The sequence below is a fragment of the Leptosomus discolor genome, chromosome 5 (assembly GCF_034619465.1).
Source record: "Leptosomus discolor isolate bLepDis1 chromosome 5, bLepDis1.hap2, whole genome shotgun sequence".
NCBI lineage: Eukaryota > Metazoa > Chordata > Aves > Leptosomiformes > Leptosomidae > Leptosomus > Leptosomus discolor.
Window position 1 is genome coordinate 23,607,765 of NC_141395.1, and position 206,862 is coordinate 23,814,626.

General features: G+C 39.1%; 1 protein-coding gene across 1 annotated transcript; it reads left to right on the forward strand.

Annotated features, from left to right (window-relative positions):
• The first annotated feature begins 38,652 nt into the window (after window positions 1-38,652).
• Window positions 38,653-200,220, forward strand: RAPGEF4 (Rap guanine nucleotide exchange factor 4). The gene is made up of 31 exons (XM_086466116.1): window positions 38,653-38,717; window positions 51,359-51,501; window positions 52,617-52,705; window positions 61,050-61,196; window positions 120,370-120,442; window positions 121,416-121,480; window positions 144,566-144,619; window positions 144,917-145,023; window positions 146,933-147,054; window positions 148,511-148,694; window positions 155,041-155,125; window positions 158,160-158,220; window positions 158,967-159,043; window positions 160,144-160,290; window positions 161,602-161,717; window positions 164,992-165,080; window positions 167,322-167,400; window positions 171,841-171,991; window positions 173,281-173,369; window positions 173,836-173,866; window positions 174,105-174,183; window positions 176,029-176,175; window positions 177,395-177,492; window positions 180,936-181,061; window positions 181,519-181,697; window positions 185,870-185,960; window positions 188,213-188,263; window positions 188,896-188,983; window positions 189,320-189,384; window positions 198,500-198,554; window positions 200,093-200,220. Exons 1-31 carry the CDS (start codon window positions 38,653-38,655, stop codon window positions 200,218-200,220), a joined length of 3,081 nt encoding a protein of 1,026 aa, XP_086322242.1.
• The last annotated feature ends 6,642 nt before the right edge of the window (window positions 200,221-206,862 follow it).

A 206,862-nucleotide genomic window follows, 5' to 3' on the forward strand; every position in this document is an offset into this window, starting at 1 on the left:
CTACACAGAGTTTCACGACCCAAAGTTTCATGTAGTTTCACAAACCCTAATTCAAATGTTAGTAAAACCAAAATTCATACAAAAGTAGAAAACTTCATCAGGAGAAACTGTTGGAGGAGAGTGCCTTTTTAAATTTTGGAAGTTTCCTCTATGTACTAGATGTTGAGCTGTCAAAAAAAGTCTTCAAAAAAATTCTAATATGACTGCTGCTAATCTTTGTCATGAGATATCCCAGAGCCTGGAATCTTCCACTGCAGAAGCTCCTCTCTGGACACTAAAAAGCTTCCTATTGGATTTTGGTTGTCATGGCTCTTTTCAGATCAAAATGATCTGAAGAATTTGAGGTAAGAAGAGGTGGTTTTGGTGTTTCTTCAGACATTTCATCCCAAGACCTTGATTTTGTTCCATTGTTGGTTAGAAGACTGAATAGGTTATGGAGAGGATATATAATTGTGTAGTGCTGGTTTACTTCTGTCATGCAGCACTTAAGGCATTCAACTACATTCCTAGGTCAGCAGCCAAAGACAAGTGCTGAAGATGCAGATACTGCAAGGTTTATTAATTGGCTTCCTGTATTTTGCAGTGTGTCTATGTGTAGTAACGTGTCCTGAAAAATTCTACTGGTTCAGTACTTGTGGTGGTTTTCAAGTAGTCAGTACAGTACAGTAAGTGACCATAGCTATGTTACAGTTGCTTCTTTTACATATGCAAATTGTAATGGAGCTCAGTATAAGTCTGTATCTGAAACTTAAAAGCCCTTATTAAGGAAGATTATCACCCAGAAGTTGACCATCAAGATGGTGACTATAGGCAGGTACTTGGCAGAGGTGATGTTGGCTAGCAATCTACTGCTACTTCTGGTGAAAAAAGAGCTAACAGCCCATCAGGTGGAGAGTAATGTGGTGAGACTGTCCTAAAATCCAATTTAACTTACAAAATTTTCAAAAGTTAAATATTTGCAGTGGTCTAAAGCAGAAGCAGGCACGGAAGAAGTAAGACTCTGTCTTGTGCCTTGCACCTTCTCAGGCGCACCTGGTAGCAGCGTAGAGGAGCTCTAACACTTTTATAAATCTGGCACATTAACCAGATAATTTATAGTCATTACAGTCAATATGTGTTTCAAAAACCCAAGAAAAGAATAGGATGGGGTTATTCCTGGCCAGTGTTTGGAAAGATGAAAAAGAAATAACAGGAAGATGTTTCACAGCTTTTTCAGAACCACAACTCAAAGGAATCATTATAAAGTGAAGAAGTAAAGGCCAGTGTCGCCGCCTTGCACAGAAGGATCTAAAAAGTTTTTGTATTTTCTATCTCTGATTTCATTACTCCTAATAACTCGTTTCCTGATGGAAGGTAAAGAGGCACCTGAAATATAGATTTGAGTCCTTTTAGTTAAACCTTTATCCCTTTGTCACAGAGGGTTTTTTTCTTCTGTATTTCCATTCATCTGCTCTACTGGAACTTTCAGTCGCACAGTGTTAAAATATGGCTGTTCTAAGCTAATATGCATTAACTTTTTAAAACCTGTTTTATACATAACCTATTGTATTAATATAAAACGTTAAGGCCATTTTTTCGTTTCCTGGGAATGGCCCATTACATTGTGAGCAATCTACTCTTGCTTTTTTAGAAAAGACTTTGAACTCAATACAAAAGGAAAATATAATCATGTACAACTATAAAGACCGCTTTTTTCCCTTTTGTGCAGTGTAACAGAGGTGGATGAGTAGCATGGTAATGAAGAGATGGACCGTCTTTATTAGCAGGCTCGGTGAAAGGGTTCTTTTCAGAACTTCAACTTTTCTTATCTTCTTAGTTTTCATGACGTCTATTTGGACTCTTTCCTTTTCTTGACTTTCTTTTAAATATGTCTAACAGACTGGCAAAGCCAAGCCAGTTCATCCTTCTTTCCAAAGAAGGCTAGATACAAAGTCTAGTGTTTAGATGCTTCCATAAAAGTTTTTCATATATTTAGAGAAGTATTGCTGTTTGCATTGCTTAGGAACTAGTCACATGTATATCTCACAGCCATTCTTTAATTTCTCCAAGAACAAACACAACAAACCCCTTGCTACAATATTTTTATACTGTAGTTAAAAGAGGCTAATGATATAGGAAGTTTCTTTGAGTAACAAAATAGGACTAGAAATACCGCTTAACCCTCTGCCCTAGAAATTGGTTAATATAGTAGATTTGTAGAGGACTATTTGATGCTCTTTCGCCCTCTCCTACAATGTGCTCCACAACCCTTTTTGATATTTCTCTGCTCCTCCTCCATGCTCCCTATTTTTCTGGTGTTCCTCCCACTCCTTCTGCTTCAGTATTCTTTGTTATATAGGCAGTTCACTTTTAATCTTGCTCAGTTAAGGAATTCCTCTACAATAAAAGGAAATGGCCATGCGATTGCAAAAAAATTCAGTCCAAGAGGTAGAACAAATGAAAACTACCTTCCCTACTGCCATTCTGGAGCAGGGGGAAGTATTCCATCATCACTGTGTTGAGCTCTGAGGAAGGAACCTCAAAAATAACGACCAAGAAACAGGAAGCATTATTTATTATCTGAGACTGGAAGACTGGAAATTTAGTTTGTTGACTGGTATTTACTTACTATATTACTATAAAGAATATCACAGATACATAGCATGTGTAGTTATATTACAGTCCTCAGTGAAGGACCGCTATTGTTCCATTATTCAGAATGGAATATTCAGTCCAGGAGTGTTGCTATTTAGCATGTGTATCTTCAGTGCACTAAGCTATTAATAGATCTTGGTCTTGAAAGAATATGGCTTTTATACAAAGGTTACAGAGCAAAATTAAAGTATAAATAAGAAACTCTGAACTATGTGGCCTGAAGAGGCTGAAGGATACAAATAATGTCATGGCACAGTTGATTCTGGTTAGATCTTACAGAACTATAGAATCACAGAATCATGAGGTTGGAATAGACCTCTGAGATCATCAAGGCCAATCGTTATGTCACGAGCATCTCAGAACAATGAACATGATTAGTTTGGTTCAATAGATGATGTCTTCCAACGAAACCAACTATTTGCTTTGTAAAAGATTTACAAGGCACCTATCACCACTGTATAGAAATAGCATGAAAAGGTGATTTAAGGCCTTTGTTATTAACAGGTGAAAAAAGTGAAAATTCATAGAAGGGTATTTTGATATGAGTCATCTAGAATGTGCTTTGAGAAGGAAGTTGGACTAGATGATCTCCAGATGTCCTTCCAACCGCAATGATTCTGTGATTCTGTGAACCAGAATTTTGTTCTGCATATAAACTAAATCAATGGTCATGTAGTCTTTATATTTGACCATTTACAGGAATTTACCAAGAACAAACAACTTATTAAGAGTGTGTGTGTATGTATATGTTTTAGCAATAGCATTACCATCCCAGAGAATTATACCCCCAAAACTGATATTAAGTGTACGCTTATCAAATCAAACAATACAAAGTGATTTACACAGATATGTAAGAATTTCTTTATATGCATATGGAAATCTTCTGTCATCATTGGCAATAACTCTGTTTATAGCTTTTCATCAGAAGATTATTTAAAGCTGGTCATTGTTATTAATTGCCTAGCAATGGATTAAATTAGCTAAAAGAAAGACAATTAAAACAATTTTAGTTTTGTTTTTAGTTTTAACCCAGAATGGTTACTATAATCTGCTCTTTGTAACACGGATTTGTTTTCAGGATGAAAAATATTTCTCCAAAAGAAAATAATTAATTACAAAGCAGATATTTTTGCTAAGTCTTGTGAATTGTTTAGGTGATCTTAATTGTTCAAAATTCTCTTTAGGTATAAGTGTTGCATGTAGTAAAAGTAGCATTTTTCCAGGAAATTTGACATTTTTTAATTGGAAAATAATTTTTCTTGGAAATATACCAAGTGTTGAATTTTTAGGCAAGTGTTGATTTTTTTTTGACATTTGAATTCAGGATACAGAACTAGAGGCACTTTCTGTTTCCTTTGGTGTCTTCAGCTCTATCTGACTGCTCAGAGATGTAAAACTTAATGATGGTCAAGAAATAACAAGATGTAACTTGTGCACAACTAGCATATATGCTCACAATAGTGTAACAAGTCCTGATATGGTTAATTCAACTGCCTATGAGATGTATACAATCATCTTTCCTTGGTGGCCAGTTCCTACTCTATTCTTTCTTAAGCATACTAAGTATATTACTGCATTGAAACGACTCACTTTTTGGTGCAAGTACTTGCCTGGTATAAGGCTTTTCAGGTGATTGTGAAAACCCTTGAGAATATTTTATTATACTGATATGATCATTTTCATGTCGTTTAAAAAGGATTATATACATTTAGATATATTTTCTTTTTCTAAGTTCCTGATTATTAGTCTCTCATTGGGATGCAGGTGTGTTGATGAAGAGTTGTCTGGAAGATAAAGCAACATCTTCTAAATGCTCTGCACAGAATCGCTGTTGTCCTCAGAGGATTTTCATTCACTGGCTGCAGCCCATGCCAAGATGGTATCAACTTTTTGGTAAATATTTTGTTTGGTAGGAGAAAAGCATAAAGACAATTTGCATCTTTCCAAATGCTGTAACATCTTCTCTGAGTGTTCAATTATATAAAGTATTTCTCAGCCTTACTGTATTTATTACATCTCTTCTAGGTCAAGTCATACGAATTCCTCTGTACAAAAGTTAATTTGGAACTTGGAGTTGAGCAAGAAGTGTTGCAACCATCAGAATATTGATATACTACGAAGTCTATGAAAACAGCCTTGTTTCAGTCTGTTGGTCTGGTGAATTGGGGCTGTACTATCTCAACTTGCAATACAAGCCAAAACATTGTGTCTTAGATCTATTTACTTACATTTAAAAGCATTAACTCTGTCAGTTCAAATGAACTTCAGTAAGAGCTGTTTGGGTCTAGGCAGCCCATTTGGGACAACATGGTTAAGGAATATTGGCTTCTGCAGCACTCAGCCAGCTTCATGTCTATCTGCCTTTTGCTCCTTACAGTAAGCATTGATGATTCCAATAAGAAAGTCCCCACATGCTTCATACTAGTCTAAACTAGACTGGTGATGCGTATACTGAATATTCAGAAGTAAGCTGCCTGAAAAGAAAGCATATGGGCATATTCCTTTTGCTCAGAGAAATGTCTGTGCCTCTGGAATATGCATGTCACACATACAAAATGCTTAGCCTAGCCACACCCACTGCAACATGGTGATCCCCTTCCTAGCTACAGTAGAGATAAAATAGGATACAATCTACAAAATTACTTTAGTCACCACACAATTTCTGTAGTGTCTGTCTTTGCAACCTCATGCACATCCAGTCACTTATCAGAAGAAAAATCATCTCCTTGTAGAAACACAGCATGTGCAGACTCTCTGTCTTTTAACTTGTACAGCTAATAAAACATGAATCTTTTCTGCATCTTTAATGCAATAAAAGCATCATCAAGGTTGGGTTGAAGCACTAGGACATGGCTGAGTGCAGTAGTCCTCAGTTTAAATGGTTGCTACCTCTTGCCTACAACTGGCCACACTGGTCCTTTCTAGCTAGCCTAAAAGACAGTTCAAAATGGCCCTTACACAAAAACAGCAATTTAAATTTTGGTTAAACAGACCCAGTGAAGGTTCAGCAATACATTGTACTTTACCTACACAATGACTCACCGTCCTCCAAAGAAGTATGACTTGGCCTTTGGCACCACATCAGTGCTGCCTAAAGGCATCGGCTCCTGGTGCTCAGGTTCTGGACGAAGAGGTGAAAGGGTCCCTGTGACAGTCCATTTCCATTGGATGGTGAATGTATTGCTTGTATGCTGTGCAGCTGATCGGGCTTGCACAGCAAATCTGCTGTGGTAAGCTGCTCGTGTGTGTGCAAAGACCTCAAATTTTACTCCCCTCTGAAACACTACCTTTAAGTTTTGAACATCTGTTATCAAAAAGCTGGGTAAAATAAGAAAAGGGATCAAATGCAAAGCAAAACATGTAGATTTCCAAATGAGAGAGACTGAAAATCTGGGACTGTGTAGCTTTATGAAGATCAGCAAACATGTATTGTAGAGATATAAAAAATAGGAAGATAGATTTGCTACTTCCAACCCAAGATTAGAGCAGAGATGAAATAGAGGAGCACCGCATATTTAAAACATAACTTTAAAGTTGATGAAATGTATTTTAGATGCAACATATAAATAAATTAAACCATTCACAGTACAAGATATCTGCAAAACCAAATAGATTAGCAGGACTGAACAATAGAATAATTTTTAAAGGATAAGAACAGCCACAAATAATTTGGACAAGATAAAAATAAATGCCAATGTAAATATTAATTGATTGGGCCAGAAAGAGAAAATACCTAGAATAAGGTACTTTGTTATTGTCCTCTGTAGGGTTTCCTCGCATTTTCTCTGAAATACCTAGTACTTGCTGGTGTCAGAGGCTGAATGGTGGGCTGGACAAGGCAATGATTTGATGAAGAGTGACAAATGTAATGTTTCTGTTCCAGAAGAATCACTAACCAGGCTAATTCCTGCATGCTGTTTTGGCATTTTCCTCTGAGACTATTGACAAAGGTTATTCCTTCTAGAAAACTTCTGTTTACTTCCTGTTTAGCATTCAAGAACTTAAAAGGAAATGCATTGCCTGTGTATTTTCCTTCAGCCACACATGGGTCGTCTCACAGACTACTGATGAAAATGGTTACTACTCAGACTAGCGTTGGCTTTGTGCCAAGCTGGTATGTCACACGCCCTTCTAGTAACACCTGAGGAACATGGCCCGTTCTAGAGGGCACAGGAGGGGGAAGAGATGAATCGGACTAAATCGCACAGGTACTTGAACAGCCAAATTTATGCATAGTACCTCATGGCTTTTTGGAGTTGAGAAAAACAGCAAGACTCTTCCGATACTGATTTGTTTCATTTTCTTTATCTCAGTTACAGTGGTTAAGTATACAAATATGGAAATAAGGTTAAATTCGGCTTAGCTTCTGAAAATTTGAGTTTGAATTTATGCTGTAAAGTGCAGCTGCAGGGTCACTGTGAAATATGCTGCTATAACTGTACATCTACAACGAAGGAAAAAATGCATTTTAGAATTTAGTGAACAATAAAGCTGCTGGCTGAAGGGTGACAGGCTGCTGTAGCAGCATTTTTTCGTGCTAAGCTCTTGCTTGCTCTTGTTAAGTAGTCTGGTCACAGCCTTTTAAATAAGTTCAGAAATATTTCATTTGAAATATAGGGCTTAGGTAAGCTATGGATTTAATCACTATAATGATAGGATTTTGCAACTAATTTGGATTTTCATTTTTAGCTGAATGTAATACTACTTTACAAACATATATTTCATAAAGATTCCTTCAGACACTTGTAATAAATTCATTTATAACTACTTGCTTACACACAATAAATAAACCACTGGCTTATTTTTATGGATAATCTGTACAAACTTTGTGTAATGTTGAATAATAACAAGAGATTAAAAAACCAGAAAAGAAATAATATGATGTTATTATTCTTCTCTTTCTTAACCCTTATTCAAGGAGTTCGGTTATTCTAGTCCGCATAGGGTAATTGCAAAGCCTGGATTAATGCACTAGATTTATTGCTTTTTTAATATGAAGTCTGCTGCAGACAGTATTACATGATAAATATAATGGTACCTTCTTTTTTTTTTTTTTTTAGCCATGATGCTTGTGCAGTATACTTTCCCATTCTAATTGTTGGATCAAAAATTAATGTGAGTTAGCTTGAACTTTTAGATCCCCAAAATTCTGGAGGGCCAGAAATCCTGTTCTCATTGCTGATCATTGAGCTAAATGCACGGCATCACATATGTAAATGAAACCAGTTATGAATATAACTGGAAGGTAGTAGTACCATTTTTATTTACTGGTACCTTAACTGTTAATGTGTGTTCCTAGTTTTAATGAGGAAATGGGGAAATAGTTTGCATTAGGAGTAGAAAGGGTTTTTTTACTGCTGCTTCTTGTAAAGAACAACAGAAAATGCCTGGCTTTTGAAACAGTTCAGTGTGTTACTTATGTGGGGTATTGTATTACTGCCATGCTCAGGCAGAAATTGTCTCACCTTCTTTCTTTTCCTCTTTCCTGTAGCTTGTGTGTGTCACCAGCTGGATTACAAAATACATGTAACACATTTTAAAATGTGATTAGAAATTATAGAAATTGCCTTTACTTTGAAAAAAAGTAGCCTTGTTTAGCATGAATATAATAAAAGGACATGTTAAATGCAGCCATTTCTCATGCCGTATTTAGACGAGGGTTCTTTATGCTGTCTTTGGAGATAACTGATCACCAGGTGAGTTATTCATGACAATATTATGTGTACTGAAAAATACTTCATGCTCTGGAATTGAATTTAGAAACATTTTAAGCACATCTTTTGTTAGTTCGTTTTCTCAGCCTCAGCATTAGTACGTGTGCAATGAAGATGCTAATAGTATTAGTATTTTGATATCCTATCTGCTCGTATGTAAGCGGTAGTTTGTGAGTGGGAAGAGAAAATAAAGCTGGTGTAGCTAGTATTTAGAGTTCCTGCTTTCTTTTACACACCCACAAACCTGAAAATATTCCATAACTTTAAAAGCAAATCTGAGGTCAAGAAAAAGTCAGTTTTATTGTTGTTGTCCTCAGGTTCCAACAGTTCTATATTATCACTGTTTGTTTTAAAATTGTATCTTTGCAGGGGGTGAGTACTGTATTTCAATTTTTTAAATTGCTGTTCACTTTATCAATCAAGCTTATTGGAGGCGAGGGAAAAGCCTAATGAATGTCTATTAAAAAAAAAAAGAATAGGGAAAGAGGAAAGAAAAGAGACATAGCTACGGGCTATGCTCATAGCATGAAATGCCTAGTGGCCCTCAATTTGGACACATCTTGTAAATAAGTGAAGTAGTAGCACAATCAGTAGGAAAAAATCCATATAAGGCAGAGGTAATTAAGGTATTAATAGCTGATCCAATTTTTCAAGCACTCATTTATTTCATAGAAGAGTTTTTACTTGCTTGTTATAATATATATATAACTGCATTATATAAATATAATCTGAGATGAAAATTTCAGTAGTGTGTCCTATTGCCTCTCCAAGGCAAATCCAAAAGATCCATTCAAAAACCTTTTATTTGAGTAATTAAACAAAAAGAGATTATCAGAGATTGATGTCTAAACTGTGTAAAAACTTGCACTGAATGGAAACTAATGCAAACTGAATGCGAACAGAACCAGAATCTGTCCATTCAGACACTGTACACTCAGGAAATTTCACAATTTATGAGGGAGGTTCATGTCTTAGCATGCCTTCCCTCTCAATGAATCATGGACCCATAGATCTGGTAGAAACATCCAGAAGTCACCTAGCCCATCCTTCTGCCCTGTAATGGGATGAGTTATAGTTCTATCATTCCAGTAGACATTTACCTTATTCCTTCCTAAAAAACTTTGATAACAGACAACCTGCAATCTCTCCAGGCAATCTATTCCAGCCTTCATTACCTGCACTGTTAGATTCTGGCCCCGCCCCCCCAATGTCTAATTTTAAACTTTGTTCCACTTTATGACTTCTTGCCCTGTGCAAAGTAGACAGTGAAAACAGTATTATTCTCTTCTTTACAACAGCCTTTTATATCCTTGAAGAGACCTTTACCATGTTGCCTCTAGTCCTCTTACACTGAAACCTTTCTGAAATACAGTGGCCAAAATCAGACACAGTGCTTTAGCTGTAGCCTAAGCAATGCAGAGCAGAGCAGAAGTATTATTTCTTGTGCCCTAAAGGTTATTTTCCTGTTTTTGCATCTGAAGATCATGTTGCTGTTTTGCTTTTTTTGACTGTTGAAAGCTTTCCTTTTTTGTTTTGCTACAGTGTACTCAGATGTAGAAAGATTTTTTTTCTAATCCATGCGAGATGTTGTATGTTCCCAGGACAAATGTCAGTTATTTTTAAAATATGTCAAAACAAATTCTGATTCTAATTTTAACCTTCTTTATGCTGATTGTGAGCAGCACCACACGACTTGCCAAAGATTTCAGCTACCTTTTTTTTTGTGATTTTCAAAGCAATGCAAAAATGTTCTGATCTGGTAGCCAGAGCCTTAATGCTAATGTGTAGAACAAAGTCTATCGTATTTATTTATTGTAAAGAATAACTGTGTGCAGACATATATTTATATACTTTCACGTAGGCTACACACACACATAAACACATTTTGTTTTATTCCACCTTACAGGATAAGAAAAGCAGAGTAAATGCAAAAATGCTGGAGCTTGGCTGGTCTGTCTTATGCTACCCTGCTTAGGCTCCATTTTCCATTTGTTTTGGTGGAATATGCTCAGTGCCTTTTACTTTAAGCAGCAGGAAGTCAACACTACATATTTTGTTCAGCCAGAAATAAATTTTAGTCTTTGAGCTCTGACCCCTCAGTTGGATGGTTCTAAGAAATACTTGACTGACTGCCATTTGCATATGGTTCCATCCATGTTGGAATGGTTTTCCTTGACCTGTGACTCAGAAGAAAAAGTATTTCTTTGTTTAAAAAATATAAAGTGTTACTGATTTTCAAGTTATAAGGTGGTGGTGATACAGAACTGTTAAGTTCTGTGAGCATTGTCAACTGATTATAATGTATCATTTTCATCTGACTACAAAGTGGGTGGAGGTGGCTCAAAGGTTGGTTCAGTCCTAAAGAGAACTGCATCACAGGCAGTTGAGTCCTACCCAGCTCTTCCTGAAGTTGATGGAAAAAGTTCTCATATCTGCAGAAAGACTTGTAAATTTCTGTCCTATGTACATAAACATGAATATCTATGTGGGCCTTTTTAAATCGACTGGACTCCAGAAAGAGAGACCATATTCGTTTGGAATAGATTGGTGTAGCAGGGTTTTACCTATATTTTATATATATATAAAGGCTAGCCTTCACTAGGTGATACAAATGAAGATGTAATTTCTCTTCAAGGTTTTCCTAAAAGTCTTTATACACAAACTTTCTCATTGACCAGAACTTAGTCGTGATGAACTAATCATGTGGTACTTTGCAATGTTCAACTTTTTTAACATTCGATGCATTTTGAAGTATTTCTGGAAGCACAGAATGGAGTATCAGTGTGTTGTTGGCATTTAGTAGTAGTGACCTGGAGCTATATGATGGGAGTGTGTTACTTTAAAAGAAATCCAGATAACTGCTTATGAAAATGTTCCTCCAGGAAGGAACACAAAGACAACTTCAAGGGGGATTAGAAATCTGTTCGGCTTGTCTGCTGGGAGACTTGGCTACTCATCAGTCTCTCTTTTATACTTCTGGATCTGAGTAATGTGTTTGCTTCTAGTCATGTAAAAACAACCCCCTTTGTATATTTCCATGAGATCAGTACAGATGCCTTCTTATAGTTCGGTGAAGTTTGTTTGACAGTCCATTGAAAATGTAATTGCTGAATCACCACTGCCTGTCCATTATGAGTAAATCTCTCTTACCTTTTGAACAATATGACTCATTTTGAAGGATACAAAAGGTATTTATTATTGTTATTGCTTCTTGGTGTAAGTGGTTATCCAGAGTTTGAAATCCTGCAGACTGTTTCTGTTGGAAAGGAAGCTCATGGTAAGAGCAGGGGATCTCTGTAGAGAGCTGCTTTGAAGACTGTATGAAGATCTGATTTTGTGCTTATAGGAGGATCTGAGCAACAGCAAGCAAATTCTTTTGCGTGTAGCATCACCAGGTTTCAGCACAAAATGTATGGAAGTTTTTCTAACAATCACTCTTCTAAAGCTATTTCAGGCTATATTTCATGTTTTCTTAATATTTTTTCCCATTTCTTGTGTTTCTCTTGTTTCTCCCTAACATAAAAGTAGATAGATATTTCCTGAAATCACCTTTTCCCAATGCATTTCAAATCATTGCAGTCTCACATGTTCCTTTGGAGTGATTACACATGCTTGCACTGTGACTTGAAGCTTCTCCTGTTTATCTACAAGATATTTGTTTCAATAGCCTAATTGAACTTAATCCATGCAATTACTGTTCTGTAGCAGCTTGGAAGAAAAGAGCATGGTGCCTGTGAATATCACCTGGACCACCAGCTCAGATTTTAAATAATGAAAATTCAGTCTCTTTTCCTTCTATTTTAAATGTGAGCAAATGCCTGAAAGTCTTGAGAGCAAATCTCCAGACAGCTTTACCCCATTCCCTGTAGTACAGCTCAGTTTCTTCTCTCCAGCTTTTCACTTGCACCACCACTCACCTCTTCTCTTTTCCTTTTTCTTCTCTCCTCCCCTTGCTTAGATCTCAGCTGAGTGGTAAACAAGTGCCTTAACTAACTCCATCTGTGGTCTGGCCCTATCTCCTCTCCAAGCCCCCTCTAAGCTTTAATTAGTCACAATCTTTGGCTCTATCATAAACAATCTGTAAAGCATTCAAGCAATCCCTCGCTCTTTTCTTCTTTCCCTGTATCACACAACTCTCACTAGCATACGTGTGCTTCAATCCTCTACCCCACTTGGTGTGTGTGAACCTTCATTTCACTTACCAGGAGGCAGAAAGGTGGTCTAAAGAAGGCCAAGTTTGGATACCTTTGCTTTTATTCCTTGGTAGGCTGTAAGGCTAGGACTTGATTGTGGGAATCATGAGGCAGAGGAGTACACAGTACTCGTACTGCAAGATGAGACAGTTTGGCCAGACAGTGGTGGTTTCCTCTCTTGTTTTAGGCCATGACTCAGACTAAGCCAGAATTGCAGAATGTGTGATTGAAATTGCAAACTGAATGGCTACAGGCCAGTTAAATCTGTAACTTGGTCAGTGAGAGCGCCCCACCTGCCTAAGGCAGATGATACATTCTTTGCAAGGACCTTCTGTGTTTTGTATGATAATGAGAATCAGCCAGAATCAGAAAAAATAAAATACATGCTTTTCTAAACAGCCCCTAAACCGCAGCCTCCTGGCACTGTTGAGGTCCTGCTGGACAGTGGTAGTTAACTACTTTTCAGGCAGAAAAAAACCCTAATGTTTTTGAGCAGATAGATGTTGAAACCCATATAAAATCTTGTTGATCACTCTGTCTGTTTTCCTTATATTACCAGTCCAGCAGCCTGTAATTCTAGCAGAGGTAAATCCCATTGTCAGTGGAATTTTCACCTGAGGAAGGATTTCATAATAGTGGTTTTTGCAAGGCACATTTGTAGCAAACAAATGCCGACCATTCCTCTTCTCTACTGCAGGGTAATTGTGTTACAGTGAAAGGCTTTTAACTACGAATCTGACTGAATTGCTCAACCCCCCTAGGAGACATTCCTGAAACATGAATTTGACTCTGGCATGCTGAACGCACTGTTCCTGCAGCTGCTGCTATTGCTGACCAGATCCTCTGTAGGAGGAGAGCACTTTAAGACAGTAGTGGCAAGGCAATCCTGAGAGAGTGTAGGAGAGAATGGTGCTGCTTCAGGGCCTGAATGGCATTGATTAAAAGCTTCAGCACAGATTTTAGAAGTGGTATAAGAAGTAACAATTTTATATGCAAAACAGCCATCTATGTAATAAGTTACTGACTGTCATTCTGCTGACCACAGCCTTCTAACTGCTTCACAGTTCTGACAACCAGAGCAACAGAATAAAAAAGGATCCACTTTTTAATTTTTCAGGTTAATTTCAAACATGAAATAAACTAAATTCCATAATGTACTATTCTACTTACAGTGATGATCAACTGTGCATTAAAGATTGCCTTTTCTCAACAGTGCCTGGTTCATATATTTATTCAATGAACATAAGCATGAAAAGGTGCTTATTAGAGTACCTGTCATAATTTTGATTTATTCTTTTGAAAGCATCGTGTTGGCACTAAGCTCCTGGAACCTTTTGCTTTTCATCTTGATGCCCTGCCCAAAAGAAATTAAGAGGCCCTGTTGCAGGTCTAATTTTCTTCTGGAAAATAATACAGAAATACACTTCAAATAATATTATTCTCTTCCTCTAAGTAGCTGAATACATAAGGAAAGGACACAAGACTTAGTCTTTCTATGGATACTGTCTCTTAACAGCTCTTTATCTGATGTCAGTTATTAAATCTCCTTTGTGCTCTCCCAAACTGAGTTTACTCTTCAGAAAGTTCAAATTAGCATTTTAAATGCTATCAGCACAATTTAGGAGGCCCTGTGCTGCTCAGAAAACCTCCTCTCCCTGCCTGGGCTGACCATTTGAGCAAGGGAGGGTATTTCCAAGAACCTGTCCCAGCACACAGCTCTTTACGTAGTAAAACACAGCAAACTGAGAACAGTGTTTTAATTCCTCATTGTATCATCTGTATACCAGTATGTTTGTGTGATCAATGTTTTCTTCTGTTCAGGAAGAGGCAGGTGCAAACCTAAACAAAGCAATGGGAGACAGGATACTTATAATAAAGCGATTCATCTCTTTTTGGTCCATGGACTGAGATAAAAACCAAAAGGTTTCCAAAGCCTCATGATATACACAACCACTACCCTCCTTCTCTGAGGGTGTTTCAAAGAACAATAATGCATGAGAAAATCCCTAAAACTATTTAACAGCACCTTTCACGTGATCAACTATAAGTGCACTCAGGGATGAATATCGTTTTGATACGGAAAACATCCCAATGCATAGGATTTCAAGGTTGCCCTGGAAGATAAGTGGATGGGCAGAGGCAGTTTCAGGATGCTTACCCACTGTCGCAAGGTCACAGAGTCCTAGAGGATGTAATGGTTCATCCATGCTCACAGGAACATAGGTACCCCAGCAGCCTGAAAGAAAGAAAACGGGCAAAATGACAGTTTCAGCTTGGAAGTCCACAACAAAAGTATTTGAAATATAGGATAACAAGGGTTCAGGCTATGGAGAGTGGGAAATACTCCGAATGAAGGAAACTCACGACACATGAGAGAAACATGTTCTTTATGGCTAGTCTGGGACCAAGTGAATTCTCTACAGCTTTTGGGGGGCTGTTACAAATGTAGTGGCCTTTGTTCTGGTGCTGTAACTCAGAGAGGACTTCCATCTATCATACTTGCAAGAAAGATATATATGTTTAAATATGCATGTAGACTATTAAGGCATTTTTATTTTGTCATTTCCTCAGAGAATAAAATCATACTTTATTTGCTGCTTATTTTAAAAGACTCTTCAAGCACATAGCGTAAGTCCTACGAAAAGCTGGTTTTGTCCATTCAGATTTGGACTCTTTCAGATTTGTAGGGTAATAAACAGCTGTCATTACTGGGGTACTGGATATGATCTCAAGGTGTGCATTGTAACTGCATCCTTGTTCAACTCAGGGGTGAGACCTAAGCAGTGTTTCTTCCCAGAGCTCTAACTTTCATGAACAGAAAGCCCTTAACATGTGGGCCAAAAAATAGCATTAAGTGGCCCAAACAGCTCTCAAATCCAGATCATGGAGACTAAGACCAGGTGAAATGTTGCTGTCTATACCTGCCAGGTATATACAAGCTGTAAATGTCTTTTCAGATCCCACATGGTAAAAGATCCAGAAGGAAAAAAAAAAAAAATCTGTTCAGGGCTTAGAAGACATTTGGCTTTCAAAGTTAGATTTTGAAAAGAAGTAGGAACTTCTGAAAAACTTTATTGATTGTTCTGATAGACAAGAAAAGCTGAAAAATGTCTTGCTACATCTCCCTTGCTCTCTTTCAAAATGGGCTCAGGATATCAAGTATCTAGGTTCTGGGCCATATCAGGAAATCTGTCAGCTCTCACATGTTTCTTCTGCTTTCAAGCCTACTAGGAGTGATGCCTACTTTCCTCAAGCCTATTGAATGACATAGGTACAAGTTGCATGGACACAAAGAACACTCTGGCTGATGGGATTATTTCTAACCTAAAGGTGGCTCTTGGTTGAGGTAGGAGGAAGAGAACTTTTATTGGCCTGAAAAAAAGTCTCTGAAAAGCTGCTGGACTTCAAGCAAAGAGGAGGACAACAGTCTGAGGAGAACACTAGGCTTATAATTCTTTTATTTCTCATTTGCACTGTTTACAATTCTGAAAGCTCCGTGTCTTGTTGGCAGGTCTCTTTCTGAGCTCAGCCAAGAAGCAGTCTATTTAGTTTGCTTTTGTTCAAGCTCTTTTTACCTATAATAACATTTAGGGGGGTGTTAGCTTGTAAAGGTAGATCTGAACTCTTTAGAAACCGTCATGTTAGGTACCTGTCTTACAGAGGTACAATACAAGGATAAAAAGAGCATAGAAAGGAGTTGTCCTCTCCCAAATATAATAAACCCTGTAACTGTGAAATCTTATAATGATATGGTGAGTGCAGTCCATACAAATGTGATTAACACATAACAAAGGAAGGGCCTGTGTAAGGTTAACTACTATGCCTGAGGAACATGCATTATCCAAAAGAGAATGGAATAGTTGGATACCACTTGGGCTCTCAGTGAGCTAATCAAAATACATGTAGGTCAGCACTAATGTTGTGAGATTGCTCCCAGAACCCAAGATATCTCAGGTGTCTCGTTCTATTGTCCAGTCTCTCAAAGAACTATATAAAATAGTTACTACCATTGGTTAAAAAGGGATTTTTTTAAAAATAAAAAAAATTATTCCTTTTCAGTGAAACTCAAAATGGTACATTTTTAATGTCTGTATCAAAATATGAAAACATAAATCAGGTTCTTTAGATGGCCGAAACAGATGTTTTTAATTTATGTTTTAAAAATTTAGTTATTTTTTGAAATACAAAACTGTGATAAAAATTGGTATAAAAATTCAAACTCTGTATCTTGTCTAAGAAGTAGTTATAACAGCAAATGAAAGATTTACTTGAAGATTTTTTGAGGGCTCATTCTGTACCTTGAGAATTTGGGAAAAGAGATGTAGTATTCTTCATATACACTAAAGTAATAAAAGCAGAGACATTGTCTTTTCTTTCAAAGTACTCAGCATATTTTAATAAGATAATGAAATATAGTCATATGTGCAGACATGTTTCTTTTTCAACTGAAAATCTTATCTGTTTCCATCTGAAAAAGATTAAAAATATCTACCAGAGCCCCTCAACAATTAAGCAGTAGCTGTATATTGCACATTTTCATATGTGAATATACGTGTTTTTCCACTCTAGAGCTAATTTGATGTGACATCAATGAAAAGAAAAACAGACTTTTGTGGTTTTAATAACCTTTTGTTCTTTTCAGATTTAAGGTGCTATTACAGTGACACACCTAACAGGTACAACCCTGCAGATTTCCCATAATATGGTATTAGGAAGTTCTCTAACTTGGATCTTGCACATCTTTCAAGGCAGCAACCCACAAAATTGGTAAATTCTTTTCTGCTCAAAATTCTGAACTCAGAGGTAAATTTCAGGTGCAGCCCCCATTTTTTCCAGTGGAATTGTGAACTTATGATACTCCTTATAAACCCACTGGTGACTACTAGCTTGAAACGTATGTTTTAATGTACATTGCTTACTTCTCTAGAGACAGAAGCTGAAATACTGGTGCAGATTGGAGAAATGTATAATTTAATGTGGAATGACTCATGGGATAATTAGCATGGCATTTTCATGGAACATGTATTATTGACCATCTAGATCGCTGTATACTCGAGAGGTGCAGAAAAATGTTGACTTCTCAATAAATGTCTACACATCTCAGTTGTATAAACCAGTACATATACCATCCTGCCTTTGAGAAAAGATGCTTCCGGTATAATGCTAAATGCTCTATAAGAATTCCTAGCTCAGGACCGAGTTGAACAATAGCTCAGCTACCTTCCTTCATGCACTGGGACCCAGAGAAAGGGGAGAAGGAACAGGATTAGTAGGGATGGAGAAACAGCAGGACAAACATTTTGTGTAACATACTGCCTTAAAGTCACAGTAGATGTCCACAGAAGTTCACATTGCCAATGCTACTATATCATTGGGAAGAAGTCTTTTTGACTTGGTTCAAGTGATGGATTGCTGTGTTGGGGACAGATATAAGTCTGTATTACTGGGATAGTAGCACTGCCGTTGCCTGTGAAGGTGTCCCTCTGTATCTCTAAGTAAAAAGCCACTTTCAGTTTTACAAACAAAAAAGAAAAGCATTTCTTTGATTTATTCCTTATCTTGTTCTCTATATAATCATGTGAAACTATTTTAAGTTTTTGAAAATGTTGTGCCTGGCCTCAGCATTATCAAACTGTTCTACTAATTTTTGTGGTGAGGATGATTCAGTTTCATATCGGCTTTTTAAATTTTGATATATAACATGTCGCAGATTAGTGAAATAAAGAAGCCAAGTAAATCTAGACATATTAGTTGCGGGGTAAGGGGGAGGCAGACATCGGGTAAATCGTGTTTCCCAGTCACGAATAACTGAAGTCATGTTTCTGTGTTGCTTAGTTACAGTTTCTGTTTAGTTGGCAATAGAGTTCATGAAAAGATACTAGCTTCTGCTCCTTACAGCTACAAACGTGCATTCACATGTAATCTTATAAACTCAAATACTGGTAAATGCATGCTTAATATACCTCCTCAAATGTGAGCAATAGATAGCTTTGCCAATTTGTTGAGGCAACACTGAACAGCACAGCCATACTCAGACAATTACAAAAGGTTTTCACTGGTTGGCCCATTTCTTCACCTGTTCATGTCCGCCCTGCCATATGCAGAACAAAGTTCAAGAGTAAACATGAACAATTTGCTAGTCCGGTTGGCAGAAGCTGGGATGCCATCCAAAGGGACCTGGACAAGCTGGAGAGGTGAGCCCATGTAAATCTCATGAGGTTCAACAAGGCCAAGTGCGAGGTCCTGCACATGGGCCAGGGCAATCCTTGTAATCAATACAAGCTGGGGGATGATGTGATAGAGAGCAGCCCTGCCGAGAAGGACTTGGGGGTGCTGGTGGATGAAAAGCTGGATATGAGCCAACAACGAGTGCTTGCAGCCCAGAAGGCCAATCGCATCCTGGGCTGTATCAAGAGAAGTGCGGTCAGCAGAACAAGAGAGATGCTTCTCCCCCTCTACCCTGCTTTGGTGAGACCCCACCTGCAGTGCTGCGTCCAGCTCTAGAACCCTCAGCACAAGAAAGACATGGACCTGTTGGAGCAGGTCCAGAGGAGGGCCATGAAATGATCAGGGGGCTGGAGAACCTCCCCTGTGAGGACAGGCTGAGTTGGGGTTGTTCTTCCTGGAGAAGACTCCAGAGAGATGTTATAGCAGCCTACCAGTACCTGAGGGGGGGCCTGGGCCTACAGGAAAGGTGGGGAGGAACTGTTTACAAGGGCACGTAGCAATAGGAAGAGGGGCAATGGTTTTACACTAGAAACGGGTAAATTTAGATCGGATATTGGGAAGAAGTTCTTTACCATAAGGGTGGTAAAGCACTGGAACAGTTTGCCCAGAGAGGTGGTGGAAGCCCCATCCCTGGAGACATTCAAGATCAGGCTTGATGGGGCTCTGGGCAACCTGATTGAGCTAAAGATGTCCCTGCTCACTGCAGGGAGGTTGGACTAGACAGCCTTTGGGGGTCCCTTCCAGCCCAATGCATTCTATGATTCTATGCTAAGCCAGGCAGTACTAATGGCCCCATAAGACTGATGCTGACTTTATGCCAATTTCAAATCTCTGCTCAGCCTTCCTAGTTTGCTAAAAAAGCTACTTTTCCTTCCAGTCACACTGATAAGGGCAACATGCAGAAGCCTTGTATATGATTAATGCTTACCAAGTGTTACAAGGCTTGAACAGAGGGAAATATGAAACCTTGTGACCCTGACTCAGAATACTCAAACTCCATCTGCTCTGGAGCTTCAAATGGGAAGAACACCTCTGTTTCTTACTGTGGACATGCTTGGAGGTAGGGTATGGAATGGTGATGGTTTCAGTCTTGTTCATTTTAAGCCGCAAAATTTTAATGAAAATAATAGAAAAAATATCTATTCTTAACTTTTCTGGAAAGAAACAATCTTAAGAGGTCAACACAACCTTCAGATTTGAAGTTTAAATGTTGTGTCAGATTTAAATGCAGTTAGGAGTCTTAAAGTAACTGTTAGACAAAAGACTTGGTTATATCGTCAGCTGAAGTAACTTCAGGGTTCAGATAGTTGCAAGAACTCAAAATGTAAATGGAGCAAATGGATCCATTTACAACATACAGGCAAAAATGTTGTATTATCGTGAGGGATTGAACGACATACCACACAGGCATGTTGTCAGGACTAAAATATCTTTGGAATTTTAAAAGTTCTCGGGGAGCATTTCACAACTCAAGTAGTTGCATTCAACATAGTGAGATTCCGTGAGATCCTATTTTGAAAAATAAAGAGGGACTAATCATAGTGTTTAAAATTAGTGGTAGGTTATCTTGAAAAGATCATATGATCACATTCTTATCTGCCAACAGAAACAGTAAGAACTACTTAAATATATACAGTTGGTGAACTTGTGGCTGAGACAAACAATTATAGCAACATTCTCTAACTTCCTTGGAGTATGAATCATCTTTCACATAGTTTTGCATGGTAAAATTGTGATCTTTTAAGTCATGATAAATTCAATATTTCTTTTTTCACACATGACTTTATCCAGCAGGGAAAGCTCAGAAACTGCTTTTACAGGATCTCATAAAACTAGAAAAGAATGAACAGGTACTAGAGATTACAGCATGTTAATCAGTGTCTGACAGTCTTTCACAGCAAAATCTGGTATGATCCTTCAGCTGCTATTTGGTGTGGGGAATCAATATTACAGATATATTAAAAACATCAATGAAAAATACCACGGATTCCTCCTTAGACAAACTGAGTCATCCCAAGTCAGTGTCAGTACTCCTGAAGCCATGCATCTATACCCACACTAGAGGATGCCTGAAATCTCACTGACATTTTCTTCCTGAAATATCAATATGATGCTTCTTTCACTATGTTGAATACTTAGGTAGTTTTAAAAAGAAAAATAATAAAGGATCAGTATGCTGCATAGGAAATAGTAGTAACAATTCACTATGATTGTGCAGTTTAAGTTCAGTTCAATTTTGTTATTTCTTAGTCTGATAATTGTCAGTTTTGTGCGTCTTGTTGGCTGCTTTGAAACTACCAACCAGGGAAACCCTAATCATTGTGTACCATCTTTACAGGATAGGTGCTTTTGGCTGTTGTTAGAGATCAATGTTTTTTTCAGTGAGAAATGATTTATTTATGAAATTAAATAACCTTAATTTCAACAATGCTTACAATCACTGACAAAAAGTAGGTTTACTGTCTGTAGTACCTTTCAGGTTTGGCCCTAATAAACTGGATAATAGTATCAGAGACTTCTTGTTACTTTTTATACTTTCACCTTTATAGTAATACAAAAATAAAAACTTGGAAAGAAACTACAACAAAATAGGAATAATATCCCTGATCACGTAAAGACTCCAGCATATGCATGCTTGACTCTCCTTGTTCCACTGAAATCCAGAGAATTCTCAAGCGCTTTAATGCTACTAATGTGTTAAAATTTTCAGAAATTAATGTAAAATGTTAATTAGTTTCTGCCTGCTTTTTCAAATGATTTGTAGCTCCTCTTTGACGACAGCTAGAATGACAAGTAAAGTAACAGTGTGTGGCTTAGAATAATCTAGGAATATACTTCCATTGCCCCATATATTTAAAACAGAAAATTATTTCCTAGAGCTATATTTTTCCAGATTCTTTTTCCTTGTTTCCATGTTGTTTGCAAAAGTGTAGTCTCATACTTAAAGGCTTTCTAACCCTGATTTTGGAGGGGGAGAGAAGGTTGGCTTTTTTAATGATGATCATGAAATCCAAACATTTCTGCTGACAGACAAAGCCTCCCTTACCTCCAGCAAAGTATTGTCCAGCAGCTTGTGAGCTGATAGTTGTATCTGTCTTCAAACAAAGTCTGATTTAGTTTCATCTTACTTCTCCAGTCTAAGAAGATTTGCTATTTTTTATCAGATATTGAACAAGCCTAGTTTCATAAATAAAGAAAGTTATTTTTAGATACTTTGTTTTGAAGAGGATTTCTGGAATTCTCAACATAAGCTTTTCAACACATTCCTCAGTCAGATGGTCGTTTCATTTCTGGTTTGATACATAGCTATGCAGTTCACTTAAAAGTATTTATTCCTCTGTCTACTGTCTGGAAAGCTAAATTTAATTATATTCACAGAGTGAAGCATAAATGCATGGACCATGCACATTGGTGAATGCAATTCACTTTGCAAATTGTTTTTATGGTAATGTTGGAGAAGGTAGCAGGTATTCACTTTGCAGTGGTAGGAACAGGGAGAACAGTTCTGTTTCTTGCAGTGGAATATTAAACAGCAAAAACATATTAAGCTTAATAATAATGATCTTTCTACAAAGCACCACTAGGGTCACTTGGCTGATAAGGTCACTTGGCTACACTTCCAAACTAAATCACATTCAGTTCCTTTTTATTTCATGTATGAGAAATCTAAAAAGCTGTTGTTAAGATTGCATACAAATCCTATTTTATGCACCACGAGGAGATAAGTTGTTTTGGTTAGAACTAGTATTAGAAAAATAAAAATGTCAGACCCAAAAGGCAATAGTTGAAATTCCTAAACCAAGGCATAGTAAAAATTTAAAGAAAGCAGAAGGAAACTACTATCAGAAGAGATACAAATCTCAGAGGCTTCTTGCACTACAAATGAAGACAAGAAAAGAACAAAAACATTACTTTCAAATCCCTCTTGTATACTGTCTTATAATTGAGGTGTCTGATATGGCATAAAATATTCTTCTGCCAGAAAATGAGCATCATTTTCATAAACCATGCTTCTGAAGTAACTGAAAATCTAGAGTACAATAGAGTACATTAGAGCACAATATTAGTTAATCTGATTTCATGCTGTAGCAATTGCAAGTGCAAAAGCATCATGCAACAGTACAATTTATATCAAGTACATTCATCTTCTCAGGGTTCTTGCTAATAGTACCAAAATGCTGGCAACTTTTGTACCTACAAAGTGAATGTGTTTGTATTTCTTGTACCCAGCAGCCTTAGGGTGATGGATTACAGATCCCATTCCACTTTGTCCAAAACACCATGCAAGACAGTGTTGAGCAATGTTGTCTTTGTGTCCTGTGTTTAGGCTCTACAGGATCTACAGGGCCACTTCTGCATCGCTTCCATGTGTGTAACATTTATATTCCACTCCTACTCCAATCTTACTCAGGTTAATGGCAAAATTTCTGTGTCCCTCAGAGTTTTTTCTTCGGCTCTTGGCACCATATAGAAACAGTGCTGCTAGCTTGATGTGGATCCCCTGTCAGACTGCTGCTGCACACTAGCTTCCCAGAAGAATCTGTATAAAACAAAAGCTTTCAAGGTTTTCATCTTACTGTGCCCCATCCAGTTGTTAGCTTTAAATAATATCTTATGGATAAACTTATATGGTCAAAAGAAGAGACTGGGTACCTCTGTCAGCTAGGAACATATAACGGGTTTGGGAATATAAGTAGCTCCGGGAAGGAAGGCTGACTGCCTTCTGGTATGCTTTTTAATACTAGGCTATTGCACTAGTAAAGTACATAGTCAGTAGAGGTGGATGCTCCTCACTAAATATCTCTGCTAAATATAACTGTATTAAGTTTTCTAGACTCACCAGTGAGCAAACATAAGAGCCTTACCTTATAAGTAATTAAGGTTACTGCTCTAAATCCAACACTCCACTGCTGCCTAAGTCTGGAACTTTTATGTACTTGAAGCATTAATACTAAAACCCAAGCACATCCCCAGAACAAGGCTGTATCATAACGTGACTGTAGGTGCACTTCAGCACTGGTGAAAATATTGTGATAATAAAATATTTTCTTTGTGAAGAACAATACCAATAAACTAATGCCCGAAAATGTTTTGGTAGGAAGTGAGGGTAGCACTGCAGCATTTTTATATTAGTTTGATCTTGTATCATGTTGTCTCTCCTTTCCTTCCTGCCCAATACTATTTTAGCAATATTCAAGGTTTTTAAAAGATCAGGACAGAAACCAAGAGCCAGCACTTGATTTCCATACTATTCACAAATGGCAGCTGTAGGGCAAACACAAAATGTCAAGTGATCACAATCAGTGCCTCTTTTCTTACTAAAAAGACTTTCTCGTATTCACATAGGGTAAACTCAAAGGAAAGCACATAAAAATGCATTTTCTCTTCATAGTACTCCTTTGGCATGGATAAGAAGTATTTGAAGTACAGCAGATATGCTTCTGCTGTGCAATGGAAATGAAGTCTTTTATAACATCTGTTTAAGTATTTTTACTTCAATACATACATTGCTGTAATTGGACAGCAGCTTGTTATCCTCATGGTCTTCTTTCCCAGAGGGAAAAAAGCCCTATGATAGTTTCAAATATTTAAATGTTTTACAAGATTATAATACTATGACATAATATTTCTTGGCTTATTGAGGGCAAAACAAAAAATGCCTTAAAAAAATTAAAGTTGTACGATTTGCCTATTTTCATGGTTTGTCTGCTAGCAAATATTAACTGAAGCATTTTTAGTGAATTTGTGTAATATGTTCTTAATAGGATACTGTAACCTCATCTCTTCCAGAGAGGAGAAAGCCTAGAATAAATCAGACCTTCTGTCAAAGTGAAATGAGATGGTTTAGTCAGAGACAATGTGTGCTTCTACAGTGTACATCCCCCAAAACTCAAAAACCTTAGCTGAAAACCTAAAATCTTCTATGTAAGTAAGCCTGAAAAAGATCAATAGCAGTGAATCTGCGCTTCGTTTTTTAAAATTTTTCCTGGGATCATGCTGCAACAGAAAGAAATGTGTAGTAACTGTATCCCTAATCCACACTGATTTCACCCTAGAAAATGTATTATGTTATGTAAAACAAAACTCCCCAAACCTCTTTATTACATTGTTTAGAAACTGTTTTGGCAAAGGTGGGCTAACAAGCTACTGCTATTGCAAGGGCCTAAATTACTAAAGAGAGCAAATGTAGGTACTTCTATGAACTTCTCTTTTGAGAGCTCTGCTAAGGAGGTAAAGGAGAAGGATGGGTGCATGTGCTTCCAAAAAAATGTCTAGGGGTGACTTAACATTTTTTGTTCAGTATGTGGCTCATAAATTGACCAATTCTAGCCCTCATGCTGGGGCTGTGCCACATAACCATCCTTGGGGACTATAACAACACAAAGGCTGTTGGATATTCTGAATATCCAGCGAGGGCTGGAAGCATGCCAAAAAGGTCATCTGAGGGCAATATTGCTGGGCTGTACTGAGATCTAGCCTATACCCACCCTGCTGTGAAGAAAAGGATGGCAGGGAATCCTGGAGTGAACTGTCCCCAGAGATCCTCTTCCACCATAGCCTTCTGAGATACCCACTAGGTTCCTTTTTATGGATCATAACTGGAGGAAATATTCACATGCAATAAGGAAAAATGGACACTGTTGGTGACCACAAATGATGTGTATCTGAACAACTATTAAAATTGCAAAGTCAAGCACTCAAAATCTAGGAAATGCCTGGATTAAAATAATCCATGGCCAACCTGTGTATGCCTATTGAAGTTATTTATGATCAGATTCCCCCTTCCTCTTTTTTTTTTTTTTATGAGGATCCTTCTCCAATGCAGTGAACAAATGGACTCTGCTTTCCCAATGAGCTTTGTTTTCTCTGTGTTGCTCGTGTCTTGGGTTTACTTTAATATAGTTTGTTCACACAGCGACCACAATGTTAATGATAGCTGTATGAGCTTTTCTCTGTGCTCATCACAGTAGAATCAAGGCGCTTTTCAAGTATTATTAACTTTCACAACAGTGATGGGAAATACAGAACTATCACTGTTATTCCCTCTTTTCAGATGGCTCAGTAGGATGGACTTAGAGACTTGAGCTCCAGTCTCTCAGAGAGACAACCTGCATGTGTGACTTTCACTGGACAAAACAAAACCCTGTATAGATTTTCAGAAAGGACATCCTTTCAGATCTCAGGTCCCTGTTTGAGACCAGGAACACAATAAAGCTGCTTAAAGAAAAGGTTGCCAGAATGTTCACAATAGCAGAACAATGTGTATGTCCTAAGCTGTCTGGGTGACTGAATGGCATTGGCTGAGGCTTTCTGACAGAGCTAGACCCCAAATACGGAAAAATTCAGTTTGAAATCTTAAAATATGACAAACCCATAGATGACTGAAAAGATGGTCCAAGTGCGAGACATGTAAAGCAACCTTAATTTTGTCACCAGCATGACCAACGGTAGCTCTGGCAGAACTGGCCGTGGGAAGCCTGGCAGGTGAGGTCCCAGAATGCACCCTTTTCCACCTCCTGTGGCTGGAATACTCCAACAATCATACAATGAAGTTTCAGTTTTCTAGGAACACTCATCTAGAACAAACTCATGGAATTTTCCTTTTCACAGGGAGTTGACTATGCAGGCCTTGACTTGCGAACTGCAACACATTTCAAGATCCAGGCTTGGAATAATGAAAGATATATTTCCCATATCTGGTTTATTTCATTTTATTTGAACATGAGTCAGCAAAGTACCCTTGTAGGACAGAAAGCCAACAGCATTCTGGGCTGTATTAGGGAGAGTACGGTCAGCATGTCGAGAGACATGATTATTCTCCTGTACCCAGCACTGATGAGGCCACATCTGGAGTGCTGCATCCAGTTCTGAGCTCCCCAGTACAAAACATGGACTTATGGGGGAAAGCCCAGGAAAGGGCAATGAAGACGATTAAGTTACTAGAACATTTGATGTATGGGGAGAGGCTGAGAGAGCTGGGACTGGGTGGCCTGGGGAAGAGAAGACTCAGGGGGGATCTTTCAATATTTATAAATACTTGATGAGGGGGTGGAATAAGGAAGATGAAGCCAAACTCCTCTCAGGTATGTCCAATGTAGCGGTTTGGTCCTGGCCAGATGCCAGGTACCCACCAAAGCCACTCTATCACTCTCACCCCCTCAGCTGGACAGGGGAGAGAAAATATAACAACGGGCACGTGGGTCAGATAAAGACAGTTTAATGAAGCAAAGAGCCGCGCATGGAAGCAAAAGCAAAACAAGAGATCTGATTCTCTGCTTCCCATCAGCAGGCGATGTCCAGCCACTTCCTGGGAAGCAGGGCTCCGGTACGCGTAGCGGTTGTTCCAGACGACAAACACGAAATGAATGCCCCCCCCCCCGCCTTCTTCCTGTTTTCCCCAGCTTATATTGCTGAGCAGACGTCATGTGGTATGGAATATCCCTTTGGTCAGTCTGGGTCAGCTGTCCTGGCTATATCCCCTCCCAAGTTTTTACCCACCCCCAGCCTACTGGGGAAATGTTGGGGAAACAGCCTCGGTGCTGTGTGAGCCCTACTCAGCAGTAGTCGAAACACTGGTGTGTTATCTAGCTACCACTGCACAGCACGGTGAGGGCTGCATCTCAGGCAGACCCATTACATCCAGAGACAGAAGAAGAGACAACAGGCACTAATGGAAGTGTAGGAAATTTTACCTGAATATTGAAAAAAAAATAATTACTGTAAGAGTGAGTGAATAATGGAACAGATTAAATTGAACATAAATAGAGAAAGAATACAAAAATCAAAATGTAAAAAAATGTTAATATGGAACGAATCCCTGCCTAGTCAGGAGGAAGTTGTGGCTATGGGAGGATAATACAAGCTGCCAGAAATTGTGCAATATTTTGTCACTTCTCCTTCCTTTTCAGGAATGCTTCCAAATACCAGATATTTGATGAGCCATTAGGTCAATGAGGAGGTGCTTCCTCACTGCATTTCTTGGCTGCTTCTCAAAGCCCAACTTCTGCTTAATGTCTAAGAGGTCTTTGTCTCCTGTTACCTCCCCAGTGGTAACTTCATTTTTAATTTATCTGCATGGAAGTTTCTAAACGAGCTGCTTCTCCATGGTCCTTGAGAAATTCAGGTCCTGTACACATTTGGAGTCAATGAACTCCTGACCCAACAATCTCTTTTCTTTCCAGCCTCATGCTTGCCTCTTACCCTTTTTTTGTGCCGACCTCTCATTTCCTTTTTTCTTAGCTTTTCTTTATCTACCCTTCCCATCTTTCCACGACGAAAGAAGCATTAGAAAAATGGGCACTTCAAGGTAATTTAAAAGCTGCTGTCAGGCATGGACGCTGCTAATTTCAGGGGACAAGGCAGCAGCTGAAATGCGGAGTCTTTCTTACATCAGGAAAATCAGAGAACACTGAAGACAACAGAGCAACTCTGTAAAGATTTGCTGTATGATGTACAGTCTCTGCTTAAAGCTTTCAGATTTGTGCAACTTTTCTTTAGAACCAGTAGGATTTATACACGGAAAAACCCCCATGCTTCAAACTAGGTATTGGTTTTATGCTACTGTCATGTCATTAACATATTTTTAATCCATCCAGGTGTCCTCCTAATGTTTCTACACACATGAGGTAGCACCTCATGATTGCTATTTGACTACAGGGCTGCTATAGCTGGGTTTCCTGTTACACAACTCAACAGTTTGTTTTTTAACCAACAAATACTACCTGTCTGTACCAGCCAGGATGCAGTCCACAGCCATGGCAGTTTCTTTCCCCATTTACCAATTGGCTCACCTGTTTTTCCCAGCCAGAATACATTATTAAGGCTGCCTATGCTGTATTCAGCTCACTGTTTAGCCATTTAGTCTGAATTATTTGAGTGTATAAGCCAGCAAGCAAATACACAAGGTGTATTTTCAAAGCTGTGAAAAGAAGACTATAAACATTATATAAAATCTGAGGTGTACTGTGTCATTTTTACCATGTAAATAAATGATTGAATTTGTCTTTCTTGTTTCATTTGCCTAAAGTCATTATTCGTTTTTTTACCGATGTGTGTTGTTGCCCCCAGCAGGCTCTCAGAAAAATTAAATTTGTGACCCTGTGAACAAAACCTTGCAGAAAGAATTCAGTTGTTTACTGTATTGTGATGAATAGGATAGCCGCACTGAATGTACATGAAGCGGCAAAATGAATTACCATGTAAGTGTGCTGTCATATGTAAATGTGTGTCGCATATGATCTTTACCTATAACAGACCATACTGCAGCGTACAACATACAGCTCTGAATGCTTTCATTAGAGTACTCCTATGATGATAATTATAAGCCTGTCCTTAGAGTAGTGAAGAACACCTATGTACACAGGACAGTCTCAAACTTATCGAATGTCCTTGACTTTCATTGAATGTATTTATGAAATTATTACTTGCACTGCAGCAATTTGCAGGTTTTACCTCAGTTCACTTCACAGACCTGGACCCAAGTTGTCTATCTTCCTGACTAAAAGAATTTACAGAAAACTAGAATTTGCAGTAAATAATTAAAAGATTTGTTTCTTTATTCACTGCAGATAATGAGTCATTATTTCATGTACGGTCTAATTAAATTACATGTCCAACTTCTATAGGACTCATTGACAAAGCTTTTTAGAAGTGTTTATTTTATTATACAGATAACATTTTATAGATTTCAATTTTACAAACAAGGAATCAGTGGGACAGCCGAGTGTCCTGGGTTACAGTGTAAAATATGCCAAAAGGAAAAAAAAAAAAATTCTATTACCATCTTCAGGAGCTGTTGAGACCAGGTGGGGCGGTGCTCCCTGCCTCCCCCCTCTGGACTATCTCCTGTTACTGGGCACAACAATGCCTTATCGCCTGACCCATCGATAACTCGCTCCTGGACTATCTCCTGTTAATGGCCCATCAAGGAACTGCCTCACGACTCCCCATCCCATTGTGAGATGCTCCGCCCGGGGAGGGGGGGGAAGGAGCCAAGCAGTCCATGCCAAATAAAAACGGAGATTTTGAACACTCTAGCAGCCTTCTTCCACTGGATTCCCAGAGGAGCTTTTCCCCCCACTGGAGTTCCAGAGGACAAGAGCTACCTACCTACCACTGGACCTTCGGAGGAAGACCAGACTCTTTTACCTGATTGCTGCTTCCACAGAACTACACCCATCACTTCAGGAGGACTGCAGCCAGCATCTTATCGGACTGCTACTGCCACCCTAACAGGGGGACAGGTTGTATTCCTGACTCTGTCAGTGTAAACCAGTGGGTTGTTTGTTTTTTCCCTGCCTTGTGTTATATATATATATATTAGTAAAGAACTGTTATTCCTATTCCCCATATCTTTGCCTGAAGGCCCGTTAATTTCAAAATTATAATAATTTTGGAGGGAAGGGGGTTGCACTTTCCATTTCAAGGGAGGCTCCTGCCTTCCTCCACAGACACCTGTCTTTTCAAACCAAGACACCGAGGTTGCTTACTTCTACTTAAAAATGATAGGAAGTGGGAGCTAGAGAGGGAAGGCTGCTGAAATCACCTGTGAACCACAGGACAAGAATTTTATTTGCTAGGAATCTAAGTACCATGTCACTTTTCCCCTTGAAAATCTTTTAATTCTAAGGAGAGGTGTGGTACTCACATAAATAAACGGCTCTACTACTAAGAAGCTGTTGCATGAATTACCATGAAGGAGCTCAGGGGGATGGCAGACAACTGATTTTATGCCACACATCTCGTGAGTATCATAAAAATAGAGAAAAATAGAAGAACCTTGACATTGCACCAGAGCTTTGGTTTTTAATCAATACAAAAACACAATTGTGAAAAGAATTACAAATACATACATTTGATTGATGGAGAAATGGGGAGCAGGCTTTAGGAAAGATGAATTTTCTACAGTGATCACGTATGGTTGAAAATTAAATCTATTTGAATTTAGTATGGAAAGATCAATTATTATGAAAATAAGGGACCTAAGGAGGATCACCTTCTATCCACTACAAATTTTCTTGCTGAGCTATCATCTATGAGGACATAGTGACCACAAGGATGTTTAATGGGATACCTTGCTCCCAGGAATTCCCAGGCTTTCCCTCAGACTCCACCCAGTAAAATGACTAGTTATTTCGTAATGACAAATTATGACAGCCTAACAGTTCCAATCGCAGCTGTAGCAAATGTAGGGGCAGGCCATGAACTAGTGCTCTTCCTGCCCAGTTTATCCACCTGTATCTGGCAGAGAGAGATGACACAAAGCTGTGAAGATAAAAGTCAACCCAAACAGTTAAAATGTGTTCATCTGGCTCTGCAGCTAAGCAAAACCACCTTTCCTTTCAGCCTTTGATGAAAATTTATGATTGTTGAAATACAGAAAAGCTGGCAAGAATGGGTAAAGGAACAAGGAATTACACAAATAGACAATAAGAACTTAATTTGCTTTTGTACCTTGGGTGAAAGAATGAGTGAATCATTACAATCCAATGATTAATTCCATTAGCCATGGTAAGTTAAATATGTTCCAGAGAAAGTGAGACATTTGAGCTGAGATTGCAGTACAGATGACATACAGTCGAGATTCTAAGTGCATGCTGTTGTGCTACAAATGAACACTTGTAGGGTCAGATCAGGTCCAGAGGCAGCATAACTGCTTTCAGGCAGTGGGGAGCTGAAATAATGTACCTGTCAGGCCCTTGTGGCTATGTGGAGAGCCATCCTAGCACCCCATGAACCCTATTCCTATGACTGGGCATAAAGCCAGACCCTCTTGACCACATCTGTGATTCAGCCCCAGCTGATCAGTTTGATTTGTGTCTGTTAAGAAGCACTGATATGTCTGCCCTGTACTCACTGAGTAAGAAGCATGATGACAGACTGTGTGGGTCTAGCGTGACACCAACTCCTAGTGAACGTTGTACTGAAAAGAGGCATAGCACGGTCTAAGTCCCAGCCTGCCTCGTATCTTTAGCAACTGCAAAGTATTTTCCTGACACTTATCATCTTGAAACTCCTTATGTTGTCCCAAGTTGTGCATACAAAGTTCTGCTTAAACCAAGTATGTTGATATATCTATAGATCTGAATGCTGGTTAAATGAACATTTATGTAAAGCATTGCATCTTTAAAGATCTATACTTCATCAGCTAATTAATCTTTATAATACTTTTGTGACTAAGTTAGAACTTGCTGCTTATTTATTTCAAAAGACTTTCTTTTCCCTGTGAAACAGGATTCTGAGATTCTGCTTTCTGTTCCCAGCCCAGCTAGGAATCATCTTGACATAACTCAGGAAGTGGATTAAACAGAGTAGCCCCTTTTATACCTTCCCCATCTCATCTAGTTTTGTAAGACTGTAAGAATTTGACAAAAATCCTATGGAGAAAACCCCTATTCAAAAGAAAGTAGTTAAAGTAAAAATATGAAACCTATGCATACCCATAATGTTGTCAACATTAATAATTTGAAGCATATTTCTTACTATGTGCTTTCTGTTGAGTCTTTTTGGAACTGATCTCAGGATATGGGCTCAGATTTCAGGTGCGCAAATCAAACGACCATCTGTTCAAAATGTGGCTCCACAAAAAGGCTTTGATATCGGTCATCAAACAGAAAAATGTTTATAGCACTTCTGTGCAACACGCTGCTAAACCTGTGCCAAGTAATAATACAAAAGGTGATGCATCGTGTTTTCTTAATGAGAAATGGTATCACAGACTCATTGTAATACATGCTATGAATTTGAGAGTATTTTATTTCAAGGAGTATAAACTAATACAATCCTCCCTCTGTTGGCCCTTACTATGATATGGACAATGCTTTTATTTTACACTCTTTAGAAGGACAATGTCAAATAAGGATGGGTAAAATCGCGCAGAATACAGCAGTATATGTGATGAATAAGCAATTCTTTACTTTTCAGAAAATCTGCGTAACTAGTAAGGCATATATAAAATTGGATATCCACTGTAAGTCCAGTTACCTCTTTTGCTTCCAGGAATTTAGGTAACAGTTCTGGTCCTGCTGAACACAACAGCAAACTGCCAACTAATTTTAAAGAGCCCAGAATCTGAACTTTATTGATTCACATAAACATCAGGTCAGCTGTGTTTTCTCCACCTTGCACCTGCACTCATGTTATGCCTTCTACATAGGACACTGTATGTTTTTTCTTTCCAGTGTATCTGTTTCTTATCAGTCTATCCGTATGTATCTCACTTGCACCTGTTTTGCTGTTGGCAACACTGAGACCTTTTCCAGAACATCATGGTAGAGCTACCATCAGTAGTGTGGTAGAAGGGTTTCCTGAATGATGGGGTGAAAGGCTTGTGGTGCCACGGAATTTCTGAAGAAGGTAGTTCGAAGGGAACTGGGGAGTTGTCCTGTATCAGTAAGGAGGGCAGGAGCAAGAAAAAGATAGAGAAGGGAATAATGCAGGAAGTTAATTTGGGAAGGAAGTCCTTACTCGTTCTAGAAACCTCTTTGCTATGTCATTATATGCTGAGTTTAAGGATTACATTGGAGAGGAGAATCAATATGTTGCTTGTAGGCTTTACAGGACACTTTTATTAATACATGCATTGGTTTTAAGTTTGTACATCATCATATCTTTTGCAGTCCTCACAGCATACAAATCCTGAAAGAACTCATATGCAGGTTTCTCTGTCTTTATTCCACTATACCCTGATTACTCCTTTGAAGACAGTAGGTGTTGTGCATGTACAACTGATAATGTATTTTGGTTGCTACAACCCTAACCACACTGAATGTGGCACTGCTGGATTCTAAGCATGCATCATAGTTCTGTCAGTCTCGATTTTACTTCCAGGACTTCCAAGCGATATATTAGTTTAAACTATTGTTTGAGGTAGAATTTATGCACTCATTCTGGACTTAAGCTAATTAATTTGGCTTCCATATAGCAATACAAAACATGATTAAAATTGGCGTAAGTGACAGACTTGAGATTCCTCCAGAGAAAAGAAATCTTAAATGTTTTAAAGCTGCTGGAGCTGGCCTTGTCTTGCCTTGTCTCTCAGCTGTATTTTAAGGGCAAAGGATGGTAGGCAATTCCTTGCGCTATCAATTAGATTCAGTACACTCAGTCTGAATTAGATGAGTCCTGAGGCTGAGCAATACTTCAACAGATACAGGAATCAGGGGAGTACACTGGTGGCTGGAAGCCAGCTGTTTCCCCTAGGTACTCTCTTGAACACAGATGGCCAGAATGGAGCTTCCGGGGTTTTGTGTGAGTTTGCTCTGCTGTACTAGCCACTGTGATGCCAACGGGCAGGTTATAGATTCTATGTCCACTAATTTCTCACTATATCGTAACTGTAATTTCATTAGTACGGACTAGGAGGGAGTGTAGGAACAGGACTTAACAGCAGAAGGGAGGCAGGATGGGGAGGCAGGATGAGAGGGCCTTTGAGGTCCAGAACTGAATCAGACCGCTGGTGCAGTCACGTGACAGCAGAGGGAGAAGATGCAGGTGACCGGGCTGGGACAATGCTTCTGAGGTAACATCTGCCACACAAAGGCAGAGCCAGACAGAGGCACTGGGAAGTTGTGGAGTGGGTGAGAAAGGTGCCTGGGAGAGAGGAGAGCACAGGAAGAGGGGAGACAGAGGTGGAGATGAAGGTGAAAAACCCAGGGTGTTGGGAAGTGAGGACGCTCCTGCTGTGCAGGTGCTTGTGAGGTCCCTGGTGTCTGAGTAGCTGTTGGTGTCACCATTCCTGGAGGTATTTAAAAGAAGTGTAGATGCGGTGCTTAGGGACATGGTTTAGTGGTGGACTTGGCAGTGCTAGGTTAATGGTTGGACTCGATCTTAAGGGTCTTTTCAAACCAAAACAATCCTATGAGTCCTGAGTATTATACACAGCATCCAAAACTGCTGTAGAAAATAGGGCAGCTCCTACTGTTCTTCGTTTTAACAGTATTATTGCAGTTGCTTGAAACTTCTTGAAGTTCTTAATATAATTAGTGGTGTAAAGAGGTTTCCACAATAGCCCTGTTTTGTACCCTATCACTGTGTAATGCACACTTTAATAAATACATTTAGTAATTTTTTTCAAGCTCTAACAACTATTATTTAGTCTTTTGGTTCAAGTTTTTAATAGCTGGTTCCTGTTTGAGGAGAATTTTTTTTTCTGGAAGATTGTAGCAAGAGCTCTTTGGCTATATTTCAGTAAAAAAAGTGAAGGAACGAGTATATGTATTGGCAAAAAAAAGCAAAGAAATAGTCAAGGTAGGAAATTCAACATAATTTGCCTTATGTCCCATAATGCAAATAGCTTGGACCCTACACTTTCTGACTTAGTCTTACAGGCACAGGATAACTTGAAGTCTGGCTGATTTCTGGTCTTCTGCGGCTTAAGGTCTTCTGCATGGCCCTGTCACTCCTTTGTAAACTGTGGAAAGTTAAAAAGCTAGTTGATTTTTCACATACCTCGGCTGGCAAATGTCCATTTCCCAGCAGCAATCTCCTTTGAAAGCAGCTGCCATTCCAAATTTTTGGCCACATAATCAAGTTTCACAAATCAGATTCTAAAAAGTCCCATTAGCCTTCTATTCAACACGGAGAAATTAAATCTGAAATATTATTGCGGGGCTCCACAAATGCTGAAAAAGAAGGATCTGTTTCTGAGAAAGATATTTTCGCACCACTGGTCATTTTAATGATGCATAATCCTTTATGTTTTCTCAGGTGAAACTTCACAAAAGATGTAATAAAAGGCATGTGCAGATATAGGTGAGACTGAGCATATGTGCCTTTTCAGCCATTAACAATCCTGGGTCTCAAATACCTTTTGGTTCATCTCTTTTTCATGCAAGTGTGTAGCTTAGAAAAGTAATGAAGAATGGGCACTATGAGGCACCAAGAGGAGATATGGTCCTTATACTAATGAAGTGTGCTTCAGCATTTTCCTTTAGCATGTACTCTTACAGGTGAATGGGCACTTGACCGCAATAACGTAAGGCCAGTGCTCTCAAATGATGTTTCCTAGGCTTCTAACGGTCTGAATTCTTAGGAGTCACAGGATAATCTGCCTTTTATGACTTGTCATGTAAGATAGATACTGTTTATTTGGTACCTTTTATCTCAGGAAAACATGCACTGACCTGGGGTCCAGGATTTCTGATGTCATTAGTCAGGAATTCCTGACATTTCTGTGCAGTTTGGAGACCTTTTGGTTGACACAGGGTGATATCTGAACCAATCAAATATTTACTTCCTGCTGCTTAAGTTTCTCTGAGAAGTTACACTCATGTCTTAGTCAGAAAGCTCCTTGATTACTCATAATCCAACTGCCAGAGGTATCTTTTGTCTGTCTTAGTCTAATTGCTCTCTAATTGAGACACTTCTGAATGAAGTATGGATATACTCAGGGTTCCTAGGCCACTCTGGGCCTGTCTAGCTTGCATAATCCACAAAGTGTTAAACTCTCGTTTAGTGCTTACTCCACAAAAAGGTACATCTCTGAGTGGTGTCTGCCCACAGCCAGGCAGTTGAGAACATCCCCTTTGTGCCTACAGGCACTGCATTCCTTGGAATCAAAAGCATTGGGAACTGCAGAAAGCTGTCCCAGGGCAGGTAGGCTGCTTGGTCAAGGGTAGGTTCATGAGCACTGACAAAGTTTTTCACAAGTTGCATCCCAGGAGAGCATGCCAAAGGTCTTGTCTTTCCAAGCTCAGGCTATTTTCTCCTAGCCATCTGCTTACCAAGAAAATAGCCCTGCTTGGTAACTTTTATGGAGGCCTTGCCTGTCCTCTAGTGGCTGGGTCATTAAACATGATACAGATGGGGGAGGTCTTGACAGAGGGGGCTTGAGTGAACACTGAACAGTTGCAGCACCAACGTTTTGCTGACTGAGCTACGCTGTTGCTATGTACAAAACTGCTGGTACTGGTATGTGTAATGCTGTTTGTGTCAGTGAAATAGCCCGTGAGAAAAGATAAAGGCCTTCAGCTAGGAGCCATTTCTGGGCTCTTTCTCAGGCCTGATGCCAGTTAAAAGGAAGGCGCATCTACCGCATCTTAAACTGGGTTCAGGGGAGAAAGGGCAGTAAGGGCTGCCTTGTGTGATTGCTCTGGAAGGAAAACTGTAATTATGTGGAATAATGTGATGAATGTTTTATAATGGAAGCATAAAATCAGTGAGCTTTATTGATTCATCTGTAATGTACATACTATGTTATAAATCATTAATTTGAGAATTTAAGAGTTTCTTGCATTTGAAGTTCTTGTTCTGTTAGTTCCCAAACACATATCGAGGAATGAACAGCATTGGTTTTCCTTGATTGCTTAGATGCAAGAATTTATCTTTTTTTTCCCCACAGACTATAGCAAAGGAAGAGCTGCAGCTTTGATGTCACTGACTGGCAGCCTCCTCTATTGCTCTGGCATGCACTTTAATTTTTTTAAGGCAAAACAGAATAATTGTTTTTTGTGTCATTCTCCTCTGCTATGCCAATTTCTTAGCTGCATCCTTTTAGCAAAAGGGATTTTGGGATATATTTCCTTAGATTTTTCATCATACTGTTCAGTATCCTGATGTCAACATTTATTTCTGTTAAATAGTGCATGTATGTAAAAAAATTATACTTGGTACAGCGAAAGAGATTAGAAAAGAGGGCAGAGAAGATAGCCCTCTGTAAAAGGCACTGGCAGATTATCAGCATCTGAATTAATCATTGTGACCACACCGTAAAGCAGAGAGGAGTTATAAGCCTGAAGGAAAGAACAATTTGAGTTTTACTTTTCAGCAATCTACATGTAACCCCAAACATCCTGAGGAGATCTGTGTAGGTTCCTACACTTCTCCCATGCTACTCAAGGCAGATTGCCTGTAAACTGAAGCTTATGGTTATACACAGATTACTCAAGATATGATCTAGATCCTGAAACATTTTGTACAAATATTTCACACAGAACTTTGCAAAACAGGGAGACTTGCTGCTCTGAATTCCTTCCTCTGCTCATCACTTTTTAAATCATGTATACATCAGCATCCTTAAAAAACCCCTGCATCTTGCAGGCCACAGTATCACAACAGAAGGGTATGTGGATGGTTTTCCTTGTATACTAGACTCACCTTTCTCATGCTGTGTGTTGGGTTCTCTCCAATTGTTAAATCCTATTCACAGGCTGTACTGCCCAGCTCATTTTTCACCTACAATAAACCAGAGCCTTTAGGACACAGTTTCATGGGCTATGACATGATGGACAGTAGGCTGGAGAAAGGCTTCAGAAAAATTCCTGATATGGACTACACCTTCTTTCCGGTCGGCACTGTGGGTTTTGATCTCACTGGGGGGGACAGACACACAGAGCTCTGCAGAGCTGCTAAAATACTCCTGAGCTGTTTATTATAATTAAAAAGCTTGTACTTCTCCCCCCTCCCCCGCTCCAGTCAAGGACATCCCTGAAGCAAGGGCAGGGACCAGCAAGCCGGGCTCAAGTGTGCGTACCGAGGAGCTCACGAAAGCCGGGGGAGGACGACGACGCTTTCCAGGAGGGGAGTAACCCCTTTCCGCCCCCTTCCCGGGCCGGTACCTGCCGGCTGCGGGGCGGCAGGGCCGGGCGCTCCTCCTGGCCGGGCCGGCGGGTGCCCCGGGCGGCCGAGGCAGCGCCAGGTGACAGGCCGGCCGCGGTCCGAGGCGGGAGAGCCGCCGCGGCGGGCAGGAGCCAGGCAGACCCGCACTCCCGCGCCCCGCGGCCTGCGGCGGGCAGGGCGGGCTGCCGCGGGGGCCTGGGCGAGCCCATCGCGCCGTGCGCGGAGGGAGGGAGCGAGGGAGGACGGACCGACCGACCGAGCGACCGGCGGGCGGGCAGGGGGAGCCGCCGCCAGCCGAGTGCGCGGCGACCTGATCCCTGTCCAACATGGTCGCCGCTCACGCCTCCCATTCCTCATCCTCCGGCGAGTGGATCGCTTGCCTGGATAAAAGGTATCGGCATCGTCACAGACAGCGGCTGCGGAGGGATGCTGTGTGCGTGTAACGTGCCCCCCTGCATGCATGCATGTACGTGTTGTATATATGTGTGCGTGTGTGTGTACTGACACCCCCTCCCCGCTCCCCATCAGATCCTGTCTTACATAAGGAGCGTGCAGGTGGGAAGCAAAATGCCCGGAGGAAGCAGAGCCGCGGCGGCGGGGCAGGATGAGGGCTCTCAACGCTGCGGGCAACGGCGGGGACGGGCAGTCCCCGCTGGGATAGCAGCTCCCTGCCGGGCTCTGCTGCCCGGAAAATGCTGCACGTGGTGGAGGAAGGGGAGCTCCAGGGCGGGGAGAGGGTGCCGCGCCCCGGGGCTGCCGGCTGGGGACCCGTCGTGCCGGCCATGGCAGACCGGCTGCTAGCGGCATTCGCGCCCCAGTCCGCCTTCCGCCTCGCCTCACAACCCCCTCATCTCAAAACACCGGCCCCCGCCTCGCCACGCCTTAGCACACCGGCCCTGGCCTCGCCTCACCTCAGCACACTGCCCCCCCCCCCGCTTCACAGCCGCCGGCCCAGCCGCCTCGCGGGAGGTCGAGCGGGAAGAAGACGGAACCCCGCCTCAGAGCGCTCCGCGGCGCAAGCGGGTGCAGGACTGTTGGCCGGAGGGGGGGGGGGGGGGGCGGGAAATGTCCGCCCCGCGGGAGCCTGTTGTTGCTCCCCCCCCCCGGCTGGCGGCAGCTTTTGCTGCGGTAAGGTACAGGCGGGCGGCCAGCACGGCGTGGGTGGGAGTTACAGCTGGCTAACGTGTGTATTTATTTATATATTTATTTCTTAAAAAGAAATTTTTTTGAGTGCTTTCCCTGGGTGTTGCAGCGGGAAGTGAGTCTCGCAGTGCTGAGCTGCGTGGTGGGTGGTTTGAACGTCCTTTGCTGTATTCCTGCCTTCAACACTTACTGGATTAGTTCAGAAGTGATTTGATTTCTGAATGCTGACGGTGTTCCCTGTAGTCTAGGGAAATAGTTAACAAAGATTCAGACCATAAATACGCTATACGGTTCAATTGTAAAGCTATCGGAGAGAATTCATTTACATGGTGTATAGCGGCTTAACCGAGCATCCTTAGCCAGCTTTTGACAGTTGATGTCATTTGGGGCTGCGCTGTGGTGAGAAACCTTTGGGCACACAGGAGGAACCTTCCTCTTCTCATAATTTCTACTATTTCCAGGTAACCTCCTAGTGTTGTAGGACTGTACCTCTAATTAGGGTTTCCTTAACAGTCCAGGCAGCAAACCGTAAGAAGTTAGTGAAACTTTTGTTCTGGGCACCTACTACAGATACTGATCCCCCTCTGTAACACCTGGCCTATCTTAAAAGAAGACTAACCTCTTAGAGGTTAAATAATGTGTATAAATGTTGAAAGTACTCTAAATGCAGATACAAACAGAACTGGTGGTGCTAACCTAGCCATATAAAAACCAAAGTGAAGCAGAGGGCCTGATTCTCTGCTATGTAAACTGACACTGAGTGGATGTGAAGAAGCAGAGTATGAGCCCCAGTACTTTTAGACAGGTGATTCTCTCATTTCTTACGTTTCGTAAATGCAATACATTGTGACATCTAAATTATAAACTAAAATTCAGGGCTTAGTTCTTAATGAGGTGCATAGCCTTGGGGAGTGAATGATGTTTTTAGGAAACGCATGTGAGGCATGTCATTTAGAGATCTCTCTACCATTGTATTTACATGAAAATTAATATGCTGACCATTTTTATAATGGGAATTTCATTAGAGCTATTAAGATGAAACTTTTGTTCCCTTTTTGTGACTTGGAATAAGCTAGTAGCACCAATTTGTGGAGTGGAAATAATCAGTTCCAGGTGCCCTGGAGGATTATGTATTATTATATCCTTCTTTTCCAGAAGGCAATCTGGATGTACGACAAACCCAGGACTTGAGAGATTGTAGGTTTTTTTCCTGGTCTTTGCCATGTTCTGCTTTGTGATGACAGGAGATGCACTTAGGCATTTTGTTCTGTTTTTCCATTTAAAAAATACAGTTAAAGCTATGTTGGAGAAGTACTGTAGGAATCTAAGTACTATCAGATAAATTAATTTCCACACTTGTATTTCTAGAGTGTTTCTTTTCTATAGATGATCCATCAGTATACTCATTTGTATTATTATGTAATTTCTGTGTATTTTAGGCCTTGCAAAAAATCTTACAGCATTTTCTAACCTCGGTGTGGATTCTGTAAATATAGGATCATTTAATGAGTCAGTTCTCAGAAGGATACCATGTGCTTTTATTAAATAATAAACATAGTTTTAATATGTTTTAGTTAATGAATATATTTATATTTTCAGGAGGAAGGCAGTTGTAAAACTGGTATGCTTTAGAATTTTAGGTGAGCCTCAGCAAAGACAATTAAAATGGTGTGTAATATGGAGTATCCAACTTCATTTGTTAAAAAGAAGGAGAATTAAACTCTAAATGGAATAAGAAAGTACATCACATACAGAAATGGTGTATTTTATACATGTTCTTCATGTTTTTCTCCAAGTCATACAATAAACGAGAATCGCTAACATACAAAATAAAAGCACATATAAAAATGAAGTACCACCAAAATGTTTCAGGAGAAGCGTTATTATTATATAAAGTACTGTGGGCTAGGACCACTGGTGCTTTGACCATGCAGTTTCCACGTGTGGATACTAACCACAAAAGTCAAAGATCAGATCTTAAAAATCAAATAAACAGGACAGTATTTACATAAAAATACATAAATTTACATAAAAAGTCCAAGTGCGCAGGTAAGGAAAAGCAGGAACAGAAAAGTTCAGAACATTATCAAGGGTATTTTATTTTTGCAGGAGAGAGGATCAGCAGTGAGCAACTGTACATCCTGGTTGTACCTGGAGATATAAATAATTTTCTGTTAAGTAAACCAGTCCTTTTATCTTTGAAGTAAATAGTTGCATTACCACTGATTTCCTAGGGAGCAGAAGCATGCCTATGGCATCTTGTGTTTTTCTCTGTATTAAATATAACCTTCAGTGCCTTAGCAGACTGGAGGAGCAGATCACAGAGCAAAGCATGTAACTTTGCTAGCCTGTTGTGCTAAGAATGTTATGATCTTTGCTCAGCTGTGTATAAATTATTTAAATATGAATGGGCGTTTCGAGGACACATTGTACTTACTGAGCTTTTATATCCTTGTCATCCTTGTTAGACTTTTGACTTGCATAATTTACATCTAACAAAACCAATGTAACACATACAGGATAATATCTCAGATCTGTACCTTAATCCAAGCTGCCATAGATTTGAGTGTAAATGCAGTCTGAAGCTATGTAACAGCAACGTATTTGAATCAGGATTTGGTTTTTAGTTCATTGTAACATATATTTGAGTTGTAAATTATTTGTAGATGCTGAGTAATCAACAGGTCTCATATGAGTATACAGATAGCCTAGAATGAAGAACTGATATTCTGAAAGAGTTATTGTAAAAGAAATATGAAAAATGCTTGTCATCCTCTGTAACCTATTATTACGTCAAAGATAATGGGATATAGATTTGTAATCAGGCAATATTATGACTATTTTAGAATAATTGCTTTATGATGCTATTTTACTTTTAAAATATATTTTTATGTGATTGGTAGAACATACACTGGCTTCTCTATATTTTAAATTTCTACACTTGCTTTTTATTTGTAACATATCCATAGAAGTAACACCACCATTTTTCATGTATTTTGGATCTGAACAAAGTTGTGGACATACACTGCAGCTCTTGTTGGCCTGCATGCTTGGAGTTTTCTCTCTGTGTATGTAGTATGTGGCTAAGCTGGGGTATGCTTGGATCAAGTCTGCATGGGGATATGTCAGCAGCGGGCACCATGGTGGATGTGGAAACTTGGAGACAGAGCAGTATAGACATAGTCAAAGAGCTTTCTAGCACTCGTGCAAAGGTGCAATCTTCTGAGAGTGATGAATAATAACAAATTTATCTTTCCGCATCGTGCAACTAATTTTCTAGTCCAGTGCAAAGGTGCAGTCTTTGATGAATAATAGAACAGCCCTTTTCCTTTCCGTGTCTCCTCAGAGAGACCAAAATAATTGTTAATATAGCTTGCCGTAGGCTTGTAGGTCTGTGCGTTTTATTGAATATATGAACTCAAAATAACTCATAGTGAAAGCAGGAGTTGTATTTTAAATGAATTCAAGCTGTTTTATTCTCTGCTCAGGGGCTTAGGCATTTCTAGTGTCAGCTTTCATTTGTTACATGTGGTTGCAGTAAGTTACACACTTGTTTTACGGACAGGTATTAAAAGGAAGAAGTAGTGATTGATCTAGTGTTCATGTGTGTGAACATTGTCATGGCCCACCAGAGCAAATTAGTATGTGCATATGCCTATTAGGACCTGGCATCTTCAAATTTAGTTGGTGGCCCTGTGATTGGTGTGGTACTTGTGCAACTGTAGGTTTTCCCTTCTACCAGATGATACTGGAAACATGTCTAAACTGTCATTGCCTGAGCTATTTCTGGCATATTGTTAGGATTTGATCTGTAAAATCCTGTATTCTGAGCAGATTAAATTTTTTATAACAAAACCTCATATTCCAGCAAAGGAATAAAAACCCAACGAACCAGCTAATTGAAATCATGGCCTCAAAGTCAGGTGACCACCAGGTATTTTTGAAATACAAGTATTTTGCTTATCCGGTGTGACATCTGTTTTTGTCTACATCTTACAATTCGCTGTGTTTAACAAGCTCATCATCTTAGGATACTTCCTTTGTTCTGTTAGTATTTTCTGCACTATACTTGGTGTGATCACTTACTACTCCTGCTGCTTTACCAGTATCCTCAATGAATGTTTCCCAAACTGACTTTCCACTTCATCTTTGAATTCAGCAGTTGTCAAAATGTATGTCAATGTAAATCTGTAGAAATTGCTTCATAGTTGCTATAAGTTTTAAATTTTCATTAGATGTAACAGTGCAGATCCTAGATGGGTAAAGGTGCATTTAGCATAGTGTATCAGTGGATGGCAGAGCCCAGTGTTTGAATCAAAGGATATCATCACTTGTGCATGTTGTTCAATTATAAATTTCATTTGCAATGTATCTCAGAGTCTGTAGTCATATTAAAATGCTTTTAATGTCCATTATGAAGCTACAGTGCTGATTAATATAATTTCATCCAGATCTACTTCTGTCAAATAGATTTTAACTGTCCTGAGCTCCAGTTCGCGTTTAAGTTGGAGAGTTTATTCAATAAAGTTGTGCAACACCTTGGTTGCAAACCATGCACAGTACATAAAAATTTTCATAAATGAAAGGAGAAAATTTCCTTGCAATCTTATTTTTTCTCTTGAAGTATTTTGTCTTTTTAAAAAGCATATGAAGGTGAAAAAAATTCTTCTTATGTTTCGTTTCCTATTATAGCTGTGTGGTTCAGGTAGTGTATTTTAACTTGAGATAAATACTTATGAATATCATTACTTAATAACTATATCTTTTGCCATTCTACTGTTTATACAGATCTAAAAATTGACCTGTTGGAAGGATGCATAATTTGTAGAGCAGGATATATAAAGAAATGAAGCACACTTCATTGCTCTGTCTAACCCTTTAATAATTTTTCCGTGCATTGGCCAAACTGAGTTGAAGGCACAAATATAATTGAGTAATATAATAATGAGAATAGTCTGTAGGTAAAGTAGTCCCCCATATTTGCATTCATTTGGCCCTCACTGAGGAAGACAGAACCTGACTATTAAAAATCCTGTCTGACAGCAGCCAACAGCCAGTCAGTCTGAATTTAACTGTCTGGTCAGTCAGTACCTGTGTAAATCAGGATTATCTACAGCATTTCTTGTGCCCTGCATAGCATGACATGAGAGATTATCACAGGGGTTCTGAGTGTAGGTGACAATAGTAATTTGTTGGAAACTAAGCAACTCAGTTTTACTTGTGTTGCATCTTTTTTTAACATTTTTTTTAAGCCTGGAATGATTTGTATTATTCTCTAGGGAACAGAGTTTAAATAGAATTTTATTTCCTGTGTGTCAGAGGAAATGTGAAAACTGGAATGTCAAAGTCTCATAAATTGAAGATCAAAAGAAAATAATTGTAATTCAGTTATTGTTTGAAAGCCTCATGATGAGGCTTTTCCCATGACAAGGGAAAGAGGAGCTGAAATGTGAATGTTGAAAACATCAATTTGGTAACACTACTGTTAGAAGTGCAAAGCGCCTTGTGGAGAGAGTTGGTTGCCTGCTGTCCCCATGGAAGTAAACCCTTATCTGGATGTTACTTCAGATTAAAAAATAACTTCATTTATGTCTAGCATTTAAGTTTCTTACAACAGGTGTAAAGTGCTTTGATAAGTCACTGGTATTGCTTTTAAACTTTCCTTGGTCAAAGAGAAATTAAAAGTCAAAAAAGCCTTACAGCATTGCCTGGAGGAGAGAAGTGCTTCAGTGTTGTCCTGCTCTCACTAAGGGAAAATGGTATCTCGGTACTGGTATTATTCTGCATCCTACTGCTTTGCTTTTCTCTGTGTCAGGAAAGGGTAGGAGAAAGTACAGGTAGTGTGGAGAAATGGCATTCCTTGCTGTTCTCGCCTTGCTCATGTTTCAAAGGAGAATATACTTTAAAATACTATTAAAATTCACCAGATGGTCCTTGGTAGTGGTTTCTGGTACTTTCCAGCTCATAGAGTTTGCCTTTGCATCTTTGACTAGACGCTTCAGTTTTAACCCAGAGATGAACTAGTTTTATTTTTCTATTATGTAGTATGATACTCTGTTTTCTACAAACAGCCTTGCAAGTGGAAGTAGTACATCATAGCTGCCCATCCTTCATGGGCTGTTCATTGCTATCTGAAATGCAGTATTGCCCTTTTAAAGAGTTAAAAAGATCAAGGGAAGGAAATAGACTTCGGTGTTTTCATTCAGTTAGAGCAGGATTCAGGTTTTTGAACAGATGTTGTAGAAATAAACATTTTAAAATTCTAGAGGCATCTTGGCAAAGAAGGTGAAACTACATATCTTCTGTTTTTTCTTTTTCAAGTGTCAAACTCATTATGAGGAAGAACCTAAAAGGTCATATCATATGGTAGAAGAGAAAGTAATAGGATATACTTAGATAAACTTGATAAAAGGAAACCAAAAAATCCAACTTGTTCCTTTCTTCTAGGTTAGCAAGTCTTTCATAACATACATAAACATTCAAATATTTAATCTTAACACCATCAAAACAGTTTCTTTTATAAAGCTATATGTGCTACACATGAACAGAAATACTTGCCAAATTGTGTATGTGAAGAATTGTAGCAATTATCCTCTGTCTGTATTTAAACTTTGAACCTGAATAGTTTGCACTTAAAAATATAAAATACCCTTTCGAAGATGCACTTCTGGTGGGTTTTTTATAATCTGCTTTTACAGATAGTTAAGCAGACATTGTCAAGAAAGTTGTTTTATCTCTATAAAATACATGCTTGAAATCTTCACAACCAAATAAATTAAGGGTAAGATATCCTTTAAAGAAGTCTTGCTGACATAATAGAGATGTATAACTAGCACTGATGCTGTCACTTGTGTATGTGTGCTGTGATGTATTGAAGAAGCAGAAGGAGAAGATAGATGATGTTGGTGTGAAAACATTACTGCCAGATAAGACTTACTGTGCTTTGAAGAGGCAAATTAGTAATATAAAGAAGGAACTAGATAAAGTGTTCCGGGGTCAAACAAAGCAGAAGTGCGTATCAGGCAGTGAAAATAAATTAAATACTCTTGCTTTTCATCGTTTCCTAACCATTTTGTAGCCCTGTGTTGCAACACTGGAAATGCCCACCTCACTGTGGCCACAGTGAAAGGGGGTGTCAGTGCTTGTACCCTATTGAGATACAAATATAGGGACAATCATATTAAATTGAAGATTGGAGGGGGATGTGTAGGAGTGTCACCATGCATTATCCTTCTTGGTAAGAGATTCTAAGCATGAAGTATTCATTTCCAAATCAGTCATATTTCCTGCATGGTTTTGTCCTGGCATTTGGTATGTTTGTGGCATGATACCTACTCAGTTACGGTTGCTGGGCCAGTTAGTGAAGTGTGGTTACTACAGCAGCTGCTAAAGCTCTTTCTGGCCTTGTATCCAGCAGGCTTAAGGGAAATGGAGATACAGCAGCAGCTGCCCCACAGAGATGCTGAGAAGCTGGGAGGTTTTTTTAAGCAAAAAAGATGAAGACGAATGTAACACTTCCACAGTTTGTTTTATTTCAAATTTGTTTTAAATTGGGTGAGGCAACCTAGGGAGTGGGTACTTCACTGAATAGAGTCATGGATTTTCTACAAGGAGGATAACCTTGCCTTAAAATGCTTCTACTCTAGCTCATACCTCTACCAAACTGTTGAGAGCTGAAGAATTTTAGTTGATTTAAGAGAGTTGTCCACACTTTTAGATGTATCTATAGTCCTATTCCATACAATAGGCTAGAGCTTTCAGGAACAGGAGTACACTTAGGAAAGGACAGAAGCTTTAGCAGAAAATCTAGTCGTAGTTGTAAGTCTCACTGAAATGTGTTTTTTAACTTCTTACGCTCATGGATATCAAGTTATAACACTGCAGCATCAGCAGTAAGGGGACACTTCAGTAGCATAGCAGCATCAATGTCACAGAACAGAATAGAAGGACATCCTCACCAGCACTAGTTTAGCAGAGGGGGGCTAAGCTCAGTGAGATTGCTCTCTAGTGAACAGCAGTGGTCGTCACTGATGAGTGACTTCAGGTGCTCTGATATGGTCTCAGGAAAAGCCTTTCCAGAGGCTTTTGTAGCCATGTAGGGGGTGCAGGGAGAGTCACCTCCTTGGGGCTGACTTTTGCAGCTGATCTCCCTGGTTTGGGGAATGGTTCCTTTCTGGATTAGTACTGCTGCCTCCTATCAGTGACTACAGTGACATTAAAGCTGGAATAATTCTCTATCTGCTGAAATAATTCTCCATCTGCCATCAGTAGTACTTTACTAATGTATAGGTTTAGTCATTAATGTTCTAAGGAATATATTCTAATGTTAGCTGTTTAAATATTATTCCGAACTATGCTTTAAAAGAAGCCAAGTTTACAGCGATTTAGTAAGATAGCTGCAATGAGGAAGTAAATTTGTGTTGTCCTGTACTGGTGTTGTTCATGCTAGATGGCTTGTACTTAGGATATAGAAAGCAAAATTTGGCATCATAAATAGATTTGTTAGTGTTAATTTAATGATGATGACAACAGTTACAGTGATAATAATTTTACTAAAAGGTGGTTTGTAGAAAGTAGTCAAACTTTACCTGAGTTTTGCAGGCATGTGGAAAAGCAGTTCATTGATGCCATGGTATTTTATTATTTTCATTATGCGCTCTCATTAAGTAAAAATATTTTTAAACCAGTCTCATTGTTATAGATTATAAGTGCTTAATAAAAATTAGTTTGAGTGCTACTACTATTACTGTTACACTGCAATCTAGTGTTTTTACCCCAGCAAAATTCCATGTCCTAGTAAGGACTAAGGGCCATCTCAGCTTGGGACACCTAGTGTTCATTAATTCCTTACTCCTAAAGATTGAGGACATTTTCCAGGAGCTCTGATCAAATCCAAAGGATCTTAGTTAATTTTTATGCTATTCACGATCTTAAACTAGGTGTTTGTCTGTGTGTCTTATTTGAGACACGTTAGTAAGTTGTTATTTTGGGGTACAGTTAAGATTCCTTGCATGTTTCTGTGCAGGCTGCTGCTTTTTTTTTTTTTTTTTTTTGTAAAACGCAGCTGGAGGAGAAGGTACCATTTCTAAGACAGATTAATGGTTAAATCATTCACTGAAAGGGTCTCTGAAATTCTGGCTTCATTTCCAAATGTGCTGGATCAAAATGTGTGCCCTCGCAGTAAAAATATTTGTGAACATTGCACACAGTAATATTAAACGCCGTATATTTTGAAGAAAGGCTGTTGAAATAAATGGCTTAGAGTAATGAATTACTAAGAAACATTGTAAGGAATATAACAATTTTCAGATTACTACTATGCATATTACTTAGAAGTTTGGATTCCTCTATTTGTTTAGAGCATGTCTGCGTGTCCCCCTTCAAATGCCCACTTTGTGTACTCCAAGTGGAAGTAACTGCTGCTAATACAAAGTGCAGTTTTTAAAATTCAGCTTGCTAAAGTAAGCCAGTAGGAACACAAGACTTTAATTTGTCTTTCCCAATAAATATGGAGTTTGGTTTCTCACTGCTGTGCTGATGTTTAAAACTCTGAGAAGCGTGTGTCAGCTGCCTATGAGAGTGCTTGTTCTTCCATGATGACTCACTTTACTGGGGCCATGAAGCAGTTTTGTCAGGAGAGCTTTTCCTGCAGCTCATCTGCCTGACACACTCCTTGTAAAATCAATGGAAGTGAGCCCTGCTCACACCTTGTTCCGTACTAAATGGAAACCCTGTCTCTCGAGCCTTCAGCAACTCTTGGGAAAAAAATGCTACAGTCTATGTATTAAATCTCCCCAAATCTTGTCCTTTTTACAGGACCAGAAGTGGAAGAGATTTCTGCACTTGCATTTCAGAAAGAGCGCTGAGAGAACAATGCTGATTAAGTTTGTACCACCTGATGCATGTTGTTTGCTAACCCTGTTTGCTTTTTACCTGTACGACTGCCTCAAAACAATCAGAACCACCAAACACTGTGATCCTGCAGTCAGTTCTGTGCAGATGAACTGATGGACTTGAACAGAGTCAGCTATGAGCAGTTGTATGAATGAAACAGTCTCGGTCACAGTTTTTCTAGGAAAAGGGGGTATTCTGAGAATGATTTTTTTTTTTTTTTTTTTTTTTTTTTTTTTACTTTTTGGGTTTTGCTGTTAATTTTGAGAGTACATAAATTAAGGGAGTTAGTGTTCCAAGTGCTAGTGTAGTTTGTGTAGGGATCTTGTATAAATGGATTTTAAATCTGTTTGCAAGCTGCAACTCCTAATCTTCTTAAAAGGATTTTGACAAGAGAGTTAATGCTTATTAGTACCTGTCAGCTAGTGCACAGTCAAAAAAAGAAATGGGTGAAAATCTTATTTGAAATGTTTAAAAAGGGAGCTGCTGTAGTTGATTGTAGTTTGAAGTGGTAAGAGGATGTCACTGTGATAAAGAAACAACTGTATACACCAGGGAGTTATTATTCTCATCTGTAGTCATTAAGGGTAAGTTGGAGTATAAATGAGGATAGAGACTTAATCCCTCCTAGACTTAATTTAATAAGAAAGATGAGAGACAGAGATTCAATGTGAGTAGGATCTGGGCTTTTTCCCTGAGACAAAGATTTGGATCCCTTAAGTCTTTGATTCCAAAGAAGAATCTTTAAAAAAAGTCCTGTTGGAAGGAATTCTTACACTGTGGGTGTAACAATTAAGATGATAAAGATACGTATTTGTGATCTTAGTCTTTGTTCATTGTAAGCTGCCCGATTTCTATTCATTTAGGAGCTTATCCACTGGCTAAAAGAACATTTTTGTCAGTAAAATTAACTAGCAGCATTTGAGTGATGATACGTCTAATGATCACTGACAGTTGTCTGTCTTTCTGGTACCCCTTTATACATAAATGATTTCTGCATCTGATCCAGCATGATCTGCTAGGAATGTTCTGTGTTTCTTTCTGTGCGTAGTGGTACGCATTTAGTATATTATGAAAGATTCTTTCTAATACTGTCAGCTAGTGGTCAGCTTACTTGCTGATTTATAAAGTTTGATAATCACATTTAAAAATATGTTATGGAGGTAATTCACTTTAGTTTCATAAATACGTAGTAGTTTTCTGAACCTGCTGAACTGCTGGTCCACATGCTACTTTGTTGGAGGGAGTTGTACAATTTTATTTTCCTTGAAATCCTGTTTTTTTAAAGGTGTCACTGTCATAGATTCTAAATATTTTAAATATTTGGATTAAAACTCTTTACCCTTAGCAATGAAGAGTTAAGATTCTTGCTTGCATATTTAATTGTCCAACATTAAGACACAGGAACTTCATGAAAGAGAATATACGTATTAAAGTGGTCTTTCTTGCTTGCAAGTAAGAAGAGAAAACAAAACATACAAGTTAGTTTGTACCCAGTAAAATGCGTAAGAGAGATGTGAATGTAGGAGTTACTGCTGGTATCTAAAACTTCTTTTAGCCAGACAGACAAGTTCTGTTTTGGGCATCGATTCCACAGACCTCTTGTATGTTTGGACATCTTCTGCAGACCTCTTCTATGTTTGGACATCTGTTTATTTGTGTTCCCTTACAAACTGAAAACTATCTATCATTCTTATCTCTTTAGGATAAGGACTGTAGCATCATGTATACTTCTACAGTAATTGCTACAGCAGGACTTTGGTGTTAAATGAGGCTTCTGGACACTGCCTGTGTTGAAATTATAATAATCATGATCAAGTTGATAACAAACAGTTGTCAAGATGTTTTGGAAGCGTTTCATTATGTACCTGTGAAATGCATTTTAATTGGTTTCTATTATAGTGTGATGCTTAATGCAAACATTTAAGTTTGGTGCATGCAGGTGGGGATGTTTCTCTGACAAAGCCCATAAGAATTTTGTCCTTCATTTTCTTGCAGACCTTTGGAACGTTCCAGTGAAGATGTAGATATAATATTCACACGACTGAAAGAAGTGAAAGCTTTTGAGAAATTTCATCCAAACCTTCTCCAGCAGATATGTCTCTGCGGATATTATGAAAACCTGGAAAAAGGAATCACGTGTAAGAGAGCTTTATGTGATGATATACTTTAAGTAGATAAAATTGAGCAGTAGGCTGGGATTGTCTCTATGAGGTTGATGAGAGAGCACAATAAGTGGAATGGCCATAAAAATGTTTATGGTCATACTCATGGGGGAAGACAGGACTAAAGTGCTGCTTGCTCTACAAATACAGTGTATAGTGAATCTATGGTAACAAGGAACACATTAGTGGATTTAGGACTCTCCCTGTTTTGTTAAAAGCAAGTCATTGCACTTAAGCCTCATTCTTCTGTGTAAATGTATTATTGATCTCTCCTGTAGGTGCTTTGTGATGTCCGGGGCAAAAGTGAATCACCTAGGCATATCACTAATAGCATGTGGTTTGCAGTCACTCTGGATAACACAAGACCAATTTGCAGAATTGCGTATTGCTGTGGGGTGCAACAGCTCTGTGCCTGCTCTGGCAGCCCATGTGCCAGATGAAGGTGGACAGCTATGCTTGGTCTGTGAAGCTGAGATGGAAATAAGTGGTGGTCCTGTCATGGGAATGTGTGAGTTCCCAGATCTGTACCAGGGGAATAGCTGATGGAGGCCTGTGGTATTTAGTAGAGCCTCAGGTAAATCTGGCGTGCTTTAGGCACACAGCACTAGGGTTTTCTTAGAGTAACAGGAATTCTGATGCTCTGTAATCAAACAGTTGGAATGTCTGAACATCAAAGTCCTGCAGTTGCTTCTCGGCGAGACCTCTTACTGAAGTCAGTGGGAGCTGTGTCTGCATTGGAAGATTCTGAATTTCAAAGAGGTGTTGCTCAGAAAGTATTCTTTTTTGTTTGTTTTGTTTTGTTGTGTTTATTTGTTTGGTTGGTTTGTTTATTAACTAAGATAGCAATAAAAGAGAAGGAAACTGGGGAGAAGAGCGAAGCTTTTCTTGTTTCTGTAGCATATCGACGAGTTTACTAAAGTATGTGCTTTCCAATACCATTGGAAATATTATTGTAATAATAAGTAGTCTCATACAGCAAATTCTATAGTACCAGGAGTGACTACAGTAGTACAGTAGTATGAGAGACAATGTTTGTTAATATTGCTAAATTTAAAGAGATAGCTTTTATTGACAAGATTTCATCTTTCCAGTATTCCGTCAGGGTGATATTGGGACAAACTGGTATGCTGTTCTGACAGGATCATTGGATGTGAAGGTTTCTGATACAAGCAACCACCAGGTAAAATACATTTTTTTTGTTGAAACCATCCAGTCAGTAGTACAGAGACTTATGCTGAGGTAGATAACAATGACATATATTGTACAGACTTTTTGTATTATCATGAGCATGTTTCTCTGAGTCTTGTTTAGTCTCAGTTGTCATTTGTCTGTGGAGGCAAATCGTGCCATTGATTTCAAGAAAACTGAAATGTAATGGTCTGGAAAGGGCTGTACATTTTAATATGAAACAAGACTCCTCTGTCTTTTCTAATAATGCCATATGAAGTTAAGCTAAAGATTTAAGAGTCGTTAATTCATTCCCTGAAAATATTTTAATTCAGTCCTTTTTTGGAAGGTGCAAAGCAAACCCACCGACACTGCAATCTGATAACAGCATACTGCAGTCTCCACTGCAAGAATGGGAAAGTATTATAGTAACAGCAGAGTATTGGAACTGCTGTCATGTTAGACCAGAAGCCTGGAGATAATAACTATTCAGTGTTAAGAAACAGAAGAGCAAGTAAAATTCCCCCCAAATTGCAAGCCATTTCTCAGTATCTTGGCACTCCTGGATTTACAAAATTCGGATTTTAGAATAAATGCAGAAAAACCAGATGAGGTATTTCTCCTGGAGAGAATCTCCCACCCATGTTGACTAATGTCATGCTGACAAGTCATGCACTTCCTGCTGTGAGCTAGGTTTTCTGAGAAGGCATCGTGTCCCATTCCCTGCTCCACGTTTGAGATCTGGGATTGTCCCATCATGTAGCTCAGCACGGGGTTTTACTTCTTGACACATGACTCATCTTTCTCATGAGTGGTATAGCTACCCAGGACCTGAAGTATAACACTACCCCTTTTTCCCACTTTAGTTGAATACAGCATGCAAGGGGGGGGGGTGTGGGTGTGGGGGTGGTCCATTCTTTGCACAAACTTTGGCTGATTGGGGAAGGTTTCTTGGTTCAAGTAGATTGGCAGAAATTGGATTTTTCACTTTGTTTAGCACTGCATCACCAGTGAAATTGGGTCAGAATGCAAGTCAGGGCAGTGTGTAAGCACTGTGTCTTTCTACTTCTTACAGTAAAAGGATAGATACAAAAGGAACTTCTTTTGTATCGTTATTTTTAGCAACCTCTTTGCTGTACTAAGTAGAGACTGATTGAGAACTAGCCTAATTTGAGCAATTCTCAGCGTGGACTGGCTGTTATTGGTATTGTCACAATTTGGAACAGTACTGGGCTCTTCTGAGACCCTTTTCTGTGCAGGTCTAAAGCTATCATGAATATTTTCCAGTGTTTGCCAAAAGATGGCACTACACTGTTTTTAAGGACCAATGCTCTTTACTGAATCAGAAAGAAATATATCCACCAAAGTGTTCTGGATGTGGAAGTTAAATTAAGACTCTGTTTGAATTGTTGATTTGTTCCACTAGATGGAGGATGGAACACTTCAGCCTTTTAAGAAATCTAATGTAAATATTTTTTTCTGCTTGTTCAGGTTCACTACATTTTCTTGCCATTGGAAACTACAGAACTACAATTCATGTAGTTCTAGTTCTAGAAATTATGTTCTGCAGTAATTTCTTAACCTCACCTTTCCTTTTCATAGGAACAATGAACTGAATTCTTACCGCTGCCTAGTTGCCGTAGGATACAGCCTCACTGCCAAAAGGACAGTAGCTCATGTATTTGCCATTCCAGTGCTGGATAAGTTTGGTGATTGGGGATTCATAAATGGTATTTGAGTCCAATATTTTCTCTGGTTTTGGTCCAGCTTGGTGTTTATACCATGTCCCTCCTTGTCCATCTTTGGTCTCCTGCTCCTTGTCCTGCCTTTAGCTTCTGGGTGCCCTGTTCCAGTCTTGCCTGTGCTTTCTGTTGGCATGGTGCTGGTCATTCTTGAGCTTGAAGTACTTGCTAGCACTCCCTGCCTATTCTGCTCACTACAAACCCAGATGATGGAGGAAATACAGTGTAGCTCTGTAGGCAGGCAGCCCTGACAGACGCGGTTACCAGCATTGTGCTCCCAGCTAGGGATGGGTGACCAGTGCTTAAGATGCAGGGATGCTTATAACCTACCCTGGAGAACGTTTTCCAGTAATAGCACCCAGGAGCCAAAGCTTCCTTTACGAAGTCATACTAATGATTAATTGCTCTGCTCTTGCTGTTTATACCATAAATGGCACTAATGGTAATGAGAAACTTCCAGCAGAGCAAAAGAGGTATAAGTTTACCTGAGTTTACAAGTTTAAGAAGTTTGTAGTCTCGTATAAAAGTACAGAAGGACTATGCCATCTTTTCTAGGAAGAGAGAAGCTAACTTTGTATTTAGGTTCTTATTCTTAAGAAGTCTTTAGACATGACTAATAATACTTACGATGAGAAGGAGGTTGTACTAGATGACCTCCTGAGTTTTCTTGCAGTAGCTTGAATTATCCTATGATTATCTGATGATGTCTACAGTGTTAATGTAAATATGGAAAATAAATTTTCTTGATTAAAACTATATTAGTCACACTTTTACTAGGTGTTTTTCTGTCTACCTGGGGAACTTAAATTTCAGCAAGCCTGGGAATAAATGCATTGTGTAGCAGCTACCATGTGCTCACTCTTACGCAGTCACCTTTGGTGTTTGGTAGCTTTCTCCCATTAAAAGTGCAGTAAGTTATTCTGCACTTGGTGCTTACTAAGAATGTCTTAATGGCCTTTGCTCCTACAGAGACATGTAGTTATGTGTCTTGCACTAGAAATTATAACTAAGTACAGTATTGGTTCAAGACTTCAGTGTAGCTAGTGAAGTGCTAATTCATACACATTCTTGCTGCACATCAGCTTACTCACACAGACACCTGTGATTTCTCACAGAAAATGTTAGTAATACTGATTAGGACCAAGTTGAGAATTCATATAAACAGAAAGATTAACATGACCTATTATTTGCTATTATGATAAGAGGAAGTATTCCATGTCTTTTAATAAAGAAAACCACACATATTTAGGATCTCATGGAAAAGCCTCACTTCCATATTGGTTTGGAAAAATCCTTTCTGACTACTTGCAAAACTGTGTTATGTCACAAGAGGGCAGTGTTAGAATACATAACAAGCTGGGCACAGGCTATGTGTAATGCTAAAATGGCTAGTTTGAAAATCATATTCAACTATTTACAATATACCTGTTTTAAACAGTTTGACCAAAGCAGATTTCTCTGTTACTGTTAGTTCTGTTCGACTGAGGTGATAAAATATGCTAGCTGCTGCTGATCATGATGGTAATTTCATTTGCTTTTGAAATGGGACAATACAGAGATCTGACAGGATTACCCATCCAGTTCATACTGAGTGGTGTCTGGTCTGCATTCTATACAAATGATTTATGAATTTTCTGAGTATGCAACAATCAAGAAGAGGCTGAAGATGATTATTTTTTTTAAGGTAAAAATGTCACACTATGAATTGCAGAGGTAAGCGTAGTAAACTGTTTTGGTCTTGTGTCAACTTGTTTGTAACAAATACCCTGATAAATATTGTACTTAAAAGTCACGCAAAGACTTAGTGAGTCCCCTTCAAAATAAACAGAAAATGCAGCCTGTTTAGAATCTATCAGACAGAGATCTTTACCCTCAGTTATGAACAAATTCTGAATTTAATTTTTATTTGGCACTGTTACCTGCCCAATGTTACAACCAAGGCATACAGTAACAAAAGTTCCTTTTAGAGCTATTCCTGGTTTGGTGTTGTCTTAAAAATACTGCTGACTGCCTTATGTATGTTTAATTTTTGAACTCTCTTTTGAAAATGAACAGTTTCTGAAGGGTGACTGTTGGTAATGTCTCAGAATAAAGCTGGGGATAGATGCATTTATGACAAAAGCATCAGTGTGACATCTTTGTCAGATTCTGCAACATTGTGTTTTGCTGAATTAGATTCAGAGCTTTTTAGTCCAAATGATTAAGATTTATATTCCTAGCTGATAAAATGAGAAGAAATGAGAAGAGAGACAAAAGACCAAATAGCAGTTTGATCTGCAGTTTTGCTGTAGTCTACCATCTGTATCACAGTGTGCGTTGAGGGCTGTTGCTAGTTTATCTTGCCTGTGTTTTGGTGGATTTTTTTTACACCAATCAGTTTTTAAAAACAGACCAAACTGAACACAGGACATTGACTTTACAAACAATTAGCCTTTTTTAGAAAAGCTTTAAAGGAGGAGCTGTGAGTGCTTGTGGTACAGCAGTGTCAGTTGTAGGAAGATGCAGAGGGCTGGAGATCAAAAGCCAAATAAGTTAGTGGGGTTGCTGAGAAGAATGACTGTGAAGAAAGAGGTTCAGATGTCTATGTAAGAAAGGGAAGAATTTCCTAGCTGTTCGAAACTGAGGACAAAGGAGGTATGTGATAAACAGAAAGAAGGAAAGGGATTTAAACGGGACAGTCGTTGCAATACTGCTTTCTGCATGTAAATGCCATTATGTATGCATGTAAATAGCTGTTGTGTATTTTGGAGGTAGCCTATGTGAAGTCGCGACATAGGTTTGTACTGTAGTCTGTAGTGTAGTGTAAATATACCCAAGTTAGCCTTAAATTCTTTAGTTTAAGCGTGAGAACCGCACTGCCCATTGTAAAACAGGGATTGGACTAGTGTACTTGGCCAAGAAGTAGGGTGTGTTGGCCCGTGCTGAGCTCCACAGTGTTGAGGTTGTACTAATTTTAGTTTTGAACTTAGCTTATTGAAAGTTAATATAGAAAAATAATTTCCCTTCTGTCTGCTGGGTAACTTAGGAAAAAATCCAAGACATTGCAGATATCTTTTAGAAGATCAGATAGAAATGTACGGACATAGTGAATATGTTATTACAGTACAGTTAATCTGATCTGTAAATATTTTAATTAGGAACCTAGAAGATAAGTTGGTCACAGTCTGTCTAGAAGCATAGTGCCTCCATTAAGCAAATCACCTTGTCCTGTGTAAAGAGGATTGCCTAATATATGTCATCAAACTGGAGCTGTAGTGTGGGAAGATATTTCTATGTTATTGTTAAAAGTAGTTTGATAAGGATTTCCTATCTGAATTGCTGAAATGTACTCCAGTGGAGGTAATGCAACAGGGAAATCACTTCATAGAACAGATAGTTTACTTTCATGTGTATCCTTTTGTTTCTTTTTTATAAAAGGGATTTTTTGCTGAGGACAAGCTGAACTGTGTCAAAGTAATAATAACCAAGCTTTTCAAAATGCCAGCTTTTGCAGATCTTCAATTAAACATGGAGAAGGTGTGGAGTTGTGGAGGGATGCAGGTGCAGAGGTGAGGTGAAGGTACAAGGTGTGGGAAAATGACGAAATTAAAAACAAACTAGCTACGTCAACTCTTTAGAAACTCAGAATATTGAATAAACTAAAATTTCAAAGAAAAGTGCCCAGTCTTTTTAACGTAGCACTCATAATTTTTTTTTCTTATTTTCTTAATTTCTCTCCAGACACCATGATTTTATTTACACACAGTACAAAAATTCTGTTTGCCAGGTTGGAAAATAGAAAATGTCACAAGTCAGTGAGGAGCATTCAGGGATGTGCCTTGTGATGGTGCGGGAGGGAATAAGGCAGAGCCTTGTTTCTGATTCTTTCCCATTCCATAGAATGGTCTTACAAATTTTATATTGAGGGGTGGGGGGAGGTTTAACAACTCTTTCACTACATGTGTCTCACCTGCCAGTGAGAGTCAGTGAAACTGAATACACAAACAGCCTCTGACTTGAACGTGACTGTTTTATAGTGTGTTCAGAGGACAGATTGCAATGGAAACAATCTCATCTTTTTAAGTCTTTAATACTGCCTTTTAAATAGCTGTGTGAATTTTAGCTGGTTACTGGCAGATAGAACCCCCTGCTGCTTCTGGGATTGCAGACAGGAGCAGCAAACTGAGTTTTGAGCTGCCAGCAATCCTCCTGAAGTCTACATTGAACAGCAGGAGATTCTTGAGTGTAAGGTTAACAGGCGTGATAGGAAATGCACACCTGATTCCTCAGGAGACTGGAGATGTATAAACAAGGGGCAGAGAGAAAATGGGGCTCTGAAGTCTTGAAGGAGACAGATGGGCTTGCTCCTGAGCTGGCTGCAAACCAGCATCTCTATGGAGAGCAATGATGGCTGGTGAAAAAACCTGAAAGAACTTTCACTTGATAGAAGCCTTGACTTTAATGAACATAGGTAGGACCATTCCAGCTCCTTGACTTAACACCCCACAATGTTAATTTATTTCTCAGACTGAACAGCTGCCTCATCAGAAGTTATCTTAGAAAGTGGTTCCTTAACCAACACCTTTTCTTTTCTCTTCTTCTCTATTCTGTCTTTAAAGATACATTCTTTAGGGTTGTAAAGAATCAAAAAAGGTGAAGCACTTCAAAGGAGTTTATTATTTTGGAGGGAGGGGAGGGAGTGAGAAAGACATTAGAAGATGTAAATATTGCTTATGATCCACCTAATGGAAAAGTTTCTTTTTTCTGCCAGCCTGTTTGGTTATTCTGCCCTAAACAGAGATCTTTTATCTGAACTTTCTAAGTAAAGTTGAAAATAATGTGTTGGAGACCTGGAGATCATATTTTGTGTGAGCAGTAGGCACATTTTCTTTGTAGCTCCTTTGAGTGCAATTGTGAGTATGGTAGCATGCATATAGTGTTTCAGCTCTGAAAGGTAAGTGTGTTAAGGCAGAACTTTAGTGTATAGCCTGTATTATAGGCTGTTTGTAGAGAGTTCTGTTTAGGTGCCTAGGTGCTCATTCCCAAATACTCTTTCTTTTAAACAGGGCCTGTTCTTATTTGCCTTCCTTGAAAATTTATTTCTGACAGTTGGTAAATTCTTCCTAGATCTTTTCTAAGACGTAATTGATTTTGTTTTCCTGAACACATAATTTTATATGGTAATATCTGTGCAAAAGCAATTTGCTATGGTTCAGGGAACTGGACTATTATGGGCATTTGTCTTTGTAATGCAATTACAAAGCTACTAACTTGATCTTAATAACATTTGCCTATTAGCACTTATTAGATGCATGAAAGGAAAACAATGCAATTTTAAACACAGAAAATGATGCTGAAATATGTTCATGCATCTCTCCTGAGTTATCAGCCACCGGGATATAGTGGATGGGATGACAAAATTTTCTAATTTTATTTTTGTAGATGTTTTGTGAATCCTGTATTTTAGAATTAAACTGTATTTCTAATGTTGTATCAGGTAAAATTAGCATGTGTTTTTTTATGTTTTAAGTGTATCTGTCTGTGTGCATGTGTGATTTCCTTAGTAGAATGCAGTTTGCATCAGTTGAAATTTTTAATGCTGTTGCTATTTTTTTTTTAATTACTCAAAAGACAGTCACTTAAGGCCAAACTTAGAAAGAGATGTATGTAAGTGTTCAGTTTCAAGGCTGTACTCAGGAACATAGCAACTTGTAAGCCCAAAATAGAACATGTATCTAAAGATCTTGATTCAGCAAGTTATTTAATTTCGAGTACTCTAATTTTTTGTCTGCGGTAGCTCATAATTATTACAGAGGCATTCCTGGCCAAAGGGGATTGATTTAGACATCCTTCCATCACATGAATGGCATGTGCTCACATAGACTCTTTTGAAGTGGATTTTACTGTATGTTTGGGACCATCCTGAATGCTCTATTCCAGCTTGTTTTGGACTTTTAATAGCTTTCTTGAAATCCCTGACTTATGTGAAAAGAATTTTTTTTTTTTCTGTTTGTCTGGTACTTAATCAGCAGGCATTCATTAACAGTTGAGAGAATTACTGGCGTTTTCAACAGAGGGGCCAAGAGTTGATAAAACTGTACAAGTGCATTGCGCACAGATCTTGTATAATAGAGAAATGCATTATAAAGACAAGAGGATGTTATAATTGAAAGTTATGTTTACTGAGAAAATATAACAGTTGAATTTTCTTTCTGTTGAGGGTAGCCTATATGGGGCAGAAATTTGTATTCCAGTACTGCATTTCTGATGCTAGTTGTCTTCTGATCACCTCTGACATTTCTAAAGGATCTCATCATCACAACAGTCTTTAGAGATAGATGAACAGAGGTCATAACTTTCTTCCAAAGATGAAGGTGACTCATGTTCTCTGATTTGCCTACAGAAATGTCTAATTCAACTGATGATCATAGAAAACAGAAGTCCTACTTGCTTCCACATTGAGGCTTCCTGTGTTGTTAATCAGCATATTGATTTTTTTGTTGGCACTTTTAATTAGTTTTATTTTAAAGCAGATTGCTGAAGAATCTTTAGGCAGTACTATTAGCAAATGTGACATAAAGACTCTTAAAACATCCTGGAATATTTAATATGTGTCCTTTTATTTTTAATTCAAAGGATGCTGTGACAATATGCACTCTGGGAATAGGAACTGCTTTTGGAGAGTCCATTCTGGATAACACTCCTCGCCATGCAACCATTGTTACCAGAGAATATAGCGAGCTCCTTCGAATTGAGCAGAAGGACTTTAAAGCACTTTGGGAGGTAAATTCAGATTTATTTGCAATTTATGCAGAAAAAAGTGATTTAACCTTTCAAGTGTTTGTAATGAAATATGAGCACATTTATACCGTAAGCAAAGTAATAATTCTTTTAAATTAGTTTGGATGAAAAGGAAGGTCTTTTTGCTCTTTTTAGTGCTTCATATTCTGCATGATTACATACTCCTGTATTTCTTTTTGTGGGCTTCTTCTAATGAAATAACTTAGGTGAAATTTCTGGTGGAATTTATTTGTATACTGCAGGTGTTGCTTTCTTAGCCTTAAACTTGCTTTTATTGCCAGCATTTATAGGAAGAGTCTATCCTTAATATACTCTTGATATTTTACGTTATTCTCCTTTACTCCTGTCTCATCACCGGCTGTAAAGGGTTTAGAATTTGCAGATGGATTAAATCACTTAAAAATTAAGTTACTGATTCATGTGAATTCCCTTAAAAGTTTCCTTTGTGGAGAGCATACTGCTGAGGTTCTTCATTCTGTAATGTGTGAGTACTTTGGTATCCATGCTAAGAAGACTTCATTAATATGTTACTGTGCTAAGTTACTGAACTTCAGTCAGTTTGAATTTTTGTAAGGATTACACTTGATTTGAAAAGCGTTCTGGGAGTTGGAAGGCATGCTGTTGCCCTGGCCTACACTCTTGCCAATTAGTACTGCCAGCTTGTTTCAAATGGTGACTGTACACATTTAGGTGTTGTGTAGAGCTGTCAGATAGTGTGATGGTGTCCTAAAGTTGCAGATCTAGGGACATGAACTGTATTTGAGAAATAGATGCTGGTTGTAGCATTTTAGTTCAGCTTCTCTCTTAAGTGCAGACGGATGGGTTGTTTTTTGTCTTTTGAGCAGTATTGTACTCCAAATAATTGTCCTAAAGCAGTACTAAAATAAGGATATCAGAAAGAAAATCAAATTCACAACTAGCTACAGTGACTGAGGAAACAGCGCGAGTATCACCTGTCTGCAAATATGTTGCCTTGAGCATAATTAATGGTGCAGCATGACCAAGGCATGAAAGACCAATGTGTGAATGAAATATGCTTGCCATTGAATGCTCTGACAATAGCAGATTTCATTCTTTGAATTGCAAAGCCATACTTTGTACTGTTTTTTTGGCCATGTCTACAGCTAAAATAAGACGCTTGTAAAGTCTCCTAGCAAATTTGAAGAAACGCACAATGCAATATGTTTCTGCAGTTCCTGCCTTTTTCTCTGCAGGAGCTACATTAAAAGATTAAACATGCAGTGGTCTCGTCTGTTTTAATGTATGCTACACTTACCACTGGTCAGAAGCTTTTCATGTAGATGGTGCTTTGCAAGCTCATGATGGAGGAGAATAAATCCAATTGCAGGTTTCTCAAGTAATATTTTTTTTTAATTCACTTTTAATTCATAGAATCACAGAATGTTAGGGGTTAGAAGGGACCTCAAAAGATCATCTAGTCCAACCCCCCTGCCAGAGCAGGACCAGGAGAATCATTTCTGCTATGTATATGACTTTCCTGCTGAGCATTCAGAGACTCTTTTTTTTTCTTATCAGAAATGTTGGGGGAGTGGAGGTTAAGTTCTCTTCTCAAAAACTTTCACTCTTAAAACATACTTAAAGTTGTTTTAAAACAAAATGCTGATGTAATTTGCTCTTTAATCACCAATACAATGTTGTTTCTAACAGTTTTGCTGATTTTGGTGAGTTTTTTGATGATAGATGCTTTTAGAAAAGGTCATGTGTGTTGAAAGTATTTGAAGCTATCATAGGGAGCCTTAGCCCACGTCTCGTATATTGCAGATTTTAATGAAATTGTGCAGTAGAGCATGTCATAGATGCTGCAGGTGTCAGTCACAGACCACAGTTTAGCTTTGTGATGCTTCTTTGCCTTTTGTGCGGTTTTACAGTGAACTTTTAATGTATTTTGGTGTGCTTTCTTTCAAGGAGGCTATCCCTGTGCTTTTAGTGAGTTGAAAATTAGGCTATGAAATACAGCTTTGCTGGTCAGTCTGAGGTAGAATTAAGTTGTTTATTTTTTTCACGGCAGTATTTGTTTCCTTGCAATCTACTAATCTCAAAGCTTACATTAACTGCAGCTAAGGTGTGAGAAACAGAGAATGTTCAAAACAGACAGAAAATTATTTAAGAAAATTCCCCCCAAATATACGAGCCATAGCAGCAGTAGTATATTATTATTGTTATTGTTAACTGAAGGAAAGTAAACACTTTTCTTCCATGAAACTTTTTGTTATGTTATGGATGCTGTGTTCTGTCTACCTTATCCTAAGATTCATATATCTTTGCTGTGACAAAGCTTGTATGGGGGAATGGTTATTGATACAGTGACGTGCCATTCAGATAATTTTTTAATTTGTTTTTAATGAAAACCCATACAAAGTCAAGAATGGATCACAGATTTTTATTATCAGTGGTACCATGGGAAAAATGTGAGAAGGCAACAATGTTAATGTCATTACAATTCAGGTATGGTGAAGAACTAAAATCTTGTGCACACAAGTTGCAACTCTTCAGATAATGAGAATTTAGTTCCAGAAAGTAGTAGTTTCTCCATTAAAAAAAAAAGTTGAATAATTCTGAAATAATATAATATTATAGTTTAAGAACAACCTAAATAAACTATAGGGTTGGAATTCTTAAAATAGTTACTGCTTTTATGGACGTAGTATTTTTATAATTAATAATAGAAGTGCAAAAAATACATTTTGTGTATGATTACATTTTTGGTTGGTTTTGGTTGTTTTTTTTTTTTTCCCGATGAAATTCACTTTTGGGGAAATTTCCTTTTTTCCTTCTTTTGAGGGAAAGAACGATGAAAACTCTCTGTTAGCTGATTAAAGATTTTTTGGCATGCAGCGCATGGAAATTTCAAGACTGCAATTTTTAATATTCTTTTTTATTATTAGGTTGTGAATATAATCTGTATAAATTGTATAAATGTATAAATTGATTCAGTATTGGCTTTAATGTATTGTACTACTAATCTGAAATATGACTAACAGCTATGAACTTTCCTTCTTTATAATAAAAATTTGTTGACGCTGAAACCTACTGATGAAGTTCATGATTGCAACAAATGTTTTTCTACCACAAACTGCAGCTCTTTGAAAGACAATAAATATCCATTTATACTGCTTATGAAACTTCTAGTATAAATCCTGAAACTGGATTTTAAGAGAGAAAGATACTTTACCTGTCTATTTTAGTTATTTCTCAGTTCAGAAAGAATTTTCAGACTCTGTAACTTAATGTTATGAATTTACAGATTTTTCTGTATTTTGTTTAAATTGAAAAATAGCTTTTCCTGTATTAGCTCTATTGCTCTAAGAAACAATTGTATTGATAAAATGTTTCACCAGATGTAGTTTATTAATATATTTAATGCATAATATACAGCAAAGTCTGTTGATTTCTTTGAGTACAATTACAATTGGGTCTATACCTGAAAGAAGGAGCTTATTACTTCTAAACAGACTTTTTTCTTTTTTATCACTATTCTTCTGTCAGGTTTATACATTTAAATACTCTTTGAGGAAAAGACAGGACATTCTTTATCAAAAATATAATAAGATGCCTTATATAATATACAGAACCACATATTCAGTCAACCCTTTAAATACAGAAAGATTTTCAATGATTTCCAATTTTAACAGTCAGGGAATGCTGGTCAAAACAAACGATGTTGTCCTGATAACAACAATTAGCAGTTAAAATGGCCTAGTCTTTTCTCTAATGACTATATCTGTTGAACTAGCATCCTGTTCAGGAACATCTGTTGACTGTCTAAGCTTACTCATCCTTGGAGGCTTGTTTTTTATCAATGACTGCTATAGCAGATTGGATGTGATGAAATCTCTGGTTAGGTGCTCACACAGCTGAACAGTGTTCCCTGATGAAGAAGCTCTAGGAGGTTATGGGAATCACTGGTGACTTGCCTTTGTGCACCAATTGTCCCTCTTCTTCATCTATGAGGAGCACTTAGAAACATGAAAAAGTTACTGTAACACTGTAGACTTCCAAGGTGCTCTGTGGATCTGTAGGAAGAGGTACATGTTTGTGTTGATAGGAACTTGCTTTCCCTCTTTAGCATCAATGAGTGCTGACTAGCTTGCCTAAAAACCTGTTTCAAAGCATAAAGGAAAATACATCCAAAAATAAACATGAAAGAAAGCTACATACGATGAGCTCTGGTCATGTACATCCTTTTGGGTCACTGGTTTGCCCCACCCCTAATAGTTGGATTCTTTTAAACAGAGTAGGAATGAAATTAATATATTTGAGTAGTGTTATCATTACAGAAGTTCTCTGCACTTCATCCTCAAGCTTTGTTCTTTTATGCAGTTGCAAACTGATTCAAACCCAGACAGGAAGGGAGTGAATCTGCTGAGAGGTGACTTATTTTTAGAGGTCTTTCCTACCACAGTGAATTACTCAGCCTTCCTTGGGTAACATACAAATAACCAATTTCCTTTTGTGTGGAATAAGATTGTGTTAGAAGTTACTGAACATGCCTTGAGAAACATTTGATCTTGAGTAAATGAAGAACAGCTATTACTTCGGTATGCAGTAACTTTGAAGAGAGGGAGTCTTGGCCCTCATAAGGTCAGAATTAATATTTTAATTCTTTTTTATTCATATTCAGCAGCACTTAAACATTTTGTAGTCTGATAAATGGTAGCATAATTTCCTGCTTTTGCCCATCTGATGATAATTCAGTAGCCCTCAGCAGACTTCACTGCTCTGAAAGGATTGCTTTGGGAGAAGCAGCTTTCTTTCCATCTTTGTTTTCTGAACGCTGTGAATGTTAGTTTTTAATGAGCTAGTTTAAAAACAGATCCTCTATCAGAACAGAAGATATTTTACATACTGTTTCAATGGTATGTTTTGTAGGATGTCACATATGAAATGACATGCTGACTTAAATGTAGCACTGTTCAGTGAGTTTTCTGAATTAAGTTCATCAGAATTGAGACCACAGCTCTCAGTGCATTTGTGTGTAATACCGGTTTGTCTTTTTAAGGTATATCTAATCATATCGCTTATATCAAGGTATAATATAATCTTATGCCTCATTTTATGTGCCAGGATTGTGGCTGTAGGAATTACGAAGGCACTGTAAAAATATATCAATGAAAATGAGCATGTAGGGATTTTAATTTGTTTTATCCATTTGGCCATGCTGCAAGTACTTTCTTATCAAAGAATGTTACTGAATGTCACGTAGGAGTTTGCAGTGTCATGCAGTAGGCAGCACTTCAGAGAGCAGCCTTTTCCTTGCCTTAGGCTGCTGGAAAATATATGTTACATTGTTACTTGGCAATGTTCTTGCTGCTTTCTCTGGTAGCCTCCTGAATGCTTCAGCGTATTTGAGGAGTATTAGAAATCTCATGTAAATGTCAGTACTTTCTAATGCACCTTTTCACCAATGAGTATTCCATACCAGTAATTCTTTCCAGTTCATTTAAGTGAGAGATTAAATTTGATCTGAGAAATGAAGTATTGGGAGGGGGGAATCAAACAAAAAATCAGAGTCATGTCCAGCCCCTAAACAAATAGCTTGTTTTATAGTATACTGCTCTGCCAGTTTATTGCCCAGTAATCAACTGCAGAAGTCTTTGCTCTGATTTGCTGATTTCCCATAGGCAAACATAGTAGAGGTATAAAACTGTAGTTAATAAAATACAGAATATTTAGCTTTGCAGGATGGGTGATCATGTGATTTAAAATAGTGAAGTGCTTGGAGACTCACAAAAATATAAAAAGGTACTCATGGAACACTTGTCTGTCTTTACCTGCTTCATGTCTTACTCTTCATTGGCTGCTCAAACTCTGCCTTGATGATTTGTCTCTAGTGGGGTTTTACTTGAGAAATGTGAAAGTGATCAAATTGTAGTAGCTTATATTTGCAGCTGGAATACTGTGTTCACCAACTTCTCAAATAGCCATCTTGTCAGAATAAGGAAGAATTACTCCGTGTTATCAGATACTGAATACAACACAGAAGGAAGACATGGAAGGACCCAAGTGTGTGGTATCTGTTGCCTTATGCTGTTTGCAAGTTTTCAGCTGATGAACAATTCAAATTTTTATGCAAAGAAACAGAGCCATTGAAAAATGAAGTGATGATAGGCAAGCAATTTTTTTCCTGGAGTAACACATGGAAGGAGGAGGAATATAAGAAGTCTTCCTCCGTCCCCAGCTTTAGGATATGACAGTAAACACAGAATTGGCAAGATGTAAGGAAAGCTTTGAAAGTAACTAACATCCCACCTTCATACCTTCTGTGTTAATACTGGTAAAGCATGCAAGTAAGTAGCAGGAAAAGATTGCAAAATTATTATTATACCAAGAAGTGCCAGATTGTGTTCCCAGTTTTGCTGGTGTGAATTGAGCATATTTCAAGTGAATACAGTACAACTGCTTTGATGCTTTGATACACATGGAGCTAAGTGGGAACAGTCTGTCCTTTAGTGCTGCTGTTACATTGGGTTTTGACCATCCTTGTAGTTTGCTTTTGTTTTTTTTTTCCTCTGGTTTTGCTTTGCCAGACTTTTCCAGTTTTAACAAGTGATGCTCGTTCTGGTAGAGCAGATTTAAACAAATATGGCACGGCATTCTATCAGTAGCCAGACTGCCATGTTTGTCAGCATAGCAAAACAGTGACTGCTGCTTTCATTCAGGTGTATTAATCACTTCATGTTTTAAAAAATGGATTCAGATTTTGTGAACACTGTTTATGACAGTGTATCTCCTAAGGTAACCTTCCTGGCCATTGGCAGTGGAGAAACATATCTAGGAACTAGATTTTTCACTTCCATAATGAAGCTTTTCTCTTGGCATGATATGTACTGATGGAAGCGCACAAGTCTTTTGATAGAGTTTTGCTATGATATGTGCTTTGCTAAATAATGGCATTTATTCAGGTCATAATCAGTAATTGTCCACTTCTGCTGTGCCATTATGTACGATACTCGGTATTGTCAGTGAGGCACAATTTCTGCAGAAGAGCAAGGGATCCAGTTAGTTTTAACTCTGTGAGTTTCCCTTTCTTTGTTGTTGTCCTTGGTTTAAGGTGACAGAAATAGGCACTTCAGACACCCCTTAAGCGACTGAAGAGATTGAAAAATAACAAGCTGGTTGGAAAGGCCTGATGCTTCCTTATGTGTCTCTGCAACAGACTTTCCTGGTGCATGTTCTTGTATGTCATCCCTACATCAGTTTGCACCTCAGTCTCCCAGTTTATTCTGAATCTATTTCATCAGGAACATTTTCCAACTGTGTCACTGATCACCATGCAGAGATGGAATGAGGCTTTGTAGACCTGATTTTTCTTAAACTGTACTAGTACGTCATTTCACTTAGGTGCAATTCTGTATCACTTTAGCAAACCCATCAGCTTGAAGCCCCTGTTGAATCCTATTATACCAGACCCTGTGCAAAAATATATTATCATTCCGATTTACAGCCATTGTAAATGTTTATATGTTTATTAGCACTTCAAAGAGTTTTAAATTATATTGCAGAAAGCTTGACTTATTTGAGGTTCCTTCTTGGATAAAAGAAACACCCAGTGAGCATGTCAGTCTCTCTGTTAAGTAATGCCTTTATTGGTTTTCTCATATTTTATCATGGTTAGAGGTAAAGTTGAAAAATATGAATTCATCCAATTTTCAAGAAAAGAAATTATTTTGATTAATTCCTAAAATATTTAAATTACAGAAGAACATCTGACAAACTGAAATTTATACACTTAAAGTCTGCAGATGCTTTTGAGGCTGCTGTTTTTCTTTGAAGCTTTACTGCCAAACTTGCACTTTCTATAACCAGCTTTTTTATTAGTGAAGAAAGTGCTTTTCATCCTCAGCAGATTGTATTATTAAATGTGGTATCTCTAAGCATGATGTGCTAAATGGCAAAAACATATATTGCAAAACACAACTGGGAGCCCACAAATCTTATTTCAGGGAGCAAACTTCTGGTCTTTCATTAGTTTATTTTTATTAGGTAAAAATGTCTTTCAGAAGAATCATAGGATTTGAAGCTTATAAAATAGTTTCTGGCTTTTTACCCAAATGTACATTTTAGCTGCAAATATGTGTCTCATTCTTATCTGTCACAGAGAGGAAAAAATGCATAACGCAGAATTATGGCTTTGTAGATATGTGTGTATATAATCTGCTATAAAATCATAGAATCATAGAATGGTTTGCGTTGAAAGGGACCTCACAGTGAAGAAGTTCTTCCTAATATCTAATCTAAATCTACCCCCTTTCAGTTTCATTACCCGTCATCCTATCACTACCCTCCCTGATAGAGTCCCTCCCCACCTTTCCTGTCGGCCCCCTTTAAGTACTGAAAGGTCTCCCCAGAGCCTTCTCTTCTCCAGGCTGAACAACCACAACTCTCTCAGCCTGTGCTCATAGAGGAGGTGCTCCAGCCTCCCCGATCATCTTCATGGCCCTGCTCTGGGCCTGCTCAAGCAGGTGTGTGTCTTTCTTGTGCTGAGAACTCCAGAGCTGAACACAGTACTGTAGGTGGGGTCTCACCAGAGCAGAGTAGAGAGGGAGAATCACCTCCATCAACCTGCTGGCCACACTGCTTTTGATGCAGCCCGGGATGTGGTTGCCTTTCTGGGCTCTGACCATGCATTGCTGGCTCATATTCATTTTTTCATCTACCAGTGCCCCCAAGTCCTTCTCTGCAGAGCTGCTCTCAATCCACTCATCACCCAGCCTGTATCTGTGCTTGGGATTGCCCCAACCCAGGTGCAGGACCTTGCACTTGGCCTTGTTGAACTTCATGAAGTTCACATGGGCCCACGTCTCCAGCCTGTCAAGGTCCCTCTGGATGGCCTCCCTTCCCTTCAGCATGTCAACAGCACCACACAGCTTGGTGTCGTCAGCAAACTTGCTGAGGGTGCACTCAATTCCACTGTCCATGTCACCAACAAAGATGTTAAATAGCACCAGTCCCAATACCGACCCTTGAGGAATGCCACTTATCACTGGTTTCCACTCAGACATCAAGCCATTGACCGTGACTCTCTGAGTGCAACCATCCAGCCAATTCCTGATCCACCGAGTGATCCATCCATTAAATCCGTGTCTCTCCAGTTTAGAGACAAGGGTGTTGTGCGAGACAGTGTTGAACGCTTTACACAAGTCATGGTAGATGATGTTGGTTGATCTTCCCCCGCCAAAGCTGTAATCCCATCATAAAAGGCCACCAAATTTGTCAGGCACAATTTGCCCTTAGTGAAGCCATGTTGGCTGTCACCAATCACTTCCTTATTTTCCATGTGCCCTAGCATAGTTTCCAGGAGAATGCACTCCATGATCTTGCTGGGCACAGAGGTGAGACTGACTGGCCTGTAGTTCCCTGTGTCTTTCTTTTCTCCCTTTTTGAAAATGGGGGTTATGTTTCCTCTTTTCCAGACAGTGGCAACTTTGCCAGGCAGCCACGACTTCTCAAGTATGATGGATAGTGGCTTAGCCACTTTATCTGCCAGTTCCCTCAGGACCCACGGATGCATCACATCAGGTCCCGTGGACTTGTGCACCCTCAGGTTCCTTATATGGTCTTGAACCTGATCTTCTCCTACAGTGGCCGGTTCTTCATTCTGCCTTTGCCTTCCACGACTCTGGCAGTGTGGCTGGAGCACTTGCCAGTGAAGACTGAGGCAAAAAAGTCATTGAGTACCTCAGACTTCTCCATATCCTGGATAGCCAGTCTCCTGTTTCCTTCCAGAGAGGGCCCACATTGTCTCTAGTCTTCCTTTTGTCGCTGATGTACCTATAGAAGCTTTTCTTGTTGCACTTGATGTCCCTGGCCAGGTTTAATTCTAGCAGGGCCTTGGCTTTCCTAACTAGATCCCTGGCTGCCCCGGCACTTTCTCTGTATTCCTCCCAGGCTACCTGTCCTTGCTTCCACCCTCTGTGGACTTTATTTTTGTTTTGAGTTTGTCCATGATCTCCTTGTTCATCCACGCAGGCCTCCTGGCACTTTTGCCTGACTTCCTCTTCATTGAGATGCATTGCTCCTGCACTTGGAGGAGGTGATCCTTGAATAATGACCAGCTGTCTTGGGCCCCTCTTCCCTCCAGGGCTGTATCCCACGGTACTCTGCCAAGCAGTTCCCTCAAGAGGCCAAAGTCTGCTCTCCTGAATTCCAGGGTAGAGAGCTTGCTGTGCATCGTCCTTGCTGTTCTAAGAGTTTTGAACTCCACCATCTCATGATCACTGCATCCAAGGCTGCCTTTGAGCTTCACATTCTCCTCCAGCCCCTCCTTGTTGGTAAGAACAAGGTCCAGCATGGCTCCTCTCCTCGTTGGCTGCTCTACCACTAGGAGAAGGTAGTTACCATCAACATATTCCAGGAACCTCCTGGATTGCTTGTGCCCTGCTGTGTTGTTCCTCCCAAGAGATATCAGGGTGGTTGAAGTTCCCCATGAGGACCAGGGCTTGGGAATGTGAGGCAGCTCCTATCTGTCCGTAGAGGGCCTCATCTGCATGGTCTTCCTGGTTGGGCAGCCTGTAGCAGACCCCCACTGTAAAGTCACCTGTCCCTGCCCTCCCTTTAGGCCTGACCCGTAAGCACTCGATCAGCTCCTTGTCCATCCCCAGGCGGAGCTCTGTGTGCCTCAGCTGGTCATTGACATAGAGGGTGACACTCCCTCCTCACCCATCCTTCCTGCAGAGCCTTTATCCTTCTATTCCAACACTCCAGTCATAGCAGCCATCCCACCATGTCGTTGTGATGTCATCTGTCTATCTAGTATGTATTATCTATATATATTGCTACATTAGATTCATAGTTGCCTTGTCAAACTTCTGTGTCAGATTGCCTGGAGCTTTGGTTCTAACTCCATTTGTGGTTGACCGTGTCCTTTCCTGCCTTAGAATGGGTACCAAAGTGATCAACTTATCGATTCGGATTTGACACAGACAGTCTGCTCCTTAGCTCAGACACTGGGTCACATGTGGATGAGTTTATTTTGGAGATGGACTCTTTCTGATCTTCTGGTCAGTGTTACCATCTCAATCCTTGATTTCTTTTCAGATTAGTCGTGGTTTTTCTTCCTTACACAAAGGTTTAATCTATTATTACTGGTTCCTTCAGGTTCTTGAGAAAAATAGTAAGCCCTTAGAAGCTTCCTTTAAGGAATGAGTTTTTGTTACTTTACAGCAATGGATATGATTGTGTGTTTCTCCAAGGGATTCCTATAGGATGTGTGCTTGCATGCTGCATTTAAATGGGTGCTTTCTGCTTGTGCTGTATAATGGATCAGGCAAATAATGTGATACCATTTATTAGATCAATGGATATGTTTTAATATTGACATTTTAAAAATCCATTAGCTTAAACCTGCTGGCATTAAAAAAAAAACAGAGATCTTTGACAAAATAAGATCTGTGGCAGTAGATCTGATGCAGATTAACACAAACTAAAAGGAAGGTTATTGTATTATATTAGCTATTATATATTATTTTTTTATTATGACCGTCTTGTTCGGTTTATAAAATATTTTGTAAAAAAATTTTTTTTGGTAAAAATATTGTTTGCTTTTCTGTAGCAAGAAAAATTGAACCTACAAGTCCTATTTAGCAGAATGTAAGTTCCTCCTTCCTTAAGGAAGCATTCCCTTGAATGAGCATTCAACACCTTAAAACTCAAAACAAGCTAAACTCCAGACATTATAATTTTATTAGATATATGGATTAATAAATGGGCTCACAAAGAGAGTGCCCTTTGCTTGCCTTCGTACAGTTCTGATAGATGTCTTTTCCTGGTCATAGTCAGAGCTGTAAGGTTCAATGTTTGCCCTTTTCCTTAGTCTGGTTCCTCCCCTCTTTTCATCCATGGTGAAACTGTACCTTATTGAAGTCAATAAGCATTGTGGGATTTCAGCCCAGGTAATTACTAATTGCTTCTTTCTCCTTGTATAATATGCAGCACAGGCTGTTGGCAGGAGGTTTAAATCCTCTTTACCATCTTCCCTTCTGTAACAGTTTCTATCCACTGACGTAGCTGATGCAACGTCAGAGCATGAGGCTGGAATCACTCAAATGATTTTGTGGCTTAGTAGTTCAGGGGTGCTTAACAAAATGGTCAACCCAATACTCATACTGAGCTAAATGGTATCAAAGAGGCATCACGGAGGTACACTTAATAATGAAGATATAAAAGACTAAGAACTGAATATGGAATATCTCTCCTGTGGCAGAGAAAAAGAACGGCAGGGCCCAGCCTGTCATCTGTGCTGATGATGGCCAGTCCCAGATTTCAAGAAGAAAAAGAGATTTAAAACTACAAAAATCCCGACACCCCCAAAGCCCCAGGTAATCCACATGCATGCTCCTTGTTTCAATCTGGACAGTGGTACTCAACACTTACAGTTCTCAGGGTTAGTGAGTGTTCCTCTAATTCCATTAGTTCAGTGGGCTACAAAATTCCTAGAAATCTGTTCACCAGCAATGTGAAAATATCAGGCCCTTTGAAATGTTTAAATTTCAAGGGGATTGATGGAAAACCTGTTCACGGATAGTTATTTTTCTTTTGGTGAATGGTTATTTATGCTGCAAATATTCAAGAACAGCACATAATAAGAAAAGGTGGACTTCTAAGGCATGTGCACCCTGTATTTTTATACTTTTATTTTTATAATGAAGCAGATGTTCACAGAATTCATGTTTTCATCTAATATTTCTGTAACAGGCTGTTGTTGAACTCAGTGGTTTATCAGAATTTGTGGATTCATACTATCAGTCTGATGTGATGCTTAAGGCTCAATTTCTTTATCTCTCATCTCATGCCTGATTAGATAAGACCACTAGTGTATGTTTCCTCTGAACTCCGCTTAAAATAGTTACTCAGTTAAATCTCAAATAAAGAAGTTAAAAGAAAGCCGAAACTCACAAATATAAATTTACACACTAAATATCTTCTGACCAAACTTCTGTTCAGTTTAAATTACACTGATGAAATACTCTTGGGCTTCTAGATGCTGTGCTTAGCTCTAAGCCAGTCTTCTACACCTTTTTTTTGAGCGTGATAAATAATCAGCATTTAAAATTAAACCTTGCCATCCTGCATTTAGTACTTACTGAAACAATTCAGCTTGCTTTCATTTTAACCTCTGACCATTTCCTGAGTAATTTTTATTTAATTTTGCATCCCACCTGTCTATGTTTATCCCATACCAGGGGCTAAACTGTAGCAGTTACTCTATCACCCAGTGATCCCTCTCTAGTTGAGAAGTGGAATCAGGAAAAGGAGAGGTGATCCAAAGGTTGAAACAAAGACAGATTTAATGAAAACAGCAAAGCAAATAAGGTATAGAAAGTTATACTCAGCCTAGAATGTCTGGCCCTCACAGTCCTCAGGAGGAGAAGGAAAGAGGAGGAGAAACCCCAGCCAGAACACCCACAAGAACTCCCACAGAAACTCCCCTTCCTCAGCAAACCTTCCACCTTTATAACAATCATGACATTATAGTATGGGCTACGGGCTGACTTGAAACTGCTAATGGTCTGCCTACAGTACCTGGCCTATGATTCTATCCCAGCCAAACCAGGACACTACCTCTTTTGACCTTTGAAAAATATCTTTCCTGACTACCAATGTAAACCATTTTCTTGGAGTATTAACCACTTCATTTTCCAAAACAGACAAACAAACTTCATTCTCTTAATTTCCACACAACCCTCTCCAGGGTTAGTAGAAACAGGTATAATATCATCGTTTTGTTTTAGCATAATAAAAATATGCATTACAATATGATTTTTGTATGACCTGGTCTTTGAGAAACTGAGTCCTTCAAAGAAATCATGCTGTTCTGAAAGGACTGAGTTATGAGGAAATTGTTTGAGTTACTTAGGCCTTTATGCTTAATTCTCTCTAGGGATAATGCTAGAGACTCTCAATACAATTAAGGAAAGATTAAAAGCTCAGTACAGGCTTATTTTCTCTCTTCTTTCTTTCTTTCTGCCAGTGTCCTTCAAGCCGGTATCCTCTCTAGAAGCATGTAACGTTTTTCAAAAGCCTTTTTTCTTTTTGCCATCATTTCTCAGGCATTTTTCTGGTATGTGTCTCTTCTACAGATTAATGAATATGGTTTCGCTTTCTGCATTTGTTGCTTTTGATCTTGCTAACATTTAATGCCAGTTGTAGGGGTTCATTGGGTATTTCTCCTTAGGTTTATCTGTGACATATATTAGATAACCAGGGATCACTAAGCAGTTAGGAAATAATTCTTGCACTGCTGAAGTTGGTGAGAATTATGCCATCACTTAGTATTCCTTAGAACGTTGGCTCTGCAAAGCTAAAGGAGTGAAATGCAGTAGAAGTGTAGACAATTAAGCAGATATGTCTGAATACACCGATTACTGAGAAGGTACCTGTTTTATGTAGTGCTTTATCAGAGAAGAGCTACACTGCAAGCTGAGCATGTAATAGTTGGAGCATTTACCTATGCTGTTGCTGTGGTATGGTTGAGAGATTATATGCTTTGAGATTACAACAGAAGTTCACATCAAAACTCTGATCTTTGCAGCTTATTTCTGTCTGATGTATTTATGTACATCTGCCATATGGAGTTGCCTTATAGAGGGTGTTACTTCCATCTGATCTCATACACAAAATGTATGTTGTGTCATTTTATTCTGAGACAGACTTTTCCTGTTTTAACAACAGAATGTGGATTTTTTTACCTTTGAATCTTTCTGAAGAATTACTTGATATGACCTCAGAAAATCATGCGTGCTACCAGTCAGCCCACAAGTATTTATACTTGAATGGATTGTTGTCAACTTTGTACTCTAAAATTATGTAAAGGTGTGAGGCACGAAAATCCTGGAAATGCTTCAAGCCCTAGCAATGGTAGGAATACAGATTTTACTATCATAAGAATTCTCTAAGGGATTGATTTTACAGGGGCATCCATACTATTAGTCCAAGTATCATTACAGAATGGTACATGAATTACATTTCCTGGTATCCATTGACTGGACAATGCCTTTGGATGAGAATTGAGTTAGTCTGTATTGAATAAAATGTAAAGAATGGTTGTTACATGCAGCAGCAGATCATGCATTATGTTTTCCCTCCTTATTTAACAAAATAATTCATACTACTTGTATGAATTGTATGCTTTTTTATGTGTGAGAAAACAGTAGACCCACAAAAAACAACCGTTGTGATGCTGTTCTGTTGCAAGTAGCCTTTGCAGGGAGATAGAGAGGTACTTTGTATCTGCCTGCTCACCTGAGGAAGAACAATAGCAAAGCTCACCTTTTATGGTAATATGTATATGTAAAAATAATATAAAATGTCTAGAAAGAAATAGGTTCTTGACTGTGATTGACTATTTATTCTTCCTTGTGCCCAGCTAATGCAAAGGTTTAGCATGTTTCTTCTGTCTTTGCCAATTAACATTTCTTTTAATTTTTCATTTTAAGGATACCTTTATTGCTAAAACTTCCTCTTCTTTATTTCAGTCTACATATGAATATCTTCATTGTCTGATAATGCTGTTGCCACATGCACAAATGAAAATTATTAATTTAATATGCTAAAGAGCTTTATAGAGAAGGAAAAAGCAAGTCTTACTTTGAAAGCTGTTAAACTAATAATGAATGCTATCTTTGTATTAGAAATGTTCTTTTGAAGTGAACATTTTTGAATCGTTTGCTTTGTGTGAGGAGAATTTGTTATAGGAGATGTCCATGTGACTGTCCCCCAAATTGGATTGCTCAGCATGATGAAAATAAATTGAAACATATATAAAAGTTTTGAAACTATAGAAAAGAAAATCTCTTAATGTTGCTAGTTTAATTTTCAAACTGTAAGCAGGGTATGTGCTGCATAACTGGTCATGAATGTGCTGCCTTCTCTAGTGTGATCTCTGTCTTGGCATTTTTACTGCCACAGCAGTGCTCATCTATTTACACTAGGCATTAATCACGAACTGCTGCATAAGAGAAGTGGGGGGAAGGTATTCTTGTTTTGTTATATACTCTGCATGGTGAGAGGGCAGCTGCATGGATTAAGTATTTGGAATCTTAAAACAAGATGGAGGAGTTCCTTTAAGTTGTGTTTACTTTTGTTAACAGTGTGTAGAAAGGCACAATATTCTTAAGCCAAACCTGTCCAATTCCGCTAATTTAATTGCAGTACTGGACAGTAGAATTTGCCATGCCTGTGGCAGAAGGCTGCACATACTGTGTATTCTCTCATTGTGACCAATACCTGTTATTTCAGAGAAGCTTGTAGAAAAGCCCTTGATGAACTGTTTCTTTATTGTAAAAATGGAGTGTAACAGCATAGCATACTGCATAACTAAAAACCTGTCATGCTTCCTCCTCATCAGTCTTCAAGAGTAGGACTGATTCTTTTCCTTTTTTTTTGGAACTAAAATGATGTCTTTATTTAATGAGATCTTTATTTCCGTTTCTGTCATTCCATTCACTGTCTCCATCTCCACTTGGGAGAGCTGTCTGACTGTATTATATGCTCTCTAAAGTTTTGTCTTTGCACATTTTAAGTATACACGCCAAATGGCTTGTGAATGGGTGCAGCTTTTGGAGACACATTCCACAGCCAAGTGCATCACATGCTACTAACAAATTGACTTCCCCTCCAAAATTTGTTGTCACGGTTCTTTCTTTGGTTGTTGTCTGTACTGCTTTCATGCCCCTCGGATGATTTCTCTCTTTCCTCAGTATTTATATCCTTCGCTGTTTACACACTGTGGTCACATCTATGTTTTGTCATAACTTTAAAAGAAAAATCACATAACTGTTCTAAATTTTCCTGAAAGGCCATCATGCTTCTTTGTATGACCTCTCAGAACACAAGATTATATGACCCTGTCTTTCATGTATATCTGGAACATACCTTGTCTGATGTTTACTCTCAGTTTTACATGCCAGAATTTGATAATTGTTGAGATAACAGCATTTTGCTGTTGTATTAAGAAAGACTGTCACTGTAGTTAAACTTACATAAATGTCTGTACGGAGCTAGAAGTGGTGGCAGTGGGAGGTGTGCAGTGTACTCCATGTTCGAGATTATTGCTTCCTAGGCTTTGCTTACTCACTAGCCCTACGTAAATGATGTCTGCATTGGGTTTTTCCAAATGGATCTTTTCCTCAGCATTGCTAATTCCCCAGACACTGGTGTATTATGTTTATTTTTTGGTCCCGTGTTTTTATCTTCTCCAGTGTTTTTGTAATACGTTATCAAGTTGTTTATTTTCCCTTTGAGATTATGAATTAAAAAAAAAAATCAGAACCCAACCCTTTAGTACTTCTTTAGACACGTCCTTTTTATGTGTTGCTGTGTTTCATTATCTTTTGTTTGCAGTCGTTTAGCCTTTTGTTAATTTGCATGACAGTGCTTCTACCCAAGTAATTTTCAGGTTTTTTAAGATGAGCTATGACTGTTAAATATTTTACTGATATCCAAATACTTGACAGCTACTGCATTCCTTTCTTCCACTATCTAGAGTTTAAAAGAAATAAACAACAGAAACCCACATGTAAAGACTCCAACTTTGGTTAAATCAGTTTTGCTGCTTTACAGATTTGTTTCTGTTAACTATGAGTAAGGGCTGTCTGATCTAACTGTAGTGATGTTTACGGCTTTACTCTTAAACTAATTTCCAAGTATTTTTGGTTTTACATTAGTTGTAAGATACCTTAGTACAAGGTGCTAGATACAGCCTGGTCTGAACTAAAGTGCTTAGTGGTGGTGTAAATTATGCCATCCATGTGCATTCGATGGAAAATAGTGGAAAATTACTGCAGTTCTGGTATTGTAAAGATTTACAGAATCAATTGTGAAAATTTGCTCTCAAATGAAAGAAGGAAAAGTGTATTAGAAAACAAGGTATTGACAAGAATATATAATTCCAGTTCTTTTTCTTTCTTATTCACCCATTTTCATTCCTCTCCTGAGTTGTCCCTGGCTGTCCAGAGCAAAATTCACCACAGCTTAAACTGGTGCAACCTGCATGCCATTATTCTTCGGTGCATCTGCTAACATTTGAATTAAAGCAAATTAAGGTTTTTGTTGGCACTGCCTCACAATGGTGTTTTATCATGATTGTTGTTCTGCTACATTTGCCCCTCTATCAATATGTGCATCCTTAAATAAATAAAAAACATAAATTCTAAATGATCTCTTGTCTCAGTGTAATATGATGAAGTATTTATTTCCTCATGTTGCAAAGATGTTCTGGTGTTTGTGCAGTATCCCTTTGTGCCCATGTTGCAAGAAAGAGTGAGGAGGAAGGAGTGACCCCAAACTCAACTCCCACTTCACCTTTTTGCTTTATGTCACATTTTGTTCTCCAGTCAAAAATTGACTGGCTAACTGCTTAGTTGCAGTTAGTTAGTGATCAAGGCCAGGACGGTAAAGCAGAAATATAATAATTATACACTATATTTTGCAAAAGCTGCAATATTCAAAGTATGCACAGCTGGTTTCAGTGACTAGTAGAAATTATTTCCAATCTCCTTCTATGCAGGATTTCTGTAAATATTCCAGTGAAAGTATACTAAGCAACTTCATTCTGTTTTCAGAATGAAATTTCTCATCAGAATTTTGATTATTAATGTTGTGCTCATCCCTCTCACATGGCTGAAACAAGTAATTCTTCTTCCTGAGCCCGCTCAACAAACCTGATGCTTGTTGGCCTCCTGACAATTACTTATTTATTTTCTCACAGTGTATTTGGTTTCCAAAACGCAATAACATTAAACAACCATAGCTTACTTTTTGATGGCATCTCCTTTTTGGACTCTTAGTTTTTTACTAGGGCGTGATTGCCTTTACCTTTTGCGGTACACTTCTTTGAGAAAACTGGCTTATACAAGTCTTACTGATTGAGATTAGAGGGTGGTACTAGGACCAGAAACTTATAAAAGCTTTTCTGCACAGAAAACTCAAAAAAATGCACCAAGGTCATGAGTTCCCATAATCAAATCCAGGCATATTAAGAATAAAGAAAAATGTGAAAAGAAACCCCACTGAAAAGAAAGTGTACTTAACATGTCTAGATTCGCTTATCCCAAACTTAGTTGCAGGTGGAGAAAGTTATAATACCTAATGAACAACTCATGGCATTGATATCTGGATAAGAAACCTGTCCCACGTTCACTGTATGTGCTGTTACGTCTTTACCTGGGGTAGCTGTCTACATTTGACAAAACAATTTTTCCCTGTTCTCTTCACCCAAGTGGGATTTTGACCTTCTCTAATGTTTTTGCTGAGTGTGGTCTAAAATGTGTCTTACAATGGCCTTTACACATCGGCTTGCTGAAGCTTAACATCTTTTTGTGAGGCTGCATCTGTCTGTTGGGCGGGTGCACCATTCTCAATTGAGGAAGCTATTTTATCTGTCTAGGTTTGAAGGCTTTAAAGCTAAGTTTCTCTCACTTGGTTATTAAATATACATTTCATGATAGATTCAGCATGCCAAAGATTCTTTAAGGGAAAGCAAGGAATAAAACACAATGTTATGTTGCCATTCAGTAAGACCGTTTATAACTGTCATCCTTTATTTCGTCTTCAACCTGTGGTCTGATCTGATGTGGGAAGTGTGAAAGGACATTTCACGACACTGACACTAAAATGCAAGCAGACATATAGGGCCATTTTGAGAAAAGTGAGAAATTCAACTTCATTGTAACACTGTAGTTCTAAGGAAAAACATGATGCTGATTGTTAGCTATTAACAAGGATTAGATGTAGGATTGTGCTTTCTATCTATTCAGCTTTTTCCGGTGATTCTCAGTATAGTGTTGTTTGGCAAGTGGGTTCTGTAGCCCAAGGGACAGCGTATAATCTCTTTTATTTTATTCTTAGTTGGTCCTTGCTGCTTATGTAGCCCATGTGAAGTCTGGGAAGTTTGCAGCTAGTAGACTCCCCTGATTTTGAGGGATCTTCAAATCCCATTTTAACTTTTATTTTGAAAGGAAGGTTCCGGTTTTTCTTGTAGAGCGTTTTTATTGGTTTTGTATGTTGTTTTTCTTGCAGAGAGCACCGTGGAATGTGAATTGGATATCTGGGGTGAAAGTGTTCCTACAGATTTATTTTCCCTAAACATTATTGATTATTTGGTCTTCTATTCACTTTTTTTTGGGGGGTGGGGGTGGTGTTTATGTAGGTTTTGCTAGGTTTTAGATGGTTCCAAAGTATAATCTTATTGATCATTTAACCTCCAAAATTCTTCCTGCCTGTATCTCTCTGATATTTGACATATTAAACAAATCAGTTACTTGCATAAATAAGCACTCTGATACCTTATCTGTGGTTTTGAGAACTTGCTTTTTTTTTACCTGCATGTATTTATTGGCTTGAAATTGAAGTGGGCTTGGAATCAAAAATAAATTAGAAGTATATTTGAAGGTCTGCTTTTTAAATAATATTTTTTCATTCCTTTTTTCCCCAGTTAGCTGTCTTCTCTTTAGGTTTTAATATGGTTTTTTTTTCAGTAGAGAAGTCATGTTTAATTAAAAGTTACTTGCATGTTTTCAATTATAGATGATACTTTGTTTGACTTTACACTCTCAATTGCCTTGAGTAATTTCTGGTAGAAATACATATGATCTATTTGTGTATTTGCAGTATTAGTGTGTCATTTGCATAGCTTGCGTGTAACACTTAAGCAAACCACTGGGCCTTAGGAAGGACAGATGATGCTTTTTAGTGGCAAACAGTGATAATAATGGCTATTCTTTTCTCTCTCTGCTGAATAGATGTGGAACCATTCCTGGTTTGGCTGGGATAGAATCATAGGCCAGCCACTGGCAGGCTCAAGTCAGCCAGTGTAGCCGATCTGAGTCAGCTACAGGTGTAGCCCATACCATAATGTCATGGGCGTTATAAAGGGGGAAAGTGTGCTGAGGAGAGGGAGCCCCTCCTCAGGTTCCTCTGGCTTCTATCTGCTACTGAGGACTGGATAGTAATTTGGCTGAATGTGTAGATCTCTGCGGGTATTGGTGTTACCTCATTAAGAATCTGTTCTTGCTTCCACCCACAGGTCTGTTCTTCTTTTTCCCCAGTTCTCCTCACTGGCTGGTGAGGGGTTGTCAGGTGAGAGAGTGACACAGTTTAATCCTGGGTTTGGGCTAAATCTAGACAAACAACTTTGTTGAGAGAACTGGAAATTATGTTATCAAACCAACATATTGTTTCAGTAAATAATTGGGAGTTAAGCAATTGGGCCAGCAGTAATCTTATATTCCTGTTATTGCTTGACATAAGTCAATGCAGATTGATGTTGATTATTACTTCATGGTCTCATGTAGTGTAGCAAAGAAGATACATATTAGCACATTACAGTTGATATATGTCAGAATTCCATCATAGATAAAGCTGTTGTGGTTTTCAGCTGCTGGAGGTGAGATAGCAGGAGGTTTAAATTTTATTGCAACCATGTATTAAAATTGCAGTTTGGTCTACTAAAAATCTGTGGTGAGTCCTTGCTCTGCTTGCCCACATTTGGGAGAGATGAACTCAAACTGGGATAGGTGCAGAGAAGGACTACCATGGTAAGAGAGTTGGACTGTCTATTTTATATGGCAAGACTAAAAGAGCATGTCTTGGTTAGTCTGCTGATGTAAAAGCTGATAGAGAATATGATTGCTGTCTATAAACATGTAAGACCACCGTTTAGGGGAAATAAACTGTTAAAGAACAGTGCTGTTCAGAAGCAGGTGGGTGCTAATGCAGCTTGAGTGTACATTGGAAGTTTCTTTCTAACTATCAGAGCAATGAGGTTCCAAAACAAACTTCTAATGGGAGTCTGGGTGCCAAAAAAATTGTGTGTTTAAAGTGGAGTTGAATTCTTTATTTTTCTTTGGTGGGTTGTTTTTTTTTTTTTTGAGTAAGTTTCTGTGTGTACCTGTAGTAGCAGGGTAGAGCTATTTCTTCAGGACACTGTCCTGAGGTGTGAGAGTTGGGAATTTGAAACTCATTCCCCAGAGAAGGCAATTGAAGGTAGAATTACTGATCTTTGGGTGATTCCAGTCCTGATGAGGATTCAAAGCCAGGTGGAAGTGCAGCACCCTGCCTCCATCTCTCTTGAAATAGAGACCTTTAGTTCTTTGAATGTGTCATGGTATGTGCCTATCATCCAGAGAGACTGCCCAAACTCAAAATCATAAAATGCTTGCTCAGCATTTGCAAGGGGCTGCCTGAAGGCTGGGAGGGCATGAGGCAAGATCTGTCAGCTCCTCAGTGTTTCTGTTTAGCCAGCTGCTGGCAGCTCAGCATTGGGGATGCTTTAAAACTCTTTTTTTCAGGTACCTTTCCTCAGGAGATTCTTACTCTGGCTTCTGGATGCCATTTTAGTCACCCATTTCATTCCTTATCAACAACACACAAGAAGAGGAGGAAAGCTGGGGAAGCATGAAGAAGTCATGTGCAGTCCTGCACCTAGATCTAAAACTGCCTTTGTTACAATTCTGTGCTAATGAGTGTGTGTAGGTCTTTGGTGTGTTCTGTCCTGCAGGTTGCTGTGCTCCTGTAGCAGGTGTAAAAATAAGTATATGTAAAATTCAGAAAGGATTTTGAAATTTTGCCACAATAAACTTTCACATAAGAGCAAAACCAGCCCCTCTTTGTTTTAGGGTTTATTCTAAAATAGTGAGTTAATTCTATTTCCTTTTTTCTTTCTGGGTTTCCTGTTTAGGGTAAGACACTCCATGTAATGTTTTTCTAAAACGAATGCTAATAATAGACAGATGTTAGGTCTTTGAGTAGCTGAAATATCACTAATGTTTAAGTGGCACGTATTTCTTGTTTAATATTCAGGTATGGCATTTTTTTCTTAAAAACAGAGGAATACTTATCTTCTGTGATCAGAAAGAGTAGCAGCTAGGAACAGCAGTGATATGAGTCATTTTGACAGTGAGCAAACTTGTCAGAATGTTCACATTTTCAAGACTAGATGGTCTAAGACATCCATTTTTTTCCTAAATATTTTTCAAAGTCGTAATGAAAATTTAAACAGCTGTTTCTCGTCGTGTCTTGAACTGAAAAGATCATGAATTAACAATTCCATTTTACTGCTAAAATACAACTTCTTTACTGGAAAGTCAAAATAGTAAAACAAGGTTCAGTCAGGTTCTTTGTAATACTTTTAATAGCTGAATTCAACAATCACATAGTGTAAAATACATCAATCCTAAGGATAAAAGAGGGAATACATAATGAATGTATACACTGTAAGGCACTGAAATAATTTTTAACCAAATGTTTGTATGTTAAGTACATTTAACATGCAGGGTACTTCACTTGCTTTTTTTTCATAAGCCCTGCTTGCATTTATTAATTTCACATTGTCCACTTCTTTGGGATAAACTAGAATTTCACTGCATGCATTTAATACCTTTGTGTTACAAAGTGAAAATCCCATGGTTTTGACTGAGGTGTTAGTGTATTACAGCTATCTCTTGCTAGGGCCATCTGCATAAGAGAATATTCCTTTAACAGAATAAATCACAAAAAGACTATAGCAGATTTATTGGGATAATTCTTTTATATTTCTGACTACTGATCTTGCCAAAGATATTAAAAAAGAGGCTCAGGAGATAAAAACATGGTATTTGTGTGAGACTACCTGCTTTGCAATGGTTTAGAAAGAAAAAAATAATTGTGCTACATTCACTGGCTCTTTAATTCGGATTGCCAATGATAATGCAGAGTCTACCGCTAAAGAAAGGTAGGATGCAGAAGCAGAAACATTAGTGCTAATCTGCTGCAGAAGGACTAGATAAATCAGCACAGCTCTCGTACATCACTAAGAGAGAAGCTGATTGCAACTTGACCATGTGCCTAAGTGGTCACATCAGCAACAAGAACGGAGCATGGATGAAAAACCTAAAATGTACCCTTAGGGCTACTTGCTGTGCAGGACCTATAATAGCACATCAATGTAAGTTTAAGATTATTTTTTGTTTCCTTCTGTTCTAAATATGTTGTTTACAAGATTATATTTTTATTTTGCATAGATTTAGGGGAATATAATGGAGCAAAGTATAATACTAAGCAGATAATAGTTTGATACTGTTTATGTCTGTGAATAGTAATGGGCTTTATTACTGTGTGTCTCAACATACTTCTTTCTTTGAAGATGTTTTAATATTTAATCCTAGCAGTTGTATCTCAGAAATTGAGTAAGGTTTTGGGAGAGATGGTCATTGAGATCTCTCTTCATTTCTGTCATCTTTACGTTTCAAAATGATTTGAAAGACAGAATGTCACAAATACATGTATTACTTCTACTGTGAGCATTTTTACATTTTTGTATTCTTTCTGTTAAGAAATTTGCTCATAAAGAGTGATTTCTCTGAACCTTTTTATTCCTGATTTAAGTGCAGATGGTAATTGTCCTACAATGTTTAAAATTTGTGCAATTGTTTAATCTAATGTCACTTAAGCATCTGCAAAAAGGGAAGGCAGGGATAAGATGAAAACTGAGTAAGCATTGATTGCCAGTCTGAAAATCAAATTTAAAAAGTTTTTGCAGTAAATCTGATTTTGGTTCATTTTTTACTAAATTAGATTATAATATTTAAATTGAGGCTATGCTACAGCAAACAAATGTGTGAAACTATCCTGAATAGTCCACATTTCCTGCCGTGTCAGACTGAAGATGTTGTTGATTGTAGCTACCCAGGAATACTGTAATTGTAGAATTCAGAGAAGAATGTTTAAATAATGCATGGGAAAATAAAAACGACAGGTGGAATTTTACTCTTCAGATGTTAAGGTGATGCTTTGCTCAAAGAGAGAAAATGTATAGTAAAAGCTATTGATGTGGAATCTCAGGCTGTCTCTCATGGCTTTAGTGAAGGAGGCAGGGGAGCCCAAGACAGATCTTGATGTGCAATCTGGAAGTGAGTGAAATTTGAAAGCACTTCTAAAAAAAAAACAAACCACAATAATGCTTTATTTTTTTTCTTATTTATAGGGAAATATAGGGGCTTCAAGGAAACAAATTTATGTAATATGAAAAAGGAGTGAAGGATATTCGGTAATAGGAACTTGATAAAGTAAGTGTAAAGGTGCAGAAGAACATCCATGTATTTTGGTGTTTTAGCTTTGGGCAAATGCGATAACAGAAGGCTTAGAAACAGAAGTAGCCTGCATGTGTTTAGTCTAAAAATAGTTTATTTTTGTGGCAATTGAAAATGTAGGGGTAGTTGTATGGCTATTGTTCCCTTCACAGAGCTAAAATACTCAGAATGTGGGCCAGTTTCAGGTCTTGAAACACAGACATTTTGTGTAGGTCTTAGTCAAAAAAAAAAAAAAGTTAAGGTTTATCTATTAATAGCTGCAACTGCACTACAAGAGTGATAGGTGGGAATGGAGAAAGGGGAAGGTAAGGCTTTATGGCAAAAAGAGTGCTCATTCTTCCCAGCAGAATAAATAACCAGCCTCACCAACTGGCAGATGAAACATGGACTAAGGGAAGAGTTTATTTTTGTACAAAATATGCATATGCATGATCACACAGCTCTTGGTTGTACTGGGCCCCTGAAGCTGAGGTCCCATTGGGAACCCATAGATTTAATGGTCTGACTTACAAAATAATAAAAACAAAAAGAGAGGAAAGCTGTATGGCAACGGGGAAGCAGAGAGCGTTGGTGATTTCTTTGACTTTCTGTTCTAATGTACCTGATGTGATATTAAGTTGTAAACTCCGTGGCAAAGACTCCTATATTTTTGTTTCGTGAAATATTCTCATTTCACATGTGACAATAATATAATCAACCTGTCTCTTCTTAATGGAATTGGGTGTCTATTGGTAAAATAAAGGCATCCTTTTTTTCTGTGTTCATTGGAACAGCAGGAGATTATTCTGGTTTACAAAGGTAATGAAACAAGTGAGTAGTTTTCCTTTTCTTGTAACTGGACACAATTTATAAGGATTCCTACCACAGTTATTTTGAACAGTTAAAGTGCTATATCTGCTAAGATAGTCTACAGTTGTGTTCATATTGTGATCTTAAAACAAACATTTGCTTCTGTGAGTTTCTGTGACGTTTGTAATGCAGTCACACTTAAATTAGATGCTAAATGAATTGCATTGCAGATGACAAAACTGGACTTAGGTTACTGATTCTTTTAAGTTTCCGTTTTAGTTGAAGAGACAAAAGTCTATTGAGTGCCTTTTGTAGGCTGAATTTGGTCTTGGATGCAGTTTCCATTAGTCAAAACAAGGCACATCCTCTTCCTCCAGAGTGAAATTATGAGTTTATCTGTTTATTATGCTGAGTGTTTTGATGTTACCTGTAAGCTCTCTCACTAGACTTCAACCTATTCTTAATTTCCACCTTCAGTTTTAGTCAATAAATTTATGCTAATTACAATTTCTTGTACTTTAGAGAGAAGTGTGCTAATGGACACTAATCCCCGCACTTTCAGAGCTGCAGGGGGCTTACTGATGCCAATTATACCTACGACTTTCAGGCAAACAAGATACAAAATATTCTTGCTCCTATTGAATTTAATGGGAAAGCTCCTGTTAACAAAGGTTACCAAGGCAGGGCCTGAAACCTTAAAGCAGCATGAGCCCTATGGTGTCATCTCACGCAAACAAAAGGCTGTCCTGAGAAAAATACCTGAATATGATCATAGGGGTTCAAACTATTTTGATTAAATAGCATTTCTTCTAGTTTTCCATCTACAAAGCAGTGCAACTGCCATTTGAAATTGAAAGTCTGGCCTCTACTGTCTCTGTGTTGGTTGCAAAAGAAAACTGTATTGCCCAAGGAGAGGCCCTTCGAGTTCTGTGATACCAAAAGAGAGTGTGCTCCTGTATGGCTGCAATGGGTACATTGTGTTCCCATCCTGAAGCTTAGCAGTTCTGCTGGCCAGGACAAGGAGTGACATGGCTTTCCTTCTTCCTGCTCCTCCTTGTCCTTTCTGGGCTGTAGTCACTTCTGATAGAGACACACCATTTTGCAACTACCCCAGGAGACCTAGATCTGTAGATCTTTGATGCATGTGAGAAAAGCTCCCATCTTGCTTTATGCGTGCAGGCCTAAGAGCTCATTGATTTCTTCCACAAGTTCAATAATCACTAATCCATCTGCTGAATTGTGTCTGGAATACTGTGTAGCACAACTGGCTTCTGGCTTAAAATGTTACCTCACAAGCTACAGATCAAGTCCCCTACTGTCACAGCATCAGTTACCACCTGAAGCACACTTAGGAAATTGTGATAAATGACTTTTCTCAGACAGTGGTGCACGTGCTGTGGAGAGAATACACGTGGTGACTGTCTCAACAAGGTGAACTTGCATCCAACTACCATTTTCTTCTAGGGAAACAGTGAATCTCTGGAAGGGGCAAGAGAATTTACATGTAGGTTGACTATAAAAGAAATAGTACCAATTACAGCTTACAAGAAAAATGAACTATTTTATACCTCGATTGGGTCCTCTAACCAAATCTTGGTATCAGTGTGAAAACCATTGACCAATTATAAGCTATTATGGAAGAAGATCATACCTGGAACGGAATTTCTCCTTCTAGCTTTCAGATAGTCTTGCCAGCCTTGCTGAATGCTGTCTCTGAAGCGGATTTCAAGCAGAATGTAGTGAACTGCATGGTATCAGACTCTGCCGGGGCACACACAACAATGATCTCAAACAGATAGCTCCTAAGGACAAGCAGTTGTCTGATCTTTCAGTCTTGTTTAAGGGAGACTTGTAACGAAAATATGTTCAAAAAGGGGATCATGTGGACTGATGTCTATAATTCTGCTACTCAGTGAAAATCATAGACTCCTAGTTAGGGTGACAGTGTTTTGTGAAGCTTTTAACAGTTTTTGTTATGTCTCTGTTATCTTGGAAAGTAAATAGTTACATATTGGATAACCATATGGATGATGTGTTAGTGTATTTTAAGAAGATTGCTCAGATGGCTCAGAGCCCGTAATGGCAATGCCAGGATTCTTATGTACTGCAAAATCTAAACAGATAACTGAAAGATGGAGGGAGCAATCACTGAAAGGAAGAGTGAGTGATAAAATATGGAATTTAACTTTAGCATCAGTGACAGAGATGGCGTTCATGGGCGAAGTATAATGTGACTTTTCATACTACAATTGGGCCATGTCCCAATTAGCTTTCTAGCTTGAGCTGGGGGAGCATTATTATGGGTGGTTATTCCTTGTTTCCTGTCACAGTACTAGGTTGCCAGTGCTTTTTTTTTAAAAACTTCCGTCTTCCTGCCTCTGTTCTGTATTTCCTTGGTGACTGCAGATGAACTTCCTTGCAGAAGGGGTGGAGACTCGGGTCGCACTTTTCACCACAAGTCCATACAAACTCAATTTCTCAACTTACCAGCTTACGTAACAACTTATCGTGATAACAAGGCCGTTTGAATAACCTGGCATTATTTTCCTTGAACAGATGATGAGTGGTGGGAGGAAGGAAAGAGACAGAAAGGTGTGAGGAATAATGCAAGGAAAATTCTTGGGGGACTGAGTAATTCCTTCAGTGAGGTGTCTCTCACAGTTTTTGTTTGGTGCTTGAACACTGCTTATACACATATTTTCATTCTGTTGGAGTGAAAAAGGACCCTATGATCCAGGCCGACTCATTGCACTGTAAGTGTAACCTCACTGAAGGAAAGCAACTATTTGAAACGCGCTTTAATGAAGTCAGGATTTATCATGATCTGTAAAGCACATAATTCTCATAACACGAAAACTTCAGATGTTATAAGCCCTGGCAATTTTTTGCTCAGCAAAGAAATTTGAGAAATACCCAGGCAGCAAGCCTTCTCTCACATGAGACAGAGTGGGCTATTTTATATTAGGAGCTGCATTTCCTACTTTAATTCCTCTGCCAGAAATTTTCTTGCCAGAAACTCTGTCCTTTCGGCTTTTGTCTGTTTTTGAGGGGAAGGAAGTTAACCATCCCAGTAACATCCCCATGGCTACAACAAAATCCTGCAGACAGCGAAAGGCTGTGGAAAACTGGTAATTGCACACAAATGCACAACTTCCCCAGGCTGTGATAAGCAATGATAAAATTTCCAGCTCTGTTTTACAGTGGGGAGATCTGTGCCTTTAATATTAAAGTAGTCTGTGGACAATTCTGAAATGGAAGGATGTCAAATAGGTTTGGTTTATGTCTGTTACTATTTTTGCTGTATTGCTACATATACAATTAACTGTTACAGCAAGTACCATGTTCTGGTTCTGGATCTGTGTTTTTGAAGGGGTGTGCAAGCACAGGTTAGATTTCTCAGGACCTTGAAAAAAATAAATGTAATCATGAAGTTTTTCAATATTTGGCTATAGGAATCAAAACTTTATCCCCTTTAGTCTAGATATATATGCACAGACCACATAAGCTTCAGTGGTAAAGCCTTCTCTGCTTTTGACAGAGAATTTGACCAAGAGTGGTTGATATCTGAGCAAGCAAGCTGGAAGCTTAAACACACATGAGACAGCCTATTTTTTTATACCATGTGATAATAGTGTTTCTGGTTGCCAAGTTCTTTACTGTATGAGTAGGCTATGTGTTAGTAGAGAGTAGTTGAATGTAAGTGTGGAACTCAGCTTGCTGAGAGTTAGTACGTAGTGCTCAGCAGACAGAGAGACCTCTCTCAGTTTCATTTGTTGCTAATTGTATCAAGAATTACGGCTGTGGTGAATAGCAACATTCCAGATTGCATCTCAATCAAATGGATTATTCTTCAGAGCAATGCCTTTCTGAGGAAGAGCCTATCCAGGGTGAGAGTTGAAGGGACTTTTGCAGTTTTGGTGAACTCTCACCTGAGAAGAACAGTCAATATTTTATGCAAGTGTAACTGCTGAAAGTGTGTAATGTATTTGCTGTCTAGGCCAAGAGACAGTCAGTGGATGCTTGCAAGGGGGGGTTTTTTAGGTGAGGAATAAAAAAGCATATCTGAGGAGAGACTGTGCCAGGGATTAAAGTAACATATGATGTATCACCTTTTTTCCTTTTTTTTTTTTTTTCCAAATTAAGATCTGTAATGTGCTAATAACTTAATGGCGATGATGACCAAAATGGTTATTATCTTTGTTGTATATGCATTATAGCCCATTTTGAAAGTGCCTGGCACTTAAGCAAAAGATTCTGTGACATTTATACAGCAGTAGTGGTGTGGGGTGTTGCAAAACAAGAAAGTTGAGCAGGAGCAAAGCACAGAATTTCTGAAGGAGCTGGAGCACTGGAAACAGAAAGCTGTTAATGCAATGATGCTCTCACTTCAAATATACAGAGAGCAAGTGATCAAAAATACAAGCCCCTTCTTTGTTATTTGAGAAAATTTGTTTCCATTGAACATAGTCTTGAAGGCACCAATACTGCATTTCATCCCAATATGCTCTGCCTAGTTCACTATATTTTTGCTCACATATGTATATAAAGTCCTCCAGATAATCTAAGCACAAAAATCCTGTGCAGAAAGGATTTTATAAAAAAGCTGGATGTTAATGCTCTGAAGGAGACTAGAGTATCTCCTGGGATTAGTGAGTAGGTGGGAGGAGTTGATTGCCTCAGGCATAGCCCAGGGCCATTACTTTCAGCTAGTCATTAATCCCCCTGTAATGCCCTATGCTGATGCCACAGTTCCTGTTGCAATACAGAAATAGAAAGCTGACTGACGTATGGACTTCGATAGGTTATGTTATTCTTACCATAATTGTTTATATTTCTAAATGCTCATCACTATAGTGTTGGACAGAGTTTCAGTTTGTAAGCTTCATGTCTTTCCAGAGAGTTAATGCTTTGTTTGTTTCTCACAGGAAACCTGCAATGATCTTATTAGTATTCTATTCTGTCCTAGCCTTTAAATAAATCTTGAAAACATTGTAGCCTATAGGAGATATGGTCTGTGTATTGAGTCCCGGGAAAGCAAAATTGGTATAAATACTCTCTAAAGATAATTAGCATGCATATTTTCATATCTGGAGAAAATTAAAATTGAACATGTGGTTCCTTTACTCTGTGGTTGCCATGTAAGGCAAAATGTGGTCTAAGTTGTGTTTATTTTAGTTTTTAGTTTGATAGTTTTTTTAAGAAAATGTCCTGAAATTTTAATGAATTTATTTCAGTACCCAAAGAAATGGTAAGAAAGGACAGACTAGTTATAAACCTTTTAGAAGCAGTTGCCATCACATGCCCTTTACATGCCTGCTCATGTACTCAGCAGTATACAATAAAAGCATTGCTGGGCAGATCTTAAAGTGCAGGAGGAAAAAGTTCAAGAGCAAGAGACAGCCCCCAGCTCCCAGCTTAGTAGATCATGTGAAACACGCATGACTCTAAGCAGTGCAGAGTTTAGGTAGCAAACAGCAACTGTGAGAATTTCCAGAATGCTAGACTTGCATGTCTGTTTAATTTGTCCTAAAATGTTTTTGCTCAAGAAGAAAGTTACTAATCTGACCTTTACATAGAGTCCTCCTTTGTCAGGGATCCCAAAGTATTTTACAGATGCAGAGATTTAGTACTGACATGCACGTTCAGAGGGAAAATTAACAGACTGACTGCACCAGGGTTGCACAGAACTTTAGTAATACAGAAATATGACTACAGATGGGCTTCACTGCTACATTCCCTGAAAGACCATACAGCAATACTGCATAGCATCTCGGGTCGGGAAGTGTGTGATACTTTACTCAGCTGAAAACATAGGTGAGTTAACAATGCTTCACTGTATGAGAACAATGGTAAACAGCTTTAAAAAGAGAATAAGCAGCAGCTGAGCTTTCTATAATTAGCACTTGTGGTGAAGACATAGATTGTATTACTGAGATGTGAAATTCTAGCACTACATTGATTCCAAGAAAGAGGGAATGAGGTTTTTTGAGGGTTGATTTAGGGTAAATAACCACTTCCTACAGTGCTGTCTGTGCTCATTATTTACTCAGCTGGGCCTTGTTTAGTTTATGAATTCAAGATGGATCACAGCAGAGTGTTGGTGTATATTAGAGCAAAAGAGGTGGCTTAGGATAGACTGTCTTTTGGTATACTAAAAATGTCTGAAATTTGTAGAATATGTTTATAGGAGAAGTTGTACTTAAAGTTTAGCAAGGGCAGTAGTATGGAAGAATGTTGGTATATGGATTTTTTTCCCCCTCCTTATATATGAAAACTTACTGACCCTTGTGACCGTCTTGTACACACAGAGGGAAAAGAGCCTACAGCCAATGTTCTTTTATTTTAGAAAGACTAGTTGGAATTCTTTTCTGTTTGGTTGTTTGCTAGTTCTAACATTTCAGCACCTTTCCTTGATAACCAGCATTTCCAGAATGGGCGTTTTTCAAATGCTTTATGTCATTCCTTTTCTGTTCTCTGACTTTACTATTATAATTTGTCTTGCTGCTTTGCAGGAGGAGGAGAGATGAAGGAAGGAGGTGATAACCCTCTTTTCCCTGCTTACTGCCCATTCTCCCCCTTTCCATTGGGTACTGTTTACAGAGCTGTTGGAGAAAGAGGGGTGGGAGGGAGGAAGAGGAAAGGAGAACAAAGTGAGTATAGGAGGAAACCTTTGCACTCTGGGGTTATTGTGAGGCAAACATGCATCCATTCACCCATCTGAGAATCACTAATGTAAATTATACCATTTTATTGCATAATGAGGATTTATTCTCCTACAACTGGGAGTTAGCTGGTATAGTCTTAATTTCATTTCTATGTGACCCGAGAATTTTTGAAAACTGGGTAAGTTAAACGATGAATTGACTCGGCAAACTAGTCCCTTAGAGATGGTATTTACTAGGTGAATCAGGGAGCTGACGGAGGTGATCCTGATCTCCCTTGAAGGTATGGGTGAGGCTTTGTCAAGTACTCCCTGTTGGCCTGGGTAGTCCTGCAGAAACCCACAGGGGATTGTGCTAGCTGGCAGTGTGTGCATGGTACTGAAAAATTCATGTGGAATTAGGGGTTTGTGTCTTTATCCCAGACACCTGAAAGTAGTTTCCTCTGTTATGATTCTTAGCAGATCTCCTGTCTTTGATCATCCTTGGGGTCTGGTGTATTCCAGACTTCTGTTTCAAAGATTCTTCTTTAGAAAGGAGTGTCTGAAACTGAAGGGAGGGTGTATGGAGCTCTGTGCAGACCTAACTTAGCAGAGTTTTGTGTGTGTTGGACACAAATGGAGGTCTTCAGTACCAGTACATACAGGGACGACTGGAAACCACTGAACAACCCATCCAAAGATAGTAGTGACTTCCTGCTCCCTGTCTAAAACGTTCCAGAGAGGGATGAGCAATTCTTGTGTGCTGTTTTCGAAGAGACATGTCACAGCAGTTTGATGCTGACTTATTGCTATTTGAATTTATCTGGTTTGAGTTTCCTTTTTCTTTGAAAGGACTTTTTTCCAAATATTTTTAAACTTCCTTCCTGATGTTTGTCTTTTTTCCAGATTCCAAAATTAGATCAAGTCACATTTCCTCATGGAACTTCTGCTGCAAGGAGGCATTGAGCTTTTGCAGCCCCTAGTCTGAAGGTGCCTGCTCCAGTGGATGACCTGCACTGTCATGCACGCTATCCAAAACCAATTGGACAATGGCAAACTTTAAAAGTTAATGCATGTCCTGATTACTGTCCCATCCCTCTCAGCTTGTGCTTTCTGATTCTTGCTTGATGTCGCTGAGTCCTATTTGTTGAAGGTACTATCTAATCCATGACTTGCCTGCTGCATTCTCGTTTTACCTGTTAACTGTTAAAGCAAAAAAATTGTTTTAAGAATGGGCTTGTCAAAGAGAGCATATCTTGTCCCTTCAAAGACCTCTAAGGATTAATATTTGATTAAAATGTGACTGCAGCATTAAAATGGGTGCCCTGTGTCTTTTTGTAAATGAATGTCTAGCAAAATTGTGGACTGTCTAGTTCTTAATTGGCAAATTATTCAAGGAATGTTTCAGGGGGAATTGCAGAGGAAGGTGAGGAGTTAGTTGAATTTTAGATAAATTCATTACTACTTTTATTCCTAGAGTTAGTCTGAAGATGACTAAATCCCCAGATGCATGAACATGTTCAGTTTAAATTCCCTCTCTGGAAATGAGGAAGGGGACATGCTTTAAAACATGGGATAAAACCCCAGGTCCTGACTTGGGCAGCCCCTCATCAAAACCAGGAGGTTAGGTTTGTGGTTATCTTAGCAATGGCTGCATGGATGACCCATGCAGCTGCTGCACCATTCTTTTTACCTGCTTCTGTTTGCCTACTGCTCTTTTTATGAACTCCAGTGAATGGCTGCTGATAAAATCTTCTCTCAAAAGGGCTTGGAGACCAAATGCCTGTTCACTTTAATACTCTGATGGATCAGAAGGACAGCCAAATCTTTAGATATCATTATATGCTCTGCAGAAGACTCGAGGACAGTCACTACGGAGAGTGATAAATAATGGATAAATTTATTGTACAGTTACCTGTGTGGAACTCTTAACACTGTATCAGTCTACTGGAAAACACTGTGGAATGTGGTATCAGGACAAGGAAAGAAGCATAACTTGATTCTGTTTAATTTCAGTTTTGAGTTTGAAATTCTTGATAATGCTTTGTAAAGAGACAAGACTGTCCCATTTCTTGTATATGAGTTTAATGTTGCTATCTTTGCTTCTCTGAGTAATGTAATCCAATGTAACAGCTCATGAGAACTAAGGTAAGACACAAAGGGGTCCAGAAACAGTCTTTTTGAGTTTGTGTCTTGCTGGGTCAGTGTGGAGCTACTGTAAAGGTCTTTAACTAATTTTCTTTTCTTAATAGTTGGCTGCTGACTTCTTAGAGGAAATAGAACATCAGAAAGTACTTTAAAATGAAAGAACAAAGCCTGAAGGGTGCTCTTATTTCCAAAGTACTCTCTTTCAAACCGGAAAGCTTGGTAGAAGTGAGATAAACAGGCAACCTCTAGTACCTAGATTCTCCCTGCCCTATGGACAGGCCAAGGAGTAGTAGTACCAGTTGCAGTCAGAGATATTTTTTTTTTTTACATATTCCATGATCTGGAAGTTAGACAATTGGGAATGGTTGATTAATTTGGGTATTAATCTTTGTACAATTGGAGGCAATGAAACACTGCATGCAAATTCAGAGTGGACAGGAGTCAACTGTTGTTCTAGCTTTTCTTTCAGTGGAAAAGGGGCCATTACTGTTAATGAGAAGAAAGATTATACAAATGGATCTTGAATCACCTTCATGCTATGTTTTTCTCTTTTGGCTGTCAAATTGCTTCAGTGAGATACCCTGAAGTGCAGTATGGAGTGGAACATATGCAGTATGTACATATGTGTGCATATTCTTCATTTCCATTAAAAGACTGCTAAAATGTTATATGCAAGATGTAAAAGCAACTTATTGTGACATTGGAAAGCAAAACAAAGTGCTCTATTGCTTTTTTAGAGTTTTAGAGTGTGCTGTGGTTACTTTTGTAAACGTCTAACCGGTCTTGCACAGAAAAATATAGCTATTTTCCCATGTTACAGAGAGGAAAATATTGTTTCAAGATTTGCCTTTCCTCTTTCTGGATATTCTTTCTTGGCTGTGCAGCAGTTTCTTAAAGACTCAAATCCGTTCACTGATCCCTGTTCACAGTATGGCCCCCTCCTCAATCTTTCCAGACTTGGCCAAGAAGATGACATGTTGGGCACAGGAGTAGGAGTCAGCAGCTGGCATGGTATAGGCCATTGTGTTGAATGCTTTGTATTGTGGAACCGCGGGCAACAGCCATGGGCTGCATGGGGATGTGTGAAGGGGTTGGATACAATATGTATTTGCACTGGTTCTTCAGAAAGGGAATTCCAAAAAAAAGAGGTTTATAGACAGAGTAACATCATGTGTTACCACTAAAAATCATCAGTGTCTGCTACAAAGCTGGGAATATAGTAATTAGATGCTGATGAAGATTAGACTGCAGGAGGGAAGAGGGTGGTATTGGATAGCTACATCCATTAATGGCTTGAACTCCTTGAAGAGTACATTAGGTAGGGTTGTACCTGAATGAAAGCTTAGCATTTGAGATCTTTGTTGAACTAGGCCTTACTATGTTAGGAGAAGAACATTTCCAAAAATATTTTGTTACAACGTTTATTTATAGTTTCAAGGTTAAAAAAGGTGCAGCTGTGACTTTTATAGCTAATGTAAGTCTTTGTGGGTTCATTCCAGGTGCATTCCTCTCTTAGGACTCCCTGATTTTAGCCAGTAGCTTTGGTTTTACTAATATTGGTGATTTCTGTCACCTCTGAGGAGCCAGGAATGGGTTTTCCAGTGATCTGCAAGATATATTTTGAAACATCACAGAAAGGTTTTGAATTTGGGCTGATCTTACTGTTGGGTAGCAATGCCCCAAACACAATGGCCTGGCTGTCATCATCTTTGTAGGGTGGCTCCTCCTGGAAATTTCTAGGGTTGGTCATATGGCCTGGTAATGTGGCATATGCAATAGTACCTCGTTCTCTTTAACATTAACAATTTGAACTCAACATCAGCTATATGTGCCATGTAACGTTGTAATTGAAATTTTAATGGTGTGCAACAACAGCAGTAACTCAGTGAAAATGTGTTTAGAAAAAAATGCACGTGGTAGATTAAATTATTGGTCTAACCAAACTGTTTAGACTCCAGGTATGTTGTGTTGAACTTGGACAGAATGGAGGCCTGGCAGAGATATATAGTCCTTGTAATGCTGCTGGACAAGAAATATTTTATTCATAGTGGAATTGTAATTAAAATTCCTACTGATGGTCCTGGCTGTCCTCTGTGCAGAACGCTTCTAAAATGTATTTTATTGTATCAGTTCCTCCAGCTTTCCCACAGCTTACTCACAATAGGAAAAGGTTTTCCAGATAGCCAGGAGAGCCTTGTCAATCCCTAGTTACCCTTGCACCCAAGCTCCTGGTTTTTGTGCCAGCTTGCTTGCTTACCCTTAGCCATACTGATCTCCCAGGGAGACAGTGCTGGCTTGCCAGACTGGAGTTGCCCTGAACAGCCAGCATAATGGTTCAAATTAGGGCTCCTGTTTTCAGAAGCTGCCTCTGACATTAGAGGAAACAGAATTGGCCCAGGCTTACCACTTTAGAAAAAGCCATCCTCTTTGGAAAAAGCATTTTAATTCTGAATAAAACATTGGGTTGGCTTTTAGCTCATGAATAGCACTTTATTCCACTTCAGTAAATATCAGTACTGACAAGTAACCACATCATGTCATGACCTTACTTAAGTGCTTGGCCAGATTCCAAGTTGATTTTGGCTGTTATTTCCACAAATGCATAGGACAGGTTTTTGTAGGTATTTGGTTCCTAGTTAGCCAGGGACTGTAAAACAACCTACAGTTACCTAGACTATGTTCTGGCTTCAGACACTGACAGTATCTCAGGTACTTCCTACCTGGACTCCTCCTGAAGAGTTTGCTGCTTCAAGGAGCATGTGACAGTTGAGTGTTGACAGACAACTGAAGAGCTAGAATTTTATCAAAAGGTTTGGAAAGCAACATTGTTTTATTAACAGGGAAAGTTCAAGCAATTAAAAGTCACTGGAAGACAAATGCCCTCTCATCCTACTTGTGCTCTCCAGAGTCCATGAAGAAGGGGTGTCTACCAGTGTGCAACAGGGGTAACAAGTTGTCTTCTTGCCTCACTGGGCACGTGATTCAGACAATCTGCTTTCTGCTTGGACAACTGAATGAAACACCTTGGACAACAGAATGAAGCTTCTAATACTACTGTAAGATCTCTTTTGGCACAGTCCCAACTGGCAGTTGCATGCCCTTGTCATGTGCTGTCACTGCAAAGGTGAACTTGCCCCTCATGGTTCCCCTTTTTAAGATTGTATTTGAATAGAGGGTCATCTTCGTTTAATAACCCTCTTACTGGAGTTGGAGGCTTGATAAAGGTAGGAGTTTATGACCTCACATGGAAGCCCTAAGTTGCCATATGCTTCTTGTGGGATTAGAGGGCCAGCACTTGGGTAACTGTATCTCTGAATGCTTAAATGTGTTTAAATTCTGCCCCTGGGGTCACTGAATGTCAGGGCTGTGTAGTTTCTGGAATGCCTAAGTCATTGCTATAAATGGAGTGTGGTTGCTTAAGTCATTCTTGTGCTTTGGGAAATTTTGTACCCTCAGCTTGTTTGCCGATTAAATAGGGAAGGTTATTTTGTTGCAGATGCTTTGTGTAGGCTGTCACTCAAAATATTAACATTCAGAAGTGTAGACTCCTGCCAGATTTCTCTTGATTTTTTTTTTTTTTTTAAGTGCAGAGAAAAGCAGCTTGAGGTTCATCATTTAGTGTTTGGTGGAAGGCCTCCTCTCTCTCAGTGCTTTGTTTCTATACAGCTATCAAATCCCACATACTGTACTATATTCTGCCAGGAAATCTGCTAACCTTTCATATAATATGTAATGGGTTTTATAGCCAGTGCTACAGAGCCATTTTCCATACAGGAGGATTTTCAGCTATTTTTTTTCTGCTGCCTTGGTAAGATTTGCAATGGTTCATTCTACAGTACCAGATGTTGTACATAAACCAGGAAATTATGTACTGTTCTCTTGCTTATTGAGCAGAGAGAAGAATCTACTTTTAAAACCTAGCTGGGAGAGGTTGCTAGAAATGCTAAGTTTTAAGAGACAGATCAAGTGTGGGAGATGAGAAGGCAAGACAAAACTTGCCTGAATGTGATGATGAATGCTAAATCTCAACTGAAACAGAGTTGATATACTACATTAAAGGGAATGTACTGAATATATAATCATTGTGGATGTATGCATAGGGTTTTGTAAGATAATCAAATGAGTAGTTCTTTGTACATACGTTTACTGACACTGATGGGAATCTCAGGAGAGCTCTAATGATCTATATTTAAAGAGATACCAGTCTAATTATGTACTGTAGTGTTTGTCTGTCTATTCCTGAAGGAATACAATGTCAGAATAATATTATTTTTGTTAGCAATTCTAGGGGATCCTTAATCTACATATCTCGAAGCATTTTACAGACATTAAGCACTTAATTCAGTCGCATTCCACTGGGCTGTGTTCACAGGGATGGTGATGTACTAATTATAGATTTCAAGTTAGAGTCCCTCATGAATAACCCTGGTGCTCAACTGGTCACGCCTGGCCAGCAGGTTCTTTTTACTTCGCCTATGGCTTTTTGTGGTTAGGTACAGGAGAGCAGCTGTTTGGCCACCATGCTACCTAATAGCCAAGTGCCTCCCACTGACCATCAGGCTGTTTCAGTGTCTGCAGACTGAACTCTTCCACCTGTCCATGCAGTAAGAGAGTATGGCCTGGGCTGCGTGACAAGGGGCCACCACAAAACTGGCCTCTGGATGCTGTAGCTGGAGGTTTAACCGTTCTGCTGCAAGGCATGAGAAAAAGAACCATAAGGGAACACATCAAACATAGTATTAATTCTCATTAGTAAGCAACGCCTAACATGTGACACTGGGAATTATAGCTCTAAGGAGATACATCTTTTATCTTTCAGAAACTTCTAAAACATACTGATAAATTCAGAGATGATTTGTGTCAAGCTCTTTGTAGCATTTTCTACTAGACAGAGCCACTTTAGGAGTTGTTTATATGCATGTGTGTTACTGTTCTTTGTACTGTTTAGGGCGATGGTGAGAGATGTAGGTAAAATATAGCTCTGTGCAAGTTATAGAAAAGACAATAAACTTCTCTACTGGGGCTGATGCTCCAACAAAGAAAGTGTCAGTTGAGTCCAAAGTCTTGTCACTTTTACCTTTTGTCTTCTGGTAGCTTGAAACAACTTTTCTGGCCACCATCTCCTTCTGCTACTAGAATACATTCTGGAAACCCTTCCTGAATTACATCTCTGTTGCTCTAATTAACCTGATATATGAGCATTATTTGAGTTTTACCTCTCTTGGAAAAAAATCACACCGGCATGAAATCAGAGTAACGCATTTGTGCATCAGACCCTTAGTTTCTGTCTTGAGGCAGAGCAACTCAGTAAGCCTGTGCTGGCAGTGTTGTTCTTGCTTGACATCTTGGTTAATTTTATCTGCTCTTTTTTACTCACTTCGTTATTAAAATGGTAGCTTTGGACACTTGTAGCAATGTTCCTTTTTAAGAGGCCAGGTTTGATCCATGCTATTGCTGACAAATGATTCCCTATGAAGCATTCGGGCACTAGCACTTTCTTCTCATCTGGATTTTCCCACTTGTTTCTGTCTGCAGGAAGAATTAGCTCTATCTGAAGCTAGCACTACTGACACTTGCTGTGCAGTGCAAGTATGTCTGCAGGCCTGTTTATGCTGCTCTTTCTAATCATGTCAGATTCGTAATATCTGTCAAGTTTGCTAAACTTAGGTGATACTGGTGATGTGAAAACTTTGTGATTTTTGCCATGAGAAAACAGCACCAGGTGTTTTTCAAGACAGTGGCAAGAGTATGTCATATCAATTTCATAGAGCTTTTGTTTACTACTTTTGGAACCTCCTGTGATTTCCTAAAGTTCAGAGGTGAAAACAATTTCTGAAATTGTTATGTGATTCTTCTGTAGCATCAAGGCTGTGGCGGAGGCCTTTTAAGTCCTGCATTCTCTATTGGTAAGGCAATGCAACAGAGCCCAGGAAAAGAGGAGGGCCAGGACACAGCTGGAACGTAGGCTGTCTGCGTGTGGCCCTTCCCAAGGATGAAATTTCCTAGCGCAGAAATGAATAGAAAATCTCCTAAAGGCTACAAAGTAATCAGACTTCACATTTCTAAGTTTGAACTGGTTTTGGTTCAAGTATTATGGTAAGTGGCATACTTTGGAACATGGCAGAGATCTTCTGAGATCTGGTCTTCAGTAGCAGTTAGTGGACAATATGCCTTTCTGTCAGAAGATGGATGATCATTAGTGCTATTGGAACAGATCAACAGTACAAATCAGTTTTGCTGAAGCCAGTGAAACTTAATTTATATCAGCTGAGGATACAGGTGTACATGATGGCCTTTAACTCCATAGGAGTTATGCAAATAAACTTATATATATAAAAGAGATCACAATGGCTATCTTATCTAAAGGATATCGAGATTTTCACAGAAATATGAAGTTTATAAAACCAAAGAGACAGTATAATGCTAAAATTGTGTTCTGTAATGCTCCTTAAATGAGCAGCTAGCAGTATGCAATGGAATACTTGTAAACTGAAAACTAGACAGTTAAATGTTAGGCATACCTGTACAGCTTCCTTATTCTATAAGACTGAATTCCCTCAGTACTATCAAAGGAAGACAGATCAGGTAAACAGCAGTTACCATGTGAAAGAAATAATAATTATATTATATGGAAAATTTTTTTTTGCCTTGTTTCCAATGAGTTTGATTTTTATTACAATATGGTTTGCAAAACTTGTCTCTAGTAATGGTTTTAGAGTTGTAAGTTAGAATAATTACCTGAAATGGATTTAGATGTGAGGGTGGCTTTTTCTCTCTGTTAATGAAACCTTTCTTGAAGACTGTTCTATAATTATACTTGTGGCTTGGTGGATAATGCCCTGTTCTCATATGCAAGTCATTTGATTCCTCTGGTGCCTCATCACACTCAAGAAGCATGGACTCTTGCAGTGTGACTCATGCTGTAGCTTATTTTACTGCATATTCTATATAAAGACTTTCTTTGAACGGTGAGTGGATCACAGTATCAAAGTTACAATAACAAGCTCTGTCTGTCTTGATTCATGACATAGAAAGAGCGCTACAAAAATAGACTGAAGTGTAGGTCGTTGCAAGTTAGGTAGCCCTTCAATTAAGAAGTGTTATAACTCTAGTATTACCAGTGACCTCGTCTTGTCTTCCAGAAGGACTCAAAGTCTTGTCTCAGTACAGCAATACCTTTGCTTCAAGAATTAGCCATTCTTCTTGCTGTCAGAAAAAGGGTGAAGTATAGCAGATTACTTTTCAATAAAACCTGCCTCTCTTCTCTCAGGAGTTCATAAGCTTGCCCATGTATATTTTTCACCACTGCAACAGCAGGCGCTAGCAGTGTATTCCAAGCCAGAGCTGCCTGTTTTGTATACTTAGTACGTTGGATACTGATCTCCACAAAAACCTGAAAAATTGCAACTTTAGGATATCAGTGCATGGTCATAATGAAAATACTTAGAAGAATTGCTAATACAAGTTTTGGGAGTTGCAAAATAAGTTTGGGACATAGATATAATCACAGCCAATGAAAATGATTGAAAAGTTTTTCTGTGAGTGGAAGGACTGAGGAAGCTTATTTCCTTTCCATTTTTGTTCTTTCCTGTCGCCAATACTTACCATAACTTCCATGATGTATCTACTTGATGGTAAACAATGTATGTGGTGTTTGGAGTTATACCTGTGAGAATTAGCCGGCCAGCGTGTGTGTGCAGACTGGTCAGCTGTCTGTTACCCAGTGAAGGGGCTGACAGAGTGCTGCCCTCTTTTCCCTTAGTAGTGGCACGATATTTGGGACCTCTCTCCTATCGTTAGTTCTTATTTAGCTTCTAGACCTTATTTGAGCCCTGTTTCAAATTTGGGTAAAATTTTTCCACCGGAATCAAGAGGTCACTGGGAAGAAGGGAGAAAAGGGAGGAATTTCCTGCCAGGCAAAGTGTTTATATTTTGCTGGGAAAGCAGGTTAGCAGAACTGAGTCTTTGTACCCACAGTTGAGTACAGGAGGCCTGGCACATTGTGACCACAAATACAACACAACAATTGAAGTTTGTGTGGGTATACTTTTGATGAGAATGTTGAGAAAGTTATCTGGGACTGTTCAGTCTAAGAGAAATGGACAGAAAGATGAGGGGACAAGATGCTCTGTTGTCTTAACTGCAACTGCACAGCCAGAGCCAGGGTTATTTACTGCATCCTCCTAGCAAGGCCTTTTAAAAAGTATTTTATGATGTCCTTGTTGAGTCTCTTTGAATTTTCAGAATGCACTCGTGCAGTGTAAGTCTTAAACAATCCATTCATCTTCATTTGATTATCTACAGAAATGATTTAAAATCATAGTGCAGTAATATTGTGCGCTGTTATTCTTCCTCCTCTACTGAAAATCAATTTAGTTTGTTTTCCATGTGAAACGAGCATATTTGTCTGGTACTGCTGTTTGCTTTGTGTAAATATTATCCCTTGGACTACATTGTTTCCAATGATTTTGGAACAAGAACAGCCAAGGTTCATGAGATGCAGGTGGTGGGGCCTCCCCAGCACAGCCTCAAGTATTTATTTTAGTACCTTTTTGTCATCCTTTAAGCAAACAAATAAAACATGATTCCATAAAGAAGGAGCAGGAAATACTAAGATAGCTAAGAAGAGAACAATTGAAAGCAATGGCCTAGAAAGATGTCTTACTTTCAAAATTTATTATCTACTGTATGTCCTGGCTGTATTAAACTTAGCCATCTAGTGGGGTAGGCTGAGATTTCAATATGCTAGTGAAATTATTTTTAGCCATGTGTGAGGGGGTACCCAGAAGAAAAGGCTGTTTGCCCAAGTGGAATGGAGACATAAATGTTCAGAAAATTGATTCAGTTCCTAGTGAGCTTGCTATCACATAGATAACTTTTAAAACCAAGTATAAATTCTAGAATATACTTTTAAAAGCCAGGTCTTTGAGTGGCAAACTAAGTGCCATGAATGTTTCACTGAGATCACCTTTTAGCCAATTTGACATAACTTGTCTCTCCCTTCAGAGGACAGTACTTGGGCATTTGTGCTGACAGGTTTTGGTTACTTGGGCTTAGCAGACTGTTTCTGGAGGAGGCCTAGTGCAGGAATCAGCTTTTCTCATTGCTCCTCAGATGTGGAATTTCCTTGCCAAATTGCCTGACAGAACTGCTGTGTTGTTATGTATGTAATATATGGCCAAGTTTACTGGTCTGTTAGGGAGCCTTCAGCAACCCTCTTTCTCTTACAGTTGGCTGTTTACAGTATTCCATCATCATTTGTGTAGTCCTTCCACATCAACTTAGTAGTGATAACTGTGTCTCTTTGAATCTGTTCATGTCTAGTTAAACCTCGATTTGGGATAGTGTTGGCTCAGTTCAACTAACTCAGTTGCATCCCTTTTTGCTGGAATAGCTTTAGTGCAAGAATGTAACAAGTATCGTTCTTGCAGATGGCAAAGTGTTATCCTACGGCATTTTCATTTCAGCTGAGATCTGTCCTATGATGGACACCAAAGCTATGAACTTCTTGTTCTCAGTTACCTCATGCTCTGATACCTTACTTGTTTTATATGAACAAAAAAGTCTGTGGTGAGACATCCTCTTCTTGTATTTAGTTAATTTGTGCCATTCTATACCTTTTGTGCTGTGCCACTTGCCTGGTTGCATCCTGCCTCTAAGGGGACTGTGAGCCTTTCTGGATGGGAGGAGGGAGAGGCAGGATCTGACCTTTCATTTTGTATGTAGAACTTAGCAAAGCTGGACCTCGGTCAAGCCGATTTCAGGGCTCTGTTGGACAGATGAGGAGACTGATACGATGTTATACTGTTCTTCCACCCTTCTTTCTTTTTCTGGAAAGATTATTATTCAGTTTAATGGAGAATAAAGTACTGAACTATCTTGTGAGTTGTCTCCATTTTTTTTCCTGTTCTCTTGTTTTATTTTTCTCTTTTGGTCATGTGTAGGTTCAGCCTTAACATCTCTTTACTATTTTTTCCACTTAAGAAAATGTACAATGCATCTTCATTACTGTGCCCAGCTGTATATCTTAAATGCATTTTTAATCTTTATGATAGATAACTTGACAGATCATAGTGAGAACAAAGGCTGATAATGAGGAATGAAAATCAAGGTAAGTATTTTTTGTGGTTATATATTGTCCTGTGAAAGAAAGTCCCATTCAAAAAAAAATGAAATAGGTAGAAAACAAAGGCTTTTTAGTACAAAATTCCTGCCCACGCTGAAGTGTCAGCCTAGTCAAACTAGGCTATGTGCTTGATGTTCAGCTCAATTGGGAAAAAAACCCACAATTTGAGTAATTTTAAAATGGTAACCAAAAAGATTTGGGTCATTTTTACCGAGCTGAATTAATCTGGGAGAATGTTCTGTGATTTCTTTAGACAAGTCACTCCTCAGAATCTCAGAGTAGTTTGGACTCTGCTTGATTTATACTATTTTAATCCTTTGAAACTCAGATATTTCTATCCTATTTTCTTCTAATTTTGCTTATAATCAATATCCTGGTGCCACAAGATAAAAACTAACAAATGTAAACAATGCTTCACTGTGGAAAATAGAGATTAAGCTTGTGATTGGAAAATTGGCAGAGGCTTGATCTTGTATGATATGCAGTTCATCTCAGTCTGCATAATCCCTAAGCCTAAACTGTCTCAGCAACAGACAGATTTAAGGAGCCTAGCTTCTGCCTATTGTGAATTGCTTATCTGTTTCTAAGACACCAACAGGTAGAACTACTTCTTTGGTGGCAACAAGAGAGAGGAGGGAGTTCATTTATTAGGCATATCCGTCAGCCAGTTCACATTGTCTCTTTTTAAAATTTTTTTCTTATAGTGTGCCCTCTTCTCTGAAGTCTGTCTACTCATAGAATCACAGATTTATAGAACAGTTTGGGTTGGAAGGGGCCTTAAAGACCATCTAGTTCCAACCCCCCGCCATAGGCAGAGACACCTTCCTCTATAGATCAGGTTGCTCCATGTGATCTCATCTGTCCGGTGTACTGAAGGAGTCTGTTTAGGCTGTATATTGCACTCCCCTCCTACCCTTCACCTGTTGCTCCCTAAAACATTTTTGCTTCCTCCTTATTTCTTGTTAATGTTTGTTTCTTTTCTAATGTTTAACTTGCAGTGGGACTTACTTCCTTCTTTCCCATCCCTGTATACCTCCATTCCTCACTGTCCCTTCTCGTGACGAAGTTTGAAAATGTTTTTAGGGATGAGGTGAAATGAATAATGTTACTTTACTTTTTGCCTAAAGAATCGCATGATAAGCAGCCACAGCAAGACTCTGGGTTAGAATTGCAGAATGACATTTCGTGTGCGGGCTTCTTTAGTCTTGGTGAGACGCTGGCAGCTAAATAAAACGTCTTTGGTTTGAGGAAGTCACTTGCACTGACTCCAGTCAGAGGGGAAAAAACTTGAAAGCTGCCCCATCCAAATAAGGCTGTTGCATTGCAGATTGCTTGTAGAATCATAGAATCGTTTAGGTTGGAAAAGACCTTTGAGGTCATCGAGTCTAACCGCCAATTCCACCACTAAACCACCTCCTTAAGCACCACATCTACATGTCTTTTGAATATATGCAGGGATAGTGACTCAGCCACTTCCCTAAGCAGCCTTTTCCAAGGCTTGACAACCCTTTCAGTGAAGAAGTTCTTCCTAATGTCCAATCTAAACCTCCCCTGATGTAACTTGAGCCCATTTCCTCTTGTCTTATCGCTTGTTACTTGGGAGAAGAGACCGACCCCCACCTCACAACAACCTCCTTTCAAGTAGTTGTAGAGAGTGATAAGGTCTCCCCTCAGCCTCCTCTTCTCCAGACTCCCAGTTCCCTCAGCCGCTCCTCGTCAGACTGGTTCTCCAGACCCTTCACCACCTTTGTTGCCGTTCTCTGGACATCCTGCAGCACCTTGATATCCTTCGAGTGAGGGGCCCAAAACTGAACACAGTATTTGAGGTGCAGCCCCATCGGTGCTGAGTACAGGGGCACAATCACTTCCCTACTGCTGGCTATGCTATTTCTGATACAAGCCAAGAGGCTATTTGCCACCTTGGCCACCTGAGCACACCGCTGGCTCATATTCAGCTGGCTGTTGACTAACACCCCCAGGTCCTTTTCTGCCAGGCAGCTTTCCAGCCACTCATCCTGAAGCCTGTAGCATTGCATGGGGTTGTTGTGACCCAGGTGCAGGATCAGGCACTTTGCCTTGTTGAACCTCATACTGTTGACCTCGGCCCATCAATCCAGCCTGTCTAGATCCCTCTGAAGAGCCTCCCTACCCTTGAGCAGATCAACGTTCCCCCCAAACTTGGTGTCATCTGCAAATTTACTGGGGGTGCACTTGATCCCCTCATCCAGATCATAGAATCATAGAATACATTGGGCTGAAAGGGACCTCTAAGGCCATCTAGCCCAACCCCCCTGCAGTGAGCAGGGACATCTTTAGCTCAATCAGGTTGCCCAGAGCCCCATCAAGCCTGATCTTGAATGTCTCTGAGGATGGGGCTTCCACCACCTCTCTGGGCAAACTGTTCCAGTGCTTTACCACCCTTATGGTAAAGAACTTCTTCCTAATATCCGATCTAAATCTACCTGTTTCTAGTTTAAAACCATTGCCCCTTGTCCTATCGCTATGTGTCCTTGTAAACAGTCCCTCCCCACTTTTCCTGTAGGCCCCCCTCAGGTACTGGTAGGCTGCTATAAGATCTCCCTGGAGTCTTCTCCAGGCTGAACAACCCCAACTCTCTCAGCCTGTCTTCATAGGGGAGTTGCTCCAGCCCCCTGATCACTTCCATGGTCCTCCTCTGGACCTGCTCCAACAGGTCTATGCCCTTTTTACTCTTTCATGTGGGCATAAATGACACTGCAAGCTAGAACCTGGACAAGTGAAAAATATTGGTGCCCAAGTTACCTTTTCCTCCATTGTGCAGTTGGAGGAATGGGGGCAACGAGAAATGGATGAATAATGCATATCAACTTCTGGTTACGTGGCTGTCGCTGTCGCGACGGTTTTGGCTTTTATGACAATGGGACGTTCCTTGACTATAACCAGCTAGGGAGGGATGGAATCTACCTGTCTAGAGGCAAGGGAATCTTTGGCAGAGGCTGGTCAACTTGGTGAGGTCGGTTTTAAACTGAACGACCTGGGGGGTCGGGTCCAGAATGGCAATACTCATGCCATTGTATCTAATTGAGGAGTAAGCCAGGCCAACTAGAGCATTGACAAATGTACTTTAGTGGCTTCCCAAGATGAGAACCAGAAGGCGAACCACCTCAAGGGTGTATATGGCTATGGTGGATCCTTTTGCACTCCTCCAGGGAAACCTGCATGCTCAATTACCTCTCTGAAATGCCCATACACCAATGCACATAGTGTGGGGAATAATGAGAGATCTGTGCGTGGTTGCAGGGCCATGATCTCATTGCAGTCACAGGGACCTGGTAGGACAGCTCTTCTGACTGGAATACTGTCATGGATGGCTACGTACTTTTTAGGAAGGATAGGCCAGCAAGGCGAGGTGGTGGAGTTGCTCTTTATGTGAGAGAGCACCTGGAATGTGTGACCTCTGCCTGGAGGGGGTGAAGAACGAGTCAAGAGCTTAGGGGTAAGAATCAAGGGGCAGGCTAATATGGGTGACACTGTTGTGGATGTTTACTACAGGCCACAGGATCAGGAAGAGGAAGTCGATGAGGCCTTCTACAAGCTGAAAGTAGCCTCATGTTCATAGGCCCTGGTTCTCCTGGGAGACTTCAACCACCCTGATATTTGCTGGAAAGGCAACACAGCTAGGCATACACAGTCCAGGAGGTTCCTGCAGAGCATTGATGATAACTTTTTGACATGGGCGGTGGAGCCAATGAGGAGAGGTATGCTGCTGGATCTTGTGCTAACAAAAAAGGACTAGTTGGGGATGCGAAGGTTGGGGGCAGCCTTGGCTGCAGTGACCATGAAATGGTGAACTTCATGATTCTGCATGGAAGAAGCAGGGCAATAAGTAGGATTATAACCCTGGACATCAGGAGAGCTAACTTTGGCCTCTTCAAAGACCTACTTGGAGGAGTTCCATGGGTTGGGGCTCTAGAAGGTAGGGGAGCCAAAGAGAACTGGTTAATATTCAAGCACCACTTCCTCCAAGCTCAAGATTGATGCATCCCTATGAGTAAGAAATCAAGCAAAGGAGACAGGAGACCTGCATGGATGAGCAAGGAGCTTCTGGAAAAACTCGAAGGGAAGAAGGAAATTTACAGAATGTGGAAAAAGGGACTGGCCACTTAGGAGGATTATAGGAATGTCAGAGTATGCAGTGATGCAATGAGGAAGGCTAAGGCCCACTTGGAATTAAAGCTGGCGAGGGACATCAAGAATAACAAGAAGGACTTCTTCAAATACATCAGTAGCAAAAGAAAGACTAGGAAAAATGTGGGCCCACTGCTGAGTGAGGTGGGTACCCTGGTGTTGGAGGATACAGAGAAGGTGGGGTTACTGAATGCCTTCTTTGCCTCAGTCTTTACTGCTAAGGCTGGCCCTCAGGAATTCCAGACACTGGAGGTAAAGGAGGAAGTCTGGAGAGAGGAAGACTTTCCCTTGATTGAGGAGGATTGGGTTAGAGATCATTTAGGCAAACTTGACAGCCACAGATCCATGGGCCCTGATGGGGTGCACCCAGGAGTGCTGAGGGAGCTGGCAGATGTTATTACTAAGCTGCTCTCCATCATCTTTGAAAGCTCATGGCAAACAGGAGAGCTGCCTGAGGACTGGAGGAAAGCCAGTGTCACTCCCATCTTCAAAAAGGGCAAGAAGGAGGACCCAGGAAACTGCAGAGCAGTCAGCCTCACCTCCGTCCCTGGAAAAGTGATGAAACAGCTCATTCTGGATGTCATCTCTAAGCATGTGGAGGAAAAGAAGGTTATCAGGGGTAGTCAACATGGATTCACCAAGGGGAAATCATGCTTGACCAATCTGATAGCCTTCTATGATGGCATGACTGGCTGGGTGGATGAGGGGAGACTAGTGGATGTTGTCTACCTCAACTTCAGCAAGGCTTTTGACACTGTCTCCCACAATATCCTCATAGGTGATCTTAGGAAGTATGGGATAGGTGAGTGGGCAGTGAGGTGGATTGAGAACTGGCTGAAGGACAGAGCTCAGAGGGTTGTGATCAGCAATGCAGAGTCCAGTTGGAGGCCTGTGGCTAGCAGTGTTCCCCAGGGGTCAGTACTGGGTCCAGTCTTGTTCCATGTATTCATCAATGACCTGGATGAAGGGACAGAGTGTAGCCTCAGCAGGTTTGCTGATGATACAAAACTGGGAGGAGTGGCTGATACACCAGAATGTTGTTCTGCCATTCAGAGAGACCTGGACGGGACAGGTGTCCTGGTTTGGCTGGGATAGAATCATAGGCCAGCCATGCTAGGCAGGCCGTTAGCAGTTTTAAGTCAGCCAGGGCAGCTGTCCTGGTGTAGCTCATGCCATAATGTCATGCTTATTATAAAGGGAGAGGTGGTTCTGGTTCTGGCTGGAGTTCTTCCTGTTTGTCCTCATTTCTTCTCCTCCTGAGGACTGTGAGGACCAGACATTCTAGATTGAGCATATCTTTCTATACTTCATTTGCTTTGTCACTTTGATTAAATCTATCCTTGTTTCAACCTTTGGATCTCCTCTCTTTTTCCTGATTCCCCTTCTCAACTGGGGAGGGGTCACTGGGTCATAACTGCTATAGTTTAGCCCCTGGTACAGGCTAGAGAGTCAGGCAGAGAGGAACCTAATGAAATTCAACAAGGGCAAGTGTAGGGTCTTGCACCTGGGAACGAATAACCCCATGCACAAGTGTAGGTTAGGGGTCAACCTGCTGGAGAGCAGCTCTGCAGAGAAGGACCTGGGAGTCCTGGTGGACAGCAAGCTAACCATGAGCCAGCAACGTGCCCTTGTGGCCGAGAAGTCCCACGGTGTCCTGGGGTGCACTAAGAAGAATGTGGCCAGCAGGTCAAGGCAGGTTCTCCTCCTCCTCTACTCTGCCTTGGTGAGGCCACATCTGGAGCACTGTGTCCAGTTCTGGGCCCCCAGTTTGAGAGACAGGGAACTAGTGGATAGAGTCCAGCGGAGGGCTATGAAGATGATGAAGGGACTGGAGATCTCTCGTCTGACGAAAGGCTGAGAGACCTGGATCTGTTTAACTTGGAGAAGACTGAGAGGACCTTATCAATGCTTAGGAATATTTAAAGGACAGGTGTCAAGAGGATGGGGCTAGACGCTTCTGTAGGGCCCAGCGACAGGAAAGAGGCAATGGGCACAAACCGGAACGCAGGAAGTTCCACCTGAACATGGGGAAAAACTTCTGTACTCTGAGGGTGACAGAGCACTGGAACAGGCTGCCCACGGAGGTTGTGTTGTCTCCTTCTTTGGAGATACTTAAAACCTGCCTGACTCAATCCTCTGCAACCTGCTGTAGCTGAACCTGCTTTAGGAGGGGGGTTGGACAAGATGATCTCCAGAAGTCCCTTTCAACCCCTACCATGCTGTGATTCTCTGAAAGTGACTACTCCAGTTTTTAGCAGCTGAATGCATGAGAGATTTATGCTTGCAAGGTAATTCCAGTGGTGCCATTGCACTGACTTCTGGCTGAGTTGCAGGCCCAGGTATTTTGGGGTCCTGTGAAGTGATATCAATCTGACTGTGAGTGATTTTCTGTGTTGGAATATAGTCTTCTCCATGCACTAGAAGGAGTTGACTATGTTCAGTCATGCTTCCTGAATTATAATTTAGTCTGTCTTTAGATTTTCCCCTCTTATTTTGTGTTGTACTTGTTTTGGTTTCACAGCAGTGTTACTGAGTGAGCTGTACAAGCAGCTCACACTGTAATCAAAATAATAATTAAAAAGCATTGAAGACAGGTTAATGTTATAAGGGAAATTCGCTTGTATTTTTTCTTATTTACACTTATGAAATATCTTCATTATTGTTAGGCACAATTGAGTTGAAACAATCACTTTGAGGAATTATCCATGAAAAGGAAGACTTGAATATTAGAAGAGCATTAGAAGTTGATACTTGCTTGTTTCTGTGAGAAGCTAAAGCATGGTGTTAGACTGACCCCACTGAACTCATTAAGAGGCTTGTATTGATTGCAGAGGAATTAATATTTAACCCAGACTTTCCTTCCAGATAAAAACAAGTTTCTAGACCAACATCCTTCTGTGCTTAGAGTGCTTGTCTCTGTGCTTGCAATATGAAAAACAGAGTTACAGATCAGCTCACCATTTTTCTTTATTTGTTTCAAATCTCCTTGTAAAAAAAAACATAAGGGGATGGAAGAAAAGAAGCTGTTTATAAACAATGAATAAAGCCACTGCTGCACACAGTGTTGACATAAGGCCAATGTGCCATTTCAGTTGCACTTGAAACCTATTTTTAGGACTTAAGACCTTGTGGTGACCTCACAGAATTTCACTACAGAGGAACATGACTTCAACCCGCTGTCAGAGAACAACCTGCACTGGGAGATTTGCAGCTTTTCTCTGTGTTGGTGATACATACCTAGTTCCACATACGTTTCTTCAGATGAAGCCTTTTTCATAACATTCATGCAAAGATATTTTGGTCATGTGTATCAGGCCTTCTGTATTTGCAAGGTGGCAATCTTAGGGTGGAAAAATCACTTGGTTTAGTGGTTTTGCTGACTTCTGACTTCTCTAGTACACACAATCCTTGCTTTTTGCTTGCTCTGCAGGTTAAGATACGTCAACAGAAACAAGACATGTATGGTGCTGCAGTTTCAGAACTTACCATTCTGTCAAAGCACTTCACAAATATAAATGTCTTCCTGGTGTGACCTTTTCTCTCAGCTGAAGCTCTGCTCTAGAAAAATGCTAAAGACAGTTCAGGGAGGCGCACCATATCGAAGAAACAGTGTAGGAGGCAGCCTGTAACTGCCCAGGTGAGGAGTTGAACAAAGCCAGCCTCAGCCTGTGTTTGCAAGTCTCATATTACCTGTCTTTCCTTGTACGCTGTCTTCTTGTATAGCACACTCAGACTGAGCTCACCTGAAAGAGTGCATCTGTGCTTCTCCACTCATTAAAATAGTATATCTGAAAACAGGAGGAGTGACTGTCTTAGGGTAAAAGGAAGTGTTTTGTGCCCAGAACTTCAGGAAATGGTTCTTGGAACAGGCTTCCCTTGTGCATGGCCCATGAGATGATGCCAGACTTAGCTTGATAGCTTGATCTAAGTGCTGTCAACATAGGCTTAAAGGTTGTCTGAAGTGGTAAAATTTATGTTAAAACAGTAACTTTTTCTTAATAGTTCTGCTCGTTGTATTTGAAACATATCTGCTGGCTTTGCTAATAAAAATACAGGTTTAGAATTGTTAGCATCCCAGAACAGTTTGAAGGGGAGTGAGGTTCTGTTCTGCCGCTTGCATCATTCAGAAAATTCCAGCTAAGGTGTGATTTGCTGCCTCTCTCCTGCAAGTGATAATGAAAGCGGGAGAAAGGAGAGCATAGCTTTATTTTCTGATCTTGTATTGAGTTTGAAGCACTACCGCTGACAGTCATCATCTGATTTTAAAGTGAACAAGTTCAACACAGGTATGACTTTGAAAAAGTAAATATGGAATTATATAATGCTCTTTTTCAGCCACTTTTGAAAACTTGAACTTCACATTAAAGGCAGTTAAATTGTTGTATTTTTTCCTATAATACATTATCCTATGGTTACACAAGTGTAGTAAAAGAAAACACGTAAATCAAATGGACTGTTTGTTCTTCTTCATATATTTTCTTTGTCCTCTTTTAAGTATATGCCATCTTTCCCACCCCTCCCAACCAAGTCCTGTCTCCACCCAACTACATTTCCTGAGTGGATTCCTCTAGGAGACAGAATCAGAGGTCTGCATGATGTCATTTCTATATTTAAATTAGATGGAGCAGAAGAGGCTGTGTAATTTGTTTAATCACTGCTCATGCTCTAATTTCCTTGGATTTGATTTTTTGCAGTGCAGTCTTATCTTCGGGTTTCTATCTGGTAGCCAAGTCTGCTATTTGGCATGATTTCAGGGAGCTGGGTGCATTTTTCTTTTTGACTAAAACTCAAGGGGATTCTGTGATCAAGCGAATTCTGAACAGAGAGCTTTTCAAGCATGATAAATTGATTTAAGTGAGAATGTGACAGAAAAATATATACCTCCAAAAGAAAGATATCAAATAAAATCTAAAGCATAATTGATTAGAGCCAGGCAGAAACATTCAGAAGATGGTAAATAGGTAAATAAATGGAAAAGATGCAGATTCATCCACTATTACATAAACTGTACTAATTCTGGGATCAGGATTCAGCAATTTCAGTACAGGCAGTTCCTGTATTTATTTTATCTAAGTGTGACTAAATGGTACTTCACTTCTGCTATTTCAGGACTTGTCTCTCATTTTAATGACTTAATAGACTGACGTATACAAAATGGTCACTGTGTGAGTCGTTGGAAGATCTTCACGTGGTTTATTTTGTTACATAAAGATATGGTTTTGCTATTGTAGCATTATTTTTTCCTAGTTTGTTTTTATCCTTTCCTTTAGAAATACCTTAATTCTGTTCTCTTACCTATACTGTGAGTGACAGTGAATATATCTATTCTGTGAATGACAAAGGTAAGTATTTAATATTACATGGGATACTTGGTGTTCTAGAGTGAAGCACCAGCTTCAAGCAATGATTTACTATCCAATGTTAAACAGCCATGGATCAGGTCCTTTTTGTGATACCCAGTGGCATTGACCTGAAATGTATGGAAATTTTCTGATTTGAGTTTGCTTAGAAGAAATACGCTTACTAATTTGTAAACATACTAAGAAGGCAGCATCTGAAATCAGAATTGTGCCAGTCTGTAGGTCTCAGCACATACTATCAAGCAATAGTGTGTTGTTTGGTTTCCCCTTTGAACAAGATTTGGGTAAAAAACCAACTACGAATGTGGTTATCAGGGGTTTTTTTGGGGTGAAATTCTGTAAGAACATTAGGCACTTTTTGATGGAAAACATTAATGGATAGCAGGCAGGTGACCTGAGATTTTAACTGTCAATTAGTTCAGTGAAGAGCACTTTGGAGCATCAGATCTAAAGGCAAAGATCTAGACTTTGAGACAGCAATCTCTGCTTGTTTTGGTGGGTGAAAATAGGGTCCAGAGATCTTCAGGGGCTCTTTCACATCCCTTCTTACTGTTCTTGAGAAAAGAGAAGAGGAAAAAATGCACTATGGGAGTGATGTACCCTTGTGAGTAATGCTCACAAGGGAGGTGGTTCATTGCTAAAATGGTATGACTGGCGTAGCCATCTTAGAGGAAGAACAGAGTTGTACTGAGAGCATCGGTGATCAATTATTTACTGTCAAAAGAAAACAGAGAAGCTGGCCCACATTGTCAAGCTACAGCATATATTCCCCGAGAGAAACCATTGCAGGAGTAGAAACAGCTAGTACAAGAGGATTGTACAACTCGGGTAATAGTCAAACTAACAGCATCTGATAAAATAGTTATGCAAGGTTTTGAAAAATGTGTGGAAAGGGCACCTTGATGTTTGGCCTAGGATTTCTACAGGTGAGATTAATTATTTTGTGTTACTCCCAAACTTGCAAGTGATGCAGGCTCTGTGTTGTCACCTTCCCTGCTGCCAGTGCTAGGCAGAATAGGAGTCAGCAGAAGTGGACCTGGTCAAAAGTGACACTGTGGATTGAGATTGTCAGTGAGGGAGAAAGAAAAGGAGAGAGTTCATGTATTCAACCAAGCACCTGTTGTGGTCTACAAGACCTTCTCCAATGTTACGAGACACTCACTTCCTAGTATCTGGCCACATGTAGGTTCACCTTGGCATGGGGAAGCATCAGAAGCCCGACTTGATTCCCTGGTGCTACAAACCATTGCTACCTGTGTCCGTATTACACAGCCCATCAGATACTTTGCTGACTGGAGAACTGCTGCTCTTGGGGGAGTATCTGATGTGGAAGCTGCATTTAAAGTTTAATACCCAGGAGATCTTCCCTTTGTCAGTCCTGAGTTGTTCCCGTTAAGAGTGCTGTGGTTTTGCTATGCAATGCACATGGGCAACACAGGCTCATCTGTTTTCTTCACAACTACCTGGCTTGTTTTGAAGTGTTTGTATTCTATAGATCTTTTTTTTGCTCCTTCTTTCCCTTTAAACATGAATTAGCTCTTCAGTACTTGCAGTAGAAGAGAAGGGACTAACTACGAAGACATTTTATATACCGTATGTACAGTAGAAAAATTTGTAAGGCGTTTGGAGGTACCTTGCATCAGAATTATAGTAATTGCTTTTCTAAACATTAGCATATAAAAATATACCGAATTATGTTTATGGAATAGAAGAAAATCTATTGTAGTCATGAAAACTCTGAGACTAACTGCAGCTAACTGCAAATAAAGTCTAAATAAGAGCATGTGCAGGAACACACTGAAAAGCCTGACAGTGGGTGGCCTTAAAAAACTGTTGGTGTGAACATTCACCCATGGCACCTCCCCAGTAAGGCAAGCCTGTGGTTCTCTTTCCTCCATTCTGCCATCCCCAACTGTTCCTTGTCAGCACTCTTCTGTGCTTTAGGCTATAGCAGTGGCTGAAAAGGTCGTGTTAATTTTCACCACAGCATGGATATGAGGCGGTCAGTAACTGGAAGAAAAAATACTGTCTTTATTACTTGTGCTGTCAGATTAGATGCAGGAAGTGTCTGATCTTTAAGATGCTGCGTGATAGAGTTTATAAATTGGTAGAAATCTGCAGACAGAGTGAATAGGTCACTGAGTGTAGTTTTAAAACCAGCTGTCATGTTGGATTTACAGAACTTGAAGACTTCTGATAATAAACAAGGTTATGATGATTTGATAACTGTTGCTGTCTTTTGTAAGGAAAGCCTTTCCAGAGTTCATACCACCAGTGGAATACATTTTCAAAAGTCTTTTGTAGATATTTAGTCTGTTAATCTTTGGGATGATTTTAAATGCCACCTACCAGTACAATTTAATTTACTGCTTTTTCTTTTCATTTACAGACGTTACAGTAACAAGATGGGTCTCACAGTCAGTATTGTGTTTTCCTCGTTATCTCAGCTTTCAGAAATCTCATGCCTGGAACTTCATTACTCCATCTGATACTGTGAATCTTTATTCAGTTACTTACATCTTTCTTTGCATACTTAGGTTTCCCAGCAAACAGAGTTTCTCTGACTTCTTGACAAATAAGTGTCCCTTGACCTTTAATATGGCTGATGAAGTGACACAGTTTTAGGTGTAAATTATACCTCTTATGTCAGCCTGCAGACCACTGTGTGTAGGCAGTCATATCAGCCTTCCCTCCTGACACCCAGATATAGAAGGTAGTTTCATTTATGCAGAGGTCCCCTGGAGGAGTCTGAACAACTGAGCTTTCTAAGGGCACGTCTTGAATTAGTGCCTCTTCTGGTAATGCTGCCTGAACTCCTTCACAGGCAACATTGCTCACTGGGCTTGCTATATCAGAATCACAAATAGACTCATCCAATGGCAGGGTGGGACCTTCATGTGGAAGATGACAAGAGTTGAAGGCCTTGGCAGCCAGTGCTTTTGTTCCTGGTGGGCTTTGGCATCCTGAGCATGAGATGGGGCTGAATGGGGGTTAGGTGCCTCCTTTAAAGTCTTATATGCAATTCTGGCTCATTCTACCTGTAGGTATTTTTGTTAAGCTAGGCCCCCAAATCTTTGCGAAATAATATGGTGTGTTCTATGTTTCATTTCATGAGAATAATAATCAGGAAGAATATTAGAGAATTAATCGGAAGGGAAACTGCCACGCAGTGTATGATGACTGTGGATGTGGTATAGGAAATAAAAGAGAAAATGACTGTCTTCCTACAATTCAAGTTCCTTATCAGGGTGGATTAAATGTGAACTAATAATGTGTTTCTGGGAAAATGCTATTTTGGGAAAAATGGAACAAAGAAACAAATATCATCTGAATGGTGAGGAAGAACAAAAGAAAAAAAGCCTATAAAATTTTACTTTGCCATAACCCAGAGTATGGGAAAGTGAATGGTTTGGGAAGGAAAATAGGAGCGTTTTGTCCTCAAATGCAGTAGCATTTATTTTGTGTGACTGACCAGGGATCTAAAACAGTTTTGCTCCTATGAGTTTTCAGCTGGATTATGGGTGAGATTTAAATAATATGTTACTAAGCTTTAGGATGTAATAGCTTGTCTAAAAATAGGATTGGATTATTAAGATTAATGTAATCTTTGTGGCTTTTGTTATTATTTAGAATGCAAGACATTCAGTCTTTAGTGCTAGAATTGATGATATTTTCATATCCATTTCTAAGAAAAAGAAGCATTAAAAGGATAATTCAAGCATCTGTTAAAAATCAGCAGACAACATTTTAAAAGTGAATACATCCGAACAGCTCCATAGAGCAAAGGATAAAACTTTTGAATGAAAATTGTTCTATGAGGGAAATTTTCTGTCTCAGTTATTATGTGTACTTAGTTGAAACCTACATGAATTTCAGCTGGTTGGTTATTCACGTTCAGTTCACTGCACACCCTAAGGACTGCATGACACGTTCTGTTTACGCTGCTTATCAGCATCTTTGTTGCACAAGCTTGTTTTCTAACAGTTCCAAAAGGAATTATAATTGTTTACCCTTAAGTGTGACAGTAATATGCTTGGAAACAAAAATGTGTCATTTATTGAATGATTTATATTTGATAAAAGGACAGTTTTTTCCTTTGGTGTTATTTTTTAGCCTCTGTGAATTTCTTAAGCTGTAGACAGAGCTTTGAACCTTATTGATCGTGTCACCAGCATTCACTGAAGAAAAATACCAGTTACTGACATCAGTTACAATTATGTAGTTTACAGTGGTACAAGGGACATTATTTTTACAGTTACAAAGTCTCATCTGATAATACAGTTTTTGTGTGAGTGTATACATAAAATGAGGTGCTGGCTTTGTGTGTTTCATAACCTTGTGGTTTCTGAAAACCAAACTTAGTGTGTTTGAATTAAATGTTTAGAGTTTTCACACTAAATCCTGTGTATTTCAGATCTGACACCAAAATTGTAGTGGTACATGATTCTCATGTATCCTCAGTCAACAGCTTTGTCTCCATCCCTACAATGAATTAGCTTTGTAGATGAGTTCAGCTGAGTAATTTCAAATGAGCTTTAAAACAGTCTTTACGAGAACTAAGACAACTAAATACAATATTGATTTGTTAGAACCCTCAAAGTCATGGTTTGGGGAAGATGGAGGGAACTGTTTTAGCACAACTTTTGATAAAATAAAAGCAGTGTGCTCCAGTCAAAGCAGGCCTTGTAGTGTTACGAGTGAAAGACATGTCTGACTGCCTCAGATTGCTTACGTGCGTGTGAAGCACAAGGCAGCGGGCACACAAATGTAAATACCACACCATCCATGGAGTGGCTTTATACATGTGTACCTGACTGAATGTGCCATTGCTGTCTTTCAGAAATATCGACAGTACATGTCTGGACTTCTCACTCCTCCTTATGGTGTTATGGAAACTGGCTCCAACAATGACAGTAAGTATGAGAAAATAGACATCAGATGTTAGAAAAAAAGAAAAGAAAGGGGAAGATGAAAGTTCTCTGGTTTTGTGTGTTGGAATTTAAATGTTAAATTCAATTCAGTATTACAACTGTATTAATACTGCATGTAGTAGGAACTACTTTGGAACTTGCCTAACTGCATTCCCAACGGTATACAAGTGTACACAGAGCTGTACACAAATCTGCAGTATGAACCAGGCCTGTTGACTAAAGCATACTGTATGATGTCACATAACATTTAACTCATTATAGGTGTTACATGAATTCCATGGAACATGCCCTGAGTCTTGCTAGTAAAATAAATACAACAAACTGGTTTATTTTTTCAGTTAGGATGGGCTATGCAACTTGCTTGGGAACCTAGGTTAGTGCTTGGGCAGACAGCCTGTCAAACCGTGAGATAGTGCTGTAGACATGAATCCAAGGGCAGCCTTTGGAAGTCATCACTTCTGTAAAGCAAAGTACTTTTATTTAGTTGCCAGAGGATTATTTAGATGCCAGCCAGGACAATATCTGATTGCTAGCTATTGCATCTGCAAATTTTGTCCCGTATGTTATGTGTTCAATGGGTTCTATTTGTGAAACAATACATAGCATAGCATAGGAATGCTAATTTGTGCAAACTCAGTGTCACATTTGACTTCTAGGTACTAAAACACAGGTAGTGTTAAATGAAAAAATATAGATAATTTCTGTATACATACTTCAAATATTAAGTTGTGAGAAAGTACTGTTTAGCAGGCTGTTTATAGCATTTATACAAGTTAGCTTTTTGTCTTTTTTGTGTTCATAAGAGAAAACTTTTGTCTGAATAAATCTGTTTTGCTCTTAAAAAAATCACAGATTAATGTGTATGTTATCTAAGTATTGACCCCCTTAAATAAATATCTCAGCTGTCACTTAAAGAATGTACAATATGTATTTATTTTCTATATTCTTTTTTTAGGAATGCCAGATAAGGACAGTGTGTCAAGTAGTGCTCTTTGTCAAGTGTCTAAAAATTGTAACAAGGTAAATCACACCTAGTTTTCCTTTTGTTTTTGAGGGGGGGAGGAATTTGATAATAAAAACGCAGAAGTACAGCATTAAATTGAAAAGAACCAGGTGCAAATGGAAAGCATGTGGTTGATGCATGTTAGTACAGTATATAAATTATAAGGATGCATTAGACGTTGTATCAAATAACTGGAGAAAGCAACTGGTTCAAGATCAGCATTATTAGAAAGTGTACTGCTGGCGAAGTTTATGTTATAGTCCAATTGTCCTGTCTCTGTGTGAAAGGTGCTGAGGGTAAAGAAGAAAAGCAGCACTGTGACAAGACCAGCACATAGCCAATGGATCATAAAATTCATAATTAAATCATAATTTAAGGCTCAGCTGAGTCTTAACTGATGCATAGGCATTGTTCTGGCCCTTTGCTCAGGGTGAATTTTCTCCTGTGTTCAGAGAGCAGCTTTATGTCTCGGTTCCCCTTTGTAAAATAGTTCTGTGCCTTCGGTTTTGCCAGGTGAGGACCCACATGAAAGAACTCATGAATATTTCTGTTCTGTTTTAAAGTAATTATAATAGTGGGAAGAAATAGTATCAGGCATTGCTGTAAAGATTAATAACTTTTAGAATTTTTTATGGCAGGAGTGGAAAAGTTACAGTAATAAACAGATGCTTGGATGCTTTCTTTCTGGACATAGTTTAATTGGATGCATTTGTGTGATGTATTTAAAAGGTTAACCATATTTTTGTTACACAAAAACCTTCTCTTGACAGCTGATTAAGACAATGAATATTTTAGCATGTTTCCTTAATGTGAAAATAACTACTTGTACCTCTCCCTGTCTGTCTGTCCTGCTTCCTCAAGGGTACTGACACTGACCTTTCTTAATTGTCATATTCAGCCTTTGTTAAATGTATAAATGTAACGGTATGCAGTTCCTTTTTCTAGTGTCCTATTCACTAATGCTATACCACTTCCTGACACAGCCTTATCCTGTAGAAAATAAACATTTTTCCATATACTGAGTAAATAATTCTTAGCTACTTAGATAGCACCTTTTGTTCTGTAAGCATTGTACAAATAGTTATGAATTAAGTCTCAGTGCTTCTCTAAGATGTTGGCATTTCAATGCTGGAGTTAAGCCAGATCAGGGGGCTTGTTTGACATCTCGATGAAAGCACCAGGTGTAGGATCCAAACTAAAAGATGATGTTGTATTTTCTGAAGCAGAGAGAGGTAACAAGGTAAAAACATCCATCTTTCCTAGAAGGTGATATCCCCTCAGTAATGGGCAGTGATGCTCCGCTAAGGGTGGTACACACTTTCAGGTACAATGTATTTTAGAAACTGAGCAAAATTTGGTCATTAATACTGCTGCCAATAGTTGGGCTTTCCTAACACAATGGGGCTCTTCCCGCACAAAGTAATATTCACCTGGGTAGAAGACAGAACTTGGCTGGGGCAGGCTCAAACTGCTCAGTGACTTTTATAGGCATAAGGTCCTTTGCAATCCATATTAACTTGCTTTCCAAGACACATATATAAACCAGCCATCCTTCTCCCTCCCACACTGTACACATTTCTGTGGAGAGAAGCTGAGTGTAAATGTGTGACAGATGCTTGTCACCTTGTTTCGTCCTGGAGGAGCTCAGACAGTCCCATGATAAATGTGGCAGAAGAACCTACAACATAGAAATGGTTCATGAATCCTAGTTCTCTGTTTTTTGCCATATGGCCATGGTTCTCTTTAATTATGTTAAGTGGAAGGTAAATGCAATAGGTATAAACACCCGAGTATCTTGTTTACTGCATGCAAGCTTCATTCCTGCAATTTTAAATGGTACAACTGTTACAGTGGTTACACAACATGTCTATCTTCATGCCCTGCAGTCAGTTTTGAGTGATCAGGGAGATACTGGGATTACAGGGCCAAATTCCCAGAACTGTTGCAAGCTATTCGAAATACAAAATAACAAGGTACCAGAAAACAGCCCTATATTTGTAGATTTTACATGTTTTGCTTATTTTAGGGTGATATATGACTGTTGAAATGGCTACTGCATTAGGGAAGGCCATTCATCCAGAAACAGGGAAGTGTTTGCAGGACATTCTTTAGACTACTTTATGTCTTTAGATTGCCAGAATGATGCCTGTGGGACTGGCAGCAAATACATCTTGGAGAGGCCTGCAGGCTGCTCTGTAATGTCCAGAAAAAGACTAAGTGAGGAACTTTCTAAGATTCAGAGAAAGTTCCTCAAAATCTTTCATATGGAAAGCAAACATTACACTGTTAGATGGAAGGAGGTAAGATAAGGTCTTCATTAGTTCTGATCATAATGATGCATTAATTTTAGAGTGTGTGTGTTGTTTTGATTTTCCAGGGAAGTTTGTAACTATAATTTGCTTCAAATGAAATTTGATATATTCCACTCTTGAAATATGAAATGCATACTTTAGCCTGTGTTGAGTCTTTTACAAGCACTGTAAATAGATGATTTTCCATATTTGGTAATTACTTGAGTTTCATCTTCATGGCTTCATTTTTTTTTTTCTCCTGTCACATCTATTAGTTTTTGATGAGTAACATAAGATTTTTCTTTTAATACATGCCTTGAAATTTTCTCACCATATGGTGATTTTCAGTTTTCCTAGTTCATTAAAATCTATTAAAAAAATTCTATTTGGAGAATGCAGCAAAGAGATTTTTTTTTTTTTTTTTTACCAAGCACAAATTAATTTGCTTTTAGGGTTACATTATTGCACATCATTTAATGCAACGTAGCAGTTAAATTGAGCGTAAAATACTGAGACAGAGTATGCTACTGTCCTCAGTTATATTTTGAGGAATGGAAACAAAGTCAATTTAAAGCTGTCTTACATAAAGGACAATAACACAGCTTTGGTCTTTTTAACTAGTCTGTCTGATATCTGTACACCGATCTCTCTAGCTCTAGTTTTCAAAAATCCTCATGGGGTATAGTTGGATGTAGCTGAATCTGTGTGATGAATATAACCCTAAAGCCAAAATTACAAAATCAATAATAATTTCAAATACATTTTTGGAAAAGATACAGAAGAGTACTTAGAACACAGGGGAGGTCGGGTTCCAGCGTGCAGACAGAATAGGTAGTGGTTCTGTTTCCATATATTACCAGCAGAGCTGGCAGCAGGGTTGCATGGTGCTTCCCACTACAAGGTCCTGTTCTTACAATTTGGCCACTTTTTGGCTGTTTATGCTGAATTTTCCATGCTGAGAGTATGCTTCTGGCTGATTTTTAAATTGAAATGGATCAAACCTCTCTGACATTGAGTTTTGGGAAGAATATGTAGCACATACTAAATAGCTTTTCCCAGTGATAGACTAGCAATCCTGTCCTTTGGACTAGGAGCTTGACATTTGCGGCTTGTTCTGGCAGTAAGGAGTACCATTTGTGACCCCCTACAAAATAAACCGTATTGTTAAGCCTTGAAAAATCTCAGCTGAAACTGGCTCACTACAGGCTCATTGCAGTTTAACTGCAAGCTTGCGCACACAGGCTGTGCACATTGCGTGTGCAGAATTCCCACACTGTCCATCTTTGGTCCTGGGCTGCTTGAGCATTCCTGTGTTGATGCCTAATGGTGTGAGCTTTCTCGCAATCACTCATTCTAGTTGGCAGAGCAACATTTTGATTGTTACAGTGCCAAACACTATCTGAAAACTGTGGTTGTCTCTCCTGTGCTTTTACACCCTTTACTGGTGCCCAAGTAGGAAATGAGTAAAGAAATAGCCCGTTCTTCTCTGGAGACATGAGATATATGATAGTTTTAAAGAAGAGGGCATTGCAGCAATGAGTTGTAGAGACACAGGAATGAATGTGGGTAAAAAAACCAGAGGAGAGACCCATCAAGAGCACGAATCTCCACTGCTGCTGAGGGCTTTTTTCTGCTATCACTAAATGTCTTAAACTCCTTTGCAAACTGTGGATACTATGCTTAAGAAAGCATAGGAATAATCCACAGAAAGAATAGAAACCTGTGATTAATAACAATTATTCTATTTTTCCAAGTGGTTGATAGTCAGGAAGTCCTATCCTGCTAATGATCCAAGCTGAAGTTTTATATTGTTTTCCGAATGGAATCTCCATATCGCAGTCTGCTAAAAGAACCCCGACATCCTCAAGAAACTACACAAAAAAAAATTCTGCTTGAAAGGAAGGCTGAAAAATTAAGTGCTCAAAGGCAGAGAGTTTCAAGAATGGAGGCTGACTGAGCAGTGTTAATGAAGTCCTCTTATCTCTGTTATGGTACGGACTTCAATTCTTCATGTTTGTTATGGTACAGACTTTGATTACCTGCTCACATGTATTTTTTCCTGTAACACACTCAATTAAAATAACATCTCACCTCTAAAACCATGCTAGCTTGATTTTTGTACAGCTTAATCTCTGACTGTTTAAAAACCTACGTAATTTTGTGCCTTCTTCATTGAAGCATACATATTGAAAGGGGGAAAGTGCTTCTTCATCTCCTTTGTACTGAAGAAAGCATACTGAACACAGGAGATATAAGCAGATTAAATTGTGCAAATTCGTACAGTCAGTCTTGCTATTCGGTGAAGAATATGCCTCTTTTTCTGAAATCTCTCTCGTGCTTTATTTCCATTATGTTCCCTGTATTGTCTTTAGATTCCTATTGTGATAGAGTTGCAGGAGCTCCCCCTAGTGCACGAAGTAATATTCAAAAACACATAGATCGAGTTTGTGACGCTTGCAGGCTGGAACATCCCCTTTATTTTTTTCATGTAATGACTCCAAATCCTCTGGACTGGAAAATTATTTGAAGCTAATTATTTGAAGGTATTTTGTATACCGAAGCTCCTATAGGATGTGCTGAAATACTCCACTGAAAGTCACCTTTTCATCCATGTTCTTTCCTGGTTAATTTGACGTGATAAAATGTAGATTCCTTTTCTTTACTGAATTTTCAATAAGGCTTAGGTGCCATGCTGATTTTTATATATTTAAATAATTGGAGTGACTGTGAAAACATGATTCACCATTTTATCAATTCTAAATGCATTTAATAAAATTATATCAAAAAGATATTTCAGTTGGCAGTGAAGGACATAATCTAAGTGTTAATCCTCAAAATATTGCAATTTTCAACATTACCAGGCAAATGAATATTCACTTATTTCAATTTTCAAGTCTTAAGAATAGCTCTGGGCATTTGAAAGTGTACTGTTTGTAAAGATGACATTACAATTCACTAGATGCAGCCTTGAAGAATGCATACAAGACACCACTAATAGTCATGTTCATTCACCATATTAGCTTCTCTAGCAATAAACACAATAATTTTACTTCTGATTTCCCTATATTTCAATTTACTTTTCCCAGATGACAGAGAAGAAAGCTTATCTTTTAACATATTCAGTAGATTGTCAAATGTGGAATTTGATAGAGCATTAGCAGAATGCTAAGGGAAATGTTTCACATGCTCATGAAATTGTGACCCTACAAGAAAGAATAAAAAGAGACAGAAAGCAGGAGAGCAGGCAGCATTCTGGCAAAATACAACAACAAGGTGTTTGTTTGGAAGTGGTAACCTCTCCAACATTCACATGAAAACTGTGTTATAAGAGAACCAGTTTGCTGTATGGGTGGTTTATATAACTGTCCGGTGATATATGTGCATTAATTCCTGTCCTCTCTTGGATTCTGTGGCAGAGTTGATTCTCCTATACAATGTTAGCATAGGGTAAAAAAAATAATTCCCTTTCATTTTCTGTTTTTAAAGTGGTTGCATAAAAGCACTATGCGCAGATGTTTGTAAATAATGTCTTCATGCAGTCCTAACTGTATCAATTACTTTTAGGGGCTGCTCTAATATTTTGGCACCAATTTCGGATATATGAAACTAATTTGCTTAGAGGTCTGTTCAAGTTTTGCTCTAAGTGGAAGTGCTCAGGGTTCAATCATTATCACAGCCTTTAACAATTTGGCTAGTGCAGAAGCTGTGCATATAGTCCCTGGCAATGAGTCATATGTTGCCAGCATATGGCAGGAGAGATAACAAAGACAGGAGTGTGAGATGAGTAGGAGTCTGAAAAATACATTTTTCATACGTTAGTAATGAACTTCATGAAAAATGTGAAGTTCTTTGTATGTCATAGAGCTCTTTAATGTAAACAAAATTAGGTCTGCTGGCTTGCATAAGTAGGCTTTGCATAAACTAAATTGCTGCAGAACCACCAGGGAAGGTTTTGGTACATCACTGTCTTCAGTTCCAGTCAAATGGAGATGATACACAGCTGTATGCTTCCCTTCCAAATGCCAGTGTGAATAGCGATGCCTCAAAGAAAAGTTTGCACCACCCCATCTTCTATTATCTAATTCAGCTACCTGACAATCTATGAAATATCTATGACCCACTAATTCAGTGTGTACCCTGAATTCTGGAGACCATAATGGCAGTTTCTCCTGGAAACAGTTTCTTCTGCTGTATCTAATAATTTAATTAAGCTCCAATCTGACCAATACAGAACTAGCCAGAGTAGTCCCGATACGAAACATGCAGATGCGATTAGTGATTCTCATTTGATCTATTATTGTACAGGAATGAGTGGCATTGTGGAGAAAAAGAAAAGAATCCTTGGTCTGAATTGCTGTGTCTTTACCAGCGTACATGCCAAAATAACTTAATTTCTCTTCAGGGCATACTTGATCCAGTTCAAGGATCCCTGCTCCTTGAAGCCCTTCCATGAATTTGGAAGAAAAAATATGGCCCCTTCTTTCTACAATTAGGAGTTTTCATTGTGGTGGTTCTAAGGACAGCTCTAAGGGTAAATAGAGCTGTCTACAATGGCAGTCAGATTGGTAAGAGATGGAGGCAAGACTTCTCTTGGTAGATGAATTAAACTCTTTGGAGAAGAGGGCAGAATTTTGCAATGTACAGATGCTAAAGGAATATTTTTATTTTAAATTTTACTCTCATTTTCTAAGACTAGTAACCACAGAGGATTAAATATATGTAGGTGTATTTCAGTTTTAAAATATAAACAAAGGGTCACATTTATCTTGGGAGAAGATGAATAATGGGAAAAATAGTGAATCATATCCAATAGCACAGCACAGTTGAATTGTCAGCACCTGAAAACAGAGCTTCCCTTTCCCATCACAGCTGCAAAACATTGCAGAAGCAACCAATACCCATTGCTCAGTAATGGAAAACCAGGCTCAGAAAACTGTCTGCATCTGTGTCCTTCTTTAGGTGCTGCAATGACTTTCTGAGTCATTGCTGAACTACCTGCAAGATAAAGTCAAGGTAGTGTGGGTTTTATCATGAGGGAGGAGTGAAAAGATGAAGAATGAGAGGTACCAGCAGGGAGGGGGCAGCAAGAGAGAGAGCACCCTCCTCTGTTACCAGCAGAACAATCCATATACTCGAGTTAATGTTAGAGCTTAACTATATGAGTTTTTAGTTCCATGACTTTTATATCTGAGTATTAATATGTATGATCTCCACAGTATTTCTCTGAATGAAGGGTCCCCTCAAGCAGTTATTCTTGTAATTTTGGTGCTCTCTGCTTCTCTTGCCTTTTTTTTTTAATTTTTATGTCGGCCTTTATTGCAATTTATGTGTATCCTAAAGCCTTGTGATTTTTGTGCTGGGTGCTGTGATGCAAAGGAGGGATGAAGGCCTCTGCTACGAAGAGCTTGCAGTCACAGAAAAGATGGAGTGACTGTCAGACAGAAAGGTGTTGGTTTACTCAGGACATTGTAAGGCATGGGATTCATGTGTGTTCATACATTTCAAATCAGTTTTCTTACAGGTGCTTATTATGATCAGTCCTTGGCATGGTAATCCTAAGAGACACTGGGAGTGGGAGGAAAAAGTTCAGAAATCAATAGAAAAATGAAAAAATGAATTATATATATTTCTTTGTTAATCTTGTGGGTTGGAGGGGGTCTAACTTACACTGTTGGCCTTCTTCAGAGTAGTAGGGTGAGCAAGTATTCACCTCCTCCCTGACTAACCTCCCCACAAAAGGATTACAGAGGTGCTTGGGGTAGCATGGGAAACGCAATTTGGGTGAAGAGATGTTTCCCCTTTCTGTCTCCTATTGCATAGCTGAATGAGTGTTGCTACCATAGTTTAGGTAAATGAAGTAAATACTGGAAAAGTAACAGGAATTCTTAGAAGATGCTAGAATTTGTAAAATACTCAATATTGTGAAGTAGCTGTAGGACTTCCTTTCAATAGGAGCATCACTCTCAGTTCCAGTCGCCTGGGGAAACGGCATATTGCCTTACCTGGCAGTGCTGGCAAGGGCAGTCTGATAATACATACTGTGGAGTCACATTTGATGACTCTTGCTCCTTGGCTGTGTCTTCTGTATGATTCTGTCCCAGCCCATAACAAATATGCACAGATGCTCTATTTATCTCTTGCAGTTGAAAGGGCAGAAAGAAAATACGGAGAAAAAAAGATAGTCCTTTTCAAGGTTAGTGTCTTCAGACAAATTAAGTATATACAAGTAATATATTTGACACATATTTGAAACAGCAAAATTAATTTTTTTGCATCTTGTAATTATTTTCTTAAGTTTGGCAGAAAAATTGGATCAAGGATCTTAAAATCAGATTCCTTCTTGTTACTCGCGTCATCTCTTGCAGAGCCTTTTGACTGCCTGTCTTAAAATGCATGCTGGAAATTGGTATTCTGCAAAGTCAGTTATAGTTTCGAGTCAGTAAGAAGTAATCAATGTGTCTGATCTGATCATTTAGCAGCATCTTTTTTTGTCTGTGTACAGATGACAAAAATTTGAGAAGTTAATAAATAGTGGGGAAAAGCTGTCCAGTGATGATGTTCTTTTTGTGTTAGCTAGTCAAGAACCAGGAGCCTTTTGAGCTGGCTCCATGCGAAGAGCACCACCACCAAAGCAAGTATTGGGTTTGTGGTACTCATTTAGAGCCATTCCGCGTTAGAATTGCTGAGGCAAAAATGTCAGATATCTACAACAGAGCCAAAAATGTAATTAGGACTGTTATCTCCAGTGGTGGTTAAGGAGCAAGTGCTGTTCAGGTGTTTAAAGATTTATGATTTATAACTTTTCATTATTTATTCTTTTTGTAAATTTTCTTCTGGAAGAAAGCTGAGCACAAGATTGTGAACATGTTTGATCTTTGTGTGCATTATCATCCGTGATGCCACTGTCCTAAAATTAAAGGTAACGGTTAGTGAGAAAATACAAATACACGTAGCTGAGTTGACTAGTGGAGAAATTAAAAGAATACATACTTTAGGTTCCAAATAAAAATAAAAATATCTTACTTCCAATACTGATTATTACACTGCTTGTAATTAGGATTACTCAGCCACACTTGTTTTCATCTTAGGAAATTAAATTATATAAACAATTTGTATAACAACCTTAAATATGAACTGGATGGAGAAGGAGGCAGTACCTTAACAGGGGAGAATTATGACCAAGTCTTTGTAAACATCCCAGTACTTCTTTGTCCATCCTTACTCTTTAAAGTATCTGACTTCAAATACATGACTCTGAGGGGACTAAAGAAACATCATCTCTCATGCCACTCTTTCCTTGTCATCTTTTGCACAATGGCTCAGATGATTACTTTTCACCGGAACCCATTTTCTGACCCAGCCCACCTTAGAGCCACATAAAAACCAGCAGTGACACCAGGAGCAGAGGTAGGAGAGGGTGGCTGTGCAAAAGGAAAATGGTGGAAGCATCAGCTCCCAGAGCCGAGCACCTTTGGGCCCAGGGAGGACCCTGGGGCTATGGCTGCCCTTCCACAGCTGCTTACAGTGGCCTGCATCGGGACTGTGGGGCACCTGTTGTCCCCCATGCCCCCTGTCCGACATCCTTTCTCTGCATCCAGCTACATGTGCCCTCACCTCCATCACACTGACACTCCTGCTTGCCTGGTGGTAAGGGAACAGAACTGTCAGAAACACACAAATCTTTTACCTGAGCTTAATTTTCTTCTGTTTTGGATGAAAATTAGCTTCCTGGCCAGGGCCAGCACAAGCAACAGGGCAGAGGCTGGGTGTGGGTGGGATGGACCACAGCGGTCTTATTGGAGGCTGCTGTGAATGGTCTGCAGCCTTAAATGTCTAACCTCTGCACAAAGCACTACCAAGTCTGTCAGCTAGACTGAAACTCTCTCCTGCCCCAAACATGGCATTTCTGCTAGCCCACGTCAGCTGCAGGGGAAGCAGAGGGCAACTGGCAGGGGATCATTTTGTCAGGCCAGCTTGCAGCTCTGTTGCAATTCACTGCTGAATCACAAATCTGTGTGATTTCAGTCTCCTGTGTTTAAGTACAGATTTGTATAATGTACCCATGTTATTGCTATAATACACATCCAGATCCAGGCAAATATTTGCTCCCCTCTCCCTCCCTCCTCTTGAGTTGTCTTAATTGTGTTCAGAGAGAGTCTAGATGAGGGATTTTCGGCTTGTGGTCTGCAGGCTGCTGGGTTTTGGCAGCTATTCCAAATGAGTCTGGGAAACGAAACTGTTGTCACTAGCTGCACAAAGTTCCTCATTTTGACTGACAAAACTGTAGGGGTCCACAAGATAAAAGAGCCTAACACACACCCCCCTCCCCCTTTGTTTCCCCGGATTCAGTTCCTGTTCAGCTGAGTGTCAGTGTTTGCTGCTGCAGATCCCAGAGCAATGTTGGAAAAACTGTAACAGTGAGGTCTCTGGATTTCTTATAGTGTAAAAGTATAGCCACTTCTCCCCAGCAGTCCTGGGCCTATGTAATAAAATGTGTCTCTTGTCTTTCTGGTATACTGGTCCAAACTGTGGGAAGGAGGAGGGAGCAGAAAACCAGGAGGTTGCCCTGCTAGAGCTCCTGAATGCTACTTAGTTGTTCAGTTTCTTCAGTGTTACAGTCAGTGTTCTTCAAGTGCTGTCTTTTGTGTTTTGTCTGGCTTTTCTGCTATGAGGTTTGGGATAGAGAACCTGGATTGCTACCTGGAAAGTGCTGTGTGGCCTTGTGACAGTACAGACCAGGACAATCTGCAATAATATTGGACTTCACTCTACCAGAAATTTCCTCTGGGGAACAGTAATGAAGAAGATTCCTATGTTATTGCAGAAATTATGGGGGTTTTAACACAAGTTAGCTCTGTATACATTCAGTATTTCTAGGCAAGCTGGTTGTGGATTAGAGTAATTAAACTTCTCTGGAACAGCAAACATTTTCACACTGTGATTTGCTTAATGTAGTGCGACAGTCCTTATCCTTTATACAGCCCACAAAGAGTCACTAAAGAGTCAATTAAGCCAAAGAAGATTTTGAGATCATGTTTAAAAAGGAGGTGAGTGGTTGACAGATGGCAGGGACAGAATTTCAGCTGGACAAAGCAATATTTTTAGCAATGATGTGAAAATTAACACCAACGTTAAAGAGAAATAGGAGAAAGGGGATAAATTACAAAATACATACAATAGGTCCCTTTCCATTTCACAAGGACAGGACTGGTTCTGTGATATCCCTAAAAGCCAGACATCACAGAATTTACACAGCTTGGGCTACATACTGAGAGAGGTAAAAAGAGGTCATCTCTTTCAGAGACGTACTATCATGAATTGGGATGTAAAGAGATGTGGTTAACTAGGGAAAATGTCAGGTGGATAATTTCACCTTTCCGTGCCAGTCTTGGGTTAATTATTGCAGTATTCTGTGTGCATTTGTGGAGCAAATTTTTTCTCAAGTTGCAATAAAGATTCATTTAGCAACAGAAGCAGCTCAGAGTCTGTTTAGAAATTTCTGTCCCTCACTAGTTATCAGGGAAGACAAGCTGAAATTCAAAACAATGAGAACAAATGTGATCAGGCCTGGTTTAAATGGGAGCAAGTTAGGCAGCTGCAAGCTCTGTAGGAAGTTAGGAGGGAAGCAACAAATTTACAAATATGAAGTATTTACTATTTTCCAATGCTAATTATATTTTATTCAGATTGGCAGGAATTAATAGTACTATTCTTTTACTGTTTTCTTGGAGAATACCTACTGTTCACACACATGCACATTAACTCGATGTATTTTATTTACTGATTATTCTCATTGCATTATGGAATTAATGTGAAAAACAGGGCATAGTAATCCGTGTTGTTCAGATCTAATATTTGGTTTCCAAATGCCTTTGTATGGTTTTAATCAATACAATTACTGCCACTAAAGTATCAGGAGAACACTGAATTAACTGATTAATTAAGACAGCAGTTAGGATTTTCATTTCATGCTAGTTAAATGTGTGATACCACAACTGGATTTTACTGAAAAAGAAAAGCCCTTACCCTTCATAGCCAGTATTCCTCCCCTGAATTTATGTTATTGAACTTTGCCCATTACTGAATCTGATGACAACCTGTCCTCGTAGCAAGAGGAGGGAATGATGTTGATGAGTTGTCCTCAGAAGATGTATGTTGTCCCTCGTGACCAGATCCCTTCTGTTTTGGTTATATCTGTCTGGTCATGAAGGTTCATTTTTGTTAGCAGAGCTGTGGTGGTGCTAATGCATCCCAGTCAGGGACCCGAACTGTATCTTGCATCAGAAGCACTAGGAAGAAGGGCGCTACCCTAACGAGACTACAGTCCAATTTTGAAAACCACCCAATAGATAATCTGCATAGTCTGAGAGATTTGGGTGAGACAGGGTAGGTGGCAGGTTCAGCACACAGCACCCTCCACTTTAACAAGCTTTTTGCGAAATAGAAGATTTAAGAAAGATAAGAATGTTGTTTTGTGGATATTTGCCAAAAGCAGAATTCTTGTCTTTTCCACTGACACATAGATATGTAAATTAAACAGAAGTGCTTGAATGGTTTTTATGTTTATGGTAGCAGACTTAAAGCTCTTGAAGTAAAGAAATACGTGGCTGAAAGAAGAATGTTTGTGCTTTTTAAAAAATGTCTTCTGGTCTAGCCATCACCCTGGGATTTCTTTCCTCTGTTTACTTTCATATACTACAGAAACAACCATCTACCTTTTTTAGGAAATATATTCTATGTAGATGGAAAGCATCGATATCGATTATTAAAAATCTCTTTCTGTGAAGTAGGATAACCAAAGGTGTTGCACTGGATATTGTTAGATTATTCCTTCTCAGTTTCATTTTCAGCAAAAATTTATTTCTGAAAAGGATGACAGGAAGAAGAACGAGGGAGTAGATAAGGCAGCTGGAATCTGAGGCAGATATGCTGCACTCGTTCAATGTTTCTTCATTTTGTGTGTGTTCACACAATGCGCTGTCCTGAACTTGGAGAAGGAATATGGAATCGCCAGAAGAGACAGAAAATTGGTTTAAATTAACTTTCCAGAGGCTTTACCTTGTTGCTGACCTCCCCAGGGAATTCAGGAAGTAACCTTCAATGCCTCTAGCCCTGTCTCACCTTGATGACTTTTTCTTTCTGTGTTAAAAATCATTATAAAATGCTCAGAATGAATTTGTAGACACTAGACTTCCAGGATTTCAGTTGCAGCATTCAGCAGTGTTTTCAGTTGCTCTTTCTCGTCGCAGAAGTGTGAGTGGATACTGTTGTCCCCATTTTACAGATGGAGGATTTGAAACACTCAGAGGTGAATGACTAGCTGGGGTCATACAATACATAAACTGCTATCACCAGGGAGAAAGTGGTGATTTTACGATTTTAGCTGACTGGGGTGGCATTTTGACTACACTAAAATCAAGAGTTTTACCATTGATTTTAGTAGGTTCACAATTTCACCTCCGAATTCACACCCCATCCAGTTTTTGGCACACTTATGTTTGACGTGAAACCACTTTATCTAAAATTTCACCACCTAGTCCTCAGAGGGAAGTCCTGGCATCTGCGTGTAATGGAAACATAGGAGAGCCCATTCAGTGCTGTTTGTGTAGAGGCACGCCTCCTGGAAGACTTGGAGGTGGGAGATGTGTGCAGACGTTACAAAGGTATCTGGAAACAAGTGAAATAAATCCTCTAGAAGCTCATTAATCTTTAACTTCCTTTCAGTTTGCCTTTTGAGTCGTTGCTGTGTACCTGTAGCATAGGTGAGAGACAGGTCTTAAAACCCAGTAACCTTGCTGACTAATATTTATCATACTTTTGCATCTTAATTTTTACAGTTTGTTTTTCAAGAAGTAAACAATTCCAGGTAAACATACTGTTAAAGCCATGGATACTAAGAAACCAGTAATTCTCATGAGAGACAATGAAAAAAATGCTTTATTTTTATGTAGGTTAAAAAAATGCAGCAGCAGAGAAGCCCATGACAATGCTAGCTTGGGATTCCTTATGACAACTGTAGTCACACCTCTATCAATATCGGGAATGCTCACAGCAGAGTTAGCATTTTCTGACATTTTATTCAATGCATGCACTGTAGTTATAGCAGCTGTTTCATTGTAGCAGGGAAGCAGAAAAATGACAGGAAAATAAGACATCATTACCCATGTTCTGGGGGTTTTTGTGCAGTGGTCATAGTCTGTTTCAATATTCTTTTTCCCTTTGACATTCACAGTGAAGTATCATTTTTGGTAATGGCTGAATCATTTTGTGTTAAAAGGGCGGACATTTACAGTTTGTCAAAGAAACATTGCAGAAGTGTTAATAATGCAATTTCAATTTAACTTTCTAAAATAAATTTGCTACACTGATTGTATTTGAGAATTTAAAGGGACACATTTTCCTGTTTATGCTATTAATACATGTAGATTACTAAAGAAAAGCACTTTTAGAATGTATTTTAAAATAAAACTCAGTCTTTATATTGTATTATTTAAGAATATAGATTTTAAAATAGTCATCATTACTCTGAATATTTTGATAGTTGCCCATTTGCTGATGGTATTCAAAGCATTTCACAAAGGTAGAAATTATTAGTATTCCTCTCACCAAAAAAGGGAAAATGAAACGCAGTGTGATTACGTGATTTGTGCAAGGTCATGTAGTAGGAAAAAAGAATAAACCTGAGCTTCTTAACCACTGGTCTTGACCATTTCTACTAGTCTATTTTGCTTGGTTTAGTTAGTTTGTAGTTAGTTAAATAGATGGGTATTTAGATTACAGATGCTGTAGTTTTATGACACTCAGAAGATTTTAAAAATGTGATTAATTCCTATTTCTGTGGAAGTTCCCTAATTTTGCAAACAGCCTTGTGACTGTGTGTTGCTCATTCATACCTTGCCCTGTTTGCCACTTTTACTGTTTATGGATGTTCCTTAAGAAACTATATGGTTGTCTTTTGTGAGCGTGGGTGGTTTGAAGATGCTTTGGTAATACAAGTTTAGACTATCTAGACTGGCTACAGGTCCTTTTAATGCTTTCATTGCTTGGTAAACGTAGATGAAGAGCAGAAACAAGTACTCTTTCCAGGTAATTTGTCCTTTGATAGTTGCAAAGTGTTGCTAAGTCACCTATAGACCTGGCATGAGGTCGGTCATTGTCAGTTTCGGACTTTTCCAGTAAGGAGATGTGAGCAGGCACTTCGCTCTTTGGCTGCAAGTACTGTGTTGTGGAGAGTGCTAGGGAGTGCAGGTTGGTTCTCTCAGCTGCCACATACATTTGTGGGGAGATAGTGAAGAGGTGACTGAAATATTTTCAGCATGGTAGTGATGATTGCATTTCTAGTTCCACTTTTTTGTCTTCTGGAGGAGTGTGGTGAGGTCTCCCTGCAGTATGACTGTGGTTTGGGTTAGACAGTCCTGGTAACATATCCCAGCTGTCAGTCCCTGTGGCAGGGTGTGTGTGCCAAGGTTTCTTATGGGCTGTGCATACTGGAGGGGTTGGTTAGAGGTCATGACGTAGGTTGTTTTCTGATGACAAGTGTTGGTCAGTGTATCATCATGTTCTATGTAGGGCTATTCCAGAGATTCAGCATAGGCTAAAAGAGCACAGAAATTCCTACTGTATCGATTACGTTTTCCTTCAAATTTTGTCAAAAGTACTTTTCAGAGGACCTTTCTGTGACAGAATCTTTGTCCAGCTGCTTCCCTGATGTTTTTCAGCAAGCTGCATTCACTAAGTGTATTGTTTTGCCTGCAGCATCCTAGGAGAGATTGGTGCAGTCTGCATAGACACAGTCTTTCTCTGCAGGTGGAAATAGGACCAATGGAGTTGACTTTAGGATACTCTATCCAAGACTGCTTTCCACCTGGAAGTGCACTCCCACAGCTATGATGCTGTATGCTTAGCTTTATCCCTGCTATATGGTTACTGATTTGTATTGGAAAAGTAATCTCTACAAAGACTCCTCATCTTTGTAATTCTTACCTATGCCTTTGGTCTGAAGTAGCTCAGATAGATGACATATTACCAAAAAAGGCAACTTCTTGAAAATGAATGTATGGATTTGAGAAAGAATGGTAACAATAGAAGGGGGAGGTGTTGTGTGGGAGGGCTGTGGGTACTTTTGCTGATTGTCAGCTGTATCTTACTGTCTGGTTATACTTTCACCAATATTGTGGGAATGGTTTTTTTGTACGTTTTATGTCGTCCCATGTGAACCAGGTAGGGCATTGATAGCCTTTCAGGAGATGTGTACAAGGATATACAGGCATGCCAGTCATAATTGGCAGTCATCACAAGTTATCAGAAGTCATTTGGAACCAGTGAGAGATAAAGATTCTCTGCTTTCTGAAATACACTTAGGAGACTTAAATGCTATGGGCCTGACTCAAAATCCATTGAGTCAATTAGGGACTTCCCAGTGATTTCAGTGGGATTTGGATTAGGCCCTAGATCACCAATAGCAGTAAATACCGAGGATGTAAAACAAACAAACCTCTTAGTGATGTGGCTGTTGCTGCTGCCACCTTTCGACTTGTGTGGCTTTTGTCCTTTGTTTCTTCTAGATCACCTGCCAGCCAGCAGGAAAACTGATGTCACTAGCAGTTCTTTTCAGTGGCCTGGTTGGAAATAAAGGGATCAACAGTAGTGCACAAGTTTATCTGATCACCCTGGTAACCTCACATGCCATGCTTAACTCTAATAAATACCAAAACTTGTTCTATGTTCAGAGATGAGCTTCACTGAGGTCATGGGAAAAACATGATTCATTGACTTTTATTTTATTTCATCTTAGTTCTTTGAAATACACATTTCCTATATTAACATTTTAGAGTAGTTAGTTAGGTCCCCTCCATCATTTGATTCTGTAGACCCAAATCGCTGTAGATCATTCATTCATATGTAAAGGCTCAGAAGAAACATCCCTTTACAGCTATTTAACAAAGGGAATAGAAAAATGTATTTTTATAAGAGATGTTCTTGCATTTTATTTAGCAGATTCAAATAACTTGACAAATACAGACCTCATGTTAGGTCTCTATTATTGTTGTTCATTATATTATTTATTTGTTTGCATATGGCTTGCTCAGTGATGTAAGAAACACAGAAATAAAGGCAGCCCTTGCCCTATAGTTTGAAATCTAAGGCCTGTTTCTCCAGAGATTAAATGTGTGCATAAAATTATACACATGAATAGTCCTATTTAAATCTATGGTATTGCTCTCATGCATAAATATTTGAATCTTCAAAGGAACAGAGGCTAAAATTGTTACTTTCCCTGCTTCACTCCAATTTAAATAGGGAGTTTTGGCTTCATGAAGAGTTTGCTTTAAATGGCCCGAGGGTGAATCCATAGATGTGCAGATATAGCGTTTATCAATGTTAACACTGAAAACCATTTTATCATAGTTTCTCATGATCATTTTCTGCTTCCCCCTGCCAACACCTGCAGCTTTCCCTCCTCTACCCTCCGACCCATATGCATCTTCTCCCTTTCAGGGGGGATGTATTAAACTGTCTGTGTGTGCACTGGTTGGAAAAGGGCATGAAGTAGCTAAAGCTCAAGATGGTACTGCTGTGATGCTTTATGTCTTGCTGAAGGAAAGCTAAGAGCAGGTACACTTGTCACTACTGTGGCCAGGAGATGGGTAATAATTTGTAAACTATTCTAATTGGGTTGCATATTTCAGCTCTTCCCATCATAACATTTCACTTAGTTGGAAGTCCTGAAAAATGTGATCATAAAAGTAGCTGCAGTCATACAGCTCCATGCAACATGTATGTACATTAGTCACATTAATCCTTCAGAGATACCAGAATGTGTTAAGACGGTAGTTAAACACTCTACTTGCTCTCTGCTGTTTTACAGGGAGAGCTACTTCTTTTTTCCTAAGTGCTTTCTAAGCAGCCCTCAATGGGAGATCCACGATCGTGAAGACCTACAAAACATTTATTGGACTTCAGCCAAGTTGTGACTGTTATTCTAAGATATGATCCCTTACAGAATCCATTTTTTTTCTGATGGGAAGTTGTTGCTGGAACACCGTATCTCCTGTGAACTAATTGCTGTTACATTTCTCTGCCTTTGAAGCATGACTTGCCTTTCTATAGCAAACTCAGTCCAAGCCCTGTGGTTCCATTTGTTGCAAATGCTCATCACTAGTGCAGCTGGAGTTCACTGCAGTAGCTTTGAAAGGCTCTGACTTTGAGGAGACTCTTTGCTGGGCATGTCTTTTCGATGGCCACGACGTTGTTCTTCATTAGGAGTGACTGCCTTGCTTTCTTGAGCCTGGGCTTGCTGCTCTGGGCGATGTATTACTGATTATCTCTCTTAAGCTCCACCTTGTGGTCGAACTAATTTTAGACATGTAAAGGTGTCCTCGAAAATTGCCCAGTACCACACAAAGAGGCTAAAGGGTAATTCAGGAAAGCATCTAGGCCATCTCTGAGCCACATGTACAATTCACTATAGCAGTGTCACTCCTGGCAGATGTCTTACGTATCCTCCCAAGCCTGTGAAGATGGAGGAACAACACCTCCCTGGGAATCAGAGCCAGTGTTCACTCACTGTCCACACTGTTAGAAAAGCTTCACCAATGCCTAACTGGAATCTTTCTTACACCAATTTAAACTGTTTGTTTCCTGATCTCTGCATGATGGACTAGGACACTTTTTTTTAAAGGCCTTTTAAATCGAAGACTTTTTTATCACACTCCTGCTAAGACTTGTCTTTTCCTTAGCTTGAACAACTTTGATTATTTATATTGTGCCTTCTATTTATTCTTGTTGCTGTCCTCTAAATTCTGTCCAGTTGATTTAGGTGCTTTTGAAGTAAAGTGGACAGATGACACACAGTGCTTTAGCTTTCATCTTATCTAGGCTGATTAAAGCAGAACTGCATTATATATCTAATCTGTTACTACATCCCAGTACAGTATTTGTTGCTTTCACACAAGTATGACATTGCTTATTCAGTTCTGTTTAATATCTATTATAAACCTTATTTCTTTTTCTGTGGAACTGTGCTAAGACACTTATTCCCTACCCTGTCTTTATATAACTGATTCTGCCTGCTTTGGAAAAGTAATCAGCACTATTTGTGTTGCATAACAGCATCATATTTTTTTCAGACCAATGTCATAACTCTGTCAAATTATAAATTTATTCTCCAATGTATGTGCAGTCCTTCCCATCCTGAAGTCTCCTGCAAAATCAATCAGTGTACATTCTACTTCATCCCATGTTAATATTTAATATTATCGGATGCGATATATTCTTGAGAACGCTGCTCAGAACAGACCTTTGGTATGACTGCCAGTTTGACTTCACTTCACTGGTCATTGCTTTCAAAATATACTTTTCCAACAGGCTTTGCACCCATTCTGTAAGAATTTAATCTGCCCTTTGCAGAAGATAATAACTTATGAGACAGTGTCAAAGTCTTACTAAAGTAAAGGGCTGAAAATCTACTGTTTCTTCCCTAGTCTATTAGTGTTACTACCGAGTCATGGAAAGAAATTAGATCAGTGTGGCATGATTTGTTCTTGATTAATATACGTCACATGTGATTCATCTCCATGCTCTTTTCCAGGTGCTTACAAATGGACTACTTCTAGGAAGTTAAGCTGACATGTCTATAATTTTCCAGCTCCTTCTTTTTCTATATTTCTCTCTTCAGCTACCTGCTTTAGTCTCCAAGAGTAGTCAGAGGTGGCTGCTCATGGTTCTGAGATGGCTGCAGCGCTCTTTAAGTTTCTTCAGGTTTCCTGCATGAAATTCTACAAACCCAGCCAATCTGAATATAGCTAATTTACACAGGATTTTCTCATCCGTTCTTTTGGTTTTTTCAGGCTGATATTTTGCTCCTGTCACTACTAGTTAGAATATTAGCCATCTCTCTGCCACTGACCTTTCTAATGAACACTGATATAAAAAATAATCAACTGCTTCTGGGCTTCTTGAATTATCTGTCAGTAGATGTCTCTCTGTTGAACAGTAAATCAACACTTTTTATTTTCTTTGTTTTACTACAAATGTACTTTTGGTATATTTTTTGTACCTGTTGACATTTCTTGGTAGATTTGTCTCATTTTCTACCTTTGCTTTTCTAATTCTGTCCTTATTATTCAGTTCATTTTTTACACTTGCCTTTTGTAAACCCCCTACTTTCTCATTTCTCTGCATTTCCTTCTTGTGTTTCTGTGAAGAGCTCTTTCTGTAGCTAAGTTGAGTCTTTATTACACCTTCTAACTCTGTGCTAGTATATATTGTATGTGTGGTTAGTATTGTTTCTTTAAGTAACTGCCAGCTCTCTTTAACTCTTTTTACCTTACACTTGCTCCGCCACGACCTGCTCCAGGAATTTAGCTATCGGTATTCTGTTTTTATGGAAATTTTTCTTCCTAGTCCATTGTTTCTACTTTGTTCTTATTTCCTTCTGTGAAGTTCTCATGCTGGATCATTTCATGATCACCTTCACCCGAGTTACCTTCTGTCTTCACAGCTGATCCTTCTGTATTGGTCAGGATCAAATGGAGGTGAACAAGCCTTCCTGCTGCTTTCTGCAGATTCTTGTGCTGTGCCTTAGCTTTCACCTTGTTTTTCTTCTGTACTGTTGAGTTGAATCAGATTTCTTCTAAATGCTCTGTTATATTCTTTTTGATTTTTTGATTTTGATTAGAATGGGAGATTTGTTGACAAATCTTCATCCATATTCAATTTTTTTCATCTGTTAGTTGTATGCATTTTTGTTAGAGCTTAATGGAAACTCTAAAGAACAAAAATGTGCATTCATTTTCACTAGTCTCTTGCTGTAAAAGTCTCTTACATTTCTGTCTTACACATTTTATCTCTCCTTTGAAGTGTATTCCTAACTAGAACTAAAATCTGGAAGCTAGATTGAGAGTATTGTGCTTTATTGATTTTTTAAAAAATCTTTTAAGAATGTAGAATTTTAAAGTAGTTTTCATAGTGACTTCAGTGCCAATTTAGCTAACAATGTAAGTGTACATTTACCTTCATTCTCATTGAACTTGATGAAGACTTGAAATCCTTTTAAAAGAAAATGGAAGCAAAAATTATTAATACTCAGAGTGGTATCTCTAACTTCATTGTTTATTTATATACCTTGTTTATTTATATACCTGTTTGAAACTGTTATTAAGTGGTTTTGTTTGCATTAGAGGCATCTATCAAAAGATTCTTGCTATTCTTAGCATGCTGTAACTGCAGATGTAGACTGTCTAAAGCATGCTCCACACAGTTCCAGAAACCAAGAAATACTGAGAGATGTTCTACCGCTCTTCTGGTGGAACAGAAATGTTCGTAACTTAAATGTGTCTTTGAAAAATTGTTGACTTATTAATGAGAAAAATCAAGAATCCCAATTTAATTGTATTGATTTGCCTTTTCAGAGACTTCTTGTAAAGTATGAGTAGAAATGAAAAACCATTTGTATTGTTTTCTATATACAGGCCTCTCTGTTAAGATTATCTTATCTTTATTGATTTCTGTAATATGCTTCCCTCATTTTCCCCTTCCTGGCTGACCTGTAGTCTCGTCGTGCATTTGTAGCTCCCAACGCTATTTGCTTACTACAACAACTTTGTCACATTGTTAAAATCCTGTGGGAGCTAACAAACAGATGCCCAGCTTAAGAAAACCAATACCCGGCAATGCAGCAGTACACAGTATGTGTTTCACCGTACTGACCTGGCTGATCTGCCTTTGCGGTACGGGTGTAAGGGAGCTGTCCCTGCCATGGCCAAGGTGCAAGGTCTTGCCCTTGCGGGAGACCTCTGCGTTCAGTATGATCTGTCCTGTCGGCAAGCCCAGAACACCAGCCAAACTCAGCCCTTGTGTCATGTCTCCTGGCATTTCACGCTAGAAGTAAATTTGGTCCATGCTGTTAACTACCAGTATGAACAAAGCAAAACTTCCCATAATTCTGAGGCGGCTGCTGAAGTTCAGGTTTCTTCTTTGTCTCCATTTCTGCTGTCCTTTAACCTTCTGCTTTTCCTTTTTCCTCTGTGTTGTGCCATGTGCTTCCTGTCTCCTCTCTGCTTTCACTTGTTCATTACATGCCTGTTTTCCCATTTCTCTCATCCCCTTCTCAGCTTCTCTCTTGTAGAGCCCTGATAGTCTTCCCTTTGACTCTTCCCTTTGCAGAACCCAGTCACCTGCTTTACTCTTTTCTTTTTTGCTTCACCAGCCCCTTGGTGAAAGTCCTTAGCCAGGTGTCTGTGAGTGGCCTGCATGCTCTTGCATTTCAGAGAGCAGCAATAACAGGGTTGCCAGCTAGGTCCGATGGTAGTTTAGAAAAGACAGATAGTGGGAGCAGAGCTTTTTCTTCATTCCTGTTTCTTGTGGTGTGCTGTAAGAGAGAAGAGAGCTGAATAGAAAAAGGTGCTGAAGGAGGAGAGAGTTTCTGTGGTGGGGACTGAATGGCGGAGGCAGCCGTGTATGGAGGAATGCTGTTGTGCCCACTGCAGCTCGAGAGCAGCAAAGCTGGCTATGCCCGTGTAGCGTCAGATCTAGTGTGATGTTTGGCCATTACACACTTCATTAGTACTTTAGAAAGTTTAACATGCATTTGTTATTCATGTGTCATGTCACTGTTTTAATTTGCTGAGCATTAAGAGCCAAGTTTGCCTTTAGGATGTCTTCAGAGAGCTTTTTCTACTCATGTGCCCTGGACAGAGCTTGGACTTACACATTGTTCTTTGTTTTTACAGCTTTGTTCATCTTTTTATTTTAGCCTTTATTTTACTGCTCAATCTTTGAAAATTTATTTAATTTCATTTTATTTTTCAGACACCTTTTACTGAACCTCACATCCCACATCGTCCTACTAAAACCATTACACAGGTAATAGGACATAGGTGTTCTGTAGAGCCAGGCCGCTAAAACAAATGGAAGTAACTCCTATTTCCAAGTGTGATGTGTATCAGCTGAACTGATGCTTTCTGTTAGATGTGATAAGTATGTGAGACTTAAAATCCTGAGTATATACTACATTGCTCTGCAGAAGTAAGCATCTGTGCAAGGACTTGTAATTTAGGGAAAAGAGAACTTGCGTTTTGTTTTGCAGAAGGCGGTACAGAGATTGTGGAAAGTTTAAAATCTGTGTGTCTTGGTCCCTTTTTTTCCTCCATGATCGTCAAGGTTCCTTCTGAGAAGATCCTCAGAGCTGGAAAGATTTTGCGGAATACAATTCTGTCCCGAGCCCCTCACATGATAAGAGATCGTAAATACCATCTGAAGACTTACAGGTGTGTGAGCTGATTGTATAGAGGTCTCTGAATTTTTATGCCTGCCATCCTCTGATTTGTGGTTTATGCCTTACCGTACTTGCAGGTCTCAAAAGGTCTGAAATTATTCTGTGATGCATTTGAGTCTGGATGATATGCAATCTTTAATGGGCCTGGTAAATCTTTTCTGAAGTAATTTGACTGGAAATTGAGTCCATGATTGTGAACAGAGCATTCTCATACAAAAACTCTTCCAAAGTTAATATCATAGTTAGCTGGAATATTCTGTGCAATGTCAAGTTAAAATGTGGATTTTTTTTTTCCTCTTTGTTTATCAGTAAGAGATAATAGAAAAGTTCATTAATATATTATGTTACTGTACTGATTGCTATAGTGGTGTTGCTCAGTGTGGAATTTCTGAAAATTCTCCTGGTGAGAAACATTCCTTATATAGATTTTCTGCTCTATTTAAAATTATTTTCTTTTCAGTGTATTGCCAGGCTTTCTTATTTTCCTGCTGGTGGCAGCACTGTCCTGCTGAAGTGAGATAACAATGGGGCCTGTAGAATAGGAATCTGACTTCAAGGACTCAGTATCTATCTACTGTTGGCTTAAGAAACAATTTGTTTTAGTGTCTAATGTTTAAATCAAATACCTAATGCATTATTTAGAGTATATTTAAATAAAAATTGGTTTAAAATCTCTGAGTATGTCTTTTTCTAAATAGTGAATCAATGTTGCTGATCCGCTTTTGAAATAAGTGCATTGATTTTCCATATCTCAATCCAAAATGTGTTTAACGTGATGCAAAGTATTTGGAGCTTGTGAGCTGATCTGAGAATATATCACAATATGATATTTCTCATTGTTCTAGAAGAACAAAAGAGCATGTATGATAAACGAAGACCAATGCTGGTCCAAACAACTGCACCATTTTATCTTATACGTAACCGGGAAAAACTCTTACTTTTCTATCATTGGGATTTTTAAATATGGAATGACATTTATATTGGATCCAGGTGAGGGAAAGTTTCATCATCAAAATGGGATTTTAATTGGAAGAGCATTATTTAAGCTAAATTTCAGGAATTTCAGTATTGCCTATTCCCTTGGTCTCTGAAAGTGATGCATGAAGTGTGGAGCCATGAGAGAGCCTTTGTAGAAGGACTAGCCAGCTTCCCCTCTGTTCTGCGTGTGATCAGTTATAGATTTGTAAGTTTTTGGTCACATTGCTTATTTGCTTCTGTTCTGCTGAGCTAGGGAGTCTTATGACAAAGAATTTTATTTAGTGACCGTGTGGCTTTTTCAGGTTTTTTCCCCCCTCTTTGGACATTCTCCAGAACTTGAGGCTTGCTGTTGTCTGCCTCTGGGTTAGTCAGGAGCTGCAAGGTGACCAGAACCTTGAATCATGAGAGCGCCTCAGAAACACTGTAGACCTGCAAACCAATGTCCCCAAATACAGTGTGGCCAGAGTTTGGTTACAAATGCAGGAACACCCTCATAGCACTTACTCTTCCTGTGGAGGCTGTTCTCATTGGCAAAGCTTTTATAGTGTTAGATGGTTGTTTTCATGCAGGATTCTGAAAAGCATGAGGCTTTTGCTATCCTGTAGTAATCAGAGAAGATTTCCTTTGAAATCTGGATTGGGTGTTGTTTCACTTGTGAAACAGGTTTTGTACTAGGTGGCACAGGCTTACTCTGAGCTTTGCATTTCCCGAAACACTTGTTGTTCTGCTGAGGTGGTCCTCTCAAAACTGAACACCTTCACTGGTATTTCAAGCATGTACGCATGGATGGTGACATTGTGTTTTCTGTAGGGAGATTTGACTAAGATTATACAGAGTTTAAGATATCGCTGTTCTTGGCAGACACTGTGATCCCTCTCTTGGCTAGCTCCCTTTTCATTTCTATCTATTTATTTGTCCTTCAGGCAATGCTGTGTGGGGACAGAACTAGTTGACTGGCTGATGCAGCAAAGTCCTTGTGTCCATTCACGAACCCAGGCTGTTGGCATGTGGCAAGTATTGCTGGAAGAAAGTGTTCTTAACCATGGTAAGATAAAGAAAATCAGCATCTTGACTAAAACATGGGCAATGTGTAACATCAGCGCCTCAGTAGATCTCTTTCATGGAAAAGAAAGGAAGGGATTGTGAGCCCAAAAGAAATGCTGCAGAGAGCACCCTGTTCATTCATAAGTGCAAGTGCAACACACAGGCAGTATAACCTGAGTCTTGCTGCCAATATACCTTTTTAACTTATGAGACTTTTGAAAAGTAAATGAACAATTTAAATGGTAACTGTGATTATACTTAGGAGTACACTGGCTGGTGCTTATATTGCAAGAGCTGGATAGCACTCAGGCCAAAACAGAGAGATGCATTACCATACACAAACTGGTCTTCATCAAAGATTGGCAGCATTTGGAAGTGAATGTCAGCATTTGTGTTTGCTCAGATCCGTAATTTTTTAATGATTTTCAGTTGGCTTGGAATGGTTCCCAACTTCAGCACTCCAAATATTCCAGTGCAGAGATCTGGGATTTTATGTTAGTTTTCTGACTGTATTTTACATTGACTTTCAGTTTCCATTTGGCAGGATTTACTTGGTAACAGGATGTTATAGCCCTCAAAAGGGTAGCTTTCTAAAGCAACATTCATATTTAAAGCTTTACATGTGCAGTTTTATTAAGTTCAGAAGAGCAGCTCTATTACAGTACTCTTCCATTTATCTGCTGTTGTGCTTCCCATATCCCAGGGAGAAATTTCCACATTGAGAAGACAGAGTGATTCCACTGCTTCCTTACCCTAAGGGCTCTAGCTTTGATTCCTGCCAAATATTCCCTCAGACTCCTAGGGGAAAGCTGTTGTAAGGTGCATCACAGTGTCCCTCTCAGCACATCACTCTGACTTGCTTGGAAAACCAAGGCTTTGTCCAAGGTTTGTCCATATCATAGCCTCTCTTTAGAAGCCTTCTCCTGTTAGACTTTCCATTAAGTTCTTCCACCAGGACACAGGTCAATGAACTTGCCACTAGGATTGTATCTTGGTGATGTACATTTATGGTACATCAGAAAGAGTTTAGATGCTTTTGTTACCTTGTAACCCTGTGTGAAAGATATAGGGCAAGATGTTTGTGCTAGAGAACACCTCTTAGAAATTCAAGATGTAACCATTTCCCCAGTGTGAATTGTTTGCTTAAATGGAATGGTTTGAAACAATAAGAACAAAATCAGATCTAATAAGAAAAAAAACATGCACATGCACACCCCCAACACACATACATGGAAGCCTTTTTGAAACTATTTGTAGTACACAATTTAAAAGTGTACCCTTCAAGCTACATAATTTGGACATATGTGGGAAACAGAGGTGTTTCATACTCTTGCAGTTTCTCTGTAGCTTTCCCTTCTTAACTAATTTATCTGTGACATATACAGTGCTACACAGATTTCTACAAGGTTAACTTCAATGAGGAGAGCTTAGTGTTTGATGTGTTACGTTGTTTTCAGTGGATCAGGAACACCACTTTCAAGACAAATACTTATTTTATCGATTTTTGGATGATGAGCATGAAGATGCCCCTCTGCCAACCGAGGAAGAGAAAAAGGAGTGTGATGAGGAGCTACAGGACACTATGCTGCTTCTGTCTCAGATTGGGCCAGATGCTCATATGAGGATGATTCTCAGAAAACCGTAAGCAGATTAATGAGATAACATTATACATGGGCCTTCCTGGTGACATGGAAACAAGAGAATTCTGCAGTTATTATCAGGCATCCTTTGGCCAGTTGTTTTCACTTCAGTGGCAGTTTGTTCAACCTCTAAAGTTTTTAAGTGCATATTAAGTAATTTCCAGTCCTTATTAATGCTTCTGATTTGAACTGTGTGTTGAGAATAACCATCAAAGGCTGTGAATGCTATCATACCTTGAGGAAAATACTGCATTATGAGTTTCTATTTCATTTCGGAGTCTCTCCAAAACTAAGTTGCAGGTAATAGAAGAATCCTGCTCCGTTAACACTTTCTGTGTAGATGTGTCATTCAATTAACTGTGCTGCTCTCAGTTATTGTGAATGAGTTAAGTGGTAGGATGGCCGCACAGCAGGTACCTTTCAATTACAGTTGTCAATGGCAGCCATTAATTAGATTCATCCTTGGTAGAACTTTATTGGATTAAGATAGGCTAGACTTGGCCTGTTGTAGTTTGCTAGCACAGTGTGAAAAGTGGCTCTGTGGGTTTATTTATCCATTCTTATTGTTATAAACTCAATACATTAAAAAAAAATTGTTTTCTGTACCTAGGCCACAGAGAATGTTTGCCTAACCTTTTCATAGCTATCAGATCATGTCCTCTGACTCATCCGTTGGCTAACTGTCGTTTCAGCAATACAATCTGGTCACACTGAAAACTGTGCTAAAGGCTTTTTTTACAGGCAGCTTTATAGTGACTTCAAAGCAACCAGTATAAACTCTGTTTGACCCTCTATTGAAGGCAACCTTTTCATTATGCAGGTAGTGTTTAGGGGCCACTGAAGACATATTTTACTGTTAATTAAGCACATTGAGAATAGTGAATTACTTAAGGTCATCTTCTCTGGAGATTTACCTGTAATGGTCAGTTCAAGAAAGATAAGTACACAAAGATCCTGTTCCTTTGAGGCCATTGGCAAAGTTTGTGTTTGCTATGGGACAGGATTTGGCCCTGCCTAGAGTGCGAGAACACTTTTTTTGTACTGCAGATGTTTTGAATCCACTTGACGTGAGTGTTTGCTTCTGTTCTGTTTCCATCTGTATCCTTTTCTCGCTCCATTCTTCCACTGGTGTTGACTGTTTAGATTGTAAGCTCATTTAGATGGCACTTTTCCAAAGTCTTCCTAAAAGCATTGAATTTCAAAAGGTGCCATCAGGTACTTGTGCTTATAAAAATAGGTAACACTGCCATGCAGCAAAACTTTTAAAAGTATAACTTCTCTTTCCTCTGGTTCTTAGAGGTCTAGTCAAACACAACTAAAGGAGCACTCAGCCCCTGTCACACAAAATACATAAACAAACCGAACTGGGAGCATGCTGCTTCCATAAAGCCTTATGGTGTCAGGGAAGTCAGGTGTGTTCTACTCACAGAGATCTCCTGTGCGTTCTCCACTAAGGATCAAAAGAGGGCTTCCTGCACCCATGAGCAGACGCCTGTCATTAGGAGACAGTGAGCAGTGCTGTGTGTGTGCTGTGACGCTGCGCTTCTGCACTAACTCCCTTGTCTCAGGCTGACTGAGCGGGTTGTCTCTTGGAGAATTGCCCCCTTAGATGATCATGGTTTTTGGCTGCCTACTACATTTGCTTTCCATCGTGACTTTCAGAGCAGCCAGTCTAAGTTTACCCTGGTAGGATCAATGTTGATTGTCGTCCACACTCCTTGCAGAGAGCTGAAAGGCTGGAATGATGCTGTGGAAAGTACTGCTCTCGCCTCTATGTCATCACTTGCACAGCATAATCTGAAAGAATATTCATAGGAGATTTTTCATGCAATATAGTGAGAGGAAAGAGGTTCTCTCAAGACCAACAGCCATCTGACATATTTCCTTATCCCTGTCCCTGAAAGTGCTTATTTTTGCTGCCCTTTGCTCATGGAAGCAACCTTGTACTGCCAGACACCATATTAACTGCTGTTCCTAGTATTCAGTTTACATACATTATGGTTTTGTTAGCTGAAAATCCATCCCGGGCTGAGCTGTATAAAAGCTGTTAAAAATTCCATGAATCCTCAGAGTCCTGCTAGTTTTGACTAGACACTCTTACAGTTGCCAAAAGTTCAAGGAATTGTCAGGGCTTCAGAGACACTGGCTCTTGCTGACCTGAGCAGGACCCACAATTTTCAAACCCACAGCTGTATTTTATAATAGTCACCATTTCCAGAAAGGTTGCAGAACTCGGATAATTACCCTGAAAGAAATAAGACAATATTCTTTGATGAGAAGATTGCTTGGAGAATTTGATTGTATAATGAAGCTGTTGCTTTGAAAGGTACTTTCTATTGTTCAAAATCTGAAAATCTCTAGCAAAAAGTGTCACTTGTTTTGACAGGCGACTTAAAAATTTCTCTGTTTATTACATTAACTGCAGCATTTTAACTGTCAAACTGTGAAAGAATGTTCTATAGTTTAAAAAACAGAATAGAGCTCAGGGAAATTTTTGGCAGGCTCTTGTTGCTATTGGGTGGGGTTTTTTTCTTTGGAAACACATACACTGAATGTGAAAACAGCTTTTTGTGAAGTAGCAAACACAGCTCTCTGCTCCCTAGAATGCCTAGAGCACAGGTGCAGACCTTGAGCAAGTCCCTGGAAAAAATATGGTAGAATTAACACAGCTTTTCCTTAAAAGTGTTTCAATCCTTCAGTGTGAAAATACATCCTGAAAACATTTTTCTGGTTATTTTTATTTTATTTTAGTGGTGTTCAGGTATAGCTAACTTCATGGTAAACCCTAATTAAATAAGATTCTATAATCAAAGCTAAACACAATAATAACAGGAGTCTTTAAAGGGAGAATGATATTCATCAGACAATAGTATTTAACTCAGGTGATGTTACAGATTATATTATTTTTTAATACTCTAGGCTACAGTAAGTTAGCAGTATGAAACACAAAACCTGTGTTATATGTTCTTGGTGACTTCACTCAGCAGATTTTTTTTCTCAGTACAAAGAGTGTTTGATTCTACATGTGATCAGTAATCAAATTTTAGTGTCACTTGCAGAAGTAAGCTCGACAGGATGCTAGGGAGAGGAAGTGAAAACAAATCTAGATGTGGTAATCAGCACAAGAGATGCATACAATAAAATAGCAATTTCATTATTGCTAAGAATCTGTAGCTTCTTGAAGGTATTGTAAAAACTAAGCAAGATATATGTATTCTTTTGTTCTTAAAATTTTTTATTTAAATATTCCACCCAGCTATTAATAGTAAGAACCATACTGGATTTCTCCATAAATCATAGAATTGTAGAATAGTTTGGGTTGGAAGGGACCTTTAAAAGTCATATAGTCCAACCCCCAAAAAGGCTATACACAGCCCGGTAAAGACTGTATTAAGTTCTATAGTCCTTGGTGAAGTTTCCTGCCAATGACATTTAATAAACCAAGTGTTATTCATGGGACAGGATATAGAGATTATCTTTCCACATACCAGTTCACTGACATTTATGGGTGTTACATGTGGTAAATGATATCTATGGAGTTAATCAAGGAGCACTGATTCAAGTACAAAGATTACATCATTAGCTTCCATGCTAGAGTAAGCGAACATGCATTCACTTTCACACTCAGACACAGGTACTGAGTAAAATTATTCATGTCTCCTGTATATTCTTAATGGTACTTGAAACAAAATTTGTACTCTGGAAATATATGCTTATTTGACGTATAATCAGAATGCCAGGGAGTCTCTGATCTTTTCCCTTGTTCTTATTATCTGAGAATTTTCTGGTTGGCTGTGTAATAGAAGTAAACAATGATATTGCTTGTACATACATGGTTTATCAATGGCAAAGTACTATGTTATTGTCAACATCCCAGTCACAGAGAAGGTCGATGTCTCTGACCTTAATAAACTCTCCAAACACTGAGCAGTTTTTATTGATCACTTAATATCACCTGAGTTGTCCTGTCCGTTAATGTGTAGCCTCGTTCTCTACCTATTCTATTTATTATCCTGTCTATAACCAGCTATTGCTGTTAGAATGTGTCCCCTGCAGAAACTAGGTCTTTACACAGCAGGATCCTACAAATCAACATCAGTGGGTCACCACGTAGGTTTTACAGAAGCAGAGATGCCTAATATCTCTTCACGTGACTTTTGCAGGAGCAGAGTAAAGACTGGGTACATCCACTATAGATTGTCAGTTCTCCCAATGTGCTTACCCAGGAGGCAAATGAACATACTGAATAAAGACTGTACCCTTTTGTCTTGATAGAGATCTGATGTAGTAAGACATCATCCTTTTATATTTTAATTTCATGTAGCAATTTTTTTTTTTTTTCCATTTTCCAAGACATGCTGGTTTTGCAAGCATGTAATAGAATTAAAGTTGTTACTTCCTACGGGAAGTATTATATGTTAAAATCCTTACCTCGTGTTTCTTAAATCTCCAATGAAAGGTATCTAGCACTGGCTTAGCTTTATTCCGTACTTAATTAAGCTGCTACTGCCCCACATAAAACACTACGAGTGGCAGCCTTATAGTTTCAAGCCAGATTTAGAAATAGTAAAGTGCATTTTGAGTCACTAGAGGGCATTGCAGTACCAAACCAGTTTCTGTTTCTCCCTTAACAGTTTATTCCATTCTGTATGAGGAAAGAATAATTTAATCCAAAACATTTTTCGTGTCTAAATTGGTCTTTAATCTGGGTCATAATAAATGCGTCTCATTGGTAAATTAAGAACAGATGAAAAATGTACCTTGCTTAGTGGAGATGTCAGTTGTGCTTATGTTTTCTATGACTTTTTCAAGTACTTCTTTCATCCAAAAGAAGTCTGCATCAAACTTCTTTAGCAAAAATATAACTTCAGAGTGACACGATTGCTGAGTACTCCCTCTGCCTCACACATGATGTAGACAGATTGTTAAACCAAGAGGTCATTAGGCAGAAAGCGTGTAAAGCACTATATTTCTTTATATGACTTTCCTGATCCAGTAGATGCTACAATCTGCTGTAATGTTGACATTTTAGGAGGAAAACTTGTATCCAAAACGTTCTTTGTGACGTTTCTTTCAGGGCTGTCCAAAGATTCAACTGCGCTGTTAATTCTTTTGACACCACACATTGCAGACAGCGGGATTTGAAGCTGGACACTAGCCTGTTATTAATGCAAGAATGTAAACCTTCTCCTTTGAAACTCCTGCCCTGGATGGGACTTTCTATATCCCATTTCCTCACATCTTAAATTTATCCTCTCTCCTTTCTTATGGCTAGGTTTCTTTTTTCTTCTGTTCTTGGCCCATTGATTTAATTACTTATATTCTGCTTTTCACAAATCTAAAACATATTGTTTGAAAGGACTTAGTCTTGTAAAAGTAACTTGGAATAATACTTTAAAGAATTTTTTTCTCTGTGTATGTATGCAACTCCAATGCACTGTATGAAATGATATCACAGAAGAATTTGTCCTTTTAGAAAGTAAAGTTGTATTAAACGCTTTAACTGAAGAGAATCTTATGAGTGGGAAAAAGATTAGGAGTTACTCACAAGCTCCTACAACTCCTTCTCATGGGTACTGATTATTAGATCCTCCAAAGCATCTCTGACACACTGCGATCCTCAGAGTATTTGTGTCCTTTTTTAGCAATCAGAAGATTCTCTGTTGTGTAGACTACAGAAATGCAATCGTTTCGGTCACAGTGGCAGCCTCATTTGTCATTGTGCTATAGGAGGATTATTCCTCCATCAATGCATGCTTTTTATTAATGGCAACTTCTTCTATTTTTCAGTGAGAGAAGTTGAAACTACCGGGTGATTCTTTTTACCTTTGTGGCTAAACAACAACAGACTGCTCTATAGCAGTCATTTACTGTCCTCCAAGATGCACTGCTGCCTCTTCCAATTTGTTCAGCAGAAATTCATGCACTCCTTTACAAACCACTGCTACTGTCTGTTTGCTACAACTAATTAGTGCTGCATGTGAAAAATAGTGCAGGTCCCACACTCAGGAGTCCTTTTGAAAGGCACAGGTCTTTATATACCATTTCTGATTTATCTGACCCTTTTACATATAGAACACTTGATTTCATCAGGCAAGCTGTTTAATTAGGATCTCTCTAAGGTGGTTGCTATGGCTGCTGCTCAGTGTCATTCAGGTGGTTTCATAGTGCTTCCATCCTTTGTGTGTTTCAGTCCTCCAGCCAGAACCATCGTTCAGTCCCTGTTTAGTGAGGATATACCCTTCAGTAGACAGTACAACAGCGTTTTGTGTTGTTTTGTACTTCTTTGAAGTGTTTATTTTGGGCATTTATTGCATTTTGCTGTCCTATTTATCTTCTTTCTATAGGCCTGGCCAGAGAACTGTAGATGACTTAGAATTTATATATGAAGAACTTCTTCACATTAAGGCCTTATCTCATCTTTCTACCACGGTAAGTATTTTTGAAAATATAACTTATCACCAGAAGGGAGGTTGAATTTTTACTTCTGGTGCTTTATTAGAATTGGAGTGCCTATAACTCTTTCCACTTATACTTCCCATGCAAAGAAGTTATTCCCACCTGTGAGGACCACCCAAGCACTATGCAGATGTAGACTGTCTTTTGGGTATCAGGTGTAATTCTCTTTGTGTGTTTCTGCACATCCCCTACCTTGCTCGGCACAGGTGCCTCAGTCTTGGTCTGTGTCTGAGTTTAAATTAAGATGCGTGCAATCTGACCTGACACTTGGCACTGTGGCGCTACTGAATTTTGCAGAATAGATGTCTGATTTCTGAACTATAAGAAATCTTGGCTTGAACCAGTTAGGAGGAATTACATAGTGCAGAAAGATGTGCTGTGCAGTGCTGGCTGGTTGGAGTTTGGTCATTGAGTGAAGGAAACTTCATCAGACACCTTCTGTCTGAGTGGGCAAGAACAGTGCAGAGAACTGAGAATAAATGAAATGGAGAAAATACCTGGAAGAGAGAATGCAACTGTTTGAAGTCTCACCATTGTTTACACATGGAGTAGGCAACTGAAACAAGCTAAATAGCACTTTACTTGGTAGCAGCAGGATGTGAGTGGTTTCAGGAAAAGGCAGCCAGTCAGAAAGTAGATTTATGTTTGACAATAGCTTCTTTGGAAGCTCTTGATATTTTCAGTAATTTTCGGCTAGCTTGGACAGATGTAGCTAATTATGAAGCTGCATTACAGAAAGATAGGAGTCCGTTCAAACATACAACACCTGAGCAATGTTTTTCAGAAAAAATATGCATCCAGAGTTGTTAACTGACCTAAGATGGAACAGCCAGCCAAAATCCTTAAGCATCTCTGGGATGCAGGAAAGAAGTATTTAAAGAAAGACCTCTGTAGGATCCAGAAATGACCCTTTTCAAATCAAATAAAAGAAACTACCCAAGATAGACAGATACTGTGAGGGAGTGGAGAATACTCTTGATACTGCAGACATAACCCAGAACAAAAAAATCCAAACTACATAATATTTCCAGTTCAGAAGAAATTCAGACTTGAGGTCAAAATCCACAGCAAGAACGACTATGGGAAATGATACAAACTGCAAGAAATGCTTGGCATTTTGAAGAAGTGCAGTTGATTCCACGGTTTTAATAAGAGTTTGGAAATGGCAGCCTATTATGTGCAGCATGAACTAAAGCAGAGGACAGAAACCATGACTAGCTTAGAGGAAATCTTCAGAGAAGCGACAGCATTGCTCCTATGAACCAGAAGATTAATGGTCAATCGACTTGAAAGCAAATGGAATGTTTATTCATTTTAAGCAAGGCATAATTCCTAAAGTAATAAGTTTTCTAGGTATGCAATGAGCAGCAGGAAGGAAAATGGATAAAACTCAAGTCTCATGGTGGTGAACTAATCCCTGCTAGAGAAGCCTATGAAGTTAATGTATGAATGAAAACAGTTATATAATACAGAGTTAAAACCAAACCAAATTCTTGGCTTCATCAAGAGTATTCGTTCACTGCAGAGGCGAATGACTGAAACAACTAAGATATCTGAGGACGTACATGGATAGGAACTCTCTCTACAAAGTGCAGAACAGTGCTAATCGAGGTTGTATTTCCTGTCCTTGTGAAAGGATCATTGCCTTTGGGCAGAGGTTATAAAAGAGTCGAGCTAATTGTTATAGAAATCACAGGCCTGTGGGTGCATTCACTGGTCAGTGTACTAAAAAAACCTGTCCAAACACATCTATTTATCCCTCTTCTTCTCTAGACTGCAAACAGGGAATGCTTTGCACTGACTGTCAGAGAAGAGTTCTGGGAGAGGTGGCTGGTGTCATACATTTATTCTTGGTGCCTGAGCAAAGGTTTGATGGGAACCTTTAGGACTTCAGAGCCTGAATTTGCCCACCCATCTTAGGAGTTGCAGCCACCAGACTCTCATCTAGATTGTGTTCAGAATTTGAGAGTTCCTCACAAAGTTTCTCTTCATAGCCTAAAATTTTTTCAGTTTAAACAGTTGGGAAAATGGTGTGAAAACATTACTACTAAATATATGTTGGAGCAAGCTTTTGATCTGTATTCAGCACAGTTGAGTTATACAGTAGTACCTCTGAAACATGGATTGTCATCAGCCGACATTCTCTGAAAACAAGAATCCCACTGCTTGGAAATTGACCTCCACGTCCATGGAGACTTGCAGTTGTATGAAGAAAGACATAAAGCACACAGGAAAACTCAGGATAATATGAGGTTCCCAGTGCTGCTACTGTTTTCTGAAAGTAATACTAACAGTGTTTGCAGTGAGGAAAAAGTGGTTGTAAACAGTGTCTCACTAGAGGCAACTGCCCAGTCAGTCGTAAGAGCTAATTGCACCACAGCAATACAAACCCAGTGAGGAGCAGGCTGACGCCAAGGGCAGTGTCACATTCTCCAGTTCCTGGGAGAGATAGTGAGCTGGACGTTTTGCCTGGGAAGCTGACAGGCAGAGAGGGGCCTTAGCAGGTCCAGATGGCTGTGCCTCACAGCTCAACACAGCAGAAGTGGCCAGACTCACATCAGTAAGCAGAAGGGTACTGATTTCTCTGGGAAGAAAGGAGTACCACAGAGCCCCATGGAGTAATTGACAATTGCTAGCTCGCTTCTGTAACAGGTTAGCTATTACCATTTGAAGTTTTCCATCATGTTAATGGTAATTGTTAATGATGGTTTCACATGTGTGTGTTTGAAGAAAGATGTAGAGAGCTGTATCTTAAAGATGCCCTTGTCTGAGCCATTTGGAACCGGGAAATGTAGAGGCTCATGTTCTGTAAAGGCAATCAGTAGGAAATAGGACATCAAGTGAACATTGGACATCAAGGACATTGGCTGTGTTACTCTAAAGGAGTGCTGAACAATGCAGAGGGAAGGCAAGCAGTGACTGGGGTATATTATGTGGCTTCCTCTCACCAGGAAGAGTAAGATACATGTAAAAACTATAATTTCTCTCTCTCTCTCTTTATTTTAAGGTAAAGCGAGAATTAGCAGGTGTCCTCATTTTTGAGTCACATCCCAAAGCAGGGACGGTCTGTAAGTAAACGGAGTCCTGTCAGATCTTGTTTCTCCTCTGTGGCATGAACATTTAAATTCTTGATGTTTAAATGACAAGAGCAAAACTTGGATGCGCTCTTCAAACTTGACTAGCACTTAGTGCTTAAAACCTGGGGTAATAGGTCTTAGCTTAGTCTGTTGCTGATTGCAGGGACAGTACCAAAATTAATTTTGTATCTTTGGTTGGATGAGTGTGTCACCTATCATTTGGGTGTGTTTTTATCTAGAATTTTGGGTTGGACCACTCTCTGTTTAAAATGTATTTTAATATTATTCTTGTATTAAAAAAAAATCTTGCTGCATAAGATAAAGGATTTTAAAATTACTCAGATCAGTTTATATTGAGAAGTTTTAGCAAATGAATGTCAAATTCACAGCCGCTAGAGAATTGGGTTAGAACATGGTGCTACTGGTGGGATCCAATCTGTGTGCTGATTAGTAATTGGTAACCTGACATATATTGATAAAGTAGTTGTTGCAATTGTCATGGAAAATAAAAGTAACTTTCACATCAGTGTGATAAAATAACTACTATATGGGTGTGTTGGGTTTGTTTTTCTAAAATCTGAAGGCAATTGCTTTTAAAATCATAGTATGCTCTTTTCAAGGTAGATATTGATATGACTGCTGTAGAGTTACCTTGAATTTTATTGGGTGCAGAATCTAGCCCATTTATATTTTGAGTAACTATATTCTCACCATAAAATCTTTTCTCTCTCTTGTAGTATTTAATCAGGGAGAAGAAGGTACTTCTTGGTACATTATCCTAAAGGGATCAGTAAACGTAGTCATTTATGGCAAGGTATTTTTTTCAGAAGCCTTTTTATATGATTCTTATTATTGAAATTGCAAGAGTAAACTTTGAAGGAATACAGTTTAATTTAGAGCAAAATTGCTTTGTCTGAGGAAACAAATTGAATGTGATTTTATTAAGAAATGATCCAATGGTTTCACTGATTATACTACCAGTTGATTACTGTATAATTTCAGGATGTATTACACACTTTCTGAATATAATTCAGCAGAGTTACATCAGTATCTTTAGGACAAAGTCATTTGCTGGAATTTGGTGAATTGCCAGACTTCTGTCTCATGGGGGTTTTTGCGCTGTCCCTTTACCACCATATTCGCCTGCATTTGTATGACTAACTTTTCTTAGGCACGTCAGGCATGTCTGACAGAAGTAGTGCTTTGTGGCTAGTGGTTATCAGGTTGGATGAACCCCTCCCAACTTTATGCCAGCTCTTCATTTTAGTTAAGACTTGAAAGCATTTTTATTAGAGTTCCTGTTTATGAGAGAGGTAAAGAATAGGACTTTGGAACACAGCAATCCCTTGAGTCTCTAAAAATCCCTGCTTCCCCACTGGTTTCTCATTCAGTGACTGAGAATCCTCCATTCTGAACACCAAGCATTTCACCAAAATCTAGCATAGAGGCCCTGGTGCTAAGTCTGTTCCGAAGTAATCTGTATTTAGCTACATTTTTTTGATCACTGCATGGGCTCGATCCTCTGTTACTATGAACTGATGTAAATGGAGCACTGCTGTTTTACACCAGCTGAGGATGTGGTTATTTCTGTAAACTTGATCTTATTTTTTAGTGCCCCTAAAAATAAAAACCAAACAGCTCAACAACTTTCTATCTTCAGCAGGGCCAGAAGAGTCCTTCAAGCTGAATGTAATTTCAGAGAACAAGCCAATTCTTTTCTATTCTTGCCTTTCTTTAGTAATAGTAATAACCAGCTATCAAGTATTGTTTCCTAGTCATTATTTTGGCTGTTGGTTTCCTGCCAAATAGATTTGTTTTGGTATTTGATTGTGAAGTCCGGTGTTTGTACAAGGACTTTCAATAGAATCCAGAGTAATGATGGGTTTCTGCATGTAAATGTTTTGCTCTGTGCAGGGTGTGGTATGTACTCTACACGAAGGAGACGATTTTGGCAAGTTAGCACTTGTGAATGACGCTCCCAGAGCAGCATCCATTGTTCTACGTGAAGACAACTGCCACTTCTTGAGAGTAGACAAGGAGGACTTCAACAGGATCCTTAGGGTAAGAGTGAGAAGGGCCACACCAACGGTGTGATATCAGAATTTGCAAATTTTTCTAGAGTCTGCCTTATTTCTATAGCTATATTGATATTGACACTTGTTTGAAGTGTCCCTAATTGCAGAACAGAGATGTGACAGTTTGGAATATCAAGTAAAGAATGTATTCATCATCTTTCCTCTTTTTCTGTTCCCAACCTAGCTGTGAGAATGGGACCAAATGGCATCTTTTTCTGTCACATTTCTGTGGTCTAGAATTTGCCAAGTGCTCAGTGTTTCCTTATGCTGTTCAGGATTTCTGGGTGATATTCCATCCAAATATTGAATAAAACAAGAACACCCATTCTCCCAGATAGGTCGATGTCAGGTACCTTAAACTCAATAGATTCAAGGCAGAAGCAAGTGGCAAATTAAATAAGGTACAGGTAACTACGCAGGTGTCTTTATCAGAGAGCCCTAAAAAGGTACTCCCAGGCTAATTTTGCAGTTATTCACGTTAGGGCAAATGTGTTCCAAAGTCCAGCTGTGATTCTGTAAATACAGACTGTTTTGCAATCATTTGTAGTATAGGAAGCCAAAACCAGTATCATCCTGTATTCAAATGTATACATGCCCAGTATTGCGTCAATAAAACCGGTCCAGAGTACTGTGCCAGAAAAATGACATAAGATTGTGTTTACTGTACAAAAGGGAATGAGGATCCCATTGGCAGTAAGGTTGTGTTTTCTGTGGAGCTCCCGACTGATTTAGCTTTGGCCAATACTTCAAAGATCCAAGTCCATATTCTTACTGATTTTCATCTTTGCTATTGGAATGCATGTTATATTCAATTCTTCCTTTTTTCTTTTTCTACTGTGATCTGGTAGTAGAAATTTAAAAATTTACTGAAAGTGTACTGAGCTAAGACTTGCCATTTTTAAGTGCCATTTTCTTTTTTTTTTTTTAAAAAAAAAAAAAAAGAGAAAAGTCAGATTATAGATAGTAATGTTCATATATCAGTGGGGATAGAGATTACATTACATATGGAAAGGTTGAGGGAATGCTCTAGTTTTTTGCAAACTTTTTTTCCTTTGCCACAGCCAGAGATTTTTCACATTGTTCTTGCTTTAGTCCCTCCCACAATTCTCTGCCTCTTCCCCCAGTGCCAGTGCTTTCCTCTTGATTCTGCCTGTAAGAAAAACAGAATAAAGATAGGTAAATACAGGGGAAAAGAACCAACACCAGTCTTTTGTGTTTGAAGATCATGCACTTTTTCAGAGTAACTGATCAGCCAAATCGGGTGCAATTACTTTATTAAAAGTAACTTGTCTTGCAGGATGTGGAAGCAAATACAGTGAGACTCAAAGAACATGACCAAGATGTGTTGGTGTTGGAGAAGATCCCAGCAGGAAACAGAGTTTCTAATCAAGGAAATTCACAGCCTCAGCACAAGTATGTTTTCATTCAATAGTGCAAATGTCAGACAATGATTAACCTTTTCATATGGCATTATTATCCAAACTATAGCATATTCCCCCTTTCTGTGGAAGAATGCAGTGCATATAAAGTTTTCTTTTTTTTAATCATCAGCTGATCACATGCCCCATACTGTATAATATATCCATTTCCAGCAGCACACCAGTTCTATGTCTTTACACAATAATTCTCTAAAGATCTCACTGTAAATACTTATCTCATGTAATAGCTTCTAAATAGACTGCACATGGAGAATGCTGAAACCCTATTAAGCTGAGCTACTGTGTAAAAGACGTGAGGAAAATACATTGTTTTATTGTTAAGTACAGATATTTTCATTTTGGCTTTTGAGCTCTGGATTCTAATAAGAGTTTGCTAGGTACAATTTATATACAAAATGAAGATCTCATGCAATGAAAGTTGCACAGCTTATCTTACAGAATAGGTTTGCACTGTAATAACAATATTCATTATATTTTCTTTACTTCCTTACTGAAAAGGAAGAAGTACAATTCTGTTTGGATACTACTGTGATAAGAGTAGAGTGAGGCTATTATCATTCCAAATGTTGGTAAAACCCCTAAAGGCTTTGTAAATGTGTTATTTGCAAATGGATGCACAATTTTCTTCAGAAACGATTGAACAGCTCCAACAAAATAAGCAGCATGAAGTTTTGAATGCTTTACCCTGGACCTTACTTTTTCTCAAAGAGCGAGCTAATTTACTGTGAGATATTTGGGGTACAGTTTTTATCTGATCTGGGATTTCATATATCTGTTTTATCTGCATAACTGAATATAAAGTTTGTAAAGATCTGTGAAGGGTTGAATAAACCATTCCTTGCATTTTATATACACATTTCACATAGTTCAGAAACTGCCATTTCATCTTTCACTTGATCTATTAGGAAAAAACAAACTATGCTACCAGGAAAACATGTACTCTAGCAACAAATTTTTCTTTGTCTAAATGAGGGGGACTTGACTGCAGCCCATGGATTTGCATCAGAAGCTGCAATGCACAGCAACTTGATCATAGATTTAAATCCATTGGTTGGACCAGATGATCCTTGGGGTCCCTTCCAGCTTGGTATTCTATGATTTTCTTGGGTCTGATATATTTTTCATGCTTTCAAAAGTGAAAGTTTCAAACACTACCTTTCTTGCAAACTCTTTGTACCAGCATTATTTGTATTATTTAACATTTTCTTGTTCAGGATTTCGTTAAAAACAGCTAAAGACATTTATGATCCCTGGTTAAGTTAAGCTGTATTTTAGAGCTTACATACCAGGAATATTTTCAGGTAAAGCTAAGAATTTCATTTCTGTAAATATTTTATGTGTTTGGTCAGCTTTGGGCATTTTCAACATGCCAGCAAGGGAACTTTTGCTGATAATGGTGACAAATAGGCATAAGCTACACAAAAGAGGAAGCTACCTTGAAAGTTCAGTCTGCTTTTCAGCAGTCAGATTACTTTGTTAATAGTGCGTTGGCAGTGTCTTTATGTTTAAAATCTTTCTAATAGAGTTCACTGGTTTTGAATATGACATTTCTTTTTTTTTTTTTTTTGTTAGTAAATACACTTAAGTTGCACATTTGTGCTTGAGAGTCCAAATCAAAGTTACTGATGTATTCTGATTTCCAGAATGTGTTAGTTGAGTGTTCAGTACTTTTGAAAATCACTGTGCCCAAAAGAGAAGCTTAACAGGGACCTCTTCTTAAAGGCTTGCTGCTTTGCCCTTAATTGGGTAGCTTACATCTCTGATGTCTCTTCAGATGAGCTGCCCTTCAGGATTTGCTCCCTAAGCAGGTATGTAGCATTTGCACTAGACAAATGTTCTGCATCCCAAAGCTGTTCCCGAGATAGCCAGTCAACCAAGAAACATTTTCTTCATCGTAGTCTTGGAGAAAACTTCACTTTGTGAGCAGATGCTTTCAGTTGCAGTTTGGATTCTACTGCCTTCTCTACTGAGGAGGCATAGCTCCCACATAGCTCCCAGAGCCATGCTTTCAAATAGTGACAGTTTTGCTCCGAAGGACTAGCTCTGAAGTTCTCACTCCCAAGATCTAACTCTTTATGGGTGATCACACTCATGCAGGATGAATTCAGCAGCCCTGCAAGTCACTTCACTGTTCATTTTCACTTTCATATTCAGAGTACAGCAACCTGTGATTTCTCTGCTTCACTCACTTAGATACTTGGTTAGTATCTCTGCGAGAACGTGCACTGGCTTAACAAGTGTTTGTGTTCTTGGGACATCAATACAGTTCTTCCAAAGGGGTTGGCAGGTAAAAGAACTGTGACGGTCAGCGCTCAAAGTGAGGAGGAGCTCCCAGGAGCTCAGCTCCACCACTTATTTCTCAGCAGGAGCAGAGTATCTTCACTTCTCGGGGTTTTTTCTTTCTTTTTTTTTTTTTTTTTTTTTTTTTAAAGTTTCATACTTTATCAGTTGGATTCAAAAAAAGAAAAAAAAAGATGCAAAGATTGAAAGAATGGAGGGAAAGATAAAAAAATCCGATCTGCAAGGAAAGAAAAAAAAAAGACGACAGGACAAGTTCAGCAATATCCTATGATATTCTGCTGGTATTTAAAATCTTGCCAGTGTTTTTGCATAAAGCAAGAAAACCTGACTATTGCACTAGTTCACCTCCCTAAATTTACTCCAGGAAATGGTACAATCCTAAGTTTATCCACTTTAAAAACTTAACTTCAGCTATCTAAGGTGTTGCACAAATTTGAAGGTACGATGTGCTGTTTCATTGTCTGCCCCAGTCTTCTCAGACCAACCCGTCAGTGATGATGAAGGAAATTGTTTCCTTGCTCTGACACTGATACACACCGGTTCTCATTTCATGCTCGTAGTAAGTCTGTTAAGACCCTCTAATGACTGCGAGTTGCTATCGTTACTGAGATATTTATTCTCAGTGGAGAAGCATTTCTGATGCACTTCTACATGTTTGCATCAGTGCAGCTCTGCTGATGGCAGTATAGCTGTGGTATTTATACTGCAGCACTTGTGCAGGGAGGGGGCTGTCTGTCATCTCACATTCCCTGGGTAAGGTGGAGGGTGTTATTGCTCCCCTTTTACAGCAGGGAAGCCAACAAAGATTGTGAGTGGTTTGTCCTAAGTGGTCAGAGCAGGTATTTGTGCTCTGGCACTCGTCAGTCCTGCTCTTGTGACTGGTACTGTTTCTTCATTAGCTGTTTTGCCTATGAGACACTAACTGCTCCTTTCCTTCCCTCCCTCAGGTATATTGTGATGTCAGGAACCCCAGAGAAAATTTTAGAGCACTTTCTAGAAACTATGCGCCTTGAAGCAACTTTAAATGAAGCAACAGGTATCTGCATGACAAAGGCTGTGTTATTATTACTGCAGCACCGCAATGTGATGCTTTGAAAAGCAGCTAGTGGTAGTTTTTCCTAGAATAAGAACTATCCGCTGCTCAGAAACAACCCCAGGAAAACCTAGGAAATCCAGAATGAAAGATAACAATCCATTCCTCCTAGCCTGCTCTATTGTATTTGTACTTTGGGTTCAGAGTAGAACAGCAAAATCTCAAAAGGTGCCAGACCACTAGTCATGACTTTAATTAGGCACAACTATAACACCAGGACAAAGCATGCATTTCCACCCGATGATAATAGTACTCATACTTCTTGTTCTGGATGTCGCTTGATACCTCCAGCCATTGCATTATGCTAGTATAAGTATTCAAAAATTCTCATATCCATATCACAGTTAATGTATCACAATTTAAATTACTTGTTTGTAATACTTTCCCATGTGCAGGGAAAGAAGAATTGTTGCTCAAAAGATAAGAACTCAGCACACCATGGGCCAAGTCCCAAGAATGCAGGTTGCTGCAGCTGCACTTAATAGGCTGCTTTTTGTTATCATGAAGAGAACAGAGATTTTACATCTGGGGATATAGGTATTTGCTGGGTTACCATTAGTAAGTAATTTAATTTTGAAAAAGAGTCAGGCACAAGATTCCTCCTAATTATGATAAAATAATGCAGGGACTTTTATAGTAAGCTACACAATATTGCTTTAGCAAGTTCTTTTTATATTGCAGATGTCTAAGAAGCATATGTTCAAAGGTGTTCTTAAATCCAGTTAATCTGTTACTGACCTCATAGTATTGGAGAAACCTGAATAGTGGTCCATAAATGGTGGAAGAATTGAAAGATTACAGAAGTCCTTTTATAATGTGTGTTTTAACCACTTTTAAGAGTAAATATGATCCTTTTCATAGATACCTGTTTACTAGGATTACAAGCAGAATATTGTTCTTTAAGCTTGTAAGTATGTAATTACAAGCTTACTATTCATAGTATGCAGGTATTACACATTTTTCTAAAATTAATTATTTTTTAGATCTTTTGAAACTTTTCCCCAAAACATTGGCAAGATTATACCTATATCCTAAGGGGATACAAAATGTCACAGTTCACAAACAAAGATTTTTTTAGGATATGGAAGTTCAGAGCGCTGGAAAACAAAATTTTCAGTTTACGCATTCCTTTAATTTATGAACAGTTAAAATCCATTTTGCTCTGGATATTAGGCAAAGAAAAAGCCCCCCCCCCCCTTCCTGAGGTGAGTTTTGTCATCTGAGAGATCTTTTCATATATGAATTACAGTAGAAGCAATGTTGTAATATTACATTACTCAGTTACCTCACCATATTTTTTCTGACATCCCTTACTTACAGGGTTTTTAAATGTTTCTGTTATCTCAAAAGTTGCACTGTAGAAGTGACACCCCATTGTATTGTGTTTATTCTTTCTCAGTGATTCCATATAAGACTTGTATAGTTTAAAATAAAGTTTGTTCTCACTGTCAAACTTATTCTGGCCTCTGCAGCCAGGCTTTATAAATACTTCTTGTCACAAATACAAAGGTAAGGCAAACTGGGTTTTACACCAGTGCTACCAGAGATCACTTTAACAGAAAAAACATCTTGCTATTTTTTATCCAGATAAAATGTCAGTCATACTGTTCATATACATTTTAATGTAAATGTAGCAGCTGTGATACTTTTGGATCAAAATAAAACAAGAAATTTAACTATCCATTTACCTCTTTTAGGCCTTCTGCTCATTGCTAGGAAATCAGCAGAGACTTAATTATTTGCCTTCTCCTATGTAGTATATACTAAATGTGCTGTCTGGTATTGTAGTTCCCTAAAGCCAAATGCAGCAGCAGCACTTCTTAGTGGTGTGACAGGCCTGATTCTTCTTATGCTAAGATCTCTACACTTGTAGAGAAGTATATCCGAATATTTCACTTTACAACAGAGGGGGTTTTTTTGTTGTGCCAAATTTCCCTTTGATGCAGGCAAATGCATGTTAAGTGCAATAAAATTCATACAGACAATAATAAAAGCTTGACATTTCAGCTCATATTTGTTCATTTCCCATTTTCATACTTAATGCCTACAAACAAAGTGCAAAAAGACCCCTTTATTATCTGCAGAGGGCTAATAAAATATTTTAGCTGAAAGAGAACTCATCCTTTTGATCCCTAAGCTCCTTGCAGGGCTTAATTGACTGTTTTCTTTCTTCTCTTTCCACAGATTCTGTTTTAAATGATTTTATTATGATGCACTGTGTTTTTATGCCAAATAGTCAGCTCTGCCCAGCCTTGATGGCACAATATCCTTTTTGTAAGGGAAAAGTTACATCACTTTAACAGCTATCCCTGTCGCTGATGAGACTGAAGCTTCTCTCTTTCAGGAAGTACATCACATTTCATTGAGGCTGTGCCGTATGTGTAGGTTCTCAGTGTCCATAGCTCAACAACTCTGAAATTGATAATGTGTACCCATGATGAGATACAGTCCTGGAGCATGAAAACTGTATCTTTCCTGTGCTGATTACTATTCCAAGGGAAAGAAATGTACTATCCCTTCATCAGATAAGTGAAATTACATAAAAGTTTGGATTACCTTTCCTGTATCCTTTCTGTCTGTCTTGTTTTTTGCTGAACTACAGCATCTAGATTTTAACTAGGATCATTATATTTTGGTGATTTCAGCGGTCCACTTTATAGATTACAAGGTGCAAACTGCTTCAAGCAAAAGGGTGCCTAAGCTAGTAGAATAATGAGTAAATGGTTCCTAGGTGCTGTCATAATAGTTATGAATAAAAATAATAATAATAATAGTCTATAGCAAATGTTAACAAAATGCAAGAAACTTCAGTTGCATGCGCATACCTAGGAGATAGCATTGGATTACAGTGGATAGCATTGAGAGCTGGAGGTCATTCTCATACTGTCTATGTGTTTTACAGAAGGAGTATGTGAAATGTCCCATCAGTCAGTTACTGGCAGGTCATTTAGTTTGGGGAGCTGTTGGGCACTGAGAGTTTTCCGTGTGCACGGTAACCTGAAGCTATCAGGTAACTGGGAGCATTAAATAAACATATAATGTTTTCTGGTTTATAGAATTCTGACAGGGATATAATAACTTCAATTCCCTATTTATATTTTTAGAATCAGATTGATGTGAAAGTGTGCTTTCCTTGAAGCTCAGCAGAGTGAGTGACATCTGGGAAAGCTAACACCCTGAAACCACAAAATAGAGCATCGTGTACTTGTCTGGCAAGCTTGAGAATCAATTTGTGTCCTTCTAGCAAGGACAGTAATTGTTTTGAAAACCTTTGGACCCATAAAACTGGTCTGCAGAAAATTGTTCGTACACCTGAAACAAACACATTTTCCAAAACCACATAGTTTTGGATATCTAAAGTATTATGGAATGTTGTTGCTGACAGCTTTGAGAGGGGAGGAAAAGGGCAACACTTTTTATGTGTTTTTTTCTGATTTATCTAGCTCATATTATTCAATCAGTCCATTTGAGACTCAGGCTTGTCTGTCTTTAGTTATAATAGTGTACCTCCGATATCCAATAACTGGGAAAATCAGGTGCATAAGCAACATGTACCTCATTGTTTGTAGGGGAGAACCTTTTCCGAAGATCAGAGTGTCACTTACGTAAACATACTCACTTGTAATGAAATCTGTTCTGGAGAGAAGGCCAAGACCATGGTCTTAAGTGGGTCATGGCAGGCATCATGCTAATTCTTTTCAAAGAGGAGGAGGAGGAGGGCTGGAAGGAACTGGTATCCCACTGCTTTAGTGTCAGCTTTTCCTAGAGCTGAATTATTGTTTATTTGGTCCATTCTGAATATGGAAAATCAAACTGCTCTGTTGATTGTACCATTGAAATTTATTGTTCGAGTTGAAAGGTTGCTAACAAAGCTCATCTTTTTTGAGCAAATTACTCTACAAAAATGTTTACCGGTGCTGTGAGACTAAGGAGAGATTAGTTATGCTCAGTGAGGGAATTAAAACAGAAAAAGAAAAAAGGTGATTCAGTTCAAGACACAGCTTTTGCTCCAGCTTCCAATTTTGAATCAATACAAGTCTATTTTCCTACACCCACTTAGGATGCTATTTTAGCTGGCAACATGCAAGTGTGAGTAGAGCTAGACCACTGTAGTGCTTTCAAGCATAGTACAGGGTATAACTTGTTTGGATTTTCACTTCTTTTACAGCAGCATTTCGTCGTCTTTAAGTGCTTTAATCCTGAAAGGAATGGACAGATGCACCTTTTTGGCTAAGTAACATTATTGCTTGCTACAGATTCAGTGCGAATACTGTTCTGCCCCTTGGCACACCACTCGTTTTTAGTCATTAAAGTATATTAAATATTTTTTTTAAATCACATACCTTTTCTTTTTTTTTTTTTTTAAATAGGGAAGCAAAGGGCATGGTCCTCTGTCCTGGATCAGGACATCAGTCCTGTGTGTTGGACCAAGGCCCCTGTTTCCCTCTCTTCTTCGCAGAGATGGAAATGGACAAGTTCTCAGAGCTACACTTTGTCAGAAGGAGGCAGGACAAAGCCCAAAAGGAAACTTGAAATAGAGTAGCACCACCAGAAGTGTAGTTGGGATAGTGCAAGCTTGTGAGCATACGTGCAGGTGTGCATCTTTAAAGGAACACTATCTAGATACTTTTGAGGTATAAACTCCTCTTTTGCTCTCTGTAGATGATAGTCCTTCAGCATGTTTAGGTATGAATGTTTAGTGAACCTCCTTTACCATCATGCCAGCAAAATAGTTTGCATTCTACTGTAGTAATGGGTGCTGATTTTGAGCAGCTCCTGATATGGTTAAGTGTTCCTGTGCAGGGAAGAACAGACTTCAGAATTGCTTCCCTTTCCTAGCATATGCTAGACATAATTAGAAATATATATATATATATTGAACATTAACTATGTTGGTGTTGATAAATATTTTACAATTATCTGATGCTTGTTGCAGGTATACATGGTACTTTGCTTCTGATTGCAGTCTGCAGTGAAGCTGCATCCTGTAGGTCCCATAAAAGTGGGAGAACCCTTCATTGACTTGCCCTGTGAAAATGTTAATAAAGGAGCAATTAATATAAATAAGCAGTAAAAATACAGAAAAATTACCAGTGCCTGTGGTGAGTCAGTTAATAAGAAAGTAAAAATACATTAAATAATTACAGTGTTTGAAAGGTAAAAATGGCATGAGAAAAATTACTCAGTAGAATATTAAACTTGCTCCCTGAGATATTAGAGCACGTAGCTTACAATGTGTTATTTACTTCTTATGACCCTTTGACTTATTTACTCCCAGAAATGCACTGACCTGTTTAGTTCTCTAGTCATTTTAAACCTTTCCTAATGAAATGCAGATTTCTAAAAGTTTGTCAGTCAACTGAGTACCCCGATAACCCTGGTAGCATGTCAAATCTCTGCAGGGGTTTTGGGCAGGAGGATCATTTGGAAAATGTGAGCTAATAGATACTTTTTCCCATTATATTTTATTAGTATTTGTTAGAGAAATGCTTCTAAATAAGAAGCCTAAAATAAATATCTAAGATAATTTCGAGTTCTAATTAATATTTTAATTTTCTAATTAATAACTTTAAATCTTTTGTTAGAGCAGCTGAAAGTGCACCTTGAAAGGATGCTGGACTTTGCTATGAGTGAACAAGTATTTTAATGTAAAATGTTGCTATATAATTGGGAATAGTGTTATTCATGACAATCCAGAATCAGAATTGTGGTATCCAGGAAGAAAAGTTGAAGATGTAACTGCACTCGTTCTGTGCTTACTTCACATTCAGCCATCAGTTTATTGGGAAACAGTTTCAATATATCTCGTTAACGTCTGATCAGTAGGAAGTAGGCACACAAATTGTCATATCCTGTTTCTGCTGGGGATTCGTCTTCATTTTTAAGGTTAAAGGCTGAAATTATCTCAGGTTATTGCCCATTGTGCCTTTACTTTTTTCTTGGTTTCTTCCTTTCAATAAATGTTACGTTTGGCCTTTTTGCTATTTTCATATTTTTGTAATGTTGACACTTCATCACGAAAAGTGTCAATGAAATGTTTCTCATTTTTTCTTATTGTTTATCACAAAAGAATTATCACAAAGTATTGTGTCCCCAGTGATAGAGTGAAAACTTCTGATTTCCTCATATGTAAAATGAGACTACTACAGGATTTTTTACCCCATGTCTCTATAGTCAGACTAGGCTGTGAACTTCCAGGGTCTCCTACTATAATGGGACTGAGGTTCACCTTGGGTTACAGTAATTTCTAAAAAGAAAAGCCATAACACTGGAGGTTCATACCAGTAGTCTTTCTCACAAACAGAAGACTGGAATTGTTAATAAACACAAAGTGACATTTTTCTTTTTCTTCAGCTGTCTCCAAAGAAGAACAAGGAGAAATATCTTTCTTCAGTCTCCATGGTTAATCCTCTTCTCTGTTGTTCCAAGTGTCATTTCTGTTCTGCTCCCCTACAGCAACCACGTCCGTGGTGGGATTGTGATCATTCCTGTGTGCTTTAGAGAATTCACTGTCCTTTTACTTTTTAGTATGAACGTGAAAGGTGCACAAGTCTTTATGCTAGCAGCAGTCAGAATTCAAAAGTATATATTGGAAAGTTATGCTGAACACTGTGAAAATGGTTTGTTGGAAGTCAGTTGTTTGTGAATTCATACTGGTTTTGATATTTTCAATCACTGAGTGTTTTCCTTGACATCATGGCACCTATCATGCCCAGCCTTCCCAGGGTACAGAGCAGGAGAAAATGGATTATGCCCTCAACAATAAAAGACGAGTCATTCGACTGATTCTGCAGTGGGCTGCTTTGTATGGAGATTTACTACAAGAAGATGAAGCAGCAATGGCCTTTTTGGAGGTATAAAGGGATTGTTCTATCATTGTAGTGAAAAGTACCTACCAAGCAAGATAAGCTGAAAGCCTGTTCCTAGTCTGTAGAACTCTGTTATGAACTAAAGAGAAGTAGGTAATTTCAAAGGGCAAACTCATGACTCTGTTTTCTCACTTTTAGCTGCAGTATACACACTACAACAGTGCTTGAAGCATTATCATCCTCTGGACCTCTGAAAATATCTGCCAGAGCTGCAGACCCCTTTCAAAGCACTGCATGGGTAGATTGCTTCGTAGCAATAAATGAATTTGCTTTTTCTTTTGAATAGTTGAGAGGCTCTACAGGTTGAGCCTGAGGTGTGCCAGGAAGGAGCTTGAGGGTTCTCGCTCTACAAAACCAAAAATCCTTTCCATTTGAATGAAAGCTGTACTGCAGCTATTGAAACTTAAAATCTTTGTCTTCAGAACCCGTCTGATCCCTTAAAAGAATTTAATTCCTCAGACACTGGTTGTAAGGTCTTTGTGGTAAGTGCTATATCCTTATATTTCTAAGCTAAGATGCACTACCAGTGTTAAGTCATTGTGATTGCCATTATTATTATGTACTGTGTTTATGGAACACAATCCCATATGTTGCTGGCTGAATAGAAGTTCTTAAAACTGAATCTAAGATTAAGAGTTAGCAGAGGGGTATAGAGAGGGGCCTTAAGTATGACAGACATGTAGCAAACCCAGTTGGGAAAGCTTTTCATAATAGACAAGCTTTCATAATAGACAGACATAATGTCTTTTATTAGACCAGAAGTTAAAGAACGATTACTGTTTGCCAGCACATAGATCCTTTTTTGGGTCAGTTTTATGTATGTGTGGCAGGAAGGGGTCTGAGTAGGCTTTAAAAGAGGGTAATACTGTAGCAGGCTGGAGTAGCTGAGAGTCAACAACTCAGTAGCAAATGAACCACTAAGGACTACAACAGCAGTGGGTAAAAAAAACCTTATCATGCCAGATTATTTGTGAATTTTATAGTCTTTATCTTTGATAATCTGAAAATGCAGTTTTTGCACAAGCAGTTGGTGGTTACACAGTGAGCTAAGGAGCCTTATCAGGCTTCCTTTCTGCATGTGTAACTCTTGCTTTAAATCAGCTGGAGATAAACAAGTAGAAGTAATAGAGGGTTGGGCCCAGCATGTGTTCTTCTATGCAGATTATCATTCTTTATAATCATTAAGCTATCAGATGTCATTTTATAATCCTCTATCCTGAGTACTGTTCATTTACCCCTATAGTTATTTAAAGACTATTCTGTGTCATTTGCAGGAATTTTATGTATCTGTATCAGATGATACTAGAATGATTGCAGCACTAAAGGAGCAACTTCCAGAGCTAGAGAAAATTGTAAAGCAAGTGTAAGCAGAGTTTTTGCTTCTTTCCTCCCCCCACCCTTTTTCTCGGTAAATAGATGAAGAAAATTTATTGCTTATCTGTATTAAAAATCCATTCTATGAATGACACTCAGTCATACAAGACTGAGTATTTGCGTGCAAGCTTGTTTGGATGAATGTCTGTGGCCCTCTTTTTCCATATCATCCTTGCAAGCACCAAACTCTCATTAAAAAGTTGACAGAAGGAATAAGAAATTGTGTACACACCATTGAAACTGGATGCTTATTTCATGTTTACATGGACTTTGTATGGTATTTTCGCTTCCTTGCTCATGGATTAACTATAGTATCATCTAGTCTTTTCATATATGCAAACATGAATATGTTAATATTGTAGTCTGACAAGTGGTCCATGTTCTATAGGTGATTTTGTACACAAAATTTTCCAGGTAATACTTAATTATATATTTTATGCTTTACTTTCTTATAGTTCTGAAGAACCTAAAGCACCACAAAAGAAGGTAAGATAATTTATTTGTCCATTTTCTATAGTAAAAGCTATAGCACAGCAAATCCATAAGCATCTTCTATTTAGTAATCCTGGATATATTAAACCAACACATTGAGAAATAGCTTTTAACATTAAGTGTCAAATTTTGCGTTGCTATTTTTCCTGCCATTGATAAGAGATCTATTATCGTTCATGTTTACCCCGCAATATGTCCTTTTGCATTAATGTGAATCCTGATTCATTTTCAGCACAAAGTTCTTCTGCAGCTGTTCAACACAAGTGATGACAGAGCACAGAAGCGCCAGCCTATCAGGGGCAGCGACGAAGGTGAGTTCCTTCTCTGCTAAGTTTTCTTGAGCCACTGAGATTTGCAATAATTTTCTGTCTCAAAAAAAATGGTCTAAAAATAAACGGAAGTACCTGCCTACACTTTTGAAGCCTAGCCTGAAGCAAACTGCTTTCGCTAGCCCAAAATTCTCTGTCATTGATTTGAAGTGCTTCTGGTCTTTTCCCTTAGTTACTTGTGCTATCAAACACTGTGCATCCTCAGAGAAAGATGTAAACCCCTTTAAAATAGGGAATGTATAAAACAGATAAGTATCAGTACAGACAATGTCCATGCAGGTAATGGCAGTGCAATAAATAGTGGGTACTGAAGGCCCTGTTTGAACCTCTGTCTCCCCTATGCAGTTTGAGCTAACATGTACAGCTGTTCTTTTGCAAGATAGGAATGGAACAGATAATCGTGCCATGGATCTCTGCCCTGTGACACAGAGCCTAAAAAACCAGACCTGCTGGTTTGTCCTATTGCTATTGTTTGATTCTCTGAAGAGATTAAGGTAAAATTTAGAGCAGTGTATCAGAATATCATTTTGAGTTGTACTGGCTTTTCATACTGTCCTTACTTCAGGCAGGTTAAACCACTGCTATGTGAACAAAATCCTGAGCTCTGCTGATGAGATCTGTTCATTGTAAACAAAGATATGTGCTTCTTAAAACTCATAAATCTGAGGATTTCTTTGCAACGGCTAGGGCCAGTGTCTCAATGATTGTTTTGGAGCATCTTCATCACAGAAAATAGCTTCTGCTTCAAGGTGTTTGATATTAAAGGATAGCTCTTGCTTGTGATCGACAGTAAAAATAAGGGAACAAAATGCAAGGTCATATAGCTGAGAAAGCTGATGGCATAAATCAAACCAATGGAAGAGCCCTTTCAAAAGCTGGAAGTAACTGTGTATAAACAGCAGACATCCTGCCAGGCATGCAGGTTCTGTTGTTCATGTCAGTGTTTCTTCTAGGTCTACAAAGAGCGAAACAGTTGCTGCTGCCAGGGAAGTACTACTTCTGGTGTCTGTGTGGACAGGCATTAACTGCCCCTTTTATCTGGCTGCACCTTTCTCATTCGTAGGGCAGGCAGCACATGAACATTGAAATTCCATGGACAGCTGTAACCCCAGGGGCTACCTGGCTTGGCTTGGCTTGACAGCTAAGCTGAAGGAGTATTTTGCTAACTCCTTCTGTCTTAAATTCATGTCGCTTTGGGCTGCCTTGCTCTTTGCAGGCTAATGTACTATCATATTGATTTCTAGGCAGCCAGAGGCCTGGGTTCATGTATTGTTCTGTGAGCCAAGTTGTACTGTACACTCAAGTGTATTCTTACTGTTAGGGTGTTTTTCTTGGTTGTCTACAACATTCTTGATTCAGCAATTATATACTTGCTTGTAAAAAACAGGTTGCAACACAGTTTGATTTAAGTTCTGATTGTAACCAAAACTATTTTCAAATCTGTTTTTGTAAATATGAAAATTATTTTCCTGTAATTAAGAGAGTTTGCAGCCAGCTTTCCTGACTCTTGAAAAGAAGTGTTGATTTAAAATATTATAATGTCTGGAACATAACAAAGTGGCAGATTAAATTGGCATCCATTAATAATGTAGCAATAATGAAACACTAGTACTTCATGGTTTACTCAAAGCTCTGGGAAATCGGATATTTCTATACTAGAAATTACAGAACATCTGAGGAATGAGGAGCTATCAAAACTGTAGTGATTTATTGTTTCTTTATTTGTTACATTTGTGAGGAGTGGTTACTGAAGCAAAATTAATTTATACGGTAAAGTCTCTGTGGTTGTTACATGTAGGATACACAGTGCAATCTTTTTTTCTTTAGTTCTGTTTAAGGTGTACTGCATAGACCAAACCTATACCACTATCCGGGTGCCAGTGTCTTCCTCTGTGAAGGAAGTGATCAGCGCAGTAGCAGATAAGCTGGGTTCTGGAGAAGGCCTCATCATAGTAAAGATGAGTTCAGGAGGAGGTACTGTACTTGCATCATCTTAAACACTTCTTACTTATGGTGAAGCAGAATGTCATGAGGGATTGAAAGACTAATTCAGTCAAGGCTTTTATATCCATGTGCATGTTTGGCTGGTACACAGGTTCTGTTGTAGAGGCAAGTCCTTTCTCTACTGCAGGCATAGACTGGAGCTCACGTGGTAGACAGGAAAAACGGAGAAGCTTGTGTATGTATTGCTCTGCATGTTACAGAGCAGAGCTACCCCAAGTTTCCTTCACTGAAAGACTTGTAAGAGGTTTTTAACAACAGAAATGGGAGGTAAGCATGGATCGTGACAGGCTAGACATATGAATCGGCAACAGCAAAAAACACTGCAGTGCAAACATTCCAGTAGTGGTCACTACCGTTCTGGCTGCTCTGTCCATGCAAACCACTACTGAGTAACTTCTTGCCAAGCACACTGACCTAGTGTTCACAGAGGGTCAGGAGCCAGCCCCTCAGTGTAGGCTGTGGAAATGGGAGTAACTGCAAGGTGAATTCTGCTGGAGAACTGGAGATGCTGAAGTGCTCTGGTTGAGTATGACTGTGTGGACACACACAGAGCTAATGAGAGCTGTATTGGAAGGCATTTTTGCAACAGTGATGCCTGCCAAAAACAGCTCAGTACCTGAGAACTGACACCAGGCAGCTCTACTTTTTGCAGCTGCAGCAATTTTTTATTGTCAGATTTGCTGACAGCCAGCACATGCTGGAAGAGACTGTTTTGCAAATTACTTCATTATCTTTTCTTTACCTGTGATGTGATGTTCTTTTAGAACTGCTGTAATGAGATTTGAATACAGTTGCATTTCATCACCTTCTTATGCAGTTATTGTTTTCCAAAGCAATTTCTATTAAGAACAGCTCTCCAAATGCTTACAGCTCAGAGAAGAATGAATGGAGTCCCTAATTATGGCTGAATTTTTGCAGGTAGTTTCTAGAGATGGCAGCACAGGCTTCTTGACCTGTCTGTACAGTTTGGGGCTGGAATTCTAGTTCTGTATGCCAGTTCTGTAGGAGGCTGGTTTGGGCTGAGCTTGCTGTCCTCAATAAAGAGGACCTTGTTGTCTGTTTTGTACCCTGGACTCTGGTTTACTGTGCAAAATTTGTTTCCAGAAGGGTGATCTGAGCAGCTGTTGGATGAGTCCTGCTGTAAATTCTACATATATATAATAAACAATCATTTGTTTCATGTTTACAGAAAAGGTTGTGCTCAAACCTCATGATGTTTCAGTGTTTACGACTCTCAGTGTTAATGGACGACTGTTTGCTTGCCCACGTGATCAGTTTGATTCATTGGTATGTATGTATGCAGTTCTCAGAAAGTTTGATTCTTCAGTTTATTTGAACACTTGGCCCATTTTTGCGTTATCAGTGCTTTAGGTAGAAACTAGTAGAAACGTTCACAACAAAGGGCTTGTCACAGTGCTATGGCATGAGCCCTGAAATTAAAACAAGGTAATTTTATCATTTCCTAAACTAGAGCAGAAATGCATCTGATCCACATGACAGTGCTTGATTCCAGTATTTTCTGTGTCACACTGAGCATGTAGGAAGAGCTGAATATTGTCACTAAGACAGGCAGTAATTCCCGATTACAGAATTACCTGCTCAAGGCCACAGGGATATATTCTTGAAGATAGATGTTACCAATTAAAGCATTCTGGAGACTTGATTCCAACAGTAAATGCCTTAAAATCTTTCATTCCTGAGCCCCACAAAATACTGTGTCAAAATCTCAGATGATTCTAAGTAGAATCACAGAAAATGTTCCTGGTAAAAAGTCTGGTTTTTCTTAAGTAGGGTTGTTCATAAGTACTTACATTTTATACAGTAATTCTAACTATCTCCATGGGGTCTGCTTTTATAGAGTTTTTGATTTGACTGTACTTTTTGTTCCTTTTATTTCACTAAAAACAAATGTCATTGCCAAGTCATGTCAGCATGAACTCTATTACTCCTAGCCTTGTTTCAGCCTTCTGTGTGCTTTTAACAAGCCACTTAGTATGTATGCCTGATTTCTTTTATAGATATGGTAAAATCTGTGCTTTGCTGCTGCTTTCAATTTAGTAACAAGGGAATGCACATCCAGCATACTGTAGTTCCATGCAGAGACACCTCTTGTTCAGTTTATTAAATTCTGGTGTTTTCTTAAGGTTAATTAATCCTGCCAAGTAGATACTCTCATGGGGCATGCTACTCTAAAGCAGGGGTGTTGCGTCAGTACAACTGTGCTGGGTACTTTTATATGGCTCTGCATTGTCTGTGTAGACACAGCTTTGGCAGCGAATTTTCATGACTTTGTGCCTTTTCCCCTGTGCTATTTACCGTGGATCAAGTATTCAAAATGCTACAGGGAGCTCTAAGATACAGGGCTGCAATATGCTTGTTTCCATCAACTGGACTGACTTCAGTAGGAATTAGGGAGCAACACTGAGCACCTTTAAAAAGGTTCTCAGCACTGCATAACAGAATACATCCCCTTATCGGCTGCATTTTTTCAAAGAGGTATAAACAAATTAAATAACGTTACAACCTTACCTACCTCACATTTTAATCCTTTCACATTTCGATTTCTGGCTGCTCTCTGTGCCTGTACGTTTATTTATGTTACACGTGACAATTCTCATGTGAAAATTGTTCTGGGTTAGATGAATTTTCAAATATGCAATGAGTTTATGTCTAAGTGCTTCTTCCCTAGCCTTGGAAAATATGTGCTTGTTATGGTAACAGCTATGCTGTGTTTGTCTCCAAATAGGGGAAAAAAGCCTTCTTTCAGACTGGGCAATTCTCTTTCCGCAGACTTCCACAAGTTAGGATTTTCTACACAAAACTTCTGTAATTTTAATTCATACTCTGTCTTAAACTAAAGAAATTTTGTGTTTGAGCAAATCCTGATTCAGAGCAATCTACTGGCTGTTATAAGATTGATGGCTGTCCTGATTTTTTTTAGATAATACTTTTCTTATATATACTATTTTTTTTAAATTGTAGATGGAGCTTTTAAGGTAATAATGCCTGTGGTTTTGTTTAATAATTTTTAATTAGTTTGTATTATGATGATATTTGAAAGGCAAATTTTCCCTAGAGTACAAAGCAAGAACTGATACAGAAATGTTGTGGTTTAACCCCAGCCAGCAACTGAGCACCATGCAGCCATTCGCTCTCTCCTCCCCCCTGCCCTCAGTGGGATGAGGAGGAGAATTGAAAAAAAGTAAAACTTGCGGGTTCAGATAAAAACAGTGTAATAACTAAACTAATAATAACAATAATAATAAAATATAATAATAATAGTAATTAAAAGGAATGTAACAAAAAGAGAGAGAAATAAAACCCAAGACAGACAAGTGATGCACAGTGCAATTGCTCACCGCTCACTGACCGATGCCTGAGCAGCGATCACCCCCCTTGGCCAACTCTCCCAGTTTATATACTGAGCATGACATTCTGTGGTATGGAATATCCCTTGGGCTGGTTCGGGTCAGCTATCCTGGCCACGCTCCCTCCCAGCTTCCTGTGCACCTGCACACTAGCAAAACATGTGTTATTGAGAAAGTAATTTCATGCATTAATCCAGTCAGTCCTTTTTTTATTGGTAACATAATATTCTTATATAAAAGGGGATTCATTTAGTAAGATGATTTTTGGTATTGCAGTATGTAAATATGGTCTGTTAATCTTGCGTACTCTATTGAGTTTGTACTCAGAAAGGAGCCTGTTGATAATTCCCTTCTCTGTAATTACCTAACAAAGACCCTATGAGAAACGGAGAAAGAAACTTGTAAGTGAACTCTACTGCCCTCTCCTGGAAACAAAACAATTAAAACGTGGGTTCACGGGAAGCTTTGCTGATGGTAACACATTTGAATTTGCAAGAGGGTTGTTTGTTAGTATTTTAGCAGCACTGGTTCAAACACTTTGATCCTAATATATACAGCAGACTACTTGAAATCTGACTTGATCTCAAGCCATGCTTAAAATCTCTCTTTAATATGAGATTTACTTGTGTGCAAAACTGTAGATCACACCTCTTTTATTGGGTGGTGTGGAAGTGTCTTTCAAAAATGTTTATACTTGAATGATTTAAAGGATTCTTTCTCATATGAAGAAATGTGTGCATATATTTTTAATTAGCATACCCAAGAGTTTTGCAGTCAGAAATAGTGCAACCCTGTACTGTTAAAGTATGAGGCTTATTTTATAAACGATCAGAATATCTTGCAATCACTGCAGATTTCTGAAGTATGGCAGATGTAATAATTCTCATCGTTAGAATCAGTAACTTGCAAAAGTATTTCGCTTGTGCTTTGTGGCCTAGTTATTTGTGTATGTGGAAAAGGAAACTGATAACAAAAGCTTTGTGGAAAGACCTATGCTCCTAAACAAACAGACATGCTTTAGTTAGCACGAAGTGTATTGAAGTATTTATATCTGGCTTCAAATTTTAGAACAATGCTAAAAATAACACACTGAGAACAGTCTGTTTTATTTCCTTACAGTGCCTCTGAAGAGCTTTCAGAATTTTCCTGACTACCCTGTGCATAGTGGATACTAATTTTGCACAGGGCTTTTCATTTCCTAATGCCAACCTTTGGTTAAAGGCAAATTTCAGTTTTACTGTTAGAAACATGCTTAGGAAAGTGGTCACGTTGAAAAAAAAATCAGAAACATTACAGAAGAAAAGCACCAGTCATGCAAATTAGTATTTCTAAAATATTTTTATACCGTTTTTCCATTTGTAGGCACCATTACCAGAACAAGAAGGACCGTCTACAGGTACAGTGGGAACATTCGAACTGATGAGCTCCAAAGACTTAGCATATCAGATGACAATTTATGACTGGGAGCTCTTCAACTGTGTGCATGAGGTATGAGGATCTATCTGTTCAGCAGATTAGAATTTGTTAGAAACTGTTTAGTTGTACATTGTAGGTTTGTGTATTATTTGCAAAACTTTCTCTAAGCTTGGTTTTCAAAGATACTGCAATAAAGCCACCTACAAGTTTTGAAAGTATAAGGCATTCTTAATTTTGTAGGCAAAATGCAAAAATAAACTCCTGAATGTGTGCTGCTTATCAAATTACCTTTGTAGGTCTTAAGGTATTCATCTATTTATACATAGTCTATGGTTATGCTTTTAGTATGCCTCAGCTATTGTCTACTGGATTTGCAACCTGAATCTTTGTCATCTGTACAGCACTAAACGTAAACTGCAGAGCAAGTTTCAGACTAGATACTTACCTGGTCATTCTTAGCCTGTTTCCTCTGTCCAACAGATGAGATTTCTAAAAAAAAAAAAATTCCAAACTGTTTTCTTTTTCCTAGCTGGAATTAGTCTATCACACTTTTGGAAGGCACAATTTTAAGAAGACCACAGCAAATCTGGACTTGTTTTTAAGAAGATTTAATGAAATTCAGTTCTGGGTGGTCACTGAGATTTGTCTTTGCTCTCAACTCAGCAAGCGTGTTCAGCTGTTAAAGAAGTATATTAAGATAGCAGCCCAGTAAGTATACAGTCATCTGTGAGCTGGAAATGAGGTTCACTATAGTAAATTTTTGGTTATTTTTCTTTTTTATTTTCAGACAGCCACACACAGTGGGTTAGAATGTTCTCTGTTTGGTAATTCTGTCCATTTCCTTACAGGGCTGTATAGAACGCTGTTAATATATATATATATATTCTTCTTTCCTGTCCTGTTCTCCTTTGCTTCTTGTTCGGTGATCTCTTAGGGCCATGTTTTCACATAAAATTTGTGAGTAAATATATTTCAGTTCGTTAGGAGAATCCTTAATTTACCCTTACATGCATTATCAAATATTAATAAATACTAACAAAATTGAGCCTTAATTTTCGTAAGAACAGGAGTATTTCTGGTGCTGTTCAGGAAAACTGTCCTCAGAATTGCTCCGAGTGGGTAGACCAAGAGGGGAGAGCAAAGAGGTGTAGTATGGAGATGATGAGGCTCATGTTACCTTCAGTCTGCTTGGTATATTTTTCTAATACTTTTGTTTAAAAATGTAACAATATGAATATCCTTTTTGTTATTAACTGCTGGGTCTGAGGTTGGATATTAGGCAATTGTTGCTGTCTTCTTGTATTCGTATTAAAACTTAAACTCTTTGGAGCCTTCATGTCAAAGATGTCAGCCTTGACTCCTTATCAGAGAAGTCAAGGGCAAGGGTGTGACTGACTGCAGAGGGGGCAGGGGCTTGCCCCTGCCCTGCACAGCTAACGGTTTTTATCACTGTTACCCTCTTCCTTTCCAGTTTGTAGTCTATTTATTACATTCATCACTTTCTGAACAAACAGTTTGCTGAGCTGTGTGGCGAGGAACTGCCTGTTTAAGTGTTTGTCTGTGACTTTGGGCACTGTGACCAGAGGCCATTAGGCAGTCTGATGGAACGAAGGAGTTATCACTTGCAGTTAAGCCATCAGTTTTTAACATTTTTTGTGTCGTTAAATGTAGTTGTGCAAAGGAAGAGGTTAAATTACAGCCGTGATGCTGCTCTCCTCCCAGTTAATAATCCCCCATAGCTGAAGTCAGTGTTCCATCGAAACTTGGCACCAGCATGCCTCCCTCCTCGGGAAGGGCCACTCGGCGAGTGCCGGCCTCCTTCAGGGAACGGCTCTGGGCCCGCCGGTTGGGGTGCCGTCAGTCGAAGCTGAAGATTTCCAGAATCTAGGGGTGGGCCTGCAGGATCAGGTTTATATTCGGAACAGAGGGCAGAATTTACCTCTTTCGTTTCTAAAAACAGATACACCGCATATTCCACGCTCTCGTTCGCAGCGCGAAGCTGGGACACAAGGCCTGGCCCGGCGGGCTGTGGCCAGGAGAGGGCGGTGGCACCCGCACACAGGCGCGTCGGGGCCTTTCTGAACTCGGAGGCATGAAATGGGAAAATGTTGAAATGTGGTAAATTAAGATACAATAGTAATTTCCATAAACACTTGAAATCAAGTATCCTGAAAATTACAGTTAAATAGCTCCTTATTAAACAGCCCTAGCCCATGGGTTCCTCAGCGTCATGGCTTTAATCCTATGCTATTTACAACAGCTTGACAACCTCCTGTTTACTTCCATGTTTCTGGTATCACTACAATGCTAAAAATAAATAGCTAAAAGCGGCCTGCTCTGCTGAGTCCTCTTTGTCTCCTGAAAGCAGAGAAATCCAAAGCAGAAGATTTTCCTCCATACGAACTGAGCGGACAGGTTTAATTGCAGCGGCTGGGAAGGCGCTGGGAAGTTTTGCCAGGCTGCTGCCCTCTGTGCAGTGCTGCCATGGCAACAGGGGCTACAGCATGCGTTAAACAAACACAAAGTGCACCGAAGTTAAGGGGAGAAAAAGCCAAGGAATTGGATCAAAAGATGCAGGCCCAGGCCTTGAAGCAGTACCTTTGAGGAAGTTTTGCTTGTGAAGATCCTTGAGACCTAATAAGAACTTTACCGTACCTAGAAGTACTAGACTCATTAGAAAAGTGTTCAGGGAGAACAGCTCAGTGCTGCACTATTAATCTTAGGCACGACTGGTGGTAATGAGATGCCTTGCACATACCAGTTTTCAAAGATAACTGTTACTGAGAACCCTGTTTCGATTCCAGGATGGGGGGCTCAGATGCCATTGCAGAAGCCACATCATTTTGTCTGCCACCCTACACACCCTGTAACGTGTGCTCCCTCTCTGTGCAGGCAAGTGCAAGGCCAGGTGCTGGCTCCAAGTGCTGTGCACATGTGCTTTCAGTCCCAGCAGCCGTTGTTGCCTTTACATCTGCTGGGAAAGTATGTAGAGGTTACCAGGTTCATCTCTTTTCTTCAGCCATTGTAGGATTAAACTTTCAAACAAAGGGGAGAAGTGAGCTATATTTCCTACAGTGAGTTCTTCCCATATTAATTGTATTAGAAAGGCCTTATAGGATGTACTTGTGAATATAACACACTCTTACGGATATCCACAAACCCAGTTCACACATATTTCCTCTTTGCAGATGTACCCACAGGCTTGTGTGTTACTATACTCAGACACTTTCATTCAGTTTTTGAAAATCATTCTTTCCAGACACATGCCTATGTTACTAGCCCAAGGAGCCTGTAAGAAATTTTTGAAGGCTCTGTGTTTACAGGGAAAATGCCAAGATGAACATGCTTGTGTAAGTACCTAGAGATTTTAATCATACATGTGTTTGTGCTGGAGACAAGAGTGTGTGCATATGTGTGTGCACAATTCATACTAACAGGAAGATTTATTCCAATACAGTTTGTTTTGGGAGGCAGAGGGACCTCTGCTGTGAGGATACTGGTCCTTTGGAGGATCCACTTTCTGACATTTCCAGGCAGCATGTTTGCAGTGGAGCCGTGTAGCACATGGTGGTCTTCTATCTGGAACTGAGCTATTTAGTGTAGAGCCTTTAGAATTTACAGAATATTTGGTGTAGAACGTCATACATCTAGATGGATTTTAACAGGGACTTTGTCAAATTACTTTGCTTAACCAGGGTATGTGGCAAAATTTTTTAAAGTGAAAGGTAGATTCAAATTACACATTACAGATGCATTTGCAGCTGCCTGGTATCTTTGAACACTACTGCTGTGTGGTACTAATTATTTTTACCATGCCACAATTTATTCTCAATGTCACAGGCTGTGGACAGATACCCCTTTCTGGATTTAGTTGTGCTTGGGGAAGAAGTTATCACTGACAGCCTGTCCTGGCTGCTTTTCATCTTTATCTCCTCTCGGATCCACTAATGAGGCACACTCCCTGATCTGCTCTAGTCAGAATAAGTTGGGGCAGCTTTAGCATTTCAGCTTATCTTCGCTAACCTTGCTCACTGTCCCTAGTCTGATGTGAGAGAATTTGTATGAGCAGCACTGCCAGAAGATCTGAGGGGGCAGCAGTCTCCCACTGTGTCAATGACCAACCTGATGCAGTCCCAGCTGAGCAGTTGTGCAGGCTGTTCCTCTCAGATTGCGTCTACTCCTGCATATGGTGTGTTGGATCTTCCATAATACTCATTTACATCTTCCAGTTTTTCCTGATTGGTACCAACAGTTCTTTGCATTAGGGATGAAGGGTGACCTAGAGCTCCTAGTGCCTGGGACCTCTTTAATGATGCGGGTAACAAATGGCAGTTCTTTGCTTGAAACATCCTGAAGAGTTCCAGAATCTACAAGTACTAGTTAGAAATCATATACAGCAAGAGAGGTCAATGACACGCATGCATCTCTAAACGCCTGGTCTTCGGCCTTTAAAAAGACTCAGCACCCCTGTAGACTGCGATGAAGATCGTCTAGGGACAGATTCCAGCATTCAGTAGCTGTCAGCAAGTTCTGCAGCAAATGAGGTTGTAAACCAGTTGCTTCCACTGTTTCTGGTATTTCCTGGGACTGAATTGAGCCCAGTTTCAGGACTGTGTTTCTGGGAGGAACTTCAAAGACTCCTTTAATGTCCTTGCAGAAGCTGGCACCCAGTGAAGTGGAAGCAGGAGGTCATTTTAGAAGGGAGGGGAAAGAAGCCTCCAGTGTGTGCTGAATTACTCACACGTTGGTGAAGCAGCATGCCACAGGTGTGCCTGCTAGGGCTGCCCAAAGTCAGTCACATCTATGCTAGATCCCTGGTTCAGCTCTTAGAGGGTTGTCATGTGTACTTCTGCCCTGATACTTACGACTTTGTGTTTCAGCTGTAAAGAATACAAAAATCTGAATTCCTTTTTCGCTATTATTATGGGACTGAGTAATGTTGCTGTGAGCCGTCTCTCGTTAACATGGGAGGTAAGTCTTAGCTAAAATCCAATTCCAAGAAGTTTGACAGGGATTTGTGCTTTTAGTTAGCAAAAACATGACAAATTTACTGGTAAAATTAGATCTACTAATTCAGCTCCTGAGCAGAAGCCTTTAGTTAAGGCTGACAGTTTTTATTAGTGAGGCAGTATACCCATAGATGTGCTGAGTACTCACAAGTAGTTAAAAAGAGTGACAACAGCAGCTTCTATTGATGAGCTAAACTGCCCAACAGGATAACCAAGTTAGCCAGTTAACCTCCTTCATCAGCCCGTCCTCTATTTGACTTTACTGATCATTTAGTGAGATCACTCTGTAGATACTTCTCTAAAATCCATCCTCTGTTTTTACATATTATTTTCTGATCTCCATATGGACTCTGTTGCCCTATTAAAATGTGGGTTTGTCCTAACCAGGTCCAGTTTTCTCTCTGGCATGCATTCCCCTGCTTACTGTCCGTTTGGTTTTCATTCTCAGAGCTTCCACCTTTCTCTGTGCCTTTGCTCTTTCGTATGTGAGTACATAAAAAGGGTGCAGTGTCCAGCAGGGTGAGGCAGTAGGCACAATGTAACCACTAGGAACATACAGGTTGTCAAAAGCAGTGGAGATTTGAATGTGCATATATTTTCTTCATTAGACATTCAAAATAGTTAGCATGACTGAGGTCATTGATGCAGCTGAGACCAAAATTTGAACGCCTTTAGAAAAGTGCTCTGAAACAGGAGAGCAGACTAGCACATCTGAGAAGACACCAGGCCCATTTTCAAAAGTACATGTTGCAAGTGGTATATACAATCAGTGCTAAAGGCAAAGATCTACAGTTCCGTTTCTCCAAATAATGACCCTTCGTTTGTGGCTACTGAGAGGAATAGTTGGGAGAGCTGAGACAGAACAGGAGTAGTATGAGGACAGAAGAGGGAACTGAACGTATACACTACATACAGCAATCTGAAATGGGCACAGGGTCTGAGCTGGAGGGGCACAGATCATGTGTAGGTGTGGGTTATGAACTTGAGTTCAGGGAAACGTTATCACACTCTGGTTCTGTAGGGCAGTCAGTTTATTAAGAGAATCTGCAGCTTGATTTTTAGCCAGATATCTATATAGAATACACTTAAAAACAAACATATCAAGATCTGATTTTTGCTATATTATCATGCATTTACATTAGTTGCATGAACAAATTAGGTATTTGCAGGTGCAAATGTCCAATTATACCACTTATTTCACAAATACCTAATCTGCATGCATATGCAAACTAGGCACACAGTTGTTCACACACATCATTAAAAATTAGGCCCTTGCTGTGGCACAGTGTAAATATCTTGCTAGGGTACACACTCCAAATGTAGAAAATATTGCAAAAAATCATTTCTGCACTATAAAGTCTCTATTAATTTTTAATGTTACCCGCTGCCAGTAGTAATATGATTTAATCAGCAAATATAGAGAAATTTCTTATTAAAACTAGAAAGCTGACATATTCTGAGTGTGCATGAAACGTTACTGTGATTTCTGAAACTGATTTATAATATATCTTGTAGTCTTTATAGTAAAATTATTTAATATGTTTAACATAACATGAGGGGGAAAGAAAATACTTGGTAAAACCCATCTCATCCCAATGACTGCATGATCAACTGACCATGATTTGTTTGTGTAGGTATTGTGTGCTGAAAAACTATTCATTAATTTATACTCCAGAAAGTGGTAGAGGCCCTTGGCTGCTGGGCATTTCAAGAATTTGATGATTGATGATAAATCAGCATGAACAAAAAAAACTCACGGAAATGCCCAGGCATGGATCTGAATGTGTCAAGGGCAGTTCATCATAGGTATGAGTAAGGAAGCTGAGTTATCCCTGTGCAAGCTGGGTGTAAATTATGGTTTCACATGGGCTACAATCAGGAGTGTCCTGAAACCATTGGCTTGAACTTTCACTTACATTCTGAATTCAGTGATTCCAATATGAGACGAACAAAAATCTGAATCTAAACATCCCAAAAGAGTAAATTCAAGTTGGGGTTTAAATCAGGATCCAGGTTTCATGGCTGGTCCCGTCTCTATTTATAATCTGGTTGCTAGGAGACATGTTGTATTTTAGATTAGCACATTGTTAGAAATATCTGGCAAAAAGAGCACTTTCCTGACTTAGGGCGTTGTAGAAGGAACTAGCATTTACAGTAAAATTACCACACAAATTGGATTTAATTAACGTTTGCTATTTTTGTTTTTATTAACAGAAACTTCCAAGCAAGTTCAAGAAGATCTATGCAGAGTTTGAAAGCTTAATGGTGAATAGCAATAGATCCCTTATTCTATGCACAATCTGAGCTAATTCAGTTTCTGAGTAACTGATTTGAATTCCTTGATTCAGAACATTTTATATGTCCTTGTTTGACTTTAAGAAGTTTATGATCCTATTTTAGAGCTGCTAAAACAAGTATGTATGACTAATAAATTATACTCTTAGGAACCTACTCTGAGAGAACTTATGTACCACTCAAAGTTAATCTGGGAACTCAGAAAAGCTTTATCACATGTTTTCCAATAGTGCATATGGGAAATTATATTTTCCAACCTGGATTTTTCCAGGCAATACATTTTAGTGTTACAACATATGCAAAACTGGATCTGCAGCTGCATGGAGGGAGGAAAAAATGTGTGGTTTCTTTTATGAACAATTTTTTTGTAATCATATGTTACCTTGCTATTTGGCATGAAAAATGTTTGTGTTTAGCGGCTGCATTCTCATTATGTAAGCTGTAGGGAGAATGATAAAAGGTGTCTTAGTTTGCAGATGCACTTTTAAAGCCACAGGAGAAAATAATGAATTTAATAAATGCCATGACATCTAAATGAATGCATACAGTGTCTCAATACATATAATAATACATATTAGTAATTATTTGATTTCTTTCTTAAGGATCCGTCAAGAAACCATAGGGCCTACAGACTAACTGTAGCTAAATTGGACCCTCCAATAATTCCTTTCATGCCACTACTTATAAAAGGTAAGCTTGGATGTTACTAGAATTATTAACTTGAAAGCTATTTGTCAAATATTTGAAGAATAAGACTAGCAGCAAGAAAAAGCAAAAATCAATCTCAGTGTGAGGTATGATCTTCTTCCATTATAAAAAGCATGACACAGAGACAAGAAAAACTGCTTTAGTACATCTGAATATTATACCTCAATTTTACTAGTCTCAGAAATGCTGCAAATTAAAAACTAAATGTTTTACTTTTATAGCTGCTTTGATTTTTGTAACGGAACGAAAAAATGTTCTGCTGTGTTGTATGGCCAGGATTCACTAATGGGCTTTTATGTGGCTTTTATTTCTATATAGACATGACGTTTACTCATGAGGGAAACAAGACATTCACTGACAACCTAGTAAACTTTGAAAAGATGGTATGTATGACACATTTGAAACGAGAATTTAAAAAGACCTCCCTGTTCATCTCTTCAGGAGTGAACTTCTCAACAATGACTTTCAGGGCTAGAGAAAGTGAAGGCAAGACCAAGAGCTGGCAAAAACAGTCTGCGTTGTGCACAGTGCCTGAGACCTGGGTTTCTGGAAAACATAACAGAGGTGGAGAAGCAATTGTCCACTGAGCCATGCACAGCCAAAATATCTCCTAGGAGAGGCAGCAGCAGTGACAGGAAGCAGAGCTGTTAAAGACCATTTTTAACAGCCAGTTTGGGACCAAGCTGTGATTTTAACTGCTGTTCCTTCAAACAAGACTGAACTGCCTTAGGCTGGGATAGTTCTGCATTGCTCCTCAGAGAATGAAAGAAGCTTTAATGCAGAACATGCACAACATCTTATTTTCTTCTTTCCTTTAACAAGTGAAAGGAGACTTCTGTGACTTGATTGCTTGCATATTGTAAAAGGGGATCAATGACAGAAGGTTAATTTATGCTCAGATTTGATATATTTTAAATCCTGTGCCTAAGTTCTCATTATTTCAAACAATGTTGTTAAAAACTGCAGGCAGGCAACTTCCCATGGCAGAAATCTCAACTGAAACTCAAGTTTCTGAGCAGTAAGAAGCAGTTTTCTTGGTTGCTAAGGCCATGTTCTTAATGAATGTGGTTCATGACACCTACATCTGAAAACCAGGGTTAGCCAAGCCCAGCTGTGAGCAGCTGCACTGCAAAACCAAACCTGACTTACAGTTTCTGCAGTAAAGCTCGATGCAGCAGCTATGCTAGGGCATATCTACTCTGCACCTGTATCTGCTTGTTCTTCTTACTACAGTAACCAGAACTACTACATGATTACTTCTACTGCACTACAAAGGAGCTTGTCTTACTTGCTGAGCACTGATACCACAGAGGGGAAGAGAGGAGGACTTCTAGCTCTTTAGAAAACTCCACAGAAAACTGATCATCACTCTGAATTCTTCTTTTAGATTTTAGTCTGTAGCCCCAGGACAGCCGCTGTCCTAGGGTGAAAATACCCCTTTAATAAGATGAGACTTTTTTGGGAATTAATGGTAGTGCTAATGCCTGAGTAAGGGCCTGACCTCACTTTGCAATAGTGACATTCTGTAATTGCATATGCAGAACGTGTTGCCATCTCCTTCCAAAGGCCTTGAGCCTTCTACCTGCAGAAAAGGACTTTTTCCTGGACTGCTTGTTCTAATTAGATAGATAAATAGATGTATTTTAGTTTAGATAGTAAATATTTTGGGAAACACAAAGGGCTGTCAGACTTGGCTGGAGCACCTCCAAACCAGGAGAGATGGCAGCTGCATTGCTATAACCGTGGCTATATGACTGGCTCCATGTTCTCCACCTCACTTGGCCTGCTTACACCTCCTGAGCCAGAAGAGCCGGAACATCTGCAGGCATTAGAGCTGTGTGCCTCAGGCTCTTCTTGATGCCTGATTATGTGTAAAAGCCATTACAGGAGGCAGAAGCTCTTCTGTGAGTGCTTGCCCATAGACAGAAGTTCAACCCAGGCTTGTAATTTAGAAATGGTTCTGCAGCACTCTGTATCGCAGTTTGGCACTCCCAAGGCCAAGAGTGAATTTTATAGCAGCTCAGACTGATCTATATCTACACTGCTGCAGGTCTGCCCTTTTCACCCTAGTCTGCACATTGCCTCCAGAACAGGGGTTTAGTAGTAGCACCCAAAGGTTTTAAGTAAAATTTTATACTGCATGAATGGTAGTATCACCCATTTTGATCAGTAGTCTGAGCTTTGAGCTTTTCCTTTAGGAGGGGAAAGTGAAGATCAATTAATGTATTTTTGGTGCTGTATATTTCTCAAAGAATAAATATAATGTCTCATGTTCTTCCACACGACAGAAAGGGAAACATTCTCCTTTCTCAGTATTCTAAACCTTTCTTCAGTTAGTGCTCTACCTAAAAGCTCACTCTGCTTTTTCTCCAGGCCTTGCTACAAGTATATATTTTGTGGTTTTAGTGTTCTTCACTGGGTATTCTGCATGCTTCTGTGGTGTTTTTACTGCTTCTCTCAACCCATAGCTCTTCAAAGCAACATATTCAGATTCCACCCACATAATTCATTCAAATCCTAATGTGGACCTGGCAGTTTTTAGCTTTTTGCATGTGTCATCGGGTCAAGCAGAGAAGAAAAGCCTGCTGTTAAACCTCAGTCGCTACCGCCTACTTGCGTTATGCTTACAACTGTCATATCCACACATAATTGCCAGATATTAACTAGTGAAGACAAGACCACTCAGCCAGATAATACACAGATAAATTCAGCTCTCTTTTACATAAGAATAAACGCAAGGTAAATCTGCGATGTTATTCTGCCATTTTCAGGAGAAAAGCGGAAACCAGATTTCCTCACAGAAATTGTGTCCTGCCATTTGTTGCTTCTGCCAGTTCGTTATGCTGGATGATGTTCTGTCACAAGCAGATGGACATAGCTCTGAATGTTGCTGGGACCCATTCTATTACTGATCTGTGTAAAACATCTTTGTTCTTTTGAAAATTATTTCCCTTGATCCATCCTAACTTTGATGCTTGCTGAAGTTTATGAATAAAATATCTGTGTAGTTGCCACTGGTGGTGCCATTTGCCACTGGAGGAGGTGGGTCCCTCCATCTCTTGTGTAAGCATAGTGATGAAACTGAGAACAGCCTCTGGCATCATGTCTACATTCTCACCACAGAGCTCTGATCCCGACAGCTGATGTGCTGCTGACAACTTTATTCCTGTAACTGGCAGCCAAAAGTAGAAGTTTGATGTAGTGGCATCTCTTCAGCTGAAACAGCTTCCTTTAAATCTTTTATGTTTTCTGATGTTTCTGTTGTTATTTATATTAAATGATGCATCTTAAAACATGCAGGAGCCGTCAGTGTCTGAGCCGGGAGTTCCCCAAGTGCCAGAAACAGTGAGGCCTGGTTTCCTAAACATTTGTGTTTCATGGCTGCTTGAGCTCTGCTCAGAGCTTTCCTCGTGGCTGGGGCATGTGTTGTTTCTTCATGGCTGGGGAATTCTGTGAGAATAGGCTTTTGTCATAACATAGGAACTTGCACTGCAGCGTTTTCTCTGAAGGAGACGGGTAAGAGGGCACTTAAACGATCTTTCTCTTGTCCACAGCCATCTATTTTCACAGTAAATTGGTAGGAGCTTTCTTATGTCTGAAAACTCGTGAGTTCTTTTTTCAAATTTGGCAACATTATCTACAGAAAAAGGGAAAAACAGACAGATGGTGTTAAACCACATTAGCCTAGTTTTTTTTAGCAAGTCAAGCTAAAAAAGGGAAGGGACTGAGTCAATTTTTTCCTGCTACACTGTCCTATAAATCAATCTTTTCAGAGGTGTAGTGGCAGAATGGTGGTATTGGCAGTAGTGGGGGACATCACTCTGCAGAGCATTGCTGAGCTTTCCCTGCTTCTGCCTTTGTAACTGCCTGCTCTATCTTCCCCTTCCCCATTTCCTGATCCCTGTGGATGTCTCTTATTTGGAGGAGGCTGTGAGGAGTGGGAGGGCAGGAAAGAGAATAACACATGCGGTAGAGCCACAGCTATGTGTAAGGAGGGAAGTTTGTACAAGATGTGGGCAAACAATATTAAATGTGTCAGCAATAGGTATATTCTTTGTATTTGCACTGTACTTGTGCTCTTTACTGTTCCATCTATTGCTTAAAGTGGGCCACGGGGTGGGGTGGGATGTGGAGGAAACAAACATTTGGCCTTAAAATCCAGTCTGAAACGTGTCATTTATACTTCTGTCAGGAAGTGGAAAGAATTACTGGTATTAGGAGTATAAGCCTTTAGTAAAAGGCTTTGTCTTCAATACCAAACAAGACATGGTTTTATAGGAATATTGAAGGTCTTTTCCTTATCTCACTGTAAGAAGCTGGTGGAGACAAGGTACAAGCTGTTTCCATCATGCTGTTGCTCAGATGTACCTTCTAGGTTGGCATATACTCCATGACCTGAATCTTTTCTCCACTAGTGAGTTGAGAGTAGGTGTAAGTTGTAAGTGTTGCTTTAGAAGACCCATCTATGGAAAAAATGAAGACATACTTATCATACAGGAACAAGGAATAAACAGGCTTTTATAGTTTTTTAAATGCTGTAGTTGTAGTTTGGCAGGTTGAGGACATTTTGAGAGCTGCAAGTAGGTTAAAGATAAAAAGATGATATTAGATAGAAACACAATTCATTTGTGATCTAAAATAGACATTTGTCTTTTAGGTCCATTAATGAGCCTCTTCTCAGGTGACGGAGAGCCCTCAAAGCTGTCAGTAGTATTAGTTCCTATAAACTCTGTATGATTTAGCAGATACAGGACAGCCTACAACCTGCAGTGCAGTACATGGCAATATATAACATTCAAGTGACACTGCTTTTATAGCTATATATTTAGAAAAAGTTTGAAAGCCCTTTCTTGTAATTATGTCTTGCCAGGGAAAGAAGAGAGAAGAAAGTGAGGAAAGTACTGAGCATGACTCTCCTTGAGGACAGGCAGTATTTCATACTCTTGACCACTTACTGACTTGAGCTTTTTTCAAACCTCAGCTGCATAATCCTGCACTCTGACTGCCAGTACAGAATTTTGTATTCATAGAGAGAGGGAAGATGCAATTATTTGAGAACTTTATCAGTGCCATTTCTCAAATAATCAGACAGCCTGAACAAAGATCACTTTCCATGGCACCCATCTCCATGTCGCACTACCCAGCATGTCTCAGAAATGGCACCTGTAGAGGGAGCAGAAGTCACGAGAGAGCTCTGAAAGTGCTAACCTGCCACAGCAGCACAAGACAGTGCCATGATGCTGGCCACTGATGCTTCTTTTTGTCAAGCCTTTTCACCCTTCAGGTGTGAAATGAGGATTAGAGAATCTGCGCATATTGGTTTTCGGGTTTTGTGGAGATGAACAAAAGGGAACTCACACTCTGATCCTTATGCAAAAAAAGGGCAAACATTCTTTCATTTTTGGAACATAAAGATTATGCAAAAAGTGTGTGACTAAAGCCCTTAGTAGTTTTCTATGGCATATATGAATATTTATAACATTTAGAAACCTGGCTTTGGAATGGATTAGAAGATAATGTGCTGGCCTGCTGCCACTGTTCCAGACTGCATAAAACTTGAAAGGGTATTGTTCTGTATATATAGCGTGCTGGTAGTAGTGGTTGCTTGTTATATTATGCAGTTGATTCTATTTCAGAAAGATCCAAATTTAGGTTTGTATTACTTTTTGATAATGGTCTTTCTTAGCACAGTGAGTAAACAGAGGTTAATTTTTGCAGGCTTTAACTAGAGGTAATCCTCTATTTGAAGAAAAATTGTAAGGAGCTGGCAATTAAACTTCTATCTGAACATTTTCTCTGTTCGTGTTTCTAGTTTTCTTGAATCAAAAGAAGGCAATCCAGCTTATCTACAAGATTCAGGAAGGGAAATTCACTTTCGCTTCATGTGCTGTTTTTCTGTTCAATTTGCACCTTCCAAAGAGGAGCTCTTCAAGGATACATAATGCTCCGGAATCTCCTCATTGGGTTGCAATGCTGTCTTCTGGCCACAGTTTCTCCATTTATTCTGCCTTAACACCCACTTCCTTATTCCTTTCTGTTTCATCATTGCCAGGATACTTCTGAATGCACAGGTTGAATGAGATTATCCTTAGGAACAGGCAAAGTAACTCCTTAAAATTAAGCCTTTCAGCCAACTGAAGGAAGCCAGGCAGTTCAGCCTTTAACCAGAAATCAGACAAGTTCATTGCCACTTTGGTTTTCCTTGCCTGGCATAGCCCGTATAATGAGAAATTTAGAAATAGTGAAAACTTTTAAAAACCTTAACTACACGCATAATTTGTCTTTCGGTACAATACAGCATTACAGTGCTTATACTGAATGCTATGCTTTTTCTTCCAAATAAATTCCCCACATAAAGAGTAAAATGATTCCACGGAACACACATTTTTTGATACATCTAAGTTTTCGCCTGAGAAATGTAATACTAAACTAATCAAACACTGAGCCTACAGTCTAGCTTCAAAGTTAATTATGAAATGAGGCTTCAAAACCTAAACATTTACAGGTATAAAAAATTAGAGTGTGTATTAACAATCCATCTCAAAAGCACATCAATCAATACTTGCTGTCTTCTTAAAAAAGAAGTGTCCTTAGCAAAGCTTCCCTTGAAGTTAGACATGCTTGAAACTTCATCAGGTTGGCTGATCCAGTTCAACTTTATGGTCTCTGCTTGAAATAGTTATTTTAGGGGAGTACTTTTTGAAATGGTATAAATCAAAAGAGCAGCATCACATAACAGAGCCGTATATGAATCCATTGAGTTATGAAACGTTCATGTTTACATATTCCTGTTGTTTTGGTTTTTATTTGATTGGGTTAGACTTGAAGAACCAACACTGTAATGTGCAGAGCATTCTGTCTCATGCGGTATTATAATGGGTGCTTATCTTTGAGTATTTAAGAGACACTGAAGTCAGCAGGGCTCATTCACATGCTTAATGCTAAGCACATATGAGAATGTTTGCAAGGTAAGCGCCTTAGAAAATATGCCTAGTAGTAACAGTTTGAAGAGATATGAAAATGAACATAAGATAAAAATCATTCTTACTTGAAATTACTCATTTTCCACATGTAAATACATATGACTTTAGGAAAAAATATAAGCAGACCCATGTCCAAATTCCCTAGATCTTTTGGGAATTTGTGTTTTAGAATTAAAATATTTTAGATCAGTTAGATCAGATAGCTACATTTCATTATACAATGTGTAATCCACAAAAATGTAGAACAATGATGTTTCTAATGCTGACTGCCAGCCATACCCATTTTTGTATGCTTGACAGTGCATTAAAATGTCTAAGATTATTCAGTATGTGTGTAACGAGTGTTTTACATTGGTGCTTCCCACTTCTGGAATGACAGATTTTACAAAGATACTTTATTTATAACATCATTTTCATGTAAGATTATAATTGTGTGTTAACTTTGAGGAGCATATGCCCTAAGGTTTACTGTTTACTAGTAAGAAATGTATCATTCTAATGTGTGAGGGCTTATTACTAGCTTGTTAATCTCACACAAAATGTCAAGGTGTGAAGCAGGCTGATGAGAGCGTGCTGTGTTAAAGCAGGTAGCTGTGTTGTAATTGTTGGACCATGTTAAAGTGCTGGAACAAACATTAGACTCTGATTAGGAATAGCGTTTCCTACTTCTGCTTTTTCTTAATCTAAGCAAAGGAAACGGAAACAAATGTCCTTGTAACAGTGATTGAATCAAACTATCTAGCTAAGGAATGCAGTTTTACTGCTGAAGTTTCAGTTTATTTGATACTATGCAGAACAACTAATTTTGCCCCCGCACTGGTGGATGTATTACCTGTGTGGTGCTAATCACATGAGCCAGTTAGTTTTGCAGACCAGAACTACATCTGAAATGTTTTGCTGTATGACTTACCTTCATTTTTGTTCTTAAAAACTATTGTAAAATAGCACCTGATTTATCAGAGCAAAATGCATTGATTAATATTTTCTTACCTGAATTGAAATGATGGCTCAGTTACTGAAGAGCAAGCATAGCCAAGAAGGACTGAAGCGACTTATGCTTTTTTTGTGAATTGCCAGTAGAAGTGTCCACCAAAAATGAATCCACTGTTCAGGTTGGGTTAGATACACTTCTGTAAGCTAATGCTGTGTTGTGGGCTGAGGCTCACTGGCAAATGCTCTGTATTACCCCTCTCCCTCCAGAAGGGGAAGGGTTGGAAAAGAAAACTGAAACAGCTTTAATGGAATAGTAACAATAAAAGAAACGATAATAATAAAAATAAGGAAATAATGAAATATACACAAAACCAATACTGAACCCAACTCCCCACCCCTCGTTGACCATAAGTCACCGCTGGCACTGCAGGGCTGGCACTGGGGCAGTCCCAGGCTGGACTCAGCAGCAGATGGGAACTGGGTGCAGGAACTGGATTCAGGAATACACATATTGGGATTGAAGACACAAGAACGAATGGAGTCCTCCTCGGATGTTGGCCATCAAAGACGAGAGCTTGACCCTCATGATCCCTCAGCTTTATACTGAATCTGACGTGTATGGGATGGAATACTCTGTTGGTCAGGTTTGGGCCACCTGGCTGGCTCGCTTCTCCCTGCAGGTGTGACCTTTTTTGTGCTTGCGACCCTTTTCACTCCCGGCACCCCAACACGGAGTACAAGATTTAGCAATGACCTTGGTTACTATAGGAGCAAGTATAAGCAAGAGCCTTTCTGCGTCCTATGCCTTGGCATTAACCATAAATATCAAGCGCTGTCACTCCTAGAAGCAGGCACTATCCGGAAAAACAGGCTGTTGATTTCAGAAAGTGCAGTTACTTAGAAGAAACTTAACTGAAAAGTAAAATCACTGAACAAAATTAGTTCTGCTTTGGCTCAAACCAGGTCACGCTGTCTAACAGGTCTGTTTGATGAAACAGCTGCAGGGCCACAGTTCTAACAGTGCCTTCTCACCTGTGAATCAAGCATACTTCCAGAGGGAATCAAGGAACATACAGCCTCACATGCTTATTTTACATTGTCGTTTTCCAGGAGGGCTGCATTTTAAACTGAAACTCATATGAAAGGTGAAAGCTCTTTAATCGCTGAGTATGCTCTAGAAATGGCCGTGCTGTTAGGAACTGATGGCCTTAAAATTAACACGTGTATATACTCCAAGGTGTTCTACATTATATTCCTTTTACTTGTTAATTTGAGAAGATGTTATCAAAGAAATGCACATTGAAGGGGCTGATTTTAGTTCTTAGTTAAGGCCTTTTATAGCATCCAAGCAAAGGAAAGGGTTCTCTGAGCGCATGTAAATTACACTCGTGCTCATTTAAAGCCTGTGTAAATGCAAATCACACCCTACATATGAGGGTATCAGCATTAAAATTTTATTTTCATTCATATGACTGCTTTTATTGGCATACGTCTTCACACTTAGGCACAGTTAGGTGCTTCGTTTAAATGATGATGAAATACAGTGCTTGTTCTCTGATTGCATCCCATCTTTTCTTTCCAGCGCATGATTGCCAACACTGTCAGGACGGTGAAATTCTGCCGAAGCCAGTCGTTCAGTAAGTGTATTGCAACATCTGCACAGACAGTGTTATCATCAGTAGCTACAGTAATTACAACTAATTCTGTGTGTATTAGAATTGAAAAGCCTGGATTCCAGTGATTCTTCCGTGTTTGGATCCTCTGATGTTTCATGGGGTGAAATACCCTTCAGGAAGCTCTAATAAGCCCCTTTTCCTCCGTCTCTTTTCTAAGCATGTGAAGGAGCTAAATATCTGTGAGGTCTCTACACATCTGTCAAATTAGAATTGGTTGAAATTAGCCACTGGGTTCAGAAGTGGTTGAAATAAGGCTAGCAGACAGCAGCATACAGATAGTTGCTTGGATAAACCCTGTTCTTATAGGAACCCAGGCCAGAAACATGATGTTTATAAATGACATAGCTGCATAAGGTGATGAACTTAAAACCTGTTTGTCAGTATAATTACCAGAACTTACTTGAGGCCATGTAAGATGACAGAGCTGTATGGTCAAACAGGCTTGCTCTGTGGGTCTCGTCCCATCTAGGTGCACTGTCAGTCCCAGTCACACTGGCATTTCCTCAGCACTCCATTCATTTTGCCTCACAGCAGCCTTCCTCTTTCTCAAAGAACAGAATAAATAATATAAAACAATGAAACAGAATAAATAATATAAAGCAATATATTTTTATAAAAATAGTTTCTTTCCATCTGGGTGAAAGCTTAATTCTATAAGGTCAAGTTAAGGAAGCTTTTTTTTTCTCCCACCATCAGGATTTTTCTGGCTGTGTATCTTCTAATTTTAATGTACTAAGCACTAGTGAGACCTCCACATATTTAGAAATGGAAGTGGATTTTCACTATACATAATAAAACAAAATGTTGGTATATAGATGTATCATATCTAAGTCCCATGACTTTTGTGTGTGTGTGTACGTGTATTTATATGTAGTAGATGATTCAGTATCTTTCTTTTACAGAAATGTAAGTTACCTAACACATATTTCATTCAAATGTAAGCTGTTCACTGTGAGGCTGAAGATACTCAGATTTTAACTCATAATCGTTATTGGAGTAGGTATAATGCGGTTATGTTAAGTGATGTAAACAGTAAATTTTGAGGCTTGAATGGAGCAGCCACTAAGCACTACAGTGTTATGAATATTTAATACTGAGTTAGAAATGGGAATATTTCATGAAATGAGGCTTATATCAATTATATAGTTTTGAATCTGTGTGAAAGCTGCTGGTTCAAAAGCAGCTGGGCAGCTTTAAATCATACTAGTTAGCTATATAATTCATAGCTATTGACTGGTAAGGTGGTGTATAAAACTGTAACCAAGGGCCATCAATTTGAGCAAATGTAGCCAAGGGTATCTAAGAGAAGTAGTTAATTTGTGATGGTAGTAGCCAGAAAGACTTGGAGGAAATGTTTCGAAGAGAGCGATCTCTAAGTATTTTCTTTTTAACTCACCAGGATCTGGTGTTTCCTGTGGCAGCTTGTAAAGAGTTATGCATTCTGTTCAGGCATTTGTTCGTTTAAGTGTATCAATCCTACATCATTTCTCTTTCACCAGATCCTGACGCAGCCCTAACTAATAAGAACCATCAGGATGTTCGGAGCTATGTGCGGCAATTAAATGTGATTGACAACCAGAGAACTTTATCACAGATGTCTCACCGACTAGAACCGCGTCGAGCATAAACATTTGAAGCAATGATGAGAAATGATCTTTTATCCTGTCAAGGTCACTTGTTAAGAACTTCACTTTCTCTGCTACCGCACTGCCACTATAAAAATAAGCAAAAACATATTCTAAGGTCTTGGGCAACGCACAATGTACCAGCCTGTCAGAGAACTTTGGCTGAGGAAGAATTTATGCACTGTAGCTGTACGGGTGGCCATGTTGGGAATGGTTAATTCTTCTTAAAGTGTAGGAAATGATTTCTCATAACGATAAAAAAAGGCAAAAGATAAAATAGAATAGTTATTGGAAAATGCACTAAAAGCTTCTAACAATTCTAAAGGAGGTAGTGTTTTTCTCCCTAATTAAAAATTGGTATTTCATGATTTATTCTCCAGGTCAGGACCAAAACTGATCATCAGTTTACCTTGCCTAGCTACTGTTGACCTCAGCAGAAGATGTATGAAAGCATCTGATGAAAGAATGTAGGTTCAAGAGGTCCGAGGTATAGTTCAATTCAAAGGCGACTTACAAATATTTCCATTTGAAATACAACAGATACTGCCTACTACTGCAAGCAGTATGGCCATTTCAGAAAACTGATAGGACTGAAAATATTTGGAATGATAAATATATTAATCTGTGTTTACATTTTACTTCTTTTTTTTAAACTACTAATCAGGTTTTTACAAAATTCCATTACGATAGTAAGGTTGTCAAAGTCAATAGCAAAAAGGTAGCAAAGGACTGGTTCAAAAAGAGCACAATATGCACAAACAGATTTCAAGAGAATAATTTCCTGGACATTAAAACCTTAAACTTTGGCTATAATTAATTGTGGCTGGTTAACACATATTTTCTGGTCTTAAGCATTTACAAATATCTTAATTTTCAGCCAATTGTTTTGCACTTTCAATAGACTGTAAATAAATGTTAATTCATTATGTTCTAGAATATTTATTTATGTAATAGTTATTGTGCCAAAATAATTCAGTTTTATTTATTTTGTTTAGCATGTTATGGGAGTGCAGCCTTTGTCTTTATACTTTGTATGCATTTTATGTGTAGGAAGTGTGTTGTATGTTTTCTGTACATAACACGCAGTACCTTATTAAATGTAATTGCCGGAAAGGTTTAGTCACTGGCCTTATTTGCACTTTCAGCTTCATTCCTGCTTAAATACCAGTGCTGTTAATTGGCTGATACGGCAAACTTTGCTTGTCATTTGCTGGGCCTCGAACCTGCAGTTAGCCTACATCCATTGTGATGTGGATGACCCACGTAAAGCCAGTCAGATCCATCCCTGCCGCAGGGCATGAGTCTTGCAGTGATGTAACACTATAGTTTTATTAGCTGGTTTGTTTAGAGTTTCTAAGCAGCTCCCATGTAAAGACAGAAAACATTTAAATTGGAAAGGTTTAAATGAAGAAGGGGTGTATTCTTAGTTTTAGCTGTCTGACTAATTTGTTCTGCTCGGTCACTAATGTGAACACTACAAGTTACCTTATCTTGCACGGGGTTTTACCTCAGGTTAGCTAACTCGAGACCTCAGCTAACATGGCACTCAAGAGGCCTCTGGCTTTGGTCACCTCAGGGAGGTGTATAAGGTTCTGCAGCCGTGAGGGAAGGCGTGATCTGGCACATACCCTTTCCCCTCCAAGATCATTTTTGCTAGCCTGAATACTTCACGGGACAGCTGTACTGCTGCAGGGCAAACACTGATGGTGGCCAAGTGCGTGCCCAGGGAATGATGATGTTTTCATGGCAAAAGGCTTTCCTGTTGTATTCACACCAGCTCTGCTCTGTGAAGCTGGATGTCATAAAATTGATTAAGCCTGAAATTACAAGTTGCAACTATTATCTCATAATTAAGCTTCAGAGATGACTTCACTGATAGAGTCAACATTTCCCTTCAGATACAGTGTACTGTTCTTGGCATTGATCAGGACTGTGTGGACTCAGTATACACATAGAGATTTTATTTTTTTTATCTATAAAAATACTTACAGCCTTTTAGTCAAAAGGTGCAAAAGCTGAGAGTCACCAGGGAAATGCTGATACATAGAACCACTATCTGCTCAGTACCTGCATTCTGCAAAGGAAAGAATTACACAGTTAAGAAATACTCTGCAGCATGATGAAATAATTTATTTTAACTTTGCTGTCTGACTAGAAGTTCAAGATGATTCAGAGGAAAACCAGCTAATAACATAGAGACAAATTTGTGTCTTATTATTTCAAGTGAGAGGTATTTCTTATTTCCATTTGTACTGCTCTATGAATATACTTCATATGGCTTTTTCAGACACAGAATCTTCCCAGAAGCAAAGTATGCAGTAGAATAAACTACAGGGACACAATTAATTCAAAAGATGTTTTTATCTTTACAATCAATTTATAATCTATCTTTGCAATCTTTATAATCAATTGTGAGCTCATGATTTTATTTGTTCCAGATTTGTTCCTATTGTTTGGACTTTCATTTATTTCTATGTTAACTGGTTTATAAAGCTGCCAGGTTTCAGCTTGGCTCTGCACATAGACTGATTCTTCATCCATTCAGTATGTTTTTATCCCCTTGGTTTACTCTTTTATTCCTTAGAACTTATGTTTTACTTATTTGTTGCCAAACAGCCTCCGTCATGTAGACATCCCAGTGATACAAATAGAGATTTTATGGCACCTCCATATCAACAAATGAATGCAGTTTACCTACTCAAATGAAACTGGTATCTGGCATTTTTTAATTTTGCAATAAAGGGTGCTATATAAATAACAAGTGTTGCTATCTCTGTATCTAACCATTCAAGTGGCTCAGATAGTTGCTATGGTGCTGATCACAGTCTGCATACCCAGAGATTAAATGAATAGAACTACCTTCTGGCTCTGGGATCCATACTGGGCTTCTCTCGCTCCCTGTGCTGACTTTACAACAGGAAGGCAGCTGTCGATATATTGCTCTTGCTGTATGAAGTGTAAGCGACTGTTGCAATAGTGTGAAGAATGAATAGGAACTCAGGAAACACTGAAATGTTGAAACACCCGTGCTGTCTGCACCCTGTGCTTGCAGCTGCGAGTCACAGCTTAATCTTGCTTCAGTGGAGAGACACCCCTTATCTGCCGACTCGGGGCCAGTCTGTGAGCCTGAGCTCAGACGCTGCACCAACGCAGCCAGGCGAAAGAGGGTCGGGCGATCCCCAGACCTGCCCCACTGTTGGCCATACCGCTTGCGTTGTAGCATGCTGCCTGGCCTGATTTTGGCCCCTCCCCATCTAGCACCGCAGGAGAGTGTCCAGCCATTATTTCTGGGGGAGCACGCCCCAGGAGCCATTGCCAGTTGGAAATACCGACAAGCCTGTCTGGCCTGTCTCAGTCCCCTCCCCGCAGTCCTCCAGCAGGACCCAGGAGGCCTCGCACCTCCATCACACCCATTTGCATGAACAGCATAAATTCTGCAGCACAGCCCCCTCCTTGTTTCAACACTTCAGACTGCAAATACATAAACCTGTTCAAAATAATGATTATGCCTGAGGGTCACAGGTCGTACAATGCTGATATGGTGGGTCCCTGCTACTCGGCCCCGGAGCCCCTGACCCCATTTTATTTACCAGCAGAGTCGTAGCTACGGTGTTTAGATGAGAGGCGACTGGTAGGCAGTGTCCACGATAAACATCTGCTGCCGAGGACCAGCAAGGCTACAGAACCCGTGGAGCCAGGATGGTGACACCTTGGGCATTTTGGAAAAAGTTCTGTGTTACCGAGTTCCACTATGGATGTGGCTTTTGGCTCAAGGGCAGTCCAGAGCACAAACACCTCTATTTAGGGGCAGAGTGGCTAAAGAGTCACAGGGTACAGCTCTCCCTTCCTCTGGTGCATTTCACGATTGTTGCTTTGTTAGGATTTGCTGTTTTTCTCAATGACCAGGCCAGGGCTGGCCATCGCTAGACAGAGCCAGGGAGCAAAGGCTGAATCCAACGTACCAGGATGCTACAACTCTTTGGTAAAGGCAGGATCCAAAATATTTTCCCCAGACATCATGTTCAAACCTGATCAGCCACAAAGACATGATAGTGCCAGATAAAAGAGTTCAAATGTATTTGCAGGACTCTGCAGATGGAGGGTTTGGGTTTTTACCTCCTAAGGAAAATGCTGTGAAGGCACACAGCCTCTGCAGACCAGGTACAAAGACAGAGACAGAGACAAAAAAAACACTCTTTTCAAAGAGACAGTGGCAAAACAACCTTTTAAGTACAAGAAGTTTAAATACAACTTAGAAATCTTACAAAATAAGTTAAAGATAAATCAAAAGGTTTAACCTGCAGGGGTACCAAAAGAGAAAATGAATTTTGCTTAAAAAAAAAAAAAAAAGATATATTGTAACAAAATGTAATGGCAGAAAATTATAAGTCTAAATTGTTAACATAGCTTCTTAGTAAGGTCAACTGCATAATATACAGTACCTTAACCCCTTTGAGCAATTTTTAAACACCACGCAGCTTAAATAGACTGAATACAGTGGTATTTCTTCTGGGAGCTCTGAATGCAAATCAAGAGGTAATAGTGGAAGAAAATTAAAAGATGTGCTATTCTCATTTCATTTTTTGTACTGATAATAAGGAAAGCAGCATAGACAGTGATATGGCAAAGTGAACCTCTAACTTGAATAGCTTTTCTTTCACTGTTAATCTGAAATGCATGACACCCTGCCTTTTCAAATATTCATAATGTTCTTTACTGTAGCCTGCATTAAAGTTTAGCAGGCACAAGCAGCAGCTGTCACCAGAGGTCAAGGTATTCGCAATCAAAGAAAATAATGACCAGATTAAAAAGTTACCATTAAAATTCCTAAACCAGAAGCTTCTACAGCAGCTTATCTTCACCTTGACCACAAACAGACGGAGAAGCCCTGACTCCAGGGCTGTAGCTGTGCCCAGGAAACCCCCACCAGCCTCAGACATCTCCCTGCAGCAGTGCCATGGGACTGGTCAGCCCTCAGCTGGGGTGACAGCATGGCCAGCCTCAGCGGCTGGAGGGGACCCTCACCCCTCTGCCTCTTCGGGAATGGACGCTGCTGCCCCATACCAACTCCAGCAGGACAAGGAGCTCCCCGACATGGCTGGTGGCTAAAACCTGACCGCCAGCTTCTCACCGTGGTGAACAGCTGTGGTCAATGTGTGCTACAGGAGCACCCAGGGCACGTCCTCCACGCATTTACCTACACACCATCCAGTAACACGTAAGACTGGCTCTTACTTCATCTGCCCTGTGCACCGCCTTAGCAATAAAATACAGCTTTCATACAGCACCTAACTAAGGAAGTAACTTGTAAATTCACGAAGGAAAGTAATCCAACCACAGTCTTGGTGGTTTATGACTCAAGGGATGGGGGGACTACTGTGAATAGGAAGATTCATATAATTGAAAGGGTAAAAAAGAGCATGTACAGCTACAAAATCTGTCATTTACATCTAACTGCTGAAGGGTATTTCACAAAGGGCTCATTTTTAATAGGTTTGGCACTCAAAGGTAATTTCTGAATACAAAATAAACTCGGAAAACTACATAAAGAATGCATAATTACTGACGCAAATTGGAATATTTTTCTTGGAAACTCCATGTAATAAAAATGTGGCACACGGGGGTACTCGTAAGAGACTGACCTTTATTTCCTGGCCCTAATCCATTTGGGTCAGAGTGACAAAAAGCGAAGCCTTTGTCACATGGCAGGGGTCAGCCAGTCGTGTTTAAATTTTTTCCTCATTTTGCTTTCAAATGCAAATAAAGCACATTACCAATGAAAATAATGATTGTAAATGAGTACCTCAATTAAAGGAAATTTACATAAAGATACGTAGGATAGAGGCGACAGTAGATGCTCCAATGTCCTAACAGACAATAATCTATTTCTTAATCAACTTCTGTCAATAATCATAAGCTTTCTGCTCTCCATGGTTTCCTCATTATAACACCACCTCTTGTGTTTTTAAATAGTTCTTTCTTCAGATGCTGTCCGAGCCAGCAAGTGAATCCACTAGCTGTATTTGCCGACTCTTTGTGGTTTTTCACAGGTGTACATTATTGCTGCGCAGGACTACCGTTGTCAGCATTGTGGATGTTCTCAGATAACAGAGAGACAGTGTTGCCTTGGGTTTTCTTTAGATGTCCTCATTCTCTGTAGGACTGACCCTTGAGGGCTGCAGTGCTGGCAGGTTGCTGCCTAGTGTGTGTTTGAAATCTAACATTTCCTTCCATTTGTAATTCCTGCCCTAATGTTTCTCCTGTTCCAGTTGTCTGGCATGTAACTCCTTTGTGACGCTCCTGATCAGTTGGCGCTGTTGCCAGAAACTAGTTAGAGGTTTGCACAGATTTTTTTTTTCCCCTTCCTGTCACAACTAGCTGTTGTTAATAATGGGCTAGTGTTTTGGGGGGGTTTGATCACCTTTTTTTTTTTTTTGGAAACACAGTCAAAGGGACTGAGATGATGTAGCCAAACAGATTTATCTAGAATAATGTTTTTTCTGAGGCAGTCTAATATTATGGACATTTTCTAGTCAGAGAGGAAAAGATGTGATCTTCAACAGATAGATTAGTTTCTAATTAATGTACTCTGGATTAAACAAGTATCAAAAAAGGTAAGCTACTAATACTACAGTACATCATTA

Excerpts from the sequence above, each read along its gene's own strand:
- RAPGEF4 (XM_086466116.1), top strand. The coding sequence starts at position 38,653 with ATGGTCGCCGCTCACGCCTCCCATTCCTCATCCTCCGGCGAGTGGATC. Across the intron at positions 51,502-52,616 it reads CCTGGAAAAAGGAATCACGT|TATTCCGTCAGGGTGATATT; the intron begins GTAAGAGAGCTT and ends TCATCTTTCCAG. Across the intron at positions 148,695-155,040 it reads AGGATGATTCTCAGAAAACC|GCCTGGCCAGAGAACTGTAG; the intron begins GTAAGCAGATTA and ends TTCTTTCTATAG.